Below are 256,254 nucleotides of genomic sequence, written 5' to 3'. Positions count from 1 at the left end.
TACAATGGTTAATATCATAGAAAATCTTGGAGGCCTGGGCCCAAAAGCAGGGCTGGGTACTGTAAGTCAGCCAGTTGGTTTGTGGATGGGGTCAACACTTTAATCCGGCTATTAACAATTTTAGCTCACCTTTCTCCGGCTTCGGGTCCTGCTGCTCGACTTCCTCTGACACTGGGCTTTCTCTCCTTTCGCTGACCTCTTCCTCTGGCTGTCGTTTTGCTTTTGTGCCTTTGTGCGGCTCTCTGGGACAAAGGATATGGGCGATGGGCGCTGGGCGGAGGAAAATGATAACGACAAACAAACAAATTAGCACAACTACCGCAGTAGCATTTGTGGCCTGCTGCTCCACCTTTCTCCAGGAGGAGTGCTCCCCTTCCCCCGGTCCCTTCTCTTTGAATGTCTGAGTGTGTGAGCCAGCTCGCCGGCAAAGTGGCACACTAACACCCATTTGCTCACCTTTCAGCCTCACCTTTCAGAGGCACAACCCGCCCCTCCGTCACCCCCGCCCAGCATTTTCGCTCTTTTGGTGTGTCTCCGGCATAACTTTATCGCCTGCATGTCATATTCCATATTCCATTGTCCTATTTGCTGTCATACGTAATGAAAAGCAGCGCACATTTGTTAAAGAGCAAACGAGCGCGCAAATGAACGTGCGAGCTGACCCAGGCCGAGGTTTCCCACCCCTCGGGAAAGCCCCTTCTGGCCACAGCGATGCTCGTGTGAGTTACACGAGCACCTGCCAATCCCCTGTGTGAGGTGTAACTCATTTCCTTGGTTTCACCAATGGTTAAGTGTGCCCAAGAAACTCGGGAGCCCCAGCAGACAGATCGACTCGATTCGGGGTATAATCTCAGAACTAAGATATCCCTAATTTCGTATATTTCAAATAAAAATAAAAGTATTTATCCTATGATTTGTAGAGTAAGCTGAAATACATCGTACAATACTCAGCAAAACAATGTTATTACTATTTTGCAGCCCCAAGTAATTGGGGATAACTAGCGGTAGATTAACATATTTGGTAAACCGATATTATATAATATCCTTCGTAGATAAAACATACCTGTCCGTCTAATCGAAGTGCCAGTCATTATCCTATTTTTAAGCAAGGAACAATATGTCCCCAAGAAACTCAGGATCTCTAGCAGCTAGAGCCACAACATTTGGTATGCGAAGAGGTACCATTGTAATCCTAAATATGTTTTTTGTTTCTGACTTTATCTGCTGATCTTTTAAGAAATATGTGCTCAAACAATCGTTCAAAATTTTGAAGCTTAATCCAAGTTTTTGTTTTGGCAATTTGGGCGCCAAAATGTATATAGTACCCAGGTGTAACTCAAGTCGTGACACGAGCTCAGCTCTCAGCCAGGCCTGCTTCTGATGTTTGTCCGTGTTCGTTGTCTTTTATTTCTTTTTTGCAGGTCCTTTCTGTTTGGTTTTGTTGCTTGTTGTTTTGGCCAGTGCGGTCAGCATGGAACCCCAATCTTCAGCCACCCTGCCACCCTGCCACACCTTGTGCCCCGTGCAATTCTTGTGCCCGTTTTGCGCCTTTTGTCACACACACATATATTTGTATATATATCTGTTTTCCCCATCTGCAAGCGGCAAATACATATTAGAGCACACAGGTTTCCACGGGGGGAGAAAGCGCTTTCACTTGGCCGTCACGTACGGCAAACACAGCATAGCACACGGGAGCGGACCCAAAGGTTCGTCCCACTGTGCGGGCACAGTGGCAGCAAAAGTGCAAATGTCATTCGATGCCTGCCGCATTTAAAGTATTACGGAATTAACATTTCTTTGTGCCGCCCCTCCCTTCCCCGCTACTTTCTGTTTTTTGTTGGTTCTTTTCCTCCCCTTCCTGCATATCCTGGAGGTGTGAGTGTGCGCTCCTTTTGTGCCGTCGCTTCACATTTTTCATTAGTTTAGTGGGTTTGTGGCACATGACAGTCACAGTCGGGAAGAGCCAAGGAGCAGCCCTCGCCCAGGACTCCACCGAAGGAGCAATCGAGGTGGTGGGCGAGGGAGTGTGGTCTGCACCCCAAAAACGAACGAACGGACGAGCCTTATTAGTCTCACTGATCTCTGGGTTACTGGAGACAGGTCCAAACTCTTTGGGTTGCACCTTCATTTCCACTTGTTTACCAAGTTGTTACCAGTATGGCAGCTCCACAGCTAGGAACGTCTTCAGGGCCTTGGAATATCTGCTTATTTTCGAAGGAAAAGTTATCTTAAGCAGAAACCCCTCATTTGAAGGCTTTAGCCACGAGATCTTGATGGCACTGGATGAAGTAGAGCACCTCTCAGTCGGTTGGCCACATTCTCCTGCACATTATAGAGCCCGTGCACTCGTGAAAACTTCGCCGTGTTGTCCTTGTATTACTTCACTCTTTGACTTCCGTGTTCTCCTGTGCTGCATATTTCGTAAATGATTCAAATTTGTGCAGCCAGCGGTTCGGGGAGGTGCCAGGGCAGCCCAGCGGGGAGGAGGTTGCCACAAAAAATAAATAAAATAAGAAACAGGAGAAGTTGCCTAATTCAAAGTGGAGCAATGTGGCCGAGGAACTGCTCGCATGCAACACGGGGCATTCCCCTCACCCTTTCGCTCCTCATTGACAACGGGGTCAAACGCCTGCAGGCCAAATCTAAGTACAAACTAATAAGGTTTGGAGCATTACAAAAAATATTAAACAAATTTTACATAAAAAAATACCTAAGCAATTTGTCAGTTTGCAAGCTAGTACATTTGTTAATGAATTCGCCTTCGTTGGGCGCCAATACAGATATCCTACTCTCAAACTCTGAATTGTGTATTACATTTGTTGGTTTTACTGGCTTTGAATTACGAACCATAAAAAACAACAGCTTTCCTGATAGATTATCTCATTCTGAGCTCCACCAACAGTCCGAGCTGAGGGGTCTAGCCCAGGGATTTACTCGCAACGTCTCCCGGCCAATTATGCTGAGAATCGAACCAGAAATCGTCCCCCACCCGATTTCCCCCTCCGTCTGCTGAAAGTTGGGACTTGATCTATGCGAAGGCGGCTGTCCTTATACCCAATGCGACAACTTCAACTTCACATAAACAATTGCTTAACCAAACACTCACTTGCTCGCCCTGGACAGATGCCACACACACATAGAGGATGGGGAAGACCCATGGCCAATCCTTGGATTACGGGCCGTGTGGATGTGGTTGTCGTTGTGAATGTTGGGGTTGAGGGGAATACGTTTTGTTATTGATTCATAAATATTTCAATACACATCGAACTGAGCGGGAACATGGCAACCAATTTCAATGAATATATCAAACAACTATAAAAATGCCGCAAAGTGTTTTCTTTTGCCCACCAGTTTACCTTGAGCATCCATCGACCCCTTTATCTCCCACGCTAATGCTTATCGGCATCAACAGTTAAAGAAGAAATTCATTTTTTAGCTCTTCTTGAGCTTTCATTTTTATTTATTTGCGCATCTTTGATTCGGTCCAAGCGAAAAAAGTGGATGCGGAGTAGGCGAAGTGAGGAATGCTCTTTTGAGCAATGGTATGCACTGAGATGTCCAAGTAAAATACTTCACTTAATGCTATTTAATGGTTTCAAGTGACGAAGCTAAAGAACTCTCTTTCTAAGTAGATGCCAACTATAACTTTTACTCCATAGAGGAGTAAGAATTTTTAAAGCGTATCTCAACGAGAAAATTTAATACGAACTTTAACGTAACCTACAGCTATTTTAGACTAAATGAAACATTTTTCCGAAGAATTCGCTTACTTAGTAAGTCCTAACTCGGAATACTACTTTGCTAAAGTCTCTCGCCTTAATTGTGACTACAACTCCTTTACTCCAACAATACCTTTAACTACTTTGGGGTAAATCACGTAGATTTAAACCAGGGGCCCAGGCCAAGCTGTCCAAGGACTGCCCAACAAGCAGGACCAGCTCCTGGCTCGAATAGATGGCCCCTTTTGTTAGTGTATGCAGGGAAAGAGTTTTCGGCTGGGGTCCTGGCCACTTCACTCCACTTCTGGCCACTCCACTCCCGGCTGCAGATGCTTATGGGTTTTTATGTGCCTTGTTTGGGGTGACGGTGATGCTGGAGCTGGAGCTGGAGCTCCTTCGACTTGGGCTGCCGCATCCTTGAGCATTGAGCCAGCATATTGAAGTAGGCGTGTGTCCGAGTCTGTCCATAATGTCCTTGTCTCCCGGCTCCGTCTTCTGCCAATAAAAAAGGGCCAAAGGCACACACTCACACATTCGGATTTGGATTCGGATTCGGATTCAGATTGCGCCTGCTTACGGCTGGCACTCGGTTATAAAGCATATATCTGCTCCTCGGTCTGCTCGCCTGATTTAAATATCTCCTCGGAGTCGCAGACGGCACTGGTGTCCGTTTTTGTCCGTTTGTCCGTTTGTCCGTTTGTCCGTTGTCCGTTTGTCCGTTGTCCGTTATCCGGAGTTTGTGCGGAGTCTGAGGGTTATGCTAAATATTTATGCATGACTGCTTTTCTGTGACATCAAATAAATCACTTTTATAGTTTTTGGGGCCGGAGTTGCTCAATATTCTTTACCAGTTCGTGTGCTCATGTTTTTTTTTCTATTTTTCCCATATTCTTTGTAAATTTTTAGTGCGTTCGGTGTCCTGCTGAGGCTGCCAGTGGGGCTATGGCCATATTTATTGAGTTGAACAAATTGCCAGACACAATTTGCATACATGCACAAACCGATCCCAATTGAAGGGCAAACAATGGCGACACACGTTCGAGACACTTTATTTAACCCTTAAAGACGAAGCTTCTCGTTCAGTGTCTCCGTCGTATTTTAAACAAGGCTGGGATTGATGGCTGCCGGCAGTGTTGGATTTTACCTGCAGCGGGACTCGTTGATTCGCCTGTCCGCCGGGCAAATCGGGAGGCCAAACGCTTGACACTTGACCGAAAACATCAAATCCCCATTAAGCCAAGGGCTACGAGATGATTCGGTGTGGCGGCGCAGGGGGATGGCTTGGTGCCCGGGGGATTGGATTTAAGATGGGCCACGGCTTAAAAATATCACAAAGTGATATCAACCAAGAACTAAACACGTAATGTTTAAGGGCATGCATACAAAAATCAAGCACTACTTATTATTAATATCATAAATGTTCTTGATTGGGAACGTAGTCAAAAGATAAGTTTGGCCTCGACATGTCAATGAAATAACTAAAATAAACCCCTACATTTTACAGAATGAATTAAAAATGTATTTTATATGAGGACTTTTCGCAAATACCCAATATTTCAAGAAAAAAACATTTTTTAGAGCAGCTTACTTTAAAATACATTTCCTGTAAATAAATAATAACAAGCTTTAAATTTATTTAATTTGTTTATTATAAGTGCAGTTTTGTTGGTCCGATCTCTAGAGCATTTATTTCATCCTAATGCCGAAGGTTTTCCGCGGCCTAATGGGTGGCGAACTATGGGAAAATGGCCGGGAAACTGGGAGGCGGGTGGTTGCAGGTTCTGCTCGATTTCGGGGAAACACCTCGGCTTGCAACATGCCGCAAAACCGGCAAACTGAAAACTGCAAGCTTAACAGCGACGCCGCTGCCGACGCGGCCAGCGCTGTCGACGCCGGCAGTGGCAGCGACCGAGGCAGAGAAAGCTTTCCCACCGAGCAGACGGCGCTCTCCTCCGCATTTTCCTTCCGCTCTCTCGCTCTCCGCCTCTCTGGAAAAGCTCCATTGTTCTGGATGCTGTTGCTGCACATTCGCTTCCGGTTGTTGCAGCACGGGCTGCCGATGTTGCTGCTGCAACCTATGCTGCTGTTGTGCTGCTGCTACGCTCTCGGAAAAATGTTAATTACAAAAAGAGGGAACGAAAACAAATTTGAGTATATATGTTTGAATTTTATTTAAACCAAATATAGCTAGTATGTATACAAATAAAATAATACAAGTTTGGAACTAAAAATATATTAAATACAACTTACTATCCTAATTAAGACATATTTAGGTAGAAAATACGACTGATAGGTTTGTTCGTGTCCCCATCCTAAGTTTGTATTGCAGCTTGGTCATTTTTTGGCAGTGCATCTTCTGCCTCTCCTACTGCTGCTATTTCTTCCTCTTCTGTTGCTGCTGCAGGTCGAAAATGTTGTAACTTTGCAGCTTATCCTGGAAATTACGTAAGCAGCGCAGCGAGCGGAGCTTGCAGAGGGGGGTTCGGAGTGCTGGGGCTGGGGCTGGCGCTGGGGCACAGAGAGCCAAAGGGGGGTCAAAGGACACGAGAGCTGGAGAGAGAGCGCGCAGGGGGCTGCAATACTAGGACTACTGCAATGCTGTCGCAATGAATAAGGCGGCAAATCAAAACAAAACTAAATGAAAAATAAATCGACGACAGACGAAAGAAGGATGGCAAATGGGAGCGAAGGAGATGGAAGGAGCGAGTCAGAACGAGGGGGGAGAGAGACAGACAGAGACGGGGAGGGCGGCTGTTTGGGGGCTTTCCCAGGGAATGCAATGAAGCAGCACAAACACAGAAATTAGGAGACGACGACGACATCGTTGCACCTTTTTGGCTAATGTCACCAGGGGCACCAGGGGCACCAGAAGCAGAAGAAGAATCGGTGGCCGAAGAAGAGGAGCAACGTCCAGGGAATACTTGGCCATATCCATTCCACACACCTCCAAAGGGATTGCCATTGGGAGTACCCCTGGAAACAAGTAAAGCTCAGCCACTGGATTGAATGTGTATATTTATACAGTTATAAAGGTCTAATTAATTAAAAACCTATTGGAAAACAGGGCGTATGAGTAATATTGGAGTATTACGTATGAGTAATAATAATACTATTTTGAAAAAAAAAATAGCCCCTGGCGTATGAGTGATTTTTTGTTAATTACAAAATATAAAATATACGACGCCATTTTAAAATATCATAATATCGTTGAAAAATTCAAGTAAAAGGAAAGGATCGGGTTTGGGATACAAGACATCATGTACGTATGAGTAATATTTATTGCTGTGAAAGAAATGCGAAATCAAAGGATCAGAATAGAAATAAAAAAGTCATATATCATATATCTTGTTCTTATAAAGCTTAAGCGTTATCAGTCCTTATGGCTTGTGTTTGTGTTCTAAGGATCACCATAGGTATTTCAACCTAGCAGTCCAATTGGTATAGAAAATCAGGAGAAGGACTCATTGGACACATATGCATCTGCTATCCTGTAAAAAGCTGAAGGAGAGCACGAGAATGACGATGCTGGCGGTTAAAACTTGGCTTCGCCTCCCAAGGGTTTCCCGAAAAAGGGGCGGCTGAACAGGGGGCGGGTGCGGTGCTACAAACACACACACACTTGTACGTACCACCCAATCATACATACGGACAGACCACTGTCTTTTTGGCAATGGCCACGTGCACTTCATGAGTGTTTGCATGCGTCCTTGTGCACTTGTGTGTGTGCCTGTCTGTGCTTGTGTGTGCGCGGGCCAGGTTGCGAGCGTTAATATGCCACAAGCTCACACACACACGGACGCAGAGTGCCAGCCAAAAGGATAATGACACTTGGCGCGCATTTACCGTTAGTTGGCAACTAACCTATGGCTGGCTGCCCTGTGTGTGAGTGCGGTGTGTGTGTGTGCGAGGAAGTTGGAGTTGTCATTGCGATGCGATAGCCCTGATAAGATCCTTCGGTCCACAGACAAACGTTCGAGGAATGCTCCTTTTTGTTTTGCCCCTTGATAATTGCCGGCGAAAACTTGAAATGGCTGGCGAAATGAGTTTCAAAAACACTCAGAGATAAACGGAAATAACAATTACTCGTGCTTGCTTTTCGTGCGTTTAACATAAGAGATCATTATTATGATTATAATAACTAAGGATTAATAATAATAATATAACGAGTCCTTTCAATGAGAATGGTTGGGCACTGGAGAATAGTTTCCGAAGACTTGAAGGCCCCTTCCCTAGGAAAGTTATCAAAAAATTGAAAGATCGATCGTGGAAAAACTGATGGGGCGATTCTAAACATAAGTTAATATGATATTTGTAATCTCAAATTATGTTGGCTTCATATTTTGCACTGTCAAACCAAAAAAGGCTGCGATTTGAAGGGCGGCAGTATGTGAACTTTTGGCTAAGCACTAATTTACATAAAAAGCAAAACAACGTGAGACTTAACCACTAATTGAGTGCATAAATACACCTCCTACAATTTGTTCGAAAAGCATGGTAGTTTTTATACTTACACTTTTTTGTGCGTGTGTTTTTAGGGGATTATTGAAGTACAAAATTTGTTTGCATACAAAGTGCACAAAAAAGAGGCTTTATTTTACATACAAAAAATATAATAAAAACTTTATGCATATTTAGATATAAGCCGAAACGGTAAGCCTTTCGTGGTGCATTATTTTGGATGGGGGTCCAAATATGAATGCTTAAATCTGAAACAAGAATTCATCGCTGCGACAAGCTATCTGTTTTGGAAATTACTTCTGGAGGTGAAAAATGTAATCAATTCCGCATAGTAATAAGAAAGGAAATTCTATAAGAGGCGACTGTACAGCACTTTTCAGCATGGTACAAAAACCTTTTCCAACACTGTCCATTGACAGCTTGGCTTTGTTTAGTTCATATTTCTACCTTATGAAGAACAAGAGGATATGTAGCCTAGTGTAAGTTCACTTATTTGTTGGCCCGAAAGGACTGGGTTCGAGTCCTGGCATGGTCGTATTTTTTTTCTTTCAATAAATGCTTGCAATATTGAAATTTTGTTTTGTTTATCTCATGCAATCCTATTCAATTAATTTGCGAAGCGAGCTTTCGGGCTTAACGACTACGTCTTTTATCCGAAAGGCAATCACGACAAAAGTTTGATTGTCTTTTGCCAGGTGGCAAAGGCAAGCTGATGGCTATACAGCTCCGCATACCCTATATACGTACCTTTTCTGGCCGTGTTATCTTGTTAATTGTGCTTGGCTCCGATTGCAATTTTGAAGTGGGTCTTCGGTGAAGTTTCGCTCCTCGAGGTGCTGTTCCCGGGAATCGGGGTTTCGAGCAATCCGAGGAAGTGGAGTTTGAAGTTCTCCAGAGAAAGGGAGTCTATCCCATTCTAGCCCCCCCTCCGCCCATCTCCCCATCTTTTTGACTCCCAAAGAAGAGGCAACCAAGTTGGGCCACCTTTGCAGTTTGCCGTCGACTTAATTAGTTTGTTATCCCGCCGCCCCCTTTTCCGGCATCCATGTGGTTGTGTTTCCACGTCTATGTCTCGTCTAGTCCTTGGTCCTGGCTCCTCGGTCCTGGGTCTCGGGCCCTTGGTCCTTGGGCCCCTCCCTCTCGATTGCCCCTCAACGGAAGTGGTTTGACAATGGAACTTAATGAGTATAAGCGGAAATTTAATCAGCAGTATAAATAATGAAATGACAGCTGAATGGCTCGGCAACATTTCCCCTTTTCCTCCGCCTATCCCCCGCTTCTCCCCCGCTTTTCCGCCGCTTTTTCCTCCCGTGTTGGGTTTCATTTTACGCTAAATGAATCAAAACTCATTTGCTTCGCTTGTTGAGTGCGAATTGTTTGTTTGCCGCTCCGCGTTGTTTGTCAGTTGTTGGTCAATCCGGATCGGGAATTAGTTACGTGTTCATCCATACATACATCTATACATGCAGACAGATTTCGATGCGCAAGTTTGATATGACAGCGGAAAAAGTGGGAAATTCGCGCAAGCTTGCCTTACAGTTTACATTTCAATATATACATGCTTATCTGCTGTTAGACAGAACTAAAATGTGATATTCCGCAGCAAAATATGGTATTGTCTCTCGTTTTTAATGACACATACGAAAATAATTGAGAAGAAACGCTGGGGTACAGTAATGCTTTACATTCAAAACAAACATTTTTAAGAACCTTAAGAGGGATTGAAGAGTATAAAAAGAATTTAAAGTATTATTCTATTCTACATTGTATTTCATTATTTTTGGTATAAAGTTTTTATGCCCGTTAGTCGTAGAGTAAAAGGGTATACTGCATTCGCCGGAAATACATAAGGACATAAAGTATATATATTCTTGATCAGAATCACTAGCCGAGTCGATCTAGGTACGTCCGTTTGACCGTCTGTCTGTCCGTATAAACGCTGAGATCTCGGAAATTATAAGAGTTAGAAAAGCCAGATTTGGCATGCAGATTCCTGGGCTTCCTGCGCAGGGAAAGCTTGTTGCAGCGGGGTGTCACGCCCACTCTAACGCCCACAACCCGCGAAAATCTGTATCGCCTACACTATATATGATAGAAATAAAATTTTAACTGAAATGTGTTTGTCTACTAAATACCTATCCACTCTAACGCCCACAAACGGCCTAAACGCTTAAATCGTTCTGCCGCCCACATAACATCTACTGAAATAGCCGGTAGGTGGCGCCCTAAAATATCAGTTTGCTGCTTATATTCTCCATTTCCCTGTTGGTTCTAAGGTGAGTAACGGGTATCTGATAGTCGAGGCACTCGACTGTAGCGCTTTTCCTTGTTTATTAAATGAATTTGTAGGTTAAAAATCTGCGATTGTAATGTTTTGTATCAAATGGTATTTAGTTGTTCCTTACTAAATGAGGAACAATTCTAGCGTTTGAGCGTTTTGAACTCGTTTTTAGATCCATTTGGGTCGGAGCAAATCTTTTCAGTCGCTCGAAAATGAAAGAAAAGTCAAGGCTGGCAATGAAGTCGGCAAGGAATGGGCGGGAAATTAGGGGGAGTGGCGTATTTGCGTCTATATTGTATGTGTGTGCGACGGAGCGTGCAATTTGATTTGAACTTTCCGCATGCAAATAAACTTCCAGGCCACTCCCCAAAACAGAAAAGCGGTGTAAAGGGGTGGCAAAGGGGCTGGGAAACTGTGAAGAATTTAATTTTCCAATTCATAAACAATTTCTGCAATAAAAGCCGAAACCAAAGTAGCAGTAATAACACTGAAAATAATCCAACTAAGCAAGAACAGTGAAATTCGATTTTGAGAGGAGCAAGATGAGTTATAAATACACTTTAAATTTTTATACAAATTTTAGTATTCAATGGATGTGGTTTGTGCCTTGAAAATAACTAATGCATGTTTTCACAAAAACTAAAATAATATTTTAAATATTTTAAAATGAAATCTAAAAACAAACCGCTGATAAAGTTCAAAGCTGACTTTGTAAAGAGTATGACTGCCCAACTTTATCTCGGCTCCAATGTGATGGGTGGGCGTGGCAGTCATTGCCGCCTTTCAATGAGCTTTGATTTGAATTTTTTCCTCTTCTGGCGCAGACAAATTTCCACTTCATTGTCGTGCTGCTGACTTAGCCACCTCTTTGGCCCCGGAAAAGGGTAATTCTTCTCTGTTTTGGGTGTTGCAAGTTTATGTGCCTCACTTGAGTGAGGGTTTTTCTTCTCCTTCTGTTGGTGGGTGTGTGTGCTTGCCACATGATGACACTTAGGATCGGCAACGACCGAAAGTTATGCGAATTTTTTCACAAGTTTTATTTGTGTGATTTTCACGTCGTAAACTTTGCAACTTTTCATGTCGCAAAAAACTCACAACCGAAAATCAACTACAACGCGCAAAAAAGTAATTATAGAAAAAAGAAAAAATTAAACGGCAGGGGTTAGCTGAAAGGACTTATTTTGTGAATAAAGAAGGACCTCCTAAAGTCATGTTGAACCTGTGTAGCAATGATTAATAACTAGGTCAATATAGTGGTACAAAAAATTAAGGATAAAAACTATTCTATACATGGGCTTGATATGTAAAACAAAACAACATCAAGTGTTCCAAATTCAACATTGAAATACCAATAACAATAACAAATAGAACCCTTTTGATATTTTTTTGACAGTTCACTTTTTCCGTAAATGGTTTTTAGGAATAAACTAAAAAATTCTAAAAGATATCTATATTTTGGTCGACAAATTACGAAAAAGGTCAGAATAAAGAATGTAATACCTCGTTGAGCTCGTAATTAAATTCCCTATCGGTTGGCATTTAAATATAAAAACTAAAATTTTTGAAAATTTTCTTCGAAAAAAATGATGATACAACCCCTGGCAAAAAATGACAAATTAGGTCAAAAAATAAATTTCCCAAAAAGTGATGGGGATCGGTAGCCCTGGTAGATAGCTCCTTAAACCAGTCAGTCTTTTTGATGTGCGTTTTGATTTGACTAAATTACGACTGAAAAACGAGTAAACAAGACGTATTTTTCGTCAAAAAATTCTACTCTCTATATTTAGACAAAAAAAAAACAGTATTTTGGTCACCAAATTGCGAAATGATGTCCAAATAAGAAATGTGATACCGTGTTGAGCTCGCAATTAAATTCCAAATCGATTGGCATTTAAATTTAAAAATCTTAATTTTTTGAAAATTTTTTCGAAAAAAAATTATGAAACAGCCCCTGGCAAAAAATGCCAAATTCGGTCAAAAAATAAATTTCCAAAAAATTGATGGGGATCGGTAGCCCTGGTGGATAGCTCCTTATAACAGTCGGTCTTTTTGATGTGCGTTTTGATTTGACAAAATTACGACTGTAAAACGAGTAGAAAAAGGTATTTTTTGTCCAAAAATGCTACTCTCTATTTTGACGCAAAAGATATCAGTATTTCTGCCGACAAATCAGAATGAGGAATGTGATACCTCGTTGAGCTCGTAATTAAATTGCCTATCAATTGGCATTTAAATATGAAAAATAAAATTTTTGAAAATTTTTTCGAAAAAGATAATGTTACAACCCCTGGAAGAAAATGAAAAATTTGGTAAAAAAAAAAATTCCTCAAATAGTGATTGGAATCGATAGCCCTGGTTGTTAGCCGCTCAAAACAGTCAGTCTGCTTGTGGTGCGCCCCGATTTGACTAAATTACGGATGAAAAACGGACGAAAAAATCGTGTAAAAGCCAGGACTTCATCAGATATTTGCCCCTTGATTCATAGCTTAATTCCCGAAGGGCAGTCTCCTAGTTGCAAATGCTGCAATTATTAAGTTTATCAACTGCTGCATAACCGATTACCAGCCAGTTAAGTGCGCCCATTGGCCAGCTATGCACCCTGCATTCCTGCATTTCGGAATGGCCATCCCCATAATCGCCATCATCATCATCCGCACGGCAATCGTCATGCCGGGCATCTGTCCTTGCGGCGATAAAAATTGCATGCAATTATGCCCAGTCTTGCGCTCCCGCAACAATCCCCGAGATCCCCTCTGCTTTACGGGAAACCCCAAAAATCCCCAGAAGCGCAGGGAAAAAATTGGTAAATCGAACCAAATCCGAATGGATTTCCCAGCGTTCGTTTGGTAGGTAATCAAACGCTTAATTAATATGACACACCAGTACAAGCAAAGGGACGCAGGGGCCGAGGGGGGCGAGCATGGGTGGGGTGTCCGGATTACGGGGGAGGGGGAGGGGGAGGGGGCAGGACCAAAGGACATCGCATGTGGCTGATGATTTTTGGTGGCCAGGCATCGTTTTTCGGTTTTTGGCATGTTACTGATAACACTCGCGGTCGCTTACCCGAAAAAAGTGCGAAAGAGACGGTAAGCGCTTCGCTGGAGAGAGACGGTGCATACGCAGCCAGAAAGAGAGGGCCGCAGTGGGTGGGCGGCGGTAGGAAAAGAGACAGCGACTGAGACGCCGGCCATCGCTTGCGGTAATTGCTTCATAATTGAACAATTATGCAAACGTGATTGAAGTGATTATATGGCCGCTTATGCGCCTCTGTTTATGTGCGTTTTCCCCACTCTCCGCCCACTCTTCCACCGCCCGGTTTCCCATTTCCACATCGATTCACCGACCCCTCCCCTCGCTTTCCCTCCGTTTTGCCCGGCTGATGCGTTAATTGAATGGATTTCCCATAATTTTTGCGCTGGGTTTTGTCGCTTTTTCAAGAGTCCACATCCGAAATTAGATAACATGAAATTTCTATGCTTGCTCTGACGCATATCTGCTAAGTGTTTTTTAATTTTAATATAGCCAAGATAACTACAAAGTCTGCAGAATAGGAGTTTTCATGTTGATGTCTTTGATCTTATTTATTTCATTAACTGAGTCGAAACAAGGGGTTTATGTTTTTGATGTTAAAAATAATATTCCAAAGCGTGGAAGATAACATGTCACAGAGCACCAAACTATCGTTGATCCAGTGCATCTCTTCTACTGAAAATAAACTAAACCAAAACATATTAACTTATTATTGTGGTATTACAAACATTTAAAATAGTAATTCCTTATACACCGACAGTCTTCAAGCCAAATTCAGCGCCTGATGACTACATTTATCCTCTGAAAATCTAATAAAAACCAAAATTAGTGGACCAAAAATAAATACCTAGTCTCGTCCGCTCGCATTATTCCACTAATTTAAATAGCGGCGAGCAGAGCCACGGAAATTGCCATAAAAGAAGGAACTCATCTGAATTGGTAATGGGCTACGTGGGTCAAGCGGCGCGCACATTGATCATCCGCCATGTGGCCGCTTCATTTGCGAGCAACCTGCTATACACAGTCACAGCATCTCGAGTCCAGCCGTGTGTGTGCGGCCAGTTATCAAAATTAGGCACTGGCATAAATTAATTGAAAGCCAGAAAGCCAGATTCGACTGGCTGACTCACTGACCAACTGACCAACTGATGGATTGACGCACTGCCAGAGAGATCTCGGTCTAAATGAGTGCTCACCATCAATTAACGTTGACAAATGGAAAAATGACCGAGATTGGGATTGGTATTGCGAAATTGGTAGGTGGTGTGGGGGCGACATCGGGGACTGGGGAATTGGTAGGCGAGAATTCGATGACAACGGGCAGCTAATTGGCGCCCGGCTGAGGCTCAAACAAAAGCCAAAGAAATGACAATAAAACTGGCCGATTAGGACGGAGGCACACACACACTGGCACACTCACACAGCGACACGGCTGCAGGACACGGCCAACGATATCCTAACGAGGCTAAAAGCGGCATTAAGTATCAATCATACAGCCCAAACCAGCCATGTGAGCCAGGCAAGCCCAAATAAAGGAGCCGCCAAGGCGCCAGGGATCGCGACTCGCACTTCAAAGTACCCTAGAGTAAGTATTTTCAACATTAAAAACCCTTCCCCCTCAAAATCGCTCAAGTTATAGCCTTTATTAATTGCTGTGACAACCCAGAGTACCCGCTGCTGCCGTACACTTTTTTTCCCATTCTGCCAAATTATACGTATTTAATTATATTTCCATTTCCATTTGTTAAAAAATGCTTTCTAGATTTTCTAAAGTTGATGCATGGTATTCCATCTATGATTTTGATTATTCCAATAAAGTGGAGATAATATATTTTCGTTTCTGCATTACTTACACATTTTTCCATGAATTTGATGTATAATGATTTCCCTTTTTTATTTTTTGTTAAATCTAAATTACAAAAAAGTCCCAAGGCCATATGCCCCGAAACCCCTGAGGTATGCAATATTTCGGTGTTCCCTGTTTGAAGAGGGCCCAAAGAGCAGGCCACGTGTGCGTGCGTGTGAGTGCGGTGGTGTGCGGTGGTGTGCGAGGGGAAGCCCCTTTTCGGCGGCGTGCGTGTGTGTGCGATTATCGGTCGCCCGTTGCTTGTTACACGTCTAATCTGTTAAATCCTGTTTACCAAGATTACAAATCAATTGTGGCCAGGAAATAAAAACACATGTGGTCCCACCCCAAAAAATAATACACGCACCCCGCCCCGCCCGTGCCCCTGCCCCGCCCCCTTCTTGGATTTTGTTGCTCTATCAGTGATGAGGGTATTATGTGGCATTTGGCGACGGGGAGTATCCAATATTCCTCAGTTCGCCCGCCAGCGGTGAGTCTTTAAAAATGGGGAGGATGCTTCTCGTGGGTAATTTATTGGGGCTTACGCAAATGGCTAGTTACTACGTGTTGGGTATATTCTTAGTAGGTCAGAAAATATTTCAAAAGATATGGAAAACGACTGGGGCTCCTCCATATTTTATATAGCCTAATTGAACTCCAAAACTATTATTTTGTAAGTCTGTTAAGTGTATAATAAGAAACACGTATTTATATAGCATTTGGCAGTGGCAAGATTGTAAAATCTCAGAAAGCTAGTTATAAATATTCCCCCAAAGCTAATAAGACCTATTTTCGTATGGCTTGACCTTGCCAATTTTCTCATTTAGTCTCCCCTTTCCCTTTCCCCATAAATTTGTTTGCCCCCGAGTGTAGGAAATCGAAGCTTTCCCCAGGACGGTCATTTTCATAATTATTGACTTGCGCCATGCATGTGTCTTCGATTAGCACCTACTAACCCTCGGAAAATTCGTGACAAAAGAAAGTCCTTTCCATATCAATGACACTTTTTTCCCTGTCCACTCCGGTTACATTTCCGCCCCTTTGTCCGCAAAAGAAACTGTTTGGGTCTCGGTTTCGGCATTGATGTCTCCTCGGAGGGGGTGGAAAAGCGGGTGGCTTGGGGATTTGGCTCGGCACCGCCAGTGGTGACTATAATTGATGTTATCAAAATATTGTTTGTGGCGTAATTTATCAATAAACACCAATCGAGTGGAAATAATTTGATTATGCTTGATTTGCTTTTGAGGCATATTTGTGGTGTAAACAGTGGAAAAGCTCCTCGCACAGCCACCTACCCCGTGTCCATTTCCGTTCCCTTGCCACCCCCACCACCCCCACCACTCCCACCACTCCCACCGACTTAATGCGCATAATTTATGAGACTTTAAAGCCCCGGCCCCATTAATTAGCTGTTAATCAACACTGACCGACATGCAACATGCAACAACGCCGGGCCACTGGCACTGCCGAAACGCCACATAAAAGTTAACCAAGTTGATATTTAATTGTCAATTTGCACGCTGCGCTCTGCACTCCGATGGTTCTGCGAGTCGCGCGATTTGCCCGCCAAATCGCTGGCCATGTAAAGTGTTAATAATGGGATTAAATCCCCGGACACAACAACGCCTCCCGAATATATGCACATATATCTACATGTGTTTAATTGCTAATCCTGCAAAATTAATGAGCGGCCATTGAAAAGCCTCAAAGTATGCCGCACACGCGCTTATGTGTATTTAATCTAATTTGAAAAGGTTTCATCAATTTAATGGCGTTCAATTATAGGGCAGCTTCGAAATTTCATTTTCCTCTCGCTTTAATAACAAGCGGATAGTACTTACGAGTCTTTAGGCCTGGTCCGCCTAATTAGCAGTTAATAAACACTTTTTATGGCCAAATTAATTATCAAAAAATCACACGTTCGTTGGTCACTAGATTTGGATTTAAATATCATTACAGTAGACATTGCATTTATTTTCTGCTCCTAGCTAACACTTATTTGCGCAGCGCAGCCCAGTCGACGAATTAAAAGTAATGTCCGTTTCGCAGGGGCCTTGCTGTTTATTTCCAGTCAAAATTCTTATGTTTATGTCCTTTACAGCGCACACTTAATTTGCAGCCCCCGGTCCTTCTTTCCATCTTTACGACTGCTCACAGATTTGCTGGCTTAAGTTCTTGTGTCTAACCCTCGTCTACGAGGAGACAGGGCAGCCAGGGAGCCCACACGTGACTAACGCTTTATTACCATTTTTCTTCATTAATTTAATTTTTCGTCTGCAGTAAACTGCTTTCGTATGCAATTTTATTGTACTTTTGCACTCGTGCCTGAGCGCTTTGTTGTTACGTTATGCCGCGCACAGTTCTCCCGGCCCCCGCCATTTTCCACCCAGCTTTCCCATCTTTGCTCCTCTGTTAATCCAGCTCTTCTCCGCTCTGCTCGCAAAAAGCGGGAAAACAAGCCAAGTTCAGCTGCTGCTGCTGCTGCTGTTGTTTTTATTTTTTATTGCCGCGCAAAATACAAGTTTGACTGCCTCGGCAATCGTTTTTGCATGGCGTGTGCACGGGGTTACCCTACGGAACTGGGCGTTACGACTGGATTTTGGGCCTGGGAAACATGCGCCCTCAATGGCACCTATTTAACAAATTTCTTTTGGAAAATGGCTTGCGTTTAGTTTTGAACCTAATATAGATGTGAAAATATATTCCAGACCGATGAGCCTGAATTAAAAATTCACTGGGTTCCCACTAAGTGGATAATGGATCTGTTTGCCCGGAACTTCCCCGAATATACTCCATTCGACCCTGCACAATCTCCCCCACAATGCACTCAGTGTATCTGTGTTTCCACATGAAAGTGACCCAAAGCGAACTCCGCCTTCCTGCGTTTGCTGTTTGTTGTTGTCTATACTCTCACCGACCCACTGCCAGCCGGGAAATTTTCTTTGTGGGGCCTTTGTTTCGTTTCTCGTTTTGCAGTTCTCTTTGTGCTCAGGCTGCTTTTCGCAGAGAGTTTTCCTTTACCAGTTGGGTTTTCTATGCTGGCAAATTGTTTGCATTATTTATGGCATATTTTCGAGGATTTATAATGGAGTCGCATCCGAGGGGGCCGCTTTCGCTCCAGACTCAATCATATATTAATGAGAGTATCGGCCCTGGCTACCTTATTATATATTCGATCAAGTCGTTTTGCAAGATTCCTTTGACTTGCCAGTTTTTGTTTGCCTACTTTTTCCACCGTCTTTCAGTCCGCTTTTTCTTGGTTTTTGTATTTTCCAGCTCCCTCGCTTTTGATGAAAGTTTTGTTATTTGGACCAAGTGTTTGGCTATTTTGGCCCCCTCCATTTCGCTTTGAGAACTTCCTACTTTTTCACATTTTACGAGCAATTAAGCGAAAGACGGCCAAAGTACTTGGCCAAAAAGTGTGTGCCTACACTGGGAGAAACCGCTTTCAAGAGATCGGAATTGGCTTGTGACACACACGGTGAATGATGGTTGCAACCAAAGATCTATCAGTTCATTTATTCTTATTTGGTTCTGTATACTTCTTACTTTCTAATTTAATCTTTGGGCTTGAATAAACCGTAATATATTTAAACATAAAAACGACAAGCATGGAAAATCATGCTGGAGCAAACTTAGTATCTGACTGGGCTTCGAACTGATGCTAACCGCACAGTGTCCTGAAACATTAACGCCCATTAAACATAAAGACCACATAATGGGTTAGTTTTAAGAGTAAAGTCGAGTCAAGTCAGATAAAAAATCAAAAACAGCGATTTTTTACATTAAAAAACCGAAAATAATGATTTGTTAGACGATTTAGAGCTTGCAATCTAGAATCAATATTATCATTGAGTCCTTTCAACTGAAATGCAAGGCTTTCAAGCCTGGTGATGCTGATTTTTCCCAGGTGCACTTGTATTTTAGTGCGGAAAAGTTGCCGAGACGGGGAAATCTTTTGGCCTCTCTTTCTGCGTAACAGCCTCGCTCTTTCGCACAATCATAAATATTTTAATATGCTCAAAGGATATGTGTGAGTGTACGTCACTGGAGCAGGCATCAAAGTTTTAACCACATGCTAGCAACTATTTTCGCCTCCCACCCCGCCGCCCCTCAATTTTCCGCGCCCGCCCCCGCCCCTCCTCCTCCCGTAGAATGCAAAAAGTTAATTAATAAAACATCAAAAAGTTCTACGTTTTTGTGTTACAATAAACTTTATATAAACTCCATGCATTTTACGCTCTTAAGCGGACCGTCCTGCAGAAAAAGGACCAAGAGCAACAACAAAGTCCTGACTGCAGGGCCGTCGACGGCAGCAGAGGCAGAGCCAGGGGCAGCGCAGTCGCTGCTGACTTTGACGTTGCCCGAAAACTGTCTGAAAATCGCAACAAAAACAAAGCACTGCAAATTGCGGAAGAGCACCAACAAACATTTAAATAGTTTAGTTCAATTTCCAGGGGGCTGAGGGGGGCAGTGCAGCGGTTGCGTGGCAAATTTTCGATTTCAGTCTTCGCCCAAGTTAAATGAAAGTTAGGTTCAGGGAGCCATAAACACAAACTGAATGTTTTTAGCCAATTACTCTGACTGCCGCTGCTTCTGGACGGAGTGACGGCCAAAAGGACATTTGCAAGTGCACGGAGCATGGGATCACCTAAGATAAAACGGGAGCATCAAGTTATAAAAATGAAATGGAAAAGGTTCTTAGCTTACATATAAGATTAATCATATTTATTAACCATATTTCTGTTAAGCTATTAAAATGTGAGTCCTTGAGTGGAGCACCCGTGAGCGCCCTTTGAAGAGGCAGCACTTATAGGGGTTTCCCGGCGGTTTCATCGGTGAACCCATAGCGGAACCCCTTCGGAAAAACCCCGGACGCTGCCACCTCGCCGCCGATGGCAGATGAGCGAGTAAAAGCGACTCCTCAGACAGAGGTTGTAGCGCCACCGGTCCGGGTTCGAGTCCCTAGAACTAGAACTAGAGAAAGGAATCAGAGCCAGCAATGAAAGGATGGCGCAGCCAGGATCTACCATAGGAAAGATCTAGGCGAAACGCAAAACGAATAATAAAGTCTGTAAATAGAACTGCGTGCACCCAAAAAAATCTTTGAGTGTCAATTTGATAAGTGTGGTTGAAATGGCAGTACACCTAGGATCATTTTTTGGGATACATTTGATCCCAAACGAGAGGAAAAGTATTTGATCCTAATTAGTGTCATTTTGACCAAATCCATGCTAATATATTAATAGAAAAGTAGTCAACAAAAAGGGCGTTTCATGTTTTTAAACAGTTATGAAACAAACATTTTAGCATATATAATAGGACCATTTATTGATATTTATAATAAATAGAGTATCAATTTTTTCTTCGCCACTGCAAATTTATGTTTTGCATAAACCCAGAGTTGAAACTCTATCTCCCAATTTAAATCTAGCGTTTGGAAAGTTTTTATTTGCGAATTTACCAAGGGCTTTTAATAATCGCTTTACATCTGAGTGAACTACTTTGAAGGGGCAATACCGATTTAATGTCAGAAGTGAGGCTGAGTAATAAATTCGCAAATTAAATTTAGCACTGACTGTTTAAATTTTTGCGTGGCGAATAATTTTCGCGTACAAGTCGTAAATTTGTTGCTACGTTTCGAGTGCCATCCCTAGCACATACCACGTATATTGCCTATGTACTACATACATGTGGGTATTTGGACATGGGGTTTTTGGGTTCGGATTGGGGCTTGAGTTCGGGTAGCTGCAACTGGTTTATTTGGCGCTCGACAAAGCGACATCGAAACTTTCGCCAGTCGAAAAAGTTTCTGCAACGTTTCCAGCTTGCAACGGCAGCTGCTTCTTCCTTCGGCCACCCCCTTGGAGGGGGTTCCCTCGGAGCGCCCCTCCGGCTGTGGCAGCTTTAATTGGAGTCCGGCTGGGCATTTAATTGGACTGTGATTTGTGGTGCGCATCGCAAACGTATCAATAACATGCTGCAAATGTTTAAAAAGCAAAACTATACACACAGGAAGAGTAATCCTGATGGATGGTGAAAGTGCGAGGGCGATCGAAACGGAGATACCCTTGTAAAGAATATATAACACAACATTTATAACAACCGAAAACCAAAACCCTTTTTATTTATTATTTTCAAATTCAAAAAACATCAACACCATTGATGACGTTTCGTAGGTTGAAACCTTAACAGAGCTAAATCAGAAATGTGTTATAAAATCATAAAGTGGCTACTAGCAAATATTTTAGTTGGGTTTTCCCACATATCTGTATGCGTATGAAAATGGCAGAACATAGCCGTGGCGGCGGGGTATTGAAATTAAAGCGAAGTCCAGGTAAAAATTATGCGGGCAGTTGTCGACATGGGGGTGGACCTGTTTTGGGTCCGTCCGTCGGTTTTTGCAACTCGCTCTGCGGTCGGACCACAGAAACCGCAACGGTAGCTCAACCAGAAGAATCTGCCAACTCCAACTCCAACTCCGACTCCGAACACTTTCTGCGCACACAACAAACACCTATGTGAAGGACCCCCAGAGGCCCACTCCACTGTTCGGGCTGGCCCGTTCTTAGCTGGCCGGGATTCCCCACAGCAAGCGGGGGGAAAAGTGTGCTGACTTCAAATCAGATGCCAATTAATTCGCTGGCATGCCAGGAAAATTAATAAAATTGCGGTCGATTTTCTTGACGCTTGTGGCAGCTGCTTGGGCCACAGGAATCACGAGAGTTGAGATAATTACGGGACGGTGCAAGTAATTACGAATGTTTCATGGTTTTCGTCGGGTAAGAAGAAGTCCCATGTGGGACTTTTCAGAATTTCACCTTTGAGGTTTTCGTTTTTTTAATTAACTGGGAGGTTTTGTTTTTAGTTTGTTGTTTATTTATTTCAATTACCACAAAAGCTAGCTACATTTTTCAGATTATTTGTATTATTAATAAATACATTCCAAATAACAAAATCTGTATCATTCCAGCAGAGCTTATTTTCTAACTGATTTCCGAATCGTTTTCATTTCCCCCCTTCCCTTCGTCAAACAGCCAGATTTCACTCCCCTCGCTCATCAATATTGTATTTGAATTAATTGCTCGGCTGTTAGCGTTAGTTAACCTCACCACCATATATTTCCCTTTTTTCGCAGCTTTCACCGAATCGCACTGTGTGTTTTTGATTGAGGGATTTGCGGCTTTTGTGAGCAGAGGGCCCCCCGTGGGTTAAGGGGCTGGCGAGGGGTTAATACAGGTGGGCCCGCGGAACACTCCTACACTCCTAAATCATATTTAGCACAATGAGCCACGAGTCCGGGGATGAATGGGGCCTGAGATTGTTTCAATATTTGCCAGTCGTTTATTTTGCGCTAATTTAAAACTAACATTATAAATATTGATGGGGTTGGAACGCCCCCCGCCACGCCTGCTAACCTAATCGCAGGGCGAAAGGGAAAGCGAAAAGTATGACATGTCCCTTGTGGCCTTTGCAACGCCACTGGGTTCACTGACTGCTTTTAATAAGCATGCACTGAGAGAAATGGTAAAAGTAACTAGACGTGTTAATTCCAATGTTTTTATACCCTTTCAGAGGGTATAATGACTTCACTCAGAAGTTTGCAACGCAGCGAAGGAGACGTTTCCGACCCCATAGAGTATATATGTATATTCTTGTTTAGCGTCACTAGACGAGTCGATCTGTCCGTCCGTTTGTCTGTCTGTTTCTAGGCAAACTAGTGTCTCAGTTTTGAAGCTATCGGACTGAAAAGTCTTCTTTCTATTGCAGGTAGCCGGATCGGGCGACTATATCTAATAGCTCCCATAGGAACTATCGGGGAAAAAATTAAAGAAAAATAATATCTTTGGTGTTTTTTTTACTTATAACCTCCTTTGCTTGGAAATAACATTTTTTAATTGATTTTGAATTTCGAATTAAATTTGATCAAAATCGGACGACTATATCATATAGCTGTCATAGGAACGATCGGAAAATGGGTGGGAAAATAATGTGAAACAAATTATAGCTTTGGGGCTTGGGAATATAATTTGTTTTATTTTTTAGAATTTCGAATTAAATTGAATAAAAATCGGACTACTCTAACATATACAAAAATGCCAAAAAAATGATCTGAAAAAAAGAATGAAATAATTTGTTTTAAATCACTGAAGTCAGCAGCAATCCTTAAAATTTCACATGTTGTTACTAAAGTTGAATATTTCTTATAACTACAAGGGTATACAAGCTTCGGCTTGCCGAAGTTAACTTCCTTTCTTGTTAAATTTAAAAAAGTGAGTTTTTTGAGTTCGCAAAATAAGAGAATCCAATTGTGGATTGATAATTGAAACTTTTTCGTTACTACAAAAAAAAAACAGTAAGCTAAATATGTTAGGCATTCATTACTTATGGTTGCGTTCATATTATTATTTTGTATGAATTAGATTATTTTTTTATTTGTTGTAGGTTCGACAAAAGACCGCTGTTGCAAGGCCACAATCGGAGGTCCTGAACCCTTCTATTTTTTTTACCAAATGCTTTAAGATTATTATATTGCTTGTAACTATAATGTGTTCCCGTTTCTCGCAGTGTAGTTAAACGTCTTCCCGGCTGGCAAACATTTGCCGTGCGCTTAGTTAACGGCCTGCCACAGGTACGCGTACCGGTTGCCGAACATGGTTGAGTGCCCCTGACGCGGAGCGGTGCGAATTAAGCGCAAACAAACAGACGCCTGCAACGCCCCCCGAGCTCCCTCGACGCCCACGCCCATGGATTCCCAAAGGCCCATCAAATACACGCGTGCCGAGCAGCTGAAAATCAGAGTTGCCAGCTTTCTAGTTGGAAAATAGCTACATCTGAAGGGATTTCAGTAGTTGAGATACTTTATAAACTTTCAGAAACAATTACCCATAGGACCTATTAATTTCTCAACACTTTAGTATATTCTTGAATAGGAAAATCAACTAATACCTTATTTCTTTAGTTTTAACAGCTCGACGTAGCGCAGTCTGTTTAGCACACACTCTTGTAGTTTCTGGGTAGAAGCCACGGTTTTTCACCGACAATTTAGCTCTATCTTTTTACGAATCCTTAACAATAGCTAGTCTTGTAACAAAAACCGTGACAACTTAGCTGGAACACAGGAGCAGGTATTAAGGAACGTTCGTGCTTCCCCCGGCAATTGGTTTGCCGATTTTGCTATCATTTTCGACAACTGTTACAAAGAACCGCGGAGATATAGGGGTAAGATGTGCATCTTGCTAACTTGGGCACTCGATCAGTGGATTACCTAGCAGCCCGAGTTCTGATAGTTTTCGAACTGCCCGAATTTAGGCCCAAAATATTTTCCATCTACACTCAGCTTCGTGGTTAATCATGTCGACAATAAGAAAACATGTATTTTAAAAATAGAGGCATTTTCCATTTAATGGTACAGGTTCAAACCTGGAATGCAGCCTAAAAACCCTTAAAATTTAAGATTTCCAGCATACCCCATGGCGCTACCCATTGACCTATTGAAACAGTTGAGGCTTGAAAAGTACGAAGCCATGATTCGTGAGTGGCCAACTGAGTCCAAACAGCAGCCCATTTCGTTTTTCCTTTTGCCGTTTCCCATTTTCCCAGGCCCCCTTTCACTTTTCTCAGCCCCGCGGCTTCTTTTTCCTGCGTGGGCGCGAGTTGCGATGATTGATGACAATGTTGGGGAGTCGCTTATCCCGGCCTTTCACTTCCCATCCCTAACAACAAGTCCTCCTTAAGGAAACTGAAAGAAATAAGTTGGGCTCATCCCTGACATTTTAAAGTCAGGGCTATCTCACAATCATGTTTAATGTAATAAAATAAAATCTATGGTCACTTAAAGTATATATTTTATAATTAAAATTTAACTCATACGTAAGACCTATATTATCCAGCATAATTTAATTATTATCTGATAGATAATTCTATGTTTCGCCATATAAGGTGATAAGAATTTTATTTATTATGTTTAAAAACCTCCGTTTTTATTCCCGTGCACCTGTACCATTACGTTTTCGGGCACACCTGCTAAGTTTCGTTATGGCTGTTGTTGTTATTGTTTTTACTTTTCTGATTTGTATGGATTTCCCACTGGCTCTTTCCTCTTTCCCCTCCTTTCGCGTGGGTTTTTTCTTTCTAATGTTTATTTCATTTTGGTTGCGCCCCTGTCTCGTTGGTTTCAGTTTCAGCCGGAGAGACATATGTAAAATTCATAAAGCAACGGGGCAACTTTTCCCTCTTCCAGTTGGGGACTTCCCCCCGATTCTCGCTTCCCCTACTTTGATCCGCAGTTTTGGGACATCAGGCAAACATTTTGGCCATGGCAAATACCAACTGCAGAAGGACTGCTTTCTCGACCGGTCTTTGTCCTTTTGGTTTCCTTTGTTTTTCTTTTTAGCCAGTCGCTTGTGCGTCCAGCAACCCAGTTTCTTTTGGTTTGCTTTTAACGCAAGCATGCAAGCAAGGCCACACTAAGAGAAAACGCGGTGGACGGCCACACTATGCGAATATTTATTTTAAGTTTTGTAGTTATTTGATATTTTAATCTGGCATATTAAATATACAATTACATTTATTTCGAAATTGAATTGTAAATTCTGTGGAATTGTTCCACTTTTTTTGTTGTGCGAGAACTCTGACAATGTCAGAGATAAGCTGCAAAAAATGAGAGAAGCAACCGCGATTGATGGACTTTAGTTACGCTGGACTAGAAATTTGTGGTGGTCAGCAAGTTTTTTTTTGGAGGTTTCATGAAAAAGGAGTAAGTGAAACGAGAGAAGAGAGTAACATAATCGAATGAAAAATTTAAAAATTCACCTTCAGCGTCCTTTGACAACAGTTTCTGAGAATTGTTGGAGCGTGATTACATTTCTTGCAAAACGTAATTGATACTCCCTCAGTTTTTTGGTCGACAAATTGCGAAATGAGGTCAGAATAGGAAAGGTAATACCACGTTGAGCTCGTAATTAAATTCCCAATCGATTGAGATTTAAATTTGAGTACCATAATTTTTGAAAACATTTTCGAAAAAAAATGATATTACAATCCTTAGCAAAAAAAAAAATTTCGGTAAAAAAATAAATTTTCCAAGAAGTGATGGAAATTGATAGCCCTGGTTGATAGGATCTCATAACAGTTGGTCTTTTTGTTGTGCGTTTCGATTTGACCAAATTACGACTAAAAAACGAGTGAAGAGAATGTATTTTTCGTCCAAAATATTCGTCGACTCCTCATTTTTACGCAAAAAGTATAAGTATTTTGGTCGATAAATTGCGAAATGAGGTCAGATTAGGGAATGCAATACCTCGGTTAACTCGTAATTAAGAGATTGAGACTTAAATTTAATTACCAAAATTGTTGAAAATATTTTCAAAAAAAAGAATTAAGATACAACCTTACAAAAATGAAAAGTTCGGTCTTTTTGATGTGCGTTTTGAATTAACTAAATTGTGGATAAAAAAAACGGACGAAAAAGCGTATTTATCGTTCAAAAAGTGTACAGTTAATTTTTTGAAAAATAAAGTCCTTAAAAAATTGTCTTCTTAAAGATATTTTGCCATGGATGTTCAGCTGTTTGCTTGTGTGTGTGGGTATCTAGCTAATGTACTCCTTCTGCTGCCTGGCTGGGAAAACTGCCGGCCATTTTCGCCAGGAAAACCCTTGTTCCTGTCGCTGTTATGCACAAATGTTTGTCTTTAAATTAAGCTTCATTTCGGCAACTTTATGCGGCCTGTCCCTGTATTTTCATTCCCTTCCGCCCGACTTCTACGTGCCTCGCTGCCACTTCATTTTCCGTGGAAAAGCGGGAAAGCTTGTGGGCGGTTGAAAACGAGAAATTCATTTTTCAAGTTGTAGACCGGCCTGGTCGGATGCTGCTGCACGTTGAGACTTTTACTTGTTAACGGGGTCATAAATCATGCGTGAAAATATCGAACGGGAAACAGATTTTCCTGCTCCTGCCCGCCCCCCATTTCCGCCCACCGTCCTCGCCCACCGGCAAACAATGAAGAGCAGCTCAAGCTGATGCAGCGACACTTTTTGGCCAATGCGCAATCCGTGTCCGAGTTTCAGACTCCTCAAAAAAACCCACAACAAAATAACAAAACGGAAAAAAAATACAAAAATATTAAAGAAAAGGAAAATAAATCCAGGCTGGAAAAGCCATATCCGGAACCCTTTTCGATATGCGTGCTAATAATCGAATTGTTTGTTTGTTTTTAATTTCTTTGGTGCCGAACTTTGACTGCTCACGTAGGACACCAACTCGAGTCCCGAGTCCCGAAACCCAAATGCTTAAAGGGGCTGACTCTTGAATAGTTTTCTAAAAACGAAAATATCAAATTAAATGTGATAAGAAAATAAAAAAGATTTTCGGTTATTAATTTAGACTGCTGCAGGCTTAGCTTCAACAGTTGTAAAACATTTATAAGTATTGAAAAACATTATAAGCCGCATGTGGTTATACTAAAGGTTTTCTGCTTCTATACATTTTTAAGGGGTATTCATTACCAAAAGCCTTTTCTCTCTTTTGAAGCTGCTTCGGTTTGTTTTTGGGGAGGGCTGCTCCGCTCCTTTTTTTATAGCTCCGCAAAGCTGATTTTATAACGATTTTCTTTTCAATACTTGGGTATAAAAAAATAAGTTCGAAGCCTCTAAAACCAGAACCACTCACGTGGTTTTGTGCACTGCGTGGCTTTCAGCTCGCTGCTTTGCCCCCCCTCCCATTTTGCACCTTGTTTTGTTGCTACCTGTGCTGAGTTTTTAATGAAAATCACATCAAATCGATATGCACAGGACGAGACCCTTTAAGCCATCAGCGGAGAGCCCCTCGCATCCTGGCCGTGTCGCCATCGCGCTAAACTTGAAACGCTCCACAAAACGCAGCTCAGCCCCCAGTTCTCTTCTGATTTCCAGAGGCGTCGCCAAGGGGATTGCTGACAGTCGTTAAAAATTGGCTCAAGTTCTGAAAAAAAGTAATTTTTTAATCATATTTATTTCTTATGAACAAAATCGAGTTGCACATTTGAAACTTTTTGATGAATTATTTTGACTTGGTCTTTTAAACTGTATACCTATCTAAGGGCTAACTATTTTAAAGTCCTTATTATTTGTGCCCTTGGCCATTTCTTAGTTGGGAATCACGACATACAAGTACTTGACAAACGTTATTTATTTACCTCATTTTATCACCGGCACCTCTGAACTTTGGGAATGCTTTTAGACTCTTCAATATGCACCGGTGTATTTTCAACAAAGTGGATTAGAATGGTCCTTATGACCAGGCATGTCCAGGAAAGGGGACTTTCGAGGGAGACTTTCAGAGGGTTTACGGAGCAAGAGACAGCAGTTAGATGAATGACCATCGATGACTAGATGGGGCATGGAGCCACAGTAAACTGCGGTTAAGGTGCAAAGAGGCCAGGTGGAAAAGGACGGACAGATACCGATGGAAAGGGACGGGGGGAGGGGCTCGGTATTAGCCCAATGCATTTCATATTTTTCTGTTGCGATGCTAAAACCATGGTGCACCGCAAAAGCTCAATGGCCAAACGATGGCCCAAAGCAAAATCACTGCCAAAGCCCCCGAACCAAATGAACCTGCACCTCCTTTTGGGGCTTGCAGGGTTTTTATGCCGCTCAGTCTGAAAAAGCCTTTTGCCTATTCGTACAACTATTTTTCGATATGGTTTTTAATACCTTTTCCAACTGGAACTAAGACCGCCGGGGTGTATCAGCTCATCGCACGCGTTACCTCACACATTGTTTTATATTAAAAGCACTCTATAATCAAAAGAGAGTATTGATTGTCTCCAATTTTAATGGTTCCGCGACTGAATTATTTTAAAGTTCTCTGAGGAACTTGCATTTCAACCAGTAGAGCATTGAATACGTTGTTCAAGCCTTGGCGACCATTTGGCTCCCCCTTTGGGAACATATTCTGTTCTGTTGGTATTTATTTTATATTTGATTTTCGATCCGGTTGTACCTTCTTTTTGTTTCCCCTTTTTGATATCGTAGTATTTTGGTTTGTTGTCGACTTCTTTTTTGTTTGATTGGCTACAGATTTGGGCGGTGGGACAGCAGCCACTGACAAATTCTAATTGAACTCCGGTGCAAATGGCAGGGAAAAGCGGGTGGCTTCGAGGGGGGGCTCATGGGGAGTGGGGGATCCTGTTTGAAAGGCGCTTAGCAGGCCGAGACAAGGCAGAACAAAAATGTTTAGTTACAGTCGAATGGCAGTCGCTTTTTCCCCCTCCCTGGAGTTTTGGCAACTGTCAAAATACAGATGCATGCCAGGGCGTCCGAAAGGGGGTGCTAATTCCCCCTGGACGGATGGGGGCGAGTGGGTGGTTTTTGAGGGGACAAACAAACAAACACCACAAACGTGAGACGAACCGATGATGCCGACGCATTCGTATACACACGGGTTAAGCCGCTGGTCACTCGTTGATTGCCATACTAGCTCTCTCTCCCACTCGATCCGTGCGGCAGCAACCAATTAGGTGACCCTGTATGACACTCACCCACCTGCCACGACCACCCAACCCCTGGCCCATCAGCCCTTTTTGACAGGGGTCAGAAATGTCAGTGAAAATGCAGAAATATTTTCGTTACCTCTTCTTGTGAGGTAGGTATAATTTTTGGAGCCTAAACTGAAAGAATCTACAGAATGATGTTTGTTTCTACAGCAGGAACTAATTGAATACGAAAATTGTACTCTTCTTGATTATTAAATTGCTTTAAAAGTTGCCAAAGCACTGAGATGCATGTTATCATCGATCCTAAATTAATTATAGCAACTCGTCGTTTGTACTTATATTTATATTTTTTTGGTTTTGCCAACTATCAGTTGGTAGGGTGTAGGGCAGCCAGGTGCTTGACGTCTCGACTTTGTATCGTATTTAGACTGCATCTGCATACTTCAGTTTCCATTTCTGGCTGGCCAGAGTTGAACGCACATTTGCGGTGGCCATTCGGCTTGCCACTCACTTACTCGCACTCGCAGCTCACAACGATATTGATGCACTTAACTGCGCTGATGCACTGCGAAAAATCTCCATTAAATCGAGAAATCAACCATTTTAATAAATATATAACCTTTTGTAATAAGAAAAGGTAACAGATAACAAGGAAGTTTTAAGAACTAAACGCGTTCAATGTAAATGAAAAATACTTCGTTTGTAAATCAAATGCAGTAGAATGTGTCCCAAAAGTAAACTTACAAATTACAAGTAAAATTTCACCAGTGTTTTTCTGTTGCCACCAGCTGCTGCGCTCTGCACGTTGCAGATGGAGTTGCAGTTGCAGCAGCAGTGCTGCAGTTGTTGCTGCGATTGTTGCTGCAGCTGTGCGCCTAATGAGGATGGGCAGCGGTGCGGCACGTAGCATCGGTGGCAACATCGGGTAAATAATCATCACATGTCCGCCGGAAGTGGAGCCGCTCTGAAACTCACCGATGTGCCAGCCACCTTGTATTTATCCCGTGCCCAAAAACTAGCAAGCTGGCTGAGAAGAGTCAATTTGGTGAACAAAAATGTAAAATTCAATTTAAGTAGGTAAGTTTCTAAGCATCAGTTTTCTAGAAGCACGGACTTATTGCTTCCTCTGGGTAGACATATACAAAAAAACGTTAGGTGACTACATCTAAAAATAATATTATAAGCCCTTATTTAAAAGGAGTTATGAGTTCACTCACCAAAAAATGTCCATAAAAGTAAGACAGTTACGTATACCTAAAAGCATTGATTAAGGTATGCCATTAAGTGTACCGTTTTTTAATATTTTCTTTATTGCTTATCTTAATAATTTAAATATAATATTCCTTAGTTGTTCATATGTAAATCATTTTTATCAATTCTAATTAGCCTGGTATCGCAACAGAAGGTGGAAAATACCTGGGGACAAAGTTCACATGTCCTCGACCAGTGGGTAACTAACTGCCAAAAAAATGGGAAAACGAAAATGAAAATGAAAAGAAAGACCTAGATGGCACACGCATACTGTGTGTGTGTGCTTATCTGTATGTGGTGGTGTGTGTAAATACGTCAACAATTTTGTGCAAAGAAGGATTTCAATTTCCTTTAGGCGGAAGCGCGCTGTCAGTTTCGCATTTTGCGCCACAAATCATCAACTCTATCTGGCCCTCTGTCCCTGGCCATGGACTTTCAACCAGATACCATATAGATTGCAACAACACTGCACTTTTTCGGGGGATGGGAGGTGGGGTATAGGTGCGGAGGGGCAGAACGGGTAGGAGGCGTGGCAGGAGCAACAGCTACACATCATCCATCCATCCATCTAACAATAAGCGTCCAGCAACAGCTCCTACTCCAGGCCAAGAAGCGGAGGAACGGAGCGAAGCCATCCATCTAGTCAGCCATCAGTCAGTTCGGGGCAGTTTTTGCATCGTAAGTTGGGGCCACACTGAGCGAAAATCATTGCTGCTGCCAATATATATATATAATTATATTATATTAAGTTTCAGAAAAACTATTGCTACTATTTAACATTAACATAATGATTTAAAAATCATTTTTGAATGAATTTAATCAAATTAAAGATTGTTGAATATGGCCCGAAAAAGTATGCTACAAAAAAGTTTTTGAACTGCATATAATTTTAAGGTGAAAAATTAAAAGTTTTGTATGTGGTATTTTACTCATAAAGTAAATCAAGTTCTTTCTTACATATTGATTGCAATTTTTAGATTTATAAATGTATGTCTTCAGTCGTTTACAAATTGGCTTATTAGTAAGCAAATAAATATAAAAAAAACTTACAAAATAAAACCTTCACTTAGTTTTAATGTTTTTTAAAATGCCTACACACATAATTTTTAAGCCAAAGGAAAGCCTAATAGAAAATAATAGTTTTCAGTGCAGCTCTGTTTGCACTGGTCTTTGTCCAAGGGGTGGGGAGGGGGCAGGGGCAGGGCGTGATGTGGACCACGGCCGGGTGAATTTATAGCAAAGTGTCAACAGTTGCCGCGTAAATATGTAAAATTGTTTGTAAATAGCAATTTCGTTCTGAGGCCGCCGATGCCGTCGATGCCGAAAAGCAAACGATGTGCGCCAATCGAGTTCAAACGTCGAATGTGGGGGGAGAGCAAACTTAATTTACCTTCAATTATGCGAGAGGTGTTAGAAGCAGCGATGGGGTATTCATAGGGCTTGTTGATCGCCGTGGAAGTCAGCAGAACTTTAATGTGCCTTCAATTCGGGGATTTCGTAAAGGTATCAGCAACGCGGACCACAGGTCGTATGAGCTATTTCAGGCACATCACTCATACGCAGTGGTGGCCGTTCGGTTTTCCGTGAATAAGAAAACCAATGAATGCGTAGAACTGGAATTTATTGGATATAGCCTCAAGGATAAGCCCAAATAAGGCTTGTTGATTCCCGTGGAAGTCAGCAGAACTTTAATGCGCCTTCAATTTGGGGATTTCGTAAAGGTATCAGCAACGCGGACCACAGGTCGTATGAGCTATTTCAGGCACATCGCTCATACGCAGTGGTGGCCGTTCAGTTTTCCGTAAATAAGAGAACCAATTAATGGGTAGTAGAACTGGAATTTATTGGATTCAGCCTCAAGGATGTATGGCGTCAATGGCGAGCGGCATGGACATGGCCAGCTGGACCTTTCGTTCACTATCGACTTCCAGTACGCAACCCAGGGTGTCCTCCTCCTGGTCCATTGTGCGCCAGCGGTGATAGCTGTCGATCCTCGAGGTTAATGGAAAGGTACTGCACACGGTGGTCAAACTGGAGTTCCGGCTCAAGTCCCCGTCGTTCTCCTCCAGATCGAGGTCCCTGCTGCCCGTGGCCTCCTTGCCGCGGTCCTGATTCACATCCTGCATCTGCTCCATTGTGCTGAAGGGGTGTAGATATTTAAATTTTACTGAATTTCTGCCTAAAAGTCATGCCCGATTTGGAGTTCAACTATTTTGCTGACAAGTTTTGCCTTTTGTATGTAGTGAGGCGAGCCGAAAATTCGTCAAATCGTTTATTTTATTATTGGTTAAATTATAAAAATACCTTTGAATTATATTGTTCAAAAATTCTCTCCCCTTTTTTCGGCGCTCAAAAAAGAGCTGAAGGCAAGGGAAGCTAAGTGGATGCAGTGAGGCTGCAACTCCAAATCGCTTTTGCACGCAGCTGGCCATGAAGTAACCGCCTTCGGCTTTCCTCCTGACTTTCTCCAATTTCCGAAATCACCCAGGCTCCTCCCCCGCCTCCTCCCCCGCCTGTCAACTGCCAAGTGCCACGCCCACTGACCAGACCGCACGGCCCGCTATCGCCCATCCCCCCTCTGGGTCAGCAACCTTGATGGCTGGTTGTGCGTTAATTGATTGTTCGGCTGGCCCATCATTATCGGCAGAGGGAAGTTCTCCTGGCTTTGGATCTGGCACATATGGCAGTGCGAGGGACGAACGATGGACGAGGGCACCCAGAGGGTTAAGGCTGCTTGGTGGCCGTGCTGATGATGCTGACGGACAGCAGCCGGAGGGTTAAGGGAGTGACAGGGGAGATGGCCAAAACAACCAGTGTTGACAAGAAAATTGCTTTCATTTGAGTAAGCCAACACTGATCGGAGAATTTACTCTTCTTCTCAGAAAAGCAAATATTAAAAAAGTCTTGTGCATGGAGAATCCAATATGGCCTTATTAAAAGTAGATAAGTGCTTAAACATGTTTTTGACAAACTCAAAAGTTATTTTTGTTTGTTTTTTTAATAAAAATGAAAACATTTCTTTAAGATAACTTAACTTTTACCCTGTAAATTATATAAAGAATGATTTCATTCCTATTAATTAATGATCAGGTATTTTATTTGACGCTTTAATTTTACGGTTTTTAGTTCCCCAATATTCCTAGGTATAGTAAATCAACTGTTACTAATTAAGTACCTTTTTCAATTAACAAATTAACTTACGCAAAACCCCCTCCTTTTAGCTCAACCAAAACATCGAGTGCAAGCGGCAAAAAAGAAATCAAAATGGGAGTAAACCCCTATTTCCGCTCCTTTGCACTCGAAACGCACTTGTAGATGCCCGCAAATGATTCGATTTTATCGATACTTCGATACCGTTTCCCTTTCTCTGGTACGACAGAGAGGGGTGTCGGAGTGACAGGGAGAGATAGATGTGGCAAAAATCGGCATTGATTGTCTGTCCGGTTCATTGCAATCGCTGCAATTTAAGCGGGCAAACTTTTTGGCTCACTTTGCTCCGGTTGCCGCCGCTCCTTTGGTCCTTTTTGTTTTTGGCCTACATAGAACACGGATATGAAACGCCGACTCTCTTTATCGCCCCATCTCTGTTCTGGCCAGCTACACTTGGAAAAATGTGGTTCTAAAGTTCGACAACTAAAATTTTTTGTGAGGTATACACTATAAGAAACTTATAAGGTTAAATATTTGTAATTATTTCATATATGAATATGAATCTAGACTATATTTGCCTAACAAAATTGGGTTTTCAAGTGTTTCTCATGGATTTTTATCAAAAAATTTGAGGAGTAAAACGTTAACACTTCTTTTACTTCTTAAAACAAGTATTTGTATTTTAATATTATTGCGAGACTCAACATTTTGTTGAGTGCATCTATGTCCGCCTCATTCTCCGGGCACTAGCCGTCTCTGTCTCACCGCAGAGGAACTTTTTTAATACGCAACACGAGTGACCCGCTTGCGGACAATTGGAATTGTAACTTTTGATTAAATTCGTTGCAATGGCAACCGGGTGAAAAATCGAAGGGAACGGCTGCGAAGCGGGAACTGGCTGGGTGGACCGGGTAAAAAACTTCAAGGCAAGCCAAAGGATAAACTTTTTGCGCTGCTTTTTCAATTGCATTTGATTACCTTGTTGCGTGGGCGGACACTCCGCTTGTTGCTCTCTCCCTTTCTCCTTCTTTCTCCTCTGTCTCTCTCTCTCCCTCCTCCGCTTTCTTTCTCTTTCTTTTCAATAAACTCGGAGCGTAACGCCCACTTTCGGGAGTTGTTTGGCCGCCACTTGTGAAATCAATTCGAAAACTATGCGAGCCCATGGAAATAACCCCATCTCTTATCATTTCCATTTCCATTTTTATTATTATGATATTTATACATCTACATATCTATGCGCTTAATGTTTGCCCGGCACATTTGCAGAAATATGAAAATTCTATAAAAACAATTTGGTCCGATATGCCATATTATATGTATATATACCTATATGTTGTGCTATATATCGCTCTGATCCAAGCAAACACACAAATGGACCCGGACACAGATGCAAATATTTGCAATGAAAATGCACAAAGCACACCGACTTCCCACACAGACGGGGTCAGTTGTATAGTACTTCGCAATAAAACGTTTTTTTTACTTTTGGCTGCATTTCGAGAAATATTTAACACAATTGATCCACGGACTGCAAAACTTAAAAATTGGAACACAAATCATAACCAAACCATTTTTTACGTTGCCAATATATATATTTTTTCGACCCTCACTGTAAACACCCTTCTAGATGGGATACAACATTTTGTTTTTGCCCTGTCCTCAAGCTAAATAAATATGTTTTTCAAAATTACAACAATAGAGACGAAATAACAGTTGTTGATGCACAAGAAGTTCCAGAAGGAAAAAACAAAGGGTGAAATAAATGCAATTTAAAATTTAAGTGCACTGAATCATGAGTACCGAAATATCCAGGAGACATGGAAAAAGGCATTCATTTTTTTTATTTAAAGTTGTTGCGCCATTTTTGTCAATATAATTCTGCGTGTTTGCCATTTAATTTACTTCGCCCAGGGAAACACTTTGGATAAATCCCAAAAGTGTATAAATTTATTTGAAATTTCCCTGGGGCTGAGCTCAGATTTTGGCATTTGCTTTTTAATCAATTAATATTAGATTTTATTGGGAATTAAATGTCTTGCATTTGGTAAACATTGCCCGCAGTCTGTTAGTTGAGTGAAAAATAATCCACAGGGGGAGCTTCCTTTAAATTTGTTGCTGGATCGAAAATCAAGAGCAAAGTAAGACTTCCCTGCTGCCCCGAAATGTATAGGTAAAATGTTTACATTTCGGAAATTGCCGCACAGCCGTCAACTCCCTTTTGATTCTTCTGGCTGCCTTCACTTCTCTCGCTTGCTTCACGTTGTGCTCACTTTTTGCAATTAGACAAAAAATTCAAATTCGAATCAATAGACAAGGAAAACTTTGCTGCAGCACGTCGTCACAGAAGAGGGGCATATGGAGCATACGAATACGGGGGAGCGGGACCGAGGAGGACCCGGACCAGGCCAATTGGCCAATGCCAGCGGCTCCGTACGTGTTCGGCCAAAATAATTCCGATACACGTAAAAAAAGCTAAAAATAAATACGATTTAATTTGCAAAAATACTTGTTCAAAGTTCTATAAATCTAAGGTTTTATTAGGGTTTATTTTTGAAATGCAAGCTTCTAATTTGCTGATTGTAATAGTCTTAACTGATAACACTTACTAGTTTGTATTCATTGAATAACCCTCTAAAAGTCGATAAAAAAACAAATCGGAAAATAATAATGCCATATTTTACTCGAAAAACATATTCACTAATATCCATAGACTAGCCCTCATACAATTGATATCCAAAATCTTAAGAAACGACGACTAGTGATATATGTTTACAATTTTAACCGAAATACTTATTTAATATTATTCACTGGTGAATCGAATGATCGAACAAAAATGTCGATGCCGCCAAGAGGTTATGCTGTAAACTGTTTTATTCAATTGCCATACCGATTAACTTTACGACGACGACGAAATTTGAATTTATCCAATAAAGATCAGAGTATATATTAAAAGTGTACTCTGCCGTTTAGGGTCCGAGTGCGGGGCCTGCGAATATTTGGGTATGGGCCATTTTCCCCAAGGAGCCGCTGCAACAAGCGAAGATGCTGAAAGGACAGACGGGATCTGCAGCTGATTCCGAGGTTCTGAGGGCTCTGAGGCTGACGTTGGGGCTAATGTGATTTCGTACGTTCAATTTGCGAATTTGCGAAAAATGCGAAAATGCTTACAAATTTATTTTCCGCCTCGCGTATGAAAGAACCTATTTTCGCGCAAAAAATATCAGTATTTCGGTCGACAAACTGAGTTCCCAAATCAAATCTGAAAGCTACGAGTTTTGAAAATGCTTTCGAAAAGAAACTCTTAAAAAAAAGGCAAATTTGGTAGAAAAATAAATTGTCCAAAAAGTAATGGGGATTGATAGCCCTGCTTGATAGCCTCCTTGTGCGCATCAATTTGACCAAATTACGACCTAAAAACCTATTAAAAAATGTATCTTTTGTCCAAAAAAAGATAGTATCAGTTTTTGCGGAAAAATATCAGTATTTTGGTCGACAAATTGCAAAATGAGGTCAGAATAAGAAATTTAGTTCCTCGGTGAGCTCTTAATTAAATTCACAATCGATTGGCATTTAAATCTAAAAGATACAATTTTTGAAAATTTTTTTGAAAAAAAGACTTTTTTTCGATGGTTGTTCGGTTGTGGAGCCCTCTTCCTGAGATGGTCGCAGGGTATCGGGAACAGCGGACTGTGCGGCAACAATGCTGTCAGCAACATGATTACCTACGGCGAGTGAAAGAGAGGGCAGACCGTGGGGCGAGGGAGAGGGGCAGATGGATGGCTCCGTCTGCAGGCTGCAGTTGAATGCAGTTCGTGGCGAGGAGTTCAGTTGGAGTTCTCAGTGCTCAGTTTCCAGCTACCAGTTCCGACTCAGAAATCGCAGTGCGATGCCAGTTGGAGTTCGGGCTGCACTAAATGTAAGGCACTGTGCCAGACACACACACTGCCGAAAGAGATGGCACTATAGGTGGAGAAAGAGACGGATGGATGGGCGAACTGCGGCAGGGACATTTTGCATTAAAATTAAGGCAAATTTATAATGAGCCAAAATTGTCGTTGCGATGCAATCGCCGCAATATATAATATATGGCGCAGATATGATATGTATGTATGTACATATATCAGCATATGGGAGTATGCATATGAAATATATGTGTGCCTGGACGTGACTCCTGACTCCTGTCCCCATATCCTGGCCGGTTCCTTGTCCTTGTCCTGCTCCCGAGCCCATTATTGGGGTAATTTATAATTTGTTCATTTAAGTGATTACAAAGGCAAAGGGCGGCAGCAAGGGAGATCGCACTATATGTGTATGCCAGTACCATAAAAAGTATTGTCTCTTTTTATTGCCGCCAAGAATGAGTTGGCTTAAAGTTAGAGGGGTTTTTTCGCATAATTTACTAGCTTGTCCTGAGCTATGTGTTCTTCAGCCGCGTGAACGTTTGCGAACTTAAAAAGATAACTTAACTATTTTTAGTTTAATCCAAATAAGTATTGCACAGGGTATTGTTATAGAATTACATATTTCGACACTGAAACTGGTTGCTTGCAAGAGTTACGAATGAAAACTGCATTTATCTGTCTGCACTGGAAATCAGTAGACTTGTTAAGAATGCAGGACAACTTAACGCTGGAGAACACACATATGCCGAGAACGGCGACTTGAAGGAAAAGTTAACGTCTAGGGAAATGCAGGATTTTACTGGCAAAATAAGCACTTTATGGTTTTTTGTTTTTGCTCTGTGCTTCTTTTTTGGGGAATGCAACCATTTGTGGCACCTGGTCATTAGGGAGCATGTGTGTGCGCATCCGACTGACACATCTGAAATTTAAAGTGCAACATCAATCACTGGTGCAAACGGGGACAAGACTTCTTCTTTTCTCGCCTTTTGGCAAGGGCATTTATGCCTTGGCTAGGCCCAGAATATGTATCCCGGCTTCCTGTTGCTCAGCATTTCAGCTGATCCCCCCACAGCCCGGGCAACTCGAATTGTAATGACGCAACAATTTAAAGTTTGTCGTTGATGCTGCAAAACTCGGTGCTAATGGCGTCAGCGTCAACGTCTCTCAACTCATCTTTGGATTCCTCTTCCCCCATCAACAGCCCCATCAACAGCCCCAGCACCAGCTCCAGCCCTATCCGTCCCCAGGAACCAGGACCCAATCCTGTCGTCCTGATCCTGTCCTGCCATCTTGTTTTTGTTGTTGTTGATGACGGCGATTATTTGCGCCATGAACACATGGAAGCAGCTGCAAAAGGTGGCGTCCTGCATCCTGTAATCCTCCTCCATCGACGGCCCCATTTTTAACATCTCCCATCTCACCCAGACTCGATTCCAACCTTCGGCCAGGTTGTCCAGGCGGAAAATGACACTGGAAAAATCATAAGATTCCCGTGATATTATAATGCTGATTAAATCTAATACGCACAGCTATGCTTGGGGTGCTATTATAAATTAAAGGGAACGCTTTGAAGCACGTCAACCGACCTACAGAGAATGTTTTTGAAAATATTTCAGAAATAAAAATACTTTCAAATATGTGTTGAACATATATACTATATACCATTTTATGTTCTTAAATGAAAGGCATAATAGAATCATAACGACCCACAAGTGCGAACAATTTCTGTCAGTGCATTAGTGACTCCGTGTGCTGCAATTCAAACTTTAAGCTGTCGACGTGGCAAAGTCGAGCACTGCAACTGCAGACAGGGCGCGTGCGAGCGAGAGGGCCGGAGGCGGGCAGAAAGAGACGGCTGGAGCCAGACACTTGGCAATACAAATTGAAATATTTCTTCCTCAGCTTCGTCTATATCCACAGCTATCTCCGTCCCGTTCGCAGTGAGCTTGACTGTTGCTCTGCAGGATGTATTAATATAAATGAATTATTCGGATGAGGCGGTATATACGGCAGCGGGATGCCCGGGCCCTCGCCCCCTGATAGATATTATGATGGATACGCCTTAACGATGCTTCCGACGACATCGGGGACAGGATCAGCAGGAAGGAGGATGGCAGGACCAAGCAGCTTGTTTCCCAAAAAGTTGGCCAAACTTTATGGCCACGCAGGAGGAGCGGGCCAGGAACACCTGACAGTCCCGACAGAGTCGGAAAGGCAGCTAAGAAAATGAAAAGGAACCACTCGAGTCCCGACTTAGGATCTAATGGATGAAACTAGCAAAATATATCTGGTACAGATGACACTGGTTAGGATGCGATTGAGTTAGAATATATGTGCATTAACCAATATATTTCTAAGTGTTGAACCGTTAAAAACACTTCTAGGAATTTAATAAAATTACCATTAGACCATTAAACTTTAAAGATTTATTTTATAGAAGTTGTTTTGACTTTTTAGTATATGCAGTATGAATCACAAAAGAAGCATGAAGTAATATTTAAGGAACTATTTTATAAGTCCCTTTTTGCAGGAACCATTGGGTGACCCAATGCCGACTGTTCAGGATTTCGGCCAATTCCAAACCAAGAACAAAGCCAGAGGACACACAACCTGCCCCGAAGATTTTCGTCGAACCAACAGAATTTCCATAGCCCTCTCTGGCCCATCCTTCCACCCATCGCTTAAGTTTTCGGTGTTGCACACAATTTTGGCCATGGCCCTGGGGCGGCAACTGCAATTTGGACAAGTTTATTTATATGAATGTGCGGCCCCGGGCAACCCAAACGCACAACGCACCATGCAGCATGCAGCATGCACCATGCACCACGCACAAGGATCTGTGTCCAAGGATCTGCAGCCATTGTTGCTGCGGTCGGAACTTATTGTCGTCGCACGACACATTGAAGTGGCGCCCGGGGTAAGTTCGCTAGTCCGCTGCCGGCTAATGGTATAATGAGCTAATCAATACAATTAATTAGCATTATCTGCATCTTAAACGAGGCAGCGCAGAAGGCGATCGCCGAGGTGGAGTGGAGTGGCAATGGGAGCGGGAATGGGAAATGAAATGGACTGGAAACGGGCGAGGTGACCCCAAAAAGCCGCAACCGAATCCCAATTTGACTGACTACTTGAACGGCCGAGCTACGGGGAACTTAATGCACCCACACTCGACAAAATAAAGGACACAAATGAGCTTAAAATATATGGTGAGATGAATTTTACGCAAACCTTTCTCAAACAGTTTAATAATGTAAGTAGTATAAAATGAAGGAATCTCTTATAATAGATAAATCGGATTTACAAACTACAAATATTTTAATTCAAAATTTTACACTTTTTTTTTAAAGAGAACTTAAAACGGTAGACCCTTAAAAAATAAGAATTAGAAAAAATTTCAGACTGTTTTGAATTATATTATACCCAAAAAAATAACACTGAGGGTTCTTTGTAGTTTCCCAAATATTTTGTAGTGTTGGAAGTGGGTGCAGATGAGGTATCACAAGGCGTAACTTGGGGGGCTGTACGGCTTCCATCCTGTACTCTGATTCCTGGGGTGCCCGCTGCTGCGTAAAAAGTGGGCTAAATGTCGTTGGCAGTCGGCTGGCAGCACAGCTGGGATCTCTACCTCTTTTAGCCCGTTTGCCGGCAAAAGCCGGCCCCAATCGCGTTCCCAAACCCAAACCGAAACCCAAGGCAACTTGAGCGCTGTGAAACTCAACGAAATGGTCCAATTGCCGGGCAAGTGGTTCAAAAGTGCCGACGTAGCCTGTTGGATCTATGCCTACTTTCTGTCTCCCGTTTCCCCTTTCACTCGGACTCCTCGTTCCCCGTTTCTGACTTTATAGATCCAGCTAACTTATCCGCTTCTTTCACACCTCAGTGAAGATAAATTAAATGTGAGCTCTTAAGGGTTTTGCGGAGGGAACAACTACAGCTTAATAACCACATAAAAAACGTAGTTAATAACAAACAGTGTTGGCAAGAGACATTTGAAGACATTCGAGTTTGGTTCACTATAAAAGAAACAATAAACATTTACAATTGATATTGGTTAGTTAATTCAAAAGATTTTCGACAACTATTCTATAGATTCACTTTTAACTCGCAAATTACAAAAAGGATAATCTTTCCATTTAGACAGTGTTGGAAAGCCGGATTGAAAGCATACCGATCAGTTGCAAGAAATCCCCTAGACCTAAACAATTTACGCACATTTGCCAATTAATTACGGCACGAAATATGATTTTGTTTTGCAATTAGAATGCAATTCCATTTTTATCTACGGATATGCGTGCCGAGGTAATTTATGATGGAAAAACAATTAAATTTATTCAACGCAAATGCGCTGTAATGAAAGTGTGCGCACCCAAACAAGCTATATCGATGGATAGTTAGTTGTGTATATATTATTGATAGCGATAACTAATAACTTAAGCAGCTTTTATGGTTGCAATTCCACAATTGGGCGCATTTTGTTCACTACGTTCTTTGTATTGCAGGGAATTGCAGAAATATGTAAACATAATGTAACTACAATGCATGGGAGCGTGGAGCAGAATGCGAAACAATACGAAATGCTGGGGCAAAAACTCTAAACAAAATTGTGGCCACTAACCGAAATTGCATTGGCTGCACTCCACCACCATTTCCAATTTCCCTGGTCCGCTTTTCCACTGTTATTGTTGCATGTCATAAATGATGCTGCTAAAGAGTCAAGAATAATCCGCTTTTGTGTGCATATCACAATCAAATGCACGGCCATTTCACCGCCCTCCCAAAAAAATAAAAACAAGAAAGATGTTAGCTTCGGCAAGCCCCAGTTTATATACCCTTGCAGTTATAAGAAGTAATCGCCATTTTGGTAACACCATTTTAAATTTTAAGGATTGTTGCTAGCTTCAGATATTAGCTTCAACTATTTTATTATTTCTCTGACCTTTTCTTTGACAGCTATATGTTAGAGTCGTCCGATGTTCATTAAAATTAATTCGAAAGTCTTGAAAACATAAAATAAGATATTCCCAATATTATAAAATAATATGCCAAAAAACTCCCAAGCTATAATTTGCTTCATATTATTTTCCCACAAATTTTCTAAACGTTCTTACGGCAGCTATATGATACAGTCATCTGATTTAGATAAAATTTAACTTGTAATTCAGGGTATAATACTACGAAAGACAAAATAAACGAGGAAGGGAAAGAGGACTCACGGACGTCTTATCCCCTACAGGATAATATTCCTGAGATTACGCCTTAAGGATTCAGAGTACTACTGCCCCTCTTAAAAAAATATAAATGCTTGATGAAGCCACATCATGTGCTAACTAGCCATGAACTTGGCCAAAGGAGATGAGCAGTTCCAAAGAAGTTTCTAATGACATTTCGAATACCTTAGTTTTCCCGAAAGACAGAGAATTAGGAAATTACTTTTGGTTCTTTTTAGCCACAACAGACGTTGTTGAAGAGTCAGTTTGTTGTTATATACTTACGATTTATAAAGAATTTCAAAGGAAACTTGCTAAAAATGCTGTTTATTAATCATCATTTCTTTTCTTTTAAATTCTCATAAGCACATAAGATCTTCAAATCCCACGACCCGCAAAGCTTTTCGTAGATCATTAACCGAAATTTTAACTCTCTGCCATATTCCACCAGCAATTTCTCCCAAAATGGACCCAAGGAAGGGGGCGTGGAACGGGTCCTGGGACGGGGCCAGGGGTCATGTGCCGAGCATGAGGAAGTGGCAAACAACATGGTGCAGCGCACCAGCAACAAAAACTACAACAACAGCAGGCACATCAAACGCTGCAAGAACTGGGACGCTCTAGCACTCACACATACAGCTGCAGGACCTCTACACATGCCCGCTAGATGACGCTGGACTTGGCATAAAATGCACTGAAAGTTTTCTAATACTCAAATGGGTACTTTTGAAAAGGGTTAATTAGTTTTATTTTAAAAACATAGAAAACACATTTACTTTGTCACCATACAACGTTTAATTGCGAAATGAACTAAAACTAAAAATCGAAAATTTCTACTTTGGCATAAAGCCAATAAATTTTTCCCACTGCACCCCCAAAGTCGTGGCTTCAAATCCAAAGCCTAAGAAAACAACAACAGTAAAACGAAGAACGAGAAGAAATCAACAGTAACACACACTCACCACAAACAGACAAACACATGCACATGCTGTCATACACACATAAGACCCCCCTCACCACACACACACATCCACACACACACAAATTAAAAATGCAGATTTCTATTGCAACATTCGGAAGTGCTTGAAAAATTGTTGTTGCCACTGCCGCTGCGTCGGTTCCAGTCATCGTTATTGCCAGCTCCATCTTCCAGCGTCCTCGTAGACCTCCTCGTATCCTCCCGATCCCTATATATGTGTACACCCCATGGCTTCCTGCTGCTCCAGCTTCGGTTTGAAAAGCCTCGCAAGGCTGCATCCCCTTTGTTCTCCGCTCCTTTCCATTCTCTGCGACCACCCTTCTCCGATTTACCTCCCCTGCTCTGCAGCATTTGGTTGTTTTGAATGCCCTGTATGGGGGTACATAATTCGAAAAGGATCTCTCAGTCAAATATCATTACAAGTGCCAAGTGTGAAAGTTAGGTAAATAATGTAAAATAGTGTTTAATACTTATTAAACATAGACGCACCTAAACTTAAGGAGCAGCCTAGGCATGATCATGTCAAAAGTTAGAAAATAGGGTTTTAGATGTGCATGAAGGAATCAATAAATGTATACATTAAATTATATAAATAGCACTATCTCTTAAGAGTGTTAGAAATTTCGCTTATTCTTACTACCAGGCCCCAACGTTTTGTTTTCTATTTTTTGTGTTCAGCAATAGCATCAAAATTGCAAAGAAAAGCCAGCAAACAGTCAGTAAAATATTGTAGCTGGCAGCTGCGCGAAGGCTCCAGCTCCTAAAGAGGAAAAGCGTGGGGGACTGGGGCTAGTTTTGTATGAAAAGCGAGCGTAACAAAACAATGAAAACATCGTCGTCATCACAATCATCGCCATGCGGTGTTTTCTTGCCATTTGTTTCCCGAAACTCTTTCTCTCATTCCTCTGGCTATCTCTATCTTTCTCCCCCAGCGTTCCCCCTTCTCGCTTCAGCACGCACAAAACCAACAAAAAGAAACACAACAACAACAAAAACAGCTAGAACATCCGAGTGAAACGTGGCCAACAAAATGTAAAATAGCCCACAAAGGAGGCGATGTTCCAGTGTCCAGAGTCTAAGACAAACTCTAAAATACCCTTAAAAACAATGTGACTGGTGCGTTGATCAACTGAACCCTTTAAAAATCAAGTATTGTTGTCGTTTTAAATTTGTATAATCATGATAATGTTTTTGGCGCCCAACGTGGGGCTAATATTTGTCAACAAATGTCAAAACTATCGAATAGCACGAATATAACCTCAAAACGATGTTTTGGCGCCCAACGAGGGGCCTTCTACTCTTGGTATTTTGGGTATTTTATCAGTTTTATTAGGTACACCCTGCTTGCGAAATGAAAACTAAATTGCTATTGACACCCCTTTAAAGAAAATAGAAGAATTAACAATTTAGCTGGAGCAATGCTTTTTGCACTTCATTTAGAATTTTAACAGAACATTGGACAGCAAGAAACTGGATGCAGAAGACAAAGAAATTCAGATAGCGAAGGGTCAAATAGTGCTTACAGATTATCCACGTTTGATACAATACCCGGAATTAGGGAAACTGAAATTTCAGCACTGGTGGCCTGGAGTTGAGCTCTCATCCTGCCATCCTGCCATCCTGCCATCCTGCCATCCTGCCGTGGCCATCTTCTTTATTTTAGCCAAACCCAGTTACCAAAGTCTGGTGCTGCTGGATGGGTTTGCATCGAGTTGACCCCCTCCCTTCGTGCATTGCATGTGTGCATTGTCTTTGATGTTGTTGTACGTTCGGCTTCATCTTCAGCTGCAGTTACAACTCCGCATTCGCATTCGCATACTCGTAGTCGTACTATATCTGTGCCACGTCTAAGTCTAATGTTTCAAGCGTCAGCAGCAGGAGTGCTGCACAAAAAACAACACACACTCAAAAAAAAAGAAAAAAATAAAAGGCACAGAGGGGGAAATAAGAACAAAAGCCATGGCCAGACAATTAACCAGCCATCAGTCATTTGGTTTTCTGCCTGGCACGCATCAGGGAAGGTTGGTTGAGTCCCAATTTCCCAGACGTAGGACCTTCCCAAGCCCAGTGGGTGATACAGAATGATGATCCCGAGGGGAGGTAGCTCTGGGGGAGGTAATCCTACAATCCTACGTTTAGACCAACAAATATCACCGAAAATAGTCGAAAAAGCAGGTCATAACGTTTAACAACGACTCAGAAGCAAGCTTTGGCAATTGCTGCGACTTCCTTCGTTTGTATACCCCTGGAATGTGTTGAAAGAATTTAAAAAGGGGGAGATAATGCCGCCTCGAACGACACCTGATTTTATGGTTTGCAAATTTAATAATATTAACAAAATAAATAAACAGAATTTCCAAAGCAGATTACCCACCCGAAAAATGATTTAGTAATGCTTTCTTTGAAATAGAAAGCTTTCAATTGACACATCAATAAAATAAATAAGTAAATTAAATCAAATTGCTTTCTCTGCGGGAACTAATGAGTTCAGTATGCACACGCCTGTGCAAATAAATATGTGCACATGCGTTTGGATGTGTATCTTCGCCTTCGAGTGCACAAAACTTCGCATTGAATTTTGTGAAAATTTCAAACATATTTAAAAGATGGCGCATAAATTATGCACAGACATATTGGCCAAGTGCAAGACAAGGCTCGGATTCAGCCCGAGTTCGAGTTCCACACTTTTCATCCCCCTTTGGCCACCCTCTCAGTGTGTGTGTAGAAATTTATGGCCCCCATAAATTGCATATTTCCCTTTTATTGAATTAATTAATTTCACAAATAAAGTTGTGAAAAAGGTTCTTCTTTCCAGAAGCAAGAGTTTAAAAATGCAAATACCAGTTGGGTTTGAATTTTAAGCTGATAACCTTAAATTGAATATTGAAATAAAATAACTAATTCCTAACCATCGGAATACAGTATTTAATTATTAACGTTCAAGGGTTTAGTATAAAACAGTATTTAAATTTGTTGGCTCCCAATGTGGGGCGCACGTATAAAGACCTTGTTTAGCTTTATTGCGATCAATTCAATCATCTTACTCTAAAAATAATTTTACAAAATTTTAACGGCCAATGGTTCACATTTAAGCGTTCGCAAAATAACACCTGACTTCAGATTTTCTATTGCTCTTCCACCGATTTACCTAACCCCCTGGTTGCACACCTGCGAATTAGGCCACAACTGACAGAGAGCCTTCAAACAAACAGCCCCGAAACCGAAATAACCAACTGCAGTGGATTGCAGCCTTCGAGGGATATATGTGTAGATGGTATAACAGGGAGGGATCAGTCACAGAAGAGACCCCCTGGCCAATCCTTCTGGGCTGACAGACAACAAGTAAATTCCATTAAATGTACGAAATGGAAATTAATTTCGGCTGCACACTGAAACATATATATGGAAGGATTTTTATGTTTTCATTACGAAGTCGAATATCCAAAGGGGAATCCTCGCAAGTAGTAAGAAAGTGAAAAGAGCTGTCGGCGGATGGGTGGGGTGTGGGCAGTGGGGTGGTGGGTAGGGTCCTGCAGGAGAAGTTGGGGTCACCGGGTGACCCCTGGCCAGGCCAATGTTAATTTCAATTGCCTGGTGCATGGTCCTTGGTCGCATGTCGTTGACTCCTTGCCGCAACTAAATCAAGTGCTGCACGTGGCAGATGCACTGGGCCACTCCTCCCTTTCCTCCCTCTCTCCCTCTCGTCCGTTCTTCATTTCTTCTTTCTTTCCCGTCCCTTTCCCCGCCAGATGCCGCTCCATCCCCAACCTCTTTGTTTGCTCTCTGGCTTGAGCGAGGTTGATGCTCTGTTATCGCGGTTTGAGCACACTGAAATGCACGACATAGCGAGTTGGTCACACTGTTTTCTTCTTCTTCAATTTAGTGGAAAATAACAAAGTAAAGTGTTTGTTAAATGTTAATTTTCAAGGTGCTTACAAATTGTTTTTAGCCTTAGTTTTAATTTGACAAGTCTTTATGTAAAAGACATATGTGTTGTTTTCGAGTTTGCCGCTTTAAGTAAGTAGAATTTCTTACAGTGCCCGAAAAACTGCTGGGCTTGAAGGACGCGGGTTGGCTGGGTTGGCGGAGGGGTTATACGCCTCCTTTTTTGGCAAATGTCGTGAGTCGCGAGGCGTCGCTAACGTGGACATGGACATGAGCAATGTGCAATGGCGATAAGGAGGAGCTCTCGCAGCGGACATGACCATTCCCATTCGAAAATTCCCCTTATTCGGGGGCATAATTGGCCAGTCAGTAACCCCGCTTCACCCCGCCCCTGGCACTCGCCACTCCACAATCAATTGAAGCGTAATGGCAACAGTTCAATAACTTTTTGGCCATTCTCCACGGGATCGGGATGCCATGGCAGGCTGAAGATGATGGCCACCACGCCATCACAATGATGATGCCTCAATTATCTATTATGGATCTAATGAGTTGTCATGTTCGGATATTATGGGGATTGATTCGAATGCGACCGTTTTGTTAGTTGCAGACGATAAAAATAGTTCAAGTTTATGGCGGGTTTTTTATTACGATTGCTATTTTTAGTGCCTTTATCTCCGTCTCGCTGGCATCCAAAGGCTCTTTTAATCAGCAAAGTCGTTTATATATCTCGCAAAGGGATTTAGAATTTATTTAACAGGTACTTGAAACTCATTTTAAAACCTTTGCTTTGACAACCTAAAATGTATATAAACATTTTTAGAATATCTTTCAAGACCGGGGTCTAAGGAATGTCACTGCAACAATCGGCAGCCGATGAACTTAAAGGCAATGACTAATATTCGTGGCTATCAGCAGCGCAAAATGGCCAACGCTCGCCGCCCGCGGAAGCCCCCTTCCCCATTTACACAATGCGCCCCCCTGCCCACGTCTATGTGCATATTTAAGGCAACTACAGAGGCGGACGTACATACATATGTACATGCAATTGGCGGAGTACATGGTTTACCTGGCTTCGGGTTTTTGGAGTCACTACCCGGGGAGCACAAGGGGGAGGGGGCTTGGGGCTAGAGGCTGGGGTTCCGAGGATTGATGCTGCTGGTTTTGGCTCTCGGTGGTTCGCTATCATTGCACAAGTGCGCAAAATTTTGGACTCAATTCACGTGCTCGGCTGCCAAAATTGTTGCCTGGCCTCCGTACCGCCCAGCCCACCTATGAAAGCCCACCCCCTGGTACCGCCTTTCGCCCCATAAATTTGCACATTGATCGCCCTGTGGCGCTGCCTCTCTATATATGTCTGTCTGTATGTATTTAATTCGATAACAGCGCCAACGGTAAAGGGAGTTGTTCGAAAGATTTTTACCCAACTCAGCGCAACTCCACCGCCCTATGCTTCCCCTATATTTCCGCCCCCTCCCAGGCACGCCCACTCCCACAAGCACTGCACTCTCAAGTGCAGTGAAATAGTTGTGAAACACTTTGCCAAAGATGAAAGATAAATCCAAAAAAGCAAATGGCAGCGCAAAGGCAGCGCTCCGGACCCGAATCATTTTTGCATAGCTTTAAAAATTTAATCAAAAAACTGTAGGTGGTGTAAGTGCACTGGTGGAAGCGAATCGCAAGTAACTGCTGTAACTTAAAGGGAGGTACAATACTAGTGTTATGAATACCAAGATATTCAAAAATAAAGTCGTGTTTTATCTACTTTTTTCCAATTTATTCTTCAAATGTTTTGAAGTAACAAGCAATTTTGAAACAAATATTAATTCGATGTTTCTTTTCTGATACTTACAAGTCTTTGGTGATCGACCCTTTATTTCTTGATTTTGTTGCGATTAAAAGTAAGATGATTGAACTGATGGTAGGTTCTCTAACGGGGCGAACGAAAGCCGTGCATAATTTAAATGTCTAGGCCCCATCCCGCCGCCCGACACGCCCCCTCGCTGACCGCAGGGCGTGGAATGCCATGGAAACCTGGAAAAGGGCACGAGAAAATGCAAAAAGAAAGAGGAGAGCAGCCGCATTCTTCGGAAACCGACGAGTCTATACCTTGATGGCTAAAAATAATTTTGATCTGGTAATGTGAGTTTTGGGCAGCTTAAATATTTGGTATTATAAAAAAATTAATACAACGTATATTATATTTAAATTTTCTAAGCTGGAATTACTAAAGTACTTAAAGCAAAGAGCTATATTTATCACAATTTTCATGTGGTAAGACATTTCTTGAAGACAGATTTATAGGGCTAGCAATATTTTCTACATTACTGCTCAAGCCCCTGACTAAAGTTGCAGTACTCTCTGCATTTACCCATCGTGAAGAGCGAATACCTCAAGCATCCGGCCTGCCACTGTCAATAATTAAGTGCGAACCTTGATATAAACTTTACGCCAACTCCGCTGACGGCCGGCGCATCTGCCTCTTGCCCGTCGCTGCACTGAGAGAAATTGATTGAATGCACAGTTCCGGACACCTCTTTAAACATTTTTGTTTGGGGGAAGCTGTCATCAAATATAGTGAACAATTAAAACCAAAGGCGATTGTATGGCGACATATAATATTTTGACTTTGAATCAGTACAGTTGAAATTATGTTTCGAGCGTTTACGAAAGGACTTGGTTTTAAAAACAGTGAAGAACAATCTTATTCTTATACAGTCTTATTTTTATACATTATTTGCATGTATACGTTACAGATGAATTCCTTTCGGTGCATTACTGATTCGTCCTTTTCCTTTGGTCCGTCCGCGTTTATCCTTTCGCAGGCTCTTCTCGCTTTGCGCTCGCTTCGCTTTGATTAAATAAAAAGTTACCACAGTCTCAGTCGCCACCGAGCACAAACAAACCGACAGACAAACACGCATTCGAATGCAGACAAAAAATAAGTGCGGAGAATTCCCTGTGCCCTCTCCTGCTCAGCCCTCCTCTAATTGTGTCTTCAGCCGTCAATTGTGGCCGTCTCTTTCTGCCGGCCCTGGCCCTCTCTTTCGCACTTCCAAGAAACAATGCAGCCTTGGATGGGCTAATGGGTTTATCACGAATCGTTTCACGGCCCGTTACCGTTATTGTTCTTAGGCCACAGCTAGCCCCATTGTCATCCAGGTGTCTTCTCTCGTCTCTTCCCTTTCAATTCTTCTGGCCCTTGGCATGCAGATTTAGTAAGTGGCATTAGCAGAAGAGCTTCAATAGTTTGTGGATTGGTTTTCTCAGGCAGTGGCTTGGACATATTTATCACAATACGATTCTTTTTGTAGGCTGCCGATTGTTCTTCAAAGATTGTGTTGCCGCAAAGTATGCAATCAGATAAAGCAAAGTTAGACTATTGAAAGAATTTCGAGACTAGAAATCGCTGAATCTTCGCAATAGTGGGCGATAAGATTGGCTTCTGTATAAGGTCTCAAAATAAATCGAATTGTGCGATAAGATATTTCAGGCTTAACCCCTAAGTAAAGTAAATATTTTCTAGTATAGTAACATAAATACATTAGTTTACGTATATATGTTTACAGTTTCTAGATAAATCAAAGTTTATAGTATATTCAGATTTATATGACAGCACTTTCGGGAGAAGGGGCTGGTTTCTTAAAACCTTCTTTCACAGAGCGCCTAAGTAGAACGTTTTGCGGGGTGCTATAAATCAATTCCAAAGCCCGTCTATATAAGGAGGTGCCCCTGCTCGGGCCTTTCCCATTTCGAAAATGAGAGTCGCTGCCATTGGAACTCTGCTCGCCGGCTTTTCGCTCCTGCTGGTGCTGCCCGTACAGTCGGCACCCGGCACGCTCGACGGCCGTGTGGTGGGCGGTGAGGATGCGAGCAAGGCGCAGTTTCCCCACCAGATCTCCCTGAGAAACGGCGGTTCCCATAGTTGTGGTGGCTCCATTCTGTCCAAGAACTACATCCTAACCGCCGCCCACTGTGTGACCAGCACGGATGCAAATGGAAACCTGGTAGCCACTGCCGCGAATAGACTAACCATTCGAGCGGGGTCCAATGACCGACTGAGCGGCGGAGTGCTCGTCCAAGTGGCCGAGGTTATTGTCCACGAGGAGTACGGCAACTTCCTCAACGACGTGGCCCTGCTGCGCCTGGAGACCCCCCTGATCCTGTCCAGCAACATTCAACCCATCGATCTGCCCACCGCGGACACGCCGGCGGATGTGGATGTCATCATTTCCGGCTGGGGAAGGATCAAGCATCAGGGCGACCTGCCACGCTACCTGCAGTACAACACGCTGAAGTCCATCTCCCTGGACAGGTGCGACGAGCTGATTGGCTGGGGAGTCCAGAGCGAACTCTGCCTCATCCACGAGGCCAACAACGGTGCCTGCCACGGGGATTCCGGCGGCCCGGCCATCTACAACAACCAGGTCGTGGGCGTGGCCGGGTTCGTCTGGTCCGCCTGTGGAACCAGCTACCCCGATGGATATGCCAGGGTCCACTTCCACAACGATTGGATCAGGAAGAACTCGGATGTGAAATAGATTCGATTTTACTGGCTGCATTTTCGATAATTCAATAAAGTGTTCGTCGATTTTAGAATTGATCAGCTCTGTTCAGTTTTATATTTACGAAAAATATTGCTAATAAGTTAAAGTATTGCTAATGGCTACTTTTGGAGGGTGACTTTTAAGGGGCTTCAACATTTTATTTGAAACATTAGTCGTATAGGAAATATAGAAGATATCCATATTGGCTTGGAGTTACTAATTGCTGACTGGCTTTACTCTTGACCTTATTATTTTTATACCGATTTTCTGCGACCAAGGCTTTGGCGAAGTTACCTAAGTTACATGACAATTGCAGAATTTAATTTTAAAACCACTTATTGGCAGGCCTTTGGGCGCACCTGCAGTTTCCCACCTAGCATGTTATACAAAATACATATGTGTTATTCTGCGCATATCAGATCGATGAAGGCGGTTTTCGGAACTTCCAAATGGAAATGTCTGGGAAAACTTGGGCGGACCAACTAGTCAAGATTAGCCAGGAAGCCGTAAAACAATTAGCAATGACATAATTCCCAATCGCCGCGACTCTTCGATTAGCTTGTGTACAGGCCTCGCCAAAAGGAGGAAGGCATATATATAATAAATCTCTTGGGTGAGGGCGATAAGATACGGATAAGATAGTGCGGGTTGCAAATCAGGAGGCGTAATCCCCGACTGTATATAAAGAGGGTGGGCCACTCGGTTCTTGCAGATTTAAAGAAAATGACGAACCCCAACGTGGCGCTCCTGCTCGCCAGCTGTTTGCTGTGCCTAGTGCTCACCGTACATTCGGCACCCGGTAAACTCAACGGCCGAGTGGTGGGCGGTGAGGATGCGGCCAAGGCCCAGTTTCCCCACCAGGTGTCCCTGCGCAACGCCGGCTCCCACAGCTGTGGCGGCTCGATCCTGACCAGGAACTTCATCCTGACCGCCGCCCATTGTGTGTCCGACGAGGATGCGAATCACGTGATTACGCCCATTGCCGCGGATCGTTTCACCATTCGGGCGGGCTCCAACGATCGCTTCAGCGGCGGAGTGCTCCACCAGGTGGCCGAGGTGATTGTCCACGAGGGCTACGGCAACTTCCTCAACGACGTGGCCCTGCTGCGCCTGGAGACCCCGCTGATCTTCTCCAGCAGCATTCAGCCCATCGATCTGCCCACCGCGGACACGCCGGCGGATGTGGATGTCATCATCTCCGGCTGGGGAAGGATCAAGCATCAGGGCGATTTGCCCCGCTACCTGCAGTTCAACACCCTGAAGTCCATATCCACGGAGCAGTGCGAGGAGCTCATCGACTTCGGATTCGAGGGCGAGCTGTGCCTGCTCCACGTGGTGGACAACGGCGCATGCAATGGGGACTCCGGCGGCCCGGCCGTCTACAACAACCAGCTGGTGGGCGTGGCCGGGTTCGTGGTGGGCGGCTGCGGCTCCACCTATCCGGACGGATATGCCCGGGTATTCTACTTCAAGGACTGGATCAAACAGCACTCGGATGTCTGAGGAACTCACGGAAAATATAAACAAGTCTATAAGCTCTCAAGCTACTCTCTAAAATCGTGTGATTTTATTTTATACAAATAAATTACCTACTGTGGAAATCGGGTTTTTGTTTACTCCCAAGAAATAAGCTAAAGTTGGCGGAAACAGGCGTGTAATTGTTTTAATCTAAACCATAAATCACGATGAAAAAGTGGCTACTCATGGTAAATACCTACGAACTGTGTACATCTCACATTCGGTTTAATAGTATTCAGTTGCGACAGCCATAAGCGTATCGAATGTATGCCTATTAATTTACATGTGCTCTGTAAAATTCACACCGCCGAATCGTTGAAATTTTTGGCAGCCCTCGGCCATAAAGCGTACGAATGCACCCCGCCCGTTGCGTGCGTTACACATTTTTTGCATATTTGTCAAGCAATTTTACTCTAAATTTGCCAATTATGCGCATTTTTTGAGCGTGACCCGAATGGCCACCAATACGCAGCCGAAAAAGCGCATGCCGATACGGATTTGCCCTCGCCCGTGTATGCAGGAATATGGCCTTTTATCGCTTTGGCTACATTGTCTCCTGGCCATTGTTTTCGGCGAGGGTAGCTTGAAAGCATTGTTGATAGCATTTTTCTTATGAAAAATTCTCTTTTTCGTCGGTTTTTCACGTGGTGTAGGTAAAGCGAAACAAACAACAAAAAGACCGACAGCTATGAGCAGCTATTAACCAGGGCTATCCATCCCCATCGCTTTTTTTTACGTTTTTAAGAAAAAATTTCAGTTTTTAGATTTAAATGCCAGTTGATTGGGAATTTAGTTACGAGCTCATCGCGGTATTACATTCCTAATTCTGACCTCGTTTCGCAATTTGTCGTCTAAAATACTGATATTTTGGACAAAAAATATGTTTTCAGATGGGTTTTTAGGTCGTAATTTAGTCAAATTGATGCGCACAATGAGGAGACCGACTGATATGAGCAGCTATCAACCAGGGCTGTTGATTCCCATCACTTTTTGGGAAATTTATTTTTTGACCGAATTTCGAATTTTTTGACAGGCGTTGTGTCAATCTTTTTTTCCAAAAAAAATTTTCAAAAATTTTTGTTCTCAGTTTTAAATGCCAATCGATTGGAATTTCAATTACGAGCTCAACGAGGTATTACATTCCACATTCTGTCCTCCTTTCGTAATTTGTAGACCAAAATACTGATATTTTTTGTGCAAAAATAGGGAGTAGCATTTTTTGTAACAGTTTTTGGCTGTCTTTTATAGCTGTGACCCTTCATTATATAAAATGTATTTAGTGGCAATTTTTTCTATGAATTAAAAAAGCTTTGTAGAAAATTTACTACATTGAAAAGGGGGAAAAGGGCAAAAATGAGCAAAATATTTTAAGGTCGAATACTTTTTGAGTTTTTCTGTTCTCAAAAGTTGGCTTTCAGGGCAAGCAAAAAATTAACTTTTTTGATAAGTAAAATTAACTATTTTTCCCGCCCTCGCTTATCTTTGGCGCCTCTTTTTGTCCCACTCACTGCCCCATGTTGTTGCTGCGATCTCGCGCATTTTCAAACTTATATTGGCATAATTTATACCTTAGCAGCATTTTTATCGCTGCGCTCGGCGCAAAATACCGAATACCAAATACAAAATACAATAAACAATGGGCCGCTGCCCAGGAACAATAGCAACAGCAACAACGACAACAGGCCAATGTTCAATGTTAGTCCTATAGGAAAAAAACAAAATAAATAAATAACCCTTAACCCCACTGCCTTAACCCTTTTCGCTGCATTTTCCGTGCGCCGTACTTTGCGTCACTTTGCGCGCTTTATTTATTTACGATTTTTGCGTGAGCCTCGTTCGATTTTTGTTTTTTGCATTTTTATTTTATTTATTGATTTACAATTTATACATGCTCGGTCACACATGCACTCGCCCAGTACGTATACGTAATATTTGCCGTCGCGCATCGAGTGTGTGTTGTCATCATCATAGTCATCGTCGGCATCTTTATTTGGCTTCGACTGCGGATCTCCTCATCCTCATCCCTCAGCCCCTGCCCCTGCCCCGGGGCTCTATGTCAATGCCATCAATCATTTGTAGCAGCATTTTTATGTAAATAATTAAAATAGAAAAGAATCGTAAAGTAAGGGGAACGAGTGTAATTCTCCCATTTTTTGACGCAGTCTGCCGAGGAAGATGACTGCAGCAGTTTGTGGCGTTGGCGATAAAATGCCGGAATTTCCGATGAACCTTGTCGCGTGTCGCTCTTCATAATTTCCCTCTTAAATTATCGCGAATGAAAAGCCACGGCCGTGGAAAGCGGCGCGGAAAATGCAGAAGGGATAAAATAAAGAGTCCCTCAATGCGTGAAGGGCAATGAATACTTTTAAGCCAACAAAAGTAATGGTAGTAAAGTGATTTGTACTGATTAATATATATATATTTTCAAAAGACGACGAATCCAACTACATTAATTTATTTGATACAGGCTCGTCATCAATTGGCTGGCCATCTATCAATCTGTGTTTACACTTTCGTGCTGGTTTCCAAGTCAAGGGTTGTTAAATTCGGAAAAAAATTAAACCATTCCAATGATTATTTCTCTGTTGTGCGCTGCAAATTGAACAAGTTCGAAGCGGAAATAATAAACCGGACTGGCCGAGCCACTGGAACTTCGATTTGGCAGACAGTTCAGTCGATGTGTCATCATTCGGATCGGTATCTGTATCTGTACCCGTATCTGCATCTGTATCGGTGGAATGGTGGGAATCGACTTTACGGTTTTTACCAGTCCATGCATCCTGAAATTTAAAGCAAGGAGGAGCACGGGCCCAACTTTAAGCACTAGGCGGTGGCGGCGAGTGTGCTTGGCGTAAGAATGCGTCCAAGCGTATCAACGATATAAACTTCTACGTCTGCATAGACATATAGTCCCACGCATATCCATGTTTGTGCACACACTTCTGCATATATGTGTTTTTATTTAAATGAATTGCACGCAGCAATTCCGAAAATCGATTTCGGCGGCAGAAACAGTGCCCTGTGAATAGCGAGATATTATTGTAGTAACACTTGCTTTCTAAAATACTACACAAGGAACTCAATATGTTTCAGGTTATGTTTATGTTATTTATGTTTATAGCAATCACTGTTTTTAACAGTATCACTCCTTTAAAAGCAATATAATTTTTTAAGACATTATCCCCTACAGTAAATCATAAATGCAAAAGGCATGTACTCCTGTGACACTTGTTTCTGATCGAGACTCGTTGTTTGTGGGCTCCTGCGTTTCTTGGGATCCTACTGCAAATGGCGAATAAAAATAATAGAAATACCTCCCCGGAACGCACACACATAAATAAGCCCACCTACCCAGGCGCAGCAGCGAAGGGGCGACAGACATGTGTAAGTACATACGTACATCTGTGTATATTGGGAAGTGTCGTCGGTTGGTGCTACTTTTGCCGCAGGAAGCGGTCGCAGCTGTGGGTTTTAAAATTTCAATTCATTTCCGTTGTGCATACCGTATACGTGCACGTATATACACCAGCAGCGCTGCAGCCGGCCGACAATACACACGCACACGGGGGCACACGCACTGCAAAAAGAAATGAAAAACAAAATGCGGCTAAATGGCAGACAGGACGAAAACAACATACCAACAGCATCAACAGCGGGCGCAGGTCCTTCTGGTCTGGCCAGGGCAATTTATGTGCCGAAAAGGCCAAACAGAACCGAACCTGAGGCCTGTTGCCGGGAAGCCCCGAAACCCGGCTCCCCCCAAATGTCCGGGCCCATGGACCTCCCCTGGAAACCTCCTTCGCACCACCCTGCATTCCTTTACGACTCCTGAGCGAACTCGAACGGGGGCTATCCTCTAATAACTGGTATTTATAGTGAATTCTCACGAATTTAAAGTTTTAAAATCTTGGCCACTTCTTCCAAAATTCATTTTTAATAATAATTTTAAATATTATTTTTTATTTTATTTTATGTTTAATTTTAAGTGAAAACTACTTTTATTTGCCACACATTTAATTACCCAATATGTTATTAATACATTTTGAATACCAACCCGAGGGTATCTCCTTGTCGACGATTGACTGTCTTCGCGCTTGCTCTGGCTTGTTTTATGTTTAAAATGTAAAATGCTTCAAGTCACAAAATTCAATAAATGCTCAGTGGCCAGTGCAGTGCCACTCCCTTTTCGGCCCACGCCGCCCACTCAGTGGGCGTGGCACAATGGGGTAAATTGCATAAATGCATGACAAATGAATGCGTTGAATGCAGCACTAGCACACCGTTCGCTCTGGTGGCATATCATAGGTGCTTTTGTGTGGCATTGACACACACACCGCCGCTGCTGTGCTTTTCGAGGGGGGTTAAGGGGGGTCCGAAAAGGCTCAAAGGGGGTTTTTCCCGGCGGTTGACACCATCGAAATTAAGCGATTGATGAGAGGCTAATGAGCGGGCACCGCAAAACGAAATGCAATGAAAAGTCCGCTCGATTGTGAAAGGGCGACAAAAGGAAAATATCTATGCGCATTTTGTGTGATTGGTCACTCTGAGGTTGGTTCAATGATATTCTATGGCAAAATGGGCAGCCATAGTGGCGCGAATAGTACAAAGGACTGTTAGTTGAATATGAACAATATGCTTGGACTTATATACATCCATTCTACGACAAAGGCCTACTAAATTTATTTTTACTGGCCATGATTTAATCTTGTGTCACAACACCTTCAATTAGCAAGAAGTGAACTTTTCCAGTTGCCCTATGAAAACGTAAAATCTCTAAAGTTCTGCTGGCTTTATTTTTCCAATTTTCTTGATTGGGCATAATCCCAAATACAAACGAAATGATTCCCAAGGGCAACAGCACAGGTACGACGACTCGATCACGTTGCTAATTCCCCAGAGCAACCAAGCATTGAACAACCACATCGATATTGGCTATGAGTATCGCAAAAAGTAAACATATTTTTGGGGCTCCGGCATTTGGCCACGCCTACAAGAAACCAGCGACAACAATAGCAATAACAATGGTGAACAAGTGCAACTACAACTACAGCATCGCTGCAGCAACTTTGACCGCAGCAAAGTTTAGGTCTCATAATTTCCAGGAATGTTGTTGTTTGGCCTACACTATCCAAGGAAAATGTCACCTGCACCTGAAGGCCTTGCAAAAATGTTTTTAAAAAGTGGTTAGCTGCTAAAAATAAATAGAAAATGTACGTGTTCCGATCGAAATTAAAACCAATTGTTCTAGATCCGAGAACAATGAAATATGTGTTCAATAATTAATAAAGCTATAAAATATTATCACATAGTGTGACCAACGTCTTGTATAACGACCTGGACAAAATTAAAGTCTTTTATTATTTTTTATTTCAAATATTATGCAGAGCATCAAAAAATTCTTTTTAAAATTCGGTGGCAAAGTTCCTCCATTTGTTCAGGTTGCTTTTTGTTGCGCTACTGGGAACGTGCAAAGATTTAGCAAAAGTACTTAGGCAAGCAGCCAGGTTGGACTGGGAGAGTGGAGCTAAGCTCGTCTCGGAGCTGAATCTGAACCCGAATCTGAACCTGGAGCTGCAGCAGCGGCTCTGGCCCATGGCAATAAAGGTAACCTTCTTAATTTGTTATGACTGTCATTTTGGGGCACGTAATGTGTGCGGCTCCACCGGGCAGCTATCCTGTTCCGTCACCCTCTGTCCTCAACTTCTTTTGCACACAGCATGCTACGCTTGCTTCTCTAGGGTAAGTTGTACAGAGGGTCATTAAGAGCTTAGGGATTGAATGTGGAAATTGTTTTAGTTGAGTGGAAAAATTATAAATATTATTTTATGACATTTTCAATAAGGATATGATAAACTTGCTTTCTGGATTTGGAATGTCTAAGTAAAATATTTGGGTACATTGATATTTTGACAAATAAATCTTGTTCTGTTTCAAATTCAACTTTGGTCCCTTTAGCCTGACTGTTTTACTTGCAGATTTGGTCACACTACTTTTTGTGAGTTGCACTTATAATTAATTTCTTAAGGGCAAGCTTAACAATTATACTTAATTAGTTTTGATGAAAGTCATAGGTTCTAGCCTAATGTCTTACGGACTACCGGGTAACTCTCGGTTGGATAACTTCTGCTTGGATTTTCAATTTTTTGCAGCACGATTTTCCCCCTTCGCCGCCCCCAACCAAACTCACTTGGCCAGCTGGCGTTTTTGGTTCGTCTTGGAGGCGCCGCCAGCGACTTGGCCCAAAAAGTGTGGGCCATGTCTGTGTTTTGTTTCAGAACTTGCTGGAATATTTGCATTGCGGTGTCGCCGGCGTTGAAGGAGCTGCGATTTGTGTGTGAAGTCTGCGAAACACAAAGAAAAGCGCCACGGCGAATGGGTTGGGAAAACTTTGCATTGTTTACTTTTTGTTTTCATTTCTTTTGTATATATATAATATACAGATTTTTATTTTCCCCTTTACCCAGGCTGTGTCAGTTTTTGTCTAGCTCAAAACTTAAGCTAATACAAAGGGGAAATTGAGATGGCTGGAAAATGGCTGAACAGCGAGAGGGCAAATAAAATGTGAAGTAAATTAAACTATAATTGGAAGATATCTAAGAAAGACAGTTAATCTATTATTGCTTGAAAAATAGTCATGGCCGAGAGAATGTAAGTTTTAAAAGTATATTCCTCAGGCCAGAGGAAAAGGTCGTATTGAAAAATAACCGATGGACGGCTCTTAAAACTTGCATAATTTTGGACCCAAGGCGAGGAGAATGCCCCCAGGTCATCAATAGAATTGTTAGCAGGAGCATGTTCATCCCGCTGCCTTTTTTCCAACCTCCCATTTCCCAGCCAAAAAAGAAAAGCCTCCTGCTGTGCTACCTTGTGCCAAGTGCTCTGGATTTTCCCCTCTTTCATTTTTGCTTGTCTTTTTTTTGGGCCCACGCTAAGCACACAAAAACATAATTTGTTTGCTTGTCATTTTGCCATAATGCGCTGACAACAACAACAAAGACGAATACAGCAAGGAGGCCAGAGAAATTTTGGGTTGAAAAAACCAAAGAAGTGGGCGATTAGGAAAACCAAGCACAAATACTAATAAACGGGAATGAAGGGGATGCTGCGAGGGAAGGAAAAATCGCGCTCACCACTAATGTGTTTTAATTTTTGGTCAAAGTGTGAAAGGCGAGAGGGGGTGTGGGGGCTCACGGGATTTTGATCACAGTGTGCCTAAAATGGGATCACAACATTTTTCTTTTTGTATCAAATATTTGAACGTATTCAAAAATATCATAAACAAAATAATAAAGATTACTGCGTTACAGTATTAAGCCTAATTAAATAAAATTCATTTTATTTTTCGGCAAAAAAAATATTGTTTTCAGAAACTACTAAGTTTACTTTTTAAAGTTCCTGAAACAAACGCTACTACCCACTGCAGAGTAGTATTATTAAAATTTGGGTTTGCTGACCGTTTCAGTGTGACAACATTTTAAAGGCACCGAAGAAGTTCGGCCAAAAATCCAGTGTTTTTTTTCGGACTCTGGACTGTGTCTCTGCTTACTGAGCATAATGAATGTGCTTACGAATTGGTTATTATATTCTTAGGGACAGGGGGACTTGCAGGACAGAAAACCAGGATAAACCGGAGGAGGCTGTTTGTTTGTTTGTTCCCTGTTTGCTGTTTGCTGGCCCTGTGTTTGCGCTTCTGGCTGCCTGTTGACCTGCAGAGCGCAAATGGCTGAAAAGAAAATTGAGCGCAAAATGCTTAACAAATATTTTATGACTCCGAAGTTCAAACGCTTGAATGTGGCAACATTGTTCTTGGCCCTGCTTTTCTGCTTTTCTGATTTTCCGCTCTTCTTTCCCTTTGTTGTTGCCGGCAAATTACCCACAGCAGCAGCAACTATTTTCCGGCATGGCATATTTTTGGTCCTGCTCCTGCGAAACAAAGAGGGGCAATAACAGCAACATCACCCAGCACACACGGCGAATAAATGCGAGGAAAAGCGGGGGAAACTGGGAAAAATCATATATACTATGTAGGAAAAATATCAAAATACAAAAAAAAGGCAGCAGGAGAAGCCGAAAGAGTGGGAAAAAATTGTTTGAAATTCCTAACAAAGCATTTTAACAATTTGCTGACATTATAACGGCGACAAGTTGAGCGAAGTCAATAAACTGTTAACTGAAACTGAACAACAAAATATCACAAAAAATAGTAATAGCAAAAAATATGTAAGGTCAAGTTTTTGAACTTGGCGATACCCATTAACCTAGTTACAGGCTTACTCATCTTAAGAGGTTCCAAAAAAATGTTTTAGATTTTTTTGATTAAAAAAATGTATATTTAATTGTACTAAGGGGATATATAATTAAACATTATTCATTCTCATAACAAGTTCAGAAAATCATAAAGCCTTTAATGGGGGCTTAACAATAGTGAAGTTGGTGACGTCGTTATATATTTTTTCCAAAAGTACAGTGCTTCGCCTAGGTGCCGAAACAATGATGGCTACAGAAACCAGCAAAACAAAATGCGCTAAAGTGAAAGAAGTGCTGATAGTAATAGACTGGAAAGACGTGCATCAATAGCGCCTCAAATGCCCCATAACGTTGCTCGGTCAGGATGGGATAGGCGAGGGGCTTGGCAGTGGCTATGGCCTCGGCTATAAGGAAAGTGAGGAGCCATAGAGGCACCTCGCCATGGGATTGCCGAAAAAGTTTTTAACGAAATTCCCGCCGCAGCAGCAACATCAATGTTTGGCAGCTGGCAGCATAAACGGCATGAAACTTCATTTAAGCGATAAAAATCAGAATCGAGGTGGCAACCAAAATTTTGCCACGGAAATTAAAGCTTATAGGCAAATGGTTGCCCTATGATGGAAGGGATAAAGGAATAAGTTAAATGTGTTTTCTGAACTATGATTTATTTTTTAAGACTAAGAGTGAATATTAATCTATTTCAAGGGAGTACGTTTTACTCTATTTTTCTACACTTACGTGTGTTTTTTTATTACTCTGCTGATGCTAGATTTCAAATACATATTCGATAATATTTTTCCCATTTGTTAAGAACATGATTTTAAGTTATTTTTATGAATTGAAACACGATGATTGCATTGTGGACACTATATATATTTTATGTTTTTACGGCTGATAACAATTTCGGCGTATCCAAATTGAAAGGGCAAAATCAGATGCACGTGTGAAAATCCCGGCGCAAAGCATGCCCTGCTCACCGCAGTCAAAATATCCGACGGAGCCACAGCACCTGAACGTGCATCGAGCGCCGGCAACAGGGGGTTAAGCTTCGCCGGGATGGACCGCCGCAGAAACGAAGGCTCCGCTGCCAGAGTTATTAAGCTTGTTCGAGAGCATGTTTATGGAGCGGGATTCGCACAGATTCCCAGCATCACCAGCCACTCCCGCCCACTCCCACCTGGGTGCGGACCACCCGCCTCACCTAGTTAAACGCCGGGCTTGCCAGTCAAAGATTTATGACGAATTGTCTGGTCTCCGAGGAGGTGTTTTGGTGTTGGGATTATTAATTAAGGGTAAGGGGAAGGGGAAGGGGAATGGCAGTGCAATCGGGAATGGAAATGCACCGGCTGGGAAGGGGGTAAAAAGTGTGATTTAATGTGCAGGTGCTGCCAGCACATATTACTACAGCATTTTTGCTCTCGCCGATGATGGACATTGATGGACGTGGATGGGAGCTTATGCACCGACCAGCACATGCCGGTGTACAATGCCAATGCTATTCCTTCGGCCAGGCTAGCCCAAAAGTAGGCAATCAAAATGGAGATTCAGTCATTTTGGAAAAAGTAATGAAAATGGGAGGAGGCGCTTAATAATATAATATATATAATATGTATAATATAATATATGTTGAAAACTCTTAAATATAATTTCAAACGAATTTAAACATAAACATTAAACATAACATTCCAATTATAGAAAATATTTACTAAATGAATATTTTAGATCAGAGAATGGGGAGGGAACCCTTGGACATATAGCAAGCTACGATTATAATCGAATTATTTATTCGAATCACCCTCGGCTGCAACACTTGCACTCAATTTGACCTAGATTTTTCCTTGAATTAAGGCCTATTAATTAACCCCAACTTGAGAAGTTCCAACCAAGTCAGGACCTTCTACTTTTGCGATGTGCTCGGCCAAGATTTTAGTGGCCAGCCACAATGGACCCGAATAACAAAAATAATAAAGTGCCAGGCAGCAGCAACAAAAGAGCGGCAAAATTTTTGCCGTATCAAAAATGGTTGCTCGGTTGCGTGGTTTCTCCACTTTCGTCACTTGACCCCCATAAGCAAAATGGAAAATCCGGGGGGAAAAACATAGACTGGCATAAAGGAAATCAACTATTTTGATTGAACGCACACAAACATGAGCGCGCAGAGGAGCTGAGCAGCGTTTTTTGGATAGCAAAGATTCATAATTACGATAAACAACAACGCAGCACTGAGAGAAAATTCGGGGTGGCGGTTGCCAGTGGGTGGCTGGGAAATAATCGGGTGGAAAACAGCAGCAGCAGAGATAAGCAAATGCTCCCCTGGTTGAGGTTTCCTTTTTGTTGCCACACGGTTTTCCTGCTGCGGCTGCTGCTTTGTGATAAATCACAAGAGGATGCATCCTTCGCCTTGGCGGGGCCATAAAAATGCTCAGGAAAAAAGGGGAAAGTCGGGGGGCGAAAGTGCCGGAAAACAACGGGTCGGTAGTGTTGGAGGGGGGTGGGGGGCCTCACTTCTGTGGCCCAGGGATAAGAGCTGCTCTCACCGCAATCAGTGTTCTCTGTGCTTTTAATTGATATCATTGGCCATGATTTTAATTGAACAGTGGCTGGCCATAAACCAGTAAAAATCATCCTTGCTCAGTCGCATTCCGCACAACAAAATCGACGGGAAAACTTTGGGGTGAAATATCGCAGATATCAATAGCTTGGAAAAACGAGAGACTATCTTTTTTGTTCTCACTTTTATTTTTTATAGTTTTAAGTGTAAAAATCAATTGAAAGTTTTGTTTATTGCTTTTTGTAGTGAAATACCTGAGATACAACTACTTTCTAGTTGAACAAGTTCGAAAAAGTTTGAAAAAAGTAAAAATATTTTTCTTTGTATAAATATAAATATACAAAAAATACTTAAAAGGGTGCATATATATATTTTTGTATTATTTAATTGATTATTAACAATTTATTTTACATTCCAGAACAACCCACCTGGTATTTCCTATACGTATATGCGCACGTGTCTTTCTGTGTTTGCCATACCATTAATTGGATTATCTAGCGCTCCGTGGCACCACAACAAAATAATTATAATTATTTCAATTTTTATTCGCACTCACATAGTGTGCTTCACTTGGGGCAAATAGGAGAAAAAAATTAATTAAAAGTTATTATCTTGCGTGCTGCGATCTATCGAAGGCCAATCAATCGATAGCTGCATGGCCATCTTGGCTGCCATTTTGCATGGCATTTATGAGGGAACACTGCCACCCCCTCGTCATGATTTTCCACCAATTTTCACCAGCTGACGACAATGCTGTTAGATGGTGGGGAATTTTCCGGGCTGCTGTTCAGCTCATGCTGTGCAGGCTTTTCCATGTGTTGGTCAAATGTGTGTTTGACATTTTCGTTGTGTTCGGTGGACAGGGCGGGCTTTGGGAGGATGGATTTTCCGGGAGGCACGGGGGGAAATCGTGCGCCATTTAATGCAACCAGCTGCTGATGCTGATGCCTTTGTTGCTGCCGCTTTTTGCGGCATGTCCTGTGTCCTGCGTCCTGGCTCCTGCATTTTGCATGAAATTTCTCAAAATTGTGCGCATTTGTTGAGGTTGTTGTTATAATTTAGCTGGAAATTGCTGTCACACTCACACAATCGCACGCTGGCACACTCGCACACCCCTCCCCCCGCACACACACCCTGGCACATCCGCACAACATTAACCCACTGAGGCGGCGGTGTCATCTCAACTCGGATTTAATCTGCAGTAATTTGTTTGATTTCTGTTATTGGCCTGTCACTCGACTGCCGGCCACAAGAAAATCAGGCCAACATTTACAACAAGTTTTCGTCGGCGGAGGGTTTGCATTTCCCCTAAATGGCCCTGCATTTCCCAGGCCGACTCCCTTAACTTAACTAATGAAAATAGATAATATTACTTATTTATTATTCAAGTATAGAAATGTTTGTATAAAGTACTTATTATTGTTTTGAGTATTTATTCACATTACTGATTATTGCATTGCTTTTAAAATGTTGTGTTCCTTTTGTTTTATATTACCACCACACAAAATCCATTTAACAAATTTATTTTTTTAATTAAAAATGATTTTATTTCAGGTTTTTTGCCATTAATGCCTTTGTTTTAATCAGCCTGCTGATGAGGGTTAAGATTGTGTGAAATTTTAATTTAATTTCAGAGGCAGAAATAAAAACAGAACTAGTTGCGAAACAAAAAATGGAAACCAAGCTCATTCGTTTACGCGCTTTCGCTTGGCTCCAGTTTCAGTTTGCAGTTTTGGCTCCCAGTTTTGGCCAGAGCCCCCTTTTATTTTTTAGACTGCGGAACTGCCCCCTCTCTGAGCCAATTCCACGGCCATGGCCACGGCCAGTTGGTCAGTTTAGAGTTTTGTCAGTGTTGATAACATTTCAGTTTGAAAAACGAGCTAAATGGCTAAAATGCAGAGGGGCGATGCCGGGGGAGGGAAAACAGTTGAAAATGGGTTTTTGGCCTGCTGCAAGTGTAATTTTAGCCAAAACGCGAACTGCGAATTGGATTGCGGCTTATAAGCACGTTTATAAATTACTGATTCGTCTATGGACTAGTCTAGCCATAGTCCAGAGTCCCGTGGTCCGTAGTCCGTAGTCCGTAGTCCGTAGCCCAAAAGCCGGACCCGGGCTTATGTCAGCGAATGAATAAATTAAATATTCCATCTCCATCATTGAAAATGTGGCCGTGTGTGTGCATGCGCTCTCGCTCCGCTTTAATTAACTTTTTTCGCGTTTGGTTTTGGCAGATTGTGAACTCCTAAAAATTGAATTTCCTCTTTCGTAATTAATTTGTATTAAAACCCAATTTTAGACGGCTGCAGCATGGCAATCCCGGCCAGAAACTCAGGCTTAGTCCGGCTTAGGCCCTGTCATTTGACCCTAATGCTACAACTGACTTTGCCCCTTTGGTTGATTGCATTAATTAAGCCCGGAAAAAGTAAAGATGTGCATTGAATTGCACAAACGTATAATACAAAGCTCATTCAACTGCTAATTAGAAAATAGTTGAAAAGTTCTAACCAAAATGAATTTGAAGGTCGACAAGATTTCAAAAAACTCAAGTGGGAGTCAGGAAATGGAATTGGGCAAGATATAAATCTAGTGTTTAGTATTTATTTTAAAGATCTCTTTCATAAATTTGAGATAACGATTTTACCGATTATATTTTTATGTATTTTTATAGAAGCCGTTGAGGGCCTTTGCTTTAACAGGGTGTAATGTAATTTCATTAATGTAAAAACCACCGCCCCACTTATCTCATGCCAATTTCCGTTTCACTCTCGAACGAGTCCCGAAATTCCCCAACTAATTAAAAAACGCATTATTCAAAGTGCCACGGAAAAAGTATTGAAAACGAAAGGCAATCCCCAAGGGCAGCCAAGTGAGTTTCCCTTTTGGAAATCGGGTTTTTGTTTGGCCGCCGCCTTTATGGCCAGATTGCAGATACAGATGCGGAGATACAGATAAATACGCTTTCCGGCCTTTCGGCGCATCCAATAACCGATTAATAAATATGGGCAAATTTTATTTTAATGCCCTCCTCGTCGGCAGCCGTGAGTTATGACCTGGCTAGGAGTCCTGTTCAGCCTTTTGGCCTTTTGACCTATGGCAGCCGCCTAAATAGGCCACAAATCGTGCGAAAATAGCGCAGACCTGCCCTGCTCTGTTCTGTTTCGCTTTTGCATTTTTCGGGGCTATTGCCGCGCGGCCTGCGCGAAATCAATTAATTTAAATTTTTATTGCCACACTTGCCACATTAATTCGTTGATGCGCCTCAATTTCAGTGCGAAATGTGTTGTCTGCTCACACGGCGGATGATTTATGTGAGTCGGCAAAGATGCTCCTAATGGATTATTCATTTGTTCATGCTGTTTATGTGCGCTATTTCGTTTTTCTTTTCGGCCTCAAGTGCTCGAGGGCGATCATAACTGGTGTTAAATGATTCCGGCTCGGCCAAGTGGATGCCACTGAAAAATTCGAAAATGGAAACATGGCCCTGTATGACATATGTTAGAAAGAGTGATAAACCTACTGCTTTCATATCCATTATGGCATTTAAATAATACAATACATAATAAATTTGCAAACTTAAGCAAACAAATAATTTGTGTTCATCAAAATTAAAGGAATATTTATTCAAATACATGTATTGTTTAACCAAATATGTTTATACCCTTCAGAGGGTATAATGATTTAAGTCAGAAGTTTGCAACGCACTGAATGGGACGTTTCCGACCCCATAATGTTTATGTATTCTTGATCAATAATATATTTTATATTTGTAAGACTTTCGAATTAACTTTAATAAAAAGCGGCCGAGTCTAACATACAGCAGTCAAAGAAACGATCAAAGAAATAAGGAATTGTTTTTTTCAATATCACTGAATTCTTAAAAATTTAAAATGGTGTTACCAATATTGATTATTTCCTATAACTGCAAGGGTATATAAACTTCGGCTTGCCGAAGTTAACTTCCTTTCTTGTTTTTTGTATTCAGAAGAATAAAAGGCTTGACTTAGTTTTGATATACTTAAAACAAATACGGCTTATACAAAAATATTTTATTTCTATTTATAGTACACATACTTTTAGGACTCGAATAGCAGGACCTCCTTTAAATCATTTATTTAATAGTGACTGAGAAATAACCCCGATCATTCAGTTCCCATAATTTATTGGCCATATTTTCCATTTAGAAATCAGAAACTCCTCGCATTGCGGAACACACTTAAAATACGGAATTTACGAACTCAGCCGCACTTGTCCTGCTTTTCGCCTCTAAAATCTAAAAATACCCAAAGATTATTTGGCCATTCGATGGGCGCCATTCACGTGTTTATTCTCCGGATTTTCTGGCCGAGATGTTCCAGCTCATTGGGTTCATTTTTGGCATTAGCACTTGGCATTGTTAAAGCACTTTGAATGGCAATTAAGTAGAGGATGAAAAACATTGTGACCCGCACACGCACACGTACAGTCACGGAAATATACGTAAAGTCGAGAGCAAACACGTATACGTATGCGGACAACTCAATTTGCACTTCATCTGTTGATGTGGCTGTGCTGGTTATTGCTAATTGATTTTGCCATATGCATTAGTTGATACATTTATAATTATGCCTTTCAATTGTCGGCCTTTTGAAGTGCCGGCGACTCGATGAGGCATGAATCTTAAAGCGCACACATTTCTCATTAGGTGATTATGATTGGGGGAGAAAAGTGGGAAAGCTGCTGAGGCGGGTGGAGCGGAAAGAGCCGGGCAGTCCTCCCCAAAATTGCTCGGTTTTACTGACCACGGTGCATGCGGAAAAACCACTCTAAACTTTATTAATTTTAATTAAAAACACTCGACTCATTTTGAGGGTTAAACGCTTTTCTTCCAGCTTTTCTCTGTGTGTGTCTGGCTTCCATAAGCCGCAGAACACTCGACTTGGCCAGCAGGCGGCGAGAGCAGTTAAAACCAAGGAAGCCGTCATCAGGAAACTTACCCCTTTCGCCCACTCCGAGACCCCACGACCTCCTGGAAGTAGAAAATAAATAGATTTGACAAAAATTCTAAAAATTTCGACTTTATTTAAACCCTTAGTTATATTTTAAAATTACATTTCCTATACAAAAATAAATATTTAGAAAACTATGGATTGCCATAAAACATGCTAGGATTAGCAAAATGTATATTTTAATAATAATTTTAATTAATAAATCAAAGGTAAAATTATAAAATCACAGCTCTACTTTAAGAATTGAAGATAATAATATTTTATCTGGATATTATAATAATATTTTATCTCATCCGAAATACTCGGCATTCATTAGTTCACTGGGTTAGGGCATTCAGGCCTTGTCGCAAGGGCCTCGAAATACCATTAAAAAACCTGAGCCAAAGTTGTGCCCAAAAGGCGTAAGACGTTTTGTGTATACCGAGAGGCCAGAGACCGTGATACCAAGGAGAGAGGATAAACAGGGGATGGCCATAAGCCGTGGGCCCGGGAAATCGTTGGTTTGTGCGACTTTCTGTTTATTGTTTTAACGCCGCACGCGGCAGTTGGTCGCTTTAAGCCATAAAAAGCAAAGGTGCGACGACGATAAACAATGGGCGAAAGGCAAAGGGCTCAACCTCCCGCCGACAATTGTCTCGTGGCGAGTGCATAGCTTAAAAGCGAAAAGAAAAATTATCTTTTTTAATCACGGCGGCCGCTGAGTTACTATCTCCTGTGATGCTTCAATCGTAAGTTGAAATATAAATAAAATAAATAAATAAAACATGGAATGCTGCATGGTCCTCTACACCTATGGGCATTAATGGTGAATGCAGAAAACTGGTGGTTGTACCAAATACACTAAATTGACCACGGGACCAGAAGTAACCAAGTACTCTCCGCGGATTCTCTGGCAATACTAAATCAGAAGGTGACAACTCCTTTCCCATGTTCTTTACTAATTCTTGACTTTTTTAGTTTGCCTTTGAACGGTTTCACTAGTGGCCCCTGCTCGAGCTGTCACTTGCCCTTTTCTAAATTTATTATTTTCGGAGACAAGTCGAAGTCACAAAGAAAGAAGTGAATATGGAACAAACTATGGGAGAAATCAGAGAGGATGGCGAGCCCGAGGCCATGAGTGGTAATACGACCCCCTCGGTGAGTGGTGTAGCAATCTTCAGCAGCTAAAATAATGAAAGACCCCAAAATGAAGCACCAGGCCTTCAAATTTTTACTCATTACTATCACTCAGCATTTATTTTTCAGAGGGGTCTAAGGCCCCTTTGCTTAATGCGGATGAAACATCCTTACCACTGTTCATTAGTGTAACGTCTTTGTATGTTGTTAAATGTTGAATTCAAGCATTAATAGTTTCCTTACACCAAAAAAATAGTTATTGTGATGTTGCTTTATTAGTTATCTACAGGAATCAGGAAATCGTATTCTCATGTTCTGAAGAACTCACGTTTAAAAAATTCAAAGGGAAACGAAATTTGTGTCAATTAGACTGTCTTTATTGCTTTAAAGGCTTAGCTTTATTAATCCGCACTAATATTCTCGAACCTGCAGGCCCAGACAAAGAAGACAACATATTCTTGGAACATAAGCCGCGAGTTGTACCACAGGGAGCTGAACCTAACCAACAGGATCGGGTGGCGCGGAGCCCACACGTCGGCAGAGGGCTTTAACCAGGCGTTTTACGGATCCCGCCAGGCCGTGGAACAGTTGACGGAGCTGTTCCGCCGCGGCAAGAGGGGCAGGTGCCTGAGCTTCAACCGGGCGGGCGACCTGCTGTGCTCCGGCTACCAGCTTGGCAACCTTGTCGTCTGGGACTGGGTCAACCAGAAGGCCCTGTGCCGCTTCTCTCCCAGCCGCTACGGGGGTGTCAAGAGGGTCAGGTTCCTGGACAGCACCGGCGGCCTGGACATCGTGAGCGCCAACGATGGCGGCCAGGTGCACCGGTCCCTGATCCCGCCCTCGGGGGGAACTGTCCTGCACGAGCTCTTGTACAGCCACGAGCACGTTAACCAGCTCATCGTGGTGCCCCAAAGTCGCTGCGAGGTGATGAGCTGCGGCTCGCAACTGAAACACTTCGACTTCCGCACCCACGTGGGCAACACTCTGCTGAGCTGCCCCCAGCGGATATTCAGCGTCGCCCATCACCCCTACGCTCCGGAAATCTGCTTGGGCGGATCGGACGAGGTACTGAGGGTCTACGACAAGCGGAACCCATCGACGCCCCTGGCGCAGAAGAGCCCGTTCACTGCGGAGCACGTAAGTGTTTAAGAAAGCTTAGTAAACCCCATATATTTAGGTATTTTTCCATGCGTTAATTGGATACGATGTTATGCCAGAGTTGATAGCTTATGAAGGGTTTTTATGAAGTCTTTTTATAATATAGTTATTACACTGAATCATTATCATATTTGTTTTTTGTACACTGTTGCCAAAAGCTTAAACTTAATCTTTATCTTATATTTTATTGTTACTATGTAACCTACTAAAATTTCCCTTACAGGTCTCATTGGAATGCTCATGGATGAAGTCCGTCGCTTATAACCACAGTGGGAGTGAGATCCTGGTCTCTTACACCCATGACGACATCTACTTGTTTAGCACCCGCGACTGGAGTGCCGGCTATCTGCACAAGTACAGGGGTCGCTAGTATGTCTGCGTTACATCACACAATTATTGGGTGACCTCTATCGTTTACCTTCTCTTTTCCCACATAGCAACAATCCCGCTGGTGCAGCCATGTTCTTCGGACCCAAGTCCGAGTTTATACTGAGCACAAACTACGGCGCGCATATTTTGTTCTGGGATCGAAACACTGAGGCGTTGATCAAGAATACGAATGCCAGGCCGTTCAGCTGGATCCATGAGCTGGAGGCACATCCATGGCTGCCGGTGCTGGCCAGCGCGGAGGCGGAGCATGCCATAAAACTCTGGGCTCCACGAGGGGGCACCGAAAATGGCCTAGCCTTAATGCGCGACCCACTGTACATATAGGTTTACCATATATTTATACAATAAAGTACAGATTATTTTCTGTACAAAATAGAAGCCAATTATAAATACGACCGGAGTTTATTATATTTTCCTTTTCAACTAAGTGATGACATAAGTGATCAGAGCTGATGACAATGATGATGTCACTCTAAAATGCGAGCTTGAAATCCCTAAAATAACTATAACTTATTTGACTTTTGAAAAATATTTACACTTATTAAAGAAAATTAAAAATTGCAAACCTTAAATAAAAGGATTAACTTTATCCTTTTATCAGCCGCAATTCTTTCCAACTTAAGTTATCTTAAATTTAAAAATGAATGCAACATTTTTTAGGTTAGCATAAATTAGTTTATTCAAGTTTTAGTTGTCCTTGTCGATTTTGTTCGACCATTGACATAGAACGCTCATGGTCGATGGCAAAATTCAGACTGTTTTAGTCAGGCACACACAGGATTTCAGGCAAACACACAAGCAGGCACACTCTACAGACTAGGATATATTACACTTTTTTTAGAGGATATGGATTATGATCCCGATTAGTTGGTGGAGATGGTGGGTGTGATCGGTTCGGTACTTGAGCTCCTGTCCATTTTGCTTAGCGGTCCCAGGAGACTGAGGAGCACGGGCAGCAGGATCAGGCCGTGAGCTGCTCCGATGAGGACAATGCCCAGATACATTCGGAAGTAGAAGACCTGGAAGATCTGCGAGTTGGAGAAGCCCAGGACAATGATGCCGGCGAACTTGGTGAGTGTTATGCCCGAAAGGACACTGCTTCCGGTCACGTTCAGGGAGTGACGAGCCCGCTCCTGGGCAGTGCCCTCCGCCCGCTTGAAGGACCTCACAATGTGGGCCACGAACTCCACTCCAATGCCCACGCAAACCACCAGATTAACCAGGGATATGGCATTCAGATTGATGCTCCACGCCCACATCATTCCCAGCATATTGATCAATATGCAGATGACCATGAAGAGTACTATGAGTGTGGAGGTAATGTCCAATCCGGTTATCAATAGGGTGACCAGGAATATGGCCACCAAGGACATGCCGAGCGAAAACATGGCGTCCTCCCAGATTGTCAGATATTGCTCGTAATAAATGTAGAAGACACAGTATGCGAAAATCTCCGCATCCACGCCATTCTCCTCGAACATCGAATTTATCTCCCCGGCAATTCTTCGCACTTCCCGCAGCTGCGAGTAGAATTCTTCCGAGGTGGTCGATGTGGTGGAGTACTGCATGAAGTAGGTGTCCAGCACAGTAGACATTCCCTCATCGTCGATGGTGTAGATAACGGCCTGAAAGAACATTAAATATTTTTTTGGATTTAATTTATATCACTGTAAAATAATATATTACTTTAAAGTTGCGTATCATAAATTTATCCGTTTTCAGATTTAGTTCGTTAAGTTGCATATATTTCGTATGTGGTTTTTCAGTTTAAACTCTACTCACATCGGCATAGGAGGCTCTTCCGGCCTTGGCGCACTCAGCGTCTGGCAGATCGAACAGGAAGTACGGTATGTACTTGTTAAAAGTCTCGGCATCAGGTCTTAGTCCATTTTCAGTAAACCTACGTTCACAGGGTAGGCAATCCTCGCTCTTGGAGTCTACAAAAGTATTAAAAATGTGGGTTGCAAAGTAAAGTATTAGGTACAATATTGCAAGTTTTAAGATACAAGCAAATAAAAAAATACTTCGCAATTTCAAAAAGTTTACTTACTGCTAGAACAGAATCCACCAGTGGTGACGTTATATTTGCAGCAGTCGTTGATGGCCAGCCAATCGATATAGTCGTCCAGCCAGGAGGTTGCGGGCCGGGCCAGGGCCGTGATTTCCGGGTATCGGGATTGTGTGTAGAGCTGGACGGACAGTGAGTTATTGTTGCACTCGACACCACCACAGATGAGGTTCTGCTGCAGCGGCTCCGAGTAATTGAGTCCGGGCTTAAGAACCCAGTAGACCGGAGCTCCCATTGCCAGCAGGTCGACCATGTAGCGGAAGTACTTCACCACATGGGAGTTCTTCGGCATAGACATCTCCTGATCGAGGCCCTTTTCAATGGAGGGAGTCACCATCAGGGAGAGACAGGTGATCACGGTGAAGATCAGCAACACGGCTACTTTAACGGGTCTGAAATTGGAATTAAAGCGGGTAGTATGTAAAGGCGACTGGTAGTAGATTCTACTTTTCTTATAATCTTCCATCAAAATAATTATTTTTTGATTGGAATTTTTTTTACAAACAAAATAAAAAATAATTGCACAACAGAAGTGGGTAGTACATAAATGCGGCGCCTTGTAAATTAATGTTTAGATCATTTTTTCTTGGAGCCTATGCTCACGAACATAATTTGACTTACTTGGACAACAGGAACCGCGAATAAAAATTCTTGAACAAGGTCTCCAGCATACCGACCTCCTTGGGTCTGCCTTCTACGCCTCCGGCCTCCTCATCTCTTTTGATCCTCTTTCCCCCGCTCCTCACACAGCACAGCATGTCCAGTCTTCCATCCAAATAGCGCCTCTCGTCTATAGCCATTAATGCGACAAAAGCTGTGATCTGGAGCAGGAAGTCCAGGAGTATGGCAATGGCGGCGTACATTGCAAAGGTCTTCACAGCCGGCATGTCGGATATACATCCAATGGCAAAGCAGGCCATCTCACTGCCCGCCGTCTGAAGGATGGAAGGACCCACTTGGCCAATGGCCTCTCCTATTGCCTCGTGCGTAGTCTTAAATTTCGAGTGATCCAATCTTTGATAGGTATGGACCATTATGAAGATATTATCCACGCCCACGGCAAGCACCAAAAACGGTATCACTTCGATGGCCAGCATTGTGGTCGTCACATCTAGGTAACCCCAAAATCCCAGACTGCAGGTCACCGAGGCCAGAACAATAACGATACCGCCAATGGCGAGCATTATTCGAGATTCCCGGAGGAAGCCCCGACAGCTGCGAATGTGACCCAGAGCTATGGCCACGTAAACGAACATCACCACATAGCTGATGACCACTGTGCTCACTTCGCCCTCGGACAACTCTACTATCGCATCCTGGATGGACCTTTCGGCCATGTAGGCTATGTCTAATCGATCGCTCTTGTAGTCCCGCAAAAAGTCCACGAACAGCTTCTCCCACTTCATATTGGGCTCCAGTTTGGTCTCGTCGACCTGGTTGCGTCCCAGAAATGTGATCACGACTCCTGTGGCCAGCATGTAGTCAGGATCCTCACCCACCGCGACCTTGGGCATGCCACCTACGGAGATGCCAGGCTCAATGGGTCCACCATACGTTCCAAAGCAATCCTCCATCATGGGGACGCTACGGAAATAGTTTATATTGTTAGGTATAACCATTATTCAAACATATATTGCTCACCGAAGACAATCTTCCAGTTGATTGAGATAGTTGATGGTGTAGTTGTTGCTATCGATATAGGAGTTCTCAAACTTATCCATATCGTGCTGGAAATACCCATAGATCGACTGGATAACGCAGTTGTTGATCGTTGGCGTTTCGCCGACCATTTGAACGGGGGCATAGCATATCTTATCAAGGCCCTCGTTATCCTCCATGCCCAATTTCATAATGGACTCCTGCAGCTCGAAGACTTCCTTCAGGAAGTTGTACTCAAAAGCAGGTCCAAAGTTCAGCACACCGCTGGGCGCATCGTGAGTAAACTGTACGAAAAAATGTATTGCTTAGAAAAGTGACCCAAAGTGACTTTTACGCCAAGTTTTTTATCGAAAATTTGCGAAAGTGTCAGACCTTTCTAATCAAATGGCATTTAAATTTAAAAACTTAATTCTGGTCGATAGCTGCTCATTTCACTCGGTCTTCTTGTTGTTCGTTTCGATTTGACCGAATTACGACGAAAACGTATTTTTTTCCAAAAATGAGAGTCCCTACACCCAGAAAAAAATCCGTTCGAAACGTTCAAAAATCAAGACCAAACGGGGTCAAAAAGTGCGTAGGCCGTTTGTTGACAGTTCATGAACGGTCGTTTATAAAATTAGAACGAAACTGTGATGTTGGTTTCCGAACAAATGGGGTCAGCTTGAGAACATTTCGCTCTAAGCTTTGGAAGACAGAAATATAATTATTGCAGGTATTACTTATATACATAAGTCGGAACCAGTCGGATGGTACAGCTTTATCCTAGAGCTCCCATTGGAACTATCGGGGAAAAGATTAAAAAAAAAGATATCTTTGGTGTTTTTAACATATAACCTCCTATGCTTGGAAATAACATTTTTTAATTGGTTTTGAATTTCGAATTACATTTTATCAAAATCATATAGCTGACATAGGAACTATCGGGAAATTGGTGGGAAAATAATATGAAAAAATTATATCGTTGTTAACTTCCATTCTTGTTTTCTGGGTGTATTCTTGCCCAAAAAATATCAGTATTTTGGTCTACAAATTGTGAAATGAGGTCTGAACAAGGAATGTAATACTTCGTTGAGCTCGTAATTGAAATCCTAATCAATTGGCCTTTAACTCCAAGAACTAAAATTTTTGAAAATATTTTCGAAAAAAAAATTGTTACAAAAAATGAAAAATTTGGTCAAAAAATAAATTTTCCAAGAAGTGATGGAAATTGATTGCCCTGGTTGATAGCTGCTCATAACAGTTGGTCTTTTTGTTGTGCGTTTCGATTTGACCAAATTACGACTAAAAACGAGTAAAGAGAACGTATTTTTCGTTCAAAATATTCGACTCCCCATTTTTATGTAAAAACTACAAGTATTTTGGTCGATAAATTGCGAAGTGAGGTCAGAATAGGGAATGTAATACCTCGTTGAGCTCGTAATTAAATTCCGAATCGATTGAGACTTAAATTTAAAAACCAAAATTTTTGAAAATATTTTCGAAAAAAAAAATTATGATATAATCCTAGCAAAAAATTAAAAATTCGGTCAAAAAATAAATTTTCCAAAAAGTGATGGAAATCGATTGCCCTTGTTGATAGTTGCTCATAACAGTTGGTCTTTTTGTTGTGCGTTTCGATTTGACCAAATTACGACTAAAAAGGTTTTTGGGATCTATAGCACTGGTTGTAAGCTGCCCATAACCGTATTTATCGTTCGAAAAATGCTACTTCCTCTTTGTTGTAAAGTGGGGTCAGAATAAGGAATGTCAGACCTTATTGAGCTTGTACGTAATTCCTATAAGAATGGCATTCCATTTAATTTTGCCCAACAACTTAACGATATATATGTAGAAGAAAAATGTGTTCCAAAAGAAACTCTCGATATGCTCTCTTACATAGGTCTGATTGACGGCCTTGATAAACATCTGATTGGTGCGGTAGAAGGGCCCGAAGTGCTGATCGAAGTAGTCCTTCTCGATTCTCGTCTGACTCTCCTCGCCGGCCCACAGCTCGACGGGATCCGTGGTAATGGTCATGTAGCGGATGCCATAGGAGAGACCGGCGATGGCCCAGGAGCAGAGGGCCAGCACCAAGACGGGGTGCTTGGCACAGAAGGTGCCCCAGATGCGAAAGCCGTGGTAGAAGAACTCCCCGAAGAGCGTCGGCATGCAGACACTGGGCGCCGAGCTCTTGCCAATGGCACCCCAGAGGATCAGGACAGAGACCACAATGGCGATCAGCAAAGCCAGAATAAAGGTGACCCCGTACAGGCCGGCGATCTTCCACAGCTCCTCGGGACCCGTCGGAGCATCGGTCAAGGGGCAGGACTCCTCGCAATCGATGCAGGCACATGCATAGCTGTCCTCGTAACTCTGGCCACACTTCAGGGGACTGAGCTCCAGGTAGATCTCCTGGGAGCCCTCCTCGGCGTCATCCGACCACTTGTAGTTGATCTGGAAGGGCACGTAGTCGCCGCTGGCATCGCCCATGAACTCGTACCACCGCCGGTAGTTGCAGGTCTTGGCATTGTAGGCTCCGCAGCCCAAGTCCATGGCCGGCCGTCCTGTCTGCGTGTGCGTTATGCCATCGCAGCTGTCGTAGATCCTCGAGACTGTATCATCCGATATCCTGTAATCGATGTACTTCACATAGAGCACGCCATCCGAGTTCGTGTCATTGTAGCCGGTGAGGAAGAGAGTGTGGTTCTGGGCACAGGTCATGGCGCAGACGGTCGCGGCCATGTTCCTCGTGCAGGTGGGACACCTGGAGAAGACCCCGTCCGCCTGAGAAAGTCCTGCGTCCATGGTCTCGACTTGCGCCGCGTCGCAGCACAGGCTCAGCTCGTCCTCTCCACTCTCGCCCTTGTACTCCTTGTAGAGCAGGGGACACCTTCTGGCGAAAATAGCCTCCGCAGAGGGACTGTTCAGCGGTCTCGCGGGTCTCGTGTCCGCCAGATTCTGCCAGTGGGCACCTATCATGTGGCTCTGGCCATACCAAATGCACCCCAACTCTTCACTCTGCGACCAAGCGCCGGCAAGTAGCCACAGAAAGGCCAACAACACCTTCATTGCAGCACCACACAGAAAAGAATTACGAAAAAATACAGTCGTTCTGGAGAACTCTCCTTCCTATAGAGAGTGAAAACAGTTCGCGCCGGCAGCACGCTACTAACTGAAGCAAACCCAACGCCATCCACCGACCATTAACGCGTTAAATGCTGGCGCAGGCTGTATCGGAAACCGGCTGGAGTGCCCGACCTGCGATTAGATTTGCCCGCGTTTTGGGTTTCTTTCGGTCTTATTGCGCCCGCCCTTATCGCCCACAGGCGATGGGCTTCTGAATTCCCTGGGATTTCGTGTTCGAGCAGACCTAATGGGTGTGCAAGAGGTCTTATCTTCACGCGGATTAGTGCGCGCCTCACATAGCGACAGGTGGTCGCAAAACGATTAGATATTAAAGGTCGATTTCGGCGATGAATGGTTTGAGCACAGGATGCCCAGAACCAATGTTATTATTACTATAATCAGGTGTTAGCTTTCAAATAAAAACCTAATGGGGCATAAGCATTGCGATGGAGATAAAGATATACTTACTCAAAGTTTTCGAAACAGTCTAAACGACGAACTAATAGGTAATATTTTATAACATGTAGTTGCAGACCACTGTTAAAGACACTTTGCCACCTTTATTGGCATATACCACATTCGTTACATTATAAATTGTAGTTAAAACAAAAACATCATTCAGTAACTTATATCATTAGATGTATTTGCAGGCCGTTTTAAAGCTACTTCGATGTTTTTATAGCTTAGACCTACACAATAGGAACCCGATACGTAATTTTAGATTCCTGTTTCAAGAACACTTTGCTGCCTTTATTGTTTTGAAATATCCTAGTAAGTCAACGGCAAAATGCACAATAACCCTTACATCAGACACTTCTTGCACATTATTATCTTTACTAATTTTAATGGGCCCCGCACCTGCTCAGCCACCTGAGCCTGTATCTTGGGCTTATCGTGGGGTGAATTGGCAGCTGGCTCAGCTGGCCGGCACAATAAAGCGGCTATCGGCTCTTTTTGGAACACCTGTTCCCTTGTTGTATGATAAGTCGAGAGACCCTCTCGAGACCCTCGACTGCCGTAAAGCTTGACGGCTCGGCAACGTCGGCGTGTGGGTCTTAATCTTCGCCGGATGAGTGATTCATTAAGAAAGGCCAGCTACCAGGAAAAGCACAAACACATTATTGTCCAGAGTAGAGGCCAATCGCTTTTCTGGGATTCGGGGAATTGAAGGTGCTGTTCGGGGAACCCAATCAGCATATTCGCCTTGTTGAGGATCAGTTCTTTAAATCTTAGCCTATAGGAAAATTGTTCGTCGCATAACCTTGTTTTAATCAATCAGATGGCTGGCAGTTCTTGTTTGATCTGTACGGAAATTCGGTCAAATTTCAAGTTTCAAAAAATAAACAAATTACTTAGAAGGAAATGGGTAAGAAGTTTTGCTATTCGGAGCTAGCGACAGCATGTCAGGCAGAGCCGAGCATCGAAAATAAAAGGAGTCATCGTCAGGGAAATCGAGACTGCCCATTGAAGAAGGACCCCGACGCCCAGGAGGAGGAGGTTGATGAGGACTTTGAGTCCGTGGCCAAGCCCCCACAGAGTATGTTTTCTTGACAGGTAATAGACAACTTTCTTAATATTTGTCTTAGTAAAAGGTGTGCTGGGTAACCTGGCCAACGGCTACTTGAGATTGGTCCATCAAATCCAGGTTCATCTCAGTCCTCCACCGCCTGTCCCAGTCCAGGTTGAGCAAAAACGAGAGGTTGGTGGCGAGATTCCCAAGGGTCCAGTGATCGAAGACGATATCTCGCCGTCTTCAGAGGATGGCACTGGACCGAGTATTGGCTTTGTGGATTTATTCCGGCGCAGTTTTCACTTCGAGTGCCTGGGGATTCCCCTAACTCCCCTGGAACTGTTCTCTATGGAGTGTCAGAAGGCAAAAGAACCGAAAGGGAGAATCCTGGGTGGTTTTCGAAGTGGCCTGGAAGTGGAGGAGCCAGCCAAAAACCCAGAGACATATGATTCTCCTCCAACCCCGAAGGCAATTGAGAACATTCGAAATGAAAGTGAACATTTGGAATCGGGAAAGGATGATTTTTTGGGCGATACACATTTCAACCGGCTTTCAACTGCAGAGCTAGCCCCGTATTCGCCCAAGTTCCGGAGTCGGTTTCTAGGAAAGTTTCCCCATGCGAACCTCAGCAAAGAATCGCCAAAAAGAAGTTCTTCCCAAACTCTAGCCCACTTTCCCGTTTCATATTTTAGATCAGCTCGTAGCTCCTTTTCACCACCGAAAAATACAGTTGTTCATTTACCATCCCAAGATTCCGTTCAACTCTCGGATCAATCGCGAAACCATAGTCCTATAAAAACTCGAAGGCGTGTCAAATTCCCTGCTCAAAGTTCAAACAAAGCTTTGGGAAAACCAAGCAAAGTTCCGAAGAAACCTCAATCCGGAAGTGGTTTTCAAAGTGGAAAAAAGAAGAGTACTTCACCAGAAAATCAAAAAATCTCCAATTGCTGTGAGCTGCCAAAAAATACGTGTGAAATGGATTTTAGGGGCTCGAACGAACCCAGTTGTTCGTCGAGAGCTTGCCTGTCCAAGAGGAAAGGCACAAACACTAAGGTCAACGTATCCAATATGTGTTTAAGTTCCCGATGGTTGCCTTGTGGGTCAGAGGGTAAACACTTTCGAGCAGGTCGTTGCCATAACGTCGTAATCCATGGAACCTCAAAATCTAAAGATTTGGAGACCATATTGCCGCCCAGAAGTTTAAAGGATTGTCATAGCAGCGGCAGTGAGGCCTTCCAGAACGATAATCATACAATAGGCCTCAAGGACAGAAGAACCCCGGAGTCCGTGAAGAGTTCCTCGGTGAAAGAATCCGATAGACGACTAAAGGCCCTTCTTAAAAGTGAGCCCACGAAGTCGTGCTTAAGGAAGCCCGCCGATCCAATCGATGATCCCAATCCCACACCAGATCCCGATCCTGATGATACCGAGCAATTGGTTTCCCTGCACTACAACGATACCTTCACGGAAGTGTGGATAAATTCCGAGCTGGGTAGGGGTCATCTGGACCATCGAAATCAGTGCTTTGGAGGACTCTACAGCCAGGCGGATAAGCTGAAGTATCAGCCCTTGGATCGACTGGACGCAGGCTGTGCGGGCTTGCCGCTTTTCAAGAAGTCCGATGAAACGCTGGCCAGGACCCAGTACTTTGTGAGCGAGTTCGACAAGCAGAGCCGGGCTGAGAGAATGCAGGACATCAAGTTGCGAATGGGTCAGTTGCGTTGGCTGCAGGCCACATCGGACCGGGCGTACCGAAAGCACTTTGAGGACCACAAGATGGCCTTCAAGCCGGTGCTCAGCAACTCGGTGAAGTATGTGTGTCCCGCGCACAACTGTGGGTGTCCCACCGTGATGAATGCCACTCTGTTGGGGCACTTTTTGTCCCAGCACCTAGACGAATCGGGCATTGAGCTGCGCGAGATCTTCGAGGATCAGCGAGTGCTGATGATCTTCAGTCCCAAGAACTTTGACCTTGGCCAGAACACCTGCGTGTCGGTCATCGTCTACGGCGGGGTTAGGGGCAGGCCCTGCACCTTGCCAGCCGCCAGATTCATGCCCACCCGAAACCTGGAGCTGCCGGAGCCCTACCAGCACTTCGACAACCACCTGCCCCTCTTTGTGATGATTTGCAGAAACCGGCTGAGCACCCTCGAGGGCCGGCGTAGGAGGGTGCGGTTCGAGGGACTCGACGACGAGGATGTCCTCGCCCTGTGGATGGTCAGCATGGATCTGCCGCGTCCCGTGCATGTGCTGATGACGGTGATCAACCGGCGTCTGGACATCACCAGGAGCTCGATCATGAAGGTCCGGGGGCTTCACAAGTCGCACAATTGCCTCGACTTTATGCCACACAGCCAGCAGTACATGCGCCTAAGCGATCGAGACCTGCGGGTCCTGACCAACGATCACACGGAGCCCATCTACATGGAGATCGCTGTGAAGGAGTACGGCGGTGTTTACCCCTGCCACCTATTGCACTGAAAACGCAACCCGTTCTCCCAACGATGTTGTTAACTTCCCATGGTAGCCTCTGCTTTCCTTTCGAATTTTGTCTAGCCAATAAAATTGAGAATAATACGATATTCATCTGGTGTTCGAGGACTTTTCTTTAGCATTGTTGCCAACTAGTAAGGCCCAATCCACCGAAAATCCGCCTCTTCCGATTATATTTCCCAATCACTTATTTTATTGTAATGTATATAATGAACAAACACCAATGTTATTCCGCTTACTCATGCTTTTCAGGAGGAAACGCGTTCGATCACTCGACTGACGATACGTAGGGTAAGCCACAATTGTTTCCGAATACCTATCTTATCGTTGGGGCGTACCGTTCAACGGGGATCACAACAAAGTTGACTTCGTGGAGTGTATTTTTTATCAATATTGAGTTTGAAATTTCGAGTGCTTTTAACGAACCAACTAGTTCCAAAAATAAAATACCCATTGAAAGGATAAAAATATACTTAATTAACCATACTAAAATTAGTGTTAATAAAAGCAGTTCTTATCAAAAATATAAAATACAGCGCATTATTTTTTATAGAAAACCTGTGATGAGTTATCTTTGGTGCTCAGCTTTCCATTTCCAGATCGCCTGAGGGCAGGTGATCACTTTGCAGGGCTATTCGAACTGCTCTCCCTAAATTTTCCAGGCTTTCAAGAGCTTTTCCCTCAGTCTCACCGAACGTTAACAGACTGTTAAGCTGCCCATCCTGCTCCCGCCTCTCTCCTTCTCCCAGCGCGGCAATGTCTCTCTCACTGCAGCAGCTGCAAGCTTCTGGTGTTATTTATTTTTTATTGCCAGCCCAAAATGCTATTGAACTCACACACACACTAACGCGCACACACACACGCACACACGCGCACACACACACGCACACACACACTCCACTGGCGCACTCACGCACTCCTCCAGCCAAATTTGAATATTTAAATGGTCAAAAAATGGGAATATTTAACATAGTTCCAGCTAAAAACGGGACATAATAAATAATACGATTTTGAGATAAGTCGAAAGGAGGACCGAGCACCCAGCCACCCACAGGACCACCGGGGACACGTGTCCTGAAAATCCAGACCTACATCAACAAAGGCAGAGCCGAGCGCCGAGTCCCGAGTCCCGATTCCCGACTCCCGGTTCCCGGTTCCCGAAGCCGAAAAACCCGTAATGCGCCGCTGCAAAGCTCTGCCGCGGCCTCCCGACCGCCCCCGAAGAGTCCACATGTCAGTGCTCCCGTTTTTGTTACTGGTTTTCGGCCGGCACGGCCCACAGCCCCGCGCCGCCGTTCCAGGCGCATTTTCTGGAAAATTGTGTCAAGCTGACGACACAATTTTCAAATCGCATGCCCGGAGCTTTGCACATTGCAGTTTTCCGGCTGCAAGTCGGCGAAAATGCGGCGCTGCTGAGCGAGTTGAGAGCGGCAAAGTCGCAGTCGCAGTCGGAGAGCGCAAGAGGCGGCGAGGGCGAGAGCGCCGTTCTTTTGCCGGCTTGCCACAGAAAATAATAACGGTACAGTAGCCCAACAGGAAGTGGTGCATTAACACGCGCTGCTTTTCACCTCGAAAATCCGTGCTTAAATCAACACAAAAAGAAAAGTGGAAAACTTCGCGTAACAGTAAACAACCAAAATATTTTAGAGTGTTTGCCTTTGCTGGGAGAGTGTGTGCGTGTGTGTGCCTGAGTGTGTGTGAGGGCTGTCCTGTGTGTGTGAAGTGCGGCATTCGATTGCATCACCTAAATAAAGCAGAAGCAACAACGAGAACTGCCTTTTGTGTTTTTTTGCGAGTGTGCAGGCGTGAGAGTGTGTGTGTGGGAGGAAAACTCTCACCAATTTTTTGGTGCACTTTTTAAACAATTCGAACTTGCTTTGGCAATTACCCCGATTTTTTTTACTTTTTTTTCGGTGCTGCCTGCTCACATATTTGAGCAATTATAGCACGTAGCAGAGTGAACCTGAAAAGAAAGATAAGACGGCGTTCAAGAAATAATTTGAGTAACTCATGTAATTAAATAATCGAATTGAGGCTGTTAAGATATAGTCAAGCGGGGTATACTTTTGACGACTAAGACGCTTATAAAGGGCCACTGAACTATTGCTTTAAAATGCTTCCAACATTTTATTATTATACTCGTATTTAATAATTTTAATTTAATTTAATTTTTAGTTTAAAAAACGCCGTATTTCGACTTTATTTGCAACTTAAAAAAGGCTATGATTTCGACTTATCTAAGGACATTATAAACCACCTTTTAAGATATTTAAAAATAAAAGCGATTTTTTTTTAAAACTCATTTGAGCCCATATAAATATGCAATATTTTTGTGAACCGCAAAAAAGGCAAAAACCGGCTAGGCCAAAAACCCCGCAAAAGGGTGACAGAGCGAGGGTGCAGCGGCAGGCGAGGGGAGGAGAGAGCGAGACAGAGGGGATGCTCGGCTCGGAAAACGTGAAAAGCACGTGCAGCACGAAAAGCGACGGAAAAGCGGCGAAAACTTTTTGGTGTGAATGCCTTCTGCACAGACACAGAATCGTGTTTTTTCTGCCGGCGTTGACGGCGGCGTAGGCTGCGCTGCCGCCGTAACAGCGCTGCAGCTGCAAGCGATCCCTGTCACTCGGCAAATGTTAAGTGGGCCGGACTGTTAAGGTGCAGAATGTTAGCGGCCAGGCGGAATTTCCAACTTCTGTTGCATACCCCCAGGAGTTCAGGACCTTCGAGGAGTGATGTGCTTGAAAAACAACGAAAGACGAAGTTGTAAGCCCTTATTTACAGCTGAGAAACAACTAAATATGCAAATAAAGGCTGGAGAGCTTCTAGTAAAACGGCTCTGCAAATTCGTATGCACTCTAACCTTCCTTGGTTTTCACACATTATACGGATTTCAAAAAATGTTAAACGGGTAATAATCTTAGGGCACTAAAGCTGATAGAAAAAATACTTGTTTTGGGAAGGAAAGAAAACCTGGTTAACTGTAAAGAATCAAATTCGGAAGGCCTATAAGTATATAGTACTCCTCAAATGTCGTATTTTGTGCTCAAGAATTGTATTGAAAGAATATTCGCCACTATTGTTATTTCCCCCTACCCTTCCCTAACTTAGTTTGATTTAACAGAAAATGCTTAATTTGAGTTGTAGTGTTTGTTCTAAACTTCCCAGTCTTCCCTTTCAGCCACCTCCACTCTGTTTTACTCTGGCTTGTAAAAAATTAGCGCTTCAATGTAGGCAATTTGTCAATTACTGATGGCAATGCAGCAGACGCACAACACAACAACAAGACAAACAGCTGCAGCAGGAGCACGACTTTCTCTCGCGCGCCCCTTTCTCTTGCTCTCTCTTCGGAAAGCTCTGTTCTGGCCCCAGGAGAGAGTGCGGCAGCGACGTCGGCAGCGGGCCACGAAGACGCTTCGGGAGCCTTCGTGGCACAGCCGAACACCCTGCTCTCCCGCTCACACCCATGCGTTCTTGCCGCAGTTGTCTGTCTGCCGAAGACTTCGGCTCTCCTTCGGGCGGCGCTTCGGCTGCGCTGCCGACGTCGGCGGCGCCGTCGGCTTTTCAGCGGAATTTCGTTTTTCCGAATTTCCCTGCAGCAAAAACAGTTTGCATTTGTTTTTCCGCGTGTTCGCACACGTTCACGGGTCTGCGTTTTGATTTTGTCTTCCCAGATTCTCACATTCTCCACCTGCCACACATTCACAGTCATTCGCATTCTTCACAACTCCCTTTCTGCGGTTTTCTTTTTTGGCAGCCGAAACACCGTTATTGCACCGCGTGTGTGAAAGACAGTGTGTGTGGTTGAGTGTGTCGTTGAAGGTGTGCGAGGGATTCGGAAAACTACGCGTAGGATTACTAGATTTTTGGGTTATTTTCGATTTCTTCTAAGGATTGGGCAGGTGTCTTACGGATTGCGAAAGTGATTTTTCCATTGCCAAAGCAATGCAGAACGGTCAAGTGGCCTTTGCAAGTTTTTTATATACATTTTTTATAAACACACATTTTTTAAGGTTTTTCTTTAGGGTTCGTAAAAGTGTTTAAATTTTGAGGGTTTTTTGTTTAAAGTACCAAGTTTCGTTTGGTAAAAGCATTTGGAAAACTGAAAAACAATTTAAAAGTTTATTGTCAGCAAAGACGTATAGTTGTTATCGAGGGTGTTTACGATCTTTAAAACAAATCTTATAAGCAGGAAATAACAACATGCTGAAATAAAACTCCAAAATTGTCGAAACCAGAATTTAGAAAGATAATGGCAAAAAAAAGACACACAGCCAAAATTTTTTTAAGGCGGGATTAAAAAGTGCTTAGCTTAAATATTTTTTTTTAAACAGTAACTTTGGTAGAACGAATTGTTTGTGAAAAAATTTTCAAGGAAAAGGATTCCCGTTTGATAATTATTTAAAACTTAAATATATTTTTTAGACACAGTGTTTTTGAAGTTTTTAAATTAAAATAAAAAGGCAGTAAAAAGGGGATACAAAATTTTTTTTAAAATTTTGGGCGGACAAATTAAAAAATATTTTTGAAAATTGGCAAGTTTGGAGCCAAGGCAGCTTGGAGAGAACCGAAACTCTCCAAAGGTTGCAACTCCGCGCGCTGTGACTCTCTCGCTGCCTGCGTCTCTGCCGCGGTCAGCATCGACTGCGGCAGCGGGCGGAGCAGAGCTGAGGCCGAAACAGAAGCAGTCGCAGTCGCAGAAGTAGCGGCAGCGGCAGCGGCAGAGGCTGAAGCAGAAGCAGAAGCAGAAGCAGAAGAAGAAAAGTCGAGGAGTCGTGTCGAGATCGAAGCGCCGAACGGAACGGAACGGAACGAACTGTGCTGAACGGAAGTGCAGTGCAAAGCGGAAACGGAAGCTGGAGCAGTATTCCCACTTAGTGCTTGGCACGCACACACGCCAACTCGCACGCACACACACACACTCGCAGCCGAACTCGCACGCACACACACACGTGCGTTTGGCGGGGTTCCCCGTTAAATTGTTTGTGTCTCCCATTCTTTTTATTATTATCACTATTTTCTAACTCAACCACGCGCGCAAGCGATCGATTTTTTTTGCAAATTTTTTTAACGTGCTCTCTTTCTATATATACTTCCGAAAATACGAAAAATAAAAACCGAATGTATAAATTAAAATAATAAAAAAACAACAACAACCTCTAACAGCAGCGAGAACAACAACGTGCGGTGTTGTGAGCTTGCCGCAAAAATCAAATGAAAGTCCAAACGCAAAGTAAAGCCAAGCGAAAGTCGACAAAAGTGGCAATATGCAGTGCGTGTGCATAGAAAAACCAGATGTACAGCGGCCACAGGGTAAAGTACTTTGGACAAGTGAAAAATCCCCCAAACGCCAGTGAAAATCGAAGGAAAAATCAACACAGCATACGCAGAGAAAATCGCTGCAACACCGGACAAAATGTGTGGCAGCCAAAGAGGCTGCCTTTGAGGCTGAGTGAGTGGCTCAAGGTGTGTGATCTATTTTACAAGTACATATCTAAATATATCTATTCTTTGCCCAAAGATCAAGATCATATACCCCCTGATTTTTTTTGTGTATTTTTCTTGCGTTTTTTATGAGCTGAGTCCGCTGATTTGTGGCCAATTTTTTGGCCGAACACTTCCGCTTTGGGATACACGTGTGAATGGAAATCCCAGAATTTTTCATATGAATACATGTTAAGGCAACGATATTTTTTCACTTGCTTCGCCACGGCAGAAATATTCAAATAATGGAATTTCATCGCCGTTATAAGCAATCACCAAGTGCGAATGAGGCAATGATTTCTTTTAAATCTCCAATTGTTTATCTATTGTTAATAATAGCAAATGAATAATTAAATATGCCGAAAATACTTTAAAAAAACATTGCTCATCGTATACATTTTTCATTGGCTTTAATTGTTTTGGCTGGATTTTATTGAGTAATTCCTTGGTGCTTGTTCAACAACAGTGATATTCTTATACCATTTAAGAACATATTTCGAATTAACTTTGATAATAGAATATAAATATTTGTTGTCTTTAGTAAAATGTACCTTTTTGTAACTAAGAAAAACGCGACAAAACTATATTTTAAGTTAAAATAATTCATAATAATAAATTACTAATTAATTTGAATTAAACTCTCCATTAAGCCTGGAAAAATGATCTTAAACACTAATTTAAAACTATTTGCCTGTATAAAAATCTCCTTTACAAGTCAAGCAAGCTTATAAACAATCTCTGCCGTCAGCTGCCGCTGCTAAAAAACATAAACAAAACCAAAAACATTCGAGCGAAATGGGGAAAACTTACAATATTTTCTAAAATAAATGCCGGGTTGATTTGATGATTTGTTCATGTCTTTCGGCATCTTTGTCTGGCCATCGCTCATTGAGAACCAAGCGAGCCGCAGCGGGAAAAAAATCTCTCGCGATCTCGACGGGCTTTTCATAACGGTCTATTAATAATTTTGATGCATTGCCATCTCTCGCTGGCTCTTCTCATTGTCCAGATCGCTCTTAGGCCACCTTCAGAGGGCTTTCGGCCTTTAATATACGATTGCTTCGACTTTTAGCTCTGCAAAGAAAATTTTGGCAATGCCCGTGTGGTATTAAATTGAGAAAATTCCTAAAAGATTTATTACGCTGATCAAAGCGAAAATTCTATATAGTTTGAGAAACCATTCTCAAAAGCAATAAAGGGTAATCTCAGAAAAAACTTAGGTATCTCATTAAATTGCTAAAAAATACCTAAAGAACTTAGAAAATATTACAATTAACAGAATTTAAAGGAAGTCTATTAAAATCAGTTATATATTTTTAACATGTTACGTCGAATACTGAATGTCTTTTCGGTCAAATTTGTTTCATTGAACACAAATGCACCACCCATTCGCTGAGCAAAATAATTGCCAATCTAGCCTCAAACATATTTTCGTTATATTTAAAAACATGATTTCACGTTTTATTTGTTCAATTCGTTTATATTAAAAACAATGCTGTCACATCCATTAATGCTCAATCGTAAAATTATTCACAGCCTCGCAAAGAAATGGCCACTTGGTTCCTCCATCGCAAATAATTATTGTCAGGGGCTTTTTCCCCCTTCGTTTTTCATTTCCATGCAGATATGTTTCGGAATTGGTTCCGCACATTTTGCCATATTAAATCATCAATATGGGCGAAAAAAGCAGTCACATCAAAATGGCCACAAAAAATTAATGCAAATGTTGGCGCTCTCGCATTTAATATGCAAAAATAACAAAAAAGTTGATAGGGTAAAAAACGCAAGCAGAGCAAAGTTGAAATGAAAAAAAACAATTGGAATAATTGTGCAATATAATGACATATGAAATTTCATTTCAATTTCGTTTTTGCATCTTTTTATTTATTTATATAAGCAGAAACACCAGCGCAGAGGAAATCATGTCCATAAACTGAAAATTGCCATGCAAGTAAAAAAAACACTATTCGCACACGAAATGAACAACAAAGGCAGAAGAACAAATATAACAAATGTTCAAAAAACGACGAACAACTAAATGGATAAAAAATATTATAAATAAATTAAAATGAAATAAATTTACTCAGAGCCAGCATCATCAATTGGTCAGGCGAGCAGAAGGGGCATTGTCAAACGCAATCAAAATGTTCCGGCTAAGGGTGATCAGTGTATTCTAAATGATAAATTATAAATTCAATTTTACCAACTTTTTATGGCTTCAATGATTTCTTCACTTTACAGGCTTTTCTTTACTTTAAGCCCTTTCTTTAAACATTTCTTAATATCTTTCTCCTCTTGTTCTTCGTATTAATATTATTGATAATGTAAGGAGTATTTGGAAAGTATTGCATTGCTTTTTCCCACTTTGTTGGTAATCAATGGGTCGACTTTTCGGTTGTTATTGCTCGCCTGACCTAATTTACGAGCAGGGAAACAGAAACTGGACGAAAAAATCAGATGGAAGGATAATAAGCGAAGAAAGAACGTGTCGCATATTTGTCGCTATATGTTATCTGCTTTTTTGTGGTTTAAGCCTGGTGAAAAATCCTTATACAGCCCACTGCATAATGGCGAATAATGTGGACTGAAAACAAAAGTGACTTCCTTTATTGTCGTCTCGACATATCCCTTCGTTGTTGATCTGGGTTTCAGCAGCGGATTTGCGCTCGGGATTGTTGATTCTGGGTTTTGAGTTTTGGGTTTTCGGGTCCTGCGCCTGGCCTCATTTGTCCCAGTTTAAACGGTCTTTAGGTCGCGCATTAAACCATTGCAAAAGTTTGCATACATACTTGCACATGGCCTCTCTCTCGCTCACTCCCTCCTGCCTTCGTCGTGTTGCTGAGTATCTGTGTGAGTGTCTATGTGTGTGTGGGTCCTCCTTTGTGTTTGTATTTATTTGTTTGCTGTTGGCTTTGATTTGGTTTCTGGCCTGGGCTGCTATCGCCGTCAAATCAGGCACACAAGCATAATTGTCTGTGCGACCATGTGGCCATGTGTATGTGCCAGGATCTTCGCTGGCTGTGTTGGTGAGTATCTGTGTTGCAGTGTAAATAGCAATTACAGGCCAACTACCAGCGACCCCCTTCTGCACCCTTCGCCCAATGTGTTAGGGTAAATATACATAATCAAGCGAATGCCCCCAAAAACGAAAATGCAATGAGGCAGCGCACAAAAAACAACAAAAACACTGATTTTACACTCGCCAAACAACGACACCAGCTGGGATGGACTTGGAGAAAATAAAAATGAATATTATTTTACTTTAATATTTCACTTTCAGTGAGCAATAAATATTTATAAAGGTTAAGCTGTTCGATTTGTTCGATTTGTTCTCATTTATACGTTTTTATTTTCGTCATAATAATGAAACTGTGGAGTTTTAATGCATTTTCACTAGAAGTCTTACCTGTGAGACAAAAGCTAGAGATCATAATTTTTTCATGGAGTTTTATCCATAGTTTGGTTTTTAAACTTTTTCTTCCGTGGAAGCCAACAGCAACAATGTTGCACTTAAGCCTCGCCTGCGCCCATAAGTATGCTTCGATAAGTGTGAATAAGCGTGCCTCGCGATGACGATGAATAGCGAGGAAAACTGGGTGGCTAAAGAGGAGAGTACATAACGATGTACTAACTTAGTTAAAGTGCTTGAATGAAGATGAAAAATTGTCTGGCTAAAAATAGACTACCCAACGTAGGTACACACTTGTATACCAAGGGAACGTAGAGCTATTGGCTGCACAAAACACCAAAGTACAGATTAAATGTAAATAGTGCGCACAAGGTTTTACAATCGTAAAGTATTCCACAGCTATTTTAAAATGTTGCAATAGGGCAACTAACCTAAAGTGTGACACTTTTCCATAACGTTTTTAAACCATGTATCTGCTGCTTCCACTTAAAGTAGATCCCCAAATTAAAATCCTCGCCATTAACTTAACCAAGTGGCTTTCAAAAAGTCCAAATGGGAATTTCACCTGGCCAAAACCGCGTGAAAGGGTCGCGCAAATGGGGTTGCTTCCCTTGTCCGGATCCATATGCAAATTGGTAAAACTAACTAAATCAGACAAGTAAAAACACCCAATTTAATTACATAGTTTGCGGGCCAGACTAGGCCCTGCTCCCCCAGACAAGCGAGACATGGACAGACAGCGCATTACACAATATTTATTTAATGGCATGCCTTTTCATACATGGAACCGCCGCCAATTTATGTCGCCCAGAGTTCTTCTCCACCAGAGAACCAGGGAACCAAAGAACCGTAGAAGCCCAGCTACAAAGCTCCAAAACCCACCCCCTGAACTCCTCCCCGTGACCGAGATTCCGAGCTGGCGATGACGACGATGGCAAGTCGGGCCCCAACCCCTTGTTGACCGAGAAGGAGTTGGACTTTTGGCTTTGTCTTGAAAACGAAAGCAGCCCGGAAATGTTTGTGCTGGCCCCATCGTATATAGTAGCTACTTAACTGTACTAGACCGTACGTCCAACGCTGGGGAAAGAGAATGATGGGCGAAAAGGCGGTGGAAGGCGCGATGTGTGCATATATTATGCCGTCACCTTGCCGATGAGGCCTCACGTGAAAAATCTGGAATGCCTTGAAGGAAATTCAAGAAATATACAAAGAATAAAAAACGAGGAATCTCAAGCGGTTTCTGGAAGAAGTATGGCCACACTAGACACCTAGTGTGGCCAGGCCCCTGCACAACTCAGTTTAAAGTGACCAAATTGTTGATCTTGTGCCGTTGTGTATATATTTCAGTAGTCTTTTTTCTCCCAGTCTCCTTTTCAATTTGCAGATATTTGCTTTCTTTTCCTTACCGCTCCTTTTGCGCTATCTCTTACCAACTTTTCGCTCGCCTTTTTGCAGTTACGCTTTAAGTTGGCTTTAATCACGGTCCGCATATGCATACGGCTCTGTGCACAGGCACACAGATATGGCCATATGCATATGGCTTATACATATATACATATATATATATGTATCTATATATAACCACGTCTGACAAGCCCGATTTTCCACTTCTCCGCCACTCTTCTGTCTCAATAACTTTGGGCTCTGCATTTTCGTTACGTTTCGTATGCAATTTTCGCATTTGTCTGCCTCGCTCGCACGCTGAATGGGCGGGAAAATGGGTCTGTGGATGGGTGGGCCCACGCCCCTTTACTCGCTTGTTAAATAGCATCCAAAGTTGCAGTTGTTGTTGTTTTTTGTTTTCGTCGATGGTACGTGTTGGGAATGTAGGACATTGTTATGCAGGCAGGCGGCGCAAAGGAAGAGCCAGTGAGTGCGAACGAGACGGGGTGAGCATGGGCGGTATGGGCGGTATGAGGCTAAAAAAATGAAAAAAAGGAAAAGAAGAGGGGGAGTGGCAGGAGTAGGCCAGCCGCATGGCACGAAATGTGCAACACAAAAGTTTTCGTCATTATTGGCTTATGAGGTGAAATTTATTGCAGCATAATTCAATGGAAAACGCCAACGTTCGCGCCCTCTCTTTCGCGCTCTGCCTTCTGTCTCCCTCATTGTCTTTGGGTCAAAAAGAAGAAAATCAGGCGGATTAAAGGAGTTTTCACAATATCACCCACCGAAAGGGATGAGAAACGAAGAATATTTTGGAGTTTTCAGCTTAAGCGGATAAAACTCTAATTAAATAGAGCTCGTCATTATATACCTTAATATACCTTAATACCTTTAATAACTTACTTACTTATCTTTCTCCTCCGTTTTCTCATTTCAGCACGAAGACCTTTTGTAAGAGACAAGCCTAGAGAAACTAAGGAAAAACTTCAAGATATTACGAGAATCTTCTTATATTTGAAATATTTTCAAATTCGAATTCAAAAAACTTTATTCTTAATAAACTAATTGATAAATAATTAAATAATAGTAAACAAAGCTCAAATAGACTGAAATAGAGTCCAAATATATTACGAAAGTAAATGCAATTAATTCAACATATCATATAAATTAATTAGAACAAATTGCATTTAAGTTATTAACAAAGAAGGAAAACCAAACTAAACAAGCGAATAATTACACAAAAACCAAGGGCAGGAAAAATCAATGGACAAAGTCAAAAAACAAACACGGAAAAAAGCAAGTGAACCAATATAAAAAAAAAAACAGATCAAAGTGCGGAAAGTGTGTGGTGGCTCCATCGCGAACAACCATTAACCCATTGAATACTCTATAACTAAATTTCTTTAAAATCGCCGTTTAGTTCGCGTTCCAATTAAGTAGATATCAATAAATTATCGATTTACATCCAACAGCCAGAAGAACGGCTAGCCAAATGGATCATCAATCGTAGGGGCAGCCGAAAAGAAACCAAGGTAAATACACTGAAATTCCCGAAGATCTGCGGGATTATTTGTAGTGAATTCAAGATATGCGTGGGGGAGGGATTTTCTGGAAATGTGCGAGAGGTCATGGCATCGCCTGCCATCTAGCTATCTTGCCTCTCGCTCGTTGTATTTTCAACAAGTGCCTGTGCCCCTTAGTTTCTATTCTTAGACAAATGATTTTTCTTTTTTCTGGTCGCCGGTCTCTCCCTTCAAATTGTCTCTATTTGTTTGTTGTTGCCGCTCGTTTGTTTGTTTGGCTCCTGTGAAAAATGATTTCTTAATGAGTCGCAACTGTGCGGTAGATTGAACAGAGGGCCCCGAAAAAAGATTTTCGGAATAGATTGGCATAGATCATCGCGGGTATTACGCTGACTAATGGGTGTCTAATGACCGGAAGAAGTGAAAAGTGCCTGTTAGAGTTGAGAGCGGCTGAGATTTGGGCAAAGTTTCCGAGTAACTGGGAGCAAAGTAAAAATAAATTCAAAGTACCTTCTGAACTCAAATTAAATTAAATTTAATATTAAAATAATCGGTGCTAGAGAGCACAAATAATTAAGAAAAATTAAAAATGCTTCCCAAATTCAAGCTCTTTAATTTTTTCCTGCCATCGTCGAAGAATCAAAAAATTGCAGTAGCAGCTGTGAAAGCACAAAGTAGAAAATAGCCGAAGGGACGTGAAGTTCTTTTTGGAGAAATATAAGTGAAAAATCAAACATTTTCCCACATGCCGAACAGCACACGGCGCTTCATTAACATCATTCCACTTTCGTAACTCAATTTGGGAGCTGAAAATTCGTGGCACATGTGCGACAGCTCAGGAAACAAGCTAATTCCAGAATCAGAGTCAGCATCGAGCACATATCTTTATATACTCGTATGTATCGCTTCATATATGTGCGAAAAATCGCTGACGAAGCCAAACCAATTTCAAAGCTGAAAAATGGAGGAAAATATAGAAGGGGGACGGTTCCTCTTCTTTGTGGCCATTCATGGGGATTCATTCATAGAGCAATCAGACGAAGGATGGCGCGGGCTTAGCACTAATCAAATCAAAGAGTTCGAAGGAGCTGGGAAAAAACTTCCAAGGGGGCGGAAAACAAACAAATACGAGACAGGAAATGAGGAGCCGCGGGAGGTTTTTCCTCGGCCAGCCAGCCGAAGTGTCACACAAGAACGTATAAAAACATCCACAAAATCTGAGAGTTTAAAAAATAAAAAATTAAAATAAAAATAGGACGCGATCCAGCATTTCAAAATGCATTGTTTTGCCCCAACCCTTTGCGGGCAATAAAAAAGTTCGTTTATAAAGCAAACATTCCAGACATGTTTTCCCTTGCCTTGTCACTCGGCGGCTTGTAAGATTTTCCGACAGCTCCACGCCCCCTTTTCCCACCTCCCACCTCCCACCTCCCACTCCGCCGCCCGTCACATGTTCCTCACTTGTCTCGGGCGGCAATAAATACAATAAAAAACCCCCTCTCTCGAGCACAACACATTTCGTTGAAGATTCGTGGCGAATTCCAGGAACGAAGTGGCCCCACCGATAAATTAAATAAGATTGGCTGATTTGTGAGTTTATGGATTCTATGAGCACTCAATTGCACTTCTTGGGAGCAACTTTATTTCCCAACTTCATTTTGATACCTCCAATATGTTTTTGCTGGCGGCTGGAAATTATTTGAGTGTGAGGACCTGAATGCATCTGGTATTTTCACTGTTTTAAATTTCATTTTATAAATGTGTGCCCTACCTTACATTAAACTTTTATTTTTTTTTATTTTCCACTCTGAGTCCTAGAGAAGTTGCCTTATGGAGAAGGACCATACGCCATTCGACCCGGCAGCTCGGGTTTCTCCTTGTTTGCCCTCCAATTTGTCCACTGGGAAAACACCTTTCAAAGTCTGCAGCATGTGTCCCACTTCCCGGGGGCGTGGCAGTGGGTGCTGATGGATTTTGAGTTGTAATGGCCTCCGAAGGGCGTTGCGCATACGCCCCGTGGGATGCCACAACCCTTTTAATGCGCTTCCATATTTCACAACGCCCACACAATTTGTATTCATCAGCCGTAGATTTCTGGGCTGCGATTGCCTCTGTAATTAATTTTAATGCAAACATTTTTGCGGCTTGAGGCGGCATTTCATTTGTTCCCGTTTACCGCTAGATGTTGCTAATTTTTATGAGCATAATGATTGATTGATTGATGGATGGCTGGGCGGCTGAGCGGCTGAACGGCTGAGGGGCGGCAGGGGAGGTGAATCCGAATGAATGCTGATGGTTCGGTTGAGTGAATTGCTTTTTGATAGATCACAAATATGTCAGCGGGGGTGAAAGGGGCCCAGTTCATTGTTCGTTGTTGTCGGGCGTTCCAAATGGAAATCAAAATGGGAATTCGAGGAAAAAATGGAAGAACCGACGAAAATAGAAACGAAATTCGGTTTATGAAGCGCGAAAATGGAAAAGCGACAACTCAAATTGGATTAACCTCATTGCCCAAACTAAGCTGACAAATAGGAAAAATATTAGTACCACAATTGCAGTGGTGTAAATATTCACAATACTTCTTGTGAAGGAAGAACTAAGTACTCAAGTAAATGCTGAAAGGAAATACAGCGCAGACATAACTATTTTTGGAAGATAAGAAGAATATGAAAAGCCATTTCGTAATTCTTCATTTGCATTTAAGCAATGGCTTAAGACGGAAATTATATTTGTATTTAAATGATATTATTCTGCCTAGCTTTTTTTCAAGCTGGCCTTAAAGATCTGCAGGTTTCCTTTGAGCCCGTTTCGCGCTTTATATCAACAATTTTCCTTTGTCCCGACATCAGAGCGATTCTGCTGAACTTTTTTGGCTTTGTCCAAACAAATTGTAAATTTGTGCCCCAAAGAGGGGAAGCAGGGCAGGGCCGTCGGCAGCACACACAAATAATTGCCATATGTGGTGTTCAAGGGGGCTGCAGCTTGGTTTGCACGGAATGCATTTGGTTTTGTGTCTCGCATAAAGTTAAACTCCCGGCTTTTTGCCCACCACGATCTCAATAAATAAAACTCTTTTTCCAACGGCAGAGGCATGAATAAATTTCGCACAGCGAATGGCTGGTGGGTGGGTGAACTAAGACACATTTGACAAGTTCATAAATTATCGGGAATGGCGAAAAAAAATGTGTGTAATTTTTTTGATTGCTGGATATTTTTCATTGAAAGCCATTCGCCGCCCCGCCCCTCCAAGCCAGTGCCTTTAAAATGTATTAAACACAATATAAAATGGCTGAGAACATTTCCATTTCGAATGGGGCGTGGCAGGCACTTGCAAGGCAGGAAATAAATAAAAGGAAAGTTGCGCTGGCGCAAAGTATAAAGAACGGAATAAAAACTTGTGTACGGCGCATAAAAAGCCACAATAAAAATCCAACAAAGTGAGACACAGCCACCGAAACTATCGCCAAGTCTAGTTATCCAGCTCTCCAGGAGGCTGGTGGGGAAGCCCCAGAAATATGGAGTACAAACAAAGCGCAAAGAGGGTGATTTGGGGGAGGAGTTGCAAGGGGAAATAATGGACAATGCGGCGTATGCGCGATTTAAATTTTTCACTGGCACGCTGGCCAATGCGAAGGGGCGAAGGAAAAGCGAGCTGAGCAGGGCCTTAAATTATACAAAAGATGTCTGGCAAAGGGGAGGAAAAACAGGCAATAGATTATAAAAGGATTCCATGGAAACGGCACGAATTGAGATAGGGAACGAAGGCATAGGGGAATCTATAAATCGTTTTCTACAGCAAATAAATTGTGGAGACGAAAAAAATGCAGGAAGACCAAAAACGAAGTTCTCATTTCCTGGACGTAAGATCAGACCATTTACCATTTTATTTATTTTTGAGCTCACCTGTTTGACTTTTGATATTTGTATAATTTTTGTATTTAATTCTAATTTTTACTATTACCAATAATAATATTATTATTTTTACTATTTCCCATCTGTAAAGCTCCCCGATTTCCGCTGCTAGACTTCGCATACTTTCTCAACTCCTTCGTTTTGCAAATCTGCTGTCCTCCTCCTCAATTTTGTGCCCGCCCGACTTCTTCATTTATCAATCATCCGCCCCGTTGCACTCAGCTGTCTTCATATGCAAATAGTTGCCCCAAGTGAATTTTTTCTAATGTGTTTTGCGTTTGCCTCGGGGGGTAGGACCTGGTCAAAAGCCTTCCAAGTAAAATGCATTTGCTCTCCTTGGCCAGGCCGTCTCCTTTCAGTATGTCCCGAGCCCCAACCCCAACCTCAGCGCCAAAACCCCAACACCATGCCATGTATACCCATTTTTTGAGGGTCATTTTTCTTGGAGGCAAAGCAAACTTCTTGCGCCCCATTTTTGCTGCTGCTCCTTTATTATCTCATAGGGTAAAAAATGAATCGGGCCCACACACACTTATGTATACACGTACACAGAGGGGGTGCTATATGGCGGCATACAATGAATAATGGAGGCCGGGGGTCCTGGGGACGAGATGCCGTAGCTGAAGCGATGACAACTATAGAAAATATTATAAGGATATGCGCCCATAAAGCAAAAGGAGCCCAAGAACAACGAGCAGCGACATCGAACGACGCCGGGGAAGACAAATAAAAGAGAAATCGTTTATTGCAAAAGAGCCCATAAATTGATTTTTTCAAATAAAAATAAAATATCGACACACGAATGGGGAACCACCACTGCCTTCACCACCGCCATCACCACAGCCCGAGAGTCAGACAGATAAAATAAGCCATCTACCATAAGGAGCTGGGTGGTGTTGGGCTGAGGTCAGATGGTCTGAAGGGCTGATGGGTTGATGGGCCGTTGGGCGGCAAGGACTAAGTGAGATGCTGCCAAGATACACGACTCAATAGCCTGCTTGTGGTCCAAAAAGAAGCCGCCTCCAAGACGCCACGAAAAAAGAGAGGAAAAGAATGGAGGAATGGCCGGGGCAGTGGGAGATAGTTCGGGGCGGAGATGCCTGATGGAGAAACATTGTCCTCGGCGTCTTTGTCGTCATCAGAGATCCGCCTACGTCCTTTTTGGCCAAGGTACACCATGTCTCCCTGCCCGCCCACTCCCCATTTAAGTTAAAAACTATTAGGAGGCACCCGCCAAGCCGCCACCCACTGTCGTAGTACATAAATTAGGTGAACCCACACATTCACCCCAAATGAAGAAAGGAGAGTAAAATGGAAACGATGAAGTTTTGCCTGGCGAGGGTTAGATGAATTTTTATTAAAAACTACGGCCGTCTCTTTAATAAAGATGTGGACGGCACACGAACACATAGAAATGCGGAAACCATCACGAGCCAGGGAACATAAATAAGAACACACACAGACGGCATTTATCTAGTCCAGAGAAAATTGTAGAAAAAATGGTAAAGGCAGCGGTCGAGGTGGTAAACAGGGGCGGAAAGATAGTTTTCCGGAGGAGCGGGCCATGGTGTTATATAAGCCCTATACTTGATTCCGTTCCAGCTCACTTCATTCAGCTGAAAAATATGTTCTGTCTTGCCGCCTCTTTTAGCTCAAGAAGCTGGGCTAATTTAAAGTTGTAAGCTGATGCTTCTACTACAGGTAATGTTCAGTAGGTTCGCTAACTCCAGAGACGCGGTTCCATGGTCCTCCAATCCCCGAGTGCCTGCCATAATCCCTCTGGAGAAGAGAAAAAGCCAACTGTGTTTGAGTGCCTTTGGTTTCTCCGCCCATAACTCGCAACATAAATCAATTTGGCCATTTATTTAGCAGCAGGCAGCAGGCAGCAGGCGACATTTGCATTTGCTTATTAAAAGCGGGGCGGAGACAAAAGCGATGGGAGGAGAAGGAGTCGGCGTGACAAATATATTTCACAATTTTAATTGGCCAAACAAACTTGAAGTTTTGAAGTAGGAACCGAGCTGAAGTTGAGGCTAAAAACTTGATTCCTTTCTTCATTTGCTGCAGTTTCTGTTTTTGCCGTTGCCGTTTCCTTTTCTTATTCTTGCGCTTTCGCATCTTCATTGTATTCAAATACTCTTTTGTTTCGACGGCATGCCAATTATGGCGTGCAGCTTAGAATCGGTTGACTGGTCCCTGAAGTTTTTGTTGCCAATATGTGGAGTGTATTCATGAATTGAACAAAAATGAGTGCTTCAAATTGTCTCTGAATTTTTAAATTTAAATGGCGCCCAACGTGGGGCTTGCTGCTCGATTTGGGATGCATTTTTGTGTAATTTCTGCGCAACCGTTGATCCTCTTGCAGAGCCAAATATAATTTGGTTTTATTTACTCCATGAGTGTATTAGTAAGTTGTTAGTCGGCAAAACTTTCCCCCGTTGTGTTTGCTGGCAACGGAGAAGTTTTCAATCCAAGAAGGCAGGTTGGCTAAATTAAAAAGAGTGCGTGGCAGGAGCGGGATGGAGATTCATGAGCGGCAGTTCCAGCTCGGCCATAAACTTTATTGCCGGAGCAGAGGCGGGCGCATCTGCCGGAGATTCGCCTCGGTGTTCGGTGCTCGGTACTCGGTGTTGCTGTAGTTTCCGGACCGTAGAGTCTGGGGCAATCATACATTCATATCCTCATGTTTATTTAACGATGCTTTTTACGCTGCACACACAGCTCGAAATGCAAAAAGGATTAAAAGTCATCCCATTCAGCCCTCATCTCGGGATCCTTCAAGCGGCGTGAAATTTGGCACTTTGAGTGGCGTTTCGCGGTCTTTACGAAACTTTTAACTAAACTGAAAGCACTTTTGTGTGTGAGCGTGCTAGAATATTAAAAATCGTCTTTTACTTTAAGGGCTCATCCAATGTCAAAGTTGATCCACTCGTCGGGAATCTTCCACTCGGGAAAAGTGTGGCTGCTGCCAGTCAATTTGTGCCCTTTGATTTAGTTGCCATGAATTTCATTTGAGGTAAAAAGAATTTCATGCGTATTTTCTATAAATAAATTTAAAGCTCTGTGGAACTCCGGGGGCAACATCAAAGCCTTATGTCCTCCCAAAGCGATTAACATTTGCCTTTCAATGTATCATTTCATGGTTATGAGTCGATGGAAGAGGCTTTTGATTGGTCTGGCTTAATGCTGAGGTTCCTGGTGGTGGAAAATAAAATACATTTTAAGGTTTAATAAAAATGATTGACCACAAAACCTATCTTTGCCAATTTCTTCAATTTATTTTGTATTTTAATAACCCTCAGCCATTGAATCAATTACCGATGTCATTTTTTCCCTTACATATCGTATTTATCCTTTTACGTGTCTCACATGTGTTCTTTTTTGACTCCTTTTATTTGCACTTTGCCCTTTTCCCTGCGTGTTTTTCTGCTCTTTGCATTGGCCAATTACGTGGGACAAAGGCAAACAGAACGAATGCCAATTGGTTGCCAGATGGAGAATGCAGCTGCAGACTGGGATTCAGATGCAGATGCAGATACAGATACAGGTGGAGATTCAGATCGGGAGACCTGCAAAAACGCCAACGAATGCCGGGAGACGTACACTTTTTAATATCACAAATGGAAGGAATTATTATTGAAATATTTACAGGGCACAAATACAATTGAAACGCCGGCAGTGGAGTGGGCCTCCTTGGTGTCCCTTGGCTCCTGTTTCAGTTTCTCTTCCCACTTTCCAGTTTCCGGTTCCGTTTCAGTTTCGGTCCCTGCTCCAGACTGGGATGACATAATTTACGGCAGCTAGTGGAGTGGAGACAAGTGTCCTCCAGCGGTCTCGGTCTCCCCCTAGGCAATTAAAACGCCAAACTAATTAGATGAATTCTGTGTGATTTCCGTATAATTAAATTGCCCATTTGAGTGGAGTCGAGTGGCGTGGAGTGGTTCCATTCAGCGGAAAGATACTTGATTTCAAAAAAATAAGCATCTTTAATGTTTGTGAAGGGGTTGAGGCAAAAACACTGGGTATATGTGGAACATACTGCCGATTCGAGCAGGCAGTGTCGTACCTTGCTGAGCTCGTAATTAAATTTCTAATCAATTGGCATTTAGGTCTTAAAACTTACTTTTTGAAAATTAAAAATAAAAGGCAACCCATGTAAAAAAAAAATTGGTCAAAAAATAAATTTCCTAAAAGTGGTGGCGATCGATAGCCCTGGTTACTAGCTGCTCAAAACAGTAGATCTATTTGTTGTGCGCCTCGATTTGACTAAATTACGACCTAAAAAACGTATTTTTGGTCCAAAAAATGAGAGTCCCTATTTTTGCGCAAAAAATACCAGTATTTCGGTCGACGAATTGCAATATGAGGTCGGAATGAAGAATGACATATATCGATGAGCTCGTAATTAAACACCTAATCGATTGGCATTTAAATTTTAAAATCAAAATTTTGAAATTTCTTTTTAGCGATGTAGGGCTTTTCGGTTAATGTTTAGCGGAATACTCTGCCCTTTGATATCTTCTTTATGTCTCGCAGTGTGGGAGGATGTTTTACAACATTTATAACATGCTAACTATACACAACACACGGCTGGGACTTTCTGCTGCCACCCACTCGACGTTTAAGTTTACGGTACTTAACGTAATTTCCTTCTGCTGGCAACTTCTCCACCCACTTTTCGGGGGCCTTCCTTTTTCCGTGGGTGCACTGCCTGGTGGGCGGTGGGTGGCGCGGCTCATGTTGATGGAGCCTCTAGTTGAGCCAAAGATAAATAAGCAAATAGGCAAATAAATCTTCATTTCAACTTCTTGTGAGGCTTTCTTAACTTTTTCTCAGCTGTTCAGTGATGCCACACCGCCTCCTGCCTTTTATGCTTCTGAGTTCTTGCGCTCCCCTTTTGTCTTTTATCTTTTTGTTCTTTTTCCGAGCTCAGAGCTCCTTGTGCTCTTCTTAGCCAATTCAAAAATTTTCAACTTACGCTAGTAAATTGTTCGGGTAACATGCACTTAAGTATGCCAGCCACCGCACTCCCACCAGCGCCAGAAAAGCCCCCGACCCCGTTGAGTTTTCTGCTCTTATTTTCGGAACCCGCAGCTGGAACATATGTACCATGCACACGCCTCCGTTTCTGTGCCTTTGGGCCCTGTTCTCTTTGCTCTTGCCATTAAAAGTTGAGCCCTGCAGGGCGAAAGTTTCCCCCGAAAACGCTTAGCCTGCTAACCAGTCAGCCAGACGCCCAGCCACCCAGCCACCCAGCCACCCAGCCATCCACTTTTCCAGCTTTTCCTTTTTCGGTTTTTCATTGTTCAAGTATTTTTGGTATTTTACTTGGTATTTCATTTGCGTTGTCTTCCCTCTTTATTTGTTCTTGCCATTCCCGTTGTCAAGTGCAACATTTTGGGGCTGCAATTGGGGGAAATTTTCCAATGGTGGAGAGGGGGAGGGAAATGGGGCCGTGAGTGATATGTAGGTGACATGGCAAAAAATAGAGGGAAAACTTTGCCGGCCGTAAGTTAAGTGTCAGGCTTCGGGGACTAATTAACATATCGAGTAGCACAATTAGGTCAGCATTGAGATGGCTTAATTATTTAGCTGAGAGCATGCATTTTTTAAGGAAAACTGGATTAGATATAGGGATTAAGAGAAGAAAAGTTCCTTTAAGCTATTTAAACATTCTTTGCTTAAGTGCCATAGAATTATATTTTGTTTTTTAGTGGATAGACTCCCCTGACTAACCTCATATTTTTTTCCAGGAAAGCCTCTGATTTTCGCAGCATCCGAGCTGCATTGATTTAAATTTATTATGCTCAACGGCAGCAGCGTGGCAAGAATTAGATTACAAACATAAAAGTTTATTTGTTTCGCTCAGTTCTCTGTTATTTTTCGTCGGCTTGCCTGTTTGTCTGTTTGGCGTTGTTGCCGGTCTCAAAGTAAAGCCAGCTTTTGGTCCTCACCTTGCCCTAACACTAATTTCATTTTGCAGGTGAGCCTGCTCTACTATTCGGGGAAAGGCACTGAGCACTGCCGTCTTACAAAGTCCCTTTGGTAAAAAATTAAAAAGGGATTATTTTCTCATGGCCAATCGAAATAATATTGCTAGGATGAAGCATACATTTGGATAAGATTAAAAAGTAGGCTTTCGTAAATTAAAATATTCAATAATTCAACAGTCATATCTAAGAAAGAAATCATTTTTTTATTTTAATTGTTTGACAGAAGGGTATCAACTAGTCTACCCAATTTCCTGCGCATTTGCCCCGTTTTCGTCATAATCCGTCTGTCTGCTCTCCTAGGCTGAGTCATTCATTCACTCACTCACCCATTCATTCAGTCATTCATTCGTACACTTCCTGCATACCTTTGCATATTTTTGCAATTCAGCGGAAAGTTCACTTCGCTCTCGTGCTCCTCTCGCCACTTCCTCTCGCTTTTCCACTTTTCCGCTTTTCCGCCACCACCGCCGCCGCCGCCGTCGCTTTTCTTCCCGAGCTTTGTGTCCTCGGCTTATGTCAGTAAACTGTAAATATTTAATTAATTTGCATGGATATTTTTTATGCCAGCTAAGTTGAGTTTATTAGTCGCGCTGAGATGACGGGGACTCTGGCTGTGTGTGTGTTTTGCCCCCGCTTTTCCGTTTCCCCGCATTTCCTCTCCGCCCTCCTCTTTTTGGTTTTTCTCGCTCTGTGGCTCTGCATAATTTACCAAGCTCTTTAAATGCTTACACGTGTGTTTGTGTGCCAGTTTCCCGTTTGCTTTTCCGCCTTCCTCTCTCCCAGCCAAAGGAGGAAAAACAAAAAACCTGTGACTCGGAAAATGACCACAGCTGTAGGAGCATTTTCCGTCCCCATTTCCTTGAGCTTGCGAAAAAAGTTGACCCATCTTTGGCCACATTTTATTTTATTCAAAACAAAAAATGTGTAATTTAAGTAAATACTGTAAATTAAGATTTTGAAAAAGTATTAAGGTGAAAGGAATTTTTAACTATTTTATAACATTAAAACTTTTCATTTTTAGAATTGAAAGTGAACTACTTCTTTCATTCTGCCTTCCACATTCCGCTAATGCCTTTAATTTTGAAGCATATACCCTGCAAAAACTTTATAGATCGCAAAAAGGTTCTCAAAAAAGGTCACACGCTGCCCCACACTTCCTGTCGCCCCATCGTTCTTTTTATCCACCTGCAACCCCCTTTTTCCAGTTCCCATTTTCCACTTTCCACCACTCTTGTGCGTTTGTCCGTGTTCATTATTGCGGTTAATCTGTTTGTTCTGCGCTGCCCGTTGCTTGGGATTCACTGACAAAGTTTGCCAAAAAAAAAAAAAATAAATAAAAAAAGAACTCCAATTTCCACATTTTCCCAATCTTTTTATTTGAGGTGAAGGTATTTTTTTCTTTTTTAATAAGCCTCACTGGATGGTCAGGTGCAAAAAAATTAAGCGAAAGTGTTGGTCATTGGACAGAGGGATGATGGGAACATTTTTCGGGGCGGGGGTGGTGGTTTTTGCGAGGCAATCATCTTCCTGGCACGTTGTTGACATCAAAATAATGATTTTGGGGCGGGGAAATGAGGGTGTTGAAGAAAGACCGCAAAATGAAAGGCGTTGTGCGGCAGCAATGCAAACATATGCCCGGAAAACACCAGAGACAAACACCGTCGGGAGAAGGTGCACTTGAAGAATTTGAATTAATAAATGTAGAATACAGAATAGAAGCTCAAGGAAAAAGTATCCGAAAGATTCTCTTCTTTTAAACATAAGCAGCAAGTATAACAAGTATGAATCAGGAGCTTTGAAAATATCCCAGTGTATTTAAAAACTGTTGAGGAAGGAGATGGCTGTACAAGGAAAGAGACGGCTACAACGAGCACACATAAGCCCGCCCCTCCATCCCCCTGCTTATCACATTTGTTGCTTGCTTTCCTCATCATCAGAATCATCATCGTCCTTATCATTTTCACCCTAATCATCATCATAATAATGATCTTGTTGTTGTTAATTACAAAAAAAATGCAAAAGCACGAAAATGCCGCTGTTTACCAAATTAAATGCTACTAATTGGACGAGTTTAGCGTCGCTCAAGTGTGTGCTTTGCCCCGCCCCCCATTTCCCACCGCCCGTCGCCATTTTCCACCCCCGACCGCGCCCACTCCCGCCCCTTTCGGCGGTTATGGCTTTTGACGGCGGCCCATAGGAATTTTTAATGAAAGAAGTTATTAGTATGTATCAAAAGCATCGTTAGCAGCCCAAAATGAAAGTTGAATGCTGTGGCCGGGGGATGTAGATACACATGTACATATGTACTTGCACATGGTGGATGGGCTGACGAGGGTTAATCGTACACAGGTAGAAAATACCCAAACATTTCTGGCTTAAATTCAACGCCAATTTGGGGATTGGGAAAAGCTTAGCCCCTTGCACACCCTGCACTTTTTGGCCAAACGCTAAAATATTTAATTCTTAAGCTGACTTTAGCATCCCGCTCTTCGTCTGCTCTAATTTTCTAAAAGGTTCTCTAATCTCTGCTGTCCCTGGAGTTTTTCGGCAACATAAAAGTCCACCTTAAGTGCGGGTCAATGCTTTTACTCGGCTGCTTTCAGCCCTATTACTTATTTATATTACTTTTTATTCTCTACATTTATTTATTTCATGGGCGCTGCAGCAGCAGATGCAACCAGCAATGACACACTAAGAGAGGAAGCGAAATCAAAACCAAAGCAGTCCACGGGGCGTATGAGTAACGTCAGATGAGCCGCTCCACTTTCCACTCCTCCCCACTTTCTCCGCGCCGCTTTTTTCCCTCTTGTGCCCACTCCACCAGCCCCATGTGGGGCATTAAAAACGCCTACGACTGCCTGCAACATTTCCTCGTAACCCCATCAGCCCTTCAAGTATTATTAATAAAACGTTGTCGCATCGTTGAGCGCATGATGTAGCCGCTTAGGAAAAGTGGGCGGGAGAAAAGCGGCCAAATGGGGCCAGTGGGCGTGGCCTGACAATGCTTATGGAACAGTGAACATTTGCAACAAAACAAAATCCGGAAACCACGACAACGACCAGCGAATAAATACGGGCAGTCAACAAAAGGCAGAGAGTGGGAGTGGGCGGGCAAAAGCTGGGTTAATAGGTCTCCATATGGGAAGGTCTAGCTCGGAGTGATTGTGCCCGGGATAAATTGCACCCGTGGATGCGCGAAAAATTCGCATGGTTCGGATTAAATATACCCAAGTATTCGAGGTGCAGCTCAGTTTTTCAATGTGATATCTGAGGGTGTTTTATCTGACCAAAAGGATTTGTTTAATAATGATAAATTCATATTATAAAATGGTGAACACAAAATCCTTTTATGACGTACAAAACACATTTTAAAATGCTTCAACAAAATATATATCAAAATTCTATAATTTTTGTTTTTTGTATTTTAAAATAAATCTTAAAACGTCCTACAAATAATAACAGCTCTCACTAAAAATATTTAGCACACAAGTTTGTTAGTCAGTTTTTAAAATATTTTCAGCACTTTTCAATAGCTTTTTCCTGTTTTTGAAAACAAGCCAATTCCGGCTCAACGAAAAGTATTGCATACTTGTGGGCACTCACACACACTCCCAGCTCACCCACACTGCGGAAAGCGATGACGTAGATGTTGATGAGACGTCGACGTGGCCTGATTGACGCTGCGAGCCATTGTTGTTGACTTGGCAGTTGGTTGAGTGCCGGAACGGAAGTGGAAGGGGCTCCCAAAAATATAATTCATATTTAATACGCACGCGGCTTCGTTGGTGTGCGAGCTCACATAATTAGTTGCAGCACACGGACTCAGATACACACCCACACGAGCGCACACACGAGCAGACAACGGAAATCAGAATTTATTTACCAGAAATAAATAATTAAAAATGCCTGGGAGGAGGTTTTTCCGGAGATCTTCCACCGAAAACTGTGCAAAATTTAATAAATAAATAAATAGCAGACGAAAGCACACACACAGACTTGGTTTGACATGCCGCTCAGCTCGGCAGTTAATTAAAAATTGCGCCAAAAAGAGGCGGAAAAATATTTCCCAATTTTCCTCGAAAGGGTGCCTGAAGAATGCTAGTTGCTGCTAGCTTTGCTGGCTATTCGGGGAAATCTAATATCGTTTTTGGCGAAAAATGCAGCTTTATCTTGGCGTGCAGTATTTGCGTTCTGGCTGTGGGAAAAATTATTTGTATAATTTATATGCACATAATTTATGCAGAATTTATGAAGTATATGTCCAACATCCGGTTTTCTTTTCACAATTTAGATAATATGGTTTTTAATGGATAATTTCGGTTCGATAAATAAAATATGCTCGCATAGTTTATCACATTAATTGGATTTTAATAACATCTTAACCTTATCGAACTCAGTACTGAATTATATGTTTTCATTATTTAATGAAAGTTTTTTGTATTACCTATAAGATAATACAATGAAATACAATCCTAGTATTATTTAGCTGAGGATTTTTTATATCCAAACTTATCGGCCCGCAAACTCTTCTGTTATGGTCAATTTTAAGGCAAGCAAAGTGAAATAAATTTCATGTTCTACTTAATTAGACTGGCTGCGAATTGAATAAACTTGCAGATAATATTCTTTGCGTTTTCGCAGAGTTTTGGCCAAAGATTTGCCGTTTGCGAAATGCGAATATAACTAACATAAATCCCCACGTGCGGAAATGAGTACACAAAAGCTCCAAAATGATTTCTATCTGTTTTGGGGGGCGGCGAAGCTGCGCCTCAATAATTTAAATTTCCAGCATGTGTGTGCATGTGATTTTATGAAATTAATTTCGCCTTCATGGCACATTCTGTGGTTATGAATTTATTAAAATCGCTTGGCAGAAACTGCACCAAATGGCAAATTAAGCAGTTTAGCAGCAGATTTATGTGCGGCCCCACGCCCCACTGCGTAGGCCGAGAGTCTTTATGAAGTTGCTAACATTTATGGCTAATAAATATGCATGTGATCAGATAAAACATTTGATTTTTATACCGCTGACAAATCAAAGCAAAATTGCGTATGCGCCATGTGCGCCCTTGTATCATTGTGGCTTTGAGTCGACCGAATCGGTTTTTATGGCCGCCAATTACGTTTGATGGCACGCAACTTCTATGGATTATCTTCTTAGCTGTATCTATATGTTTTTCCCCCTCTTTTTGGGCTCATAATCTCTGGAAACGCCGGCCTTAAATGGCCGTCAGTTGCCTTCACTTCTCGTGCCAATTTCCACGGAATTTGTGCATTCAACGCTCGGGGTTGCAGCTCATGTTCAACCTGACACGATTTTCCTCTTGGTCATCATAAATTTCATTTATCTGTTCGTTGTTTTGGCGTATGAAAATCAACGCATCAAGCAGATTGCACAGAACTAGTTTCGATGTGCATTAAGAATACCTAACACTAGTAAATCCGTAGATGTATCTTAGGAAAAAAAATTCTTTAAAATTATGGTTTTTGTATCACTTTATTATTTTAAAAAATTGCACTTAGAAAGTATCGATAATTCATTTTTAATCATCATCATCACCATCAGTGAAATTGCTATATTGGCTATTTTTTAAATATATATTCAAGGAAATTCCCTTATATTAGTTTCAGTTTACTTTTTACTACCTAAAGAACTGTATACTTGTAGTTCGTTTAACTCACCCGTAAGTCTGCTGCATTTGCGCTTGCATAGCTGCCTTTATTCTTTTCTTTGTTTATCTGGGTATTTATTTAACATTTTCTGTGTTGTTTACTGGCCAAATAAACTTTTCCACACATCATTAGCTGGGAAATGGCAATCAATGCCAGACGCGGGACAACATCAAGCAGTTTCCTCTGGCTCGAGTTTTCTAGCTGAATTTTCCCATCTTTTCTATCGCTCAATTTTTGCTGGGCCTGTGCTAATTTAGTGCATTGTTGCAGGCAGGCAGCTTTTCCAGCTTTCCCAGCCTCCCCAGCCTTGCCGGCTTTTCTCGATTTCCTCGGGAACGTGCTAAGTGCTGGGCAGCAGGGAGAAAAGTACATTGCACGATCAAGTGAGCAGCTCCATAATGGTCGTTTTTAGGCCACTGACTCCACGATGAGTTCGTCTGACAATCCAGAGGGAGCGGGGCTCGGGGTCCCGATGAATTCCCTGTTATTGGTCACGTACAGCCGGAAAAGCCGGAAAGCAGGGGCCGGCGGAAAAGCCACAGAAAACGGTTGACTTGTGAACTTTGTAAAGAAATTAATAAGTGAACGTTGTCAAGTACAATTTATTAATCGGGTAGAGGGCCTCCGCTGCCCAGTCATGGGGGAAGAAGCCTGACTAAATTTTTACTCGAAATTAAAAATATATTTAGCAATTTGGGGCAAAATCTGCCTAATAAGTGCCATTAATGCTGAACATAATTGTAATACATTTAAGGACGACTGTCGTGTTTAATTATTATGGTTCCCAAGTTAAGCTAAAAATAAACAACTAAAGGGACACTTATCCAAGCAAATTGTACCTTTTCGGCAAGCAAGACTGCCAAGAAAATCAACTGGATGCCATAATTACTATATTGGTTTGCCTGGATAACAAAATGCTGATAATGTACCCCTAAACGTTCCCTAATTGATTTATGGCCCTGAAACGCACTGCAGTCGCCATAGAGAGCCAGCAAATCAAATTTGTTTGTGGCTGGTTACATTATTATGCGTATTATTATCATTGGCCCAAGTCCTTCCTTCCTTTGGCACCTCCTTGCTCGATTTTTCCAGACCTCCACCCGCCATAATTCTATTTTCCTTCACGACATTTCCTTCTCGTTCCCCCTTCCCCAAGTATTTCTCTGGTTTTTATGACCCAAAGTCGTAAAGGCAAATACCAGAACTGGAGACGAAACTAGACGGGGCTGTCACGGAAAAGTGGGGGAAAATTCGCGTAAAAACCGGGCGGAAAGGGGAGGGAGAACTCCGCGCTTGCGGCAGTGTTAATGAGATCTCTTGGCCACGTTTATGGCATTGTTTAAAGCCACGAAAATCACGGGAATTGGCATAAAAATGGCTAGCAAATCTATAAGGCAGACACACAGCTACAGATTTCTAAGCGTAGTAAGCAGCAGTCGAGCGTTTACAAATTCAATTTAATGGCTCGTATAATGCCCGTTTACGATCCCTTAAATATTATGCTCGAGCACAAGTTAATTATGTTGAACGTTAAATAAACATCAATTAAAAAGTTGTTGCCATGCAAACATATTTCGTGCATTTTAAAGACAGCCTCGGAGAGGAGAGGCGGAGGGCGGAAAAGCGGAAAATGGCAGCCCGGCACGACAATAAATATTCATAGCCGAGGCTGAGTCGTAAAACAAATCAAAAGTCATCAAAAAGTGCACTTTGCTCTAATTCCCTGTCTCTCTCTCTCGGGCTTTTCTTATTTACTTTTCCCCCATTTTCCTGACAAGTCATGCTATGACCTATGACCCCTTCCCCAGAGCCGAAAAAATATGGAGAAAACGTATCGAAAAAATGGGAAATCAAGGAAAAAACACACAGCAGGAGCAACAATCAGCATGGCAACAACTGAGCCGCCCGGAAAACTTATTAATAAACGTTATGACGACAACAACAAGGCTTCTGCCACCCCTTTGACCCCCCTTTGACCCAATCCCAGAAAACTCCAAACGACATCCAAATTGGCAAAGTTGGTACGAAAACGAAACGGGCCAACAGAAAAATCCAAAAATAAAGAACAAAAATCGTAGGAAAGCCAGTGGAAAAGCAATGACAACAAAGGCAGCTGCAACTAAGGGAGCAACAGCAGCGGCAACAAAAGCAGCAACATTAAGCAAATAAGGCACACGGGCAGCAACTACGGCAGCAACAGAATTCCGAGCCATTCGGGCGGCATAATTGCAAAACTGTTTTCATAAAGCCCAGCAGCAACATCAGCAGCACACCAGCAACTAGCAACACCAGTAACTTGCAACAGCAGCAGCAACAGCGACTTGCAACAGCAACAGCAGTAACTTGCAACAATGCGGCAGCCAGACTGGAAAACAAGGATTGCCGCAAACAATCGAGTACCGAAATAAGGAAAATGTAGAGTACAGTGAAAACCGGGTAGAGCAAACGTACCTACTGCCAATAAAGGGCCTGTGAACTTAAGTTTTTATTCAGAGAGCTTAACTTAAAAGTCACTTTAAGTGTGCATAAAATGTGAATTTAAAAAAATAGGTTTTGGGAACATACAACAAATTTTTAGAAGTATATACATAAAAAGGTTTTGGAAAAAAACGTTGTCAACAACAAGGATTGTAGAACAGATACTTTACAAATAAAAGCTTAAAAAAATTGTAAATGCTCCGTCAAGGAAATTAAAAATATTATACTAAGTTTATTGAATATAAACAAAAATTTGATATTATTCATCTATACACATACTTTAAATTATAATTTATGTTGATCTGATCTACAATTGCAATGGTATGATATCCTGTTTAAAATATTATGATGATGGGCAGTCTAAAATTGTTATGATAGCGTTATGCTGGTCTGCCATCGGCACCAGAACAATTAGCGCTTTGTGAACTCCTCGGTCCCATTCTTGTGGACTGTTTCTCCATTGTCTGGCAGGTCTAGTTTCCCCCCCCCCCCCCCCCCCCCCCCCCCCTTTCGCCGTTTTCCGTTGTCCCAGCAACATTTGTGGCAATTAAAGCGGAGATTTCAAGGGTGTGGAGCCGGGAAAACTTAATGGGGTGGGGGAGGGGGAGTGGAGTTGCTAGGAAAACCAGGGGCGGAGTTGATTTCATAATTTTAGGGGCCCCGCGGCGTGTAAACAATTTACAATCGATGCCCAGCTGCCGCTGCTGCGATGTCCGCATAATATGTATGAAAATGAAATTAGTTTCGTCATAAAATATTCATTAGAGCCGATTCCTATTGTAATTTGCATTAATTGAATTGTTTGTTAAATTGGAAAATTCTCGCCAGCATTATAAATTGTGCTTAGCTGCCGCCCCCGAGCTCGCTGGTCGAATAACCATAACCATTTCCTTCTCGACAATCCCGCAACGAGGGCAATAACCATAATAATAAAATGAATTAAATATGACCCGAATGCTGGGTCCCGGAAACCCCAATCCAAGCCCAAGCCCGAACCCGAGCCCAAACCCAAACCCAAACCCAAAACCCCAACCGATTCGCACCGAACTGAACCGTGTAAATCCAACCGCACTGTGATTAAACAGCTCAAACAATTGTCGCACGTGCGTCCATCTCGACACAATGGCAAAAATCTCACACTCGACCGCAAATTGAATTTAAAATGAGATCCGAGCATGCACGTGTACAGTGGGTTTCGGTAGTGTAAGGCTGTCGGGCTATAGGCGGAGCATTCCTCAGAGGAAGTCATGCCTGGCAAGTACACTCTACAAAAGAAGTGGGCTTTATATGGGAAAATGCTTCTGGCAGTTGTTCGGGAATGTCTTTCAAAGAGGAAAAAGTATTCTAAAAAGTAAACTCATGTTCTGGGCTCTTCTCTCATAGGAACATATACTTTATGTATCTGCCTAAATGCCCCACTTAATGCACCAGTTTATGCCTCCAATCGCTTACTAAAATTGCAAACTTTTTCCCATTTTCCCACCGTTTTTCCAGGTAAGCCCACGTGAATCTCCCCCTCCGCCCCCGGGAGCATCATCAATTTATGCGCCCAAATGTAATGATGTGTATGTAAGTGAAAAGACGATTTTCTTATTGATTAAATTACACACACATGAGCAGGCACACTGGAAAGAAAGAATTTATATGTCTCGGCTCCCCCCGGGGCGATAAATTTCGGGGAAATCTATATCTGTAAATGCGATTTCGGTTTGTTGGTTATTATACTTTGATGGCCATTGGATTTGGCCAGAATGGGCATATTCGATTTGGTTTCTTTTCGGCCAAACGTTATATAATCCCAGCACAATTTGCGGAGAAGAGTTCACGGAGCGAGTGCAATTTTTTATCCCCCCAAATTATGGGCAGTAAAAAAGGGACACTGGCGTTGCATAAACGGTTTCTACACACAATAAAATAGATTATTTCAAGCGATAGTTAATTCGCGATAAACACCATAAAGAAGAGATATCACTGCGAAAAAAGACCCGTAAAATATCCGTTTGACCTCAATTCAAGTTTTTCCCTTTCACATTACTTTTGGTGCGTGTAAAGGGATTTCGAGTTTTTGCACTCGTATGCCTGGCTTAAAATAAATATTGCACAGATTCTACGGTGTAGGTTACAAAGAATCTTTTCAATAAATACGAAGGAATATTAATTCGGTGTGTACCTTTCCTTTTACCGATGTTATTACCCGCTTGAATTTTCCTCTTGGTATAGTCTAAATATCTCGACGATTTGAGCAGCGCTTTAAGAGTATTCCCTGCAGTCCCCATCTTATGCTGGCCGTATTAATCTCACAATTCGTTATGGACACGATTCCATTGCCGGCACTTAATTAATCCTGTCACACATTGCCCGGGCATCCGCTCCGTCCCGCTCTAGCCGCCTACTGCCCTCTCTTTCCGCCGCATTCGCCGGTCTCGCTCTGGTGCTCACCTTCGTTGACCGCATGCGGTGCTTGAGTTTTATGTGCGGCCCACGTAAGTATGCTACGCCATTTGGCCCATGAATTTAGCCAAGGGGATTTCCCATCCGCCAGCTGGCCCCCTCGCTACTGCCGAGGACACGCCAAATAGTTTTGATGCCCATTTAATAAAATTTTCTATCTATTTTCCTGTCTCAGCTCGACGACTTCTCCTTGAATTCGTTTTGTCATTTATAGTGCTTTCTGGCTGCCACCCCCAGCCCAGGCACCACGCCCCTTCTGCCGACTGCGGAAAATACCGCCCCCGCTGTCCCCGCTGTCCCCGCTGTCCCGGCTTTCCTCGACTTCCTTCTCCAAAGCCGGAAAGTGAAAAATCCCAAACGGAAATACATTCATTTGCTTGTTTTACTTTTCCAATTTCAATGCCGGGGCTTGTCTGTCCCTTTCTTTCCCCCCACAAACACACACACATCGTTGCATATGTGGGCGGTGGAGCGGAGGGGGCGTGGTCCGGGGACCTCGTGCCGCAGTCACGTTTAAAACATTAAAGTTAGATTTATGACTTTTCGGGTTATAAAATGACTTTAGATTGATTCCCGTCACATGATGACAGTTTTTCGTTTTTCACTCGCCAACCAGCAGAAGAACCTTTTCCCTCTCCCTCCACGCGTCCCCACTTTCCCAGGAGAGGTCCTGCAGAGAGGTCCTGGGCACCATGTGTAGACAATGAATTTTTAAGTTGTTCATAAGTTGAGGCACCGGAGGACTTTCCGCGCTGTACGAGTGGGGCTTACTTGGGAGGCCCCAAGCCAAAAATTGGTTTACTTGTTCTCGGTTTTCGTGTTATTTATTCCTGTAGGGTGTTCAAAATATATATATTATCAGAAGGTCTGTTAGAATTTATATAATGTTTTCCATTAATAATAATTAGAACTCAACTAAAACAAATTTAAAAAATCGTGGCATTTTGATGTGATCTGTTCCTATTTTTTTTAGGTATAGGTACTATTATTATTATAATAATGATCAATACTAAAATAAGTTACACAAGCTAAGCTTTTTTAGTTTGGCGAATACATTATTCGGTTTTCTCACCCATGTATTCCCTTCAAAAATATTATTTAATAAAGCCGAACTAAAATAATTAAGTTTTTCTTTAATTGAACATTGTATTATTTATTCCCTAAGCATTTTTAAACATTATAGCTTAATCAAAATAACTTCCACGATTCCCTGATTTAAGTTCTCCATTTTCCCATTTATATTATATTATATTATTTATGTTTTTAATGTATAAAATAATATTTTATAACTGAATCTATCTAAGCTCCACAGTTCCGTGATTAAATTGTGAGCAGTGAATCTTTTTTTTCCCGCTCGGCGACTAACCGAAGGCGCCTCTTAGCGCGCACTAATGTTAATTTAACATTTTGGCCTAATCAAAGGCCATTTTTAATTAGCCGCCGTCCATTTGCGCGCTTTTCCCCGCTGATCTGCGTGGATTTTCCGCTAACCTCAAATGCTGATGAAGAAATGCCATGACAGAGTTGCATTTCCGATGGAAACCCCTTCTGGAAAATGAAACGGGGCCATCGTGTATTCATTAGCGTGTCGCTGGGATCTGCTCTCCACTTTTCTTCTCCACTCAGGGAAAGTCGGAAAAGTGGGAAAGGGAAATCAGTGGCAACCGGACCGCGATAGAGTTATCAAACGTAGCCGCAGCGAACTATTAATGAAGGTGGTGGTGCTGGGGGAAATCTGGTTGGGGAAGTGGGTGGAAAGCGGGTGGAAAAGGGGGTGTTGGTTACACTTTACGTGCCACTGCACACATTGTGGCAGAAGGAGACGGCAGAGGGAAAACACACGGAGCGAGAGAGAAGGTTAGATTCGAAGCGCTAATTACGTGGTCATTAATTGCGCTAATTATTTTTCATTTTGCCCCGTCCAACCCCAACCCCTCCCTCTGCCCACCACCCCGCTGGTTTGCAATTTCCATCCATTTCCATTTTTGCGTCATTTGCATTCCGTTTGTTCCTTGTCTCCAGATTCTCCATTTCGTTGTCCTGTTTTTTACGCCTCGGTATTTTCAATTTGCAGCCAGTTATTCGCAAGAGGGAAAAATTCAACAAAAATAGGAAAAAACATGAAACCTAGAGGGAAAAGGAAAATGCAGGGAAGGTGACTTTTCCTCTCTTCCATTCCATTGCATTTCCCGTTTTATCTCGTTTTTTGCTCGGCTTCACTTTTCCAATGTTGTTTTCCTGCAGAAAAATATTTGATTACTATTCTATTTCCTTTCGTTCCTTTTGTTTTTCACTAGTTTTTCATTAGACACTTTTTTAATATTTAGCACTTTTTCATAACTTTCCCCCATTTTATTGGCCTTTTTTAGATTGATAATCTTTTGTATCAGCCATAAATTAATTTTCCGTTGTGTTCAAAATCCTACATTTCTCTTTCTTTTTTTAAATTTTTGTTTGGTTTCCTAAATATGTATTACTTAAATATAAACATTATAAAATTTTTACAAATATCATCTTCATTTCGTTTTCATTGCATAACTAATTGCTCTGTTCCTCTCTCGGAAAATCCCATTTATTTGATTTGAATATTTTTTGAATACAGTTTTTCATTTCCGTTGAATTCCCAACAGGTATTTTTAATTCGACCGTTCCCACCCTCCTGGCTTTTCCGACCGCTTTTCCTTCTGCTCCCTGCTGTTGTTATTCAGATTTTTTCATTACGTCCATTTTCTTATGCACATTTCTGTAATAAGAAAATGCGCATGAGGTAATTTTCCTGGCTATTTGCAGCATTCTGCAAATTGGGCACACCGAAGTGGCGGAGGGGATGGGGTCTGAGGCAGGGGGTGGGAAAATGCTGCGAGGGTGGGAAAAGTAGTGGGTGGCCTGGGGTAAGCCGCAAGTGACCGACATTTTGTGTCATCGTCGACCAGAAATGAAAATGGCTAAAACCGTGGCAACGGAAAAGATGAACACGCTGCAGCGCCCCAAGCCGGGGCGGGGGAAACTGGGGGCGGGGCATCCGGCCAGGGAAACGCAGGGGAAAAGCGCCAGGGAATCGGTTGTGTCGGTGTCACTGGTAATTTGATGAAAATGATGCCACCGCTGCTCCATTTTACACTTGGCGCTAATTGAAAGTTTCATCAGCGGGAATGAAAATGGGCTTGGCAAATGGAAAATGGGGGCGTGGCACTTGGAAAATAGAAAATGAGGCAAAAATAAACCAGAGCAACGAGCAGGGGACTTCCTTTGAATGCCAGATGATCACTGCGATAATTGAGGGAGATTAAAGGGGATTAATTAGATGATGAGATAATGAAGAGTTAAGGTGACTTGCAGATCCCACAAATCAACTGGGACTTAATGAGCTAAATATGGGAAAAACTAATGATTTCAATTAGTAGTCGGAAAATTGATTTGAAAGGGGATGCGTAATTTCTCGCTTAGCTTGATAAATGACCTAACAAATAATTGAGCTCAAGAAATCGAACTTAAGAATTAGCGGTTTTGAGGTGCATTCCAAGGGATTTACGTGTATCTTTAAAACTGTACGAATTGTCAACAAATAAATTAAAGACATGTTATTCACGACAGTTTCTGGGAACTCGAAAAGCGTTTCGAGTTTGCAGCTTTAATAATAACAAATGATACTTTGCAGAACACCATCTAGCAACTAAGCAAGAAAGGAAACTCGCCTGGAAACCCAGTTTTTAGACAAACTACAGGAGTAGAACATTTGAGCACACATGCTTCCAAAGTCGTTTCCCCGCCACCCATTTAGGGTCTTTAGTTATCCGCAAAAGTTTTTGCCCCGGGATTCCGGGTTGTCTAATGAAATAAATGCGAACTAATTATTTATTTAGATCTCGCTTCCTCGCTCGCAGTTTGCTCAGCCATTCAGTGAAGAGGGGAAACTTTTCATTTGGCTGGGCTGTTAGGCTGTCGACGCAAAAAGACCAGCGGAAAAGCCGGGGAAAACACAAATTTTGGGGCCACACACAAGCATCATCAGCATCAGGGAATGTTTCAACAGTTTACACAAAACTTGAAATTAATCAGAAAATTGTTTGGCCAGTCCAAACTGCAATTTGCAGTTTTTGCGGGCCGCCAAGTTGACGGCAAATAAATATGTGGCCCACTGTGACGATGGCCCAGGGACCAGCAGGATATAATCGGTGACACAGTGAAGAATGCTCCGCCACCCACCCCACTGTTTGTTTAAAGCCCAAACAATCGGGCGAGGAGAGGGATTTTCAGTGGGGTGTCCTGGTGGCTCAGTGTCCCGATGTCCCGGACTTGGGCGGGCACGTATCTAATTTATGCCATCTAAACAAAATACAAACAACAAAGGACCAACACAAAAGTTTTCCCCCGCACACACACTGCATGTGTGTGAGTGGTTGCCGCCCGATTTGGCTATCTATAAAGCGCTTTTCCACCACGTCTCCTTGGAAAGTGTTTTGTCTAACTTTTGTCTTTCGGCTTTATGAATTGTATCTTTTACGGTTCTGGTTTCTGGTTTCTGGTTTCTGCCCCCTGGTTTCTGGCTGGCTGCCGTAAGCAGCCCGATATGATTGTTTGTCTGTCTCCGATATTAAATTCAAATATATATCTGTATCCGCATATATATACTTTGGTGTATATTTATATGTCTCGGGCCAGGAACATAGACGTAAGCGGACAGTTGAGAATTATTGCCGATAACGTTCGGATTGGAGGGCCTGGACTGGGTCGGATTGGATGGGTCGCAGACGCAGTCGCCGTGACTTGGACAGATTGAACATGTCGCCGCTTCTCCTCCTCGCCGGCCAAACTGTTCCGCTCCAATGTCCCTTATGTATTTCATTTATTTTCGTTAACTTTGCTCCCGGACCGGCGAGGCGTGTAATTTGAAACTTGCCCCTCGAAAGGGGCCCGACCCTGCCACTCGAAAAGGGGTGCGATGCTAATTCCCCCAGGAGTTCGGTGCTCAGTACTTGAACTCCCATGTATATGTAAAGTATATAACCGTCGGCAAGTGACCAAAGTTTGTACCATTTAACCTAATTTGTTGTTTTATTTTGGCAATTTAACATTTGCTTAGTTCTTTTTGATGCATTTTCCTGAATTCTTTCAAGGGATCGGATTAAACCACACACTATTATACATATGGGAAAAAAACAGAATTACGTTTAATTTGAAACCCATTTTACACCTCAATGATTCAATGAACATACACATGAACATACAAGGACCCCTTAACAGCCTCCGTATCATTCCATGCTTTTCCTGACATTTCCGCTGATATTTTCCGTCCTACGGATTTGCCACACTTTAAACTTTTCAGACCACACTTTGCATTTTATTTCTGCTGAGCCGAGCTCCTTGGCCACACGTATATGGCCAATATCCTGCACATTTCCCATGTGTGCGTGGCTGGGTAAATATTATTTGACAACATTTGGCTTGGCAAAAGCCAAATGGCGAACGGGAGCAGCTGCGGCAACCCGTCCCCACCCACTCGACAGCGCCTGTGTGCGCGGGGTGCTCTAGCATGTGTCAAGTGGCCGCCGTGGTCGAAAAAAGTGGGAAAAAGTGGAAAAAAGCTCCGAAAAGTGCAGGAAAATGTGCAGGAAAAACTCTCCGCAAACTTTGCATATTCGACTGCTGCTTGCATTAATCAAAATGTTAAATAAGAAATTGGAATCGGAATTGATTTCCAGCTCTCAATTCTATTCCACTTTTTGCCCCCCAAGTGGCAGCTGCCACATCATTTATATAGTGCGCCCCCGGTGGGCGTGGCAACACCTGACAAAAGGACACTTTTCCCCTTCTGCATGCGCCTCGTGTCATGGTCCAAGGATTCCATTCCGCAGGAAGTTTTCCTCGTTAAAAACTGCAACAGCAATCGTTTATCGAACTCTGCGAACATTGATTGGCAAGTTGACTTCGAGCTTGGGTCCTAGCGTCTTTTATTTTCATCTTGGTTCGACTGAAATTGAGTTTTATTATCCGAAAAGGTGAGCGAATATGGAGAGTTATGTGTAGGGGCTGACAGTGGGAAAACGATTGGGGATACCAAATGTGTGGAAATTAGCAAATGACATTATTCTAATATAATAATGATCGAGTACCAAAGCTTAGAGAATAAATAAATTTGGATATGTAAGAACTAAGAGGGGACTTACAAATTATTTGGGGATAATTACTTTAGGTAAAATAATCACTCTTTAATGTTGAATTCAGTGTTTACTCAGTGCTCTAAGCTCTATCTATTGTAATTTAAGAAGTGTGATTTTTATAAAACTTCATGTCTTAGTTTCTTAAGCCTCATCGAATTTGGGGCATAAAGAAAAATAAAGTATAGCCAATTATAAAGCGAATTATGATGCCCAATGATTCTAAATATTTATATTTCAAGCGCTTTCCTGTAGGTTCCAGCAAATTCCACACACAACATAATGCTTCTGGCCCTCGAATCCTGAGCAAAACCTGCGTTTAAGTTCCTGCGCGCCTGCCACGCACTGCTCCCTGTGTTTCCATATCGTTTATACATCTGGCCATAAAAAATTGGTGTCGAGAGCTGGGTTTGTCGATTGTCGAGAGGTTCGTCTCCACGGCAGCGCCGCCCCTTTCGCTGGTAATGCGCTAATTAAAATGCCTGAGCTGCAGGAAAAGCCCGAGCATTTTCCTCCGCTCTCGGCTGCAACGGAATGCAACTTGCCACTGTGTGTGCAGCTGTTCTTTGGGGGAAACGGGGGGACAAGTGCGAGGGGCTCTGGCTTTGGGTCCAGGGGATAAGCTTTTTGACTTGCCACTTATTAACTTGCCAAGCAATTATGGCCTGAAGACGGAGCCGAGAAAAGATTTCAGGTCGTTGGACCTTTTCCTTTTAGCCTGCTTTCGCTATCCTTATCCTTATCCTTATCCTGCCGATGCTTTTTCTGTAATTGCTCGGTGCCCGGAGAAGCTCCTAGGGACAGAGCAGAACAGGGCTGGCGGAGCAGGAAGTCCTCGCCCGTGTGTGCTCCTAATAGGTAACAAGTTTCCAAAAGGCACACAACGTCCGACCATCCCGCCCCCGTGTTTCTCTGACTGACTGACTGTCATTATCTGCATCAGCACGCGTAAACTTCGTTTGCACCAAAAACAGGAAAGAAGAGCAGAAAGTACCCAAGAAAAAAAACGCATTTATAGACAAAAAGAAATAGAGACTCTTGAAAAATGAGCGAGTGGAGCTGGAAAAGAGGTAACTGCTGGCGGAACAAGAAGTCATTTCTTTTAAGCTCAGCGGAGGCACTTTGCCAGGTGCATTTTGACTCGACGCCTTTTGCCGGGACCCACTGTGGGATAAAATGTTATAAGATATAGGAGGAGCTTAAAAAAGACCGTCTTTGTTTAGTGAACATTCTTGTAAACAATCATTTTTTGGAGAAACGTAGGGAATATTCCATTCATTCACTGACAACATGAACAGTAAATAAATAACTAACAAATATTTTATATTAACATTTTTCCCACGCTAACTTTACCCATACTTTATCAATTCTTTTTATTTCTCCATCTCCTCTTCAGTTTCGTGCAGTTCCTTAAAAGTATCTCTCTTTCGCCTCTGAAAAGATCGTTTAATTTTCGTTCCTTCAAGCTTAATCTTTTTTATTTCTTGCCATTTTTTTGGTTACTTATTTATGCATGTAACATACCATACCCTTACCTACTTACCCTCTTCCATCTCCTCAGAGTCCGCTTTTCGTTTCATTTTTGGTTTCATTTCATTTCCTCGGCTTACTTTCTTCCTGCCCTCATGATGCGTTTTCTCCCCGCACCACCGGCGCAATTCTAATGGGAATTTACAATTTTTCACCAAAAAGCGAGCTTTTCCTCCAGCTTTCCGCCAGCGCTGTTTCTTGCATAAAATGAAATTGTATTGCATTTTTTTGCCCCCCATTTTTTTGTGTTGGCTGCTTTATGGCTGGACACAGAATTGCTGCCTCAGCAGTAGAGCAGCACTGCAAGAAAGTAAGAGCACTGAGGTCTACTAAAAGAAAGAAATAGTTGGCTGTTCATAATAAAGCCTGGTCTCATTGTTCCTTTTATAACCAAAGTGTGACCAGCCGACTAAAAGCGCTTATTTTTAATGTTATTGTTGCATACAAAATTAAAGTTGTAAGAGACCGAGGCACGTTTTCGATGGTTTTTCGTAAGTAAATATATTAGAATACTAGTTTTTCTCCCTGTGCAGCAGACGGCAACTCCAGTTACTACTACTTCAGTTGAAAGTTGCCGCTGTCTTGGGCTTGGCTTTTTATGTCCATTGCTCGCCACTCTCCAGTGGAGCACAATAGAAAATCGCGAGAGCAACATGAAAATTTATGATGCATTTCTTTGGCCCCTTTTCCCCTCTTTCCGCCTACCCCCTTTTCGACTCATTTTTTGCACTACAGCTCAGTACTCCCTCGCTTAACTCGTTTCTGTCGCATCTCAGGCTTTCAAATTATTGCAAACTTAAGTGAAATTTATATAATTGTAATGGAATTTATATTAGATTTTTTCTTTGCTCCACTAAGGGTTACGACAAATGGAAGGAAGCAGCCCTACGACCTCCTACTGGGAATACCATTTCAACGACTTCAGCTTTCGTTCTTGTGCCCATTCTCTTATTTATTTTGTTTACATTATGCTCGGCAGATGGCAGAAAATCTGTGACACAGATTCCGTTTTATTTATTTCGATTACTTAAGCTCAAGAATCATAAAAATAGTTTGAGTTAGCCAAGGAAGGAGACAGAAGTGGGGAAAGAGACAGAAATTAGCTGGGGCTTTAGCTCGGACAAATGAAAGAAATTGAAAGGATGTGAAAGGGAGAAAGGAAGTCTCGGCTTTCAACAGCAAACTTATTTGATTGAGAGCAGGGCAAAATTGACATTTATTATGGAGGGAAAAAAGTAAGTGGGAAGTGAGCTTGATAAGTCGCATGAAGACGTTGAAAGTGAGCTTAAGTGGCAGCAAGTGTAAATGGTCAAGAATGAAATAGAGTCGTAACGACGGCATATTATTTTCGTCGCGAAAATTGAAAGTGTGGGAGTAAGCGGTAAAGCCAATTTAAAAAAGTGATTTTAGGGTACTCCCTAATTGTTTGAAAGCATGCACGGTCACACTGCACTTCCAGTGTAGCGAAATGCTCTAACAGAACATGTATATACATGAAAAACCAACAGCACCCTTTTTCAAATACCCTTAAGAAGTTCTGGTTTTTAAATCGCTAGTTCGAGGGGAACATTCTTTTATGATATGTATAAAAACCGGATATAAAAGACATATCTCCAACATTTTTTTCGCCTGCCTGAACAATTCTCAAATATGATGAGATTTATAGATTGATAGATAAGAATGGCAAGGCAGGAAAAATGGAAGGACACAAAAGAAGACTGGGTTTCACAAGTGAGGAGCAGTCTTTCAGATGTTTTCCTTTTTTTGCTGTTGGATGATAGGGAGTGGAAAAGTGTGGAAAAATGCGAGCAAATAGTTTTCCGCTGGCCGCCGCATACAATGGATTTTGCTAGGGTGGATTAAGGGCGGCGGCGTCTTCTTTATCAATTTTATCTGTGAAATATATTTCCGAAACATTTGCCATTATATTTGCATTAGTAGCCACGGCATCCGCTTCCCTTTGCCGCTTTGACTACGAGATGTGGCTCAATTCCGAAGCCTTGCCCTCTTTATTTTTTGTCCATAGTAAGATTGCTCCTGGCATCCCGCACTCAGAAAAACCACTTACCTATTTGTGATTGGTTAACAAACGGGTTTCGTATGCTTACTTAAAAAAGTTCTTTTATCAAGAGTATGTTAAATAAAAGAACTATTATTAAAACGCATGGTCACACTAAACTAGGGTGGCCAGCCTCAATAAATAATATTTTAAATCAAGACCAAGGAGTTTACAAAACGTTAACTTCTTTTGGTGCTTTATTTTCTTTTGGTGCTGGCTTGTCGTGTTGGACAGCTCGACACCAATGAAAGGAAAAGGGGCGAGCCCAGGCATTTAAAGAACTATCTTCGCACACCATGCCGTACACATGCCTGTCCTATACTTGCATACACACATGTGTGGTCTATTCCCTGGCGGAAACTGCTTATCACACATTTCCACACAGCCACGCAAAATCACACTCACACACAGACCGAAACCAAATACAATACAGGAATGCCAAAAAAAGAAAAATAACATAGTGGGGAAAAGGGGAGTGGACTAGTGGAGTAATAGCACAAAGAATGATGCGTAGACATGATTTCCGTGCGGTTGATTTCGCTCTCTGTCTTCCTTTTTACCGGCACACTGCTTTCGATGCAGGGCGGAAATTGTTAAATGGAAATTTCCATAAATTTCGAACAGCATGGGGTAGCTGCCCCAAGGATCGGTTTCAAAAGAGGAACTCGAGCTGCAAATTGTGTTACGTTTCGTGAGTCTTAAAGATGCAGAAAGTGTGGTGGAATTCAGAAGGTAGAACCCATGAATTTATGTGGAATACAAAATAAACTACAAGCTGAAAAATTAGAACGGTCACACCACAGAAAAAGTGTGACCAGCGACACCAAATCACTTACTTCAAGAAAATAGAAAAGATTTTCCTAAAGTTACTTAAGGAAGCATTGCTGTCTTGTACTTAAAGCTCACCTTTTCATTTCTACGGATTGGTTCCTTCCCTGTTTCCCCCTCTCGCAATTCTTTGCCTCTGTGTCTTTCTTCTCTTGTATTTTCTTGCCTCCATGAGCTATTTCTGCTTCTTTTACTTTTTTACAAGATTTCTTAGAGCTCGAGTTCCACTGTTTTTAAAGGGACTTCCTGCTTCGAAACTATGCGCTTGGGGATTTAGTTTCTGGTACCTTTTTGTGCGTTATCTGCATGATTTTGCATGCTTAGGGAGAAGAGTGCCGAGCAGAGATAGGAAGCGTTCTGGAAGGAGCCGGCGCAGGGCGGGATGTGGAAATGGAGATGGAGATGGAGATGGGGGCTGCCTGAAGTAGCATGTAATTCATCTTATTCCCCAAAGACAACCACACCAGCGACAAAGGAGACACGGACGCTTGAGCTTACAATTCCGGCGGGTAAATTGCCCGCGCAGCTGGGGGAGCAGGAAAGTCCGGAGGAAGAGCGAGGAAGAGCAGGAGACAGTCGAAGGCGTTGCTGTCGTCGCGTTTTGTGCGTGTCTCCATTGGGACAAAAATGCCATTCGAGGAATGGGGCAGGGTAAGACCAGGCACGCGCCTCATTACGTGCCACCCACCTCCGATTCCCTTCCCCGATTCCTATCCTTACCCCATGCCCATCCCAATGCCAATCCCCAATCTCCTTCTGACGCATAAAATGCGTAATGAATTTTAGATTTCATTTCAATGGCACACCCAAAGAAAGTTATGGCCACAGACGCTCGAGGATTTGGTTTTCCTCGGACATAACGCTTCTGCTTTTCCTGGTTCTTCCTGCTCTTTCGCCTCGCCCACTACCCACCGCCCACCGGAGAGTTTTGTTTGCCCGTTAAGTGCGTGAAGAGCAGCCGCCAAAGTGTTTAGCCCAATGGGCTGCAAATAGTTTTAGGTGGTTCCCCAACTGGGTGGCGCGAAAAGTGCCGGAAATAAAAAATCCAAAGGGCCTTTAACGATTAAGGTAAGGGATTGGAATGATTCTACCTTTGGGGTTTCACTTGTACCCCTTAGTCAGTAGGGGGACTACTGCGTGCCTCTAAATAGTTGCACGAAAAATCTGAGCGCGTTCGGCCTCCAATGATCAATATGCAGATTTTTTGAACCAATATGGGGAGTACCCCATGGACAAAAAATACGGTTTTTGATCGGTTTTTAGGTCGTAATTTAGTCAAATTGATGCGCACAAAAAGGAGACCGACCGATATGAGCAGCGATCAATCAGGGCTATTGATTCCCATCACTTTTTGGGAAATTTATTTTTTGACCTATTTTTGCATTTTTTGCCATGGGTTGTATCATCATTTTCTTCGAAAAAATTTTAAAAAATTTTGGTTTTTAAATTTAAATGACAATCGATTCGGAATTTAATTGCGAGCTCAACGAGGTATCACATCTCTTATTTGGACATCAGTTCGCAATTTGGTGACGAAAATACTGATATTTTTGTCTAAAAATAGTATCAGGAGTATCATTTTTGGACAAAAAATACGTCTTTTTTACTCGTTTTTTAGTCGTAATTTAGGCAAATCAAAACGCACATCAAAAAGACCGACTGCTATAAGGAGCTATCAACCAGGGCTATTGATTCCCATCACTTTTTGGGAAATTTATTTTTTGACCGAATTTTTCATTTTTTGCCAGGGGTTATATCATCATTTTTTTCGAAAAAATTTTAAAAAATTTTGGTTTTTAAATTTAAATGACAATCGATTCGGAATTTAATTGCGAGCTCAACGAGGTATCACATCTCTTATTTGGACATCAGTTCGCAATTTGGTGACGAAAATACTGATATTTTTGTCTAAAAATTGAGAGCACCACTTTTTGACGAAAAATAAATCTTGTTTACTCGTTTTGCAGTCGTAATTTAGTAATCGAAACGCGTTACAAGAGGTGCTATCCCCATCATTTTTTGGAAAATTTATTTGTTTGCATTTTTGGAAAGCCATATCTTTGCAAGAGAAGTAAAAAATTGTTTTTAGTTTCGATCGATTGATCGATTAAAACAACTTTCTTAATGCCAAAGAACTCACACACGTTGACATCTCCAAGCTCGTTTGTGCCTTGCACTTGAACCCCGGCCACGCCCACTCTTCTCCCGAAAGGGCTGGAGGTGGGGAAAACCAACTATTCAAAAAGCATCGAGCATAATTTTTCATTCAGGGTCGTTGGCTGGGCTCTTTTCGCATTTTGGACGCGGCGGCTGCTTTTTTATCTGCTGCAGAGCAGACAAAACCCCCTTTTCTCGACCGCAAACATAATTTTTCTTGCTTCTAATGCCAGATAAACGCAGACAAGAAGTAAAATACACGAGGCCAACGGGAAAATAGTACAAAAATGAAATTCGGGGGGAAACCGAAAGCCAAGAAAACGAAAACGAAGCAGGCAAAAAGTTCCTTAACCCCTTGCCACAGCAGCCATCATATTATTTTCAACATTTATTTGCCATGCGTAAATAAAAAAAATAGAAATACATATATACATAGTAGTAGGGCGGATTTTTTGTGCAGTTTTCAAAGGCAAAAGTGGTAGAGTAAAATGGAAAATGGTTTTCCCAGGCCTCCAACCCACCACGGCCCACCCGTTTTCCACCCACTCTACCAATAATAAATGCAAAACTGCAACGGGCTAGGAGAATTGCATTTTAGGTAAACACAGAGCCCGGCAAAGGAGCTGCTGTGGGTTTTGGGAAAGTTGGGGGAGAGGGCGGTCGGATAAGTGGGCGGATGGGTCGGAAAAGCTGCGGGTTAAATGGGGCGGGGGCACTGCGGGTCAAGGCGTGTCCTGGCGCTTGTCCAATTGACGTAAATCGTGCACAAGTTTTGGCAGCCAAAATGACTGCGGCTAAAGCTGGAGACGAGACAGCCAGAGAGACAGAAAGAGAGGGGTGCACGCAGGGAGAAAGAGACAGGCAGTCAGGCGGAGACGAAGAGGGAAAGAGAGGGCAGGAAAGGACAAGAGGTCAGCAAACTTCACTGCGGATATTTCATCAGTTTAAGTTCAATTTAAAAAAGGTCTTTAAAATCATGCAAAATAAGTTGAGTCTGCACAAATAAGGGAAAACTACAACTGGTTATGGCTATTCCCTCGGAAACCGGAGTATGAAACTTTATACTCTTATTAGGAAGACAAAAAGGCAATCAAAAAAGTAAAACTAACATTAACATTATTTGCTCTTGCCTACAAGTGGATTCAAATCGGTAAAACTGGATAACTAAATACCTTAATAGTCCCGGTAGGCCTTTCTAAGTAAAAGTCTCAGCCAACTGAAACCTTCTGTCCCTGGTTTATTGAATTCTCTGTGTCAAACAGTTCAGACACAAAAACAGAATTTCGGAACGATTTTTTAAGTCACCAAAATTTCCTAGAGTCCTTCTATTTTTTTACTTTTGCCAAATGGATCTGCCGAAGGCCGAGTTATCGACTATCGATGGCGAGTCGGAGCCCCGGAGCCCCAGGAAGGTGAGTTCGACGATTCCCGCGGCGGCGGTGGAGCCGGCTTTTCCCCCGGAAACGGACTCCGGCTTGGGCTCGACGGACAGCACCGACTCCGTGCCCCAGGTGGCGGCGGTGGCCTCGCCCGGCCTCCTGCGCCTCCGATTGGCCCAAACACAGTCGGAGAAGCCCAAGAAGAAGCGCGTCGGCTTCCACGCCGGGGTTATCGACAACGAGCACATGAATCGCCGCAAGTCGAAGTGCTGCTGCATCTATCGGAAGCCGCATCCCTTCGGCGAGAGCTCCTCCTCCACGGACGACGAGTGCGAGAACTGCTTCGGCCATCCCGAGGTGAAGACCCGCAACCGGCTGGAAAAGCTGGAGAAGCGCAGGCAGGAACACAAGAACTGCTGCTCCTGCTGTCGCCATTAAATCAATCGCCACGTTGCCCGGAACAATCGGTTGGCTATCGAGGAGGACGGTCATCGGGATGAAGAGGAGCAAAGTCGCTGACCAGGAACGGAAACAAGTCAGCTGGCGAGGAAGCCCTCGACAGTCCCTAATGCTCAATTTGTGAAGAAAAACAGAACATGTGTAAACACAAAATTCCAGTCAAGTCTTTGTATAACCATTATTTTTTAGCAACCAGATAAAATTTTAAACTATATTATGGGATATACTATTTTATGATCAGAGACAGAGCGGTTCCAATAATAATGTTGAAGAGCTACAGGTACTAGTGTGATCTTCATGGACCCTCTTAACCAGTTTCATTATAATATTTTTTAGATTGTAGACCACGCTGTAGGGACCCCTGAACGATCTTTTTGGACCTTGTTAGCTCTCTTAACTAATTTTTACGCCACATCTTTCACCGTGCCCCAGCAGTTCTCGCCGCCAAGGAAAGGTCGGAGAAAACTCGCTCAGAAAATGCTATCCTGCTCCTGTCACTCAGCGGGCAGAAAACCGCAAAAAACTGTCGCACGCCCCGCCCCCGCCAGCTGTCACGCCTACCTACACAGGGGCGTGGTGGGGCCTGCAGGGGGTAAGGCTTGTCAACATGTTTACGCCCCAGAATTCCCTTCTACTAGCCCCTCCTTCCAAAACCCAGCGTGTGTCTATTGATTGATTATGCGAACTGTCTGCGCGAACTTGTAACTAGATTAATGAACTTTTTGCCGTGGATGCAGTGCATCACAGATGCTCGTGGAAACGCTCTTTGAAAAACAGCCCCCTGCCCCGCCCCACGCGAAATCCCTCTTGAAAGCACCGCTCTATTTGAGCTCCGCCCTGTGCCGAGGGGGACTTTAAGTTGCCAGCGAAGCGAATGTGGAACTCGATGAAGCGGGCGGGAAATGGGAAATGGAAAATGGAAGCGCTGCTGTGTTGATGGCTTTGTGGTTGTCGCCCTGTCATCCTAATCCCTAATTCCAGTTGCCTTTGCCGCTCCGGTTTAAATTGAACTATCAGATGCAGATCCATCGGAAGAGCTTGCGAATTTAATGTTTAATTATCTGGCAGAAGAACGTATAAGTTCAGTTGCTCAAAAGATTATACAGATTTAATTATGAGCCAAGCAACACTGTTGTTTCTAGAACTATCAAGCCTGCACAAATATTATTATTTTGTTAAGTAAAATTCATATATTAAATCTTCCCCCAACTTACCTAGATAATTTCATACCCGATTTCGCCCATCTTACCTTATTTAATTCATAGTTGCAGCCGCTGCTTTTATTACGCCTTTCCTGTTCCTCGTCTAGTTCCAATTCCCAGTTTAATCTGTGGGAATTTTCAGTTGCCAAATGAAGCTGCGGTTGCACAGGGGCGTGGTGGCGCCCCCGTAAAGAGGGGTTATGCAATCCCGAGCACATGGCATGACACAAATTCTGAGGAAGAAAACATTAAAAAAAAGAAAAGCAAAACCACGTACAAAAAATGGAGCGAAATATTTCTGTTTTGGTTTTTGCGCTCCTTCTGCCAAACTTTGAGCCCCTGTGTGTTGGTGTGTGTGCGAGTGTGTGGCATTAAGCCACAACTCAATATGCCCCGCAGTGTTGGTGAGTATCTGTGTGAGCCAGTCGCGTTAGTCGTTTTTTATGAGGTCTCTTGGCGCTTGATTCCGCGACCCCAAGCCGCATTTGAAGTGCCTCCGCAAAGGGGAAAATATATCATATATATATGTGATACATATATGGTTTGCACAACGCACACATGTGCGGCCGATCCGCATGTACGCCATATATGCCACATAGCTATAGCCTTTTTAACTTGGTCAATGGGTCGCCGTCAACGGAGCTGAATGTTTCCTCTTTCACATTATTTATTTTTCCTCCTCCTTTTTTGTTTTTTTCCCTTGCTGCGCTCTGCTCTTTTCTCTGCTTTTTCGGTTTTTAGGCAGGACGAAGGATCTGTGCCAGGCAAATTATTCCTTCTCCTTCACTGATTAAGTTGATGAGGCGGCGGATGACATCAAAACCGGTCGCTTTGAACATGACACAAATACCAGGCACAGAAGGGCGCAAATTATGAAGACGCACAGGGGAAAAAGCTCCAAGGACCAACATTTCTCGTAGATTTTTCACTGAATATGTTGGAAGAGTCTAGCAATTCTACTGCTACTGTCCGAGTGAACTAACAACGTTGTAGAGACCTTATATTTCGGTACTGTCCCTTTTTCAAACATCAAATTAAAAGGGAATTTCCATGCGCCGAAAAGTAGGCAGCAGAAACGCGTCTAGCGGATACCTTGTGTCTTGTGAATTTGAAAGATATTTCTTGGGATAAAGGATTTTTGATTATGGTTGTGATTATTTCTGAAGTGGTGTGCTGCAGAACAACAAGTAAAGGCCTTAAGATCCGATCCAAGCTCAGCCACTAATTGCCATTAAAATTTATCTGGCCCCGAGGCCAGGTCAGAGGTCGGGAAACACGAGGGACAACACCTTGTCTCTGTGGGCCATAATCCCCAAATAGCTCTGAGGTCAGCAATAAACAATTTGCAGCAATTCCACAAAAATATTGTGGTCAAATGCAGGAAAATGCCGGAAATGTGGGAAATGTAGGAAATTTGCCACAAGCCAAAGGGACCCGAAACTCAAAAGACTCTGAAAATGAACCACAATTAAAGAGGTTGGGGGCGGGGGCGGTGGACGATATCTGTTCGGGCCCGCTTTTCCACCGCTTTCCCTTGGCCAGATACAAATAATGAGGCAGACCACAACAATTACAGCAAACAAACAAACGGAGCGCAGCAAAAAATAAATCTGGAAAAAATAAAAAAGCAATTGAGGCAAAGGAAAGCTGGGCAAACACTTTGCGTGTGTGTCTGTGTGTGTGCCAAAGTGAATAATTTCTTTTTAATTTCCACTTAAGTGACTTTTGAATGCTCCACACACAGAGGCGAGGGGAACTCGACTTTGGGGTCGGAAAAGCAAAGAAGTCAAGGTGGTGCGATGAAAGGGCGGAAAAGTGGGGGAAAGCGGGAAAAAGCAGGAAAAGCCAGCCAGACGACACGTCACTTTGACGCCCTCTGGTGTTGAAAATTGGCAGGCAAACGGGATGCTCGGCAGGGGCGGGACAAGGGGGCGTGGCAGGTGTTGAATAGCCGCTGACCCTCTGTATGATTTTCCCCAAGTCGCGTTTCCTTCTCAAGCTTTTCCCCGGAAAGCGGAAGTGCTTGCTTGCCGACTTTTTTGCTACTTAATTTTTAATTAACCACGCAATTAATGTAATTATATCGCCCAGCCCTTGAGTTACTCAACTAGTTTTTATATTTATTCAAATATTTTTCCCGTCATTTCTAAGTATAAAAATTAAGATTGCCATCTTGGTAAATATACTGGAAACCACTATCCACCCGAAGTATGTAGGATCTCATTTAAATGCAATTATAACCTCTTAACTTGAATTACTCCCCTTATTTGTAGTCAAAGCTCTTTACCGCATAATTTGTCTACCTCGTGCTTCTCCCCACTTCACGTCTACGTAATTGACTTCATTGCCAACCATCGGTTCAAATACAAAAGCAGCCTTCTTTCTTTGTCCCCATCACTTGGGCTCCCTGCGTTTTTTGCCTGTTATTTATGGCTCACAATTTGAAGGCTTTTGAGACATTTTTGAGTATCGAAATGAATCCCTCTTAAGAACACACAAAAAAATTCTTGAATGTGATATGCAAATGGGGCGAAAGAGGTGGCATGGGCGGCGGTGGTTAGGGGGCAAGCATTGACAGCTGAGTCAGCGGCAAGAACAACAATTGAAAAGCAGTGAAAATGCTGCATAAACGGGAAAATGATGAGCGGAAAATGGTGGGGGAAACAAATGTATTGAAGCGGGGTCTGAGGAAATTCGTGGGTGTTTACTTTATAATTGTTCGACAATTCATGGCCCCTAAGAAAGCATGCAGAATACCAAACAAAAAATAACGTATACGTAAATATTACGTATACGCAGAAAACGTTGCTTTTTTTTCAATTTAATGCTTAAAATCCGATGAAGCAATCAGAATATTTACAAAGCAGTCAGCTTATAATTAAGAAGCTCAAACGCACCTTTACTAAAATAAAAATTTAAAGGCATCCTTCTCAATTGCAAGCAACAATGTTACGTATACGCCCTGTATATTTACATTTAGCTTATACCTCGCCAGATAAATGCTTAAAGCCTTTATGAGCATTCAAAATGTCTGTCTTAAAAAAATTGAATAACTAAAGTATTTTCTTTATTTAAAACTCTCGTCCTTACAACCATCTCTGGAATTCCCTGGAACTGCAAGCACAAAATTAAGTATCCGCCCCGTACGCCAAAAGGGGCAAACAATGGCAACGACCGAGGACGGTAAACCGAAAACATAAATAAATAATCATAAACAACAATAAAAATCGACTCCTCCTGGCTTTTCTCCTCCGCCACTTTGACCAACACAAATCATGGGAGCAAATCATGCGAAGCACCAAAAAAAACCAGAACACACACATTTGGAACGGGCAACTCGGAGTTTGGAGTGCGGGGTCGGAGGTCATTTTACGCTGATGTCTATGACATTATCAGCAGAATTTATTAAATGACAGACACATAAATATATAGTATATTAGGCCGTAAATATGGGGGGCCTCAGATAGCCGCTGGCTGCGCGATAAGGGTCGCCCGGCCAGATACCCTGGAGAAGTGAGTCGGCCAGGCGTGTGAAAGTGCGGCATACATGCTCAATAAATAAATTACCGCTAAATAAAAAAGACAAACCAAGCGCGGGGAAAATGTGTATATACATGGATGCATGAAAACGAATTACAATATTTTAATTTGATGTTATTATTATCGCGCACACATGCTACACATTCGCCCCCCCCACGCGCATTATTATGTACGTTTTTTGTTCTTGATATTTTATTTATTTTCTAATGGCTTTCGGGGAGTGCGAAAATAATGGCGGCCGGGGAAGCCCCTCGCACACATGTATTTTCGGAGGGTGTGACTGTAAGCGCCAAGTTATTGACATCTAAATTAGGAGAATTTGGGTCTCTGGCCTGCCTTTTTCTATTTGGCTGCTTCGGTTTCGCTTAATTTCGGTTTCATTCCGTTTGATGTTGAGGCCCCGATTGGAAGTGCTGCTTAAAGGCAAATAAATGGGAATTTAAGACAAACATGGCGGGAATTGGCTTATAAGCTTTTCGCGGTTCGTTTTGGTCCAGGTTGTTTTGGTTTGGAATTTCACTTTATTTTCTGTTAAATTTGAAAGAAAAAAGTAATGCCCTTGAAATACATTTTGTATTTGTTATTACAAAAACATTGGACTAACTTTTTAATTTATTTGGGAATATAGAAGGGTTTGCTCCTATTAAAACTATAACAGCCAAAGCTTTTGAAATTGAATTTTTTCCTATAACTTTTACACCTTTTGTATTTAGATTCTCAGTAGAATATTATGTTTTTAATCGTTCCAATGAACTCCTTAAAAATCTCGCCGTACCACGCCCATGTCCCTCCACCTCGCCACCCCTTTTGCGAGTGTGGGGCGCTCATGCCTTTGTTTGCTACGTGGCCTGCTTTGCCAGCCCCCTTCCGCCACGCCCCCGGCGCATTTTCCGCATTTTCCGCTCCGCTCATGCTCCTGCTCCTGCTCACTCCCCACAATCAGTTACAGTCTCAGCTGTCAATAGATTGTTGACATTTTTTTCTTTATACTTTCGCTTGGGCGAAAGAGTCAGCAGCATTTTCTCCGTAGAAAGAGAGGGGAAGTGTTGTTTGGGCCATGTTTTGTTGGCCGTTTTTTTGTTTTTTTGTTTACTGCTTAAATCTGCCAATTTACTCGTTTACGTTTAGGCTTTGTGTGGACGAGTGTGTGTGCCTGCCAGGGAGCGTGGAACCGGGCGGAAAGGCGGAAAGCGGGCACATGTGTGCGGAAAATTAATATCTGTGTCATTTTTTGGGTTAATAAGGCCAAATTGAGTATATGTGCGAGACACACTTAATTATCATCATATTTATGGCCGTCACGGGGCGACACTCGGTCCCATGTCCTTTTTTCATTTTTTATGCCGTTTATTATGATTACGGGTAATTATGTCTAATTTCTAATAGGGCGAAATGTTATCGGAGCAGCCAGCTGCAAAGGGGATTTCCTTAGTACACTGTAACTATAAATTAAATAAGTTATTAATTAAAAATACAATAAACAAGTATTCACTTAAAATTAATTTGAGGAACCATTTTTACTTAGTTAAAAAAAAGGGAAAATATTAAATAAACGCTTCTTCAAAATGATTACACCTGATTTGAATCTAAAAAAGTAAGATTATTTTAATTTATAAAAATTTAGGAACTAAATCCAAAGTAGAGGGTTTTTTGATTAGAAGACCAATACAAGTTCTATTAATTTCCATTGATACCCGAGCTATTCTTCGAAGCGATTACTTGTAGCACTCCTTTAAATGCATATTATCTTGGCTTTTCCCCCACTTTTCCTGAGACTCACTGTCTATTTCCTGGTGTCGATGATAAAGTGGATTAGGGGCAATTTAGTATTCGTCGGAGAATGACTGTTGAGAAGCCGTCGACAGATGTCTGTCGTCGTCCCCTCCATGTATCCGCCGATGTCTCAGGTCATTGCGAGTGTCTAATCTCCCGGCTGACTGTCTAATCCCATTTGATGATGACTCGACTTGACTCCACTCGATTCGATTCAATTCGCCTGGACTCCAGTCGATGGCGTTCGCCTTGACTTCTCCCGGCCTTCCCTCCGCCACATTGGCCATTTTCCCTAGGAAAAAGCGGCCCTAATCAATCATTGGCCCTCCTCTCGCCCACCGAACTTATCTATTGGGTTTCAATTAATTTTCCAGCTTTTATGCCAGCTGCATTGGCCACAAAATTTTGTTTGGCCCAGAGTTAGGGTTTGATTGGGGATTCCCTGAACTTTGAACTGGCCGAGAGCCCAGGCAATCGAAAGTTTGTCAAGTGTTTTGGGGCAAAAGTTTGGAAGTGACCTGAAAAGTGTGTTTGAGGAATTTTGATTCGATTAGATGGGATTTTTACTCCCGTTTCTGGACCTTTGTTGGGCAATATTTTGCGGAGCAAAGTTTTCCCTATTACCTTCTGGGGCGGGCGCACAGGTGCAAACGGAAAGTAAAACAACAGCATTGGCCCAGCCTCAGAATTTGCATAAAAAAGTTTGTCACGCCCGAGGAAAGCGGGGGAAAGCGGGAAAAAGCGGGGAAAGTCCGGGAGAAGCCGGCACATGCTTGCTTTTGTGTATATTAAAAACGAACATGCTGCAAGCGCTCGAGGAGCATCGGGAAAAGCCTGATCTCCGGGTTCAACGTTACCGTCTCGGCTTTTCCATTTTCCCTTCAGGTGCGCATATAATATATATACATTTGTGTATAGTATATGCATGATCATGTCTGGATTAGCCTAATGAAAGCAAAGGCTCTGGTGAACAACAGCTGATGGGAAAGCCGGGAAAGCTGGTAAAATTTTAACAGTCAGTGCCAAGAAAGTGCTGTCATGAAAAGCGCTAAGACGCTGACAATGTGCGTTTTCCCCGAGTGTTTTGCAAGTGGGATTGCGGTTGGGATCGGTTTGGCTGGATTTCGAAATCGGGGAGCTATTTTGTGGTAGGAAAACAAAAAATATATAAATAATACATTTGAAAATATTTTTAAATAATGTACTCTACAGCGTTCTTGTAAAGAAAAAGTCCTTTATGGCCCTTCAATGTGTGTGTTTTAATTTGATAAAAATATATTCAGAGATATCGTTAAAAGCTCCTCTATTTGTTTAACATTCTTCTTTTGGAGGTACCTATAAAAATAAGGGCATCAAAAAATCGACTCCCGCCGCTCAGATTTTTCCCCTTACGACATGTGCTTACATGTGTGTAAGCGCATTTTCCAACGTGTCGGGGGCTCTAACATGCTGACGGCAACATGCAACACGAGCCATCGTTCGCAGCGGCAACACCAGCGACAGCAGCAACACAGACGTGCAACTACAAAGGGCCAACTCGGTGGGGATGGGGATGGGGCTGGGGTTGGGAAAACCTTACCATGAAAATCCTTCAGAGTCGCGTCGAAACATCCGCGTGACGACGTCATCGTCATCGTCCTTGTCTTCCATTGTTGTTGCTGGCAGTAGTGTTGCCATTGTTGTTGCTAGTGTTGCTGCTGGTGCCGCCGGCAGACATCGCTGCAAAGATTTACGGAAAGTTTACAGCCTCAGACATTTGTTGCGGCTTTTATAAATTGTGTCTGTGCGTGGGTGCCAAGGTGTGCTATTTTTTCCTTTATTTTTTCGGTGGCTCAGGTGGTTGGTAGGGGGCGTGGCAGGCTCTCTTCGCTGCACTGCAGCTGCAACAGCAGCAGCAGCAGCAGCACGAAACACGTTAAGCGCATTGCCATTTGTGCCACATCACGGCAAAAGGCGAGGAGTCCCCTGCCACTGAACCATTCATGGGAATCCCCGCAGCTGCCAGCAAAAGTTGTTCAATTCACCAAACAAAACAAAGCCAAGAATATATCGGGAAAGAAGGCAACAAAATATTATACATATTCGTGTGTTTACAAAGGCGCCGTAAGAGAGGAAAAATGGAATGCCTTTGTGCAACCGAATGGCTTAAGCGGGATTTATCAGCGTGCCGAAAGGTGAATTCGATTGATGGCTCGATAAAGATGAGCGATGATTGGGGCTATTATAGAAAACGGAAATATGCGAGTCCATTTCTTGGTTAACTGGCCGATTAATCTGTGGTTCAGGGGGAGTTTCTTGTTAAGGACAGTAAATACGAAACCAAATTGATCTGTAAATACTACCTCTGACTGTTTTTGTAGAATAAATAGCCAATAAAATGATACTTACTAGTTACCCAGTTAACTGCGGACCTATACAATTAACCAGGGGTTATATCATAGCTGTTTAGTCTTCAATTGGGTTTCACTTTGATATTATTTATTTCTCAAACAGGTAACCTTCACACAGTTTAACTACTTGAATTCCTAGCCAATTCATAGTAGAAGTGCACACCCCAGATCTGTTCGAAGGCGCACTATATCTGTGGCATTTCGCGATCGGGGCATCCGTCAGCCATCCGTTTTTCGATTTTCGATTTATCGATTACGGCTATTAGTCATTCCCTTTCGGTGCGATTCAATGCACCTTGTCGACTCATTGGAAGCCGAATCCTTCGGCTTAAGCGCTCCCAGCTTGTTAAATGCGTTGCTGGCAAATTGCATTCCCCTTTTCCCCGCCACTTCCCATTTCCCTGCCATTTTCCACTCCCACCCACATTTTCCGCCCACTTCCTGTCAGGACGCAGATGCTGCCGCGCTGGTGCGAGCGAGATGGATAGCGCAACTCGCGCTGTAATTAACATTAATTTCGTATAAACTTTGGCACATTGCGTACACGCCATGTGTGCCTGGCCTTTTCAATTGTCTGTCACTCGCAGTAATATCATCACGCAGCCTGCGCTGGGAGTTGGGTAGGGAAGCAACATTAAGGCGCTTCTTGAGTTGCAAGTAAAGACTTTGGACCCGGAAAAATGAATAAACATCTAGAATTGCTTTGATATACAATTTATTGCAGCAAATCAAGTACAAATTTGAAACAGAAAATTTTAATTTAAAATTAAAATTAAAAATCGAAATTGAAAATGAAGAGCTGAAGTTAATACTCAATATATTCTAAAATTTAAATTTTTAAAAGGTCAAAACAATGTGCACAGCTTTTATGACAAGGCCGTAACCTCTATAGATTTTCTCCCAGTGCAGAGGTGATGCTAGATTGTCATAGCGCACAAATTAACTCCGAGCACAATTGCTTTACACATTGTTGTCTGGCTTGTTGTTAAGACAGCGGCAGGGAAATGGAAATCTTTCTGTGAACCCGGCGCTTAACCCCCTGCTGCCCTGGGGGCTTCCTCCGTGTGTGCGTGTAAATATGCCAGCTCAAAGTTTAATTTTCCTCAATTAACCCCTCAGAATCCCTGTCTTGTTTGCTCTTTCACGCGAACACCTCTTGATTCCCGATTCGTTGACTAATTTGGCCTCCTTCTTTTCGTTGCAGGTGAGTTTTGCCACTGACAATGGGCTAACATCCCCGCAGACGGCTGTCAAATTGTGAAAACTCAATTAAAGCAGAGGTAAGCAATGGGAAGCCGTCTTAAAGCTGTCAGCACGGCCGGGGAAACGACGGCTTTGGCTTGTTTGCTATTTGCGGCTGGCTGCACTCTCGACTGACAATTGCAGCTCAAAAGCTCGAAGGGAATAGCAACGGACGCTGGGCGGGCGGGAAATCGGGGAAGTGGTTGAAAGCCCGGGGAAATGTGGCCAGGAAGAAGGTGGGATTTTGCTCTCCAAACTAATAAGTAAAGGCAAAGTAAAAGGGAGAAAGCCATAAACAAATGGCGCCAGCACGTGACTCAACTCGCTTCTTCTATTGCTGGCCCGATACCCACGACAAAATGTGAGGTAGAGTTCCTGAAAATATTGCTGAGACTATGCAGCTTGCCTTATTTGTTTTCGAATTGTTCATCAATGAGATGAGTGCTAATTTTAATTTTATTCAAAACAGAGATGTGTTTTAGTACATACTTTTAATGCAAAATCGCCTTAAGGAGGATTTTACACAGATTTTATTATTGAATTGCTGTTTCTTAAGCCTTTGAGCATTTAAATAACTATCTTTTGCAATTTCGACAGCAAAACTTTAGTATTTTTTAATTTGTTTATTTTTTAAATATGTTTTTGCTGCTTTAAGTTCTCACTTCTTCTGCAGCGGCTTGTTCCATTGTCGACATGAAGCCAAAGGAGTTGCCAGTGGGCGGCAGTGGAAAGGGGGCGTGGCTGCAGGGAGTTCGGAGTCCTAGTCCGACTTAGGCGCCCTCCCCTGTCGCCGGCAGCCCTCTCTTCCTAGTCTTTAGTTGCATTTCGTTGTTCTACAGGGAGAACTTGAGTTTTGTTTGTGTTTTGCTTTGTCCTGCAAGTTGACACAATTTTCTCTCGCATTTTCTTTTGTGGGTGTGTGTCTGAAACCGGAAATTACAAATGCAACAAAATGTTCTCCAGGGTTTAGATGTTGCTGTCACTGGAATTCCCCAGGAATCGGCTCTAAAAGGGGTAATCCTATTATACTCAAAATGGTATATCAAAAAGTATAATTACATTTAAAATAGTCACTTTTAATTAGAAAGCCATAAAGCAGAAAATAGCTATGTCGAATATTTATGCAAATAAATACACTTACATATAAATTAATTTTAGAAAACTTTTGTAAAGTAAGGTATCCGTGAAGTATACATCAAAGGGAATATTTTCTCAATCCCAGTTCTTTCAATTCACTCGTCCAGTAAACCAGTAAGAAACCCTTGAACTATAAATCAGTAAGGAGAACTTGAGGCGTACCAGTATCATTTGATTTTGAGGGTAAACACTTCGACTCGCACTAATCGCAAAAAAATTTCCCGAAAGTCCCCAGTTTAGAGTAAATTTTCCAAAAGAAGAAATCGTATTTTCCGAAATGGAGAGCGACGAGGGCGAGGGCGAGCGACCATCGACGTCGGGGGCGTCGCGGTTCAAGGGCATGACCAGCGGATCGGAGATCGGAATCGGAATGTCGGCCATCCTGGGCTACGCCCAATCGGAGTACTCGTTGGACACCTCCTCGGGGGCACTTGAAGTCGCCGGTCGGCGGCACCATGAGAGCGAGAACGACGGGAATGCCACCGACGAGGAGGTCGAGATCTGCATAACCCGCCTCAATTTCCTGCCCGATCGGGCCAGGCGGCTGTACATGGACTGCCAGCTCTCGCTTCCGGCGGGCGGAAGTGTGCCGATGCGCGGCGGGGCAGAGACCGTTTCCGTTTCCGCCGCGGAGAGCAGCAGTTCGCCGGAAGTGCGCTACGAGCGACAGAGGAACACGGCCGCCGGGGTGCAAAAGTACTGGCGCCTACAGAAACTGGCCTTCGCCTGTCCCCTCGGCAACTGCGAGGTGGTGGTCAATCCCGGCAATCTCCTGAGCCACTGCCTCATGTCGCACGAGGATGTGATCAGCGTGGAAATGAAGGTGGGCGAGGCCAGGGGCCTAAAGCTCATGGGCAAATCCCTGCCGGAATCTCGGGTCAAGAGCCAGTGCGTGGGTCTGCTGATCTACGAGAGCGGCAGGCAGGTGGCTCTCAACTCCAATCTGCCCAGGATCTACACCGACTGGGAGTGCCGTCTGCCCGTCCTCGTAATGCTGTGGAAGACCTCCTGGGACTCCATGCCCGGCGGTCCTCGGATCACTCATCTCTACGTCCTCTGGCTGCTCTGTCCCCAGGCCCAGCCGCCCCTGCAGGTGGCCGTGTCGACGGGAGCCGGTCTTCCGGGAGCACCCCGCCGCCAGGTTATCCACACCTGCTCCGACTCGGAAACCATCGAGAAGTGCGACCTGCTCTCCGACAGCCCGCTCTACATGCGGTTCACCCACCGCGAGATGAAGGAGTACACCGGGGACTACACGCAGGACATCGAGCTGCAGCTCACCATACACGAGGATGAGGCGGTGGTGGCCCCCAGTTCTCTGCAATCCAAGAAGGACGATCCCATGGTGCCAAATGAGGAGCAGGCCACAGTGGAAATAGAGGTGATCGCCGACATTGAGGTGTTGCCAAGTGAGGAGACATTTAAGGAGGAGCTTGCCTTGGAGAAGGCTGAAGAACCCATTGAAGAACCCACTGAGGAACCCACTGAATATTGCTCTGAAGAGTGCTCTGAAGGTTGCCCTGACAATTCCACTAGAGATCCCGCAGAAGTCGCATATCAATCCCAGTAAAATCGTGCTTTTATTTCCATTTTATTCACCTGCAATTTTCTAAATTGTTTGCCTCATCTTGATATTGTTTAACAAATTTTTCCAAACGAAACTTTGTATTCATTTTAAATGAAACCCAAAATTAAGCCAGTGTCGGAAATAAAGCAGCAACAATTACTTTTTAGAGACTGAAAACGAAACTACCTTTGGGTAATTTAATTCATGAATTACTCATAAAATGAAATCAGTGCAAAAATGAAAGTACCAAAGTCTTTGGCCACACCTATGCCAGTTCATATTTCCCATTAATTGATAGATTGTCGTTACTGTCAGCTATGACGCTTTCAGCTACTCAAAAACTAGTGTAAAACTGCAGTTAATTTAGTGTAATTAAAACAAAGTTTGGCTCAACCAGCTATTCAGTTTTAATGAGACTGGAGACAAACAGTTTGGAAATGCCCTGAAATCAGCTCTTTGAGCACAAACTTCCCGGCAGGCAAAAGTGCAGCTACCTACTATAATTTTGCGTAATGCTCTCGACCAGTCTGACAGCTTAATTTAATTATTCTCGAACACAAATGTTGTGGCAAACTCGCCCACTTAACCCACTGTGTGTTTGCTTGGCCAAAAAGCTGTTCGCCTGAATTTTTCGCTTACGCCGCAGAGTATGCAACATGTTTGCCATGCGGCAAAGTCGGAAAGTGGGGGCGGGCGTCGAGCGAGAGGGGTTTTTGGGGCTTTTGGTGTCCAGGTCGTTGGCAGCCATTAGCACAAATGTCGTCGCAAAGAGGGGCGTGGCGGGCCGAGGGAGGTGTAACTGCATCAACAACTTTTTAACCAACTTGCCAGCCCAGACTAACAAGACCGCAGAAGTTGCGGGCTGGGGCGCTGGATCGGGTATCGGGGGCAACTAACTAACTCGATGCTCTCGCCTGCCACTTGTAATGTACCGTTATTGTTGCAACAACATGGGCTGGGCAGAGGGGCAGCGAGGGGCAGTGAGGCGGAGGGGTTATTTTGGTTCCTTTGTCCGCGAAATATTTTTTCCTACTATTTTTTGGTTGCAAAAAATTGTAAGCTTAACTTCAGCTGCAGAGATTTTTCGGTCAGCGTTAATGCAGCAGTGTTAACCCCTAAAAGCCACCCCACTTCACCCACCCCCTTCAGAGGACGCTGAACGCTTTATGGCCAAAGCATCCCAGCACCGAGAAAAAATGTTGCTTAGAATGTTGTGTTCCTTGAGTCATTATTGATCAGTACCTCAACTTGAGTTGGAAACAGGGCTTTATGCGATTTAACAGGCCAGTAATAGGTGTATTTTTACGAATAAGGGTATTATAGATACTTTATTGAAATAGGATGTATATTAAAGGTATAGTTAAAAATGGGAGAGGGCGTAGTCCAATTAAAATCAATTAGTTCGTGTAGAATGACGACTACTTTAAGGCACCTTCAGAGTGACTACTATTTTCTTCACTGCATACGCTGGGGCACCTTAGATTACATTTGAAACGCATTTCGGAACACTGGTAATTTTACCAGCTGGGCTGCCTATTCCGACGTGAAATCTCCCTCTTTTTGGGCAGTGCAGCCCCGCGGTCAGTTCCATTGCGGTCTGCTCATCTGTGTCCGTGTCTGCCAAGTTTTCGGCGCCCCTGACCCCCGGCCGCAGCCTGCGAAATAGTTGGCAACTTTCCTTGTGTGCTATGTAACACAGGGTCCCCCTTCGGACACTTTAAATTGCACACAAATTGGCAGAAATGGCTGTTGCCAGAGTTCCATTTTTGGCCGTTGCCGCTGCCTTTGACAAGTTTTTGCCTGCGAAAGTTGCTTTTCCACACAAAAAGGGATAAAAAGAACGCATTTTAATAAAACTAAGACAATAACGACTTTGTGTCTCCCTTTGTTCGCTGCCTTTCTCTGCATTTTTCCCAATATTTCCCCGGTTTTTCCCCCATTTTTATTTATTCTTTTGGGTTTTTTGTCCGCCCTTCTTGACTTGGGGAATTAAGTGCTGTGGTCTGATGCTGTCCCTGGCCAGCCGCAAAATAAGTGGCAATTGAACATTTGATTGCAGTCTGTCGGAGAAGTTTGCGCCGCGCTGGGAACTTTGAAACACTTATTATTCACCACTCCGACTGCCCGGCCTTAATTATTATATCCGCTTAATTTGTATATTCGTTTGCTCGTTAGTTTGTTTATTTGCCAACTTAACTGGCACAACATTCGGCTATAATTGTTGTACAAATTGTAATTTGTTCGCCTGTCTTGCCGGCCCTCAACAATTAATCATACAATGGCATTCGATTTATGTTTATTTGTTTTCATGGTTTGTTGTTTTTCGTTTGAACAGGCCAACCAACCAATTAAATAATGTAATTTCAATTTGCATTGACAGAAACAGGGCGCAAATTCGCCCGAAAGTGTTGCCTACCTTTTGGGGCGGCCCTTGGCGGAGGGCCTTGTTTTAAATTGTTAAATATTTTTGTTTAAGCTAATATTGGGCCAGCGATTTCCATTACTGATTGGGTGTGCAAACAAAAGATAATGCAAATAAATACCTAATTTAATTCGGTGCGCCGTGGACTATTATTTAACATGGGCGGGGCAAATACAAAATAATATTTAACTTACACACACTGTAATTTGCGTTTAAGTCTAAGTGTAAGTTCTAACTCTTTAATTTAGGACGAAAAAATATAGAAAACCTTAGAATAAAATACGATTTTTAACGGTTAACTGTTAATTTTACACGATTATTTATATATCCCTACGAGATACCTTTCACAATCAAAACAAAAACAAGAGCCGCACCAAACCAATCACCGATATTGATTGGCTTGAAATCATATATTCTAAAAACATTAGCAATTGATTAACTATAGTTCCGTGAGCCTGTTTGGGAAAGCCATTACATTGCTGTGAGGCCCATCAAATATTGGCATTTAAATGCTGGCAACTGGTTATTTCTGGGTCACTTGCCGGGCCACGTTCCTCCAGAGCTCCAGTGCTCCGCCACTCGCAGGAACAGGAGCAGGACAATAAACGCCAGCAGTCGCCCTTTGTCCCGGGTCCTGCATCCTGGAGGGGCTGCCCCTGCGCCAGGCGGGCTGCATGAATTACGAGGTTAATTAGAAGTTTGACACGAGGCATGGGGCACTTACAATATGTACATGGAATAAATATATATGCGCACACAGGGTCCAGGCGAGGAGGCTGCCTGGAGGATCCCGGGTGCTGGGTGCTGGGTGCTGGGTGCTGGGTGCTGACTCCTGGAACAGGAGCAGCTGTCGCTGCAGTTCGAGGCACGTACGTGGCCCACACACAGACACACAGTCTGCATAAATAATGCAAGAGTGTGAAAAGACACATACTCACGCAGGGCAACATTTGCTTAGCTTTGCAGGCTGCAGTTTTCAATATCAGCCTAGCAACTGAGCTGGGAAATGGGAAAGCCAGCGCCGCCGCCCCGGCCCCGCCCCACTGCCACGCCCACTTGGCCAGCTTGCACTTGTTTATCATTTATTACTGCAGTCGGAAAATCTGTTTCAGCTCCTTCTGCATTTCACATTGTTTGTCTTCTGCACACTCGCCCCATGTTTTCCTACCATTCCATTTAGCCCCGGCGTTTCAGCAGAGTTTTTCTAGATTTTCCACTCCTGCTGACATTTTTGCTGGCTGCTGAAAATGTTAAATTGAATGTGGCAAAAGGTATTTGGCACGATAAAAATGGTAAATGTCATCAGAGGTAACTAAATTGTGTATGTATTTATAAATGTTATTTGTCCTGCAATTCGGGTCGTTGGTTGGGCAGGAATTAAATTTGCTCAAGGGTGCATGTCCAATAAGCGGCATTAAATTGGGGAAAATGTCGGTGGAGAAATAGGGAGAGTCAAGTACAAACTTTTGAGGTTTTCATTCGCTAAACAATTTAATTGGATTACACAGGCCACTCTTTGTTGTTATTCCACTTTTACTAGAATAATTGTGAGGCAATTGGTAATATTCATTTTATCTTTATATATTTCACACCTACTCCGTCCCTTTTAAAGACTTTACATGTTAAAAAACCCCTTTCTACCCCATATAATGCCCTGCTAAGATTGCACACATTTGGGGAGTATTATTCACTAGTTTTTAATGATGTTTTGCGAATAGAGGGTGTTCTTTAGTTTAATTTAATAAATATATGTGCAGGCGCAGCATTTCAATTTCACAGCCAAAAGGGAGGGCACACCGACGGGCACGCACACAGCGGCAGGTGCAATTGCATCTGTATCTGCATCTGCATCTGTGTCTGTGTGGGTGCGCACCTCGCTTCTTGTTCGGTTGATAAAGTTCATTTACCTTTTGGCGTTTATCTAAATGCCCCCTCCCTTTCTGGCTGCCTAGCGCGCTCTCACTCTTGCAGTGGCAAAAGTGTAATTGTCTATCTTATGCTTTACATTTGCACACAGATACACACGTGCACTGGAAGAAAACCGCAGGGCAAAAGCTTAGAACATTTCTCTTAATTTTCGTGTTTTTTGTTAATTGTTTATTTATTTTATTTTATTAATTCTGTTTTTGAAAATGTTGTAATGTACTGATTTTAAATTAATAATTTACCTTTTCTTTACTGATTCTGTATCAACTAATAGATTTTCCTAAGTGCACGGAGCCAGCTTCAACTATGTTTGTTTGCACTTGCCAAGTCCGCAGACTGCCTTTACCCTTTTCTCCCAGTGTGCACCCTCCTGTGTGTGCGGGCCCTTGAGCATGTGTGTGTGTGTGCTTGAGTGTGTGACATTAGTGCAGCGGGTCATGCCCACCCCTCCCCTTCTTCGCCTCTGCAGCTGGCATTTTCGCGCAATTTGAACTTGGTTTTATGGACAAAGTCGCAACAAAATGAAATTCGCGAAATTAAGCCAACTCGGGTGGGTGAAGTTTTAATTTGGATCCCTGCTCCCTGCCTTCAAATTGAGCAAAATGTTTCATTAATTCATAACACAGTCAATAAAAGCGTGACAAACCAGGGAAAAGAGTGGGCTTCCCTTGTTTATCACTAGAATAGTTCTGGTTACTCCCATTCGCTTTAATTGTTTTGCACCCTGTAAAAGGGAAAACCAACGAAAGCCGACTTAATAAAGGCTTTCATAAATATGCGGAATATCCCTTGCAATTAACCCGTTTGGAATTTAATTTCGAGTTTGTTTCGCCTTGCATTCAATTTCCATTTCCAATTTGATGCAATTAGCTGAAGTTCTGCGCAGCGAGCGAGCCCAATAAATTGAATTTAATTTGCCAGCCATTCCCCATTTCCGCATTTCCCCATTCCGCCTCAAAGGTATACATTCGCCTGCATGTATGTGTATGAATTCGCACAAATATCGGCATTGTGCGGTTGTCGGAGTTAACATTTATTGCCTTTTTTGTACCTTCACGCTGTTAAATGAAATGTTTTATTTTCCATTTGCAGGGGGTGCCGGGGGGCCAAGGGGCCCCGGGCTCAGGGGCTGTGGAAACCCTCTTGGCATTCCATTTCAACTTGAAAATGCACTTCGAATCGCACACAAACACATCGAATCGCGAGCCACTCGGAAATCAGAGAAATCAGAGGAGCGCGGCCAAACGCAATTACACGGTCCCGGCTGCCATGGGTTAAGGCAGCGCGGGGTACGGGTGGTGGGAGCAGCTGGCCCATATAAAGCATTGGCAAAACTTCATTACTAATTCCATTTCGAGCACAAACTCACCCACATATGCTCGCAAATGCCATTGCAAATTGTACGCAATTTATTTTTGAAATCTCATCTGCAGATGGACGGCATTCCACGGGTCCTGGGGTGGGCTGGAGTTCGATTTGGGGATAGTCAAAGGGAAAATGCCGCGTGCTGGCGAAAAATTGAAGAAGGTGGAATCCACGGGTTTTTTTCATTTTAAGCTGTGGTGAAAGGTGTAATCTCTCCAGTTTTATCGAATATATTTTTTGTGCATTATATTTTTCTGGACATTATTTTACATTTTAATAGATTTCTATCCTATTTTTATGAAAAACTGCTCAAACTATTATCTGTTTCTCATAAAAATCAGTCATTGTTTGCATTTATTTCAATTTATTTCTTATTCAAAATAGGTCGCCTATTTTTATTCTGCCTAATTAAACCTTTTTCTGATTTTTGCAAGCCAAGTAAAACAAACTATTACATCTCATTTGCAGCACTTTCCCTCACAGCCCAAGGACTTACCGTCCCTAAATTCAAGTGGGGAGTGGAGAACCGCTCGCGAATTTATTCATCAATTTGTATTCCCATTCCGCGGCTCAATCGATTGTTGCCGGGCTCTCTATTTCTCTGGCCGACTGTTTCCCCGGCAATATCTCCTCTATCGCTTGCTGCGCACTCGGCAACCGCTTTTCCAGCCCCCCCGGCGCCCCTGGCTTTCCACAGTTTTCCATTGCTTCTCCTTTTGCTGCTCACGATTTGGTGCACCCAATCGACCCATAAACCCAGTTATTTACTTAGAAGCGCCTTTTAACATTTTCTTTTTGCCTCTGCTGCCGCTTCTTCTGCCGCTGCTGTTGCAATGGTTTAATGGCAACTTGGCGGCGCAGTCGCAGTCGCCGTCGCAGTCGCTGCAGACGGCTTTTTGCATTAAATCAACGCGCGGCCACCGCCAACAATAATCAACAAAACAGAGCGCACAGAGAAAACTTTCGGCGCAATAAAAGCCTGCACCACCCAATTTCCCAGGATTTTCCACATCCCACACTGCAGAAACAGCGGGGCTACTTGATCTGGCAAATATAAATCGGTCACTCATAGGATCGGTTTTATTGTTATTTTTCCACTCTATATTTGCGTTAAATTTTGTATTAACTTAATAGCTTTTTCTCTTTTTCTGTACTATTTGGCTAGCATTTACCATCTATAAAAATGTCTATTATATTTTAGAAAGTACTGATATTTTATGTTAAGTTCACCTGGGGCACTCCGTTTTTTGCAGTGTACGTAGCCCACAATGCAGTGCCACCAATCTCAATTGCAATCCGAACTCCAATACGAGAATTCGTTTCAATTTGTTGGTCACCCAACATCCATCGGCCCCTTTTTTGCGGAACCAACCGCAATCGTGGGGGACTTTTGGCAGAGCGGGGAGGGGGTGGATGGGTGGATGGGTGGGTGGGTTTGCCGGTGGGTGGCTACCATCCTGCCGAGAATTGATTCGCGCCGAGTCGCGCCGCATGCAAATAAGGTCAACGTGCGCTGGCCAAAAGCCGCCAGTCAGTCAAGAAGCGGCTGAGACGAATGCGGCTGAGCCAGCGGCCCATTTAGGCGCTGCACTGCCAGAAACGGGGGGCGCAAAGGCCCTCAGGAAAAAGAACGCCAAACTGAGATGCAGCTCCTGGCTGAATGCAGTCTAGTACATTTCCCGTATTCCAGAACTCGATTAAACCATATCTTTTAAACACCACAAAGGATACTGCTCTATACTGTAGCATACTTTTGGCCACCATTAAAAAAATGTGGCATGCTGTTAATCACCTTTACGCAAGACTAATAGCCGCTGATCAATGTGGAATGCTTGCAATTTAAAATGTGATTGCTTTTCTTTTCCAAGTGCTCTCTAGCAGTCCATTATTACTGCTCCTTGTCTCGCAGTGTAGCAGTGCCGGAAAGTATGCAACACTGCGCCAACCGCTTGACTGAATGACGGTTGATAGTTGGAAGGGAAGAGGAGTGGGTTCCGGGTGGTTCTCGGTCTGCTCTCGGGGGGTTTCGTGGGCTTTTGGGCGGCTCGGTGTGGGGCTTAGTGTCGGTTGCCTTGTCTGTGGCGCTTGTTTGCCACGTTGCCATTTGGCACATTTCGAATGAGCGAACGAACGAATGAGCGTGGCACGGAACAAGATGAACCCTCGGAAGGGGCCTGGGAGGGGTGGAAGGGAAACGGGGACTTCTCTTTGGTCTCTGCCGTTGTTGTGCAATTGCAAACATTTAGCATGGCGACCTAAAACAGTTGGCACACAAACGAACACGCTACAACCGGGAAGGGCGCGGAGAGGTCTCTGAAACGGCGCAAAGGAAAGTAGGGGAAAGTGGGCGCAGGAAAAGCGGGGCGGAAATCCATAAACCCAAATCGAAATGAGTAATTGAGTCGGCAGCAATGACCACCAAAACTTAATGGTTCCTGTAGCCAAAACGTTATTGTAATTTTTTACAACAGAAGCCCACATTTAAGTCATCAAATAGCCGTTTGCATGCGCTTTAAAAGGTATTGTTTCGATATTTTTGCCATCCAATAGAGCTCGCCATTTAATTAAGGCCATGTACCATTTATAAATTGCATAAACACCTAGAGCCATTCACAAATTGCTGTGAACTGAATGCATAAATGAACTGGGGCCGAGGACCTTCTTCATTTCCCCTCTTTTCATGCAGGTATATATTTTCGCATTTACTCAGGCTCGGGCTGTGAATAGCATTCATCCTCCCACTCGACCGCCCGGTTGGAGCTCACAAATCAACAAATTTGAGATTTAAATTCAGTTTACCCACCTCCGAAATCCCCTCCCCTTTTATCCGCAAGCTGTTAATGGCTTGCATTTTATTCATACAAATCTCATAAAGGAGGGTGCGAAAGAGCCGGCCGGAGTGCGAGCGAGAGGGCGTGGGTGACAGGTGGATAATGGGGAAAATTGCATTCTAATGAAAAGCATTTAAGACAAAATCAACAACAGAATTGGCCAAAAAATGCAAACAAGTCCAGAGTGGCAGGTGGGAGAGTTCGGTGGATTTTGGTCCGGGGTGAGGGGTTTTTGAGTGGCCTTTCAGGGGCTTGCGCTAGGTTGAGGGTTGAGTTTTTGCTCTGCCAAGCCGCAGGCCCTATTGTGTACTTTAATATATCCATATTACCCATATCCCAAACACTTATAGTACTTCAATATTTTTTTATATCTCTTGATATATTATACAATTTGTTTAATCTTCACCAAAGACAAGAACCTCTTTTGCTCGCACTTCGAAGTAAAATGTGAGGACAGGGTATTTCGAATGTTGGTAACAGAAGACGAACTTTATTTTCGTGCGTTTCCACAGTACACGAAATGGATCAAAATGTGCTCTATTTGGCAACAACAATGGGCGCGAGCAGGAATTTGTCGAGGGGAAATGCGGGAAAAGTGGAAAAGTCGAAAAGTGGGGCTTGTTAAGCCCTGTCAGTGGGACACCAAAAGCACGGGAAGGCGCAGAGGCAGGGAGAACTCTCGCTTCGTTTCAATCAATTAAGCGCCAATAATTAATTCAATTGATTTCATTTCAACCGGGATTGCCCCTCGGCTTTTCCACCAGCCGCCCACCACCCCTTCTGAGCGCCGCAATGTCGCTGGGGGTGGAAGAGCGGCAGAGGGCGGGGGAGGACGCTGCAGAATGTCTAAGGCCATTTGAATCTCGAGCGCCATTAATTCATTTTACAATTTATGGCATACAAGGCGGCCCACTCGTTGGGAAGTCGATCAGAACTTGCAACTCTGCGATTAAAAGTATACATTTGTTCTTGCCGAGGTCCTAAGTTCCCCGCTAGTTTTGCGAAACCAGAAGGGGACTCCCTCCGTGATGTAGCTTAAATCCGTGCTGTAGGCTTTCATAATCGTTTTTATAGCCAACCACGCCGACTCACCCTGTATATTTATATAAATTATTGCAGATTTATATTTTTGCCGGGTCTCTGCGGTAGTTTAATGGCTTCGACAGCTGCTTCGGGGTTGAATTCGTTTGGGGGAGGTTTAATTTTAATGGCACAGCTTTTAGGGGACCGAGAGCTGAAAGGCTGGGAAATACCCTCGCACAGAGATGTTCGGAGCTTATGAAATTATTCACCGAAGTCCCAGCCCGCCCACGTTTACTCCACACATTTGAATCTGGCTCAGCATCTGCATACTTGTCAGCATTTAATATGAAATAATTTCTTTTTGTTGCCCTTTTTTGTTGCCCACTTACCCGGCAAGTGAAATCTTTTTGGCCAACAACTTCATAAATTCTCCGCTCTTGTCGTTGCAGGTAAATTCCCACAGCAAAGGCGACCCGAGACTTTTGTTGAATGTTAGCCAAAAATCCATTTACATAATAAGATACCAGGAAAACTCGAGCAAAACAAGCTGGCGGGCCGGGAAGACAAATATGGACAGTGAACCCGGTTCGACTAATGCCGCATAAGTCATGCATAGTGACTCACTCCTGGAGTTTGGCAAGAAAATTAACAAAACATAAATCGTGCCAGGGCCCTTTACATGATAGAGAGACACACGGGTGGAGCACATTGTAGGCGTGTAAAAACAGGGGGACGAGAATGAGTAATACTTTCCCGGGGCACTTGCTCAATTCCATTTGAACGCCTGGCTTTAGTTTTCCACAAATGCTGTTAGACTGGTTTTCAGACTTCTTTGATTCCAGAGACTTATAAAACCCTCAAAGTAGTCATTTGAAGGGATTAGGATAATATTAAGTAGGCTTACATGGTATTTTTTAGGAGTACTACGTATATGGCTCAGATGATATAATAGTACAGAATGTAAGCTATACTATTTTAAAAGTAGAGAAAAATATCACATAATCGGATATAAAGTTATAAATATTCCGAATCAGGAGGTATTTTCGGGGAAAACTCGAGTCGAATGTTTGCGAAAAACACAGATCTGGGAAGCTTTATATACGGGGTCCGCGTCTCCATCATTTATTTGGACATTCTTCAGGCTGGAAGCGAAACTTTGCCTCTCAGACGCAGCCATTACTCTTTCAAGCCCCTGGCCCACGCCCCTGCCCGCTCGCTTAAGCCCCTCGCCGCTGGGGGGCGCCACTTTGAAAAGGCACAACGAAGGAAGAAAAAATTCACACTATAAAATCATAAATTACGCCATTTAAGTGGGTCAAATGGAGGCATTTGTGCGGAAGACACCCCGCTGAGGGGTTTTCCAGGGGCGGGCACTGGGCCTGGGCCGCGGGAGGGGCAGGACCAAGAGGATACAACGACTGCGGCGTTTTCCATGTTACTGGGTCACTGCAGGCACACACAAATTGCGGTGAAAGGGGGTTACAGTTCGGTTTTCTGCCGGGCAGGGGGTTTCGATATAAATGAGCAATGTTAGGCCTGTCGAACCCCGGCCCCTTGTGCCCACCCGGCGGACGCCACTGGGTTGTTGTTGAGTAAAAGAAGCCGCAATAAAACAAACGAAAAATGGAAAGCGAAACGGCAGCGGAAAAGCGGCAAATGGTGACTGGTAACTGGGAAATGGGAAATGGAAAACCGAACGCGGACGACGTCATCGCTGCCATTGTCGTCGCTGCCGCTGCGCCGCAGTGGCAATTATTGCAAAACAAGGCGGACCCCCTTCGGCGCCCCTGCTGCATCGCCCCTGTCAGCGTTTTTCGTCTTCTGCTGCAGTCACGTTGACAATTTTTCCAATTGCAGTTTTCCACAGCGAGCGGCAAAACTTCGCCTTCAGCAGTAATCATTTAACAGGGTCGGGGGTTGATCGGTTTGGAAAAATGGAAGGGGGAAAGTGGCCACTGACGACCAAGGGACTTAATCAATAAGGCCTCAATGTTGGCTCTGCTTTCCATTGGTTCTTTTACACCGATGCCCTCGAACCGGGGGAATGTCGGGTTTAAGGTAGTCCCGTAAACGGCGCCTAGTCGATGGCATTAGTATTATTATTGTAGTAGCTTAACAAATCTTTCTTCTACTCTTACTTTTTTTAATTTAGAGCAAGACAAGATACAGTAATAAGGTGGCGCTGGGGCATGCCTCTTCGAACCCATAAATGGCCATAATACATTGAAGGCCAAACAGCTTGGGACAGCTTTATCTACATGAAACAGACATCCGTCAAGTAAATCCAGAGTGGAGTCGGGGGGCACTGGAACCTTCGCTTTTGTGTTCGCATTTGTTTTTGGTCCGCCGCAGCTGGAATTTCATTAGCCCAAGTCGCGGAACACAGAGGCCTCCCTGATTCGCTTTCATGTTCGGGGTCGTCCTGCCCCGGAACCCCGGAACCCCGGAACCCCGGAACCCCGAAACCCCCTTTCACCCTATTCGTCCGTGTGTCATGTCACGGCTGACTGGAGGAGTTGCGAGTGTCGAGGGCTATGGCTCATACGTCGCTGGCTTGCATTATTTTCCCAGCGACTTCCCCTGCCCTCGCCCTTGACCCCAATTGATGGTAATTTTTTAGCTCGCTTTTTGCTCCCTGTTTTCCTCCTTTTGTTTTTGGTGGGCGAGTGTCCCCTCGGCGGAAGGCTGACAGGAGATCCGAGATATTTGCATGCCACACGGCTTAGATGTGGGGAAAAACTCGGGGGAATGTGCCGCACAACAAGGTCTATCGATCTGAATTGGCGAAATACCTGCTAGGGCTGGGTCGCAACGAGAAAAATAATCCTGAGTGTTTTCCAGGCATCTAGTTCGCCCTGCGATATTAACAAACTCCCCTTTGCCTACTTGGGCATACGCAGTGTGTTTTGCGGGTCAGTCAGCCTGCGAAGGCACTTCCATTAGCCGGAATTTATGGGCCTTTATTTAGTGCATTCGACCCGAAGCGTTTAATGTGGCTTAAATTCCGCACCGACTTATCGGCCATCTCTGTCTAGCTATGCAAATGATATATGCACACTGTGTGTGTGCGGCCATATACCACTGATATCTGGCTCACTAATCTCAGATACAAACAATATATTCAAAAAGCGACCTAGATCCTGGCCAGCGTTCGAGCCACAACAGAACAAGGATGGCGATAATAATACAATGCCGGGAGTGGGTGGGGCCGGAAGGAGGGAGCAGTAGGCCCTCGAAGGAGGGGGCAGGGTGCTTCGCAAATTACACTCGAAATGAAATGTGGCCCTCAGTTGTTTGCCTCACCCTCGGCCCGGCATTTCCATTTTTGCTTTCCGGCAGGCGGGCGAGAAAACGGGCAAATGTCAGTGCAAAGTGCAAGGGAATCGGTGGGCGGCGGCGGGCGTGACACACGAATGAAGAGTCCCGAAAAATGAAAACATATAATTGGGGCTTCAGAAGTGGTGGGACGCGAAGGTGGAATCCTCAGGAGCCCTCAAGGGAGTTTATTTCCTTTCATAGCTTTGTTGCAAACATATGGAAGAAATTCGAAAATGTTAGAAAGTTATAGACAATGCTTTCCTGTATTTTCAAGCCAGAAGAGTTCTTCAGTCTTCAGTCTTCAGCAAATCAAATTCAAAAGTGGCAGTCCTTAAATACACTTGTAAGCAATTGGTCCAGACGAATCCAACTGAGTAGTGACTCATGTCTTCTGAAAACGAATAAACGGGGTTTTCCCTGCCTAGTTAACCAACTTATCTCGGCGATAATCATCCCCTTGGCCCCAAAATAAATAAACTTGGCTGCGGCACTCCATTCGCATAATTCCGGCACTCGAAACCGCGAGTGGGAACATTAAATTAATTTAAGTGGCTCACTCGCTGCCATCCAAGCAATTGTCAGTGCATTAATGCCGAGCACATCGGCGAATAGTGCCCTCCATCCTCTATCCTCCACCCGGGGACTCCAAGGCGGGCTTCGCTGGCACACAGGAAACGGAAACGGGCAAGTCTCGACGAGAATCCGTTTCCATGCGTCGGCCCTCCTCGGAATTGCCTGCAATTGTGCGGGGGAGGGGAAAACAGAAGCATAAAATCAAATTACAAACTAATATTACTCACAGTGCGTTTGCTTTTCCGTATCGTTAGTTTTCACTGTCAATTGACAAAAGAACAAAAGTGAAATGGTATGTTTTCCGTTTTTTCGGGGCGATGTGTTCGGGGCGGGGGTGTTTTTGTGCTGGAAACTGCAGCAGTGGCGGAAAATAAAGCAAGACAAAGGAAAGGCCAAGGGGAGGGGCGAGCAAAATACACAAAGGAAGAAACAAACATGAAACAGCAAGAAAGCCAGTTATGCATGTGTGGGGTGGGTTTTCCACGGCTTTTCCAGGGCGGGGGTGTGGCCCCAAACAATGCCAGAAATAATGTAACGAAAATTGTGTCGACGTCATCGATACGCAAAAATGACGTGGAGCCCGCCAATAACCGCAAATAGTGGGGATATTCGATGGAGATATGGCGTACAGGGTGCCATACGGCCGCCAATCCTTGCTTGGTATTCCAATTTACTTCTGTAAAACTAATAATAGTTAAAGAGAGCTACGTCGATGCTTAAAATCCGATGCCGTAAATAATAGTTTTCCTGACTTTTCGGTTTGTTTGCAGACAAGAGGTGAAACGGTATCAGTTTTGACACTATAACATACTTACCCCTGAAAATCAAGACCCTCGAATAATGTCTAAGCCGAATTCAAAGTGAAAAATGCAATTTTAAAGGGGGATCTACAGGGTATTCGCTTGACTGGTCTCTTCGACATTATTCCCTGTGGGGCCGACTTGTCGGCTTGTTGTTCGCTCCCCTTCCCACACACACCCGCAGACACCAGCCCTCACACAGCTGTGTTTGTGGGCATGTGTACGTACACATTACGGAATCGGGGCCAGCAGGCATCAAAAATCACGTATACGTCAGCGCGGCCAGCGGCGTCGTTGGAGCTTATCTTATCCCGCGCTCGGGCTGTGCTGTTCTGCTGCTGCCGCTGCTCCCATAATCGCACAGCCCATAAAAAACGCATTGTTTATGCGACGTAATTGGACACCATCGCATCGCAAAACCGCCCACCTCCCACCGCCCGCCGCCCACTGGCATTTGGTCATCATGGGATCTTCGGCGCGACCATTTTCAATGCCATTAAAAGCGGCCATTGGGCGCGTGTCCGCACAAAAGGCGTTGTCGGGGGTGGCAAGGGGTGGGGTGCTGCCCCGCCTCTGCCGCCCCCAGGGACAGCCCCTTGTTGTTCGCTAATCCTTCGCGCACTTTATGCTGCTCACTTGGCTGGGCAGGCTCCCAAGGCCCACAAGAAAAACGAAACATCCCCAGGAGTCCGGCGATTTCCAGCCGGATTTCTGACCTGAACAACGATAACGAACAACGAACACCGAACGCCGAACGACGGGTGGGGAATTAAACTTTTCACGACACGAAATGGGAGATCTAAGGAAGGGAATGGCAAACATTGCGATTCGATTTTCCAAAGTAGGCCGACGTGGGATTAATTATGCCTACTAAAAGCAGTCAATGTGGGATCCTAAAATTTACAAACAAAATATAAGCAAGCTAGACATCAACTCACCTCTGAAATATATTCTCAAGGGCAGTTTAGTTTTGCTTCGTTTCTTCAGAAATAATTCCATTATATTTATTTGCTTTGATTTTAGTAAAATTAATCAGAATGCCCCAGAAACGTCCGTTACTCCAGGTGCATTGTCAAGTGTTAAAGTGTCCACGCTTCGGCACAGCTACTTTCGCCTGACACGGCCGAAACGCACTGTACCGGCGAGTGGGGCCCGAGAGATCCTGTGCAATTTCGGCTTTAGTTTCGGCTTATGTAAATGGCTTATCGAGAGTGAGGGAGAGGGCTGCTGCGGGCCGGAAAGAGATAGACAACTTGGCAAACAAGTTTTGAAGCGATTTTCGCTTTAGTTTATGTTGGCACATAATTTCTTCTTCCCCTCGCTTTTCCTCCGCTTTCTTTCTTCTCCCCCTTTTTTTGCATAATTTTTCGTTTTTGGCAAATATTTTGCCAGGCAGCCAAACTTTCTGGCCGCACACACAGATGCACACACGCACCGAACTCGTCGAAAATTTCAAATTAAAATTCTGCAAAGTTTGCCATGTTCCCATGTATGAGAGTAGCTGTGTGCGTGAGTGCAAGTGTGTTTGTGTTTGGGCAAACACTGCGCATAATTTTGCTCAAATCTTTGACAAATATTTTCACATGCTAATTTCACGTGAGCGAAACCGGCCCAAATACCAAAAAGGCACTCGGAACCCTTCTCCCCGCCCCGCCCCACCCCTTTCCCGAAGTGCTTTCCCGCTCCACGCCCACCCCAGGCACCACCCAGGCACCACCCACCACCCCCACCCAGCAAATGGACCAAAGGATTTATTGTTGCATAATCAAATTCCTGGGGATAAAACAAGCCAAGGAAATTGTCAGCGTTCCTCAACTTTCCACGCTGCCTCTCTCTCGAGAATTTCTGGTTTGGTTTCTGGCCCCGGGGACCCGGGGCGGCTGGCTAGGAGGGGGCGTGGCCGGCCGAACTATTCACAAAGTTGGCAAGAACATAGCTGGGATACTCGGCTGGTCCAGCGCTCGGCGCCTTGGAATTAAGTGCTAAACAAATGAGGCGCTGGCGAAAATTGAAAAGTTCGGGGGCACTTGTGCGCAAGTACAGTGAACACGGGCCAATTGAACAGTTTGCATTCCAGAGCATTAGCGATCTTCCCTTGTGGCTTTTCGCCATTTCCCTCCGAGTAGAAACCCTGTTAGGTCTGGCAATCCTCATTTCCCGCTGTGCGGCTTTAATTACAGCCGCTTTTCCGGGAGGAAAATGAATGGCAAAATGGGAGAGCGGGAGAGCGGGAAAGCGGGAAAGCGGGGAAAACGGGAAAGCTGGGCCCGAAGAAGCATTCCTGGCGCCGGGCACGGGCTGCACACACACACCACCTATTCGGTGGCCACCTAAATTCCGCTTTCCCTCGCACGTAGTTAAAAACTTTTCGCTTGCAATTTTTCTTGAGCTGGCAGAGCCATTATTTCTGGCATTTGCCCTCTGCCCCCGGCTTAAGAGCCCTTAACCCCCGCAGCCCCATGTGCAACGTGCAGCGTCAACCGAAAAGCTCTTTCAATTCCCCGGGTCGAGGGTAAATTTAAATGCAGCTTCGTCTGCTTTTTTCCGCCGCCTGCACCATTTTCGGGGGTTAATGTGGAATGTGGAGGCCAGTGCAGCAGGGGAGGAAAAAACATCTGTCAGGGCTAAACCGTGTCTGCCGAAGAGAGGGGTGAAGGAAAATAGAGTAACGGGGCAGCCCCAGAGAAAGCTGACAAATCTGAAGGAATTGGCCCCGAAAACTTTTGGACTTGTGTCAGCAAGCCCCGTGCAGCCCCCTCCCTGTAACCCTCCAACCCAGTCGCACGGGAGTTTAATTTTTGCTTTCAAAAACAAGACTGCTCCCAGAACGCATCAATCAACGGGCAGAGATTGATGTGTGTCCACAGGCGGGCTGGCGAACCATCCCCCCGCCCTCCGGCACGCCCACTTAATTAGCTTGAAGAGGAGAGGGGGGGGGGGGGGGGGGGGGGAGAGAGGAATACCCAAATCCTTGGCCAAAAGAGCAGAATCAGTCCCGATTTCCAGGCAATCCTATTACCAATAATTGAAACTTAAGCTGCCATTAGCTTTTGCTTAGTTGGCTCCCAGGACATATAATTCCCCCCACACACCCCCGTAGGGTTATGGCACCAGGAGAGGGCGGGGAAATCCGGGGAAAGTTGGGGCCTAGACAAACATTAGCATGTATTTTTATCATTTATATGCATGGCAGGCCCATGAAAGTCATCTTTATTTTATACACCCAACTTGGAGCAAAGTTATGCGGAGTAGCGGCGGTACACCCTTCGTATAAGCATTCGGATTTGGGCAGTTCGAGCTCGGAGAATTGAGGGCGAAGATATGCGAAAGTCAGGAGTAGTTTTATCTGCGACTGAAGAGTTATAGGGACAAAGCTTGTTTCAATGAGAATTGCAGGATTCTTCGAAAAAATACCTATTGTTATTTAAAATTAAACAGAAGCGCAGTTAGTACCATCAACGAGTAAAGGACTTTTTCCAATAACTTCCATCTTCTATCACATTCTTAAAAGGGGATGCCCCAAAGTTAGGGTACTCGCACTGCTCTCCGACTGCTCTTTATTAGGTGAGAAGCGACTGAGGTTCCTGGCGAGTCCTGGAGTCCCGGAGTCCGGGAGTCCTGGAGTCCTCAAGTCCCGGACTCCTCTGAGTTACGACCGCTGCGACAATAAACCGACGCTCGACGCCGTGACGTAATAGATTTTACGGGCCCATAAACATTCATAAAACATTCTTGACCGTAACTCACATAATCGTGTAATCTTGCCGCCTGCCCCGCCCCTTCGACTGCCGCCCACCGCCCACGGCCCCCCGGTTTTGTGTTTCATTAAATAATTCATTTAATTTGATTTCGGTTGGCGCTCCTCTCGTTACTTTTTTATTCGCGCCAGCAAATCGATTAGGAATTCACATGTATACATGTGCGATATATGGCGGGTCCTGTGGCTTTTATGTGCTCCCCTATCGAAATTTATTTGACAGCGTATCCAACGGATACTCACCCTGGATGAGCAGCAAACGCTCCTCCCACCCCCGGAAAACCCTCTTCGACGTACGCTTAAAAATAAACGGAAGGAAGTGCTTGAAATAAATCTAAGCTGTAATTTTGGAAGATGGAATACAGCTCCAGTAATAACTTATCACAAAAAAAACTACACCTATCTATGTACCGATCTATCTATCTAACTACTTATCTATGTATCTTTGTCTGTATGTATGCGGGGGGAAAGTGTTTAGTAGGCCTTAAGCTTTCGCCGTTTTTAATGATGAGAATTACCTATCTATCTATCTATCTATATATCCATCTATGTTTTATCCACATTATCCATTAAATGCTTATTATTTAACAATAAAATTTAATTGTCGATTTAACTTAGTAATACTTAAAATCCAAAGTTCTTTATTTACTCAGCAAATTGTCAATAATCTAGTTTTGCTCATTTCAGACACCAGGCGAACATAAACGTATGGCAGGTGTAAAACCGTTCAGCTGGTCTGTTTATTTTATGCTAATTGGAGATGCCATCGTGACTGCTTCCCCTTGTCACGGTCTTATCAATTACATGAGGTTTCGTTTTTATATTGTGCCTTTCGTGACTATATCGTGACAATCCCGCGACGAGCTCGTGACGAACTCGTGAAATCGTCATGCTTGCGCATCTCTAGTCTACGCTTTGTTCTGAGCCAACGGTTCTTTCCCGTCGAGATCGCTTGCTATTGGTTCTTGGAGGACGGGAAACATGGAAGGGGCCGCCATCTTGAAAAAAAAACAGCTGTTTAAGCTAGCTTTTGGCTACCAGCTGGCACGTGCTGTGTTTTCTGAGCGCCTGGTGTCTCAGACTCTTGCACCAAGCATTTCGACTGAGAAAATGTTACGAATGTTACGGGTAAAATTCTTGATTCCTAATTTCAGACACCAGGCGAACATAAACGTTTAGCAGGTGTCGAAACGATCAGCTGATCGGTTTATTCTGAGCTCATCGGAGATGCCCTCATGATTGCTTCCCCTTGTCACGGTCTCATTAAGTACATGGGAATCCATTTTTAAGTCGTGCTTATCGTGACTAGATCGTGACAAGCTCGTGACGGACTCGTGAAACCACCATGCTTGCGCATCTCTCGTCTGCTCTATTTTCGCAACCAACGGTTCTTTCCCATGGAGATCGCTTTCTATTGGTCAACGGGGAGAGGGGAAATATGGAAGGGGCCGCCATCTGGAAAAAAAACAGCTGTTTAAGCTAGCTTTTGGCTACCAGCTGCCACGTGCTGTGTTTTCTGTGCGCCTGGTGTCTCAGACTCTTGCACCAAGCATTTCGACTGAGAAAATGTTACGAAGCCTTGGATTTATTGGGGTACATTTCTTGATTCCTAATTTCAGACACCAGGCGAACATAAACGGTCAGGAGGTGTCGAAGCGATCAGCTGATTGGTTTATTCTAAGCTTATTAGAGATGCTCCCGTGACTTCTTCCCCTTGTCACGGTCTCAGCAAATACATGGGGTTTCATTCTTATGTCGTGCTTATCATGACTGGGTCGTGACAGTCCCGCGACGAACTCGTGAAACCGCCATGTTTGCGCATCTCTAGTCTGCGTTTTGCTCTTAAGCAACGGTTCTTTCCCATGGAGATCGCTTTCTATTGGTCAACAGGGGGAGGGGAAATATGGAAGGAGCCGCCATCATGAAAAAATCAGCTGTTTAAGCTAGCTTTTAGCTACCAGCTGCCACTTGCTGTGTTTTCTGTTCGCCTGGTGTCTCAGACTCTTACACCAAGCATTTTGACTGAGAAAATGTTACGAAGTCTTTGGATTTATTGGGGTAAATTTCTTGATTCCTAATTTCAGACACCAGGCGAACATAAACGTTTAGCAGGTGTCGAAACAATCAGCTGATCGGTTTATTCTAAGCTTATTTGCGATGCTCTCGTGACTGCTTCGCTTTGTCACTGTATCAGCAAATACATGGGGTTTCATTCTTATGTCGTGCTTATCATGACTAGGTCGTGACAGTCCCGTGACGAACTTGTGAAATCGTTATGCTTACGCATCTCTAGTCTGCGTTTTGTTCTTAAGCAACGGTTCTTTCCCATGGAGATCGCTTTCTATTGGTCAACGGGGAGAGGGGAAATATGGAAGGAGCCGCCATCTTGAAAAAAACAGCTGTTTAAGCTAGCTTATGGCTACCAGCTGCCACTTGCTGTGCTTTCTGTTCGCCTGGTGTCTCAGACTCAAACACCAAGCATTTCGACTGAAAAATTGTTGCGAAGCCCCTTCGATTTGTTGAGGCAAACTTCTTAATTCTTCATTTCAGACACCAGGCGAACATAAACTTTCAGCAGGAGTCGAAACGATCAGCTGATCAGTTTATTCTAAGCTTGTTAGAGATGCTCTAGTGATTGCTTCCCTTTGTCACGGTATAAGCAAATACATGGGGTTTCATTTTTATGTCGTGCTTATTGTGACAAGATCGTGACAAGCTCGTGATGAACTCGTGAAACCACCATGGCTGAGCACCTCTAGTCTGCGCTTTGTTTTTAAATAACTGTTGTTAGGAAGGAGAGGGGAAATCTGGAAAGGGCAGCCATATTGCTTCTTAAGTCAGCTTCTGGCTACCAGCTGTCACTTGCTATGTTTTCTGTGCGCCTGGTGTTTCGGATTTCTAAATTCCGCATTCTGACTGAAAACAAGTTGCGAAGCCATTCAATTTTTTCAAGTAAATTTCTAGTTTCCTTATTTCAGACACCAGGCGAACATAAACGTGTAGCAGGTGTCGAAACGATCAGCTGATTAGTTTATTGTAAGCTAATTGGAGATGCTCTCGTGACTGCTTCCCTATGTCACGGCCTACGAGAATACATGGGACTTGACTCTAATCTCGTGCTTATTGTGACAAGATCGTGACAAGCTCGCGACGAACTCGTGAAACCGCCATGGCTGAGCATCCCTAGTCTGCACTTTTCTCTCAACCAACTGTTCCTTCCAGTAAAGGTCGCTCTCTATTGGTCATTTAAGGGGAGGGGAAATAGCAAAGGGCAGCCATATTGAAAAGTAACTGTTTTGTAAGTTACTTTCTGGCTACCAGCTGGCACTTGCTATGTTTTCTGTTCGCCTGGTGTCTCGGGTCTGTAAATCCCGCTTTTGGCTGAAAATATGTTGCGAAGCCGTTCAAAACCTTGAAGTAAACTAGTGATTTTTCAATGTGGAGCACCAGGCGAACAGGAAAATTAGTAGGAGGCCAACATTAAGTTTTCAAGGCTTTGCTAGAGGTGTGCCACTTCAACGAAGTGTAAAGCCTCTTTCGCCGATCGACCGGTTGCCCATCTCTGGTCTGCTTATACCGAAATAACGGATCTCTTCCAGTTCGAAAATGGCAACGCCCACCATCCACTTGCTGCGGACTCTGTTCGCCTGGTATCAAACATCAAGAAATTAACCGTAAAACTCGCAAGAGCAATTCGATTCAGTCAGGAAAACAACGGCTGCATTTAATTTTCTGCAGCCCCCAAATGTAGGCAATGAAAGCATCGGCAATCGCTAGACTAGGTTGTTAGCTGCTGAAAACGATTAAAGCCCCGTAAAACAGGGCAGTGTTATAACGAGCACAAATTATTTTTGCATAATTTGTTTAATATTTATTCTGAGGGCTATGAAAAAATTCTCCTAATAGCTAGATACAAACACTAAGCTAGGGACTAGAGTGATAGTTAACTGGTTGGATTGCGAGATGCACTTATGTGCTAGTACACTTTACAGTCATTGCGTATGCTGCAGGACTTCAGTACTTAGATGCGAGTGTTGAGCCCCCTAAACTATTCACAGATAAGCTGACCCAACGCACCAAGAGGGGAATAGCCATCGGCTATTCAAGTGACCCGTTTGGCTCAGTGCGGAATCTGTTTTTCATGGACCTTAGGAGGATATTTTTTCAACCACCCTACCTTTTCGGCTTGCATTTACGAGCTGTTTGCCGTCTATCTTGGTTAGCAATTGACATTGAATTGATAATAAGCAATAGCCAATTTGGCAGCACTTTTTCCACAAACGCTTTCGGAAACCCTCTCAATGTTCGATGGCTCTTCGTTGGCTTTTGAAGGTCGTCGCTGTCTTGATTAGCAGAAAAGGCAGTCGGCTGCCTTCGAGAGGCCCGCACTTTTGTTAGCATATTTTCCGAGATTTCCCCTTGAGGTGAGCACCAGCACCCCCGCCAGCCGAACATCAATCAATTGGCTGCGAGACTTGTCTCAAGGTACTGGCTCCTCCACCTTGATCTCGCAGCGAACCTCTGTGGGAGGAAAAGGCAAAAACCGGGGGGCAGCAGGGCCGGAAAATTGGAAGGGAAAATCGGAAAAGGGGCGGACTCAGCAGAAAAAGAATCCCCTTTTGATGTCGTTGCAGAAAATGAGATGGGAACGTGTTTATCTAGTCGCAGGGCCGGTCTAATCAGCTGATGATGAGCGATGAGCTCGGCATTGTCCTCAGTTCGGTGTTGATTTAACCCTTGGGTGCCCGGGCCCAGGCCCAGGCCCAAGCCCAAAACGTACACATCCTTGCGGGACACTTTGACTAATTAGTGCGCCAGCGGAAAATGATCAATTTGCATTTCAGAGACGCCAATTACTATGGCCTAAATAAACTCGGGCTCGCCAAGAGCGAGGGGAACGAAAAAGGGTTGAGGGATACTTGGGTTTTCCTCTTCCTGAAGGCTATTCGGGCCGAAACAAATCGTAAATGGCCAAAGGTGAGGCGACACATTTGAAGAAATTGAATTTTCAATTTAGGGTTTCACTATCCCTGGCCCCTTTACTCCGCCCCTCGCTAAACTGCTCGAGTAAGCTAAAAATTTTATCACTTGACAAAAACATACATTTTCCCTTAGCCATCCCCTCAACCCCACCGGACCGCTTCATCTACTTCTTAACCCACGAACGCCCCAAGGCATGCGCCGAATTTTATGGCTTTGACGAGGTGAGTCGGGGGCAGTGCTACTTCATATTCAAGTCCCGAAAGGCTAATAAAGCATAATTTAATGAAGCATATATGGACGCTGGCCCAGGACTTCCGCTTTGTGTAAACAATAGTTTATAATTCGCACACACACATGGGCACGGGGCAATAAAAGCGGCCCTGCAAAAGGGTTAAACACGCCGGGACTGAAATGAGCGGGGAAAACAGGAGCACCGGGGGGAGGCCGGGCATTTTTCCTGATTGCGGCAAATACCCTTTCGCATCGAGTGGCCTCACAGGTAATACAGCAAATTGGGAAAATAATACGGCTCATAAAAAAGGCGCTTTAAAGTTTGTTGGAAACCTTTGGAAAAGAAAAATTGGTGCAGAGTCCTGAGTGCAAAATTCTAGTTACCATGTAGGGGCTAATTTCTCCAAGCAAATCGATTAAAATCGAACCAGCGCCCAATTGTATGCTATGATATGCTTAAAATTTAATTTTGCGCATGTAGACTTGTTTATTATTGGGCTTTTTTTAATAGTTTGTATTGGACATCTTATAATTTAGACATTGTAAATATTTATTATTTTATTTTATTTACTTATGCTGGTCCAGGCGATTTGAGGACCAAGATGAGTACCATTTGGTAGTTGAAATACCCAAAAAGGGTAGTCTGCACTTGTTTCCCGGGTTAAAGGCTTAAAGTGTCCGTCTAAAATATGTTCTGTGCGTGTGTGTGTTAGCCCACGTTTCAGTGTGGCGGTGGCGGTGTGTGTGTGTGTTGGCCCGACTGTCGCTCGCTTGAGCACGCCTACGTGCCTAAATCAAAGGCGGGGAAGGGGAAAATGCGGAGGGGACTCCTCTGAATAGGCCGCAAAAGGTCGTGATAAGGCCAGCAGCCAGGTGAATGAATAGAGGGCCCCAAGATGAGTGCCACAATTGAAAAGCCTCCGAGTGGGTGGAAAAGTGGGGGAGGGCTTGGAAAAAGCTAGGGAAAAAAGAGGCAGCACTACTGACCACTTTGCATTAAGTATGATTGCACTTGGTCGAGATCTGGCAATTATAGATATGCAATGTGAATGTGTCTGGCCTGCTAATTACCATGATGGGGATTATGGGGTTGAAAAAGCGGGGAAAAACTACTTTTCACAAATTTTTTTACTAAAACCTAGCTTGACTCTATGTCCTATATAAAACTGGGCGATAAAGTGGACGTTTCCTTAATTACATCACTCAGACCTTTTGGAAAAAGTGCCTTAAAAACCTTTTCAAGGCACTCCCTATCTTTTATTTAAACGTATTATATTTATTTACAGATCTATATATTTTTAAGCTTCTTTGAAATTAGACTCCTAACATTCGAAGCCTTCTTAAAGGGGATGGTTGCTTTTGAGTTTTTATTAGGCCTTGTGAAATCAAGCAATGTAGACTTCAACTTTCGTAAAACCAAATCGAAAGTCACCTTAAAGTCAGCCCTATATTTCGGTTTTCAGTTTGCCGTCATCGTGATCTCACTGCCATTTGAACTCCCACCTGATGGACATCCAGCGAAGGTTCCGAGCTAACCCAATCTGTCCGCTGTCACCTGTTTCACCCGTCCGCTGACCCCACAAAAAAGCAGAAAGAACACAAGAGCCAACTAAAAAAGGTAAAAATCCACTCAAACCCCAATCGTTTTTTCTTGCGGCATTTAATTTGGCCACACTCGTGGGCGGCGGGGAGGGGGTCCCCTTTTCGGGATCCAGAGAGGTCCGATCATAAAAACCAGAAGGGGAAAAATGCCAAAAAAAGGGAACCCCAAAAAGAAGTGCAAACACACATACAAGCCGCAAAACGAGCAGCGACACAATATGCTAAGGCTTTCCCTTTTCCGACTTTCCCCATTTTCCCCACCCAGATACTCCCCTGAATTTTCTGACCAGTCTGTCCTTTACATTTTAAATTTTATTATTTTTTATCGCTGCGCACATTTTTGAATACCCTCTCAAAGGGCTTACAAATTTGTATGAAAAATAAATAAAAAAAGCGATTTTTTAAATTACTATCATGTCTTAAAGTATGGAACAAAATATTTAAAGCTCGAAATTTTTTAATGAGACTTTTAAGGGCTTTTATTTCTATGAAAAACTAATAGAAAACAAGTGAATTTTATAAATCACTATTATTAAAGGTGTCCAAAAGTATGCCACAATATATTACTTAGATTTACAGTGAGTACTACAAATTAGTTCTTTTTCAACGCTTCTTTGTTTTTCTGGTTACAGAACCATATATTTATTTCCAATTTCTCTATAAACGTAGAGCATTTTTGCAGTTCCACCTCTTAAAATAAAACTACACCTGGCTTTTTGTCTTATTTCCCGCTATCTGGATGCCTAACGCTTTTGCTCGGCTGGCTGAAAACAGCAAAATATGCTTTTTCCAGCGACACCTTTGTGGAACTCAGAAGGTTTATTGCCGCCTTTTGTCTTTGGGTCCTTCGGTTGTGTCCTTTGCTTCCTTTCGCTTTTTTGCGCCCTGTGTTTTTTTGTTGCCGGACACCTTTTCGACTTTCTGGCCACATTGTGTTGATTTTTGCACGGAGATAGTCCTCGTGCTCGTGCTTCCTTTCCGCCTTCTGTTTGAGTTCCTTGCGTGGTGCTGACAGGTAACTCAGATTACCTGAGAAAGTTAAACAACTCGCATAAATTCATGCATGAGTATGCGCCGAGCCTGGGAAGGGGTAAAATATATTTACTTAATTATTTTTCGTTACCCACTGTTCCGGGCGCCGGCGAAAAAAATTAAAGGGAAATTATCGAGCTACCTGTTGGTTGTTTGGCGGGTGTAATTAGATTATAATTCGGAGAGGATGGCACAATGCTGTCCTTGTGGGTGAAAGACAAGCCAAAGTAGATTTTTAAGAGACTATACATTATAAAGTGAATCAATTTGAAGAGCCAGCGTAATTATTAATCTTACACCATTGAGAAATATTTAAGAATGTAAAAACATTTAATTTGAACTGCTTACTTGTTGAAGAACACCATTTGTTAGATTTTAAATATGGGTACAAAAACACGGCTCAACTTAAAGCATTTTTTAAGGCCCGCACCACGCTCTGATTGCAACTTGATTTAACAAAAATCGCATGTGGAAAAATGGCTTACAAGTGCAGCAGGAGCCGACAGGCGATATCCCTGGGATTCAGTCTGTTTTGCATATGGAATCAATAAGAGATTTAAGCCGAGATGCAACGCAAGATGACCACATTCTGCCCGGCCCTTTGCCTCGTCCTCCTCCTCGGTCTTTTCGTTTTCCATTTCCATTTGCGGTGCCTGCAGCTTTTTATGGATAATCGATGCTTAAAGTCGAGACGCACTCAAAGGAAAGCGGGGGAAAAGGACGAAAGGCGAACAAAAACCTAACGACAGCTTAATCCTTTTAAAACTGAGACCACATAAAAGCTGCAGAAACAAAAACAACAGCAGCAAACAGAGAAATAAACCGCAAAGCGGCAACAAAAAAGAAGAAACCGTAGGAAAAGCCGGGAAAGCGAGGGAAACTGAAGAAATCGACGACGATGGATGATGGGCGATGAGAACAATAAGGTGCTTGAGAGGAACATCCATTTCCCACCCGCTCTCCCAGCCTTCCCAGCCCCTTTTCCACTTTCCCAAAGAGTTGAAGCGACAGCGTGACACAATAAAGACAACCAACACACGCCAAAGGCAGGGTGTAATAACTATAAAAATAAACCGATGACAAAAAAAGCGGAAGAGCGAAAAAGTGGAAAAAAGCTGGGGAGAGCCAAAAACAGACGGAAAAGTAAGCCCAGAAAAGGGGATTAAGTGGGGGCAAGAGCGCCCCCGGGGCAGCAATAATACCTAGGAAAAGCCCAGCCCCCCGTAGGGGAAGAGGCATTTTGTCCACGAGTTTCCTGCGAAAAGAGCCACAAAAATTTGGGAAAACAAATCTGCGCTTTTCGCGAATTTACAATTTGTTTTCCCTACCATCAGCCAAAAAATCCATACAGGAGTAGGGATAACGAGCCTTAAAGCTAAGCCTGGGCTAACCCAAAAACAAGTCCATAAACAAGTCATATTATCATCTGAAAAGGGAGAATTTACATTTTTAGGGATACATTTAAGTATAATTCTTAGACTGACGAGACAATAGCTCTCTTTTTCATTACTTGACAAAAGACCGAAAATTGTTTCCCTTCAACAAATCTGGAAAACAGAAAATGTACCCATCTCTTCGACCTGCTGACATTTATTTTCCTTTGTCTCGAAGTGTGTGGCAAGAACTGAGCTGCGCTGCTGTGGCACTTATTTGTTTTTCTTGGAAGCCATTAAATATTGAGCAACACTTGAAGTGCAGGTCCTTCGCGTTTCCCCGATCCCTGGACGCTTCCCCAAGTTCCTGGGCCATAAAGCGTGGCAAATTTGTTGCTCTTAAGATGCTCATAATCGGTTTTGCCAGGGTACAGGATACGGCACACACACAGCAACACTTTACGGCCTTAAAGCTGTCTTTCGGCCAGGAGTTTCCAGCCAAATTGATTATTAGACGAAGGCGATGGCGATGGCGATGGCGAGGCGAAACTTTGTAAATTTCAACACGTACACAAATCCCATAACAAAGCCTTTTAATGGCAGCCGGGAAGAACTAACAAACCACATTAGCAGCGGGATTGGATTGGGCCTGGAACGCTGTCCCGGGGAACTTGAGCCGAAGTTGCCACGCATATTTGCCGAGATTTCCGGCACGAAAGGAAGACATAACACACATCCCGCCAGCGGACAAATCCAATAATAAATCCAGGACACTTAACGCCTCGGCCGCAGCCACCATGACCCACAAACCAGCTGAGGGATTGCCCATATTCCTTGGGAGCAGGAGCAGGAACAGGAATGGGAACGGGAATGGGAATGCGAATGGGCTTGGAGTGGGCAAATTGGAGTTCGGCAAGTTGCCCGAACGGGGGATGCAAATCGCAGAGGACCCAACGGAGCGGCAAGCGGCGAGGGACTCTTGGAGAAAAGTGGCGGAAAACGGGGGAAGCACTAAGGATAGTGCCACAAATCCGTATCACCCATTTTCGGGGCCCTTCTTTACTCCCAGCCCTCTGAGTTTTCCTTGGCTTAGTTCGGTTCAATTGACTGGGCCTTAAGCCGGGAATAAAGTTGTTAACAACACTTCGATCGATCGTATTCGCATAAGTAGCAAGTACAGCAAAGCTCCGGGAAAACCTAGAACAGTGGCGTGGATTCTAATTTTATTAGGTGACAGTATTTTGCGCATTTGAATAAATTATGATACTACTATGTTTGATACCAACAAAACTGAAACCCTATTTAAGTCTAAGTCTTTTATAATTTTAGCAAGACGTGTCACTGCTTACCTAAAAGGTTCCAATAGTTTTTCAATATTTTTAAAATACTCTGAAATACAATTCATATTCATTAACTAAAATTATAGGGTGTATCCCAGTCCACTTCATCCACGTCTCCGCCCTGTTGTCCTCGCTGGATTTTCGGTAATTTAATTGAGCTTGCGGTCACAGCGCCGAGGAATCATGGCAAATTACTTGATTCTGATTTGATTTGCCGGATAACAACTCGACCGATTCCGATTTTCCCGCCCCGGGATTTTCCGCCCTGTTGTCGCCGCCAGAAGCCGATTTTCTTTGTTTCAAGAGGCCACAAGTACTTTCGGCCAGAAGGGCGCATCCTTTTTTGCCATGGCGATGGCAAAATGATTGGGCCAGGATGGGACTGCGATTGGCAGTAGGCTCGGCTCAACTCGTCTGATTGCCCAAAACTAATTTGAATTTTATTGATTCGACTCGCGGTCCTAGAGCCGAGGAGCCAAGGAGCCAAGGGCCCGCTCGCCAGCCATTCGCCTTTCCAGGTCCCTGGCAAAGGATTGTGTCCCGAGTGCTTTTGATCCGCAATTCGGGGCTCCCTTTTTAATATGCCAAATTGTCTTTTAATGTGATAAACGCATATGCTCATGGAAATCGCATTATCGACGCATCACTCGGACGTCCTTTTTTGGGGAATTTGCATGCATTTATACCCGTAAGTAGCTTAAGTCGGTGTGACAAATTTTTGGTCCTCTTTTCGGTGGGTTTGCTTACAAAATCCTGTCGCTTTCGGTCTCCGTGTGTGTACTGAAGCTTAGGCTAGTTTCCAGGGGATTATCGAGGCTTTGGGCCCTGAGATTTGGGATCTGAGTGTTGTACCTCAGCTTAGACTTTTCAGTGGAGCCCGCAAGAGCCCATTGACATGAGCAAATACAACCTGCTCTGCGGCCATAATCTCACTAATAACTACGCACGAGAGAGTGAAATCTGATTTATTCAATATTTGCAATCGCTTTCCCCTTCAACCAGCCCTTAACTCCAAAGATGCCCTGCTAATAAATTCGGAGAGCAAAAATAATCAAATAATTGCAGAATATACGGAATACACAGAATATACTGGAACAGGGACAGAAACACCCACCCACATACACATGTTTTCGGCTGTTTTATTGCCATTTTATTTCATAAAATTTACGAGCCACAAAAAGTTTGCCACTGCGACCGGGAAAAAAGGCCCGAGCTCACAATGGAAGCACCCAGAAGATATAGTGAATGTGGAAGCTGTTTGCCAAGAATAATAAAGTTGAACAAAGCACCACGAGTCTATCAGTCAAAAGTGGCGGAAACCGTGTCCTCTTTGCTTTCTGACTGGTAACTTAATATTGATGACGCTGCTTAGGAGTCCCACCTCCCCGCGAAGAGTACTGGGAGCACAAGCCCCAATAATCCCGACAAATCGCGGTTAGTTCGGGGTAACCGAGTGACACTGGCTTTATGACGCGCACTCTTTGCTGCAGCAAGTGCGGCGACTACAACGTTGTAATATCTATTATATCGCTCAAATGAAGCGTTTTATAGGTAAACTTTTAGGCGAAGTGGGCGATTTTGGACGTTATTTGTGGAGTACTCAAAAATGAGTTATGAGAAAAGGTCTGGAAAGGTCTTGTAAATACCGGAGAAACTACTCAAAACAATGACGCATTCAGAATTCACAAGCACTTTGTAATCATTTTAAGAGGTTTCTAAAAGAATGCTGTAAAAATAAATCGAATATATCTGTTGGATTCGGACAATTTAATATAAGACACTTTTGGAAAAGTTAAAGTGGCATACTTTAAGGCACTTTTATATTTATTCACCGTGATAATTAATATTAACATTAATATATTTGGTTTTTCACGAGCTTTTAAATACTTGCGTACTCATCCCAGGCAACTTGATCGTAAAATAAGCCTATTTGCTATTTATACAACTCGCTTGATTTTCATTCACTCACACGTGAGTGCGTATCGTGGAGAAAGGATTCGAGTTATTTCCTTTACAACCCCCGCAGTCCCCTTGTCGGCTGGTGATGTCTGAAATTTCATTTCGCACGACTCGTGCATATCGAATTCGCCTTTTTTAGGGTTACGCCGACGGTCCTGAAGTCCGGGATCAGGCCAACCCAAGCCCAAGGAACGGGCGCCCACATTGTCACTTTTGCGTGCCTTCTACGTGCGGTTGATTGATGGATTCGCTTGTTTACTTGTCAAGCCGCACAGGAATGTACTTTTGGCTTTGGCAGGGGGAAAGCGGAGCTGGGAAAGCGGTCTGGGGAAGGGATTTCAAAATAAGCAATAGTCAGCAGTAATCGTGATATATCATATCGCAAGCCGTAGGGGAACAGCAGCCGCATGATATGGGTCTTTTTCTGCCTCGGTTTCGCTTTGCCCAGCCTAACTCTGGCGCCTCGCCTTTTATTTATTTTTTCCTGCTGACATCTACCGCGGGGCGTTTGCGGAATACGTTTTAAAGCCTGGCAAATGTAAATTCCGGCTCGGCGGGGACATAAATCATAGCAACTCATTGCCCTTGAGCATGCACTCCGGGCAATTGACGCCAAGACAAAGCGCTTCCTGATGGGGTTAGGATGGCCGAGGACACGGGGGACCTGCGGAAGTCGGTTCCTAAAAATGCCTAAAACACCGAGTGACACTCACGTTCTGCGGGCTTTTAAATGCGATTCAGCAGCACATTTCCCTGGCCTTCAGTGGCCGAGAAGTGCTGCTTGAGTTCTTGAAATAACACACAAACGAATAAATTCAAAGCCCTCCAACTAAATCACATTTGTATAAACAGGACATTGTGAGGTGTGTCATATCCTAGAAATTTAAAATTTAGTCACTCGATTGCCAGTTATGCCACTCTTTCGGTAGAACTTTTTAGTGCTCTTCAGTAAAATGTTGTCTTTTAATAAGCTTCATTTTTTAAAAATAAATCCAGTAGTAGGTTTTACAAAAGGGCTATATATTTTAAATTGTGTAAGGCTAAGCTGAGTTTGCTCTTCAATGGTATACAAAACTATTCAGATGAAGGGTTCCCGTATAGTGCTCTCCTCTGGCTGGCGGTGGATAACGTTTTTTGGAAACATGAGAAACTTATTTTTCCACACAATCTTTAATAATTTGCGCCCGGACACATTCCGAGATGATCTAATAAACTTGCCCGAATGTCTGCGAAATCCCATTTGGAGTGGCTCAGAATGGCGCATTTCTGTCTCGCATTTCCATTTCTGTGCGTGTTGCTGGGATCTCATTACGATTGCAGGGAAGGCGGGGAAAGCGAGGAAAGGCCCGCAGCCAGTGCTCCTTAAGGCCAAGAATACGCATTTCATTTGCAAGAAGCCAGCGCCACTAGTTTTCCCATTTCCCGACCCCGTCCAAGTAGCCGGGGAAAACTCAGAAAAGCCATCTAAAAGTTAATTACAATTGCCTCAGCCAGCGCTGCTGCAACTTTAACTGCCGCAACGAGTTCGCATTAAGCAGGGTCGAGGCGAGCGCGAAAGAGCACGTGAAAAGTGCGGGAAACGGGTCTAGCGAAGGAAAAGTACCCTGGAAATGGTAGGCCTAACATTAAATTATCAAAGAAATCACGAAATCATCGAAAAAGGTTACTAACCAACGTAGGATTGAACATTTTTTTGTTCACGAATGGTATATGTACAATGCTCAGTAAACAGATTTTTTAATTGCGTTTACTTAACAACTAGTAACAAGTTTTTCAAATTTTTGAAAATTAAAACTATTCAAGTAGTAGGACAAGAAGTTCTAAAATTTGCGTGTGAAAAGAATACATATATATAAAAAATGTTGACATATTGGCTCATTAAATCATCATTAAATCATTTAGTGTATTTAATAAAGATTCATATTAGGCTCATTCCAAATTATACGGGATGCGATAAATATATTTTCTTATCAAAGGGAGTTCGAGCTGTCGGATCCCCAGACTGAAGCCCTACACAGGGTATCCCGAAAAAGGCCAGCCCGCAAGAGGTTCGAGCCACAGCCGGGAGCAGTGCCAGTGGCTGTAGCAGTAATGCCAGAAGTAACTGGCAGTGCTAGTATCTAACTGCTGCAGTTTTTCGTTGCGAGGGGGCGTATAAATATTAAAAAGAAAATCTGCTACATGGCTACGTGCGACGCATTTCAACGCAGCCGACCCGACTCCGACTTTTCCGCCCATTTCCCCCACACACACCCACATAGAGGGTTGGGGAAAAGGATATAAAGCAGGTCGGGCAGAGGAAAAAATGAAGAGAAATTTACTTTGACATATTTTTGTGCTTAGCAAAGCAAATACTTTCATTATTTTTGCTGTTGGGCACAAAATTTCCCTCTTCATCTCACGCCCACTTTTCTCGGGCCGCAGGAAAAGCGGGAAAGCGGAGGGGAGCTGCATTTGAACGGCTCAAAACATTCTGCGGTCCACGCCCCCAACTTGAGTGGAAAATGACGGAAAATCTGGGGCGGCGGCTGGGGGGGAAAGCCCATCCAATGACCCAGACGTGGACAGCATCTGTAGTAATTTGGCAGCGTCTTTCGCCACTTCATCGCAGCTGATTTCAGATAGGTCACGGAAAGTGCCCAAAAAATCTGAGTGCGATTAGAAATTTTCATATTCATCGATTATCTGTGGGGGATCGTAAGAGCGCCAAGGGGACTCCCAAAATCATCAATCCAAGGCAAACAAGCCGTGTTGAATGTGTGCTGAAATTGATTCCTATAAAATTGTAGCTAAAATGGGCATATTTTGTATTTTCTTAAAGAATTAACATCTCTTGAATGAACATAAGTCAGGGTAGTTAATCAATAAATAAAGTCGAAAAATATTATATTGCCAGAAGATTATATAATTAAAATACCATTTAAAATAAATAGAAATTTTTGTCATCAGTAGACTTAGAAAATATATGAATTTTGTAATAAAAATAATTTTCCTCGCTAAAGTGTTCCTTATGTTCCCTTCATATCTTTCCAGATCGTCGAGTGTCTATGAGGACAGCTGAAAGTACTTGTTTTTTTTTTTTTGGGGGCGTGGCTCCAGTTGCCCCGCGCCCACGCACACGCACGTCCACGGGAGCAAGGGAGACAAGGCGAGCAGTGCGACAGAGAGGGCGAGACAGATGTGCGAGCGGCGGTGAGTGAGCGGACTCGGTTTCCGGTTCCGGGGCGTTGAGAAGGCGGTGAAGGCGCAGAAGAACGCAGGACGAAGACCATGGATTGGACCCGGTGGCAAATGGCCAGAGAAAGAGCTGGCAACCCCGGACAAGTCAGGAACAACCCTGGGCGCAAGGATTGCGATCGCGAGACCCGATTGGAGTGGTTGCCCATTTGATTCGTTGCGGCTTCACACGTAGGTTCTATCAGTCAGTCAGCCAGTCAGTCAATCAGTCAATCAGTCAGTCAGTCAATCAGTCACCCACTCAATAAATCAATCGTGCCACTGAGCTCGGTTGTCGTTGTCCCCCACATCATCAGTTTAAAGCAGCAATACAATAGCAAGCGATCAAGCCATGCACATTACTGTAAATACGCAAAACTAGTTTCATACCAGTAAAAGCAAACAAAAACAAATAAAACTAAAGTGCAGTGTTCAGTGTTCGACGACACAGGAAAAAGAGACCGCAGAGGAAACCGATTGGGAAAACTCCAAACAGAGAGGGCGGCCAAGGGCTGCCCAGCAACAACAGAAAGCAGAAGAAAATCTACAAGGTCATCAACAGCAAGTCAGCGAGAAAACCAACAGTAACAACAACAACAGCATAACGACCCCAACACTGCCAATGCCATTGCCATTATCAAGAACAACGTTCGTTCATCATCGTTCGTTTAGATTTGACACAAGTGAGTCTAGCCTATGCCATTATCACACTATCTATCTACTACTATCTACTGTCATACTATCTATCTATGAAGTCTACCTAGAAAACCCAGCTGAGTCCCAAAACTCCCATTTTAAGCCCGAAAGTAGGCAATGCGGTAGTTCCAGGCCTACTTTTGATCTGCAACAATGAGTTTTAGCCTCCGCTGGACTTTAAGTTCATTTTATTGACATCCTTAGCTTACTATATGCAACTATACATCCCTCAGCGAAATAGTTTTCAAACCCTCCCTTTAGGTGCTGTGTAATCGAAATAAATTCAAATCGACTAATATGAGCAGCTTCTTTTTGAGAAATTTTTGCTTGGCAAATATTTTTTGGTCAAACAATATGTCTTTTAGTCCGATTTTAGGTCGTAAAGTAGTCAAATCGAAGGCCACAATAAAAAGAACAATTGTAATAAGTCGTAATTCAGTCAAATCGAAACGCACAACAAAAAGACCGACTATTATGGGAAGCTATCAACCAGGGCCATCGATCCCCATCACTTTTAGGGAAATTCATTTTTTGACCGAATTTGCCATTTTTGCCAGGGGTTGTATCATCATTTTTTTCGAAAAAATTTTTAAAAATTTTGGTTTTTAAATTTAAATGACAATCGATTCGGAATTTAATTGCGAGCTCGACGAGGTATTACATTTCATATTTGGACATCTTTTCGCTATTTGTTGACCAAAATACTGATATTTTTTGTCTAAAAAGAGGGAGTATCATTTTTAAACAAAAAATACGTATTTTTCACTCGTTTTTTAGTCGTAATTAAGTCAAATGAAAACGCACATCAAAAAGACCGACTGTTATAAGGAGCTATCCACCAGGGCTATCAATCCCCATCAATTTTTGGTAGATTTATTTCTTGACCGAATTTGGCATTTTTTGTCAGGGGTTTTATCATTATCATTTTTTTCGAAAAAATTTTTAAAAATTTTGGTTTTTAAATTTAAATGACAATCGATTCGGAATTTAATTGCGAGCTCGACGAGGTATTACATTTCATATTTGGACATCTTTTCGCTATTTGTTGACCAAAATACTGATATTTTTTGTCTAAAAAGAGGGAGTATCATTTTTAAACAAAAAATACGTCGTTTTCACTCGTTTTTTAGTCGTAATTTAGTCAAATCAAAACGCACATCAAAAAGACCTACTGTTATAAGGAGCTATCCACCAGAGCTACCGACCCCCATCACTTTTTTAAAAATTTCTTTTTTGACCTAATTTTTTTTCAGGGTTTGTCTAATTTTTTCAACCAAATTTTGATTTTTAAATTTAAATGCCAATCGATTTGGAATTTAATTACGAGCTTAGCGCAATTTGTTGACCAAAATACTGCTATTTTCTGCACAAAAATTCGGAGTATCACTTTATGAGCAAATAAAGATTGTATGTGGGCAGCTCAGGAGTATTAGAGTTTTGTCTCTATATAGAAAGAAAGTATTTGGAATCGGCTGATTTTTAAGAGTCTTCTCCATACAAAGAAGTCACACGTTGGTAGCCCTTAGTAAGCGAAAGGTAAATATATTTCCTTGTTTTTAAACTTGTTTTCCTGCCTTAATGACTTAAGCTTTTTTGGTTCTTTATAATCTTTCCGTGAACATACTTTGTAAAAATCAGTTTTCTTTAGATTATTTAGTTAGATAAGCAATATCACTATTTTTACGTGGCATGTTAATAAGTGCAAGGAAATCCCGATGAGTGAATTGTTAATTAGAACTAAACACGTTAGCTGAAACAGTTTCGTGATTTAAAGCTATTCATTTAGGTGTTGCCGTGAGAAATTCAATTAATATGTTTAACCTGTTGATGAACATTTTCACTCACTTTACTAATATGAATTAATGTTTCAGAGAAGCTTGCATATGTGAATGTAGGAACATAAAGTGAATTAATATAAAATGAATAAGACAGAAAAACGTATAACTGGGGTTTTTGAACATACTACTACAGTGCCAGGAGTATGCAACACTTTTCAACAACACTTTTCAAAGTATTCATCTTTCTATGCATACTTTTAGTCTCCTTTCATTAATATTTAAAATAGCCCTCGTAGGATCCCTGAATCTTACCCACCAAAGGAAATGCCACCAAGTAAGTGATTTCGGGGTTTCAGTGAGTTACTCATTAGCGCGTCGGGCTGATTAGTGAATAGCCCTTAGTGATTAGCGACTAGTGTCAAGTGCCATCAATCAGAGTTGCTTTCGATGAATCACTTATCTGACAGCTGCCGCGAGTGCACCCAATGGGCGACACTGCGCCGGAGGGCGAGTTGCAGTTTGCCATCCATCAATTAGTTGTGCACCACTTGCCACCCACCACCCAGCTGCCCACCCACTTTGCATATTCGTTTAGTCTGGCGCAAGCCCGGCGGGCAACTGCCGCGTGTCCACTTCCAATCGCAATGGCAATCTGAAATCTGACAAATCAAATCTTGTATGCAAAGCAGCCCAAGCAAGGCGGCAACTGGCGACACGAGCGACGGCCGCAGCACAGCTAAAGCAAAAGCGACGAACAATTTGTTCAAGCATTTGTGCCAACAAAACTCCAGCACACAGGCGAGCTGGAAAGCAGGCTGGCAAATAGAAAGCACGCGAGGAAAAGCGATACAAAGCAAAGCGAAAGCAGACACCAAGCTGGGAGAAAAGCACGCTACCAAAGTAGCAAAGGCAGAAAATGAAAGCAAGCTAGGAAGTTTGCTAGCCATAAGAATTGAAAAACCGGTAAGCAAGAAAAGCATGCTTTGGTATCCAAAAGCATGTGAAACTTTAAAAAAGCGTAAGAGGAAAGAAAGTGATAACAGTTTAAGAAAGTTAATGCAGCAGCGGGAGTGACAAAATCTAGAAAGCAAAGCCGCTGAGCAAAAAAGCAGGTTAACAAGCTGATAAAAAAGCAAGAAGGCGAAGCAGGAAAGCAAGTTAACAAGCGAGCCAGGAAGCAAGAAGTCCGAGGAGCAATAGTTGCGTGACCCGCGCGTTTTGCACAATAAACAGCGTAATTGCTCATAAAGCGACTGCTGCGAATGACCCGCACGACGGACTAACCGACCGTTTACGGCAATTAGAAGCCGGTCAGGAGGAGGAGGTGACAAGCAATTAGACGGGCGGGGGGCGCGGGGCCCCCAACCACGGATGTATAAGCCGGACACGCTCACGCGCCGCGGCAGCCTGAGATCCCTGCGCAGCGCCCCGCTCCTGAGCACCGTGCTCGAGAGCACGCTTTCGCTGACCCGCATCCACCCGATCGCCTCCTTGGAGCTGCCCGGCCTCGACTATGCGGTCCACTCGCAGTCGGCCTTCGGCGCCTACGGGCTGGCCCATCCCCGGGATCTAGCCACCTGCACCTCGTTGCGCAGCGGCCTCGCGGCGATCACCGCGGCCTCCGCCTCCGCCGCCGGCGGCGTCTCCCAGTCGCAGAGCGCCCTCCTCGGGCGGTACGGCCCCAACGCCTCGATTCGCCACGGAGAGCGAAAGATTGTCCAGCCCAAACGGTAGGTCCCCGATACACCTAAGGTCACCGATAGAGTCCCGGGAACGGCGACTAGAATCATCTGTCATGAGAGGTAGCAAATTATATATTTAGAGAATCAACGTCCTCGAAAGAAGCGACAGTAAGCAACCGTTTTTCGGAGCTTAACTAAGTCCTATGTTATTACCATATATCTACCAAATCTGTACGGTCACCTGGTCCCAAAGAATCTCATTGCTACAGCTCGCTTAAACATGGCTGCTCAAGAATTCGCGAATGGGAAGACTAAGAGAAGTTTCTCAGGAATTCGCGTTCTTAACAAAAGTAAAAGAACTCCTCCATGGCTGCTCAAGAATTCGCGTCATCAGCGAAGCTTACTCCATAATTTATAAAGCTCTTCTTTTTGTTGCCCCCTTTTATTGATTTGTTTACTGTTTTGCTTTCTTGGTAATAGATCATTATAAAACGAATACGCAATATACTCAGGTGTCTGTTGATAAATTGGTTAGTGATTGCCAGGAATTTCTCACGGGACGGGTGATTGGGATCAGCCATTCGGGACCAGGGATCCCAGGTGCTGGATGTACTACTGCCAGTCCCTCACCGGACTCCAGCGCTTGAGGTTGCCATCCCACGGCAGATCGTCGATGTTCGCCTGCGCGGCGATGGCGGCCTTCACGCGGTTCGAGAACTCCACGGGCGACTCGTCGACGCGCCGGGTGAGGGGCGCCATGTACCAGACATCGCAGCAGATGCACCAGGAGCTGACCACCATCATCATGTAGCGGAGCATCGAGTGGCGCGTGCTGTCCCAGAAGGCCTCACCGAAGCGGCGGTCGTAGCGGATGGCCACCGGGTGGACGACGTCGCTGACGGCGAAGCTGCCCTTCTTGAACTGCATCACGGCGGTGTTGTTGATGCAGGTGCCCTCGGGGAAGAGCAGGACGGGCGGGCGGCCCTTGGAGGAGCAGTGCAGCCGGAGGACGAGGCCCAGGGCCTCGCGGTCGGCCAGCTCCTTGCGGTCGAACCACATGTGGTGGGAGACCCGCGAGAGGGCTCGCTGCAGGATTCCCAGGATGCCGGTGTGCACCTGGCCGGTCAGCGAGTAGTTGGCATCGCACATGAGGACCAGGACGTCCAGGGGACTCGTGTGGTTGCACACGCAGATGCCCTTGGTGGGTCGGTGTTCGGTGTTGTGAAACCGCCGGATCATCGGCAGGCAGCTGGCGGTGATCCTGAAGCACTGCCGCAGGACCAGCTCCACCAGCTGCCTCTTGAAGTGCCAATCGGGGAGGTGGCTCAGCAGCACCGTGATGGCGCTTATCATGAACAGGCACAGCCAGCAGGCCGATGTCCTCAGGGGCAGCAGGATGCCGTAGCGGGTCAGCCAGCCCAGCAGCCAGACGATCCGCAGACGCCAGTTGAGGTAGCGCTTCCGCTGGCGGAGATTCCTGGTCAGGAGATTCCACTCGCCGGCCGGCGAGAGGGCGGCCACGAACCGCTGGGTCACGTCGTCCTCCAGGACCAGGCCCAATCCGGCGGCTATCAGGTCGCAGCACTGCTCCACCCGGATGTTCAGGCGGTTCTTGATGGGCGGCGAGAGCACCATCTCCGCGCCACCGCCCTTCTCCTGCTTCTGGCTATCGGTATCTCCATCGGCATCAGTGTCGCTTTCACCATCCTGATCCCTGAGCCCCTGGCCCAGGAGGTGACGCTCCTCGCGAGCCCGCCTCCTGCGGGTGACGGCCAACTGCTCGGCTATCCAGGCGAAGAGCAGCTCCAGGATCTCCAGGTAGCGGCACTGCAGCCAGAAGGAGAAGAACCACACCAGTACACTCAAAATAACCACTTGGATCAACATGACTGCAAGCAAAAGTGCAGTGTTGCGGAGTTGATAAGTTCACAAGATGAGACAGTGTTGGAAAAGGTTGCAAAATTAAAATGTAGTGATTTGTTAGTTGCTTTTGGAAAAAATTGAAAGGAAAAACCTAAGTCAAATGTATAGATCATTAAAATCGAAAAAGAAGGCAACCCAGTTTGAGTCTTATCCCGATTGTTCCTACATTTAACAAATTAAATTCCGTTTTTTATATATTTTTTTAAATTAATGTTGTATTAAGTCCTAAAGGAATAAACCCTTAATGAATAGCAACTTCAAATCAGCTAAAAATGTAAATAATTCCACTTGAACTGCATTAAGGCCTTAGAGATAACCCACAAATTTCCCAATTAAAGGCCTAATTCAATTTGGCGCCGACTTTTTGCCTTTACTCGCCTTTCCCCATTTTTCTTAGATATTTTCCTTGTTTCCTTTTTTAAGCGCCCCGAAAGACTTTTGATTTATTTAGCCCAAGACGTGGGGGAAAAAATACGAAGGGGCACAAGAAACTTTGCCGTCGTCTTTCTTACTTTTTTGGCTGCCGGTCGGGTTTGAGTTTTGGGTCTTTGGGCTCGACTTGGCCCATTTTTTGTTTTTTCATATGGCAATAATTCAATTATGCCACAACAAGGCCGCAAAATGTTTGCCTTCGGGCGACCCGAAATCACTTAAAAACCACAGAAACTTCTGGCTTTGTTAATTCGTTAATTAAATGGGGGTTTGCGACTCGCCTCCGCCGCTCGAGGATTACGCAATGAGGAGGTGGGATGGCGGGCTGCTGGGAGGCAGTTCCTCTGGCGGGGCTTCCTTCCTCCGCTCCATTGATTACATTGGCTGGCAACAATCTTGGCTTATCAAATGCAAACAACGACGACAGGCAACGTCAACGCCAACGACAACTCATTTAGGGCCGGGCCGGGCCCTTAATTAGCATAGAATGTGTTTTAAAAAGCCACTTGAGCTAAACATTCAAAACACCTACAGGGTGTTTCGCCCAGCCCCGCTCCCCCAGCCTCTTCACCTGGTTTCCCCGCTTTTCCTCGCTTTTCCACTTTCCCAGCGACAACGACAACGACCTTAGGCGCTTTCTGCGCGGGAAAGTATCTGCGTGGCACAGTTTGGCAAGTCTCAGGCCGGACAGATTTAAATACCCTGACTGCCAAAAGCGAGGAATTAAGACGGCATTTGCGACTGGGGACCGGGTTTGCCCAGGGAAAAGTATCTTCAAAGGTGTCAAGCGCTCGCCCACCATTATTCATAAGTCGGGATAGCTCAATACTTGATGCAGTATGCTGATATTTAAATTTGTTAGATATATATTTAGCGTTGAGTGTCCTAGTATTTATCAATTTGATTTTAAACATTGATTTTAGGATGAAATATTCTTTATGATTTAAAAACCGCTTAAAGTAAATGACTAGCAACCCGAATTACCTTACAATTTTTGGACAGTTGGAAAGGCATAAAATTTCGAAAAACAAGGGTTTTTGGTCGGGCTATGAGGTGCTATGATGGGGAGTACCTACCTAAGGCCGCCTATCTATCTATCTATCAGATGTATGTATGCCATATGTGCCCAGGTTCAGTTAGGGTACTCCTGCGTCGACGTCGGCGCCGCTGCGACCGCGACTGCGGCAGCACGTGACGCTCAAGTGTTGGGATAAGCATTTCCGCTCTTCAGACGCTACACGAAAAAAGCGCCCCTCTTGTGACAAAGCGCTTGTTGTTGTCGCGGAAAAGCGCGGTGGAAAAGCGCTGGCCCGGGCGCTGGGGGGCGAAATGAGGAAGCACAAAATGAAATTGTGACGCTGGCGCTGCGACACGCCCACATGACGAGGCGTCGCCACGCCCACCTGCCATTCAAAAGTAATTTAGCGTTTAAAAAACATTTTTCTGCCTGACTTTTAAAAAGTTGCGCGTAATGCGAGTCGCGTGCGTGTGTGTGCTGTGCAGGTGGAAAGCGCCTGGCAGGGAGGGGGAATGGGGGATGGGGGAAGGGGGAAGGGGGGAAAGTCGTGGAAAGGCCCGCCACTCACCTGGTTGCTGTAGCCACGTTCCGATTTCGATGTCGTCGTCTGTCTGATCCGCCCGATTGTATTTTGTATTGGCCCGCGTGGGGGAGGAAAAACACAACTGCCTACGAAATTGTTGTACTTATTGACTTTGACGTCTCACCAGCCGGCTACGTGAGTGTATTAATCAAGGGGTAAATTGCCGGGGAAAACCTGGGAAAATGTCTGTGGAAGTGCTGCTCAGATTATGAAAAACCCGCGCTTCGACGCAAACGGGAGCGCAGGATAATGAGATTAGGGAAGTTGTTAGCACTTAGTCAGGGAATGAAATAGGCAGCCGCCTTGAGGAAAATGCAAACAATGTTGCCGTAGGGATACGAAACGTTTTAAGGTACTACATTTCAAAACACTTTTGTTTAACTAACAGAACTACCTTGTAGGGCAAGTTCCTAGTGTAAGTAATAATAATAGTGAGAGAAATTTCATCGAGATGTAAGTTTAAGCAATGCAAAGGTATTAGATTTTATAAAAAACAACGTATGAGGATCATCGATTTATTGTGGGCTTAAAATATTAATTGTTTTTGTAATGCCACTTGGAAAATGCCAAATAACAAAGCCGTTTGTCATGAGAAGCAATTAACAGGCATCGCAGGCAAGGCAAAGTAAACAATCGAGTGGAATCATGACAATGGGAAAGCATTCTGCCCCGCATTAGCATAATTTTGGGGGAGCCAGGGAAATGTATAATTTCCTTGAGATTTCCCCCTCCTCTCGCGGAGTTTTCAAGCGGCTGTTCGGCATCCAAGTTAATTAAAAAAGTGTTGCCGTTTGACCCTCGCAACTCGTCGCTCGGCACTCGCAGCTCAGGCCTTTGACTCTCGATGGGCAAAGCCGCCCGCACTTTCCCATAATTGGTTTATGCCATTTTCCATTCGCGCTTCCCGGCTTGTTTGCGCGCCGCCAACATTTGCATAATGAAACTGGAATCAAATACAAGAAATGCGATTTTTAATTTTTTCTGATGTCGGGCGCCGGGCATTATAATTAGTCCCTGAAGAGGGCCCATCGCCTAATTATGTGGGCCTGGGGCTGGCCATCAAGTCATTATTTGATATAAGCCGACTCCCCGCCCTTGATAAATTACTTCCGCCTGATGGACGCTACGTGACGAAAGTTGTCATAGGAGCCAGCGCAGTCTTGAGTATTTTTGATTTGCGGCCGCATCGAGCAGTTTGCCAATCATCCATCCTCGAGGCCCGTTTATTTGCGGCAATTAATCAATTTGGCCGGCGGAGCGGCTTAGCCCGAATAAGTGATAAAGATTTATCACTCAGCCGCCCCGTTGCCGGGTCCTTAAAGCGATTTAAAGCGCCGGACCCTCGGCGTTCATTGAACCAAACATTTTGACTTTTGCGTCTGAACGCACATGAAAGGCATTCGGAAAATGGGAACTGGGAACTGGGAACTGGGAAATGGAAAATGCGCGGACTGGCGTTTAGTGTGACTAAGAGCCGACAAAACTGCAGGCGTAATAAGTAGCGAATGGCACCCAAGTCGGCCACAGAAATGCCCTTGCTTCTGAACTAACATTTGGCACTGAAGTGAATATGCACTATAATTATTTTAATTTTTTATGGCGTACAACGAACTCTTACTTTTAGTACATTATTACCCAAAAACGTAAACTACTATTACATTTTAAAGGGCCCAGTTAGAAGCCTATGCTCAGAGAGCTCGAAGCTGCAAGCGCTAAAACGTTGAACATAAATCTTTAAAAGTGAAGAGCAGAGAATATATAGTGCTCCGACCTCCGATTTCCCGTCCGCCCAGCCATTTTCCCGCCCCTCCATCATTTAGCCTGCTGCATTTTCGACCTTTTTTAAGCGGCTGTATGTGGGAGAGAAACGGGGGTCAATGCACCCGGAACACGGGGGTGGAGGGCGGAAAAGCGGGCAGGGCGGAAAACCCAGTCAGACGACTGCGACGACGACTCGTTCACGATGTTTACGTTTTGAGCCGCGCTTTTCGGGGCTTGTCAACACCATGCTCCCAACTTATTACTGCAAATTCCCGCCGAGAGAACTTCTTAGGTGCAAAAAGTTGCACTTCACCTGCTCGGGTGGGTGGTGATGGGTGCTGGGCGTGGGCGGTGGGTGCCGGGTGCTGGGTGGCGGTTCGGCGGCGTCGTGCTAAGTGAAGTGTAGGCGCAAAGGCGAAACACGCGAAACTTGTCGGTGCAATGTAATAAATTTCAAAAACGTCCAAACGCTCGGCCCATAACGAATGGCTTGCCCAATGCACACGGACAGAAGCCACCCGCCCTGCACCACCGCCCACGCCCCACTGCACCGTCTTGTTAGGCCGCCTGCAATAAGTCTTTTATGGCTTAGGGAGCCACCGAAAGAACGCTCTGCAAACTTTTATCATTAAAGTTGAAAGGTGAAATTCGGCCATAAAAAGTGCGCAGAGGAAAATGGGAAACGGGCGAAATCGTAAACGGTAAGAGAGTGTGGAAAAACTCGCGAAACGTGACTCACAAAATCCGCTCACGTGACCGAGTCAATAAAGTGTGCAAAACATTCGCGAGTAAATGAATTTCCCTTGCCCTTGCCCCTCCTGGTGTCCGACTTGCTTCGTGTCGGTGCAATTTTACTTGCCCAACACTGTGCCAAGCTTCAGTTCCGTTTGCCAACACTGTTACAAAATGGTCCTATCTGAGGTTGTTTTGTTGGTATTTGAATTTGTTTACGGGGTGCCTGATTTTATGTGTCTATTGTGTTCCTAAAACCTATCTTAAAATTTGAAACTTTCCAACACTCTAAATAATAATTTTATAGAGCGGTGGTTTTCCCGGTGCTTTAAGGTTTTCTAATAATGAAGCCCAAAAACTGTCTGCTTTTCTGGAATGCCTCTGCAATTTCCAAACACATGTATTACCCCTAAACGTGCTGGAAATCGTGTAATACCTTCGAAATTGTTATCGCCCCCATGTGCTTCCCCAATCCCCACATCGATCATCGTGACCCCGGTTGTCGAACTTGACTTTGCCACTTGCTCGGCTCTCGAACGCTCCATTGTGGACTCTTCCCAGGCACTTTGGCAGCACTTGCTCCGATATCTGCGGGGTTTCCCTGCCTGCTGATGGCTTTTCCAGCACTTCCCAGTGCGTTTAGGTAACTGAACTCGCACGTACTGCCACCCCCTCGGAGTGGAGCTCTCCCCATTTCCCCGGCTGCCCCACTTTATTTCATTTCATTTCCTGCCATTTGCAATTTTCCATTTCGGGTGAGCTGCCAGTGCACATTTTATTGATTTCGAATGCAATATTTTCGGCTTGAGGGACGACGGCAGTGGCAATGGATGGTGGATGGTAGGATTTAGATGGCAAATATTCGTGTATGGGTCCGGGTCCCTTTGCCCTGCTCTTTTCGCTCCGTTCCGGCAATTTGTTAATTGTATTTCATATGCAAGCGTCGCATGCATTGCAAATTTTATTAGCCGCCCTGCCAGGGCAAATATGAGCTGGGCGCCTCTTTCGGGGGCCACACACAATAAATTGAAACATAAATGGAAATCAACTTAAATATGCATGACATGTAAATAAAGCGTGTGGAATCGATGCCTTCGAGGGTTGGGCGGGCGTCCTTCGTCCCTTCTGTTTAATTCTGTTAAATATTTGTGCATACTCTTTGCGTTTTTGGCCTGTCTGACAGCCGAGGGCAAAGTTTCCTTGTCATTTGGGCTCGGGCCTCGGGAAATGCAGGCTTGCACTTACACTTCAAATAAACATGAACAGACATTTTTAAAAGCAATGCAAATTGCGGGAAACGCGCGAAAGGGGAACAATATATAGCCTGAGAGTACTTTTCGTTATCATTTAAAATGTTGCTTAGTGCAGATGGATTGATTTCTTATTTTTAACATACGACTATGCACATTATTTATATATTTTCTTTAAAATGAATGACTTTTGCCTCAATTAGGTTGTCGTCCTGCGCCTTTAAGCTGGATTTACTTACATCCTTCAGGTCCTTGTGCTCGTGCTATGCAAATTCCAAATATTACTTGCAAAGTAAACCCGAGAAAAGGGGGGGACAGCGAGTGAAAAGAAAACCAAACAAAAGTACACACAAAAGTTTAGGTTGGCATGAAAAAAAACACATAACTGCAAATATTTTCCTACGCTCGTATGAAATGTAAGCACGTAAATACCAGTACTTGCACACACACACACACTGGTGCGTCGGAAAAACACCCACAGACATGCATAACTTTGCTGCAGTCGCTGGGAATATAAGAAAGTGGGAAAAGCGGGGATTTTCCCCGAAGACAGCTGCGCGACGACGAGGGCCGCTTCAATAGTAATCCAAGGCAACATGAATGTCTTGTCGAAATCAAATTTATATTTTTCGTAGCACACTTTTTGGGGACCCTCGCTGATGAAAAACTTTGCCTAAATCGCTGGAGTCGCCTCTCTCTCGCCGAATTTTCTTTTTGCTCAAATATTAATAACAACAGAAGAATTTAAACTTTCAATGAAGAGAGTCCTCAGCCTCGTCCTTTCCGCGTGTGTGTTCTGCTTGTATATTGTATTTGTAAACAAATATGGAAATTGCTGCCGTTGTTTGTGCTGTTTTGAGGGGCTGAATGACAACCAGCCCCCTGGGAGGGTCGGAAAAGGGGCGGGCCGGGGCAGTGGACAGGGCTGAACATCAGCATAAATGCCAAGTTGTAGGGGATGGCAGAAGTCGTCCTTGCACTTTACATTTTGGGTTTTAAAGTGACTCGGAAATTCAACAAGGCAGCTTGGAATCTCTGACAAAAAGAATAAAACAATTATTAAAAACAATTCTTTGTCTATAAATTTAAAAATGCCTAATTATAATATTACAATTACTTTAAATTTTCTAATCGTTCTGTTAAAAATTACTCATACGACACGTACTCCACTTAGGATGTAGTCCAAAAAACTCCTCCCTTTTCCAGCCTTGTTATCTTATGCATTTTGTTGCCAAAAATAAGTCAGTCTATAAATTTAAAATGTATATTAAATATAATATTATTACTTTAAACCTTCTAATCGTTCAACGTTACTCATACGATGCGTATGCCACTTGGAGAGGGGGGAGTAAAAAAACAGAACATATTAAACATTTGGCTAGGTTTTCCTTAACCCAGCCTTACTTTGAGTCAATTTTAGAGGTATTTAGGCAAGCTGCTCAATATTTGAATTTAATTAAGTGGAAAATAGAATAGATGAAAATGGATTTATTCTGAATAATGAGATATGTAACTACGCCTTTATTCCTTGTTATGCGAATCCCTTTTCTGTGCACGACACACATTGTCACTGTTAGGCTTAAATGCCAGCTATTGTGAACAGTTTAAAGGCAATATTTTGCTGTCAAAACGTCAGGCAACTGAAAGTGAAAATCGCCTAAAAGCAAACAAAACACAAAAATCGGAAAACAAGGCGCTGCATTGTGGCACATGCGAGTCGAAAAGCTATTAAGAAATTAATCTACTGGCAGCCGGTTGAGCCCAGATGGAAGCGAAAACCCTGCGGTCCCTTTGACAGTCCGATACTTCCGATGCGTAAGCGGTTTACGCCGGAGGGCGGCAACCCTGGCCGCACCGATCGATCCCTTTGCTGCCCATTTCGCAATATCCTGCTGGGCATTTTAATATCGCAACGGCTTTCACTTGTTTACCGCTTTATGCAAATTTCATTGTGAGTCCTCTGGAGCCCAACTACCCCTCTGATTTGTGTGCCATATATGCACCACACAAACAACATAGGTGGGCATATACATATGTGCATATGCTAAGCACTCCTGTCTCGTCGGAGTCGGCCAGTTATTTACAGTCATGGGCAGTAAAATAAACATTGAGGGAGCGTTAAAATATTAAAAGTTCCAAGCGGGTGGCATAAATCAATAAGGAATGTATTGGGAAGATCTCTGGCATATCAATTGCCTGTTCAATTTGCAAAATTTCTGCAGCACCGGCAATGCACAACCAACTGGCACACTGAGGGAAAAATGTTAAGTAGAAATTTGGGTATATAAGTATTAAAAAAGTTTTGCAAAAATGTTGAATTGATCAATGACGTTTGCCGGATATAAGTTTCAAGGTGTAAGCCATTGCACGTAAACTTCTTAAAGGTTTTGGGGAACAGCTGTATTTGTGCCACTGAAAATAAAATTAATTTAAATGTATTTGGCTTAAGAGCCCAAAGAGAAGTGCAACTGCAGCGCCCATTTGCTCATTACGCATACGCACTGCCGGCCGCTGGGGCTAAATGGGAATTAATTATGCGCCTAAGTGAATATTGAATAAATTCATCATTTGCGGGCAGAGGTCAGGCCAAGGGCTGCAGGCACAATTAAGAAAATTATTCACCAAATGGTAATGCATATTTAAGCCCAATTGCGGGTCAAAAGGGAGCGGCCTGGCCGAAAGCTGCTTAAAGCAAGTAATTCGATTGGCATCTGCTTTATGAACATGTGTGCCGCAGTACTTCCCTCGCCCATTTGGAAGGGGAATTTCTCAATTGAATTTACAGCGTTGGATAACGACATTCCGATTGCCTGTTATTAGCTCGGAAAGCAGGTACACAAGTTTAATAAGCACATTGCTGGCATATCTAGGAAGTCCGTATTGCCGTTATGATGACTTAAAAATAAACCGAAAAGTTGATTTGCCATGCCCATTAATTCCTGTGACAACTGAGGCTCCTGCGATTTTCCAGCCCTTTTTCGGCCAGGCACTTAGGGCCAAAGACCATTTGGCCATCGCAAATTGGCCCATTCAGTTGGCGCCCAGCACTCAAAAGCTTTCCCAGGTGCAGCTCCACCTGCTCGTATACATATACACACCTATATATAGGGCTTTATGTAGGGGATCCCCAGCCCGCCGCCCGATCCTTGGCAAAGTGTAATTAAATATCCATTTAGTGTACATTACGTTTCCTCCGGCCGGCCTGACTCGGGTAGACACATTACCAACTTTGCAACACACAAAAAAGAAAGTACACACACACTCTGGATGGAGAAACCCTTAAGAAATAGACAGAGGCGAGGAAAAGCCGGGAAAATCAAGGAAAAGCTGGAGAAACAGGAAAACACGAACCGCTTAGCCAGCTCTGAGGCAGAAGTTTAAAGAGCTGCTTATGTCTAAATTAATTTAAAAAGTTCGTTCACTTGAAAAATCGCACTGCCCCGCCCCCTGGCGGCGCTTTTCCTTCGGCATCCTCTTGTCGTCCATTTGCGGCCGCTTGAGAGTTTTCCCGCGGCTTTCCACCACCCCCTACTTCAGTTGGTTCCCTGGTGTTCACTCGTTTATTAAAGATTATGCTTATAATGACGATGACAATGACGACGACAAGCACGGGAAGCTGGAGGTGGGGAAAATGGAAATGGCACGGGCGAAAGCTAGGGGAAAATGGAGGAAAACCCCCCTGGGCTGACGATGATGCTGCTATTTTCCAACATTTTTCTTTCGCCCTGTCTGCCCGCGCTTTATTTTATTTCATTTTGTTTTATTTTATTCTATCCTTCTCCTAAACTTGTCTTTCTTGCTCGCTCTCCAGAGCCATTAAAGCGCTCTACTTCATTTCCCCCACCAGTCACTTCTTCTCACAGGACTTCAGCATTTTTTCCGACAATGAACTTTAAGTCATTGCTTACTGAAATTAGTTGTAAAGCGATCAAATTTATAATTAATAAAAAAATACAACACTATTTTGTAAGTAAAGGAAAACGTAAGTTAAAAGTTAAGGTTAGGTAGAGAGAGTTGTCTGAGGCTCCTCCTATAAGCAGTAATTCTGTTTAAAGACTGTAATCCGCTGGTATACTTGCCTCTTTTTTGGTGCAGCCCCGAGTCCTCGCCCCTCCTTTGCTCGATGTGGCATTTATGTGGGTTTTCCGTTTTCCCGAGGGTCCCTCCACTTTCTTCCCCCTCTTTTGCGCCCCGGTTCGCGGCGACAGAGAACTCCGTGACCCATATATGCAGATATCATATGTGGGCTAGACTCCGACTTTCGCCCTGCGATCCAGGACTTGTGCCACTGTCGTCATCGCCGACGCCGTCGCCGTTTGCTGTCGTCATCGTCATTGTCATCGCATCGGGGCTTTATCCTCATTCTCGGAGCCAAGTCATTTGGCCATTGTGTGCTGGCCCGGAACCTTTGCGGCGAGAGGTGAGAGATGGCTGCCATTGTGCTGGGCCACCACCGGCCATTGTTTCTGCTTTCTGTTTAATTTCTATGTCGTTTCCGCTACCCTTCTGCCGCTCGCTCTCCTTCTTCTGCGGCACACTGGTCCAAATCGGCGCTTTTTCGGGGATCCAACCGATCAATCTATCGATATTATGTTGATAGACGAAGGCTTCTCATCTACAAAGAGTATTTATACGGATATAAGTTATCGTTGAACAAAAAAGTGCACGAAAACCTATCGGAATTATCGATATTTCCGATATCATTTTTATTGAAAACTTTCTGGATTTGTAGGAACGGTTCTTTGGAGTGCTCGAAAATAAAGTACCTAATGGGATTGAGTATCTGAAAACATAGACCTTTCAACAAAAATATTAAAAAGCAACAATTTAATAAAGCTACCGACACCAGCGATACATTCGCTCAAGCTGGCAAGAACTTTTAGAGCAGCACTGGCATTTCACAGCTAATTTCAAGGAGAGTTTTTGGATCGCGAGATTTGGGGCCCAGGGGCGGGTGCTGGGTTTCAGGGGAGTTTCGGGGGGCTTTCGAGGGGCTCTTCCGGCGGCAGATCTGGGGGAAGATGGGGTTGGGGTCGCTCCAAAAAGAAGGCCTGGTGTTTCGGGCAGGACAACCATAAGTCATCCGACCGCTTGCCAGAGTGCGCTTATGCAAATTTGTGCCAGCTGACAAATGGGACAGCATTTGCACAATGCCGAAAGGAAGGGAGCCCAAAGGTGGGTGGTGCTGGGCGGTTGTTGGGGGCGCTGGGGCGTGTCTATATAAATGTCATTTGTGTCGTTGTTTTCCTTTATTTTTGTTATTTTTTGGGGGGAAGGCGAGAGCTCTCCTCGCTTAGCCTGACATGATGATGATAAAGTGCACATTAAAAAATATATTCCCATTGCCTTTTTCGTTGTTTCTCGGTTGTTGTTTGTTCTTGATTTCGTTGTGGTGTTGTTGACGTTGCGGCCGACTGCTCAACTCTAGTTGGGAATTATTTATGGACTGAGAGCGCGCTTTGAATTTTAAAACTATGAAAAAATACGAACTTCGGGCATAGAATGGCTCATGGGAAGGGGATCAAAGCGGTGGAGTTGGGCAGCACGGGGTGAACTAAGCAAATAAGTATATAAACTGAAATGCAGCAGCGATTTTATTTGGGTTATGACCGTTAAAAACTAAGAGTATAATATTTGGAAAATAAGAAACAAGACTACCAGAAGATGCAATAGTACAATTTAAGCTTACTTACTTACCAAAACGAGTGAAAATCATATGTACGGCCAGCATATATAATCCAGCCAGCTGCTGTGTGGTTTTGCTTACTTTTGCGCCCAGATTTCACCCTCTTTTGGCCCGCTGCGGGAGTATATAATCATTATTACACATTATTATATAATATAATGCTTTCGCACATATAATTCACACTTGCACACACACGTGCCACGCCCCTCCTCAGCCGCCTCTTATCAACATTCTGCAAGCCGCACAAATGAAGTCTTCTCTTTTAATTTTCCCTGTGCAGCTCTCGGTCGCACATAAAATTATTTTCTTCATATAATAAGTGTAATAACTTTCATGTGTCGCCCGTTTGAAGCAGGAAAGTCGGAAAGGCGGGAGGGCGGGAAGGCGGGAAGCAGTGCGCCAGAGTTGAAGTGGGAGGAATATCGCTTCGTGGCAGTCAAAGTGAATGTGAAAGTTGGAGGTAGGGAGTGTTCTAGGAGAACTGGGGAGTGTGGGAGGCGGTAAACTAGGTGCTCCTGAAAATTGTTCAGTGGGACCAGCCGAACAAGCATAGTTGGTGTGACCATGCTAAATGTAGTTGAGCAAAAAAAAGTTATTTTTGTGCAGTGTTTGTAAGTTTCCTCCGCAGTTACGAAACTTATGGGGCCAATACCAATTCATGCGCCATCACTACCCCTGAATCAACCCTCGAACCCTTTATGTACATATAATTTGCACATGCATGTGTGTGCAGCACTTAAATAGAATTGGGTGCGGAGTGCGTTGTCCTCATTTGAAGCTTGGCGCACAAATCCCGCATAAGACAATAAAGGGGTCCCCTAGTAGGTGAGTGCTCTGCCTGATCCCGATGTCCTTAAAGCGTGATTTTGAACTAGCGCTGGGCAGATATGTAAGTGCCCAAAAAGAAAGGACAAAGGGCGAACTGCATTCAATGAATTCAACCACGAGCTATTTAACCGCAAGTAGGGCAAGGTATGCATGCTAAGCTGCACCATTCTAGGGGTCATCAGGTGGTTCGCTGGTTTGCTGGGAGATTGACAGGTTGTGTGGTCTAATTAACAGCAAACAAAGGGCAGAAAATTGCGCAAAATGTCGCAATCGAAACTAATGGGAAAGGCGACAGCAGAAAAGTGGAACAACAGCTTTGAATGCCATTTCTCAAAAATTATTACAAAGTGATGACCACGATCAGTGTATTTTAATGATACATTATATGTATTACAGAAGCTTGTTTAATAATTTTGTTAAGTGGTTTACAATAAAAAAGCATATAATGTTTAAACTAGAGAAATTCCCTTTGTTGTTGTCCATGTACAGTGGAGCTGGGCTTCCCTCTGGGCATTGCGACCAGTTAAATGTTCGCTGATTTAATATGCTAATGATGGTGCCCATGCAATATGGCTCTATATTATTTTAATATATTTGCCCCGGCGCTCGATACGCGGCCAACTAAAGCGTATGCGCCCAGCGGCTGTTGCATGTAAAATGCAAAATGGAATTATGCACAATTATTTTGGCATTGGCTTTGCTGCCCCCGCTCTTCCGCCTCTCATGCAATTTAATTGGCGGCGGTTAACAGGAGCAATTATAGGACGACAAGGAGGCAATCTTGAAGGTCTAGTTGCAACAAAGGAAAATTGCGGGCAAATGAGAGCAGGGTTGTCAAAGCTTTCAAAATAGAATGAAGGTTGCCAGGTTGACGTGTGCGGTTTGCTGTTATGTAAGCGAGGTTGCTAATCAAACAAATTAGTTAGGCAAACAGGGGGACTTTTTAAAATTCCCTTCTAAATATTTCTCGTTGTGCAAGCTCTCTACTTTCCCTAATTAATTATACGATGACTGGATTATCTGGACTTATGTATATTATATTCCTTTGTCTGCTTGACTTGCACTTGGCTTTTAATTTGCTTTCTCATTGCATGCTCAAGTGGCTTTCCTCCTGCCATTTTCCTTCACTACTTTTCCCCTTGCTAATTGCTCTTATTACGCTGACAAGAAAATGGCAAGCGAATAAAATAAAAAAGAATTCATAAAAATAGGGAGAGAGGAAGAATAAAATCTGAAATGAGCAATCCAATGGCTTTATGGCCATATCGCAGTTATATATCTCTGTCCTTTTCGCTGACGCGGACACATGCACGAGCATATTTTATTGTTGCATACTTTCCCTTGTCTTTTCCTCTAGTTTTCCTACATTTTCCCCTTATTAACTTTTGCAACTGCGCTGTTCGTGCTTCTTCGTACGCGGGAAATATCTGCAAGAGCAAATTATCGGTTAGTAGTCGCCGCATCGCTAGGGAATTGAGGTACGCGATACCTGCATTTTGTGTAAATATTCACTAATAATATAAATTAAAAGCAAAAATGTGTTAGTTTAGTAACGTTTTGTGATGAAACTCTTGTGAAAATCCATACGCATTTGTATTGAAAAAAGATTTTGTGTGATTGCAGCCATGCCAATCATACAGAGTTAAAATATAGGGTTTTTCTTGAGTCGAACTTCTTGAATTTTACAATATTAACTTGACCTGAAATGTCGATCAACTGTTACCTGGGCCTCAGATAAGGTGGCTTCATCGGAAAAGGGCAGCTGGGATTCGAAATTTGCAATTTCACCAATTAACTTTGTAGATACTCTGTAAATATAAAACCTTTATTTATTTTTTGATATCCTCGCAAAAAAAAAAAGTGTCCAAAAAAATTATAAAGAAAAAATTAAATACTTTATTGTCAATAACCATATAATATTCATATTTACTTTTAATGAGTAAAAAATGTTTCGCATTTTTCAGCGAGCAGGAAGTATTTACCAGGTTATTTTGTCTGCGCTTTCTTATTTATGAATTGAGCGACAGTTTTCTCTGGAACCCCTTACCGATGCCAATCTTTAAATAAAATTTCTTCATATTTACCTTTTTTGGGTTCACTTTCATCTTACGAATGAAGTAAACCGTTCCTTTTACCGCCAACGAGCGATGAAAAGCGGAGTGGGAAAGTGAAAACACATTTATCTCGATTTTCACGCTGTCAGCAACAACTCAAAAAGGCGACAGTTTGTGAAAAAAAGAACAAAATAAATAAAACAAAAACCGAAAAAAACATTTAAAAAGGCGGTTGGGACCAAAGCAAAACGAACCCTGCACAAAGTCAATTTCAAGATTTATTTTTCGCAATTTAACATTTCTGTTACGCCTGTCAGGCGGGAAAGGGAAACAAAAGCCGAGGAAAAACAAACAGAAGCCGCCGAAAAACCCAAAGGAAAATTCCTGCGGGCCAAGGTGTGGGGCGCCCAAGCAGAAGGTGAATGTGGTTAAGAAAATAATAATAAATTAAAGACATGCGCCCCGGCCAAAAGGTCAAATAATTTCAATAACACAAAAAGGAACCAACCTGTCCTTACCCGATTTGCAATTGTAAGAAACTCCGAAGCTGAAGGCTGCGAGGTTAAGGTCAGAAATAATCGACATAAAAATACCAGGCGTATTTTATTCCGTTTGAATAAGGATCTTTCATTAAATTTATAACAGCTTTATAAAAGCAGTGAATACTACTTAAGAATAGATAGATATTTAGATAGTGTAAATAATCGTCAGTATATTCGAAATATTCCGTATTCTTCAAAAATCTTGTTAGGTTTTAAATAACTCGAAAGCCCATTTAAACCAATATGCCCCGCTGGCCAAGACAAAAAAGGCCAAAGGACAAGTAGGGAAATTCTGCTGCCGATGCTTTTTAAGTATTTTCAATTTCGGCAGGCAAGATGAAACTTGCCACGCCCCCGCCCACAGCTTTTTGTACTCGAATTTATTTGACCCCGAGGGTCAATATGCAGAGAAGTCGCGTTCAGAAGTCGAAAGGCAGCGCGAAATTCGTGTATGTTCCCCGCGAAAGTAATCAGTCCCGCCCGCCCTGCTCCTCTTCTTTTTTTCATTAATAATAAATTAGAAGCACACCGGAAACGGAAATGCGCGTTGCCAGCCCGCCCAGAGCTAACTTTATTAGTTTCTTTTCGCCGCTTTTGTCCGGGGAACGTGCGGCATTAGGAGGAATTCACTTTTGCATTTTTCAAGAATTAAATTCCACAGATTCTGCCCCTGGGTGTTTGCCATATATATATATCTTTTTCGGGACCCCTCCGTCATTGTGCTCACATGGGAATCCAATTAAATGCTCTGCTAATCCACAGAAAAGTGGGGAAAATCACAGAAAATCTGCGCTCGCCTCTGCTGTCGGCTGCTTAAGTCAATAGAGTAGTAAATGAAGCCCCAGCCTTATCAGCCAACCGAACGCCAGATGTACACTTAAAAAAATGTGTCCCCTTACTTACATACGCCAGCGTTGAACTTGAACACAAGAGAAGCAAATTGTCTTTTAAATTAAGAGTTGTATTGAGTAGGTTTTAATTTTACCCACACCCCAAAATAACATATACTTTCCTAGCTGTGTAAATCGCAATCTCCGTTTCTCCGTTTAGTCACAGCTTAAAAGCTTGGCTAATAAAAACTGGAATTATGCGTGAGTGTGTGCCAGAACAGGGTGCAGATACATAGATGTAGATGGAAACTGGGATGGAAATTGAAGATGAAACCTCAGACAGAGATGGAAGGGAAGATGGGCGGCCTCCCTGTTGCTGGGGGCAATTAAACGATAAGCGTAATCTGCGTTGTCAATTCACATAAAATGCGTAAAGTCGTCAGTCGAGGAGGATTTCAATTAGCCGGCACAAAAATTTTAACCATCCTTTGCGCATATTTCATGGCCCACACACACTCACACGCCGCAAACTATATGCATATACTATGTAGTGGAGAGTCGGAAAAGCGGAAAAGTGGGTGGGCCACTAAGTGCGGCCAATTAGCACAAAGACTGGGGAAAGTGTTTCCGTTTAGCAGATGAGAAAGGCGAGCACCTCTCAAGTGACAATTTGCTTAGCGCTTCAATTTGGTTGCGAGCCGAGGGCCAAGTGGTGGGGTGGAAAGACGCGGAAAAGTGGGGGTGTGGACTGGAAAAGCGGTGACCTCGACCAAGAATAACCCACATACCACTGCCGAGTCGTTGTCTTACAAAAGCGACATAATGGTGTGTCATCCTCATACGTACTTTGGATTTTATTGCTTTTCGGGAACGAGCATTGCAAAATCCTTTCTCAGCACACCCAAAGAAGTTACTCCCGAATTTCAGGTTCTGATTAAGTTCTTAATGTTAAAGTATTTCCGCTGGAGACTGAGCCTCCAGAAAAACGAGGTTCTTTTCTATGTGTTCAACCTATTCTGACCCATTTATTTCCTTGCAGGGTTCTTTCACGCAAACTAAAGCCACATCTTGTTGCGGACACCGTTAAGCAGTATATAAGTCGGGCCCAACGCACAACCAAGAAGGGTTCTCAAGAGCAACAAAATATGGAGTTTTTACGCGGCGTCTATGCGTTTATGCAAGTGAGTAGATCATCGGTGAGTGTCCACTTCCTTTATAACAACCGTACTAATCCATGTGAACTTGCTCTACTTTTATACCGCCTTTGGTTGATTGATTGATTATACCATACCATACTCTACTACTACAAATCAACTCAAACTCAAAACCAAATAAATTATATCTCTGAAACCAAATCGATTTGAGTCACAAAAAAACAAAAACCGCAAGACAAAAACGCAAAGCAAAAGCGAATCAAATATGTTACTACTCCCTTCTACTACCTATTTATTTATACTACTACTCTACTACTATCACTCTTATAAGCGTAACTAATGAGCCAACCAAAAAAACCAAATACGAAAGACAAATAAGCCGAGAGTATCAAATGTATCTTACACTATATACCGACCCCCCTAAAATTGAAGTACCAAAACCGATCCCCCACGTGTAAGCATCGGAACCTGACAGATACCTATGGACCGTCGAAACCTGGGGGCAAACCCATATAACCATCGTCGAGAAACAATGGAAAATATGTACCAAGCCCAGACCATTCCATTCCAGTCAAAAATAATACTCGCCCCACCACCTTACTTTTACGTTCCCAACCCCCGCCACCACTCACTTTGTTTGTGTTTTGAGTTAAAGGCCATGACTTTTTAACCATTGCCATTCCATATAACCCGGACCCTAGATGATAACAATAAAGCGAAATGCAAATAAAAGTAACAAGAACCAGAATAACAATACTCGTAATAATGTACTTACCGTGAGCACATTCCTTCAAAAGATCACAACAAAAGACAAAGAGAAACAATAAAAACAAAAACGAAGTGAACATTCACGAGAAAAGGTCATCAGAAACCAGGGAAAATGAACGCAGGAAAAATGAAATTAATATGCAAAACATTCATCAAGTAGGATTTTCAACATGAAAAACCAGCGGCGGGACAAAAGATAATGCCGTCTCTTTCTCGTTTCCCCATTGCCGTCTCTTTCGAACATGGCAAATTCTTCATTGAGACCCATTGCTGAGCACATTGTCCATTAATAACCATTGTCCATCCAACATTCCCATCGCTCTATCTCAATCTCCCTCGGACTATCTCTCTCTTTCCAACACACACACACAAAAGACACATGTCTCTGTCTCTCTCTCTCTTTTTCTGTCAGTATCTCTATCTCTCTGTCACTCTGTTTGCGTCTCTTTCTGTGTTGAATTTGATTTTTGTTTGTAATCGGCTGTGTAATTGATTGATTAGCTAATATGTTTGGAGTCTATGAATATATTACCGTAATCGTTACTATATCTATGTCTGTCTCCCTCTCGCTGTTTGTGTGTTTGTTTCTTTAATTGTGTTTTTACAAGGCAAAATTTTTAAGCGATGTTTTAGTTAAGCTCCATTTATATAACTCCCCAAATGTGTGCGAGCTAAACCCAAAGAACTACAGAAAACGAACACACACACTTTTAAAAACTCTTAGCCCCAAAAGCCCCTAGCTGCGAGGAAGATCTGTAGGGTTTTCAGACGATCTATGTACATAATTAAAACCCATAACAAATGCTTTATATATTTATATATTATATACTGAACGAAACCCCATAAACCGAAACGAAACGAACGAATTATCGATTGTGGCGCCACGTGAAGGTTGACTACAGCGGAAACGGATACGGAAACGGCAGCGGCGGCTATGAGGCAACCCTGACAACCCTGCCCAGCGACAACCCAGAGCCGGCAGCTATTACCGGAAGCGGAATCAACATCAGATCGATAGCCGATAGCGACAAGGAGGCCGAGGCAGCAGCAGCATTAGCAATCGCTGGGGAAGCCGAAGTCCCTTGGCCAAACTCCATGGACAGCTGCGATAGCACTAGCAGTACTTATACCAATACCAGTTCCAGTTCCAAATCAGATCCTGCCCAGAAGAGACGGTTACCTGGTTCGAAAATATCGTCGAACAAGCTCAGAGACAGTTGAGAGTGCGGCAGTAATAATGGGCATCGGTCCCAGATGCGGTGAATTACGAGCAAGAACTATGAACTACGATCGAATAATGCTAACCATTGTGATAACTCGTATGTACATATAGCCACGTATATATCCAAGTTTATAACAAAACATATTTACAAGCGAACTGCAAAACCAAATTAAAGAAACGAAAACGAAGGCGTGACGCGCGATAACTTAGCACCACTAAATCAAAAAATATCTAATTGTAAAATCAAATGAAAACAGGGCAACTCGTGAAAAGGTGGCCTTAGCTTGTGCGACTGAACAACCAAACCAAATCAAATCAATTCATCGATTAACGATAACCGATAAGCAATAAAACGATCAAAGATCAGCGATCAATCGAATTAAGAGCGATATCAAAAGCGATCTCTACGCAAGCGGCAGCTGCGGCGACGGTAACAATTATCAATAGCCGATAGACTGGCTCTGAACCACTGCTGGCGGTGTGTGTGTGTGTGCGCGTGTGTGTGCGGTGCCGCCCACGCCCATCCATCCCCACCCCCCGCCAAGAGCAAAGTGATAGAAAATGGTAATTACAAATCAAGCAATTCTAGTACTCATTTTAAAAACTCACCACCCACTCTCCACCCGCTCCCCAGAAACTATCGAAAGTATCGAACGGTCGGTTTCTCTATCGATATCCCACTATAGGGTCCCATCGCATCCTCCCTGTCTCTGTCTTTCTCTCTCTGTCTCAGACTATCTCGCCAGTTCTACCCGCCCGTCTATTTTTGCTTTTCTTTCTTTTAAACCAAACTTGATCTGCGCCTTGTTTTTGCTTATAAGTATGCATATATATAAATTAATCGTTATAATGTAGTTGGTTAGCTTAAATTGTGCCTATTGATTTATCGTTTTCATTGTTATTGGAAAAACCCCATGTTAGCTGAAAATATTTTTGGGTTTACGTTTCCTTAACTTTGCTTTGGCTTTATCAACTCTGTCCATCTCCTTTTATCTCTATTTTTAAATATTTCCTTTATTTTTTGGCAACTTTCAAGTTATGTAGAGCGCAATTTCAGGATTCCAGAATAAGGAACAGATATACCCAGAACAGAAACAGAACATATAAGGGGATGCAAATTAAAGAAAACAACAAAAATCGATATTTTATCAAAAACGCAGCCGCACCGCGCCGATAAAAACGATAACCAGAAACTTAACCCGACGATTACGAATTGCTCGCCTGCCACCACAAAATATGCTGTCGACGTCTCTTTAAAAATTTAAATAATAACAGTAAATGACCTAATAAGACTTACAAAGCTCACGCTGAAAACCAAATCAAATTTAATACAAAAAGGAGTTTGTATCGATCTATCCGCCCTAACCCTACTTGTGTATCTTTCTGTCTCTTTCTCTATCAATCTCGATATCTCTCTGTCTCTCTTGAGTAACTCTGACACACCCACACAGTAACAGACACACATATGTACACACGCAGACTTTGTAAAAGTATAGTAAAGTGTTGCGAGTGCGATAACCGATAATCAATCCCGATAAACATTACGACAACGAGAAGCTGGCAAGAAAACGATTTGAAGCGATCAGCCAAGGTTAACTTTTTCAGTTGATTTCAATTATTATTTTCCACATCTATCAATAACGATGACTATTTATGCGTATGTAACTAATTAAGTAGGTCAACCGAATGCAATCGAAGCAACCGAATGCAATTCGATAACTGTACCCCAATGCTATCACAGGGCAGGAGGACGTGAGGAATCCAACCCGATGACCGAAAGTCTGAAAACCAAAGAAAGCCCTTTAAATAGCTCTATTGCCGCGTATATGGTGCTCTGTGTATATATATATATTTTGTCAAAAACCGAATGCGACTAAAGCCCGAAAAAATAAAAGAAAATATAACGAAACACATAAAAGCAAACTTGAAATTGAGCAAACTTGAAGCCATCCTCCTCATGTGGAACAATTATCGCCAAGAACCAAAAACAAACCCCTCTGTACTTCTCTCTCTCTCTTTGCCGCTCTCTCCGTCTCTTTCTCTCACTTTCTCTATTTAACTCTCTCTCTCTGAATCCAGATAATCCCTGTAACGTACCTAAAGTCTAAATAAATAACCTTAACCTTTCTCGAAATTCGATAAAAAAAAACAGGAAACATCCCGATAATTGAAAAGCGAAAATTTATTGAATCCCCTCACCGCGCACACCCCAAATAAACTTTTGATTTGTGATAATCTTTTGTTCCAGTAACGCCCTCAGTTCTCTCACCAACCCCGTTCTTTCTGCTGCCCCTGCCTCTGATCAAGTAGTTAAAACCCCTATAAAACTTCCAATACCGATACAAAAAAACGCCCAAAATCCCCAGAAAAACAACTTGCACGTGTCTTAAGCCGAAAACTGTGCGCAACAACTCAATCAATTGCAGTCTCTTGTGTTTTATTATATGCATACTCGTATCTATATCCATAATGCTACTTGAACTGTACCAACTGTATCATTTGTTGTATTGTTTGCCGGATATCCCCGTAGTGACTTGAGCGTAACGTACACGGAAATGTTTCGGCAGATCTCAAGCAAGCAAGCAGTGACAATACCCGTAACGTATCGTAATCTATCAATATCCAATCAATATCTCGTACTGCGGCATTTGTGGTATTGTCTCCATATTCGTATTACCAAGTGCAAACTACTTTAACTACCAACTAAGCCAGATATATATCAGCACACATATATGCTCGACGATCGCATCAAAAGTATTCAAGTACATAATCGTTCTATTACTTTTTCCTGTTGCATTTTCATTTTGAGTTCTTCGACTTTATTTTAAGCTGACAGACACATTTTCGTTTGAAGATTTGCGATCAGTAAAAAGCACCTTTAAATGGTTCCATCTCGGTAAAACCTAAAAATTAAGATTCTCCTATGATGATGATTGTTTAACTTATCGATAAATCAATCTTGCGAGAGCATATATGAGTGTTGGTAGCTAAACCAAACATAAGTATGTCGCATTGTGTATGTGTATGCTTGTCTGTATGTGTATATGTAATCAGTTGTACGTATAAACCGGTGTAGACGTAAATTGTAATATTATTATTGTTTCTATCTTTTCTTTTTTTGCGATCGATACATCACCGAGCAACTGCGAGCAAGCTAAATTGTTGTTTGATTTTTCAGTAATTGTAATCTTCAAGCTGTATTGATTTGAAATTGTGCTATCGTTTGGTTAGTAATCATTTAAGTTTTTTCATTTCGATTACCGATAAGCGATCGATGGATCCAAGTCGAGCAGAAGCAACAATTATCGTATTCTACACCATCTATATATATCTATATACCTATCTACTCGTACTCAAAATAAATATATCTATAATATACCATACTCAATTTACATACATATACATATATATTCATATATATATTTATATGCATATTTTAACATACATATACTTCTATATATATATATATCTAAAGGAACAAACAAAAACAAAACAAAAAAAAATAATAATAAATATTACTCGTAATACCAAAAAGTAGTTGTCGTTGTTGATGTTGTTGAAAATGTGCAATTTTAATTGATTGAAAACGCAAAAAATACCAACAAAAAAAGTACCAGAGAAGCCAATTGTAAACGAATGATTTTTTTTGTGTCGAATGCCAAAAAAACTGAAGCTGAATAACCATAATCAAATAATCATAAACAAATATCATGAAAAATAGAAAAAGTACCGGTTCAAAAGCCAAAAAGTATGCAACAGTATACTTTTTCAGCTGGCATTTTTGTGAACTCTTTGTTTTTTAAACCTTTAAAAGAGTACCGTACCAGTATTACCCACTAAAGAAAAGAAGCAGAAGGGGAAGAAATCCTTGCCCAGAACCGAGCCACCCCCACAAACCGCAAAACCCACCCACCACACCACCCTTAAAAAAGATACGAAAAATACTGAATAATCGAAAATACCAAATAATTTTATCCACCTTTCTCTCTCTCTTTCTCTCTCTGTCTCTCACTCTAAAAATGCTAATTTCAATGTTTTTGTGTGTGTGCGTGTGTTGCGTGCGCCTGTGTGTGTACAACTCAATTGTATTAAATTTGGTTAACTACAAAGCGATCTGTATACGATATATATATTAACAAAAACCGGTAATCCGTACGAAAATACACCAACTGCTAAACGGACAGGCAGCATATATGTTGGCAATCGAGCAATTTCTGTGTAGAAATCAGCAAAGGCGTCGCCTTGTCTCTTTTTCTCCTCCCCACTCTAAATATATATATCTCTCTTTCTCCCTCACTCTCTCCGTCTCTTTCACGCCCACCCACTGACCGTGCGTCGCTCTTTGTATCTCACTCACTCCTTTAGTTCAGAACTATCGAGATTTGTTTTTGTTATCATTTTTGAAATTTCGATAAACGAGAATAAAAAAATATGATCAACTGAAATAAAAAGTGAAATATTCCCACAAATAAGTACCAAAAGCGAAAAACCAAAACCAATGCAAGCCCCACAGTTGACATGAACATATCTATACCGTATACTACCAATATACCGCATATATACTAACCAAATCGAAAACTATTTACTCCAAGCTAAACTATATACTATACTATACTATACTATACTCAAAATAATACTAACCTATCCTATATACTTTTGCAACTTGAGCCACAGAGACCAGCAAAAGCTAAAAGTACACCCACACACAAAGTAGCAAACACCCAGAGTTGACACACTTTTTTCGTATTTGATTTTTACCACTATAACTGTATGATACTGTGAACACCATATAATATACACCTATGAATACCCGTGTACCATACAATAAATACGTTTAAGTTATAAGTAAGCTGTGATCCCACTGAAGAATTTCACTTATTTTGCCGCCGATAGACCACGCTTGACCTTGTTGTTTGCATTTTGGCCAGCCCTGGCAACCCTGGCTGTGAAAAATCCTGTGAAGCATGCACCTCTATCTCTTTGGCCTCTCTCTCTATCTCTGTATCTGTCTCACTCTAAAAGCAATTTTTGTACAAAAATGATGAGCACGTAGAGCAATATACATAATTTCCCTCAGTTTTTTCGCTTTTGTTGTGGCACGTTAAAAATGTTTGATTTGTAACCAGTAAACTGATTAACTAGCTTTAAAACGAGACTATAATAAGCCAAGCCCCGAAGCCTGGACTTGTGTAAATATTCGTCCATCGGCCGGAGAATGAATTGGAAATCACAAATCGGTTACAAATGGTTTGACCCACACACCAAAGAACACCTCTTATTTAACACTAACTTCAATGAAAGCAGAAACACCCAACCGTATTTACCATATATATATTTATAAATATCTTACTATAATCCCTTGTATTTGTATCTTGCATAAGTGAAAGCATCCAGTCTGCCTGCTGACTGAAACAAAAAAAGTAAAAATAAAAACCCGATAACTGATACCCAAAATACACAAAGTTAACAAAACACTTCCCCCTGAAAAAAGCCTGTTGTTAGTTTTCACATTTCTACCCGTTTTTCGTTTTAGTTCACTGTTGAGTTTTCTCTTGCTGAATTTTCCCGGGGCCAATTGTTCGTTTAAGTCGCCAATTTAAAGTCAACTCCAATGATGTGTAACCGGGGGCGTTTTGTGGAGGGGAAGCGGCGTGGCCCACTGATGTGTATCTGTCCTTGTTCTCTGCTTGTTTATTGCCACCAGGCACTTGGAGCTCCAGCATCCAGTTCCTCCTGGAACTGAAAGTTAGCTTCTGGAGACCAAGAAAGCTGGCTTCAATTTATTATTGACTGGCTGCAAGAGTTCTTAGACGCATCCTAATGAAGCGTAAGTGGCAAGCACTGCGGCAGGACCCATAACAATAACAAATACGGGGCAGCAAGTACAAATACAAAGCCAACCAGTGCGAGGGCCTCCTCGTTGTAGCTGTAGCAAAAGCTTATTTTTATTGCCCCAAATATATTGCCAATGTTGTTCTAATAGCAGAAACGAGCCGAAGCCACTGAGCTCCCCATTCGCCCACTGCACTGAGGGAAATTTGCTGGCCTATTTGTAATTTTGTTAATTCCATCGCGCTGCGGTAATGAAATCACCTACTTGAGTGCCCAAGTGCAATGATTTATGACTTCACTTTCCTTGCATACTTTTAGACATCTTTGTTATAGTTTCTTTTTTGCATTCTTGGGTTGTCTTATTATTTTTTTAGTTTATATCTTAGGTTTGAAATCACCTAGTAAGGTGCCTTACAGTGTGCTATGAAAAGAACTTTGTTTTTCATACTTCATACTTCTAGACTCCAATATTCAACTTTTTCTTTAGATCAAATGAAGAGTAGGACTTATGATGATCTTTTCTCTGTGTAGCAGCATTGGCACTAACAGTCGACAGTCAGTGGCAGTTACCAGTAGGCGAAAAGGGGGTGGGTTGCTGCTCCCTGCGAAAGAGGGCATAAAATTCATTGTTATGGTTACTGGGCATAAGTCAGTCAGCCGGGGAGGAGTCTTCTGGCCCTCATTTCGTTAATCAGCCCTGAGTAAGTCAGTCCAGCGCACATGATACTTATTACACATGCTACTTGATACTTACTACCTACTTCCACACCCCCGCCACACGGGGGCGTCGAACGAAAGGAGGCGGGGGTATTCACCCATTCATCCTCTTGGGCTGAATTCCATTATAACCCAAGGGTGCACTCGGCCAGATTGGGTTGGTCAAAGGATTTTCGATTCCTTGAGGCGGGGGATCGGCGTACAGTGCGTGCCGAGGCTGGTGTTAGTCGAATACTCGAGGTCTCCAGCAGAGACAAAGAATTTAATTTGAAATCACCCCCCGAAAATAGGGATTTTCGCAGTAGGACAATAGAGAAAGGCACCCACAGACCACCGACCTCAGAACAATATTCTGTTGATTAAAATGTAAGGCTTTGGCTGCAAGTTTTGATCAGTAATAATGCAATATACTAAGTATAGACTGTATACTTAAGGTCGTTAAAAATCTTGACAATGACAGTCATAGAATCAAAAGGTCAGTTCCTAGCTGCATGGGGCGCACTGCAGCTTTCCCCACCGCGCAAAACCCCTTTCCCATGGCCTGTTTCTGTTTTATGTGTGCGCGCATTTCCCATTTTTTTGCTTGTTCCGATTTCGTTACGTAGTCACTTTCGCATTATAGTTTTTCTTATTTTACTTTTGATTTACGCCTTTCAAAGATCATCGCTCCGTCTCTCTCCACAGCTCTCTTCCTATCTCGCTCTCTGCCCCACTCTCTCTGTCTCTCTCTCTCTCAATCTGTTGCCCTCTCTGTCATTGATATGAGATGTGTTTTTTGTATAGTGTGTGTTTGAACCCGAGTCCAAACCCTGGAAAGTGCCAAAAAAAAACTGTATGAAAAAGAACCCAAAAATCCAAAAGTAAACGCCTCACTTAAAGATTGACCTCTGCTAATTAAAATGTAAAAACTCTGCCAATTTGAACCCAACTTTCCAACAGAACTCACGCCAACCAAACCAAAAAAATTGTTATACTGTGCCAATTGTGATGAACGTAATGCAAAAATCTTCCTCTCACCAAAATCACCAAAAACCACAGAACTACAACAGCTAATATACAATGCGTAATGCCAAATTTTAATGCCAAGCAAACTGTTAAGCAATTTCCAAAAAGACAGCCAGAACATCTAAAAGTGAAACACGCCAAAAGCACAGGACACGAACAAACACCAAGTCACGATCACGATCACGAGTTCACCAAAGTCACGAATCACCAAAAGTCACCAAAGTCACGAATCAGCATCAAAATAGCAAGTGCCGAGATAAACTCACACACGCAAGCACACTATGAAAGCCAAAATCCCGATTTAAATCGCATCCCGATTCTATTCTGGAAATCTCTTGCTGATTATATTTCCGTTTTGTTTGTCCAAAAGAAGACAGTTTGCCACCCTACTTTGTAGTGATTCCTTGTAGTTTAACATTTTGCCATGGTTCTATTGAAAGTACCATTCAAACATAATAATACTTTTATTTAAAATTTATTTCGGTTTATGGTTTTAAGAAGCTTATCTTGAATTGTATCGATTGGAATGCCACATAATCACTATCCCGAATTACTGATTTCAGATGTCTAAGTCAAACTTTCCTTTAAAATAGATTTACAAATTTGTTCCTTTCTTTCCACCAATCAACCACCTCTTAAGGTTTTTTTAAAATATATTATTGCTTTTACTTAGTATAAGGTCAACGAGTCTACTTTTGAACAAACAACGCGCTGTCTGTGGAGATTTCTAGAATTCCTGAATACTAAATTAGTTTCCCCATCTCACGCTCTGTTTCTGTCTCACGAATCACGCCGCTCTGTCTCTCTCTCTGTCACGTTTACTTACAATCACTCTGTCTCTATCCGAAATCCCGAAAACCTATCTCTATCTCTCTTTACTCACTTTGTAAGGCCAATTAAATCGACGTCGGTTGCCAAAACTAAAGACCCCCAATTTTCTCTCTGTATCTGCATAAGTACACTCAAACTAAAACGATGTCAATTAAATGCCGGCAATTAAAGCAAAAGCAATTGAACTAAATAAACCTATATAAACCTACTCACTATCTATCTCTCTTGATCACTCAATCACGGATTCACTTACTCACCAAATACAAACTCTGTCTCTCTCACGCAATCTCACGACCCCACTCAAAAAATATGCAAAATGAAAAAAAAAATTAAAAGCAAAAAAAAAGCAAGCGTTACCAAAAGAAAACCGAAATCAAACCAAATAAAGCAACTTAAAGATAATAAACCACACTCTCTATATTTATATACATGTATGTATCTCTGACAGCTTTAAGTATCGTATAATCGTTTATATATAAAAGAAAGTAAACCAAAACCAGCAAAGAAATAAACCGCAACCAACAAACAACTCCAAACTCCAAACTCTAAACTACAACTACAAACTACCAACTCGAAACCAAAAACTCCAAACTACAAGATACAAATTCCAGACTCCACAGCAACAATAACCAGTAAAACAACATCAGAGATCCAACAGAAACAAAACAAACTACCATACTATATCTATATCTTTATATAACAAATAGCTAGCTGTATGCTCTCAGTCCCAGATGTAATTAAACTTATTGCGATTTTGTGTTTCAAAATTAACCAGAACGAAGTATTCCTGAGATCCTAATACCTGTTGTAACTTAATCAAAATTGTAAAGCTAATAAACGGTGAAGTGGTAGAGCTAACTAAAATAAAAACCACCTGAAAGTACGGCCAGGACCCATATAGAATGCGGCGTCTATCTGGGCTCTTAAATATACTAAAACGAATATAAAATCAAAACATACTTAACATAGTTAAGCATAGAACCCAGCTTTGCCGTGTTACCTGTCTCACTCTTTGCCACACACACTATCTCTCTCACTCTCTCAGTTAATATATACGCCTTTATATAATATATGTATCTCTCTCGCTCTCTATGTCTGTTTGTCTCACTCTAACTTGTGTATTGTGTTTGATTTTACCTAAAAACTAGATTAAACGTAAACCGATTTTCAACCATCTTATATAAGCAGTTCTCGTACATTTTCGCCACATTCAATTAAATTCAATTCAGCTCAATTCAATTTCAAACTCACCTAGATTTATCACCACGTATACCTTATTCAACTTACATTCAACTACTTATATATTCAATTTGTTTCTATATTGTACTCACTCTCACTCGATCTCACTCTATCTCTGTTTCGCTCGCTCTCGCGTTCTCAACTTCACCACACCACCACCACCACCACCAAAGACACCACTAAGCCACCCAACCACCCAGGTCACAGATTACAACTCACCACCAAGTGGCACCACTGATCACTGATCACTGATCACTTATCACAGATCACTGCAGTATTCAGTATTCACCTCTTAAAGTATGTCTCTCACCACAGCTCAGCTCACGAAACTCACCTCGCTAAAGCCGCCACAAACGAACCACCACTCCAAATTTGAATTCAACTGAAACCACTGAACTTAAACCACTCACTTAACCACTCAGCCAATCAATCTGCATTCTAAATCGATTCTAAATCAAATCAATTCTGAACCAAGCCATTATCGAAATTTCACAGGTCTCTCTCCCTTAAACTCTGTACTTTTCCTTTTGATTTCTCAACCATAACTAGTCAGCCAATCAGTCAGTCAAGCGATTACATTTTGATAAATATCGATTAAGTGGTCATCGTTAAGATCTATTAGTCAGTCGAAACAATTCTCATTCGATAACGAAATCTTCAGTGAATTTCGATTGGTTGTGTCGTGTCCAAAAATTCTACATGGCGGCCAGAAATTGGTCAAATTTTCCTTCGCCGAAAGAACTCCTCATCTCTACCGATCTGTAAATTATATATCCGCCTTAAATGCAAAAAAGAAACCGAAAAATTTGCATTCCCCGCAGTTCAGTCACTTTTTTTCCCTCACACCTCTCTCTATCTCTTTCTATCTCTTGCTCATACACATAAAACTTATTTTTTCTATCTTGAGTTTTGATTTGATACCAGAAAAGAAAGGAATGTTTAAGCTAGCTGAGGAAGTCGAAACAATTGCTGTGACACCTTACTATACTTACCTGCCATAAGAAAAACAAAAGCAAAACCGAAATGAATTCGAGAGTTCTTCCAAAAGCCTATTGTATTTATTTCGCATTAATCTAAAAACTTCTCATTTCGCCCGCAACTTGAACGACATATGTGGAAAAATAATATCTACTAGTATTTGTGGAAAACATATGGCTTCAGATTGCAGGCGGATGGGGAACCCCTATATATATCGATAAGTGAGTTAGCTAATTGTAAGGACCCCAGAAAGCGGAAAAGAAATTGCTTATGAATGTAAATAACCAGATATATAACCCCATATGATAAAGCACCTGAGAGCAGTCCTCTCGACTTCATTCAGAACAGACATATAGCAAATGTTTTGCGTTCAAGAGACTTCTCTCATCATCCGTTTTCGTTTTACAATTTTGGGTTACCTTTTGCGTTTGGACTTATATAACTAAAAATCTACCAAGACATCCAATAATAATGCTCTCTCTCTTCGTCCCCACCGAAAAACACCAAAAAAACAACCAACAAACCAACCAACCAACCACCCATCAACACACACAAAACACGGTTACCTCCGATAACGATAACGCACCGATAACCACCGGCAACAGGTGTCTCATGTCAAAATCGATTCACCTGTTTTTCGCCTGCACACCAACGCAACGGTTATATTACTGATCACATTCTCGATTGCTGTGACGACGCGGCAGTATGTAGGAAATCCCATAGACTGTGTACATACAAGGTGAGCGATCCTTTCGATTACTTCCGATTATTTCGATTCATCCGCTATCCGACTAATGCGTCTCTCCGATTGCAGAGACATTCCCGAAGATGTTCTCAACACATATTGCTGGATACACTCAACGTATACAGTGGTCGACGCGTTTATGAAAAAGCAAGGTTCCGAGGTGCCTTTTCCCGGAGTTCACAATTCACAGGGCCGCGGGCCTCTAACAATAAAGCACACAAAATATTATCAATGGGTAGCGTTTACACTATTTTTTCAGGTAAGTGACAGTAAATAGTATTTCTGAAAAATATTGAGGCCGAAAGCTTTATGCTTTGGTAACGGAACTGTCTAAAAGCGAATGAAAGCTCAGCCTGGGTGGAAAACTTGGCGGGAAAACTTCGGAAAGTGGGTGGCTTAGAGCTTTTCGAGAAATTCGCGAAAATGCTTTTGGCATAGAAGCATTAAAAAAGCTTGACAAGCAACCCCTGCTAGGCGCTGTATTTCAAAACTCGCTTCGTTATTCATTTATTACTACCTCTTCTACTTTTGTGCTTGCTTTTTTAAATTAATATTATATTATACTTGTACTCTTTTTTCGATATGATGTAATGTACGATTGGTTGTATCAGGTTACTTAATAAAGGAACTTGCCAGGGTGTTCGGCTGAAATCTCAGTCTATAAAATGGTATAGCTCCCTGATTTTGTTGTGAAACATGGGGAACATGGAGAAGCCGTCTAGCCAATCCCTTGGGAAAAGCATTATATCCTAGGAAATGACTGTCACCGCAGCAACACCAAAAGCAGCCGCCAGCCTCTGGCGACGCCAACAATGACCTTTCGCACTTTTCGTGGCGTTGGCTCTTTTGTTTGGCCGCCAGCCCGAATACCGTAGAGCCGGGTGCGTGATGCAGTAATGCGGCGCAGACGATGCAGTTGCAGCTACTCCCCGTGTTGCATGTTGCTGCGGCCGCTGCCGCTGCACCGGAAAAAGAGGCAGGAACTATTTTGGGACGCCTCGCTTTCTCCAGCTTTTCCAGCTCCGTGCGCTCTGTTATTATATTTTGTCTGCGCTATTTTTGTTGAGAGCGGGGGAAAAACACACAGAATGCAATCGCTTGACCCCGTTTAAACCCGAACCGATGGGCGGGGCTCTGTGTTTCTACCAATTCCGATTTTCCAATTCCCGAACTCTTCCCGATGCGCGGGTCCCGAGCGTCTTTTATCAATTTTATGCGCAGTGTGCCTGATATTTCCATTAATTTTATTTATTTACGCTACCGACCCGCTGGGCGACCGAGTGCTGAAAAATTATAATTTATGTGGCGAGTGTGGTGCCCCTCCGCCTCTGCCGCCCCCTTCGCCACCTGCCGCCCCCGGGGAAATCCCAAGTGAAAAAAGAATAACAAGCGGCGTGTTCAAGAGCTCGTTAAAGCGTTTTTGATATCCAATCATCCGATCGGACAAATCATATTTCTTCCGATCGCAACAAGAACTGACGCAACCATTTGACATCCCTCATAAAATCCGCGTGTGCGGTTCCCTGTCGATCGTAAAATCATGCGGAGAGGGCTAAAGATCGGGGGCCGAAAGGGGGTGGGGGTCCGACAAACCATCGGGCAGTCCATCAAAGTGTTTGTTTCGGAAACGAGAAACTACATGAAAGTGGTCGGGGAAACGACTCCCCAGACATTCACCAGCCCAATAACCACGAGTTTTATGGGATCACTGTTCCTTTGTATCTAATTCGGTGCCCGAAAGGAACATCTTAACTCGCTTGATTTCATTGCATTTTCCGTCTCGAAAGAAATATGTGTCTTCTCCGGAAACAGAAGTAAATTAAAAAATTAACGTCAGGGGAAGTCGTTAGATAGTGATAGGCCGATTTCTCAATGTCTAGATAACCTTTATCGTTAGGTTCCTGTTCGAAGAGTTGTCTTTCTTGAAGTAGCGTCACATAGGGAACCGATTCTGCCATTTCCAAACCATCTAGCTGTATGTTAACTTTCCGTGACAAATAGCGAACACTAGCCTTAACATGACATTGAGAAATCGGTCCTAAAAGGGTTATAGCTTTGATATTTAACTTATTTTAGTAAGCTGCAATAGCCTCCAACTAAGAGAGACACCTTCCTCGAGTCCAAGAGATATAATTAAAGAGGAGAACATTGGGCCCTCCTCCCTTTGATTTTAATGCATCATTTGGCGCTGGGCCCAATGGCGGAAAATCGGAAAAAGTACTCATGCATTTGATGTCCGCGCAATGTTTTCGGGTGCATTAATGAGGCAATGCAAGGCTTTTCCGGACATTGTCTGCGCCGCTTCAATGTCTGCCAGAATCCGAGTCTCCGGAAAGCCAGGGCCAACAAAAACATCGCCTAATGGCCGAATTATGCAGAGGGATCTGCCATTGTCTCAAGTCGGGAACGTTTCTGGGGACTGAGTATGCTAGGCGACTCACGTAGTGCCTCAAACCAATTGAATTTTGATGGCCAGCCTCCATTTTCCATTCCCAATCTTGAGGCACTTCCTACGGCCGACTCACACCCTTTTTTGTGGCGACTGCGGCAGCTGCACAGATACAGATACGAAACGAAATTCAGATACAGATACAGCCAAAAACGGCGCAAGTTAGATTCAACCTTTCTTTGGTTTGGATCCAAGCAAATTATACAAAATATTATGATTTTAAATTTTAACTTAAGAGCCATGCGTTAATACTATCCAAATACTTTCTGATATAGAGTTCGAAATTATAAATTAAACTTAGATTTAAATATAAAACAAATATTTTGGTAAAAGGGCGTTTCAATTTGATGTTGACTATTTTTTATCAGCGACACATGAAATGGTGTTTTTCAAGACTTGCAAACACCTCTTGGAGACCGCATAGGCGTCCTATTGTTCTGACCAGCGGTGTGCCAAGGCAGCTGGTCGCGCTGGGACAACTTAATCAAATCGGCCAGCGGATATGTCAGACAGTTTTTATGCCACCACTCCAGCTGTGCTCGTCCTCATAAAACTCCAATTGATATGCCCCGCATGATGTCTAGGCGCAGAAATCAAAATACGCATAAATCCCGGCTCCGGCTCCTCGCCACGTCACATGTCCTGCCACAGGACAAAGGGCTCCGGCCGCCTGATTGCAGCAATAATGAGCGGAAATCACAACAATGCAGAGCGCAAGCCCTTCACTCGAACACCGCGAGAAACCCGGCCAGTCGCCGAGGAAATACATCTGAAAAATGCAGCTTCAAAACGAAGAGAAATGGGAGTGTATCACACAATGGGAAAAAATGTTCGTTCAAGAACTATTAACATGGATTTATTTTTAGACCCGGCAAAGTCTCTGAGAAGTTAATTTAAGAGTGTCCATCTTTTTTCGCAGTGCACTTTTCGCAGGCCCCTTGCCGCAAAGTGTTTGCAGTCCGACTGTTCGAAAGTCTGACTCCTTGTGACGTCGCTTCAAATCATTGGACATCGGGTCTTCTTGGGCTTGTCGCTGTCGCTTTCTTTCTCACTCGCATTCTGATTTCTCCTTTCTCCAGACTCCTTTCTCCTTTCTCCGCCCCAGCCCCTTCCCCTCGTTCTCGCTTTCGTTGTCATTCGCGAGCGTGCGAGAAATAAATACGAGTATGTAAATAGTTCGCACAGTGGTTCGAAAGTTGCATTTGGGGTTTACTAATTTACTAATACTAAAACTTTCCTATAAATAGTATTCAAAATATAAATATGGTACAAATATTTTAGTGAGCCGGAAACGTCAATTATAACTCATACATACTTGACGAAAATGTAAGTTAATTACTGCGAAAAATGCATTCCAAGTCCTCACATCTTTTGGTCAACACTAGGATCTTTAGATTAAAGTTGGGGAATTGAATTTTAATAATTTGCCCCACTATCCTGAGCAATATTTGAAGCCATTCGGACTTTCAGCTCGTGGGAGGGATGCGAATTTATTAGACTGGGGAAGGGGTCTTTGTGCCTTTTGTTTTAGGCTTTTGGGCCTGGGCACAGATTGTTGCAACTACCATTGTTGTTTATGGCCGGCGAGTGCAGCTCCTGCTCTTCTCCAACACCCCCCACTTTCTGCCCCAAGCCCCCGCCCCTTAGCAACCACCGCCCCCCGTTTTCCGCCGCCGGAAGTGTGCGTGTCTCGCGAGCAGAGAACGTGTTGCTGCCGCCCGAAATTTGTGGGAGCGCAGAGATCTGCTCTCCGGATTTTCGCCGCTCTCCCTCCGGCTTTTCCGCTCTCTCTGGCCGTCAGCTGTGGCTGGGCCATTTTCCAAGGGGCTTTTTCTGGCCAATACCCGCCAGTGTCTGTTGCGTTGGCAAAGTGAACGTGCGCGTGTTTTCCTGCTCCTGCTCCAAAGTCCACAGTCCCTCGGCCCGAACTGATCTCGAGGAAAACCCGTGACGGAAAAATAAAGCCTCAAGCCGCGGAAAAGCCATTTTTCGAATACTTTTTTTTCCGTAATTGCAAACGTTTGGTCAAAGTTTTGTTTTTTTTGACAAGTGAGCGATCGAAAAAATGTGAGATGTGCAGAGTTGCCCGATGAAAGCGTCGACCATGTCGAACACGTGACCCGCGCTTGTCCCGCGCGATAATACCGATAGCACACGCCGATTAAACCGATTAAGCCGATTAATGCGATAGCAGCGGTAGCTCAAGCCGGACGACGAGTACGAGTGTGAGAAGTTCGAGCAAATGCCATGCAAAGAAAAACCCAACCCAGCGTTTTCTATATTTTCACAACACCCACGAAGATCATTGACTGCATTGCGGGATCGGGATAATAACGTATAGTAGGAAGCCACATGCCCGCGGAATCAGAATATCGGCCTCAGAAACAGAATTTATATTTATATAGACACGTATATATAGTATAGGATTGTAGGGGCTATGTGCAGGCCACCGCTTGATCATAATTAACTCTTACAAAGTAAATAAACCAACTGCAAATTCGAATTCGGGGGCCATGTGTTGCCGTTGCCCCCGAAACCGAAAACCCGAAAACCGAAAACCCGAAAATTAAAAACTGAAAACCAAAAACCAAAACCGAAAACCGAAAACCAACAGCCGATCCACAAGTTTTTACAATTAACATTCGACACGATTGTCCAAAGACCCAAAAGCAAACTAGAAAAAGCCACAGACTTTTATTTTCCATTTTATTTTTGTATTTTATGCGAGTTTGTTGTTGTCACATATCATTCACACATAGTTGGGTATGAAATATAAAGTTTTGGCTCGTTGTTTATTTAAGTAAGTTTTGCTTTTTCTTAATAAAGTATTTAGTCGGCGGCAGAAGATTGATTCATGCCAGAGAAATGAATGGGAAATTGTGAATGGGCGTTGGGCTGGGTGTTCGAACTGAAGATTCGATTATAAAATCGGAAGATCATCCATCACATGCTGGTAAAAATGGTGCAAAACAGATCAAAAATGTCACTCGATTTGTTAATAAAAAATCAAGATCGTTGGCTACACAATCACTGAACACTTTAAATCAACTAGGAATAGGTGTGAATTATTTATGATCTAAAAATTAAAATAAACATAAAAATCCTGCAGGAACGCAGTTATATTTTAAGTAGAGCAACAGAGCATTAATAAAAAGCTGAAGAGGAGCAATTTATGTGAACTGCTTTTGAGCAGACAATCATTTATATGCATTTTGGTTAATAGCCAATCAGTTTCTTACTGATCCCCACACACGTTTTGTAGGAAGAGTGAAGAAATGTCTGATAATCACAATAAATACCGCATAACGTATGTGATTACAAAGTTGGGCAGCATAAGCCAGGGACTTGCATGTTCGGCCTCCGAAAGCCGCCTTAGGCCCCATCAGCTGCCTGGAAATGTATCAATAATTATGAAACGGTTCCCCCAGCTCGAACTTCTTTGGCCCCCGCGCCGTATTGACTCTGAAAATATTGAAATCGAACCGATTTCGCTTCGGACTCTGAATCCGCTGCCTATGCCAGGCGACTTCAAAGTGCGCTGGCCGCTTTTGATCGGGGAATATGTGTTTTTGTTAGCATTCTCCGCCGGCTGCATTCGAAAGTGAACTCAACTCGAGCCGATCGAGCGTTGTTCGATTTTACGAGTACTGTATCCCGGCGGAAAATGTTCCTCACTTCTCGTTTTCCATTTTCTTTTCATTTTTCCTATGTGTGTGCTGCGAGTCTTTGTTGTTGGACGAGGGAGGGAAAGTCCCAATTAGTCACCTCGCCCGATTCTCGGAATGCGGTGTCTCATTTTCATATTTTGCCCGCACTACAGTTATGGGGAAAACAGATGAAAAGCAAAGATCCCCCTGCTAACCCTGCAGCATTTCTGGCATATTTCACAATGCCGAGCAACGAAATAGTTTCGTTGAAATGTCAAGTGCAGGCAGGAAGCCCGAACAGGTCGGTGGGAGATCTCCGTTGTGTGTTTTATAAACAAATCGGGGATCGGCCTGAACTCTGCTGGATTACGAAATAGATTAACGATGCTCTCGCCTTGGACCACATCCCCGGTACTCCCCGGATCCCCCGATCCCCCGATCCGTCCGATCCGATGCGATCCGCAGCAGATTCTTGGCTGCCGCTGGTCAGCCTTCGCCTTTGACTTTGCTGGGCCACGTGTGCGTATACGCAATTTTCCCGGTGTGTGCGTGGACTTGTCTCGGATTTATCTCTGTAACGCGCACTGAAAAAAAAAGTTCGCCTTTTATAATGGAGATGGGAACAAAAGGGAGCCGATTTTCTAAATTGGTTGACCCAATATAATGAATAAACCATTTAACCAATGCTACGCCCCTTCTTTTAAAGAACCTGCCCAATATTCTCAACAGTTCATTGGAGTTTTAGGGCCACGGCCTGCCACTTTTCTCAGTGTACCCAATTTTGCCTTTGGCTTTTCGCTATCGCTGTTGTTTTGATTTTATTATCGGCAACTCGGCGGGAAAGTTTGTTTATAAACATTGCAATTTTAAAATTTACAGTTCATTTGGAAACTGTTGTTCTCCGTTTTTCGACTTCCATTTTCCCCTGCGTCAGTCAGCATAAGTTTATTAACATATGCGAAGGAGGGGGTGATGCCACATTTTATTTATATGCTCCAAGCGTTTTTTATTTGTTTTGTTTCCTTGCGCAATTTTCAATGCTATCTAAGCATAAAACAAAACGAAATATTCAACAGCGGGAAAACCGAAATGTTTGACTAGCAATGGCCATAGATTTGCCATACAGTTTTGTTTCCAACTGACGCTTTTGGACCAAAAATATATAAATAATTTTAAACAAATGAGCCAAAAATAATCCTGTTAGTAAACAATAGGAGCAGAAAAAGTACTTTAAGTAGCTGTTTCATAATGGTTGATTAATAGGCGTAAAACACTGGGGGCCCCTTAACAAAATGAGATAGAAATGAGATTAAAAAATTCAAATGATATACAGTGGACCCTTGTGAAAATATAGAAAAACCCGCGAAGCATCGCTGAAAGCAAGTGATTAACCCACCGATAACAGCAGCCACCGAACCGCAGATAAAGACCACAGAAAACACCACAAGAAGTGCCAATGTGAGACAGAGGGCTAAGGACAGTGGAGCGCGGAGGAACGGACCCGAACCCGAAGATGCCCAGCTCTGTGACAGTCAGACCCACAACAACGAACACGTCGCAACCCGAGGAATTGAAAAGCCATCCGCACCACCGGAACCACCAGCTGCCGCGCTTCCGGTTCCGGTTCGAGTCCCGACTAGCCGATGCGCCGATAATGGGCCTGCCGCGCAAAAGAAAGCACAGCCAGGAATCGGGAGCACAATCGATCGATAGCCACACGATACTCTGATAATTTGACACTCTGTGCCCGATACTATCGATAACAACGCTAAAAACTCAAAGCCTCAAACGGAATAGAAGGGAAAAGGAAGAGAAGCTTGAAGAGCGGCCCGAGAGAACCATCGCCGATCTTGCCAGCCTTCGCTGACGACAAACCATGTTAGATATATTTCGTGGATTGAAAAACCTTGTAAAGGTCAGTCACGTTAAAACCGATTCGATAGTATTCCGCCTGCACTACTCAATAACTGTGATGATTCTGATGTCATTCTCGCTAATTATAACCACACGCCAGTACGTGGGCAATCCGATCGATTGTGTGCACACCAAAGATATTCCAGAGGATGTGCTGAACACGTACTGCTGGATCCAGTCCACCTACACGCTCAAGAGCCTCTTCCTCAAGAAGCAGGGCGTGTCGGTCCCGTATCCGGGCATCGGCAACTCCGACGGCGATCCGGCGGACAAGAAGCACTACAAGTACTACCAGTGGGTCTGCTTCTGCCTCTTCTTTCAGGTATAAAAAAGGTTGTGTCTCCGGACCACTTGAATTCAAACTTTCGCTTATCGAAACAACTATTACATAAGGCACCTTGGAATATCGATAAATATGATCGGCTTTTGGCTATAAAATGTATTTAACAGACCTCCATGCTTACGATAGTAGTTGTATGTAGGAGAAAGTAAATAAAACGAAAGAAACATCTTTATAACATCGATCACATCTTAAGAATATGTTTATTTAGGATATTTGAAAGTTTGAAAGCATCAATATCTCAAAATATCGTTTTTAAAGCTTTTTAATTATCGATTGGTAATGGCATTGTTTTATGCAGCAATCATTTGTGTGAAAATATCGATATCTGAATAATATTCGTAGTAACGATATCCCAAATTAATGGTCATCAATCTGTATAATACTCGTTGATTTTCGGCTGATTGGAATTCTTTTAAAATTACAGCAAGTTCTAAAATCCCTATAAAATATACATAGTTAGCAATTAATTTAATTGCATTTTTAATGAAATGCACATTACAAATCGATGCCATAACTCACTCTTTCAAAGGCTACGCCTGCGCAGCCAAAAAGCACGAAAAGCCCAAAAAGCCGACACAGAACTCAGCCATAGATCAGTTGATCGTTATGTTTGGGGGCGTTGAATGATTTGATGGATTAAGTAATTAAGCGATTTCTCGCTGACTGAGCGTCCCATTGAGATAGATCTCTATACATACTTTTCAATTTCCAAATATTTGTTCCCCTTTTTTTCCGATTTTTTCCTTTTTTTTGTTTTGCGGTTTTGGCCTTTTGTGAGCCAAATGAAAATGCTTAAGTATTTCGTGTGTGCGCCGTTTTGTTATTGTTGCTGCTGATTGGACTGGCCTTGTAGCGCTGCGAGTATCCCAAAGATATTTCGAGCTGTGACGTAGGCGATTTCAGACAGAGACGGGGATGCTGGGCGGGAAAGAGAGGGACGACAGCGATTGATTGATCGGCAATCGATGGGATCAAGGGTGAGCTGGGGCGCTTAGTACAAATTTCTTGGCGGGGGAATGGCAGAAAGTGGAACAAAATAGGCATATTTTCACTTTTATTGGAGTGGGAGTCGAATTTTATCGAATGTTTCTGCCTAGACAATCCGATCCTAGCTCTTATTTAAAAAAAGGCAGATCAAGGTAGGCGCTTTCAGAAATAAGTCTGACAACCGGCTTTGGAACAATCAAAAATCAATCACTTCGAGCTAAAGCTGAAAGGGAATAACATCAGAGATATTTTAAATGGACACCGTTTACAAGACGCTCAGGAACCGCCAGGTGTTACTGTCACCCCCAAGAAATATAAGATACAGGGGAGGGGAACGGACCAGAAGGACCCCTAAAAGAAGTGCCCAGGCAGCCGGGACAAATAATGATCTTCAACCTAACTCTGGTGAAGACGACTACCCGATTGAGTTTAGATATGGTGCGGCAAACCTTCAGTTTCTGGACCAACCGCCGGTGGGAGAGCCCTATAATTTTCAAGTTGGTTTCGAAGCCCAGGGACTTGATAATCAATATCAAGAACTCGAAGGTATGGTACTACCAGTATGCCCATTGTTAGTTCTAGCTTAGAAGTAACTTACTTGAAGGTATGAAGATCACAATGCCGAGATTCTGGCTTGTGAAGATTAAGCAAATGATATCATATGTGTGCATGATACAAAGGACCCTGTGGCAATACTGGACCAACGGTTGATGATGGTGAAAACGACAATGGTGGTGATTTTGATGACGAAATGGCGACGTATTCAGGACCCGAATTTGTTAACAGAAAAAATGACGACTGGACCAGTGTTCATAATGTACTTTCCGCCCCGGTAATGACTTTCGAAGCGACTTAGCGACCGATGATAATGAATATGATGATGCTTGGTTATTCTTCCCCGGGCAGATGTTCTAGCTTTAGTAGAGCCGAAGCTGTTCACAAACTTAAACGTCCGGGCAATCCTTAACTATGCCTGTTCAATTATTTTGTTGTTTGCGGTTTATTATATTTATTATCATCCTTATGCCTCCTTCAACCTACGTGTGTTATTTACACTCCAGAACATCGATCGACAAAAATTAAAATTCTATAAAATTCCATCTCTATGGGTCCCCAGACTCACCCACTCTCGCTTGCCCGTCATCCGCCACCTGATCTATTCCCAAACTGTCATCGCTAATTGCTGGCACCGCTTAAAGGAGATTGATTGTGTCATGGATGCCATCTCGCCCCCCATTATCCACACCCCTGGCAGCATCGGTGACGTCGCAGTACGGCCCATATGGCGTACATAGGTATATATAGATCGTGTCGCATACACATACCATACAGAGAGAGGCGCTCGCTGGTCGGCGCGACGATTACACAATATATCTTCCCGCTAACAATGTACAAATATTAAATGTATATTTTTATCACACTTTGTCGGGGCGGGGCAAATCGGGGGAGCTTTTCTCGGTTAGTGTCACAGAGCGATTATAGAGACGTTCTAGTCACCCAAATTCCTATAAATACATTTATCATGGTATTCTCCCTGCCTAATGACGCGTAGACGCGTTTCTATAATTTACACTTTCCCCCAATTTTCGTTGCACGATTTATTAATAACAGAAAACAAAACGAGAAACAGAAAATAATGCCGGCAATCGTGGATCATTGATTTCCGAGAGCTCAGTGGCAGGGGTATTTACACGCGGAAAAAAGAGTCCCAATCTGTCGTTAATGTGCCACTCACCTCAGACGATTGAAAGACCCCAAGACGTCCTTCTAGAATACACAGCACCTGGCTCAATTACCATGCATTTCGGGTTATCATGGACCAACTACGCAGATCTAATGGACAGATCGGTCATTAACTTGAACAGTGCAGCCATAAAAATTGAAAGACCCGCAGCCATCAATTTCCATTCGATCGATCCGCACCCTCCCTCCGATATGTCAAAGATTGGCATTTCTCCTTCTACGCCACTATACGGCCGCTCGCCCCGACTTTTCCCGCTCTTCCGTCCATATTTCTGCGCCCGGCGTGTCTAGATATTTATTGAAAAGGCGCAGACAAACATAAAAGTGAAATAATATTTCTGGCCAGATGCCAGGGAACGGCTGAAACAAAAAGCCATGGATATGCCATTGGGCAAAGGGAACTTGGAACTGGGAGCCGGGAGCCGGGAGCCGGGAACTTAGGGAGTACGGCCAAAGGTTCTTGGAGTGGGAACTGTTTATATTTGAGTTACGCGCGTGTATTTTTGGCCTCCCCTCGAATTCAAACCAAAAAGATGGGAGGCCGTCGCCTGGGGGAGTGACAGATCGGATCAGATGGGATCAGACACTTCCTAGGCGATTCCTTCGCGGGACTGTGGGCCAGCCCTAAGACAGAGCACTAAAACCATAAGCTATGCCTTGTCGTTCAGTAATATTCTATGCTTTCTTTTCACTGGAAAGCATTTTAAAACCGATTAGATCATAGTTTAGAGGTACTTTGATACCTTATTGTAGAGTTTATCAGACCTCTTATAATAATTATTCAAACGGCGACGAGAATTGGAAAATGTAACTCTACTTTCGACTACGAATTATAATGATATGACGAGAATACGAATCTGCCGTAGAAAACCTTAACTACTCGAAAAGTTATAAAAGCACCACAAGGCAAAACAAAATTCTGCTTTAATTATTTATCAGATGGTATCATTTGTATCTCCAGTCTCAGCCACATGTTGGACCACTGTGCCTGGAGTCTGCAGACCCTGCGAAGAATTCTTCGGAGACGACTCTTTTGCCCTCTGCCTCTCGCTTTGATTGTTGCTTCTGCTGTAGCTGCATTTACGCGATGCCTTGCAATTTGAACGCTTGCCAAATTGCTTTCCACACACGCCCCGAGGAAAAGCGGGAAAGCGGGTGAAAATGGGGGAGGCCACCCTTCTTTTCTCTTCCTCATTTGGGCTGTCGTCGGGGAAATGCAATTGGCGATTGCGTACACAAAAGGGCAGGCTGCTATGATGGAGGCCAAGCAAATCAAACGCATCAGTTGACTTCCGGCAGGGCGTGGCAACAGACCTCTCCCTAGGAACAGCCATTCCACACAGAATAATTGCCCCGATTTCCGCATCGTATTATTTCCATTTTCAATATTTTGAAACCCGCAAGGGTCGTTTGATTTCAAAAGAGAGTCCTCTTCATGGTCTATCAGCACTGCTTATTTGGCACACAAATTTCACAAGGTTCATCAAGCAATTTATTAAAATTATACTATTTGTAAATGTGTGTTATTTCATTACCACCGAAAAATTTCTCCCTGAAAGCAAGCCCAATTCAGAACTGTCTCCCGAATTCCCTATTATTGTGGCCTCAGCTGTGCCACCGATTGCCGTCATTCGCGGTAGGATGCGCTGCAGATGTTGTTCTGGGCCCATTACAGCCGAATGCCAGCGACAATGGCGAATAGTTTGGAACTGCAGAGACGCCAGGAAATAGATCGCAGAATGCCAAGCCGGAGCGCGTGTGGTGAAATATGCGAGGGTGGAGGGGAAATTCGCTGGCGATTGACGGACAGCCGACAGTCGGGCGCCCACTAAACAAACTGAACTCTCACCCCTAGAGACGCAGACATGGGGATTACCACCTGCCAGGGACGGACTCGGACCCAAGATCACGAAGATAATGGTGGGGCGACATTGTCATGTGCCAAAGCAAACACACCGGACACAATCCGCACGGCTCGCCCAATCCCCAGCTGTCTGAAGATGGTCCGAATCCCCGGCTAATTTACGATACAAGTTATTATTAATTTGTCATCGGGTCGGGCATTAAGATCCCCTCGACAAAGAAAATACAGACGGACTTCTAACGAGCAGAAATGCTGGGATGGCGGTGTTGGGGCCTTAGACACCTCGTACTGTCCTCTACATTTTTTGGAATATAAAACAGTGGTTTCATTTTGAATGTAATTAAAATTAAGGTGACTTGACATTTATTTAAGGAGGTGTCTGAAAGTAGGCAAGGCCCTTCTGCACAATTATGAACTCTTCAGAATTCAAAACACATTGTTGCATACTGTTAGGCTCTTAGGATTGGATGGCAACCTCGCATTAGTACTTTTACTATCAAGTAAAATTCTACTTGACTTAATATATTACCTATCACTGTCTATATTCTTTTGAAGCCCGCTACCATAAACTCCTGATCTAGAGCGCATACACCCCTGATCGCCCAATTAATGGGTACAATTAAGCAAGAATTCGTGCCTGCGTGTCTGTCTTTGGGATCGCCCGGTATTGTGGTAGGCAAACCCGGCGGATAGACTGCCCGTAACGGCTCATGGCTAATTGACAAGGGCCCAAGAAGAAAAAAGAATCGGTTTGGAGTGGAATGGAATTAGCAAAGACAATTATGTCGCCGGGAAGGTCAGTCACTAATGCCTGTGGCTGGGCTGTGTGGCTGCGCATTGTTCTCGACTGGAATCGGGGGTCCACGATCTCCAATCCACCATCTACAATCTAACAAACAGCTGGCGAATGTCACTTGTCAGGGGTATTTTTTCGCTTTTACGACAGTTCCAATGCGACATCACGCCCACACGGAACTCACCTTTGCAGATCTCTATAAATACGTATACTATATGCCTGTCTCTATTCGCTTTTTGCAGGCAATCTTATTTTATACACCAAGATGGCTGTGGAAATCTTGGGAGGGTGGCAAGATTCATGCGCTCATCATGGACTTAGACATAGGCATTTGTTCCGAAGCCGAGAAAAAACAAAAAAAGAAATTACTTTTAGATTATTTGTGGGAAAATTTAAGGTAAGTACAAGCACGGAAAGCGAGCTCTGCAAATGCCCAACATTCTTGAATTCGTCTTCCACATCTCACAAAGAGTAAATATTTTTTTCGAGGTAAATGTTTTTGCTCGACCTAACCAAGGCACTTTAACCTAACTTTAATAAGCCCATTTATCAGAGCGATCCTAAATATTTACAAAAGCTTAAGAGAGTACAATGCTCCGAAACTCACCTTTGTAGACGATTCGCGGAAGGCATTTCCGGGCAAAGGTGCCCGCCACTAACAAAGAATTCTCCGGAAAGCGACTGTGAGTCACTAGTCCGAGTTTTCCAGAGACAAAGCATTTGCAAAGCTCGCCAATTTGTATATATACTAATTTACAACTGAATCACAGCTAATGCCGTCCACCCACCGACTTTACTTGCAGATATCACAATTGGTGGGCGTACAGATATTACGTGTGTGAGCTGCTCGCCCTTATAAATGTGATAGGTGAGTAGAAGTGCACTGGAAATAACGAACGAATGAATAACGAACCGAGGTGGCTGTGGTCGTTGTGGATCTCTAGGACCACACTCACTTAACGCTGCAACAATATGAGTTTGAACCCGGCTTTCTTTCGAGCCTGAGGGTTCAAATTGATATGATAAACGGAGGAAGGCTAAAGTCGAGTGCCTGGACAAGGAGTTGCCCAGTGCTGGAGTTGGAAAGTATAAAAATAGGACGCTTTTCACCAGTAAAATGAGACAATCCAATCACACAGCCCCATTTTCTCGGTGCACCTGTCAGTCCTTCGGCTTCTCCAGGTGGCAGTGAGATCGGTAAACAAATCTTCGGGGTTAGCTAAACGGTTTATCGGGAAGGGGCACCATAAATTCGGCGTTCATTAACATTCCGCGTTCGATTTTACGCCGAAAAATCAATGACGAATTTTTATAGACTGACCGCTCCGCATCAAAATAAACAAAGGCCCCCGATATCCATGAGCTTCCCTCGTGGGGCGTGCGCGCCGGAATCCGAAATCTGACAAAATAATGAACTGTCAGAAAACATGGGAAATAAACAATAATAATGCGCGTAATCGCGTGTTTAAAATGGCTGACATCGCGTCCGAAAGATCGGCGATCCGCTGGGAAACGCAGGCCTAATTGGCCAGACACTGAAATGGGTCAATTAGCCGGCAGGGGAAAGTGGAAATGGAAATGGAAAACTGGCTGAAAGGTGAGGCGCCTCTAAACGCATTAAATAGGGGCTCCAGAACTGCAGTCAAAATCAAATGTACCATACTGTCTCTTAGTCGATTGTCTTGTTTTACTGGTAACGAAAGCAGCCGCAAATGTTTTAGAAAATTATACTTCCCCAACTGAGTACCGTAGAAGACCTCGACTGTAGTCTTCTTGCCTGGATAATGTACATTCGGTCGGGATGTAGAAATATGTGTCAGTGGAATCAGGCTTTTGCTTCTGCGTACAAAAAATCTCATCTATCCAGTGGCCAAAGCGGCTTTTTCAACTTCATCAAGAGCCATTTAGCAGTAGTTTCTTCGTTACTTATGCCCAAGTTTGTTGGGCAAATAAATGTGCCAAATATAGCAGGGCAGAAAGCACCCATTAAAGTTCGTAAGCCCGATGGTTATTCCTTTATTGTTCTCAAGGGAAAACAAGTCCGCCATTAAAATTAACGTACCTTGGGCCTTTGTTTGTTCATTGACCTCCATCACCACACCAATTAGCCGCAATTAGCGCGGCCAATTGATGGATTTCGATTCCGATTCCGAATGTGAATCTGAATAGTCCGAGTCCGAATCCGATTTCGTACGGCCTATCTGCCACAATTAATGGGCCGAACGGGTGTGGGCGAGCTGTGATTGCGAAGTAAATCGATGCTTTCCCGCCTCGTTGGCCTCAAATCGATCGATCAAGCGGATCCGATCGCATCGCAACGCCGAATTTTCCAAAGAGCACCTATGCACCCATGCACAACAAAAAGAAGGGAACAAGAGGGGGCGAAAAGTGGAAAATCGGATGGCCAAGGCAACGAACCCATCAATCCGGCGTCCGATAAACAGAATCAGAATCAGTCAGAATCAGGATCGAGATAGATAGATGTAGACAGATGAACCGAACGAACGCAAAGTGTATCTCTGTATCTTTTTGGTGCTGATTTGTATCTTTTTTGCGGCTCTTTTGCAGGTCAAATGTTTCTTATGAATCGATTTTTCGATGGCGAATTTATGACATTTGGCCTGGAAGTGATAGATTATATGGAGACCGATCAGGAAGATCGCATGGATCCGATGATTTACATATTTCCCAGAATGACCAAATGTACATTTTTTAAATATGGTTCAAGTGGGGAGGTGAGTAACGAATGCAGCTCTCTACAAACCCAAGACTCGAATAATAATTGCATCTGTTCTTCTAGGTGGAGAAACACGACGCCATTTGCATTTTACCATTAAACGTTGTTAATGAGAAGATTTACATTTTCCTTTGGTTTTGGTTTATCTTATTAACGTTTCTCACATTATTAACGCTAATATACAGGGTGGTGATTATATTCTCTCCTCGCATGAGGGTCTACTTATTTCGTATGCGATTTAGGTGAGTTCTGCGGACAGTAGAGGGGTGTACTGGGGATGATATGGGGATAACTAGGGGAAGAATAAACGAGCGAGAACTGGGGCGGATGTAGGGGCCTAAAAGTATGCAACAGTCAGAATCCATATTTCACGCATACTTCTAGGCACCCTCAAAAGTGATTTGTAAACCGTCGTACTTATCCCCAATCAAATCTAGTGAGCCCCAAAATACACATTTGTTCACTGTTTTAAAACACATTTTCCTAACGATTTCTTTCCAATTGCAGGTTAGTGCGTCGTGACGCTATTGAAATAATCGTTCGTCGTTCGAAGATGGGCGATTGGTTTTTGTTGTATTTACTAGGTGAAAACATAGATACAGTTATATTTCGTGATGTTGTACAGGACTTAGCGAATCGTTTAGGACATAACCAACACCACAGGGTGCCTGGCTTAAAAGGTGAAATACAGGATGCATGATATTGGGAGTATTAGAAGCAATACAAAATGCAATTTGTCGTCTCCATTTGAAAACCATCGAAATCAACAACCACAACAAGAACAAGACTTACAAAGGAAAATTACAACCACAATGGAATCTAGAGATCTTCGCAGCAGCCGCTTCATAACAAACTCAACACACCGCTAAAAAATCTTTAAAAAACGTATCTCAAAAATACAACCAAAAAAACTATCGTCAGCTCGCAGTCAGTCATAAATCAGCATTTTCAACCATGATCGATAGTCGATTGAAACACAACCAGAAACCACAGGGCATAGAACCACAAATGAAGTACAGAACCAAACGGAAGCGGAATGAATGCAGCAGGAGCATGGAAGAAAATAGGAAAACATCAAAACAGCCACGCAACGAGAGGAACTACAAGTAACGAACAAACTCAAAGTCAATCAATTAAAGTAACGAAAATAAGTAAACGGATAATGGATAGTCGGAGGAGAGAGCACGGAAGTCCTGCGACTTCCGGACAGGATCGCCAGGCCGGTGGCAAGTAGCGCCCGCCGTCGGTCAGGGGTCACAAGGTCACAAGTCACAAGGGATCGCTTGGGAAATTAGCGATCGGCGACCCATAGAAAAGTTGCCCCAAGGACAAGGTCAAAGTGTGAGGAGAACAGCCACAGAGGACAGCTCCGGAAACGGAAACGGACGGACCCGCACGCACACAAACACCCACACACAGACGACGCCACACACCACACACAACCACGCTTACAGCGACATCACTCATACGCCCCGTAGAACACACCGCACTTTGCTTGTCATGCAGCGTTAACTAAACCAAACATCAACAAAGTCGAGACGACGCCCGCGGAAAATTGCATTTCTGTATTAACCCCAATGAAAAACGGAAACGTAGAAGGAGAGGAGAGGAAAACGATATGATCCGCAGAGGATCAGCATCACTTTCACCGAGGAAAGCAGGAGCACCCACTCAAACGAGATGCTACGGCTACAACAACACGAAACAACAACAGTAACGACAACAAAAGCGGCAAATGAAAGTCAAGAAAATCGCAAGTGGAAATCGCAGAGGGGAGTAACAGTTTAATTAAATTAAATTCAATTCAATTAAATTACTTATTACAATGATATCTTGAAGTGTTCATGTATTCGAATGTAGGTTAACTAAGTCAAGCATACAAATAATTCTACATATATGTATAATATACATATTATATATATATAAACAATTTTTTTTTCTAACTCTAAGCATTTGTATTACCCGCTAAACAAATGAACAACAAAACGAAAAGAAACGACAAAAAACAATGAAAAATCAACCAAAAAAAGCAAACTGAAAACAGAATTTTTTGTATACAGAAATGAAGGAAAATTGAAATCCAAAACGAGCAGATAGAGAGTAAAAGAAGGAAAAACGAAAGCCGAAGAGAAACGAACAGAAAATATCAGTAAATATCAAAGAAAGTTCAGAAAATACCATACCGAATACCGAAAACCGAAACAAAAGATACATTTACATAGTTTAATTAGAAGAAACTATAGCGCGAATCACATTATATAACCGAAAGTCAGAAAAACAGAGAAACCTAATCTGAGAACCGACCGAACAGAACTCATCTCCCAACTCACAAGGACGGGCGGAAACGGAAATGTTTTAAGCTCACTCACACTCACACACACAGACACCACACACCACTCACGCGTGCAGCATGTAAAGCTATATAAACGTATATAATTATCAATCGATCACTCAGCAAAGAGAGCAGCCAACATTCGCAGCATAAATCAATTAACTCCACTAATAATAGAGCATACTCAACTCTCTCTCTTTCTTCGAAAAATACGCCTAGTACTCAGCGGACAATGCGAAAATCCCCAGGAAAAACGGGCGGAACACTCACGCTTGCCACATGAATCAAGTGTAAACATAGCGATAGCAATACTATAATACCGCTAGCGAATACAGTCCCAAAAATGAGGGTTCAGTTCAGCAGTTCGACAATTCCCCCAAAGTCAGTGTGTATGAGTAGGCATTGCAGGAGGCCCTCCTGTAGCAGTAGGAGAGACCCTCCGAAAGTTAGTCTGCACCCATCCACGAGTTCGTCATGTGCTACAAATCGTAATATCCGTCCAGAAAACCTTTTGAAGCGCGCCTCCCCCTACACTTTCTATATCCGCTGGGAGAACCCATCCCGCTCTCTCTTCTGGAAATCCGATCCTTGAGCTGCGCTCCAAGCGACTTCCGTATGCCCCAAGAAGTGGACCAAAGAACCAGTCAGCCCCTCGCATTTTCCCCATCTCTCAAAGGACGACCAACAAAATAAGTACACAGCCAGAAAAAGCCAAGCCAGAGATGCAAGTCTTACAACAATGTCACTGCCAACAGAACCAGTTAAAGTAAAATCAAGTTAAAATAGAAAATAAAGTGGTGGAGGGTCTGCAATGGAGGGCTTCTCCCGCGGGGCTGAGCCTGCAATGCCTAAAGTACAGCAAAAAGCGAAAGGAATTTACCCCGCAGATTGTTCCTTGTCACGAAAAATCAGGAATTGCCGGTTGGACCTGCTCAAGACCTCACTCCTTTCGGGAATTACTTTCGGACTTCGGATTTGGGATTTAGAATCACCTAATTTGAGTGCTTTTTCCGTCTACTCACACTACTCAGCATACTCAAAGACGCATTACGATTTAGAGGGAGGAGGAGAAGAAGGTGGGGCAAGGTTGAAGCGAAAAAACAATAAATGTAACAATAAATGGTAATAAGTAATTTTAGCGTACTTTTTTTTTAACAGCTTATAGCCAACTAAGTGAAGTAATTGTAATTCTAGTTCAAAGTGAACGATTTTTGTCTGCGTTTTTTTTCGTCGTGGATTAGTAGGTTAAGCTACACACAGATACAGATACAACCACACACACAACAAAACCACTACCACAAAGAGTAAACGAAAAGCAAATGTATAAATATCGAGGATACTTACACTGTAATTATAGGGGGGCGAAATAAGAAGGAATACCATACCAAAACGTAAGCATATTACAAGGAAATTGCCATTAGTCGATAGTGTTAAAGCGATACGTATATGATCTACAATGCTAGGCTAATGAAAAACCAAAAAAGAAACAAAAAGAAAAGGAAGAAGAAGAAGAAGGAAGGAGGGAGTACTTAGTGTAGCTCAAGATGGAATCTCTCGTATCTCGGAACTCGTAACTCCAACTAAAAGCAATTGTAAAATATCGTAACAGGTCTAGGGGCGATCGAACAAACAAAAGCAAAAGCAAATCCAATGCAAACGAACAAAAAAGCAAGACTTTATTTTTCAAAGTGTTTGCCGCCATATATTACTCGAAGAACTCGAAATGTACTAGCTGAATCTAGAGGTTAAGAAGAACATTTCATAGACGCAATCCTAGAAGCAATAAGCACAGGCGGAAACGGAAATGAAATGAAAGCAGGAACGAAAGCGGAAGCGGAAACAGGCATCGATGACTTTTCACAACGTTTCACCACCTCCGGTACAGTTCTATTCACTTTTCTCCACACAGCACGGCACTTCTCTCTCTCTCTCTCTCTCTCTAACACGCCTTATCCCGTCTCTTTCACACTGATCTTCAAACTATTTCCACGCTTAACAGCCTGTTTCCACTTCAAAGTGGTTTTAAATGACAAGTGCGAACAGTGCGTTTTTACTCAGAAGGACAGTGAAAACAGGCCAGCACACTGTACATCCCGTTTCAAAAACCTCTAAAAAAAGAAAATTCTGTTTCTTGCTTTTCAGTGACCCAGAAACTCGGAGTATGTGTTTGTCTTTGTTTGTTCATTAGTTTGTCAATTTGTTTGTTTGTTTGTTGGCTTGTTCCCGGTCCGATTATAGTTTTTGTCATATTATTTGTGTATAATTATAATGTATTTTTTGGTGGCTAAGTTAAGGCTTTAGTTCTGTAACTTCTACCGTACTTTCTCACTCATTTGTTTTTTCGTGCAATAAAAACGAGACTTGTATACATATCATTGTTTATTTGGTTTTATTTTTGGGGTTGCCTTACATATTCTCCACCCACTCTCCCTCTCTCTATCTTTATCCCCGTCTCTGTCTATCTTTCTCAGCACCAGCACAACAACAGCAAAACACAAATACGAAGAAGAAAGTCAATTTCTCACGGCTCAAGAACGCAATAAAAAATGAACCAAGAAATCGAATCGAACTAAAGTAACAATTAGTGAAGCATATTGGTGAAATACTCGTAACTTATATTTTAAATCGAATTAGTGAGTGATTAGCGCAACGGTAACGATAAAAATACATTTAGTTGAATTCCCTAGCAGAATCGAATCGAATAGTGAGAACTTTTTATTAGGAAGCGAAAGCGTTTTTTAATTGTATACTAATCGAATCAAAATTGTAAAGAACAAATAAAAAAATATTGCATACAAATTGAAACTGCCAATTCACATTCTCAGACAAATTTTTACAAGGCTTAAGCTAAAACCAAAACCAAACCTTACAATACCCAATTAATAGCACTAAGCGAAAATATACAAAATTGCTGAATATTACAACCGACAAGCGAAACAAAATCGATAAATCGTAAAATCGAGCTCGTGTTTAGATCGATAACGAGGCCCACGACTTTGTTTTTGACGCTCCTTCGTTTCGTTTTCTCCGATTTTCGATATCCGATAGCCAATACATCCGATAGTCAGTCGATAGCCCATATCGGATTGCGGCTCAGGCTTACTTTAGTCACTTAGCGTATATATCAATTTGTGTGTGTGTGAACAAATAGCAGACAATAATTAGTGAAGGGAACTTTTTAGGCGAGATCGAGGGTCCAGGACTGAAATACCGAGGGAAAGTTTCCCCCTTTCCTGGACTAAGGGGCATGGCTGGGGATTTTAACAAGCAGATAAGTTATTGTCTTCCAACCTAGCGTAAAGTTTCACTTTGGTCAAAATACTGTGTTTGCCAGCTTAAGTGTTGATTAGTTTTAATTTCCGATGATTTTCTCAACTGTTTATTTTTTATTCTTATTATATTCTGTACTAATGCCACGCCCCAAGATCTCAAAGGCTTGAAAGTGATAGAAAGGGATTTATTTCTTTGGTGGCCCAGAGTTCAGCAGCAAAGTTAGCGAGCAGCATTTGATGAAGTGTATAGGAAAACTGCCTTAAAGTGATTTTCAAGTAAGACCGATCGATCAACCAGCAAACCGTGTACATATATTATATAGAGGCCGAGAGTCGAGTCGGTGAGCATTTTTTTTTACTAAGAACAACCTACGAGTAAGCCTAACTTTTAACACAAGAACAACCATTACACACGACCTGTACATAGCCGACATACATACATACGAACACCCTGCATATGTATATAAATATATATATGCAAGCATATACCTATATATAAAGTGTTTTATAACGAAATGGATTAGTTGGTAATTGTAGAGCGAGACATCTTTAACAAAATTACACCTAAGTTTTCCAGATTCAGATGACTTTTTAACCAGACAAAGCGAACGGCAAAAAGCAGCAGGCTGGCAGGTAGACAAATTATGAAATTATCGAATTAAAATTATGAAATTATAAAATTACGTAGAAAAGCAGTCAGGATAAGGACTATTTGTATTTCAACTTGTTTTCCAGGAGATCCTAAGTTTAGTCAAACGTAATGTAATGTAAATGATAAAACGAAACAAACGTATGTAAAATAATTGCATAAATAATTTCAAATATATTCGCCGATTGCCTTCAACTAGAGGAATTTTGATTACACTTAATAACGAATACTAAATATTTAATAATAAATTAAATAACGCATTGAATATTTATACAAAGCAAAAGGTAAAAACAACTATAAATATATGAAAGATGGAAAATTGAATGTGGAGAAGTGGAGGAGTGGCTAGAGGAGCAGAAGGGAAGAACAAACGCAGAATGGCAGACGCAGACAGAGAACAACAAATCTACACAAAAATGAAATTCAAAAAGAACTGAAGTAAAAACAAAGATTTTAAAGCAGTAACAAATGGCAAACAAAAGAGAACAAATGAAAAAAATAAATAAAAATCAAGATAAAGCATTCATATTTGTACACTAAACCCGTTAAGGAGTACGCAACTTATACACGCAATATTAGACTAAACCGACTTCGATAACCGATAAACGATAGATTCCCCAGCCCCCAGCACAGAAGGCGAGGGTCCCCGTTCCCGAAAAGAGCCCCGATCTTCAGCTGCTTGAAAATTGATTACAAACTTTTTCTGTTAACTAGAGACACTCGCACATATCCAATGAAAGACGTCGATTACTTTCCATCCCCATTCCTATCGAAAGACCACCACCCCTAGATACGCACACCCAAGAATCGAAATCGAAATCGATGGCAAGATCGAGATCACAACCACAATTAAGATTACAATTACAATGGCCACCACAACTACAGATGCACAACCACTGGAGCGAAGGACATGCGAATTAAGAAGCTGATATAGGAGCTGAAGGAGTAGTTCGAATCTAGTGAATACTTTTAGGCGTTAAGCGTACTTCTAGTTTGTATCACTTATATACACACAGATATATCTAGGTATATGGATATAGCATAATTATACAGATATACATACCTATCGATAACTCACATACCGCATACAACTAGCCAGTGGAAGTCGAAGTCGAGCGCAAATCGCAGATGATCGATAACAATCGATCCGAGTCGATAGGAGGCGAGGGAGGTGTAGATCCAATCTTTTTTTTGTACTTGTACTTATATGGTAATTGCTAACGGTATATGGTAAATGGTAAAAGCAAAAAGGTAAAGGTAAAGATAAACGGTAACGGTAATTGTCATTTAACTAGTTATAACGTGCAGTTATCGTAATTTATGATTATCGATTTTTGAGTCTTGAGTACGATTATTACGGAACGTTTAATTTTGTTAATACGAAAACAAAACGCGAGCATGGTTAATAAAGCTTTAATTTGAAGCTATATAGGTATATATATACGCCCATATATATATATGCCCACACACAGACACACACACCCTGACACACACACACAAGGAAACGTCCTCAGTTTATAAATTTTCAAATGAGTGACATGGAAAACTTGAAACGAAAACGAAACGAAAACACGTAGGCAGTACGAACTAGGTTTTAAGGCCCCCATATAAGTAAAATATAATTAAAGTTATTTAACGAATCAATTTATTATTGATGGCGAATGGAAACGATAGCGGTAGCGATGACGATAAGGATAAAGGATAGTGGTAAAGGTAATGCTAGCGAGAGGGGAGAGCCAGGCAGGATAGGATGGGTCGGGCGCGGTCATATAGATCATATGCGATCGTATATCCGATATCCGTCGATATATGGCCGGCATATACGTGCACACACATACGTGCACACGTGCCCCGGTCGCCATACATATACACACACATATACTATATGCATAATACCAGTGACGAGAATTTTTAGTCTATACTAATCGAATCGATCCGATCGGAGGCGGAGGAGAAGGAGATGAGAACGAGGAGGCAAACAAATCTATATACAATACATGGCATACACTTATATGAAGCCCCTATATTGAGGATATAAACGTGAATTTTTAGCAGACTAAGTAATAAATTATACACTCACACAGGCGGACATAATCGAATACACACACTCAACACAGACACACAGACACACACACACACACACACACACGAACACAGGGCGGTATGAGGATATATATTATATACATACGTCAGCAATACGAATACCAGTAATAATAATTCTATGCAATAAAGCGAGGAGGAGTGAGTACTAAGCGGAAACGGAAGTGGAGGCGAGAACACCTAACATTTAAGACACCGAACAAAAAATCGACTTGTAAATAACAGACACTCCCACAAACACACCAACACACACACACACACACAGACAGACCGCAGACAGCCACATCAGTATACATACACCCACTCACACACAGCCACACACACCCACACTCACACATTTTACGATTAGTTAATTTTACAAACTAAAATTATTGCAGCAGGCGCATTACATAAAATGAAATACAACTAAAATGGCAGAACGAAACGAAAATAAAACCAAAATCATATGCATTAAAGTAAAGTAAAGGCAAGGAGAAAGCGAAGGCAAAGTGAGAGAGTAAAGCGAATGAGCCCAGTGGTCGGCAAGGGGGCGGGGGAAAACTCTTCACCCGAGCCACGCCCCACGCCCTCGAACGCCCAACAAAAACGCAAAACGAACAAGAAGGCCAGGGACGTTGATGGGAATTAATAAATTACCAAGTAATATTATAAAATATTATTATATAAATTATTATAATTATAAATTATTATTAAAGAAGCAAGCAAGAAACGTAAAAACGAAAAACAAACCAGATTAAAGAGACAAAACGAAAAAAAAGAAAAACACAAAAAAAAACAAACAAAACCAAACATAAACCAAAAACACATTATTATAATGCGATAATTGAGTAATCAACAAAACGAATTGACAACGTTGTATGATTTTGATCAGAAAGTAATAAAAAACATTTTCGATTTGTTACGAAATATACATAAATATCCAGCGTCTTTTATTTCGCCGGGGGACCTCTTTTTCACTTTTCAAGGATATGACACTTAAAAAGGATATATGTATAAAAAAAATTATTTTTATACCCTCGCAGAGGATACTATGATTTCAGTCAGAAGTTTGCAACGCAGTGAAGGAGACGTTTCCAACCCCATAAAATATATATATTCTTGATCAGCGTCACTAGACAAGTCGATTTAGCCATGTCCGTCTGTCCGTCCGTTTATACGCAAACTAGTCTCTCAGTTTTAAAGGTATCGGGCTGAAACTTTACCAAAAGTCTTCTTTCTCTTGAAGGTAATATATAAGTCGGACAACCATGTATTATAGCTCCCATAGAAACTATTGGGGAACAAACTTAAAACAAATTATATTTTTGGTGTTGTTCTACTTATAACCTCCTACCCAAATAACATTTTTTAATTAGTTCTGAATTTGGAATTGAATTTTATCATCGGACGACTATGTAGTATTTCTGCCATACGAACAATCGGAAAATTGGTGGGAAAATAATATGAAAAAATGATATCTTTGGTGTTTTTTAACACATGGCGATACCAACGTTGGTTACTTCTTATAACTGCAAGGGTATAATAACTTCGGCTTTCCGAACTTAACTTCCTTTCTTGTTTAAATTTGAAATTCAGTTTGAATTCTAGCTTAGTTCGGCTTTTTGCCGCCAGATGGAAGAAGCAGGGAGTCCTGTAAAAATAATGTAGACGTTCATTATATTTACAGGACTCCCTGCTTCTTCTTGCCTTGCGTCGTGTAAAATAAACAAAAAAGGTACAGATAGTGCTGCCAGTCCCCGCCAGGTAGAGAGCTGAATGTCAAATTAGTGGCGCCACCTGGCGTACGTAGGCGTTACTAAAGCTAGCCCAGCCCAAAAGATGGCTACACAATGTAGCAATACTTAAAATAAACAAAAAGAATTAACCAAACTCTACTTTTGATAATTCTACAAGAATTCAGAACTTACTGAAAACTGTTATTTTAAAGCGTAGGAGGTTATATGTTGAAAGACACCAAAGATATAATTTTTCATACTATTTTCCCATCGTTCCTATGGCGGCTATATGATATAATCGTCCGATTTGAATCAAATTTAATTCGAAATTCAGAACTAATTAAAACATGTTTTTTCCCAGTGTAGGAGGTTATATGTTAGAAAACACCAAAGATTTAATTTTTTACAAATTGTTTTTCCGATAATTCCCATTAGAGCTGTAAGATATAGTTGTCCGATCCGGCTGGTTCCGACTTATATAAATAAAAAGAAGACTTTTGGAAAGTTTCAGTCCGATACCTTTTAAACTGAGAATCTAGCTTGCGTAGAATCGGACGGACAGGCGGACGGACGGACATGGCTAGATCGACTCGTTTTGTGATGCTGATCAAGAATATACATACTTTATGGGTCGAAAACGTCTACCTTACAAACTTCTGACTGAAATCAATATACCCTCTGCAAGGGTATAAACATTTCTGAATATATACCTTTCCCCAAAAAGTGGTGGGATCGATAGCCTCAGATAGTAGATGCTCATAACATTATTCTCGCAAAGAATTCAGTATTTTGATCGGAAAATTGTGAGATGGGCACCGAATTTGGAATGTCATACCTCGTTGAGCTCGTAATCAAATTCCCTATCGACTGGATCAAATCTAAAAAATTTATTTTTTTGAAACTTTTCGAAAAAAAGTGATGCAGCCCCTTACCAAAAATCCGAAAATTTTTCAAAAACTGAATTTTTCAAAAGGCGGTGGGGATCATTAGCCTCGGTTCATAGATGCTCAGAACATTCGTTCCCTTTCCTGTGCGCTTCAAATGGACTACGTTATGTCTTAAAAAGATCAATTTATTAAGCTAAATTTTCTTATTCCTCATATGAGCTACCTGTTTTCCACGTTTCCTCGGCAAACAGACCTCGACTATCGCCTTTCGCTGATCTCAGGTGCAAATTGCAGATTGCGATGGAATCGACATCCGGCCCTGCAATATTGGGCAACTCAGCCAGCTAAGCCCTTCGATAGTCATCGGCCCTCCACTCACATCCACGGTTGTTTTTGAAGAACGCCGAGGGATAATTCCTGACCCTCCGGTTTCAGTTTCAGGGTTGGGTCTTACGTTTCGGGTGCGATCTGGGCGGACGATAAGGGACGTGCATGCGACATAATTACCGCTGATTGAATTGGGCCGTCACAAAGGTGATGAATCGCATAGCGTAGATGTCGGATAAGGGCACCTTCGGCTGCTTTCGAATTTTAACATTTTCCTATTTTTCTTCTTTTTTCTTATTTTGCTTAGCGGAAATGCGCACTCGCAAAAAGTGCAGATTCCTGCGCTTTGTTGACCCAATCGCTTGTTTGCCAGCCTGTTTATTTGCCTGTTTGACAGTCAAATCACAGCGGAGCCGGAAAAACGTCGGTACAGTGCGGCTCCGCTACCTTCGGTGCTTTCTCACTAGCGGGCGATCCCACGAGGCTCCACTGTGCCCGTTTTTCCACGGCTGGCGTTCATTAGTTCAGCCGCCAGCACGGTGTTTGCTCACCTCTCTCGAACAAAACTGCGCAAATGAGGTCCTCGAGCGGGGCGGCTCTCAAACGCCCAATAGGACCAACATAAAACTTACACCCAATGTGGACTTATTGTGAGTTTCTTCCACTCGAAATCTGTGGAGGAGCTGGCCAGAATTCTAGCACTGCCCTTAGTCTGGGCTACAATCGGCTTTTTAGATATAAATAACACTTGCTTGCGCTAAATATCACTTGAGTTTTCTAATGCATTAGACTAGCTTTCTATTTCTAAAGGTACTATGAAAAGAAATACGAATTCAAAATATTTGATGTGGTTTCGAAATACTTTGTAAGTTGATGGAGAAAGAAGATATGCCAGAGGCTAACCATCCCTGGAGGACTACATCGCATTCGTTTTGGGAGGATTGGAAGGGCGCAGGTCGGAATCCGATTGCAGCTACAGTTCTAGAGCGGTTCAGCTCTTCCGCTTTTGGCCCAGTGCTAAATGGGATTTTGTTTGGGCAGCGGCAGCGCTGCATAATAGATGATATGATATAATATGATTTGCCTACACAAAACGAAAATCAAGCCGCTGCCGCTCGACAATCAACTTGTGCATAATACATGAGTGTTTCGGGGAGTGTGGGACAGACTGGTGTCGGCAATCAGTCAAATGCAATAATAAATAAATAAATAAATCAGGGGCAGGCACATAAACAACGGCACTCGCTGTTAATGGCAACACAAATGGAGCAGTCGGGATTAGAATTTACAAATGGAAAAGCAAAAATAAAAATGTCAGGCCGGCATTGTGTTGCTCGTTTTTATTTTTTGTGTATTCCAAGGGTCCTCTGATCCCGGGCCAACTCTTTTAGGGATTGGAAATGGCAACTTCGTATTTATCGCACCGAAATCGAGCAGCTGCCAAAGGGGGATTAGGATTAAAAACAAAATTCACAAATGGCATGTTAACTGCAGTGACACTGAAATGAAGGCAGGAAATTAGCCTAATAAGTTGTACTAAATGAGTGTTTCAGCAACTGCTATTTAATCAAACTGCTAAGCGTGAAATACTTAACGAGGGGCACAAATAGTTGAATACCATATGTGGGAATGTAAATGTTTTGATATCCCCAGCGAGTGTGCTGCAGAAATCAAGCCCTCGAAAAGTGACTTTTGCCCGATCTCGAGTTCTTGGGTTCGAAGGTCCTGGGGCCATTAGCAAAATCAACAGCCACACTCAGCCAGCCATTCACTCGTGCACCCATTCAGCAGTCAACATGCGGCATTCACCATTCACCCTGCAGAGTGAATAAGGACACTCGCAGTTGCATTCACACTCCGGCGCGCGGGGACGAGGCTTTTGTCCCACTTGCACTCACGCGCTTAGCTGGCCACCGCCATAGCCGCCTCTCTTTCACTCCCCGTGAGGCCGTCTCTTTCTGCAGGACTCGCTGCGGCCCGGCGATGCGGAAAATGTTACGCTACAATTTAATTGAAAGGATAATCAGGCGCACAGCGGACGAGCGTTATGTGAGGAGCGCACTCATTCAAAAAATACAAATAAAAAGGAAAAGCACCGAGATGGGAAAGCGAGCGAAAGAGACGGCACTGCGGGCGTCGGACAGGGACGGGGCGAGAGGGGCACGGACAAAAGGCAGCGCTAAAAGCTGCAAATGAATGAATGAGGCGAATAGAAATAAAATAGCAAACGGTGGCAGCGCAACATCGCCTTTTGTTGTACCCGTCAAGTGTCCTTTTTGATGACGACGACACACAGCAAGGCGACGACTCGCAGGACGAGCGAGGACACTGCGAGAAAGGGGCAGAGCTTGGGCATTTGTAAAACAGCGTATTTGGGCCTTGCTTCAGATGATTTGGTCGTTTTAAGGCCACTCTTAAAAGCCTGTGCAGAATAATTGTATTTAAATTTAAAGCCCCCTAGCTTGTAAGCCAAATATATCTTAGCTGCATAATATTTTTTAAGTTTAAGCTGAAAAAAGTTATATTACTATTATTATATTCCGACCACTTTTGTATTGCAGTTAGCCCTATTATTATATTATTTTTGGTATATTTTTTATTTAAGCAAAATACCTCTCGAAAGCACACATTCGCGATCTTTTCCCGCCTGCCAGTGGGCCGTTTCGCTCAGTGTGGCTCCGGGGTAGCTTCTGGTAGACCTCGCTTGTGGCCGGGTACGTGAGCCCACAACGTGGCCGGCTTTGCTTCCTGCCCGGGCCCCCGATCCTCGCCAGCTCGGCAGCCAGTGTCCTGTGGCGCGGAAGGTCCTGCGAAGGGTTGTCAACTGCGAGTGGGAACTGTGCGCGAATTACAAAATACAAAATAAAGTAAAATACAGAACGCAGGGGTCGGGGGGAGACGATTGGCAAATGAAACTCGAATGAAATAAAATTAAATGCGCTGCACAAGTTGCACAAGCAAAGGCGAGCGAGCAACAATCAAAAGGATTCACGCTGCGTGTCCTGTTCCTCGCTGTGAAAAATGTAATTTTAATCGAATTCACTCACCCCTTTCTGCCTTCTGCCTTCTGCTGCCACAGCTCATAGTTTCCCCTGCCACTGCCACTGCCCTCCAAGTGGCAGCCGTATTAGAGCAACTGAGTCCCGATCCTGCCCTGATTTGTGTTGTGCCAACAACAGTTGCCGCTCGAGTTGACGCAGCGGGCGCCGCCGGAGGCCAAAGGCATTCTTCCGCGAGAAATGCAATTAACTTGGCCAACTCGAACTAACCCCTTTACTGGCAGGGGCTCCGGGCGGGGGCCAGCTCCCCCCGCAATTAAACAAAGGCAGCAGTCGCTAATTAACATTGTTGGCATTAGCGCAGCTCGGAAAAACAAACGAAAAACAGAGCCAGAGTGCCCAAAAATCGGGCGGCTGTGGGCAAACTTTGACCTTTTCCGTGGTTTGTCCCTAGCCCGAGTCGAGCCATCGATTCCCTGCCGAAGGTTTACCCCTTCAAAGTACGAGCTATCCTCAATCGCACAATATAAGCAATAAAATAAACACCAAGAAAAGTACATAAACTAAGTATATAATAATAAATATTTACAAATTATGTTCAGCCAATGGCCTTCTGACAACCAAATGAAGTATGGCAATTACTAAAAAATATCAAAAATAAAAGCAAGAAATGTGGCTTAAATTCTGATAAATTCCAATAGTATATTTAGATATTTAATCGCTAATGTGAGTGATATGTACTTTTACCATTTATTCGAGCTCAGCACTTTGCAGGGCCTGCTGGGTCCTGAAGCCTATTCTGTTCGCCCAGCGACTCCTTCCCCCCGAAACTTTTTCTGTGGCATCATCAGCGACATATGTAAAATTAAATATTGTTTATTGTCAGAGCAGACCCGACCTTTGGCCCCGTATTAATCAACCCCTGTGTACCCAGGCCCCCTGATCCCCGCCCAGTCACTTGTTTATTTATCGACTTGCCAACCGTTTTGCACTCGGATTTCCCCTTTTTTCGTTTTGGGCTTTTTTGCTCCGTGTGGCAGTCGCTTGTTAAACAAAAAAGCGGGCTACATTCATAGCTAATTTTCTTGTCATTGTTTTGACTTTTACACCTTCGCTGCCGCGTGTTTACCTGTGAGTTTTGGTGGCCAAAAGGGCAAAAGAGCCAGAGTGGAAATGGGCTTTCGGAGTTCTCGAGTGGCGTCGTCGCATTGTTTGGCCATGTAAAATAATATTGTATCTGGGCTGTTTGCCTGCGCAACTTGGCTAATGAAGGGGTGGCTTGGCGGGCTGTGGATCGGTGGGCTTGCACTCTCTACAGAGCCTCGCAGAGGAAGGGCTTAAATGTCGGCGAAGCCCCACAAAAGAACTGTGATGATGAAGGGGGTTTTCACCAAACCTCTTGAGTTATATGCATTTAATAGACCAAACTCCACGAAACACACTAAATTGTAATTACCCTCTGTGCATTTTATTCAAGTTTTAAAGTATATTTTAAAAGTATTTTATACAAAGGACAACTTTCAAAAATATATTAAATTGTAATAAAAACTAAGGGAGTACCTAATTACTCTAACTGTGTGTATTTTTTAAGGGTATTTTCGTGCAAGCTGAGTTAAAGCGATTATGCAACAAATGAAGACAGGATCGTATCTCTTGACCATCTCGCAGCCAATCCGAGCACTCCAAACAATTGCTATTTACATAAACACCAGGAAAACGAGAAAATGTGACACTTGACAAATTTTTTAAAATCAGTCTGGCGCCACTTTCAATTTTCTGGCTGATTTATGGGCACAGCACTGAGACCGAACAGCAGTTGCAAGTCCCAGATCCCGATCTCGATCTGGATCGGGAACAGGATCAGGAGCAGGATCAGGATCAGGCCGAATTAATGCGAAGCACTTTGCAATTGAGTTGTCAAATGCGGGAAAACAAGTGGCACCTACGGGGAAATAGGAGAGCGGTAATTGAACCCGACCCCGAACCCGAGCCCAAAACACACAACCGAAACCGAGACTCCAGACCCCGGACCCCAGCCTCGAGCTGGAAAACCGAGCACCCAAGCACTCGAACCCGTTTCCAGCTTATTACTCAATCACATGCTCACTTGCTTTTAGCTGGAAGCAGTTGTTTTCGGGGCCGGGCGAGGATGTTGCCTGTTTTGACAGCATCCTTGGTGTAATTGGAACTGCAGTTTCGATGCCCGGGGTGCTACGATTTCCATTTGCAGTTCGATTTACCCAGTGATGACTATCTGACCTACTTACTACCTGATCTATTGCGGGGCCCGACAGCTGGTCAGATTTGGCAACTGTCGTGGGTCCTGACGTCCTCTGTCCCTGCGTTTTCTCCAACTGTCTCGGCTCCAGGTTGTACACTCAAAGAAGCGTCCTTATAAGTACTTCTTCGGCTTTACATTTTCGTGAGGTACTTTTTGGTTACACAAAAGTTCGCTTACTTAGCTGACAGCTTGGCCTATAAGAACTCGATCTACGTGTTGTATGTGGTTTTTGGGGACAGTTAGCTTGAATCCACGAGTAAAGCTTCTTATGAGGCTACTCTATTTGGTCAAACGGAATAGCCCCTAGCCTGAATTAGGTGACCCCGATCCCTGCTTAAAAGGACACAAATTCGATTGTAATCAATACTCTGTTCCTTTTCTGAGTCGATACTTGGCAGGGCCTATTTCGGCGAGTGTACGGCGGCCTTCTCTGTGTTATCCCGGTGTCAGAAGGCAATTAGCCCGGCATGAGGTCCTCGAATCGGCTGCAGATAAGCAGCCTGCTCCCAGGACACCACATGCTTGACCACTGGGTGCCCTGGACAAATTGCCTCGGGTCCGAGTGGATTTTGCAATGGGCAATGGCAATGTGGAATCTGGATAGGCAATAATCCCGACTTGACCGCGGAAGTGACCGAAGGCGAGGGCGCTTGCGCGCCCGACTGGCCGGGGCTGACCGGCAAGGGGTGCGAGGGGGCGACCGGGTCGCATTGTCCAGGTCACGGACCGCCTGGGATGAAGCTGTTAGCGACTTCGGCATCATAATTAAGGTGTCGTAATTGCCGCCCCTGAGACGCGGTATTAGTGCCGCGGCACGGAGGCTCTCCCGCCCCCGGAACCCCCTCGCACCCAGAAATACTACAAACCCAACAGCTGCGGAGCCCAACCTCAATGCCAACCGCTGACAAAGCTGCCTTTGTTGGAACTTCACCAACATGCAAATAAAAATTCCGAGCCCGAATCCCTTGCAGAGAGGCGGCGCACCGACGGAGCGAGGGGCGGCTGGGGATTAGGCGGCGGACACCAGTGGCCGGAAACCCATCGGATAAATGACACAAGAGCTCCGGTGGAGCACTCTATCGAAAAGTAGAATATTTAGCGGCAGTTGGAAAAGCGGGAAGTCGCCTCTTGAATGACTCGAAGAACACAAAAACGAGGAGATGCCAGGCGTTGAACCCTAAAAGCGGGCAGAAACGACTAGGGAAATATCTATTTCCTGGCTTTCATACATCTACTCCATCTACTCCACATTTTTAATTTGTCGTAAATGCTGGAGCCTATTCTATTCTATTTAATAACCAGCCCAAATATTTTATATTCATTACTCTTAATGCGCAGCTTAGGATTTTTGCTCAAGCCACAAAGCGTAGCATACTATGTCCAACCTTTCCGTTGACTTCACTCCCAGCTCCAGTTTATTTCACTACCATTTGCCTCGCTACCCATAGATAGTTTACTTTTGCTGTGCCGTTGGCCACGGGCGGGGGATACCTATATATTTTCGAATCGCACGGCCAATTTGATGACATTATTACGGAACAGTGCGCAAAAGTGTCGAGTGGACGAGCGTCGACTGGAAATAGAAATGGAAATGGAAATGGCAGCAGAGGTAGGCGGAATGGGACGAGGACCCGAGGAGCGTCCTTTTTGCCAGCGTTCTTGGCATGTGTTGCTGAGCATGAAAATTGCAATTTTTCGCTAGATAATCCCGAGACCCCGGGACAGAATTGGAACCCCAGAAATCGGAAACAATGCTGCAATGTTGCTCGGCAATTGGCAATTGGGTGAGTGGCAATTGATTCGTTGCACCATCAGCACCGTCCTGCGAAGGATCCTTTTTATGCTGCATTTTTTCTCGGTGTCCCTTTTTTGGCTGTCATTTTGTGGGGTCGACCGCAGTCGTTTGGCCACAGCGGGTAGTCCGTGGAGGGTTCAGGGCCCACATAGCCCATCGATCGCAGCGTATCGAACCGGGGACAATGCCAATTCTGCACTTTTCAACGCTCTGGCGGTCGAGGTGTGATCGTTCTTCAGGTCGGTGATCATTTCTGTCATTATCTGAAGTGCTAAGTGGTCGCGTGTGACCAATTTTCAGCTGGCCATGGGCAAATGGCGGGATTATCTGGTCAGGTCGGGGGATGGGGTCCCATAACCAACCGAGTAAGTTGGGTGTATTCATTAGGCGGTTCAGCGAATATCACATCAATTTACCAAGAAAACAAGTATGCCTGTAGCTAAAGTGAATCATTTCATAATTATTTTTTATTTAAAGTTTTTTTTTGTTTATTTAAAATTCGGAAATTCAGAATACCCGCTGTCCAAGCCTGACTTTTGCCTCTGCAAGTTGACTTGGCCGTCGAGCTAAAAAGTAGAGGAGGAAATGAAATGACCGGAAGTTAAATCAAACCAACTTCAAATGCCCGAACTTGCCGAGAAATTCGAGGCCAGCACTGAAAATTCGTCGCATTCCGCACACGTAGCAAACTAAGCCAAAATTCAGATGGAAATACAAATATAAACACGTTGCTGTTGACCTTTTGCGAATAATTCAAATAAAATTTACACCTTTGAGCCAAACGGAGAGCGGCGGCGGGAAAGGGGCGTGGCCATTGACCAAGGGACTGCAAGCGGAAATCCTTTTTCCATTTTATTTTATCACAAAATGCAAACGCACACACTGTGGAATGAAATTATTTCATTTGCATAGGGCTAGGTTTAAATTTGTAAAGTCAAAGCCAAGGTAAAAAAACATTAAATTAAGAAAGGAGTATAAGAAGAACATCACCAAACCATTGTAATATTTAAAAAGCCATGAGAGACTTCGGGGGTGCCAGCAAATTCAGATACATTTATTGTAAATCAATTTTTTTCTCTGTGCCACAGCACAGCTGCTGCAAGTTATTGCCGAAATATAAATTGAGTCTTGGCCACTGGAGTTGATTATGGTCTACGCCTCAACGGATCTCAGCTAACAAATTTTCTCAACTCGGTTGAAAAATCAACACCAAGCTGTCCCTTAAAAAGTGGTCGGGCCTGGTCATGTGTGTGGGGCCATCCTTCTTCCCTTTCCGCCCCCCATTTTCCCATTTCCCATTTCCCGCCTGCCGCTCTCCCCGACCTTCTGCCAGTTCCTTTGGGCCAATGTGTCTGGCCTAAGCCCTGCGGCTCACATATCAGCGCGCATTAAAACAAAGTGGGCATCAATGTAGAACCCGAAGCCGAAAGCCCCCAACGCCGCCCCTGCCACCAGGGGGGTAACTCAATTTGCACAAAGAAAGGCAAAACAAAAAAATTAGGGGTAGAGCCAGAGCATTGAATGTCCGAGGAAACAGCAAAGGGTTATACCATGGAAGAGCACTGAACCAGCCGTCACAAAAGTATGTACTTCAGATTGAAAACTTCTGGTTATAGGTTTACTAATTTAAAAAATGTTTGGTGTCACTTAGTACTATTTAAAATATGCAACAAATTTAATTGAATTGGAAACTGAGACTTCAAAGGACTGTAAGTCTTGTTCTCAATAAGTCATTGGCTTTCATAATTTTAAAGGTTCAATTCTCTTTTTTAATATTACTCAATGTATGATAATTATTATATGATACTGTGCAAACTTATATATTATTTATCAACTACAAAACCGATAGTAATCATTTCACAAGCCCAAGTTCTGATTTTGGCCTCGACTGCGGCCTGCCCCGCCAGCCTTCATCCTTACAGGGTATTTTTCTGGGAAAGGATCAAATGGACAGCGGCAGCTTTTCACTTATCAGAGCGGTCGGGGTCCCAATTATTAACGCCCAGAGCTCCAAATCCGATTTGCCGAGCCCCCAGCCAAGTCAATCCTGCTTAATCCCGGATTCTGCACCCGGATCCCGGGGCCTTTCACACACGATGTATGGGCATGTATGCTAAGTGGCCGGGGAGGGGAGCCGTTCGAACAGCTGTTGCGGGCCCGGGTTTTTAAATCTCCGGAGAATTCCAGACGGAAGTGCACTTGAGGCGTGGCGCCGGAATTCGTGTGAAAAGTGTTGCACAGAGGCGGGCAATGCACTTCAGGAGGAGAGCCGAGATCCGAATTTGACCTGACCTTCACACATCCGAGGACGAGGACAAGTGTTGGCCCAACACACAGCGCATCCTGTGCGAGGAGCCAGCAATCGCAGTTCGATAATAATTTCATGCTGGTTAACAGGACGCGTTGCCCCTAATTTTCTGGCATATTAGTTACAGGACCCCCGACCCGAGGTCCTTGTTATCGTTAAGCAGTCGCTAATTAGACGCACATGTGTAACCCGAAACCGCATTTAAGTTTCGGGGAATGGGCATGGAAACAGGGACGGACTGTGGGCTCAGAAACACAGGAGCAACCACCGACACCAAAACAGCAGAACAGCAGAACAGCAAAGCACCAAAACCTCGCTCCTCCTTTCGTTCCGGCGAAGCACTAAAACTGTCCCAATTGTTGCGAAATTATACACTTGAACTTCTTAACTTTTTGTCCGCCGCCTTTTTTCCGCCTGCGATTTTCCACCCCCTCGGCTGGCAGCGGGTTAAGCACTTGCCCGGGGGTCAGCCTGAAAATTGTGATCCCGAAACTGGCACTGAAAGTGGAACCGGAACTGAAACTGCCCCGGTCACAGTCACACTTCCTTAGCGCTAATCCTGGCAAAAAACATTTATTGGCAGAAGTGTCGAATGATTTTTAATGGTCTCGTGTGGGAAAGTCCGCATACGAGGGGTTTCAGGCGAAGTTTCGCCGCTGAAACCTCTAAAATATGTTCGGTATACCAATTCAAAGTTTGCTTTTGATCAAGAAAGCATTTGAGAAGCTTAGATATTAATGCTTAAGGTAGTGTGTAAGTTTATAGATTTTTTTAGATTTTTTAGTTTTGATGTATTAAGGGGGATTTTAAAAATATTTGTCATCGGAAAAATCGAGCTATCATTTATAAGCAACCTGGTAATATTTTTTAAGTTTCCAAAAATGCATTGCGATCGTTTTCCTAACTAGAACCAATCAATACAGCAGCTAGGAAGACCATGGACCGTGAAATCCAGTTGCCCTTAATTAGGAATCACCGCCATTCATCTGGAGGAATACCTCCCCTTTCGGGTGTCTTGTTCCTTTAATAATCTTATCGCGGACGAGGAATGCGGGCGGGTGGAGACCGGGCCGGAAAAAGCCAGATTTAATATCTGGCCGCCCTTTAATCTATCAGGCCAACAGCTGTGGCCAATGGCCGAAAATCGGGCAATCCACCATCAAGTCGCCGCCCCTCTGGATATTGTTATTTTCGCCGGAGCTCGACGGTTTATTTTCTTTGTTTTTAATAAATTTCAGCGCAGGACGGGCCATGGACCAGGACGTGGCCATGATAGAGCTGATGTTTCTGTGTTGCTGGGGGAGGAGGAGCCGGGGACTCGGGGATTCCCCTCAGTCGGCCTGCTCGTCCTTTGTTATTTCGCCAGGCGACATTTGCATGCCTCATTTGAGGACAAGTTCCTCTTCATTTATTTATTTTATTGCGGCCTCATTCGCGTTATGAACTCAATGGCCTGTGGACATTATTTTAATAATTGCACTCCCCTGGCTCGTCGCCGCCCCTGCGCTCTGTTTATTACTCGCATTCCATTGATTTTCATGGATTTCTCGTAATAAACTTTTCTGTATTGTAATTTTTTATGTACACAATTTCAGCTGCCCGCTGCTTTCGTTCTGCCCTCGATGTTGCTGGAGAAAATCGCGCGAATTCGGGAAATTATTGATCAAAAGCAGATATTGGATGGCCGTCCAAAATTCCGAGGCCTCAGACGGTTTCTCTTGGGCTCAGAAATAAGTAACAGATACCGGGAATCAACTCAGGATAATATTATAAATATGTCCATTTTATTAGATTTGAGGCCTATTTTTATAACAATTATTCCATGAAACAAGAGCACTGTTTAGTTAACATTCTACTAACACTTGTTTAACGAAAGTGCATCGATTGTGAGCTTAGATTGATTTATTTTTAGTAGCAAATGGAGGAAAACCAGTACCAAAATGTGTAAGTAGTAGATATTTTATGAAGGCATCCTTACAGCCGGGCAGCAATCAGCCGGAAGACACGCCGTCTGAGGTCTCCCGCCTACCTAACTCGAGCCCCCGAAACCGAGCCTAATCCCGGGCTAAGCTTACACACACTTTGTGGGCTAATTTATCTTGAGTGGATCGCGGAGGAATCCCGGCCAGGACAAAGGGCTATCGATCGATCCAGCTCAGCACCCGGCATCCTGCAGGTCCTTTGTGGCCGGGTGTGCTTTTGTCGGACACGCAGCGTAGAGGGAGTGCGCCCGGGAGGCTTGGACAAGTGTCGGTTGCACAATGGCCCTCGCAGGGCCCAAACAAAGGACCTGCACGATCGCCCGATGAAGGATTATCCCAGACAGCCAGTCTGCGGAATCCTTTTGCGGGCCAGGCACCCGTATATTAGCCCTAAGTGCGGCTTAGCCGAATGCTAATAGCCGGAAAATGGAAAACTCTGCATGCGGAAATCTGAGATCCGAGTCCACACATGCCAGTGCAACCTGTGGTCTTAGGTGGCTTTTATTGTGCGCCGCCCTTTGTGCCAATTGTTGCCACAAATTGCTGAACAAAGACAAGTGTAGCGCCGGCGCTGCCTCCGATCCCGCTACGGATTCGGATTGGGACTCGAACTCGGATCCTTTATCCTCTGCCGCATCCACTGCTACCCATGTATATTTCAATCGCCCTAGCCCAGCAATCGATGCTGCTTTTCTTTTTACTGCACTAGATTTGTCTAGGTGGTGGGGGAATACTGCGAAAAGTGCTCTAAAGGATATGCAATGAAGTGAATTTTTTACGAAAACCCCTTCCAAATCCGTCCAATTGCTCTTTATTCCGGGGAACAGTCTATGTAGTCTATGTAGTACATATATACATTTATTATTACTTTTTGCGGATTAGGCTACAGTTTTTTGGGAAAATGGAATGTTTACTGTTTCTGAGAATGGAGTTTTCTCAAGGGACCATAAACAGCTTAAATCAAAATCAAATTGTGTTAGGTGCAGCTAGTTATTTTGTAGATCTTAGTTCCTTATAGCAGTGCTCAAATACTTGTATATTTATATATAGGAAATTCCCAAAACTGCCACAACCATTGGTTGGGATTTTTCAAAGTGCAACCTATTCGGCATACTTTTTCCTAAATTCCTGCGCTACTTCTCGGCAAACTCTTGATCCCCCAACAAAATGATGACCACATAATCGAAGAGTGTGGGCCTGTCGGTCCCCCGGATTTTTCCCGCGATTTTTTGGACTGGCCGTGCGTGCTTTTTTTCTGCCATCACCAGCACTTTTTCAGCGAGGACACCACACTATGTTTCTAATCAGTGCAGCTTCCGCCTTTTCCCGACTTTTTCCGCCCCGCCGATGAATTTTCCGTCAGTCAACAGAGCGCGATATTTGTCAACAAGCGGAACTATAAATATGCATGCAAAGGGAGAGCCGGTGGAAAATGGTGGGGAAAAGTCGGAAAATGCGGGTGGGGGAGAGAAGTTGGCGAATGGAAATGCCATCAGGGCATTTTTCGAGGGGACAGGAGGCTCTGATTTTCCACTCACAGCCAGGCATTTCATTTCATTCCATTTCGCCCTGCACTTTTTACTTTCTGGCAAACTCATTTTTTACACTCTCCCGCGGAAAATCAAAAAAGTAAGTCTCGGAACCCTCCGGCAGACGAATAGGAAATCAACTGCAACCGAATCCATTCCGCCGACAGTATACTTTCCCCATAAACATACAAACTTGAAAGCAACTAGCGGCATTTGCGATTTTGCAGCATGCTTAGGCAGTTTAAGATGCCATCTGCTCAGCAGACCCAAAAGATAGTCAGAAGTGTGTGCTATGGTAAGTATACACGGCAGAGTCGGCTTAGTCTACCATGGAGTCCTTTAAAAGTCCGTAGATTTCTTATACATAACCATATTTTAAAAATCAAAGAATCTCCCAGCTCTCTTCCAGAAGAATTCTATAGCACACTCATGCCTCCCAACAGATTCCCATCGCCTCAAGGAGCAGTTCCTCGTCCAAGACGGGGAGTCCCCCTCGAATCCCGAGGATGTCGACCAGGACAAGGAGCAGCAAGCCCCGGCGGGGCCACGCCCCCGCACGCCCCTGCACAATCCGCTGAGTCGACGCCACACTGTAAACAGCTCCCGGCTGCAGTACATCAACGACAAGTACAAGGAGCTGGCCAACGAGGTGGAGCTGCGCAAACCCAAGGCCAAGCCCTTCGTGACCCGCCACGCCCTCCATTCGGGGCGGTTCGACAAGTAGGAAGTGTGGTCCTCGGATCCCAAGGAACCCACTGGCCCACGGTGACCCTGGGACACCTCCCATTCTGGTTTAATGCCGCAAATTATTCAACGCATGTCTTTTCTTTCGACCGTCAAAACACAAGTACAATGCTGTGGAAAACGGCCAAATATTCAATTTAAGTTTGATGGCTTAATAAACGTGACACATACGGATGGCATATTTTTAGAACTTTCATACAGTACTTCTGCCTTAAATGCCTGGGCCAAAACACACTTGATGCATTGCTCGGGGATGGGGCAGGTGAATGTCTAGGCAAAAGGGAAAATCATAACGAGGACCGACAGCCAACAACCAACGACCAACAACCAGAAACCGACAACCGGCAACACATAAGCCGCCATGTAACGGATGCGAGTGCAACAACAGCAGCAACATCTCCTGCACGGCGGCAGCAGCAGCAACAAATGCTGCATTTCCCTGGACAGGCTCACCGGATTCGATAGGGAGCGGGAGAAAAACGACGCATTGCTGAGCCGAAGGTGGACGGTGAAAGTGGAGAGCGGGGAGCTGGAAAATCCAGAGGCAGCCATCAAACGCCAAGGCTCAGGGGGACAAGCAGAATTAAACTTGGGTGACGTTTAGCACCTCATTAATAAAGAAATTATATTTGTTCTTGTTGGCCTTTTTCATTAATTTTGGAGCCTAATGATATCTGGTTAATTTATGTCTTGCTATACATATAAATCCCGCTATGGTATTAGCCATCATTACTAAAAAAGTAAAAGTAAAACATTTGTATTATTTTTGTAAGTCTTACTCCAAGATTGCTAAACCTTAGTCATTTTTATTGATCGTGGTTCATATTAAATTATACTTCTCTTGCTAAGATAATAATGCGCACATTATATTTGGCGAATTGCTTACCACTTACTTGAATGCTCGTAAGTATGCAACACATTTTGCGTAACCTTCTTGGCGAAAAAGTTGAGTCCGTGTCCCTCTTGTGATATAAATTTTTTTAAAGCCTGTTTTGGAGTAAAATCGATTTAGTTAGTTCTACTTACTCTACGAGCTCTCCTTTGCAAGTCCCCCAACGAACTCAGATCGCTGTTGAAATAATATTTACCCCAAGAATGCGGCTACCGCATTCCATTCCTCCTTTTATTGTCTTCGGATGACGCGAGTCCATTGCAGGCCGATCCACATCCATCTCCTGTTGCTGGCCATTCAAATTGGGATGGGGTCGGTGGGAAAGCGTGGACCAGGGGGAAAGCCGGGGAAAATGGGGACTAAGCGTTTCACTTTCAGCTCCGTTTGATGGCCAGTCGCTTTTGAGCATGAAATCGCAATGCATTCGTCTCGCTTTTTCTGTTTTCCGATTTTTGCCCAGCTTTGGCACTTGCTCCTTTCATCCATACAAATCACACTAAACCGAATACGTCAAGTCGGGGGAACAGTGGGTGGAAAACCCCTGCGCCGGCTTTCCTTTGAGTGCCAGCCGGGGGTCAATATCACAGGGAAAATGGCCGCAAAAAAGCGACTCCCTCTCGATAAGAAACAAAGGCAGGAGCAAAAACAAAATCCTGCGATAGA

The 256,254-nt window shown here is 43.2% G+C and overlaps 13 protein-coding genes, 1 long non-coding RNA gene and 1 pseudogene across 21 annotated transcripts; 10 read left to right on the top strand and 5 right to left on the bottom strand.

Annotated features, from left to right (window-relative positions):
• Window positions 1-32,883: 32,883 nt before the first annotated feature.
• Window positions 32,884-33,307, bottom strand: LOC108027521 (uncharacterized). Its single transcript, XM_017098963.3, has one exon. The coding sequence runs from the start codon at window positions 33,198-33,200 to the stop codon at window positions 32,922-32,924; it is 279 nt and encodes a 92-aa protein (XP_016954452.1). The 5' UTR covers window positions 33,201-33,307; the 3' UTR covers window positions 32,884-32,921.
• Window positions 33,308-39,222: 5,915 nt separating this feature from the next.
• Window positions 39,223-39,517, bottom strand: LOC108027524 (uncharacterized). The gene is made up of 2 exons (XM_017098967.1): window positions 39,340-39,517; window positions 39,223-39,302 (listed from the first exon to the last, which is right to left on the bottom strand). Exons 1-2 carry the CDS (start codon window positions 39,515-39,517, stop codon window positions 39,223-39,225), a joined length of 258 nt encoding a protein of 85 aa, XP_016954456.1.
• A 12,429-nt stretch (window positions 39,518-51,946) lies between these two features.
• On the top strand, window positions 51,947-52,787 carry LOC108027490 (serine protease SP24D). Its single transcript, XM_017098934.3, has one exon. It carries the CDS (start codon window positions 51,947-51,949, stop codon window positions 52,727-52,729), a length of 783 nt encoding a protein of 260 aa, XP_016954423.1. The 3' UTR covers window positions 52,730-52,787.
• A 671-nt stretch (window positions 52,788-53,458) lies between these two features.
• On the top strand, window positions 53,459-54,336 carry LOC108027493 (serine protease SP24D-like). Its single transcript, XM_017098937.2, has one exon. It carries the CDS (start codon window positions 53,459-53,461, stop codon window positions 54,236-54,238), a length of 780 nt encoding a protein of 259 aa, XP_016954426.1. The 3' UTR covers window positions 54,239-54,336.
• Window positions 54,337-71,013: 16,677 nt separating this feature from the next.
• LOC108027515 (DDB1- and CUL4-associated factor 8-like) lies at window positions 71,014-73,092 on the top strand. The gene is made up of 4 exons (XM_017098958.3): window positions 71,014-71,173; window positions 71,585-72,289; window positions 72,534-72,679; window positions 72,748-73,092. Exons 1-4 carry the CDS (start codon window positions 71,102-71,104, stop codon window positions 73,022-73,024), a joined length of 1,200 nt encoding a protein of 399 aa, XP_016954447.1. The 5' UTR covers window positions 71,014-71,101; the 3' UTR covers window positions 73,025-73,092.
• Window positions 73,093-73,352: 260 nt separating this feature from the next.
• On the bottom strand, window positions 73,353-79,560 carry LOC108027605 (NPC intracellular cholesterol transporter 1 homolog 1b). The gene is made up of 6 exons (XM_017099125.2): window positions 78,303-79,560; window positions 76,410-76,711; window positions 75,390-76,352; window positions 74,751-75,160; window positions 74,483-74,637; window positions 73,353-74,325 (listed from the first exon to the last, which is right to left on the bottom strand). The coding sequence occupies exons 1-6, from the start codon at window positions 79,473-79,475 to the stop codon at window positions 73,564-73,566; spliced, it is 3,765 nt and encodes a 1,254-aa protein (XP_016954614.1). The 5' UTR covers window positions 79,476-79,560; the 3' UTR covers window positions 73,353-73,563.
• Window positions 79,561-80,823: 1,263 nt separating this feature from the next.
• LOC108027492 (uncharacterized) lies at window positions 80,824-83,635 on the top strand. Its single transcript, XM_017098936.3, has 2 exons — window positions 80,824-81,069; window positions 81,119-83,635. The coding sequence occupies exons 1-2, from the start codon at window positions 80,895-80,897 to the stop codon at window positions 83,521-83,523; spliced, it is 2,580 nt and encodes an 859-aa protein (XP_016954425.1). The 5' UTR covers window positions 80,824-80,894; the 3' UTR covers window positions 83,524-83,635.
• Window positions 83,636-85,068: 1,433 nt separating this feature from the next.
• LOC108027540 (innexin shaking-B) lies at window positions 85,069-239,050 on the top strand. Of its 8 annotated transcripts, none has more exons than XM_050890639.1 (12): window positions 85,069-85,160; window positions 88,699-88,998; window positions 94,749-95,343; window positions 176,831-176,989; window positions 199,848-200,004; window positions 213,160-213,293; window positions 213,369-213,558; window positions 227,285-227,439; window positions 227,846-227,910; window positions 229,611-229,777; window positions 229,843-230,021; window positions 230,287-239,050. In XM_050890639.1, the coding sequence occupies exons 4-12, from the start codon at window positions 176,976-176,978 to the stop codon at window positions 230,477-230,479; spliced, it is 1,254 nt and encodes a 417-aa protein (XP_050746596.1). In that variant the 5' UTR covers window positions 85,069-85,160; window positions 88,699-88,998; window positions 94,749-95,343; window positions 176,831-176,975; the 3' UTR covers window positions 230,480-239,050. The 8 variants fall into 8 exon arrangements, with proteins under 8 accessions (XP_050746596.1, XP_050746597.1, XP_050746599.1 ...); XM_050890640.1 differs by lacking the exon at window positions 85,069-85,160 and adding an exon at window positions 87,149-87,179; XM_017098989.3 differs by lacking the exons at window positions 85,069-85,160; window positions 88,699-88,998; window positions 94,749-95,343; window positions 176,831-176,989 and adding an exon at window positions 177,005-177,205.
• On the top strand, window positions 117,397-117,972 carry LOC108027487 (uncharacterized; annotated as a pseudogene).
• LOC108027541 (E3 ubiquitin-protein ligase PPP1R11) lies at window positions 129,807-130,625 on the top strand. The gene has a single exon (XM_017098990.3). It carries the CDS (start codon window positions 129,920-129,922, stop codon window positions 130,388-130,390), a length of 471 nt encoding a protein of 156 aa, XP_016954479.1. The 5' UTR covers window positions 129,807-129,919; the 3' UTR covers window positions 130,391-130,625.
• On the top strand, window positions 141,804-143,421 carry LOC108027538 (uncharacterized). The gene is made up of 2 exons (XM_050890638.1): window positions 141,804-141,835; window positions 141,924-143,421. The coding sequence occupies exon 2, from the start codon at window positions 141,973-141,975 to the stop codon at window positions 143,263-143,265; it is 1,293 nt and encodes a 430-aa protein (XP_050746595.1). The 5' UTR covers window positions 141,804-141,835; window positions 141,924-141,972; the 3' UTR covers window positions 143,266-143,421.
• Window positions 156,382-156,985, bottom strand: LOC127012520 (uncharacterized). The gene is made up of 2 exons (XR_007766024.1): window positions 156,948-156,985; window positions 156,382-156,882 (listed from the first exon to the last, which is right to left on the bottom strand). It is a non-coding gene; the product is annotated as an uncharacterized LOC127012520 (long non-coding RNA).
• LOC108027539 (glycerol-3-phosphate acyltransferase 3) lies at window positions 181,593-185,269 on the bottom strand. Its single transcript, XM_017098984.3, has 2 exons — window positions 185,111-185,269; window positions 181,593-183,058 (listed from the first exon to the last, which is right to left on the bottom strand). Exon 2 carries the CDS (start codon window positions 183,054-183,056, stop codon window positions 181,782-181,784), a length of 1,275 nt encoding a protein of 424 aa, XP_016954473.1. The 5' UTR covers window positions 183,057-183,058; window positions 185,111-185,269; the 3' UTR covers window positions 181,593-181,781.
• LOC108027542 (uncharacterized) lies at window positions 222,815-223,761 on the top strand. The gene is made up of 2 exons (XM_017098991.3): window positions 222,815-223,185; window positions 223,244-223,761. Exons 1-2 carry the CDS (start codon window positions 222,894-222,896, stop codon window positions 223,348-223,350), a joined length of 399 nt encoding a protein of 132 aa, XP_016954480.1. The 5' UTR covers window positions 222,815-222,893; the 3' UTR covers window positions 223,351-223,761.
• Window positions 239,051-253,951: 14,901 nt separating the features above from the next.
• On the top strand, window positions 253,952-254,878 carry LOC108027516 (uncharacterized). Its single transcript, XM_017098959.3, has 2 exons — window positions 253,952-254,250; window positions 254,399-254,878. The coding sequence occupies exons 1-2, from the start codon at window positions 254,184-254,186 to the stop codon at window positions 254,677-254,679; spliced, it is 348 nt and encodes a 115-aa protein (XP_016954448.1). The 5' UTR covers window positions 253,952-254,183; the 3' UTR covers window positions 254,680-254,878.
• Window positions 254,879-256,254: the final 1,376 nt, after the last annotated feature.

This window comes from Drosophila biarmipes, chromosome X (genome assembly GCF_025231255.1).
Source record: "Drosophila biarmipes strain raj3 chromosome X, RU_DBia_V1.1, whole genome shotgun sequence".
In the NCBI taxonomy this organism is placed as follows: domain Eukaryota; kingdom Metazoa; phylum Arthropoda; class Insecta; order Diptera; family Drosophilidae; genus Drosophila; species Drosophila biarmipes.
Note: the sequence above shows the minus strand (reverse complement) of the source record. Positions and strands in the feature narration are given on the sequence as shown.

Bases quoted from the DNA above. Each gene is read 5' to 3' on its own strand.
- LOC108027521 (XM_017098963.3), bottom strand. From the start codon at position 33,200: ATGGAGCAGATGCAGGATGTGAATCAGGACCGCGGCAAGGAGGCCACG.
- LOC108027524 (XM_017098967.1), bottom strand. From the start codon at position 39,517: ATGGGGCCGTCGATGGAGGAGGATTACAGGATGCAGGACGCCACCTTT. The intron at 39,303-39,339 runs GTGCTGGGGCTG...TGATGGGGGAAG, and splicing joins GACGGATAGGGCTGGAGCTG to AGGAATCCAAAGATGAGTTG.
- LOC108027490 (XM_017098934.3), top strand. From the start codon at position 51,947: ATGAGAGTCGCTGCCATTGGAACTCTGCTCGCCGGCTTTTCGCTCCTG.
- LOC108027493 (XM_017098937.2), top strand. From the start codon at position 53,459: ATGACGAACCCCAACGTGGCGCTCCTGCTCGCCAGCTGTTTGCTGTGC.
- LOC108027515 (XM_017098958.3), top strand. From the start codon at position 71,102: ATGGAACAAACTATGGGAGAAATCAGAGAGGATGGCGAGCCCGAGGCC. The intron at 71,174-71,584 runs GTGAGTGGTGTA...TCGAACCTGCAG, and splicing joins GTGGTAATACGACCCCCTCG to GCCCAGACAAAGAAGACAAC. The intron at 72,680-72,747 runs GTATGTCTGCGT...TTTCCCACATAG, and splicing joins CACAAGTACAGGGGTCGCTA to CAACAATCCCGCTGGTGCAG.
- LOC108027605 (XM_017099125.2), bottom strand. From the start codon at position 79,475: ATGAAGGTGTTGTTGGCCTTTCTGTGGCTACTTGCCGGCGCTTGGTCG. The intron at 76,712-78,302 runs GTAAGAGAGCAT...TTTTTCGTACAG, and splicing joins AGGCCGTCAATCAGACCTAT to TTTACTCACGATGCGCCCAG. The intron at 76,353-76,409 runs GTGAGCAATATA...CTATTTCCGTAG, and splicing joins CAACTGGAAGATTGTCTTCG to CGTCCCCATGATGGAGGATT.
- LOC108027492 (XM_017098936.3), top strand. From the start codon at position 80,895: ATGGGTAAGAAGTTTTGCTATTCGGAGCTAGCGACAGCATGTCAGGCA. The intron at 81,070-81,118 runs GTATGTTTTCTT...TATTTGTCTTAG, and splicing joins CGTGGCCAAGCCCCCACAGA to TAAAAGGTGTGCTGGGTAAC.
- LOC108027541 (XM_017098990.3), top strand. From the start codon at position 129,920: ATGGATCTGCCGAAGGCCGAGTTATCGACTATCGATGGCGAGTCGGAG.
- LOC108027538 (XM_050890638.1), top strand. From the start codon at position 141,973: ATGGAGAGCGACGAGGGCGAGGGCGAGCGACCATCGACGTCGGGGGCG.
- LOC108027540 (XM_050890639.1), top strand. The intron at 200,005-213,159 runs GTGAGTGTCCAC...CACCGGCAACAG, and splicing joins TGCAAGTGAGTAGATCATCG to GTGTCTCATGTCAAAATCGA. The intron at 227,911-229,610 runs GTGAGTAGAAGT...GCTCTTTTGCAG, and splicing joins CGCCCTTATAAATGTGATAG to GTCAAATGTTTCTTATGAAT.
- LOC108027539 (XM_017098984.3), bottom strand. From the start codon at position 183,056: ATGTTGATCCAAGTGGTTATTTTGAGTGTACTGGTGTGGTTCTTCTCC.
- LOC108027542 (XM_017098991.3), top strand. From the start codon at position 222,894: ATGGACACCGTTTACAAGACGCTCAGGAACCGCCAGGTGTTACTGTCA. The intron at 223,186-223,243 runs GTATGGTACTAC...ACTTACTTGAAG, and splicing joins TCAATATCAAGAACTCGAAG to GTATGAAGATCACAATGCCG.
- LOC108027516 (XM_017098959.3), top strand. From the start codon at position 254,184: ATGCTTAGGCAGTTTAAGATGCCATCTGCTCAGCAGACCCAAAAGATA. The intron at 254,251-254,398 runs GTAAGTATACAC...GCCTCCCAACAG, and splicing joins AGTCAGAAGTGTGTGCTATG to ATTCCCATCGCCTCAAGGAG.